Source organism: Ziziphus jujuba, chromosome 6 (genome assembly GCF_031755915.1).
Source record: "Ziziphus jujuba cultivar Dongzao chromosome 6, ASM3175591v1".
Classification (NCBI taxonomy): domain Eukaryota; kingdom Viridiplantae; phylum Streptophyta; class Magnoliopsida; order Rosales; family Rhamnaceae; genus Ziziphus; species Ziziphus jujuba.
In genome coordinates, this window is record NC_083384.1 from 13180973 (window position 1) to 13407880 (window position 226908).

The 226908-nt window shown below is 32.2% G+C and overlaps 29 protein-coding genes, 1 non-coding gene and 1 pseudogene across 53 annotated transcripts; 15 read left to right on the forward strand and 16 right to left on the reverse strand.

The window, feature by feature from the left end:
- The first annotated feature begins 13932 nt into the window (after window positions 1-13932).
- On the forward strand, window positions 13933-17198 carry LOC132804306 (L-type lectin-domain containing receptor kinase IV.1-like). The gene is made up of 2 exons (XM_060818513.1): window positions 13933-16245; window positions 17010-17198. The coding sequence occupies exon 1, from the start codon at window positions 14141-14143 to the stop codon at window positions 16220-16222; it is 2082 nt and encodes a 693-aa protein (XP_060674496.1). The 5' UTR covers window positions 13933-14140; the 3' UTR covers window positions 16223-16245; window positions 17010-17198.
- Window positions 17199-19504: 2306 nt separating this feature from the next.
- On the forward strand, window positions 19505-22753 carry LOC132804340 (uncharacterized). Its single transcript, XM_060818619.1, has 8 exons — window positions 19505-19802; window positions 20110-20165; window positions 20938-21081; window positions 21219-21292; window positions 21461-21515; window positions 21585-21647; window positions 21733-21860; window positions 22263-22753. Exons 1-8 carry the CDS (start codon window positions 19757-19759, stop codon window positions 22333-22335), a joined length of 639 nt encoding a protein of 212 aa, XP_060674602.1. The 5' UTR covers window positions 19505-19756; the 3' UTR covers window positions 22336-22753.
- A 5746-nt stretch (window positions 22754-28499) lies between these two features.
- LOC132804270 (light-harvesting complex-like protein OHP1, chloroplastic) lies at window positions 28500-29410 on the forward strand. The gene is made up of 3 exons (XM_060818420.1): window positions 28500-28730; window positions 28874-28996; window positions 29125-29410. Exons 1-3 carry the CDS (start codon window positions 28563-28565, stop codon window positions 29191-29193), a joined length of 360 nt encoding a protein of 119 aa, XP_060674403.1. The 5' UTR covers window positions 28500-28562; the 3' UTR covers window positions 29194-29410.
- Window positions 29411-29676: 266 nt separating this feature from the next.
- LOC132804269 (uncharacterized) lies at window positions 29677-33042 on the reverse strand. Its single transcript, XM_060818419.1, has 12 exons — window positions 32722-33042; window positions 32486-32618; window positions 32285-32358; window positions 32138-32184; window positions 31905-32055; window positions 31769-31813; window positions 31493-31697; window positions 31339-31400; window positions 31107-31207; window positions 30696-30750; window positions 30554-30601; window positions 29677-30138 (listed from the first exon to the last, which is right to left on the reverse strand). Exons 1-12 carry the CDS (start codon window positions 32924-32926, stop codon window positions 29960-29962), a joined length of 1305 nt encoding a protein of 434 aa, XP_060674402.1. The 5' UTR covers window positions 32927-33042; the 3' UTR covers window positions 29677-29959.
- Window positions 33043-33841: 799 nt separating this feature from the next.
- LOC132804149 (L-type lectin-domain containing receptor kinase IV.1-like) lies at window positions 33842-36196 on the reverse strand. The gene has a single exon (XM_060818133.1). The coding sequence runs from the start codon at window positions 36134-36136 to the stop codon at window positions 34133-34135; it is 2004 nt and encodes a 667-aa protein (XP_060674116.1). The 5' UTR covers window positions 36137-36196; the 3' UTR covers window positions 33842-34132.
- A 2086-nt stretch (window positions 36197-38282) lies between these two features.
- Window positions 38283-40730, reverse strand: LOC132804144 (L-type lectin-domain containing receptor kinase IV.1-like). Its single transcript, XM_060818124.1, has one exon. It carries the CDS (start codon window positions 40490-40492, stop codon window positions 38462-38464), a length of 2031 nt encoding a protein of 676 aa, XP_060674107.1. The 5' UTR covers window positions 40493-40730; the 3' UTR covers window positions 38283-38461.
- Window positions 40731-43150: 2420 nt separating this feature from the next.
- LOC132804273 (thaumatin-like protein) lies at window positions 43151-44479 on the forward strand. The gene is made up of 2 exons (XM_060818433.1): window positions 43151-43310; window positions 43442-44479. Exons 1-2 carry the CDS (start codon window positions 43247-43249, stop codon window positions 44113-44115), a joined length of 738 nt encoding a protein of 245 aa, XP_060674416.1. The 5' UTR covers window positions 43151-43246; the 3' UTR covers window positions 44116-44479.
- Window positions 44480-45234: 755 nt separating this feature from the next.
- On the forward strand, window positions 45235-46730 carry LOC132804012 (oxoglutarate-dependent flavonoid 7-O-demethylase 1-like; annotated as a pseudogene).
- Window positions 46731-48514: 1784 nt separating this feature from the next.
- LOC132804304 (protein SRG1-like) lies at window positions 48515-51710 on the forward strand. Its single transcript, XM_060818510.1, has 4 exons — window positions 48515-48942; window positions 49776-50020; window positions 50770-51097; window positions 51231-51710. Exons 1-4 carry the CDS (start codon window positions 48658-48660, stop codon window positions 51483-51485), a joined length of 1113 nt encoding a protein of 370 aa, XP_060674493.1. The 5' UTR covers window positions 48515-48657; the 3' UTR covers window positions 51486-51710.
- Window positions 51711-54427: 2717 nt separating this feature from the next.
- LOC132804303 (hsp70 nucleotide exchange factor FES1-like) lies at window positions 54428-57222 on the reverse strand. Its single transcript, XM_060818509.1, has 6 exons — window positions 56916-57222; window positions 56678-56820; window positions 56532-56582; window positions 55770-55991; window positions 55531-55633; window positions 54428-55129 (listed from the first exon to the last, which is right to left on the reverse strand). Exons 1-6 carry the CDS (start codon window positions 56999-57001, stop codon window positions 54559-54561), a joined length of 1176 nt encoding a protein of 391 aa, XP_060674492.1. The 5' UTR covers window positions 57002-57222; the 3' UTR covers window positions 54428-54558.
- A 7073-nt stretch (window positions 57223-64295) lies between these two features.
- Window positions 64296-65119, forward strand: LOC132804091 (uncharacterized). Of its 2 annotated transcripts, none has more exons than XM_060818013.1 (2): window positions 64296-64645; window positions 64816-64953. In XM_060818013.1, the coding sequence occupies exons 1-2, from the start codon at window positions 64408-64410 to the stop codon at window positions 64860-64862; spliced, it is 285 nt and encodes a 94-aa protein (XP_060673996.1). In that variant the 5' UTR covers window positions 64296-64407; the 3' UTR covers window positions 64863-64953. The 2 variants fall into 2 exon arrangements, with proteins under 2 accessions (XP_060673996.1, XP_060673995.1); XM_060818012.1 differs by having other exon boundaries at window positions 64301-64676; window positions 64816-65119.
- Window positions 65120-68121: 3002 nt separating this feature from the next.
- Window positions 68122-75054, reverse strand: LOC107430641 (transcription factor MYB3R-3). Of its 2 annotated transcripts, XM_048466602.2 has the most exons (10): window positions 74883-75054; window positions 74279-74442; window positions 73926-73977; window positions 73506-73563; window positions 72994-73088; window positions 72806-72909; window positions 72368-72496; window positions 71560-71684; window positions 70489-71475; window positions 68122-68655 (listed from the first exon to the last, which is right to left on the reverse strand). In XM_048466602.2, the coding sequence occupies exons 2-9, from the start codon at window positions 74422-74424 to the stop codon at window positions 70499-70501; spliced, it is 1686 nt and encodes a 561-aa protein (XP_048322559.2). In that variant the 5' UTR covers window positions 74425-74442; window positions 74883-75054; the 3' UTR covers window positions 68122-68655; window positions 70489-70498. The 2 variants fall into 2 exon arrangements, with proteins under 2 accessions (XP_048322559.2, XP_048322558.2); XM_048466601.2 differs by having other exon boundaries at window positions 70489-71684.
- A 4108-nt stretch (window positions 75055-79162) lies between these two features.
- On the forward strand, window positions 79163-95438 carry LOC132804160 (E3 ubiquitin-protein ligase PRT6). 3 transcript variants are annotated; one of them, XM_060818174.1, is made up of 16 exons: window positions 79163-79537; window positions 80336-81454; window positions 82318-83528; window positions 84839-86818; window positions 87199-87250; window positions 87336-87969; window positions 89508-89716; window positions 89793-90328; window positions 90410-90514; window positions 90669-90735; window positions 90906-90983; window positions 92865-92933; window positions 93200-93291; window positions 93391-93545; window positions 94755-94817; window positions 94943-95438. In XM_060818174.1, exons 1-13 carry the CDS (start codon window positions 79478-79480, stop codon window positions 93272-93274), a joined length of 6195 nt encoding a protein of 2064 aa, XP_060674157.1. In that variant the 5' UTR covers window positions 79163-79477; the 3' UTR covers window positions 93275-93291; window positions 93391-93545; window positions 94755-94817; window positions 94943-95438. The 3 variants fall into 3 exon arrangements, with proteins under 3 accessions (XP_060674157.1, XP_060674158.1, XP_060674156.1); XM_060818175.1 differs by having other exon boundaries at window positions 94776-94817; XM_060818173.1 differs by lacking the exon at window positions 94755-94817.
- A 2433-nt stretch (window positions 95439-97871) lies between these two features.
- Window positions 97872-101159, forward strand: LOC132804161 (RHOMBOID-like protein 4). Its single transcript, XM_060818176.1, has 6 exons — window positions 97872-98462; window positions 98660-98823; window positions 99696-99859; window positions 99948-100204; window positions 100431-100557; window positions 100896-101159. The coding sequence occupies exons 1-6, from the start codon at window positions 98140-98142 to the stop codon at window positions 101016-101018; spliced, it is 1158 nt and encodes a 385-aa protein (XP_060674159.1). The 5' UTR covers window positions 97872-98139; the 3' UTR covers window positions 101019-101159.
- A 1297-nt stretch (window positions 101160-102456) lies between these two features.
- On the forward strand, window positions 102457-110897 carry LOC132804169 (ribonuclease II, chloroplastic/mitochondrial). Of its 3 annotated transcripts, none has more exons than XM_060818277.1 (14): window positions 102457-102980; window positions 103404-103560; window positions 103697-103810; window positions 103915-103992; window positions 104062-104193; window positions 104559-104780; window positions 104977-105159; window positions 105621-105683; window positions 105790-105896; window positions 105976-106125; window positions 106752-106911; window positions 108099-108494; window positions 109112-109336; window positions 109890-110897. In XM_060818277.1, exons 1-14 carry the CDS (start codon window positions 102712-102714, stop codon window positions 110004-110006), a joined length of 2373 nt encoding a protein of 790 aa, XP_060674260.1. In that variant the 5' UTR covers window positions 102457-102711; the 3' UTR covers window positions 110007-110897. The 3 variants fall into 3 exon arrangements, with proteins under 3 accessions (XP_060674260.1, XP_060674261.1, XP_060674262.1); XM_060818278.1 differs by having other exon boundaries at window positions 102749-102980; window positions 103409-103560; XM_060818279.1 differs by having other exon boundaries at window positions 102851-102980; window positions 103379-103560.
- Window positions 110898-122913: 12016 nt separating this feature from the next.
- On the forward strand, window positions 122914-125684 carry LOC107430635 (expansin-A3). Its single transcript, XM_016041499.4, has 3 exons — window positions 122914-123215; window positions 123601-123919; window positions 124948-125684. The coding sequence occupies exons 1-3, from the start codon at window positions 123068-123070 to the stop codon at window positions 125255-125257; spliced, it is 777 nt and encodes a 258-aa protein (XP_015896985.1). The 5' UTR covers window positions 122914-123067; the 3' UTR covers window positions 125258-125684.
- A 7841-nt stretch (window positions 125685-133525) lies between these two features.
- On the reverse strand, window positions 133526-136824 carry LOC107430637 (receptor-like cytoplasmic kinase 176). Its single transcript, XM_060818488.1, has 6 exons — window positions 136146-136824; window positions 135236-135564; window positions 134878-135013; window positions 134602-134744; window positions 134381-134504; window positions 133526-134230 (listed from the first exon to the last, which is right to left on the reverse strand). Exons 1-6 carry the CDS (start codon window positions 136195-136197, stop codon window positions 133806-133808), a joined length of 1209 nt encoding a protein of 402 aa, XP_060674471.1. The 5' UTR covers window positions 136198-136824; the 3' UTR covers window positions 133526-133805.
- Window positions 136825-140612: 3788 nt separating this feature from the next.
- LOC107430642 (transcription factor AS1) lies at window positions 140613-145109 on the reverse strand. 3 transcript variants are annotated; one of them, XM_048463942.2, is made up of 4 exons: window positions 144630-145109; window positions 144324-144396; window positions 141350-142466; window positions 140613-140869 (listed from the first exon to the last, which is right to left on the reverse strand). In XM_048463942.2, the coding sequence occupies exons 3-4, from the start codon at window positions 142414-142416 to the stop codon at window positions 140866-140868; spliced, it is 1071 nt and encodes a 356-aa protein (XP_048319899.2). In that variant the 5' UTR covers window positions 142417-142466; window positions 144324-144396; window positions 144630-145109; the 3' UTR covers window positions 140613-140865. The 3 variants fall into 3 exon arrangements, with proteins under 3 accessions (XP_048319899.2, XP_048319898.2, XP_060674238.1); XM_048463941.2 differs by having other exon boundaries at window positions 144324-144402; XM_060818255.1 differs by having other exon boundaries at window positions 141350-142464; window positions 144324-145109.
- A 3509-nt stretch (window positions 145110-148618) lies between these two features.
- Window positions 148619-151321, reverse strand: LOC125419180 (methyl-CpG-binding domain-containing protein 6-like). The gene is made up of 3 exons (XM_048464618.2): window positions 151076-151321; window positions 149111-149248; window positions 148619-148975 (listed from the first exon to the last, which is right to left on the reverse strand). The coding sequence occupies exons 1-3, from the start codon at window positions 151319-151321 to the stop codon at window positions 148733-148735; spliced, it is 627 nt and encodes a 208-aa protein (XP_048320575.2). The 3' UTR covers window positions 148619-148732.
- Window positions 151322-159376: 8055 nt separating this feature from the next.
- Window positions 159377-162834, forward strand: LOC107430611 (scarecrow-like protein 9). Of its 2 annotated transcripts, none has more exons than XM_060818288.1 (3): window positions 159377-159527; window positions 159719-162398; window positions 162498-162834. In XM_060818288.1, the coding sequence occupies exon 2, from the start codon at window positions 160027-160029 to the stop codon at window positions 162316-162318; it is 2292 nt and encodes a 763-aa protein (XP_060674271.1). In that variant the 5' UTR covers window positions 159377-159527; window positions 159719-160026; the 3' UTR covers window positions 162319-162398; window positions 162498-162834. The 2 variants fall into 2 exon arrangements, with proteins under 2 accessions (XP_060674271.1, XP_060674272.1); XM_060818289.1 differs by having other exon boundaries at window positions 159425-159527; window positions 159678-162398.
- Window positions 162835-164498: 1664 nt separating this feature from the next.
- LOC125419026 (UPF0161 protein At3g09310) lies at window positions 164499-165792 on the reverse strand. 2 transcript variants are annotated; one of them, XM_048463882.2, is made up of 4 exons: window positions 165411-165783; window positions 165249-165308; window positions 164972-165112; window positions 164499-164766 (listed from the first exon to the last, which is right to left on the reverse strand). In XM_048463882.2, exons 1-4 carry the CDS (start codon window positions 165634-165636, stop codon window positions 164705-164707), a joined length of 489 nt encoding a protein of 162 aa, XP_048319839.2. In that variant the 5' UTR covers window positions 165637-165783; the 3' UTR covers window positions 164499-164704. The 2 variants fall into 2 exon arrangements, with proteins under 2 accessions (XP_048319839.2, XP_048319840.2); XM_048463883.2 differs by lacking the exon at window positions 164499-164766 and having other exon boundaries at window positions 164978-165117; window positions 165411-165792.
- Window positions 165793-166736: 944 nt separating this feature from the next.
- On the reverse strand, window positions 166737-169949 carry LOC107430621 (uncharacterized protein At5g02240). Its single transcript, XM_016041483.4, has 7 exons — window positions 169483-169949; window positions 168119-168390; window positions 167987-168023; window positions 167802-167899; window positions 167544-167605; window positions 167236-167359; window positions 166737-167112 (listed from the first exon to the last, which is right to left on the reverse strand). Exons 1-7 carry the CDS (start codon window positions 169772-169774, stop codon window positions 166993-166995), a joined length of 1005 nt encoding a protein of 334 aa, XP_015896969.3. The 5' UTR covers window positions 169775-169949; the 3' UTR covers window positions 166737-166992.
- Window positions 169950-171001: 1052 nt separating this feature from the next.
- Window positions 171002-173937, reverse strand: LOC107430625 (uncharacterized). The gene is made up of 9 exons (XM_048463881.2): window positions 173778-173937; window positions 172812-172890; window positions 172655-172720; window positions 172463-172560; window positions 172320-172357; window positions 172088-172175; window positions 171636-171974; window positions 171459-171524; window positions 171002-171333 (listed from the first exon to the last, which is right to left on the reverse strand). Exons 2-9 carry the CDS (start codon window positions 172873-172875, stop codon window positions 171181-171183), a joined length of 912 nt encoding a protein of 303 aa, XP_048319838.1. The 5' UTR covers window positions 172876-172890; window positions 173778-173937; the 3' UTR covers window positions 171002-171180.
- A 9750-nt stretch (window positions 173938-183687) lies between these two features.
- On the reverse strand, window positions 183688-185860 carry LOC107430610 (probable WRKY transcription factor 49). 2 transcript variants are annotated; one of them, XM_048464332.2, is made up of 3 exons: window positions 185405-185860; window positions 185115-185258; window positions 183688-184371 (listed from the first exon to the last, which is right to left on the reverse strand). In XM_048464332.2, exons 1-3 carry the CDS (start codon window positions 185653-185655, stop codon window positions 183879-183881), a joined length of 888 nt encoding a protein of 295 aa, XP_048320289.2. In that variant the 5' UTR covers window positions 185656-185860; the 3' UTR covers window positions 183688-183878. The 2 variants fall into 2 exon arrangements, with proteins under 2 accessions (XP_048320289.2, XP_048320288.2); XM_048464331.2 differs by having other exon boundaries at window positions 183688-184383; window positions 185405-185857.
- A 6885-nt stretch (window positions 185861-192745) lies between these two features.
- LOC125419085 (cyclin-dependent protein kinase inhibitor SMR4) lies at window positions 192746-193435 on the forward strand. The gene has a single exon (XM_048464216.2). It carries the CDS (start codon window positions 193062-193064, stop codon window positions 193248-193250), a length of 189 nt encoding a protein of 62 aa, XP_048320173.1. The 5' UTR covers window positions 192746-193061; the 3' UTR covers window positions 193251-193435.
- Window positions 193436-199856: 6421 nt separating this feature from the next.
- On the forward strand, window positions 199857-204765 carry LOC107430628 (laccase-2). Its single transcript, XM_016041492.4, has 6 exons — window positions 199857-200077; window positions 200218-200369; window positions 200625-200869; window positions 201002-201136; window positions 202498-203481; window positions 204330-204765. Exons 1-6 carry the CDS (start codon window positions 199946-199948, stop codon window positions 204458-204460), a joined length of 1779 nt encoding a protein of 592 aa, XP_015896978.2. The 5' UTR covers window positions 199857-199945; the 3' UTR covers window positions 204461-204765.
- Window positions 204766-205152: 387 nt separating this feature from the next.
- On the reverse strand, window positions 205153-207800 carry LOC107430630 (protein FAR-RED ELONGATED HYPOCOTYL 1). Its single transcript, XM_016041493.4, has 3 exons — window positions 207470-207800; window positions 205703-206331; window positions 205153-205521 (listed from the first exon to the last, which is right to left on the reverse strand). The coding sequence occupies exons 1-3, from the start codon at window positions 207505-207507 to the stop codon at window positions 205448-205450; spliced, it is 741 nt and encodes a 246-aa protein (XP_015896979.3). The 5' UTR covers window positions 207508-207800; the 3' UTR covers window positions 205153-205447.
- Window positions 207801-209016: 1216 nt separating this feature from the next.
- LOC107430552 (probable protein S-acyltransferase 16) lies at window positions 209017-213478 on the reverse strand. 3 transcript variants are annotated; one of them, XM_048464341.2, is made up of 8 exons: window positions 212954-213478; window positions 211050-211142; window positions 210867-210968; window positions 210533-210610; window positions 210357-210455; window positions 210176-210271; window positions 209623-209649; window positions 209017-209441 (listed from the first exon to the last, which is right to left on the reverse strand). In XM_048464341.2, the coding sequence occupies exons 1-8, from the start codon at window positions 213224-213226 to the stop codon at window positions 209382-209384; spliced, it is 828 nt and encodes a 275-aa protein (XP_048320298.2). In that variant the 5' UTR covers window positions 213227-213478; the 3' UTR covers window positions 209017-209381. The 3 variants fall into 3 exon arrangements, with proteins under 3 accessions (XP_048320298.2, XP_048320297.2, XP_048320299.2); XM_048464340.2 differs by having other exon boundaries at window positions 209017-209649; window positions 212954-213471; XM_048464342.2 differs by lacking the exon at window positions 210867-210968 and having other exon boundaries at window positions 209017-209649.
- Window positions 213479-215769: 2291 nt separating this feature from the next.
- On the forward strand, window positions 215770-218717 carry LOC107430629 (uncharacterized). The gene is made up of 3 exons (XR_009639279.1): window positions 215770-216716; window positions 217253-217799; window positions 218378-218717. It is a non-coding gene; the product is annotated as an uncharacterized LOC107430629 (transcript).
- Window positions 218718-219826: 1109 nt separating this feature from the next.
- Window positions 219827-226430, reverse strand: LOC107430574 (disease resistance protein RPM1). 11 transcript variants are annotated; one of them, XM_048463949.2, is made up of 5 exons: window positions 224726-226430; window positions 224027-224612; window positions 223397-223464; window positions 223023-223058; window positions 219827-222933 (listed from the first exon to the last, which is right to left on the reverse strand). In XM_048463949.2, exon 5 carries the CDS (start codon window positions 222758-222760, stop codon window positions 219959-219961), a length of 2802 nt encoding a protein of 933 aa, XP_048319906.2. In that variant the 5' UTR covers window positions 222761-222933; window positions 223023-223058; window positions 223397-223464; window positions 224027-224612; window positions 224726-226430; the 3' UTR covers window positions 219827-219958. The 11 variants fall into 11 exon arrangements, with proteins under 11 accessions (XP_048319906.2, XP_024934942.3, XP_048319905.2 ...); XM_025079174.3 differs by having other exon boundaries at window positions 223397-223946; XM_048463948.2 differs by having other exon boundaries at window positions 219827-223946; window positions 224726-224892; window positions 225196-226430.
- LOC112493313 (uncharacterized) lies at window positions 223800-225247 on the reverse strand. The gene is made up of 3 exons (XM_048463559.2): window positions 224726-225247; window positions 224087-224359; window positions 223800-223946 (listed from the first exon to the last, which is right to left on the reverse strand). Exons 1-3 carry the CDS (start codon window positions 225245-225247, stop codon window positions 223800-223802), a joined length of 942 nt encoding a protein of 313 aa, XP_048319516.2.
- Window positions 226431-226908: the final 478 nt, after the last annotated feature.

Consider the following 226908-nt stretch of genomic DNA (forward strand, 5'->3'; position numbering starts at 1 on the left):
TTCCCATGAAAATGGGTTTGGAATATAAACTTCATTGCTACAATTTTTCAGTTTATTATATACTTCCATTACAAAAAGTAAAAAGAAGTGTAAGTTATATGAGAAGCCGTACTGTCATAAAACTCGTTATTATTTGTCTTTATATTTAGCAACGCAACTCGTCATAAGAGACAAAATGAAATTAACAAATGACGTATAAGTAATTTCTGTGATATGAAACTTTGAGATCAACCATAATATTATTCTTTTATAGCTTTTAATTATATCTATACTTTTTTATTTTTATATAGTAATTATATATATGTGTACATAAACAGATTCGTCAATTATTTTTTTTTTCTTTTGAGTTTTTTACCAATATCTTCTGTAGTTGCATCATTTTTTGCATTTGATTTATGTAGTATTGGATTAGCATCAACATCTTTTGAAATTTATAAATAGTGATAGCATTAATCCAAAACGTTTCGTTGTAATTTTCAGCTATTAAAAATCTGTTTGACATAGTTTATATAATAAAAGTTTTTAGTTATAGAACTTCTTCAAATAAAATTTATGTAAGAAAAGTTTTTATTGAGATGCTATTAAATGTTCGGTTTTCAATTAAAAAATACTTTTTAAACTTCATTTAATGTTTTTTTGGGTTTTCTATATAAGCTTAAAGTGAGTTTTTTTTAGAAAAGCTAAAAAATTTTGACTTTTCCATTATATATATATATATATATATATTTTTTTTTTTTTTTTGGTCAACAAGCATTTATTAATTTTTAACCAAACATTTATTTATTTATTTATTTATTTTTACCAAAAAAGCTTATGACATCCAATAAATGTTTATTGTCCAAAAATAAATCATACCAAACAGATTCTAAATTATATTAACAGAACAAAATTTTCATTCTGATTGTACTCTACTTAAAAAAGAGGAAATTTTTCTTAAGTGTAGTGCACATGTATTAGAACAATTAAAAAGTTATTATTTAGGTGAAGGTTTTTGCAATACAGAAAAAGGAAATTTTTCTTAGGTGTGGTGCACCTGTATTAGAACAATTAAAAAGTTATTAGGTGAAGGTTTTTGACTAGTATTGCATCATTTATAAACTTTAAGAAGCGTTGGATCTAATTCGATAAAGGTAAAATGCAAAACTAATAAAATTACAAAGGACATTTCTGTCAAAAACTGTTTTTGTTTTTGTTTTTTTTTTTATTTGAAACTTTTATATCCAATAAACTTTAGAGATAAGCATGTAAAATATCTAACCTAAACTTAGCTTCTATTTAATAGTTTAATTGCATAACTATTACAACAACAACCAAAAAAAAAAAAGAAAAAGTAAGACAAGGTATATAATATAGTAAATTCTTCTCAAGAATGTAACACGGAAAAGTTAGGTATATAATATGGTAAATTCTTCTCAAGAATGTAACACGGCAAAATTATTAGTTACACGGGTAAGAAAATCATATCAAGTAGGTTGAAGTTTAGCTGATACAAGGCGTTAAAACATATACATGTAAAGATAATGACAGATAATAATGATAATTAACAAAATGGATGAAAAAAGGATTGCAGTCAGACCCAAAAATGCTATGCAGATAGTTTATGTTATATACATTTGTTACAACTTACAAAGAAGTGTAGAAAAACTCGAATTAACCAAAATATTCAAATAATCTGATCTTCGTACATTTCCATGCTTAATTTTCATTTTTATTTTCTCTATTTCTCATACCATAGTGCAATATTTTATATTACAGTTCTTGAACACAAATAAGTAATTAAAAATGTGCATTATAGGGAAGTGACACTTCCATAATAAAAGAACTGATTTAGTTGGCCGCTAATCATGACCAAATTTGACCAGAAAATTAGTATATCTCCTTTAATCTTTATGCATGTTGCATGACATACATGAAATAGAAATCAATACAATAAACACATTTCTCATATTCTTCTTAATTGGGTGGCAATCCTACTCACGAAGGTGTCAGGCTCTGAACGTATCCAAAGAAAAGGTTGTGCACCTCGAGGGAAAGGTGGCATATAAGGTTGTAAAAAGAGGAAGTTGTTGAGGTGGTTCATGGGTGTGGAATCCCATAAAATCTTCCTGTATGTCTAAGCCCTCTATTTATCATATTTCTCAACCATCAAAATTTAAACTAAAATTAATGAGGGAACTGTCCTATCCACAACTAAAAATTCGGTATTTTTTGTTGTTTTCTGAGTGTTTTAGGTGCATGCAAAAGTCAAAGGAAATGTTCACATGATAAATATGTTTTTGTTTGATCGTGAAACTGAAGGCTGCCATATTGAACAAGATAAAAGTAGACTTGACTATGTGCCTCCAAGAACAGGAACGCTATTATAATACTTTTTGGACCATATATAAAAACCATCAAATTTCGTAGATAACTTTAGCCTCCATAAGTTTCTACCACGTAATGAGATAAAAAACAAATGAATGTGGAGAGCTATTATTGGTGCCCCTTGGTGGATTACTGTTATGCTCTATGGAAATAAGTTAAAAATTGGTCAAATTGAGAAACTCAAATCGCATTTTAACACAAAAATCTTATTTTGATACCCAATGAAGAATAAAATGAAGTTGGCATAATGTCTCTTTTATTTTTTATTTTTTTTTATTTGTAATATTTATGGATGACGACTTTTAACCAAAAATAAATAAATAAATAAAAAATAAAAAATCAGGGATGACATTATTGTTCAATATGATGAATAAAATTTAAAAATTTCTACATTTGCATTTCAAGGAAAAGGACTATTAACCAATTTAATATATTAAGAAAAAGTACAAAGTTGTGAACCAAATCATCTATATAGTATATACCGCGTAGATGCTAACACAAGGATTGATAATTAACATGAACTTTCATTAAGTGAGTAGAAGATTAGTCCCACCATCAAAAGCTCGATCAATACCTATAGATATAAATGTACCTAAATTGTCCCGTTGATGCAAATGGATCCATCATTTATAGGAATATACCAACCTCTAACCTACTAATTGATAACCTTTTTTATTTTATCAAAGAAAGGGAAAAAAAAAAAGAAAAAAAAAAGGCAATGACTATGCTACTTTATGAACAAAAAGCATGTTCGAAATCACAATTAAAAAAAAAAAAAAAAGTAGTGCAAACTTCCCGTTGGCCACAATAGGTTTTTTTCTTTTTAGTATATAAACATATATTTTTATTATTATTATTATTATTTTTTTTTTTTGTAAAATCTAACTACTATAGTTTTAAATATGGTATAAATTATATATACATTCACAAGATAAATAAATAAATAGTCATTCACAAAACAAATAAATAAATAAATAAATCATTCATGTCCCTGACCTATTTAAATTATCCAAATGAAAAATTATATTATCAGGGGGTAAAAAGGATTATTCACTTTATTTTCCCTCGTACCTCGGAAAATTATGGCAAATCTGACCCAACAGCCAATTGATCTTTTTTTTTAAAAAAAAAAAAAAAAAAACGTAAACGATAAAAACAAAAATAATAGAAAAGAAAATTTGAGACAGAAAAAAAAAGGATTTTCATAATAATTTTATTAGGAGAATAAAATAATGATTAAAAGAATTTAAAAGATGTGGTGGGTATGTGAAATTTCTTTCATGATGTATTTAGATGCATGATTTTAATGTCGAAAGTAGACAAAGTCTGTTAACAAAAAAATTAAACGAAGTCCAGGATCAGAAAGAAAGCAAGCCCAAGTTATTCAGAAATTCATTTCGTTCGGCTCTTTACAGATCGAGGCGAAGCCTAGTGTGTATCGCTAAGCCCATATACCAATTGCACTATTTATTTTTTCTTTTCTGAATAAAGAATTGGACTATCACTTAAATGAACATAACGAAAAATAAAAAATAAAAGTTTTTTTTTTCTTTTGTATGGAAATATTTAATTATTTTTTGTTTTGTTTATGTATGGAAATTTATTAGATATGAATACAAAAATAATATAAATGTCACAAGTTAAGAAATATTAGTTAAAATATTGTAGTTGAAGCCCAAAAAAAAAAAAAAAAAGAATGTAAAACTGTAGTTTTATTAATTATGATGTGGTGCTAAATTTTTCATTGTTCTTTTCTAAAATAAGAAACTGTATAATTTAATTTGAAGGCTTTTCACAAAAAAAAAAAAAAAGGAGAGGAATTAATTGATTTGCACTTTCTTCATAAAATCCTTAACAAAACATTCAATTGTAATGTAGAACGTCTAATGATTATGAGAACATAATTAAGTGAATAAAAAAAATAAAGCCTTTTTCTTTGGAAGTCTAATTTGGATAATATAATTAAAATTGTCATTTATACAATCAATTAATTAATCACGAGTGATTCTAACGTCATTTTAATTTATAATTAATCACACATTATTTTAATTTAATTACAACACGCAACAGAAATGGTTTTGACCCATTGAAATATAAAAGATACTTGGTTTCCGATTGAGAAAAAATTGTATGATTCGGTGGTACCAGCTAAATCAGCTGGAATCAGTTTAAATACTTAAATGCTGTTTTAAAAATGTACTATGTCAATTTTTTTGTTTTTATTATTTACATTACCATGTCTTTTCTTTTGCTTTTAAATATTCTCATTTTCTTTTCGTTTACTAAAATGCCCTTTTATTTTATCTTCCTTAATCTAGATCTAGGGTTCATATAACAGAAGCCATTACCATTGAAGAATCTTAGCAGCCCGCTGCCTAGGTCAGCAACAGACCCTCGGTTACGTTTTTTTTTTTTTTTTTTTTTTTTTTTTTTTTTTTTTTTTTCCTTTTGGAGAAGTATATCACCATGAATGCGTGTGGTTGACCATTTTTTGATTTAAAAAGAGGAATTAAAAGAAGCGATTGTTCTTGTCAAAAATAGACGATTCATGGGTTTTAATGTATGTAATTCATGAAAAATTAACAATAATTTTTCCATTTATTTTTATTATTTTCTACAAGATGTTTATCTTTTCCGGGAAAAAAAAATCATTTTGAACTAATAAGATGATATTGTTAAAAGACATAATAAATTTTAACACATGTCACTAAATTATTTCAAAATTTTAACAGTTAATTATTTAAAGTGGTATCAAATCTGGTACCACCAATTCATGGAATATTTTTTCTTCCCAGTTTGGTAAACTTGAAAGGAAAGGAAAAAGTATATCTATAAGACATCAAGTAATGGTGGTAGATACAATTCTTAAAAAATAAATAAATAAATAAATAAATAATGGTAGTCAATAAACATCGAGGACAAAAGTTCTTCCACCACTATTCGCGGATTCCCTTTCTCAATTATATTTTCTGATTTTCAAATAAAAACATAAAAAGAGAAAAGGCAAAAAAGAAAAAAGTAAAAAGTAAATTAAAATTTTTTTAACAAAAAGGGAATTTATTACGATTCTTTGAGGAAGAGACTCCAAAACATCCATAACAATATTGCAAAGCAAAGGTAGATCTTCTTGGTCTCATAAGGCCCAGCATGAGCATGTACAAAACCATGGATGGTGAGTCTTAAACTTCATCTTGGCTAATTCACCCAAAAGATAAAGAAATAAAATAAAATAAAATAAACTTCATCTAGGCTAAAAAGGAATCTATATCCTTAAAATATTATTAGTTTTATTACCATCATACATGCCCTGGCCGAGTATAGAACTCTACATGCAATTAGACATATAGGATCTGACTTCGTCAGTTTCCTATCAATGAGGAATTATTTGTTTAAATTAAGCAACTATGTGCTTGCCTGTACACTTAATACATAAACCAAGATAATCATTTATTTATTTTTTTGTTCAAGTTTACAATATATTATAAATTAGAAAGAAAAGAGATTTCATCCCAAACTTATCTAATTATAATATGAAAGTTTGTACTCAATAGTAAAACCACTGGACTAACTACAAATACAAGATAATAAAAATGAATCTAGAAAATAATGTTATTCTCTCTTTTTGCTAATAAATATTGTAACTATTTTCCATCTTCTACGTTAAAATATACAATATTTTGGGTATAATGTTTTAAAACCTGTGACATACAAGTCACAAGTTGGCCATGTCATATAAGAGGTTCAAATACCCAAAACTGTGACGAAAATTAAAGGAGACGCCAGCATAGCTGCCTAACTTGAGTAAGCCACGAAGTTTCAGTTTATAAATCTGAGGCATGGTCATGGTATTAACTAAACAGAGCATGATTAACGTTCGAACCCGCTTAAGTACTCAATCTGAACGTTCAAAATAATTTTAGAGAAACATACTATAAAGCATTCGTTTTTTTTTTTTTTTTTTAAATGAATTATATATCAATCGTTTTTTGAAAACCAAATTTATAATAGACAAGGTACCTGGTAATAAGTTGTATAACACCATTCTTTTTTTATTTTTGAAATTAGACCCTAACTTAATAAATTAAAACTAAAAACTTTGTAATAGACAACATCATGATCAAGTAGTAAGTTTTATAACACTTAAATGAATTAAAACTAAAAATCTTATGGAATATGCAACAACTCTAGTTATTAGTCCCATGTTCAGCTATCTTATCATAGACTAGCATATAGTTCTTAAAAATACCAAATTCAATATATGCATATAGAATTTTGGTATAGAAAGCATGCGGTAAAGACCTTATGGTAATAACATCCTATATAGTAAATCATATCATTTATATTTGTTGTTATATAATAACTTATCAATTAAATTTTAAAAAAATCCAAAAATCCAAGTAACCATTTATAACAAATTTCAATAAATCTTAAAATTAAAAATATATTTAAATAAATATATAACTTACCGTATAAACTATCGTTATCTCATAACTATATATATATATATATATATATATATATGCCGCCGATATAAGATTATTAGACACAAAACTAGTAGCGCAGGTGATAAAATTAATAGATTTTGAATTCAAAGCATTTCTAACGCCATTTAATTTAATATTTTTTTAAAAAATAAATAATTTAAAGAGAATATAAATATTGAAGTAGTTAGATGGTAGGAAGCCATGCCATATGCCATTATCATTTTTATATATTATGGTGAATTAATTATGGTGATCATTTAGCATGGACTTTTCAGATGACCGAGTAGTTTAATTTATCATTTCTCTACAGAAAGAATCCATATACCCATTTACACTTGTATTCCTTATCCTTTATAGTTTCCACGCACATATCTAAAGGTATGTACAACGTCCTTGCGTTCATCCAAAGCAATAATAACACAAAAATATATATTAATGATAAATTTATTCAATTACAAAATTAATATAATTTTTTTGAATTTTCCTATAGATTTGCGAAGTCCAAAATAAACTGAATTTATGCAATAAATTAAGAAAAAAGAAGAAGAAGCCAATTACCATAATGTTATATAAAACGTCAAGTCAGGATCAGCAATTCAAATTAAATCAGATAAATCTTACAGCCCTTAAATTATTAATACTTTGCATGCCATTTGACATTGTTTAAATTAAACTATGATTGAATTGGATTTTATATACTTTTTAAGACATCAATGATGGAATATTAGGTATTACATTTTAATTTTGATATTGTGAAATCTTAGTAATAAAGTTTATTTTCTCAGTTGATTTCGGCTTTAATTGTTCATCATTGACAAAAATAACAACTAATTCGTCAATATCGATTATTCATTCAGCCTATAACTCATCTTTTTCTTCTTCTTCTTCTTTTTTTCAAAAAAAAAAAAAAAAAAAAATTTACCATCCTTAGAAATTATTTTAACTACTACTAAGGTTCTCCTTTCTAACCAACTTAAGTTTATTAATATATATTCCCGCTGCATTTTATGTTAGCTTCCTGAAATATTCTTCTTTATTAAAGTTTCGATAAACTTTAACTAAAAAAAATTAAATTGTTAAGAACATATTAATCGAACACTATTAAGTTGTTCCTTACACATCAACCAAATAATATGAATATGTTTAGATAATAAGAACAAAACGTACTTTTTATCTTTAATTTTTTTTTTTACAATAATAAATTATGTAACTATAACCATTCATTCATGTATAATATATAATTTATACACATAAATTACTTAATTGTTTTGAATTATTTTCTCTAATCAATTTAAGTATATGAAATGATGAAAATAATAATTTCAATAATTGAGCATTTTTACCTATGCTATGAAAATATGAATTTGAATCCTGAAAATAACAGGATTTAAAATAATTTGTAATTTATTAAAAAAATAAAAAATTTAAGCATATGAAATGAAATAGAAAAACATATATTTACTAACATGCTATAGGAATTAAAATATTGTAACCAAATGGAAATGGAGCTTGTGAAGTACCAGAGACCTCAAGAGGATTGGCAATACTGAAAAACTATTTCTTTATAAACATCAACCTTGACACAAACATTCATATATATATATATATATATATATATATATATGAGATAAGATTAAACAAAAAAATCTAAAAACCATATTACATATATTTTAGCACCATAAATATAAAAGATAACTATGTAAAAGCAAATTAATTAGTTAGAGAAAAATAAAAAATTTACATAAAAATTATATCATATCCATTTAAAACTACGAACAAATATGTAAAATAAACAAGAATTAGTTGAGGAGCAAGCAACAAAAAATAACACCACATGCTTATTAAAAACCCATAACAATTGAAAAAATTATAAAAATGCCATTTAACTTTTTATTGGAACTTAGTAGTATAGCTGTAGATATATAATTATTTTCAACGCTTTCGTTAACATGCAAATGATTACAAGGAAAAACAGAAACGATCTAGAAACTCTTCACAATCGAGTAGTACACTTTGTCCATTAATTCGTTTACTTTGCGAGAAAATTTCGGTATATTAAAAACATCGTAATCAATGTATAAAATTTCTTCCTTTTTTTTTTTTTTTTTTTTTTTTTTTTCCTTTTTTTGGGATAAACTAGACTTTGGTGGTTTTGTGTGGGGTTTAGCCGCCGGCGTGCATAATGATTATTGACCAATTAACCAAAGCTAAACGAACCAGATTGTGGCCTACAGGCACTTGATTGATCTTCAGTGTTTTTTCTTCAAACTTTAGGATGACAGGTGTCGATTTTGAATCGTCTAAGAATCACACAAATAGATTTTTCAAATAAAAAAGAAAGAAAGAAAGAAAGAATCAATCACACAGATATTTTTTTTCAAAGGTCGGCCGTGTGCTACAAGCCACTGACTGATTTTACCCATGTGACCATTGGTTGATCATTTATATAATCACAACGGATGAATTTTTCTACGTTCTTTAATCATTATTAATTTATTTTATATGTATATATATATATATATATATATTTATTATCCTTTCGGGTTAATAGTTTTATTAGTCTTATCCATACATGCATGGACCCTAATTTTTTTTTTTGACACCTTTCAGTTTTTGACGCATTTTAATTTTTATAATATATTTTTTGTTTGCTTTTTTATTTTTTTAAGTCAATTTAGTAGAGATGCAATGTATTTGATGCAAGTTGCATTTTATTAGTCCTATTCATAAGCTGCACAGTGGTCCTTGATTGTATTTTTGCACTTTTCAATTTTAAATGCACTTTGGTCCTTACAGGTTTTTTTCTTTTTTCTTTTTTATTACTTAGCAAAAATACAAATCGTTTGATGCAATATATAAGAATTTTACAGGATTGTTTAATGGTCTAATATTGTAATTATTGTATAATTTAAAATTGCTAAAAATTACATTAACAAATAGTATAACAACTATAGCGTACCAAAAAGTGAAGTTTATAGACTAAAATGTCAAAAAACAAAAAATAATAATATTAATAATAAATAAAGTAAGCCAATTAGCCTTTTTTATTTTTTTATTTTGTTGCTTCAAGTAAGCCTTTTCTTTTTCCATGTTTGAGAATACATGAAATTTTCTAGCGCTAGTATTGTAGGACAAACTTTGAAAACGACTAGAAAAACACTGCCCATTTCTTAGATGTAGAAACAAAGAATGACAACAAAGAGAGGCGAAAGAAAAAGAGTAGCTAAGTTTGCAAAGCTTGTGACGTTGTCGTTTTTCATCATAAGTGTCTTAGCAGCCGATGAAGATCTCAGTTTGAGCTACAATGGTTTTTCAAGTAATCGAACCTGAGCTTAGACGGCATAGCTGAATTCACTTCAATGGTCTTCTGAGGCTCACCAATGATGCTAAACAGCTAAAAGGCCATGCCTTTTACCCCAAAATCCAGTAGCCGAATTCACTTCCATTAATTTTACACCATTAATGGCACTGTTTTCTCAATCACTTTCGTTCTCGCCATCCAATCCAAATATCCCGATTCTATATAATTTCTCAAATATATTTGATTTTATATCTTATAATTTTTCAAATATATTAAACTAAATGTATTTGTCAAATATATAAATTGTTTAGAAAAGCTTACACAATCAAAGTTATTATATATACATATATGTTTTTGTAATTTAAATAAAATTTAATTAAAAATATAGAAAAAAAAAAGTTTAAAGCTACCGACGCTATAAAGCCTAGTGTGTACCCCTATGCCCACAGACCAACTGGAATATCACTTGAATGAAACATGATGAAAAATAAAAATAAAATATTTATTATTTCTTTCTCCTTTTGTATGGAAATATTTATTAGGTATGAATACAAATGTAATATATGTCATAATTTAAGAAACATTGGCTAATATTGTAGTTTTTCCCCAAAAAAAAAAAATAAATAAATAAAATATCGCTGCTCTATTTTTCATTTTTTTTATTTAAAAAAAAAGGAAAACTGTACAATTGATATTGCAGACTTTTCAAAAAATAAAAAAGAAGAAGGAATGATTAATAAAACAACATTCACTTCCAATGTAAAAATAATCTTTTGATTTTGAGAACATAAAGGGAATATTTTATATATATACACATAAAAAAAAACCTTTTTTTCTTTTTGAAGTCGAATTTGTATAATATAATTAAAATTTTCATTTATAAAATCTTTCAATTAATCGGGAATGATTCTTACTTCATTTTTAGTTTCTAATTAAATATCACACATGATCTTAACTTAATTACAACACGCAAGAGAAATGGGCTTTTTTTTTTCTTTTTTTTTTTTGGTTGCTTTTGGTCAAAGCAACAGAAATGGGTTTGACCCATTGAAATATTAATATTACAAATTTTAATTTAAAGATTGACAAGTTAGTAGCAACAAATATATATATATATATATACACACACACATATGAGATAATTTTCTCTCCATAAAGAAAAAGCTTTAATAAAGCAACCATTTTAATACGGTAAGAAACTGATAGAGACAGATTGTGAATGATAATCGTTTATAGTTTTCAAATCACAAAATCTATGTAGATTGACAGCTGTAAATGTCACCTTTCATAATCCATTTCGATAAATCTTTTTATATGTCATTTCTGAAAAAAGCAAAGATACTGTTACTTAGTTATCTAGTAAAACTAATAATAAAAAATAATAAAAAAAATAAAAAATAAAAAATAAAAGAAGAAGAAGGATACTTGGTTCCGGTTTGGTAATCTTGGAATGAAAGTAAAAGGTATATTTAGAAAACATCAATTAATGGTAGTAAACAAAGATGGAGGACAAAAATTCTTCCACCACTACTACCAGATTCCCTTCGTCAATGATATTTTATAAATAATAATAAAAAAAAAGTTTAAAAAAAAAAAGAGACCAAAAGAACAAAAAAAGGGTAAAAGGAAAAGGAAAAAGAAGGGTACTAACTAGGAATCTTCGAGGAAAGACACTCCAAAACATCCATGTATGTGAATATTGCATTGCAAAGGTAGTTGGTCTCATATAGCTCGGCATATACAAAACCATGGATAATGTGTCTTAAACTTTATCTTGGCTAAAAAAGAATCTCCTATTTCATTAAAATTTCATTAGTTTATTACCATTATATATGCCCTCACCGAGTATATAACTGCAACATGCAATTATAAAATTTAATCTAGGATTTTACTCTGTCCGTTTCTACCTTTTTTTTTTTTTGATAGATTGAAAATGAAAATTTTCATCATCATCAGGCTTTAAATTCAAAATTTGAACTTTTTACTAAGCTTATCGTTAATCGAGCAATTCCAAAAAAAAAAAAAAAACGGTCGGTTTCTACTAATGGCGAATTGTTGGTGTAAATTATATGGTATTCCACATATTTAATACATATCAAAGATAATCCTTTCTTGTTTTTTCTTTTTTTTTTTTGTTTGAAAGATTTACAATACACTTTAAAATAAAACGGAGAAAAAGTCCATGCCACGTCATTGAAATAGAATCAAATCAAATTAGAATATAAAAATGTAACCTGAGTGATAGTGGGCCAACCCTGCAATTTTAAGTTAATCAAAATGAATCCAGAAAATTATACGCTATTCGCTCTTTTTCCTACCATTGTTAAAGTATTTTCCATCTTCTTAGTTCTAATATACAAAAGTTTGGGTCTTCTCTAATTTTTTAAAACTTGTGACGTACAGTTGGCCATGTCTTATAAGTTAAAGTGGTTCAAATAGCCAAAACTGTGATGAAATTAAAGGAGACGCCAGCAAAGCTGCCTAACTCGAATGAGCTGCGAAGCTTCAGTTTATTAGAATCTCCAAAATATGGGGTATATGGTCATGGTATGGCCGATCATCAAACGAAGCAATGATAACGTTTGATCCCCTCAAGTACTCAATGCGAATATTCAATGTAATTTTAGAGAAACATTCTAAATTTTCATTTTATAATAAACAATAAGGCGAATTCAAACTATATCTAATGTCACCTGATTTAATATTTTTTTTAAAAATAAAAAGAAAAAATAATTTGAAAAGAAATGGATAGTGAAGTAGTCGGATGGTAGAAAACTGCCACATGTCATTATCATTTTCATAGATCATGGTGACTTGATGATGGGGATGAGCTAGGGTGGATTTTTTTTAATATAACCTAGTAGTTTGATTTATCATTCATCCATACCAAGAACACATGTATCCATTTACACCCCTATTCCTTCTCTTTATAGTTTCCACACACATACGTAGAACCATCTATATCATGGTGACTTGATGATGGAGATGTGGACTTTTTGAATGATGGAGATATGGACTTTTTGAATATAACCTAGTAGTTTGATTTATCATTCATCTACACCAAGAACACATGTATCCATTTACACATCTATTCCTTCTCTTTATAGTTTCCACACACATATCTAGAACATATGGATGGTGCATATATATGATTGTTTTCAAAACCTTTGTTAATACGTATACAATTAAAAGAAAAGAAAAAATGAAAACATAACCAAAAAATCCAGAAACCATCTAGAAATTCTTTTACAATGGCACACTTTGTCCACTAATTCGTTTACTTTATATGTATGTTTAAACATCATATAAATCAATGGGAGAAAAAGAAAACATAACCAAAAAAACCCAGAAACGATCTAGAAATTCTCTTACAATGGCACACTTTGTCCACTAAATCGTTTACTCTATATGGATGTTTAAACATCATAGTCAATGCACAAGATTTCTTCAATTTAAAAAGAAAAAAACAAGAAAAAGAAAAAAACAAGAAAAAGAAAAAGAAATATTATTTTTGGTTTTGATTCTGCCTTCCAAGACTTTTCTGGAAGAGGTTTAGCCACAGGCTTGCTTAACACAATTATTTGACCAAGTGGCCAAAACCAGCTGAACCAGATGAGGCCTAAGGGCACCCAATTCATCCAGTGTTTTTCATCCAAACCAGACAATGACTGATGTCAGAAATTTGACTTAATTAGAATCACACAGATTATTCTTCCTTGTCGGCTGTGTGCTATTAACCACTGACTGATAATTGAAGTATCACAGTGAACCAAAAAATGAAATTTATAGACTGATATGCCCCCAAAAAAAAAAAAAAAAAAGATCAAAGGCCAAAATGCAAATATAAGCATAGTTTAAAACCGAGAGAGGCAATAATACTTTTCTTTTTGCCTGTTTGAGAATGCATGAACTTTCGCAATGCTAAGTTGTAAGACAAACTTTGAAAACGACTAGGAAAACACTGCCCATTTCTTGGTCGTAGAAACAAAGAATGACAACGGAGGGAGGCGAAAGAAACAGAGTAGCCATGTTCGCAAAACTTGTGACGTTGTCCTTCTTCTTCATAAGCCTAAGAGTAGTTGCCGATGAAGATCTCAGTTTCATCTACAATGGGTTCAAGTCTGCGAACCTGAGCTTAGACGGCATCGCCGAAATCACTCCCAATGGTCTTCTGAGGCTCACCAATGATACTAAACAGCTCAAAGGCCATGCCTTTTATCCCAATCCAGTTACCTTCAAGAAACCCACCAATAATGGCACTGCTTTCTCTTTCTCTACCACTTTCGTTTTCGCCATCCGATCCGAATACCCGACTCTCAGCGGCCATGGAATCGCTTTCGTCATTGCTCCTCAGAGAGGTTTGCCCGGTGCTCTTCCAAGCCAATATCTTGGTCTTTTCAACAAAACCAACAATGGCAACGATACCAATCACGTCTTCGCTGTCGAGCTCGATACGATATTGAGCAGCGAGTTTGATGATATAAATGATAACCATGTTGGGATCGATATCAACGGGTTGAAGTCTGCGAGATCTACTATAGCAGGGTATTATGAAGATAAAACTGGACAATTCAAGAACTTGACCCTCATCAGTGGCCGATCGATGAAAGTTTGGGTGGATTATGATGGAGAAAAGAAGCAGATCAACGTCAGCTTGGCTCCGAGCAATGTTGGAAAACCCAAAATTCCACTTCTGTCTTGGAATACAGATCTTTCACCGATTATTAAAGACACCATGTTTATTGGGTTCTCTTCCTCCACTGGCTCTGTTCTAACATCTCATTATCTTCTTGGTTGGAGCTTCAAGATGAACGGAAAAGCACAAGAACTAGTACTTTCTCAGCTTCCCAAGCTACCTAAATTAGGAGGAAAACAGAGATCTCCATTTTTAACAATTGGGTTGCCATTGATTTCTGTATTTATAACCGCTATAACAATTTTGGGTATAGTTTATTTCATAAGAAGGAAGAGAAAATATGCAGAGCTAGTTGAAGATTGGGAGGTTGATTATGGACCTCAAAGGTACAAATACAAAGATCTATATATTGCCACGAAGGGATTCAAAGAAAAAGAGCTATTGGGTAGTGGCGGATTTGGTAGGGTCTACAGGGGTGTATTACCGAAATCAAATTCCGAAATTGCAGTGAAAAGAGTCTCTCATGAATCAAGACAGGGGATGAGAGAATTTGTAGCGGAAATAGCAAGTATGGGAAGGCTCCGTCACCGGAATTTGGTAGCTCTTTTGGGTTATTGCCGGCGAAAAGGTGAGCTCCTACTGGTCTACGATTACATGCCAAATGGAAGCCTAGACAAATACCTTTACGACCAACCCAAAATCACCCTGAATTGGAGACAGAGATACCGAATCATCAAAGGGGTTGCTTCGGGATTGTTCTATCTTCATGAAGAATGGGAACAGGTTGTGATTCACAGAGATGTCAAGGCCAGCAATGTATTGCTGGATGGGGAATTCAATGGAAGATTGGGAGATTTCGGACTTGCAAGACTATATGACCATGGAACTGATCCTCGGACGACCCATGTCGTGGGAACACTTGGATATCTTGCACCTGAGCATACGAGAACCGGAAAAGCCACTACTGCTACCGATGTTTTCGCTTTCGGTGCTTTTTTGCTTGAAGTTGCTTGTGGAAGGAGGCCGATAGAATTCGCCGGCAGGGATGCTTCGACGGCGGAGGGGATGATTCTGGTTGATTATGTTTTTTGGTGTTGGAAAGAAGGTGATATTTTGATGGCTAAAGATCCGAACTTGGGTTTGGAAGATTTTGTTGCAGAGGAAGTGGAGCTGGTGTTGAAGCTTGGGTTATTGTGCTCTCATTCGGAACCTGTAGCTCGGCCCAGCATGCGACAGGTCGTTCAGTACTTGGAAGGTAATGTTACTCAGCCGGATTTGCATTCGCTGGGGATTTGTACGAGTGGATTGACGACGTTTGGTGCTGGCCATGAAGGTTTTGACGATGTTGCAATGTCGTATCCTTCTTCTATGGGCAAGGCGTTCTCTTATGCGTCGTCTTCTTCTGTTGCAGAGTCGCTTCTCTCCGGTGGCCGGTGATTGGAATTTGGAAATTATTTCCGGTAAATATTTTTTTTATAAATAATTTCTTTTTTATGTGAATAAAATTTATTTAGTGAACTTTAACTAAATCCACTCGGCCCAAAAATAAAAATAAAAATAATAAATAAAAATAAAACAACTTGTATAAAGAATTGACGTTACCGAAAATGGATCGTTTTCATGCTCTAAAATATATTTGCCTTTAAACATTGTCAATTTTGTTGGCTTATCGTGTAATATAAGAAATCAATCATTTGTCATTTTATTATTTTAATTATAATTCAATAATAGAAATATATTTCCGCAAAAAAATAAAGAACAAGTAGAAATATAGGCTTTGGCCACGTGCTTGGATTTTAGATTATTAGTGAAGGACCAAATAGCAACATTTTTGGAATTTGAATAGTCGATCTTATTATTTTTCAAAAAAAAAAAAAAAAATAGAGGACCTTATTTTTTAAAGTTAGCATCCCTTCTTAATTAGCATTGTCAATAGGGATAATAATTCTAAGCCCAAAAAAGAAAAAAAAAATAGAGACATGTATCGTCTATTGGTTTTTTTTTTTTTTTTAATATTTATTTATACTTACTTTTTAATTTTTATCATTCCTTTAAAATTCATATAATTTAACCATTTAAATTAATGCCACATTATTTAAAGGCATATGATTTTTACATAATTACTAAAGCATATGAGTTTTGTCTTGAGTTTTCTTTTTGCATTTTAAGTGTAATATCTAAACAGAGAAGCGACTTTTAATCTATCCATTGTCTTTCATGTCAGGATCTTCAAGATCTGCAAAACCTTGATATTGGCAAGGTAGTTTTATACCAAGCTAGAGTTGAATCTCATAACCAAGAGATCGATTTGAAATGTGATGCCTCCATAAAGCACCAAATCATCGTATCTCCCTCTAATTGGGGGTATTATTTTGTCTATAGCCATTTAAAGCATTCATTTGAGTTCAACCTAGAAGAACAAGAAAGTGTCAAGATTTGAAACTTTTGGTGAACCGATAACAATTAAGAACCAATCTAAACCCAAATTTTTGAATAAAATAAAATAAAATATATATATATATATATAAAAGAAATAAATTAAAACTTCTTGTAGTTAAAATATTAAAGAGATTTTGATGACCAAAAAAGAGAAATATTAAGAATTTTATTCATTGGATATGGCTTCAAATTCAAATTCATGGAAAGGACTATGGCAGCTTCTCCCATACGCTTCTCCATAAAAGTCAAAAGCCAAAAAGAAAACTCACGTGCATTTCACATGAATTAAAATTTTAGTAGTTATGTAAAAATCATGTGTCTTTAAATGATAAGACACTAATTTAAGCCATTAGATTAGATAGATTTTGAAAAAAAAAAAAAAAGGGATAAATTTAAAAGGCAAATATAAACAATATAAAAAAAAAGCAGGAGATATATGACACCAATGTTTTTCCTATTTTCAGTTTTATATAGACAAAGTCCTTATTTTTTAAAGTTAGCATCTATTGTTAATATTTTTAAATTAGTCAAAAAAAATCTTAATTAGCCAAAAAAAACCTTACATTAGAGAATGCAATATTATTTTTTAAAAAATATAAATATATTTAATTATAAGATTTGTTGTATTCATTAAAGTAAAATAATTTACGTTCTAATAGTAATAAATTATAATTTTTTTGGGTTGAAAAAAAAGAAGTTATTTTCATTGTAAGATGTAGGAACATTTAATATTTCAAATTAAATAAATCATTTTATCATATTACAATTGAAAAGTGGTCCGGCCTGGTTGGCTAGGTACTACCTCGATCGGGTCCTTTGCTAATAGGGGCTAAAACTTCAAAAATCAGAAATGCTAAAATAGTAATAACACTTGATAATATTAGAAATGCCTATTTCATTCCAATCACTTGCCCTACCTTCAGTATCCCTCTCTTTGCGATTAAGGTAACAACTTTGAGTAAGGTCAGCTCTCTTAGTATGATAGGCAGTTTGTACAAGATCCGGGAGGGAGCGAATTCACCATGTATGGCTAACCAGTGATTATTAGTGATTCCAGCTTCATGAGGATATGTTTCTGAGTTAGCTCACTCTTGTAGGATTGCGACCCCTTGTACAGTCGTGAAAATTTTGAATCAACCCATTTCTTCATTATGATCCTTTTTTTTTTTTTTTTTTTTCCATTGGATGGTTTTATTGGAGTATTCACAATGTCTAATTGTGGGTATAAAAGAAAATTTTTGGTAATAAAAAGCTCTCCTAATTTTGGATTAGTTATTTATCACCCAAAAAAAAAAAAAAAACTTTTTGAATTTATCATATAAAGAGATTTTGCTACCGAAAAAGCTTTCAATGCGTTTTTTTTTTTTTCTTATTCTTTCCCCATCAAAAAAATTATTGGTATTTACAATTTGTACCCCTCTAACTTAAGTTGGATAAAATGTTATTATAGTTAAAATTTAACATATTTGAAAAGAGGGCTTTCTGAAATGAAATTACTGAAGCAAGGAGAAAAACAAAATTAGATACATCAAAATGTATTTGAGAAAATCCAGAAATTTATAGAGATATCAAAATGCATGCATGTTATTTTTAGTGAGCTTCACATCCTTTCTTCTTATTATAATTTTTTACTTATATTTCTATACGATTTTTTTTTTCTTTTTTGGCTAATCATATTAACCTCCACTGAAAAAAATATTTTAAATACTGTTTCCTAAAGAAAGAGAGAGAGAGAGAGAGAGAGAGAGAGAGAGAGAGAGAGAGAGAGAGAGAGAGAGAGAGAGAGAGAAATTTTATGTAATTAAAAAAAAATTAAAAAGAACAAATAATGTGATTTCCAGCTAATGGGTAATAGATCTTGAGTTTAGGGATGTCAACCGGAAAGGACGGAGCCGATTTTAAAAATTCTGTTTTCGTTTCCGTGGAAAATTTTACATCCCATCCCCGTGATTTTTTCCGTTTTTTTAGGTATGGGACGGGATCGGAAATTTTCCAGGACAGAGACGGGGCGGGACAATTTTCTCCATTTTGTTTTTTAATTAATATTTTTTTAAAAATTTATATAAAAAAATTATTTTATAATTAAAATATAAAAAAATAACTATAATGTAATAAAAATATAATAAAATATATCAAAAAATAAATTTATAATTATAATAAAATATATATTTTAAAAAATAAATAAATAAATAAATAATTTTATATAAATAAAATTTTGTAAAAAAAAAAATAATAAATAAGTATATATATATATATCGAGGCGGGTTATTATTTTCCGTCTCCGATCCGTTCCCAACTCGATTTTTAGGCATTTGTCTCGAGTCCGCTTACATTTCCAAAAATTCGGGAAAAAACCTCCCGTTAGGGGCGGTGCACCGCGGGTATCGGGCCGTGCGGGGCAAATTGCCATCCCTACTTTAGTTTCAGAAGCGGAGCCGAAGCAACAGGCAACGGGTCAAATAGTCTCAGGCCCAGAGTCAGTTCCTGCTTAGCATTTTAATCATTCAACGCCGGGGTTCGAATCGTCAAGGAATGCCGGTGAGAGTGGCTGAGAGCTCTGCACCTTCTCAGGTTTCAGGTATTTCAAAAGTTAGGGTTTTTAATTAATCAACACAGATTGCTGGTGGGCAGGGGTCCAAAATAAACAATTTGCTTCAAGTTTATTTCTGTTCTCTCTTAAATTTATCATAATTGAAACGCTGATTTACGCGGATAGAAATATCAAATATATATAGAATTCTTTAGCTGCTTTTTTGGGTTTCTGTCTTTGGTAATGTCTGAATCGATTATAGTTGTTGGATCGTAGCTTCTGGAGCATTTGATTAAATTAGTTGGGCTTGCCATTGTTTTCTTTGATTTGACTATATTGGGTTTTATTATTGAAGGTGCAAATTCTGGGCAGACCACACCACCAGCTTGTACGCTTTTAAGTGTTGGACAGGTAGTGTTTTAAAGTATATGATATTGGGCATGAAATTTTATTATCGTATATTCAACCTCAACTTATAGTCCTTGTAGGTGTCAAAATGTAGGATTTTCTATACTTGGAAAATTTCCTTCGTTAACGTTCCTTCAGTATCAAATGAGAAAAATGAAAAGAAACTAAAAGTGTTATGAATTGTTTGGAGTTTGGATGATTAAGGATGAACTTAGAAGTAATATAATTTGTTGTAAGTTCTATTTAGCAATTCATATATGTATAGAACAGCGTAAAATGTTTGGTTGTTTAATGCATTCCTGTCCGTCACAACTATGAATCCATCAGCAGTCTGTATCTTGGTGTTACAAGGAAGGCAGGGATGTGTCAATTGTGATATTATATTGAAAGAAGGAAGTTTTTCAAATGAGCATTAGGTTCTATAATCTTCCGCTACTCTGTGGTAGTACTCATACAATTGTCACACCTTCGTTAGAACATGTGCAGCTTCCCTGTTTTTCCTTTTCTTTGGATTGGAGGTGTAGTGGAGGAAAGGGAGAGTTGCTTTACAGCTTATTGTTGAATATTTCTTTGAGCAATGAACTCATCCTCATAAATAATTTTCTTTATGTACACCAAAATTTGCGTGATATATCTTCTATTCTAATATGCTATTGCTGCATAAGATGAATATATATATATATATATATATATAAATATATATTTTCTTTTTTCGCTTCTGTGCTGCATAAGATGAGTTTTTTTCCATCTATTCATGTTCTCAATTCTTTCACAGGCCTTTTCTGGTACTCAGAATGTTTCCAGTTCGCAAAAAGATGAAGCATGGAAAGTAAATGTCTGCATACAAGGATGTGACCTTGAACATGGTTATCTTTGTGGCACAATGGAAGCTCTTAATGTTCCTATGGCGGACACACCGGTAAGAAAATTCTTTGCTTCATCAAATGACCAGCCTTAACTCTGCTCTTTATCTATAGAGGAGTATTATGAAAGATATCTCTTAAAATCCCTAATTGAGTGCTTATATATTTTATATGTAATATTGATGTATGTTAGGTAGTAACATTTTGGGAAGGAGAGATTGTTGACACCAAGAACTATACCTTCTTCACTGGCAAATGGGAAGCAAAGTATGTGTTCTTTCATTCTCATATAACGTTTTATTGAGCATGGATCTTGATTAAATAAATAATAGAAGATGGAAAATAAGATCTATAATTGATTTAGGTGATATCCTTTGCAAGTTTGTTTACTGCAACCATGTTTCTACTCCTGATCTGTTTTTAACTTCTTGACAGACCAGAGGATGACATTAGGCATTGGATTAAGTTTCCTTCTTTTGCTCCCTTACTTGTAAGTCAGTGTGTCTTTATCATCCTACACGATTATGTACCATCTCCTTATCAGTTATGTTCTTTACAGAGCCAGGTAGAGGTTGACGGTGGCAAATCTTTGGACCTTAGTAACTGCCCATATATATTTATGGTAATTTGATCTCATGTGTATGTGTTATTTGGTACTAGACTATATTTGAAATTAAGCTGACAATTTCTTCAAATTGCTGGTGCAGAGATGGAAAGAGCAGTACTTTGTAAATGTTGGAACAGACTGCGGGTTGACCATAGCTGGCTTTTACTACGTATGCTTCTCATGTAGTGATGGCTCCATTAATGGCTTCTATTATGATCCTAATAGCAGGTCTTTATCTCTCTTCTTTATCCTTTAGCTCAAAACATTTATTGTTATGTAACTCCCTTCTCCTTCTCAAAAGTGGAAATTCTAATTGATTCTCTTATGAGAGGATGCATTTTTACTGGAAAATTGTGGTCTCCCACTGCCCCCTACATTTTTCATTCATTTCCAAAAAAAAAAAAAAAAAAAAAAAGGGTGATTTATTGAAACAAAGCCACCGGGTGGCAGAGCAAACTGACATTTCTAGGATGTGAAAGTGAAATGGTTGATACCCTTGAATATAAAGAAAGCACTTAGAGCCAATTGCTCATGAAGTAACTTGAAATATTTCCATTATGCTTTATATTTGAGGTGTACTTGTTCCACAATTCACTAAAATAATGAGTATTTACTTGAAACAACATGCAGCCCATTTCAGAAGCTAGAGTTAAAATCCACCAATGAGGGAAGATTCAGCTTTTCATCGTATGAGTTGCAATAAGATGGAAAATAGGTGTTTCTTCTGATAGTTCGCTGCTGAATGAACCTATGGAGCTGAAGAAATTTATTGATTTACATCTAAGAACTTTGGATTATTTGGAGGCTGGCATTGATTCTAGAAGAATTTTTCTGCAAAACTTTAGAAGCTGTTGATTTGTTTTTGTTTGTGACATTTCTCTTGTATAGTTGCATATGTTGTTATCCATTATGACAAGTAATTTGTATGTGATTAGTATGTTGTTTGCTGTTATCTTCTGAGTCTGTCCATCAATTTGTATCCTTGTTATGTATATATATGCATACGCAAACACATCTACATATACTTATGGACAGGAGTTATAATTGCTAGAACCATTACATGCTGGCAACAATGTAATGATATCTACATTTGAAGGCGCATTGGTTATTGGTATTGGGAATTCAAATGGCAGTGGCAGCATCATAGAAAGCTACCGTTACCACCAGTTAAGCGGAATAGCCATTTTTTGAATGCAGTCTTTCCCTGAATATTTGGAATTTCTTTGATTTTGTTTGGTCCATGGTCCCTGACTAGATTTTGTAATGCTTTGATGGAATCATAAGAACAAGCATCCATTTAAAACATTAATTGCACCAAAGTGATGTATAACAAAATGGACGTTCTATTATCTAAATAATTTGAAGTAATTCACCCAAAAAAAAAAAAAACAAAAAAAACAAAAAAAACAAAAACAAAAATTGAAGTAGATCTTTATATAGAATTTCTTGTTTACGAATTTTCCTAGAATCAGGAAACCAACCAAAATGAAGAAGTCGATTCATTTTTCTATTCCTATTATTAAATTACTATTGATCTCAACATGTAAAGAATTGATATTTGTAAGGATTAAAATGACATACAAGTGAAAGAAAATGTTAGATACAAGTTTGATAGACATAATAAATTTACATTCTAATATGTTAAGTTTTTAAAATTAGTGGTAATTTAATACCTATTATTTTATATTGTTATTAATTTCAATCTCCCTATCAAATGTATTCTGTAGACTTCAAAGAAAAGAAATATAATATTCATTTATTATAATCTGACTAAAAGAAGATAATGTACCAGTGAATCAGGAAAACATGCAGGGGATTCTCTTTTTTTTTTTTTTTTTGGTTTCCCAAATTGATTGTTGCTACCACAAAAACAAAGTTAAGCTAATCTGACTACGGATATATTAATTTACAATTCGTTAGTCTTTTTGCTTCGTTATTACCTAAGAACTCAGTTAATCTAAGGTTATATCCATGGTCTACAACTTGTCACTGGATGAGCCCTCAAATCCAATGCAATAGTTCAATGTTCGGAATAATTTATTTTATCTAAAGAATTGAAGTGTTAAAATACAAGTTTCAGTTAGGAACTTAGGGTGATGTTAAAACGGTCACGTTAAGGATAAACTGAGAATTTTAATTTTAAAAGTAGAATGAAAATCTTATGGTTGGCCGTCTCAATGCCTTGGCCTTCCCTTGCCTTTTTTCAGTCCGTACAGTCTCTCAATTTAACAAACGTCTGGTTCTGGTCTACCAAAAAAAATTTAAAAAAAAAAAAAAATATATATATATATATATATATCTCCACACAACATTGAATGAGCAATCACCACGGCGTCCTTGGAGTCATGATCATGGAGGTTGAAGTCACAGATGATAACGATGTGGGTCCACATTCAAACTGTCAACAGAGAAGAGAAGTAACCCTGTAAGGCCCACTCAAAGCTTCAAACTTTCATTGAGTGCCAACCCAACCAAAAATCACAACTTTTATCTCCCTCCTAAACGACGGAGGATAATGATGAAGATGATCATTTACTGTATTTTAATGTGACCCACATAGCCATCCTCGTGTGCTCACGCAATTAGTTACCTTCCCCAATGGTCAAAATAAAACTCCCATTTGCCTTTTGCATTTAACCCATTTCATGAGGGACGTGTCCCTCTTTTTATTTCCTTCTCTCTCTATCTATCTATGCCTCTAACAACCAACTTCCCCACACACGAACTTTAAATCTCTAAAGCCCCTCTCTGCTTCATTCCACAACCAATCTTAGGCCTTTTTTTCCTTTTTTTTTTTTTGACCTCTTTCTTTTTCTGGTTCAACCATAAAAGCTTTCCTGGAAAAATTATTTGAACCCGACAAAGTGGTAAAGTCCTAGCTAATTGACCCCCCTACGAATCTGGGGTCCCGTTGAAAATGGTTCTAATAGTCTTCTGATGATCATTATTTGGTTTTGGTGATGGAAAGTTTGCTTTGTGATGAGAAATGGCTATTTAGCCCTGTGACTAATTCTAAGGACTGCAGAGTAGAAAGTCACTATGATTCATCATTTGGAATGAGTAAGGAAGACAATGAGCAGGCTCTTAATATCTGTTTAGAGGAAGAAATGAGCTACATTCCTGAACCTAATTATATAGAGTACCTTTGGTCCAAGAACTTGATCATTGCTAGGTTTAAAAGTATACAATGGTTTATCAAGGTCAGTCTAAATTTAACACAGAAAAACTACTACCCGTTGGGCCGGCCTTTATATTCTCTCTGTTTTAATATAAATTTGACCTCTCTCTCTCTCTCTCTCTCCTTCTTCTTCTTCTTCTTTTATTTTTTTGTTGTTAATTTTTTTTGTTTGCAGTGTAAAAGTCGCTTGAATCTCTCCATTGGAACTGTATTCTATGCTGCATATTACCTTGACCGGTTCATATCATTGAATCTATGTCATGTAAGCCATGCATATTATATAGTTTATATACAATTAATTGCTTGTAAGCTATATAGATTTCTTATCTGATTTTAGCTTTTCTGAACCATACATATAGGAATGGCAATATTGGATGGTTGAATTATTATCTATTGCCTGCTTATCCGTCGCGGCTAAATTCAACGATACCATCACTCCTACCTTGCATGAAATTCAGGTTATTGATCAACTTCTATATTATAATTGTGCATATATTCTTATAATTAATTAAGGAAAGCCAATAGTACTGATTGGTTGTTTGTTCTTGTGGTGATTGAAGATGAATGATCTTGAACATGTATTTCAGCCAAGTACGATTCAACAAATGGAACTGATACTATTGCAGGCATTAGAATGGCGACTTGCCGCTAAAACATCTTATTCTTTTATAGAACTGTTTACATGGAATCTCAATTCCATGGCATCCCATCTTCATGAAGAGTTGATTATGCAAGTCGATGAGTTGCTTCTTGGAGCTATTTCAGGTTTTCCAATCAGTGTTTTAATTTCTTTCTTAAAAAGAATGGGAAAAAAATATGTTAAAATAAAGTGTCAAAGTACTAGTACGTAGAAATATAAACTTGGCAACGTTGTTAGAAGTTTAAAGCTCCACATATATATATATATATATATATATATATAACTATTAATTATTATCAAACACATAGAAGTATAAACTTAGCAACGTTGTTTAGAAGTTTAAAGCTCCATGTATATATATAGATATATATGTATATAATATATAATATATAATATGCCTCATGCATGGTTGCATGCTACGTATATATAATTTACTCTTGTATGATAATTAGAAATTATTGTTTCTTTAATTAATTAAAACCTATTTGTAACAACCCACCAAAATCTTATTATTTCATATTTTTTGCCAAAGAATTATTGAGTTTTTCATAAAACAATATAGTAAGGATTGGTATTTTCCTAACATATATATATATATATATATATACATATATGTATACTTGAATTTTATTTTATTTTTTTATTTTTGGTAAAGCTCTATATTTGCTTGGTTTATTTTATTTTTATTATTATGGAAACCCAAATGCTCCAGACACGAAATCGCTGCAGTTTAGACCTAGTGTGGTTGCAGCATCAGCTCTATTGTGCTGCCTAGACAAGTTACTCCCAACATCATCTACCGACTACCACTCCTGTCTAACAAGACTTTTGAATCAATGTCATAAGGTAAACATATATATATATATATATTTATAGAAATCCTTTTGGACACTATTGGAAAATTTATATTGGGTGTTTAAGCATCTACTCATACTAATACACCATATGCAGCCAATATAAATTATCCGATAGAGCCTAATAAATAATTTTATTTTTTTTTGTATACACATAATCAGCCTGATGTAATGTTTTAATGATTGTAGAATGATTTGATGAAATGCCATAAGATGATGGAAGAGATCAAGTGTACTCGTACATCATTCAACTTAGTAGCACAGGGACATTGTTACTTCTGCTGCCCTTCAAGTCCCACAACAGTACTGTTGATGAAGGAGAAGGAGGGTACTAATATTTGCGATTTCCATGCTGACCTATCTCTTTTTCAGATGCATGCTTCAAATTCCACCATTCTTCAATCATCAAGGAAGAAGCAAAGAAGGGAAGAATAGTAAACTAATTAAATGATTCAAGATTTTAATTTTCTTTTCTTCGTAATTGCTGTACCATGAGAGTTTCATAATTGTCACCTAAGAAATAATTCAATAGCAAAGCAACTGTGTTCCCGTGTAAGAATCACAACTCAAAATTTTTAAAATAAAAATTATAAAAATAAAATACTTTTAGAACAGTCATTATATATATATTTTTTATCTTCTTAAATTAAAATTCAATCTCAGTAGCCCAAACAACGTCTAAACCTAAAATTTCATTAGATTTTTAGCTAATACAAGGAAAAAAAAATCATTAGAGGGAACCTATATAATCGCTCTTTCTTGTTTTTTGGACGAACCAGACAATCAATGTTTGAATGTACTGCACCTTCTTAAAGAGCTTTCACAAATAAAGGAGAAACCTAATTAACAATTATGACGACTTAACCAGCAGTACCATTACATTCTCCTATATGATGACAAGTTTTCAGGATATATAATTTCCTTAACTCAGAAAAAATTCTATTATCTCTCCACCAACACTTTTTTAAAGCACAAAATTGTTTTAATTTTCATCTTTTAAGTTCAATGAAAAACTGAAATGGACGATCATATCATCATGGTTATGTGGTCCACCTGTCGCGCCAATCCTACGAAGTCATGTATCGTTACTACAGTAACGATACATGCATCAAAAACCAAGCCAATAGTACTACAAGCATTAAAAACCAAAACATTTATTAAAAATATGTGTTAATATATTATTAATTGATATATATAAGTATATAAAAAAATATATTAATTAAATATTACTATATTATTTTATAAATAAATTCGAAAAATATTTTGATAATTTTATTATTATTAAAATAATTAATATTGTGTATTAATAATTAACACTGAAATGTTGTGTATTTGATCTAATAATAGATGTTTTGCCAAGGAACAAGCAAATTCTCTAAGAAAGTGAGTGACAATTATGAATTTAGTCCTAGATCACCCAGAATAATAATAATATTAATAAAATCGAAAATATTTATTAGTTTATTTTATAAGGGTAACTTTTTTATTTAAGAAATTATTATTAATAAAAGTTTCATTATTCCTTCATTTGGAATTTTAAATTATTTAAGTAGATTTGTTTACTATAATTCCATTAATTTTATAAGAATTGCCAAAAAATATATATTCCATTTATTGTAAAGCTTAAACCTATATATATATATATATGACGTAAAATTAATAATATTATAATTATCAAAATATATTCACAAATATATTGAACAAATGATGTGGTGAAGATGTGTAGACAAGTAGAGGAATCCTAGTCCAATATTTATTTGGTTTGCTTTTCTTATTTATTTATCCACATTTAAATTAAAATATATTACCAATGATATATATATTTACAGCAAATAATTTGGTAGATATAGAAGAATCATGAAATTTTAAATCCCATCACCGTTGGATTAGTTAAATAATGTCTTTTTTTGGGACTTTAAAAATAATTGATTTAACTTAAAATGCAAAGACACCAGTAATAACTGATAATTAAAATTGGTTCAATTGCTGAACCCCATTTACACCTATGAAATTGTAAGTTCCAGGAATTATAGGCCACCTAATAACCGCTTGCTTGCTGGCTTGTTTTATTCCAAAAAAGGCCAAAAAAAAAAAAAAAGAGGCAGTACTTTCATCTACCTTAACATATAATTTGTGTACATAAACACTCAAGGATTTTTTTTTTTTTAATAATATATATATATATATATATTTGAGTGGCTATTGGGCGAGTAGATAAGGTGGGAAAACAGAGTTTCTACGCTTATCGAGCCAGAAAAATGGCAGTACTTTTATCTACCATAACATCATCGTCTCTCATTCCTGCTAGACTTGTAACACAAAATCATCATAATCTGCAGCCCCTTTTCCACAATCCTATCTTACCTCGCAACGCCTCCAAAATTCGTATCTCTTTTAGGGTCCAAGCTGCAAAACTTCCTGCAGGAGTATGTTGCTTTTCTCTGCTCTATTTTTTTTTTTTTATTTTTTTTTTTGTTTCATTTATGAACTGGGCTTTCTTTTTTTCGTTATCATATTCAAGATTTGCATTATATGGGAGTTAATAAACAAATGGGTTTCTGTATTTCAGGTGGAAGTGCCAAAAGTAGAGCCAAAATTCAATCCCCCGTTTCTTGGATTCACCAAGACTGCTGAAATTTGGAATTCTAGAGCTTGTATGATTGGTCTTATTGGAACTTTCATTGTAGAATTGGTGGGTTTCAATTTATTTTTTATTTTTATTTTTCTGGTTTTTAGTTTATTTTTCCGTTGAGAATAGAGGAATATGGCTGAGTTTTTCTGATGATGTTCGTTGATTTTTTCTTTTTTCTTTTTTTTCAGATATTGAACAAGGGAATATTACAGGTGATTGGAGTGGATGTTGGTAAAGGTCTTGATATTCCTTTGTGAGTATTATTCGATCGGGGTGTATATGTAAAGTTTCTGGAACGTGGGTTCGTTTATAAGAACAGATGCTTAAGCAGCTTAACTGCATTTGTAACTTATTCTTAGATATTTATTTGTGCAAATTGCCAATACAATGTACTTGTAAATCGCTCCCGGTTCTCTGAGTTTGTTATAATGCTGCATTAGACAATAAACTAAATTATTGAGCAGATTGTATGTTTGATTGGTTGTTAATTGAGCATTTAATAATTCATCAAACTTTAGTCCCGCATTTACTTTAACCAGGAGAACTACTCTCGGCAGTACATTCCATTAGAGGTGGGAGAGGAGACTGGTATATTTCTTTTAGGTCCTTCTGTGTGTGAGTGATTAAAATTTTTAACGCAGTTGAAATCTAGCAAGCCTTTTCTTTATGTCAGTCCCTGCAGATCACTTGCCTCGTCAGAGTTGTAGTTTAAGCTGACGTATAAAGGAAGAGTATCAAAAAGTACAAAAGGAACTCGTTCCAAATGCTATTTGGTCGTTTATTTTTGGTACAAAAAATGGAAGCAAGCTGAATTCTATTTGTTTTTGTGCTTTCTGATAGCAATGTGGAAATGGAAAACAAAAAATAGGCCACTAGATGTTTGTAGATAGCTACATAATATCGTACAGCTCTTGCATGAAAGAAACTGAAGCACCCTATAAGATGTTCTATGCTCTGTGCGATGTATAAAGATGTGAGTGCAGAGATAATGCACGAGTGGTTTGGAGATGGAAATAAAAGAAACTACAGAGCCCGACCAATTCGAGCATCTATAACCATAGTTTTGGAAGAAGGATCAGATATCTCTAGTGCTTCTGCCAATGATAACCGCTGGTTTTTCCATGCAGCCTCTGCCCAAATCTTCATTCTCTCTCCCTGATCCTTCCGGTTCTGTTGGACACTAAGTGCTTCAGCATAGCCACCTATACATTACATCAATTTGGAAAACTTTATTAGAAACTGAAGAATCAGTAATACATACCAACAAAATGGTAAAGCTTGACAACAAACCCCATTCACATCAACAAAATGACACATTCTAAAGTCCAAGCCATTGAAGACGGTCACACAACCGCAATTATTGAATAGTTTGCATACAAAATCCTCATTACACACCCTCTTAGATGGAGATAACAACTTATTTTCAGTGTGTATTAGAGCAACTAGGGAAGAGAAGCTCAAGTCTAGGTTTAGACATTTGTTAATGGCCTAACATGCATACGTTAGGATGAAGTCACAAGTAAAAAGAAGTTAAACATGTTCATTGCTCAGGTACAGCATGTCATATGCTTCAAACTTATGACAGGAACCAATTAGATTTAGATCTTAGCTCCTCACCTCTAGCAAGGGCCGCTACATCACTTCTATATATCTTTGCTTCTGCACCTACAGGACCCAAAAAATAAGAAAATGATAAAAACAAGACAACTATTTACCAAGTTGAATGTGAAGAAAAAAGAAAATAAACTGATTAGTTTACCTTCAGTATCCACAGGTGGAGCTTTCAGCAACTCTATTGCCTTTCTATAGAGTCCCTGTAATGGTTTTTTGGTTAAAAAATACCATATGGAATATAAAAAGTCCTTATACAAACTTCAATAAAATGTTGGAAAACATTAGTTTGTTGCTAGTCTGTAAAAACAGTCCCTCCATCATAAACCAACTATTTTTGGTTTTACTTTATCCTTCCACCACTCACAGTACAAAGAATGAGCGATAGTTATAAGTATCTTACTTATGGATATATTGATATCCTAGCACCGATTAAAGCAACATATTTGAACCCATGCTTAAAAAATCAAGTTCAATAAAGACCCAGTGAGGCAAATGTTATATGCTAAAAACACCAAGTTTGAGAAAATAAGCACATTCATTATTAGAAAATTCTAACCTCTTGAATCAAAAGAGAACTTGAACGTTCCTCCACTGCTTTCCGCCGAAACATTAGAGCTATGCAGGTTAAGACAACCCCAACTTTTGGATGATGAGAACCTTTGCACGAATCAAGGTGATCACAAATGATACAACTACAATGTTAATGACAATTGAGGCCACAGGATATAAAATTCTGAGAGTTTACTTGCATTGGTAACAATTAACAAAGCACCACAAAAGTAGCATACCAAAATGTTCCTCTGTTTTAGTTAAAGCCCTGGTCAATATCTCCTCAGCATCACCAAAATTCCTAAGAGAATAAAAGTAACCCTGATGAGTCATGACATGATGAAGAGATGCTAAAAGAAAAAGGGAAAAAATAAAAGAGTGATAAAAAGCTACCCAGACTGTGCCTCAAGCTGGCCCAAAGCACATGTGGCTGCTATCAAAACTTCCTCTGAGGACATATTACAAGCAGCTAAAGCACACAGATCGGTGAAATCTTTATTCTCAGACAGCAACCAAATTACCTTCTGGTACAACTCCTTTGCTGATGAAAAGTTGTGTGTGGTATGCAAGAATTCTCCATAGGATAAAGCAACACTGCCTATACATCACTAAATTAATCACATGTTGCAGAATAACATCTTCCACAATGACCCAAAGAATGAACCTCACCAATTAATCCTTTGTTGTCTTCAGGTCCGTGAAAGAAAGATTCAGCTGCGAGAACCAGCCAACATAGTAATGCATAAAACCATACATAAGGAAATCCCTAGCAATTAGACAATGCTTTGGAAACCTCTAGATGTACCTGATTGACAATGACCACGAACGAGTTCAACAAGACCTTTTACTGCTTTAGCACGAGTATGTATTACATCAGCACCTTTACTGCTAAATCCAGGTTCATTTTCTTCCAAGAGTTCTAAGCATTTATCTGCGAGCACTGATGAAGTATCATCCTATATAAGGAGAACCATCCCCATGAATCTAACTTATATATTAACGAACAGAACAACTCTAATGGATTTTGTATTAACTTACCTGCTCTAACTCTAAATGAAGTCCAACAAGAGCTTCCATAGCAGCAACTTTTAAAACACAACCCAGATTTGTTTATTAGTAACTAAGCATCATTACTATATCCAAAGTAAAAACACAAATATAAATAAGTGAATGTAAAAATTTTACCTCTAACATCAATAGATGAGCATGTTAAACCTTGAATCTTCTGGAGTTTCTCTATTGCTTCATCAAAATTGCCTCTAATGAAGATTAAATTCAAATTCTTTTTGAGTTTTCAATCCACCAAAAAACAAAGAACTGAAAACACTAAATCGGGATAATTTTTTTTTTTTCAATAGTAATTAAAAAAAGATAAAAAGAAACTACCTTTCAGACAACAAAGTAGACATGGCCATTAAAACCATTCCTCTGGAATTATCACTATCTGTAGCTTGTCCTTCACTGGGCTGCGTCGAAAGGCACTGTTCAAGCACAAGCAAACTTTGTGCATGCGATTCAGCTACAAAAACGTATACCCCAAATTCAACAATAGTAATTAGGAAAATTGGTGAAACGAAAATGAAGAACAACGATTGCCCAAATGCGGAATAATGGGGGCAAACCTGATTTCTGAGACCTGGCATGAGAAAAAGCGTAGTCGATCATCTGAACAGCAACTGGGTTGGCGTTTAAGCTGTTGATTTGGGTATGGAGCCATTTGCACGGTGGTAGTCGTTCAGGAATATGAGGGAGCCCAAAGGAGGTTCTTCCGAGCATGGCACTTTGAGCGGCTCTGGTGGCTGCCCTGCATAGATTAACCATCCTCATCTTCTTGATTGTTTCTCGCTCGCTCTCTCGCTCTGATATCGCAACCCAACCGAATGCAAAGGTTTCAGCTCCAGCCTGAAAGCAATAGAAAATGAGGTTTTAATATTTTTCGATGGATATAATAATTTTTTTCTTTTCACAGCACAGTAAGACAAAAAATTGTAAAAGTTACTTCTACATTTTTATATATTTTGTTGTATATTCAATTAATAAAAACAAGATTTCACCCCCAAAAAAAAAAAAAAAAAAGAATTAATAAAAACAAGAAATAATTACTCTCCACTGCTAATTTAAAATGATTGTAATTTTTTTTTAGTGCAATTATCATTTTTAAAGCCTTGTCGGTTTAGAATAATCAAAAAAACAAAAAAAATCTTATAGGTTAGACTAATTTATTTTATTTTATTTCTTCCATATTGGATATGGAATCTGAACTCCGATCACTATAAGTGCAAGCAATAGCTTTGATATTATTATTATTTTTGTTATTATTATTATTATTTTTTGTGTTAGCAGCAGCTTTTGTTAGTGTTTTTTTTTTTTTTTTTTTTTTGGTGAATAAAGCAGCTTTGTTTGTGGACTATTCCAAGTCCCAACAACCACTTCTGTTATAATTGTTACGGCATAAGCTATTTTTTGCCTCTTTTGCAGGTTTACCTGACATAAAGTCTAATGGCAAGGTTTGTTTTTGGTAAATATAATCTCGTTGCAAGGTTTGCGTACGAATCCATGATTCTCTGCTGTTTGACGAAATGTGCTTTCTTTGCATCAGAATTCTTATTATACCTTTTTCCTTTTTGTGCATATTTTATCATTCTTAAGATGGTTTAAACTCTATTAAATCAAACAACATTTTTTTTTTTTTTTTGGAACTTATGTAAAAGGATCACCTAATCCAATTTAATCTAATATAATTTTTATAAGCCAAAGAAAATGAAACTAATGGCCGGTAATACTATTTAACAACTAAAAAGAAGATACTATTGGATTGGTTTGAACTCAAAATATTATGTTTTGACAACAACCAAATCCAAAGTTATTACAATTTCCTTAGCATATTACCTAATACAATTTTCTTAGCATATTACCTACTTATATAGTATTATTTCTGTAATTATCAATGAGTATCGCATAAGTTCACTGCATGTACAGTGGTTTAATCTAAACATAGCTTATGAGCCTATCTGTATATATATATATATAAAATCAGCGGCCACCTGAGAGAAGCGACTCCGCAACAGAAGATGTATGGTGGAATGTATCGTCAACAACATCATCGAAACCTTCATGGCGAGCAAATGCTAGTCCACTGGAACGAAGGCCGAGAAATTCTGAATTGGCCACTTCTAGATCCCTTTCCAAGTATTTCACAACTTGTCGCATGCTCGGCCTAGCAGCAGGGTCTGATCGAGAACACAACAAACCAAGCTTCATCACCAACTCCACTTCCTCCGCTACAAACTCTGTACCCAACAAATTTGGATCCATTGCCTCAAGAATATCACCTCTATTCCAACAAGAGAACACTCTATCCACCAAAATTATATCCTCTGTCTGTTTTCTAGAATCTATGGGTCTTCTTCCACAAGAAACCTCAAGCAAAAAAGCACCAAAAGCAAACACATCAGATGCTGTCGTGGCCTTGCCTGTTCTCGTATGCTCTGGCGCAAGGTACCCAAATGTTCCTGCAATATGTGTGGTTTGTGGTTCTGTTCCATGGTCATAAAGTCTGGCCAGGCCGAAATCTCCTAAACGTCCATTGAATTCAGCATCAAGCATTACATTGCTTGCCTTGACGTCTCTATGAATCACAACCTGTTCCCATTCTTCGTGGAGATAGAACATTGCCGATGCGACTCCTTTGATGACTTGGAATCTCTTAGTCCAATTAAGGGTGATTTTGGGTTGGTCATAGATGTATTTGTCTAGGCTTCCATTAGGCATGTAGTCATAGACCAATAGAAGCTCTCCTTTCCGCCGGCAATAGCCCAAGAGTGCTACCAAATTCCGGTGGCGAAGCCTCCTCATAGTGAATATTTCAGCCACAAATTCCTTCATCCCTTGCCTTGATCCATGAGAGACTCTTTTTACTGCAATTTCAGTGTTAGAGTTTGGTAGTATACCTCTATAAACCCTTCCAAAACCCCCACTACCTAGCAGATTTTGGACCCTAAATCCAGATGTGGCAATATATAGATCTTTGTATTTATACCTCTGAGGTCTATAGTCAACCTCCCAGTCTTCAATTAGTTCTGCAAATTTTATCTTCCTTATTATAACTAGAACACCTGAAATTGCTACAGAAATTATATAAACAGAAAACAATAGCAACCCAGCTGCCAACAATATATATCTTCCTTTCCAAGTAATTGCAGGTAGCTTGGGAAGGTTAGAAACCACAAGTTCTTGAGCCTTGCCATTGATCTTGAAGCTCCAGCCAAGAACATAATGAGTTGCCGATTGGTTTAAGCCAGTGGCGGAGGAAAAGCCAACATACATGGTGTTTTTAAAAATCGGTGAAAGATCTCGATTCAAAGATAAAAGTGGATTTGGAGGTTTACCGACATGGATTGGAGCCAAAGTGACATCCATTTGCTTCTTTTCGCTGTCATATTCCACCCAAACTTGCATTGGATGGCCACTTGTGAGCTTTAAACGTTTTTTAAATTCACCATTTGGATCTGTATAATACCCTGCTGTACAATATTTAACAGATCTCAACCCATTGATATCAATCCCGACATGATTTTCATTGATGTCATCAAACTCGCTGTTCATGATCGTATCGAACTCCACAGCGATGACATGATTGGTTTCATTGCCATCGCTGGTTTCATTGAAAAGACCAAGATACTGGCTGTCAAGTGCTCCAGGCAAACCTCTTGTAGGGGCAATTACAAAAGCGAAACCATGGCCCATAGGAGACAAGAAATGGGACCGGATAGCGAAAATAAAAGTGGTATAAAAGGAGAACGGAGCAGTGCCATTCAGCGAGTCTTTCTTGAAGGTTACTGGATTGGGGTAAAAGGCATGTCCCTGTTGTTGCTCTGTTCCATCTGTAATACTTAATAGACCATTAGGAGTGAATTCGGCAATGCCGTCCAAGCTAAGGTTAGCCGATCTGAACCCGTTGTAAATGAAACTGAGATCATCTTCGGCTGTTATTATGCTTGCGAGGAAGAAAAACAATAGCACAAGCTTTGAAATCATGGCTATTCTGCCTTCTAATCCCTTGTCTGAAAAGCAGTGCTATTTTTCTGTGTTCATTAGATCAAATGAAATAATAATAATAAGGAATAATAATAATAACAAGGAATAAAGACTGAAGAAAATATAAAGTAATCCAACGGTTGTAATTGTATCGATCATGAATGTAACAGTGCATGATTGATATGGAAATATTTTACGCGGTTATTGTAAGACGCAAAAGTCAAGGAAGATATTTATGTTTTTGAGGTGATTCCACACTAGCCAATATATTTTTGCTACTAATGACTATGTTGCTTACCATCGTCAAATTCTTTGTGCACTGTTTGAAAGTTCATCAGAAAGAAATTAAAATAAAATAAAAATATAAAAGTCTCCCAGAACATTAATTACAACCACAATTTCATTTTTATGGATTGATTACGGTAATTTTAAAAATTGACATTTAACCATGGTAAAATCTATTAAAATTATAACTTTCAAATTTACCGTTCAAACTTTGATCCAAATGAAATCCCCTTTCTCGTTAATAATTTTATCTTAAAAATAAAGTCGATTTAACCACAATAAATGTTAATTAAGCGTAACATTTTGTGGCCAAATGTATTTATCCATAATAAAATTTCTTACAGTGTTATGGTCAATAACCATGCGGAGCCTCTCCTAGTGACTATTGCAGCCACAAATTCCTTCAGTACCTTGCCTTGATCCATGAGTAGCCTTCTTCACTGCAATTCCAGTGTTAAGAGTTAGGTAGCACACCTCTATAAACGGTGCCAAAACCTCCAATACCTAAAAGATTTTGAACCCTAAAGCCAGATGTGGCAATATATAAATCCTTGTATTTATTATACAAAGTTAATTGTATTGAAAAGACCAAGATATTGGCTTTCAAGAGCTCCAGATAACCCTCTCATTGGAGCAAATAGTCAAGGCAAATATTGAGCGAAAACCAACAAGAGTCGAGGAAGATATCTTTTAGGTCCCCTCCAAAGGAATCAATTTTTGTCAGTTGTCATATCATTAATTCATCATGCTTGGATGGACAATAACGAAAATGATTTTTTTTATTCGTTTGGAAAAACAGTAAAATGATTTAAAAAAACAAATACTGCCAGCAGGCTGCAAGTGGTTTGTTTAAATGATTGATTACGATAATCAAAGTCTACGTGCAGTGGCCGGAGATCATTGACCATTACCACGACGTTTTATGCATGGTTTACCATATTTTAAAGACTGATGTTAAAATTTCCACACTTGAAAAGTAAATGAAATTGCTAAAAATATCTCCAATAAATCTTTTTATTTTAAAAAATATAATTTTTAAAATAAAAGTATTTTTAAAAATTTTATTTATAAAATAAAAAGTTTGATTTTTTGTTCAACTTCAATGGATTCTTTATCACATTCTTTAATTTTTTAGTTTTTAATAAATAATTAATATTCATTTTTTTTTTATTTTTTTTCCATCAATGGCTTTCCTTCGTTTATATATATATATATATATATATAAAATAGTTCTATGATCCGGTCCGTTCATACGTAAATTCACATCTAAACTGATATTTTTAAAAAATAACAACAAAATTGATATTTTTTTTTTAAAACATTGATTTTAGTCGGTCCGCATACAGATGGTTCACATCATAGCCCCATTTTATATATATATGAAATCAAATAAATTATTTTAATTGTGCATAGAACATTATTGATGTAATAAATATATACATTAAAAACTTTATATAGAGAGTGAATTTTACTCCCTACCTTTGGAAAGTTAAGCCTTACTTTTTTTATTTTAATTTTTCAATCTATAATAATGCTTTTTAAAAAAAATAAATAAATAAAAAACTTTTAAAGAGTATGTTGGAGATGCTCTAACAGGGACATGTTTCCTTTTATTAGCTAAAATCATCTATTTGAGTAATACAAAGTAAAAACTACAAAATTAAAAATCAATTATGATTAAATATAATATTAACTGCTGCAAAGTTAACGAACAAACAAACATAATAGAGATTACGGCAAATTTAATATATACAAATAAAACATAAAATTTTAATTCAAATATACAACATGCAGATACCAAATAGATCATCACTTATTTGAAATTAAAGTGCATACGAAAACGAAAAAAAAAAAAAAAAAGGTACATGCCTAAATACATTAACCAAATGGTTTCGTTTGATTAAAGATCAAACAGAAATACCATCTTCTTAGAATTAACTAATATATATATATATATATATATTTTTTTTTTTTATGTAGATTCGTATATCTAATACATACTTATGTCGTAAGTCATATAGATATATTATTTGAAATTTATCACCGGGCACCTGAGAGCAGCGATGCTGCAACAGAAGATGATGTATACAACAACGAAGCCTTGTCCACAGAAGATGGACACGACATTGCAAGAACGTCATCGAAGCCTTCACGGTGAGCAAACGCTAAGGCACTGGAACGAATACCAAGCAAGTCTAAATTTGGCAAATCAGCTGCTACGCCACCTTCCAAGTACTGAACGACTTGTCGCATGGTGGGTCGAGCGGCAGGCTCCGAATGAGAGCACATCAATCCAAGCTTCAACACCAATTCCACTTCCTCTGCTATAAATTCCCAGCCCAAGTTCGGATCCCTGGCTTCGAGAATATCAGTTTCTTTCCAGCATGAAAATACCCGATCCACCAATATCATATCCTCCGTCGACGGCCTTCTCGGTTCGATGGGCCTTCTTCCGCAAGCAACCTCGAGCAAAAATGCACCGAAAGCAAACACGTCGGTGCCGGTGGTCGCCTTGCCGGTTCTCATATGTTCCGGTGCAAGGTACCCAAGTGTTCCCACTATATGTGTGGTTTGTGGGTCTGTTCCTCGGTCATACAGTCTTGCAAGCCCAAAATCTCCTAACCTTCCATTGAATTCCCCGTCTAGTAGTACATTACTAGCCTTCACATCTCTGTGAACCACAACTTGTTCCCATTCTTCATGGAGGTATAACAAACCCGAAGCTACTCCTTTTATGATTCGGAATCTTTGCGTCCAATTGAGGATGGTTTCCTGATGGTCGTAAAGGTATTTGTCTAGGCTTCCATTAGGCATGTAGTCGTAGACCAATAGGAGCTCTCCTTTTCGCCGGCAATAGCCCAAAAGTGCTACCAAATTCCGGTGACGGAACCTCCCTATACTGACTATTTCAGCCACGAATTCTCTCATTCCTTGCCTTGATTCATGAGAGACTCTTTTCACTGCAATTTCAGAATTTGATTTTGGCAATATACCTTTATACACCCTACCAAAACCCCCACTACCCAGCAGTTGTTCGTCTCTAAATCCTTTGGTGGCAATGTATAAATCTTTGTATTTATACCTCTGAGGTCCATAATCAACCTCCCAATCTTCAACCAGCTCTGCAAATTTTCTCTTCCTTTTTATTAGATAAAAGACACCCAAAATCGCAAAGACAATTATACTCTCAGAAATCAATGGCAACACAGATATTAAAAATATTGATCTGTCTTTCTGTGATCTTATTCGGGGTAGCTTGGGAAGCTGAGAGAGGACAAGTTCTTGAGCCTTGCCATTCATCTTGAAGCTCCAACCAAGAATATAATGCGATGTTAATACTGAGCCACTGGAGGACGAGAAGCCCACGTACATGGTCTTTCTAACAATCTGAGAAAGATCTTGATTCAGAGACAGAAGAGGAATCCGGGGTTTACCAGCATTAATTGGAGCCAAACTGACATTCATTTGCTTCTTTTCCCCATCATATTCCACCCAAACTTGCTTTGGTTGTCGGCTGACGAGCGTCAAGTTTCGAAATCGGCCATTGTTATCTGTATAATACCCTGCTGGAGCAGATTTCACAGACCTCAACCCGTTAATATCAATACCAACATGGTTATCATTGATGTCACCAAACTCGCTGCTGTAGATTGTGTCGAGCTCAACAGCGACGACGTGATTGGTGGCCTTTCCGTTGTTGGATGGATTGAAAAGGCCGAGAAACTGGCTTGCAAGAGCACCCGGTAGACCTCTTGTAGGAGCAAGCACAAAAACGATCCCATGGCCGCTCAGAGTCGGTACGGATCTGATACCGAATACGAAAGTGGTAGAGAAGGAAAACGCAGTGCCATTGGTGGAGTTCTTGAAGGCTACTGGATTGGGGTAAAAAGCATGGCCCTTCTGCTGCCTGGTATCATTAGTTATTCTTAAAAGACCATTAGGTGTGAATGAGGCTATGCCGTCTAGGCTCAGATTCGCTGACTTGAATCCGTTGTAAGTGAAACTGAGATTTTCAACAGCCGCTATTGTGTGTGTGAGGAAGAAATACAACATCATAAGCTTTGAGAACATGACTAAATATGTTTGTTTACCTTGTTCTTCGACTCTCTGTTTCTCTCTCTGTTTTCTTCCTTCACAATTTTTTTAGTGCCTCCAAAGTTCTAACAGTTCCAAGCGCTGTGTGAATTGAGAAAATAGTTATCACTACTTAATTGTTGAAAACCTGTATGTCTGTGTAATAAATGCCAAGGATGGTTACTTGGGTTTTTAGTTTTAAATTCCTAATTAAAGGTTCTACTCTTAATGTCAAGATTTGAAAACGCAAAGAAAATTGTCTATATATATGCTCATGAAAGTAGGTAATCCCAACTCATAATGTTGTGGATCTCATACGATGGATCCTGCTTTTGTGAGTTGAGATACCCTCAAATGCGGTGCTTGAGAAGAAAGAATAAGTAATGGACGGTTGTGATTATATCAATGCTCGATCAACGGTTGCTATAGGGTACATTCTAATGATAAGCATTTGTGAATCCCAGCCATAAAAAAAAAAAAAAAAAAAAAAAAAAAAAAAAAAGGAAAAAATTGATAAGGAAATTTTGGATGATTCGGAACAGTCAAAGTGCGCCACTTGTCACATCTTTTGTGGGTTTTGGATGGAAAAACAATTGAAAACTGCTCACCAACCTGCAAGTGCCTATTCAATTGTTTAGTTGATTAGTCAAATATGAATCAAAGTCTTGGAGCAATGGTCTTAAAATGTTATCTGTGTACCTTGTAGCTCTTGGTTGGGATATTTGCATCGCTTTTCTAAGGCACATGGCCAAACTTGTATGTCCATCAGGAAGAATTAGGTGCAGGAAAGCTCTTATCGAACATCCTGGACAAAATTTAAAATTTAAGATCAAATGGACGTTCTTGTTTTCTAATTTGATTACAACACTTTAAAAGCTGATATTGACTTATTGGTAGACTCGGCCCATGTCCACTATGAATGCACCACCACTAGCTTTAGCATGCCTTCAAACCTTAATTTAGGTGATATCTCTTTCCTGCTTTGTAATGTTTTACATTTTATGGCTAAATGGATTTACCCATAATAATTTCCTTACTGTGTTTTGGTCAATAACCATGTGGTTAAAAAATTTTAGCTCTAACAAGTCACAACTAGTTTAGCTAAAAATATTTATTGTGGTTAAAAATTATTTATTGTGGTCAAAATTGATTTTAGCCATAACAATTCATGTCCATGGCTGATGTTCATTTTTGTTTTTTTAAATGAAATTAACATTGAAATATCTAGAAATTTTTATAGAACATCCATATGGATCAATAAACTTTTATCCAAGGTCTTTGCAGGTTATGCAAGTCTCATACTACTCCTAAGAAGATTATATTTATATATATGTATATATATATTTCTTTTTTTTCTAATTACAATTTGGGGAGGAGGATTTTCACCAAATGGAGGTTTAAACATTGAATTTAAAGGTGTGGTCATAATACTTTTATCATTGGACTAGGCCTATTAATATTAAGAAGGTTATATATATTGAATCCTAAACCCTACCCTAATTCTTTAATCTAATAATCTAGATATAAAAGGAAATAATTTCTTTGAATAATACAATAGTAAAAACAACAATTTAAAAAATTAATTCAGGACAAAACTATAATATTAATGGCAAACTTAAAAAAGATAAAGAAAAAAAACAAAAAATATATAAAAAGGGGATTATATTGTTTTCATTAGTAGTTGAGTCATTGGTCAATGCTAATATTCATTCCAATTTTGGAGTCGAAGTTTTGAAGAATCCTCCAAAATGGCTAGTGAAGCTACTGGTTGAGGATAATATATGGGTTCCTTCTTGTATACTTGGTGTTTCTTCGGGTTTAGTCCCTCCACATATTATACCAAAAATAAAATAAAATAAAACAAATAACCAATGTCGTACTCCATTTGTTTTGTGGATGATCCGGCTCACTTTGGGAGGTTTATGGGTCCCATCATGGAATAAATGGATGGATGAGGTCAAGAACAAAACCAAATGTTATCAAGCTCAAAAACTCTCCATATTTTGAAACCAATATTTATACATGTTCTTTCTGTCATTCCGCTTATCTCTGTTAATAAGCCAAAGTGTTAAAACATACATTATCCATGTCCCTTGAAATGTGCTTCCTACACACAAAAGTAAAAGATCTTATATAGTAGCATAAAGAAAGATGCATAATTATGTTTGCTGAATCTACTTTGTCTAGAACAATGATGAAGATTCGTTATATATTTAGTATTCAAAAGCCAATCCCAATTATACTTTTCCCCTCATAAATTGCTCCAACTTGTCAATTATATATACTGCCAAAAATATTCTTAGTACTTGCATTTACATGAAGCAATCCAAATAAAGTCCTGGCTTTCAATCTCAAATCACATGGCAATCTACGTGTATCCCACATGCTCTCGTAAGTTCATATCACAAAACGGGCTTCAACTCGTTTTCTTCTCAGGCATAACATTCTTTTAAAAATTTTCTCTGTTTCAATTAAGCTTTAAAAGGTCTAACCATCAAGAAAATCAAATTTAATATTATATGCATTAAAAAAAAAAAAAAGGAAGTTAGAAAAGAAAGCCCATATTTGAAGCAATGGATATTTGCCCTTTATCATAAAAAGTAAAAGTGAAAAAAAGAGACATAGAAAAGAACAGCAAAAGAGACTGACACAACCGTTAAGAGAGGATGTTCCTGTTCTCTTCCTCACCTTAAAAGGCCTGCACTTGTGGCCAAAATACTTGGAAAATCCAAACACTAGTCTCTTAAAACAATGCCAACTTCCTGTTTGTTGCTTCCCTTTTTCCTCTATCTATTAACCTCTCTCTGCATCACAAGTAATTATTATCTATTTTTTATTGTTTTATTTTTTTCATTTTTTGTTTCCACTTCTTGTTGTAATGTGCTTTTTGTTCTGTTTTCATCGATGCACTAAAATATTTTCTTTGTTTGTTACTTATGGATGCAGATGGATCACAACTAATTCTAGTAAACAACTGCCTGGAAAGTGTATGGCCAGGAATACTTGGCAGTGCAGGCAAAACTACACCAAAAGATGGAGGATTCCATCTAGGCAGTGGAGAAGAAGTAGTCCTCGACGTGCCTGAGAAATGGTCCGGCAGGATATGGGGTAGGCAGGGCTGTAATTTCGACAACAATGGGAAAGGCCAATGCGACACTGGAGATTGTTCAGGCCAATTATATTGCAAAGGCATGGGAGGTGCTCCCCCAGCAACCATGGTTGAAATGACACTAGGAACTTCAACTTCACCACTTCATTTCTATGATGTGAGCTTGGTTGATGGTTTCAATTTGCCTGTTTCGATGAAACCTGTCGGAGGAGGAATCGGGTGCGGTGTTGCTTCATGTGAGGTTGATTTGAATGTTTGTTGCCCATCAGCATTGGAAGTGAGGACAGGAGGGAAAGTTGTGGGATGCAAAAGTGCTTGTTTGGCTATGCAGTCGGCTAAGTATTGCTGCACAGGAAATTATTCAAACCCAAACACTTGCAAACCAACGCTTTTTGCACATCTTTTCAAAGCCATTTGTCCCAAGGCTTATAGCTATGCTTTTGATGACTCTTCCAGTCTTAACAAATGCAGAGCTTCACGTTATGTTATCACTTTTTGCCCTCCCAGATGAGCTTCACAACTGGGGGCAATTAATGGTTTTCTTCATGGTTCTTCACAATTCGCATATGAAGAAGGATGCCTTTAGTTTGTACTACCATAGTCTATATTTTGCTTTTGGTTACTTAAAAATATTTTTCTTTAGTTTGAATACATAGGATTTGATGATCTACTTTGTGGCCCTTCTCATAAAGCATATATTTATATATAGAGAATATGCCAAAGAAGTGGGGTGGAAAATAACTAGCTTCTTAATTAGTACTTGGGATATAGAACAAGAATATTTTGAACAAATTAAGAATCTCCCTTTTGATGTAATTATGTTATGTTCAATATCTATTGCTTTTAAAAGCTTATTTATTCCAATAGTCATATTATGATCCATCATTTTTACTTGCTAGCTGAACAACCACACTTCAATGATGAAAAGGTAAATTCATGGTGTACCTCAACTTTGAGAGAGAGAGAGATAGAATAGCGTATCGCTTTATATATATTTGAGTATACTTCAACTATAAACTATTTATGAATAATAAAGGAAATGTCTCTGTATTCGACCCCAAAGAAATTTCTTTTTTTAGAAAAAATAAAAGTTAACTTCTTACGTTTATCTTTTAGAAATAGTGCCAAGATAGAGAAGTTTCATAACATAATCGAACTACATGTATAATTAATAAAAAAAATCAAAAAAAAAAAAGAAAAAGAAAAAGAAAAAGAAAAAGGAAAGATATCTGTATTAGACCCCAAAGAGGATTGTCCTGTTCCGTCTCTATTCCAGAAACAGAGCCAAAAAGAAAGAAGTTTCATATCTCTATCCAACTATATATAAGTAAATCCAAGGAGACAGCAAAGTATAGCTATAAGACAAATTTCCAAACATCCAAATGCATGTTAAAAATACAAAATGTACAGCTAGTCTCTTGTGCATAAATATGTTCAATCAAAACAGATCGAAAAGTTCCAAAACATCACTGCATCAAAAAAGAATCTCAATTCCGGAAGCCAAAAGATTCACCTTCACCAAAAAACAAAACTTAAAATAGAGCTAGAGCAAAAGCACCTCTACATAAATTCACGGCCTGTAGCTTCCACCTAATGAAATTGGTTTAGTAGTCTGTAAAAGAGAGGTAAAATGGGTTTCATAACAGATGAGAAGATGGTGGAAGGGAACGATGATGTGACAAGTTATACACAGTCTCTACCAGTATCAAATGTTCAAGAAATGGTCACACAAGACCCTTTGCAACCTGAAAGATATCTCAGTAAGTTTAGAAGACATGCCAAAGAGTGAAGACGATTTGTCTCATTTATCTTCTGAGATTCCTATAATTGACTTTCCATTGCTCTCAGAAGGGAACCAGGAGGGGCTTATGAAACTTGATATGGCTTGCAAAGAATGGGGACTTTTCCAGGTAGTTAAAATTACTAGCTAAAGATCTTTAGTCTTGGGGGAAAAAATATGCTAAACAATCCAAATATCACATCTACTTCATAAATTGTTTACTGATAGTTTAAGCCAAAGTAGAGATGCTAAAACTGATATGACAAATTATTTTCAAAACTGAAAATCTGTACTTTGACAGGTGATCAATCATGGAGTGGCAAGTAAGTGCTGCAGGTCATGAAAGATGCTGCAGAAAAAGTTTTTGATCTTCCATTAGAAGAGAAAAACAAGGTTGTTATGCCGCTTGAAAATGTTCAAGGAGATGGACATGCATATGTTGTATCTGAAGAGCAGATTCTGGACTGGTTGTATTCACTGATGTTCATCGTCTACCCTTCCCGTTTTAGGAATTTAAAAGTCTGGACGACAACACCAAATGATTCCAAATGAGTTACTCAATTCAAAAAGCATAACTAATTGAACACGGTATTTTCATGGAAACTCCTTCAAAATCATGTTTTGCAATAAAGGGAAATAGTTGAGGCATATTCAATTGAAGTCAAGAGAGTAGCAGAAGAACTTGTTGGCTCTTTATCTTTAATTATGGGAATGGAAAAGCATACCCTGCTAGAAATCTATAAAGAGCAGCTACAAGCTTTGCATATGAACTATTACCCTCCATGTTACTTGCCTAATAAGGTACTTGGTCTAAGTCCACCCTGAGACACAAGCACCATAACCATACTCATGCAGGATGAAAATGTAACGGGCTTGCAGATCGGTCACCAAGGAGGATGGGTTCCGGTGAAGCCAATCCCAAATGCTCTTGTCGTGAACGTCGGTGATGATATTGAGGTACAATATTATAAAGTTTGAAAAATAAGTATGAACCAGTTAATTGAAATCTGTTAAAAGTAGCAACAATATGATTCAAAAGTATAGAAAAAGCCTGTAAAGTAGAATATTTTGTTGAATTTGATCATGTTTGATAATTCTGTGGCAGATATGGAGGTACAAGAGCATTGAACATAAAGCTGCGACAAATAACTCATGCACAAGGTTATCTTATGCATCATTCGTGTGTCCCTGCGAAGATGTTGAAGTTGAACCATTACATCATTCGGTAGATTCAAAAGGGTCCATTCAGAAATGCAAGAAAGTCAAATATGGAGAATATCTGAGGGAATCAATAAGGAGGAAATGGAGGGAAAGCGCATACTGAGATGGCAAAAATTGAAAGTTGAAAGAAATTTGTATGTTAAACATCTTGAAGCGGAGAAACAAAGAAAGTATTTGAAGCAGTAGTTCTAGGCTTAATAACATAGATGAACTCTTTTGGGCTTGTAATATGAAAATAAAGGTCCAGCTAGCAGGTTGTTCTTGTATTAGCATACACATTATTTTTATAAACTTCAAATCAGTACTCAAGTTTATGATTTCATATAGCCAAACCCAGAACATGAAAGGGAAAGGAAAAGAGGGATTGCTGAAAAATTTTGATTAGCTTTATTTTTTTATTTTTGCCACAAATAAAAAAAAATAATAATAATAATAATAGTAATGAAGCAATATAAGCCTTGTTTATTTTTTATTTTTTGCAAGAACAGCCGGGTTTATTTATTTACACAATGTATTACCGAACCAAGCGCCTCTATTAAAAAGTTCTTATGGGGATCTGGGACAGTCCAATGGCTTCCTCGGCAACTATGTTTGGTATACAGAAATGTATTAATCTTTATTATAGTAATTTGTATTGGATTAATTTATGTTGTATTGTTTTATATTATATTATCATTGTTTGATGCAGTACTAACTTTTTAAAAATAAAAATTAAAACAAAATTAAATAAATGGATTATGTTATTAATTATATATATAGTTAGTTATATAAATTAATAAATTAACTATGTAAACTTGAATAAGTAAAAATAATAAAATAAAAATTAGTCAAAACTAATAAAGCAATTTGAGCCTTGTCTATTTTTAATTTTTTGCAAGAAGAGCCGTGTTTATTTATTTGCACCATGTATTACCAAACCAAGCGCCTCTACTAAAAAGTTCTTATGGTCCTGAGCAACTATGCATACGTGCGATATGGTATTGTTTTATAATTCCACAATGTTTGATGTATTAATTTTTTTTAAGAAATAAAAATTTAAACAACGTCAAATAAAAAATGATGTTATATAATTTAATAAATTAATTATGTAAACTTAAATAAGTATAAATAATAAAATACAAAATTAGTCAAAACTATTTTTTTTTTTTTCTATTCCACGTTTGCAACTTATAATCTAAACAAAGATTCACGCCAAAAAAATAATATGATAAGAGATTTTTAAAGAGAAAGTGAGAAAAATAGCTTAGCCTCTATGATGTTCAAAACAAAAACATTTGTCCCCGTACCTTCAATTTAGCTCTCTTATACAAACAGGCTTGAGAATTTTACCCCTACCCCAATCCTCTTTAGGTTACAAAATGTCCCGCTTCTGAGATTCACAATGAACACCTATCTAACATTGCAAACTAATTTTATTTATTGGTTTTGCTTATAACCTTATACTAACATAGAAAATTAGTATTCCAAAACCTTCATGCCCAAAAATATTAATTGACATCTAAAACCCGGTGGTGGGCTATTATCTGGTTTTGAACTCAACAATCATGAAGATTCCAACACAACTAAAGAAAAAATAAATAATTAAAATCACCAACTTTTCTTCTTTGTCTGAGTGCTTGTGTCCCATTAGAGAGAAGAATACTTCCAGCTTTTTCTATTAGCATAGAATCTCGATTTACGAAAGCAAAAGATTTGCCAGATGTGGAAGATAAACAAATGAAAAAAAATAAAATATTTAAATATTTAAAAGCACCTCTACAATAAGTGAGTCTTTTTTTTTTTTTTTTTTAGGTACAAATATTTAAATATTGTAGTAAACATTTATTAAACTAATAATATTTTCGCAATAATTATGTTGCTGCATCCTAAAGTATCTTTTATATTTCAGTTTTTTAATTTTTCTACGTCATGGAGACTAAAAAATTTGCCTCTTACCGACAAAATTTTAAGAAAACTAAAAGAACGAGCAAGCATAATTAAAGCAGTTGTATATAAATCGACGATAAGGGCTAGGCAACTAATTCGTGCTGATTAGTTTAAAGAAAAGGAAATATGAGCCCATTCACAGAGAAATTGAAAGAAGGAGATGAAGAAGTTGCAACTTTAGTACCATCTTCAGCAGCAGCAAACGTTCAAGAAATGGTAAGGATGGACCCTTCTCAGGTCCCTGAAAGGTACCTTATAATTGATCAGAATCAACAAGACATGCCCAAAATAGCAGATTTGTCTCATCTCTCTTCTCAGATTCCTATTATTGATCTTTCCTCACTCACAAAAGAGAACAAAGAGGAACTCATCAAACTGGATTTGGCTTGCAAAGACTGGGGATTTTTTCAGGTAATTAGTGCTTTAAATTTTTAATCCAACTGTAATTTATTGTATTCTAAATTAATTAGCAGGCAAAATAAGAACCAATATGGCACCATGTAGCCTGATGTTCAAATATTACCAAAATTACATGTAATTAGACATATCACACCTGATCTGTAAATAGTTTATAGGATTAATTATATTTTATTATCAAGTATTTTAGCCAGATTATATATTAAGCTTTCGAATTTAAAATATTTTATATTTGACTTTTAATATATAATTTGTTTCACATTAGTTCAATTTTCAAACAGATTCCAAGTTGGCTAACAAAAAAAATAAATTATAATTGACTAGTTCTTTTCAATTTACAAACAAGATTAGAAAAAAAAAAATTTGATTAATTGATTCATGAGAAAATTAGTTAATTTTCTCAATTTTTACACTTTATGTTAATCAATTTAGAAATCAATTTGAGAATTAATCTACTATGAAATAAATTGTAAATTGAGTACTAAATATGAAATGTTTTAAATTCAAAGGTCCAATATGCAATTTTACCAAAGTAAGATATCAAATTGCAATTAATCCTAAATTTTAATATATATATATATATATATATATATATAAAAGGTTTTGATTTATTAACAACACCATGAAGACTTTATTGTAAAAATATCCTATGTAACAATACCATCCATTCAGAAAAATAAATAACCAATCAAATCAAATTAACATTTTATAATAATTATTGTGACTCCATATAAATCTGACTAGTTAATTTATTATTTGGATTTAAATAATGTAACATTATTTAGATAATATAACAAGACGATATAATTCTAAATATGAATTTACAGATAATAAATCATGGAGTAGCAAGGGAAGTGTTGCAGGGAATGAAGGATGTGGCAGCAAAGTTTTTTGATCTTCCACTTGAAGAGAAGAATAAAATTCCCTTGCCATCCAATGACGTACAAGGCTATGGACGTGAATTTGCAGTTCCAGGTCAGACACTGGACTGGTCGGATGCTCTACTTCTCTTTGTTCACCCTGCCAACTCTGTCAACTTTACCCTCTGGCCCAAAAAACCATCGGAATTCAAGTAAGTTTTTCCTATTTTCACGATAACCTTGATATACATGTATACATACTCTAGTCCCTCTTTTGTGGATGCAACTTTTCGGTTTCTTTGAATATGTAGTTACTCTTTTGTTAACTTGGATCCTTCATATGTGTGTGTATATATATATATATATATATATATTATAAATATATAACAATTCTAACGTTAAAAAAAATTATTATATAAACTCAAATATATCTACTCAAGAATATATGCCTATTTAAAAATACAAGTTAATTATTGAAAAATATGTTTGAATTTACATGACAACTCCATTACGACATCCAAATGGTAGACAAACTATGTTATGATTTAGACGTCTTTATATAATTTCTTTTAAAGAAGAAAATTGAAATATAAGAGCATTTGCTGGATACATTTGATTAATCAAAATAAAAATCTGAATTTTCTTTTCTTTCTTAGTGTCTAGTGGTCAAATTATCCAGAATATGTTAATTCTCTAAACTACCTCTCAGGTTATAATGGGATATGATAATGTGATAAGCTGCATGGTAATACTTCAATCAAATAATTTAAAATTGTAAATCTTAATTGTACATGTGACTACTTTTAATACTTATCATGTCATCATATTTTCAATTATAAATAAGCTAAAAAACACTTCCAAATGATAAAATCTGAATAATACACACACAAACATGTATATAGGCTTCTTTTGTGTTGATTAACTATTAAGATTAATTTTTTGCGTACCAATTGCAATGAAGAGAAACTGTCCAAGCATATTCAAGTGAAGTGAAAAGAGTAGCAAAGGAGCTTCTGGGTTCTCTATCTTTGATAATGGGAATGGAAAAGCAGAGTCTTCTGGAGATAATGAACAAAGATTTTACACAATTATTTCGTTTATCATATTATCCTCCATGTTGCATGCCTGATAAAGTAGTAGGTTTAAGTCCACACTCAGACATAGGCACCCTAACTATACTCATGCAAGAAGACCATGTAAACGGGCTACAGATTCGACACCAAGGTATCTGGGTTCCAGTGAATCCTATTCCGAATTCTCTCATTGTCAACATCGGTGATATGATTGAGGTACTTAATCTTGTATAAACATTTTCGTAGTTTTTCAATAATTTTAGATTTATAAAATAAGAGACTGACTATATTACACACACACACACACACACATATATATATATATATATATATTTATATACATATGGAGATATGGAGCAATGGCAAATATAAGAGCATCGAGCACAGAGTTGTGACAAATGATTCGAAGCCAAGGATATCATGTGCAACGTTTATCTCTCCTTTTGTTGATGTTGAAGTTCAGCCACTTGATCATATGGTAGATTTGCAAGGTGGGTTCCCGCCAATGTATAAGAAAGTCAGATATGGAGACTATAGGTTGCAATCATTGAAGAGAAAATTGGAGAGGAAAACCCAGCTTAAAACAGCAAAGGGTGAAAGTTGAAGCAGAAAATTTTTGTCTTCAAGAAGTTCGAGCTAAGATGTAAGAATTTAATTATATGTTTGAACCTTATTCCAATAAGACCCTTGAATGTTACACATATAGCAAATTGTTATAGCTTTTGCCTTTTTGGCCTCTGCTTAAAGATTATATCATCACAATGACAATGAAAAGCCAGTGATAATATTCCTTAAGTTCCAAAAACCCTGCTTTCGATAATAATAGGAGCAAGATAAAATCAAAGACAAAAGATTATAACAATTTAAATTTTTCTCATCCCGTTGGGATTGTAATATGAAAGTAACATCCAGCATTCGGTCATATGATAGCAAAACAATTTACCGAATTTCTGCCATATGATACCAAAAATTAATAGCCATTGACCTGCTTTAGTTCTTGGCTTCTGTTTAAGATTTATATCATCGGATACAACAAGAATTTGTAATTGTACCACAAGAATTTTGTAAGTGGCCAAAAATCTAGACCACAATGTTTTAGCAAAAGCAATGAGAACAAAACACAGAAAATTTAGCTCTAAATTTACTAGCTCTCGGAGCTCGATCTCCTCTACACTGCCCACTAAAGTATTAACCAAGGATTCATACCCCATAATACCAACATAACAGACCCCAGAAGAAACACAAAGATTAATGAAATAAATACAATTACTATGTAAGCAAATAATAATAATAATAATAATAACAGCAACAACAACGAACACAATTACTAAAAACTGAAAGAAACGTCAAAGAAAATAATACTTTCACAAGGTTATCTTATGCATCATTTGTGCCCTTGAGAAGATGTTGAAGTTGATGTAAGTAACATATTATGGGAATATAATATATGTGTATATACATGTGGATCTACATATGTAAATAAAAATTTACAAAGTTTAATAAAATAAAATTGTGAACCTGTCTTTTGTTTTAATCTGTTGGTTGAAAAATTGTCCGAGGCATATATGGTACCACAGTGTCTTTAAGACTATTTTCGTCCTATCGGTGCGGATGTTTTTCGACAGCAGTCTCCCAGAATACAACGGATTACAAAGCTTTTGGACACAGCACCATCGAAGCTTTCCTCGAACATTTAATGTACCTTATCTTTACCACACTCACTAACCAAAATATGCAGAAAAACTAAATTTTTCTCTCTGTTTACAAAAACGAACGTAAAATGGAGTACAAGTCACTATTCTCTATTTTTTCTTTTCCAAAAACCCACGTAGGAAAGTCAAAGGCCACATTCAAAACCATTCAAATACATTAAGGCCCATTTATTCCCCACTAACGCCACTCACTCAAATCATTCAAAATTAAAAAACCGTTTCAAACGTTACAGTTGAACCATTAGATCATTTGGTAATTCAAAAGGATCCCCTCAGAAATACAAGAGTCAAATATGGAGAATATCTGAGGGAATCAATGAACAGGAAAATGGAGGGAAAAGCTCATACTGAGATGGCCAAGATTGAATAAAAGTTGAAAGAAATTTGTATGTCAAAACAACTTGAGGCAGAGAACTAAAAAAAAAGTAATTGAATTGTTCTTGGATTATGGTATGTATGAACTTTTGTTGAGCTTGTAATATGAAAATTAAGAACGAGCTAGCAAGTTGTTCTTGTTACTAGCATACACATTATTTTTATAAACTGTGTAACAAAAATCAGTACTAAAGTTTCTGATTCATATATCTAAACCCAGAACATGAAATGGAAAGGAAAGAGGGATTGCTGCAAGATTTGTTAGTTTTGATATAAAAGTAACATCCAGTATGCTATTCTTGTTATTACTAGAAGACATTTATATATATGAACTTTGTGTACTAAAAATGTGTTAATTAAGACCAGGTTTCTCAAAGTTAGGAGGAATAAATCAGTAATAAAGTATTTATTATATAAACTTTGTGCATATATGAAAAATATATAGCGAAAATAAAGTGGGGAAAAAAAATGAAAAATCACATTCCGCATCAGCAGAATTTCAACATAAGGTGAGAACTAATGTATCGAAATTATATATGCATATGGATATGCTTAAGTATATTATATAATGTTCAGAGTCGATTGAGGTTATATGCTGTGTACCAATGAAGAGACACTGTCCAAGCATATTTAGAGTAGCAGAAGAGATCGGGGTCCTAGGTGCTCTATCTTTGATCGTGGGAATTCACAAGCAGGCTCTTCTGAAATGCGCAAAGAGCTTGTACAAGCATTTCATGTGAACTATTATCCTCCATGTTGCATGCCAGGCAAACTAATCAGTTTAAGTGCACACTCTGACATAGGCACCATGGCTGTACTCGTGCAAGATAGACATGTAAATGGTTTAGGGTGACCCGATTGTGAATGCTTTTTTCATTAACTTGGGAGACATCGAGTAACAAAACCTAAAGCTCTAATAAAAATGGCAATGTTAGAGTTTCGTTCGGTATGCTTTGAACAGATGATCGTCCCTATGCTACGTTTATCACTCCTCGGTTCGATGTACAAGTTCAGCCAGTTGATCGATCATGGTATAATAGATTTGCAAGTACCCCTTCAAATGCGCAAGAATGTCGAATATGAGGACTGTGAAACAAGCACTGCAGAATAAATCCGAGAAGAAAACTTCCCAGGTTCAGGTGGCAAAGAACAAAAAATGTAGCAAATTTCCATCTTCAACTTTGAGATGGGAGGAATTCACCAAAAATTAAAAAATAAATAAAATAAAATAAAAAACCTTTGCGATGAGAGACAGAAAACCTTTGAAAACAGTGTCGAATAAGATCCGTTCATATTAATATCCATTAACCTGCTTTAGTTTTTGACCTCTGCTGAAGATTTATATCATTTGGTACAACGAAAATTTGTAATTAAAGTGGCCAAACACTCGAGGAAATATAGAAGAGCTAAGTTATAATACCAAGGCAAAACGGACCACAGCCAATGAAACGAGTAGAAATACCATGGAAGAAAAAATAAATAATTCTTAAAGATAGTAACAGTCGAATAAACAGAACATATATTAGATTAGAAGATACACCAGCTGGGGAAACAAATTTGAATAGAAATGACAAAAGCCCATATACTACATCAATGTTCTGCATCCTCTCTCTCCGCTGCACTAGAGTTGTCTTGAACAACTGCAGCCTGAGACGGAGGCGCTGAACCTAACAGCAGAGGAGGAGCTTTTGTTTTAGCACTAGAGGTTCCATCAGAAGAAGGGTTGGCAGACCAAGCTCTAAGAGGAGGCTCGAAATGCTTGCTTGCTACATCAGGCGGTGGTGCATCTTCCCCTGGAAGAACAAGAAGTCCCTTCTCACGAAGAGAAGATGGCTCATTATAGCAGGTATTCCAAAGGGAATCCACAAGTTGTCTCTCTTCTCTAGCAGCCCCAAGATCTTCAGGAGACATCAAACTGATACCATTTATTCGTTCTTCTAGAAGTTGCCTTAGTTTATCATCATGTTCAATTAATTTATCACCAGTCCCATTTGTTTTGTCTCGAGCAAGCTCAAGAAGACCTCGTAGGGCACCTTCTCGAACGTCAGCATCTTCACTAGATGCAAGATGCAACATCAAGCGAGGAAATCCTAGCTCACAAACTATGTTGCAATCTGAACTATTTTCATGCAGTAGGTATTGAATTAAGTTCAAAGCTTTCCTGCAACATAGTCAATTTCCCATAATAAATAAAACGTTACATAAATTAAATCAAATAATAAGTGTTAATAAAAAACTAATTTTGTGCACCATATTCTGATATTATTTCATTTTTGTGCAGTGTATGGCTAATTTTGCATACTTAAATGAAAACAACAGTACAAAAAGCAATATGCAAGGGCTTTTACAGATTAGGGGGTAAAATGCAATATGTGTGATAGTTTGGAAGTGTTAGCAACCCTAAAAATGACAAGCAACTTAACATGTCAGACCATACGTCACTACATATTTAAATATATACGTTCCCTATTCATGTTTCTCAATTTCAACAATATACTGGCAAGCAGGAAAAAAAAAAAAAAAAAAAATTGAATTATAACCAAATACTTCTTAAATCATTACCTCTGAAATCTCACACTTTCAGAACCTAAAGCATCCCTCAAAGCTGCATACCCATTTGCAAGACGGAAGGCAGTAATACCCGGTTTGTTATGCCGGATTAATGCTGCAGAATTGTTCATTTCAAGAGTAAAACGTGAATCAATATCTTTACAAAACAAGGAACTAACAGGACGTCATATCTAATAGACTTATTGTGTCAATTAAATAAAATTCATCATAAAACTATACGTTGTCCTTACAGGAAACAGCACCAAGAGCTTTGGTTCTAACAGTCACATCAGGGTCAGATGCAAAATTAGAAAGGAGAGGTTCTAAGCCATTTGCTTCCATAACAAGCTGTTGACTTCGTGGATTGTTCTGGACAATAGTAGTTAGGACCTCTGCAGCCTTTGCACGAATATTGGCATGAGTATTCTTCAGGTAACCGAGAAGAGGAACCAAACCACCAATTGAGTGAAGATCTGTCATGTAAACATAATAGTTTAGAAACACAAATAAGCAGATTCACCCGCTAGCTGACTAACAGAGAAAGCCACCCAGGTACAGTAATTCAACCAAAGAAAAAGTGCCTAACAACAAGCATTAAGGCTATGTTTTAAAAAATAATAATATAAAAAACCAGGATAAACCCCTGTGTAGATTGCTCCACAATACTTTCAAGTTATGGTATTATCCTAGAACAGGCTTTGGCACGTGGACAATCTGAAGGGACTCGACTAAGGTGATAATATGCTTCCTCAGTTACTTTTAATTATAAGATTTATCATTGGTTTTTAGTGAAATTTTTAGATTGTGTTTGCTTGAACTATTTCAGCATATACCCTAAAGTGGTTACTTTCTAGGAATCTACGAATCATAGATATTTCAAATTATTCCAATTCTTTTGGATTATTATTACTGCTTTTAATATATATCCTCGTCTAGTTTTCTTCTTCAGTCATTTATTTCCCATAGAAATATACATAACAGGAATCGCAGATAAAGAAGATTAAGGAACTTACCGTTAGCCATGTCAATAGACTCAACATGCTCTTGTAATTCATCTAACATATCTGTCAGAAACCAATTCAAAATATTAGAACATGTAAATTAAAATACTGAATAACCAAGGGGTTTTTATGTATCAAATTTAGAAACAAAATTAAACCTTCAATATCAGAAGCAGTAACTCCTTGAGCTTCCAAAACTTGCTCTGGTGTCTGCATTACAAGTGTAATTTCTTTCATGCGCTTGATTACATCAACACTCTGCGCTTGCATCGCTTCCATAAACCATCTTCGATCCTCCTCACTGATAACCAAATACCAACTCCATGTTTATCAATATCGAAATCAAGGATTAACATAACACACAAACAGAGAAAAAAAAGATGGAAAAAAAAATACCTCAAATTACTAGGGGGACGAGTACCATCAGAGTTAGCGATACTCCATTTAAGCAATCCGTCCCAATTAGGTCCCTGTTTCGCCATTGTTGTGCTTGCCAAAAACCCTAGAAAGCAGGAATTTTCTGCCCTTTGTTCTTTGAGTGGAAAATAAACAAAGAAAATCAGAAACTACGAAGAGATTCAAATCAAGATGATGGACCTTCAATATATGCCTTTACCAGCCACCCGCACAGACCTCTTGAGATTTTCTGGAAGCTTCTTGCGAATTCTGGAAGACGGTGGAGATGAAGAGGCTCTGCCGCCTCAAACAAACAGAAACGAAGAGTTTGGAAAACGAGGTTTTGGGCCCAATATATTGACCCGGCCCAAAATATTTTGTTATTCGATAAAGATTTTAAAATAAATAACAGAGCGATTCTGATTTAAAAGTTTCTTATATATTTATAAATTTTCTAATTTTAATTAATCTATTAGATTATGATTTATCAAAAAAATTAACTATTTAATTACGGATAAGATATAGGTCCATAATAGTTTATGAAGAGCCTTAATTAAATATCCTGGACCAAAAACTAATACTTCCAAGTCCCAACATTATGTAACCCGATTTTAAAAAAAAACCAAAAAAAAAAATTATCCCGATCAGAAAGTCCGACACTATATTATTTCCACTAACATCAAAATTTTATATTTATGTTTTTTTTAATTGGGTAATATATCATGTTTAATTTCACTGTTCTTTCTCTTTCCCTTGTAGATTGGAAATTTAATGAGAAATACAAATTTTGATTTTTAAAAATTGTTTTTTCCCCAAATGCAAAACCTTTTACAATACATATAGCAAAATTTTTTACCCTTTTTTACTCTATGATATTTTATAGGTACCAATTTCAAGTAGAGCTATCCAAGGTAAGGATCGTATGGGAAAACAAACACAAAACAAAATGGTTATTGGGTTCTAGCTTTGATGGCAAATTTAATATCCATTAAAAAAATGATGATCTCGATTATACAAATCTTGTATCAACTTATGAACATAAATATACCACCTCTAAATCTCTAAAAATGATTAATTTTATTTTTATTTTTTTATTCAATTAAAAAAAGTCAAGACCATGACATTTTACAACAGTACTCTATATATATATATATATATATATATATATATATATATATATATATTTTTTTTTTTTTGCTTCCAACAGTACTATTATTATAACCAATACACATACAATGGGATTCATGTTAATTCTGTGAAAAATAAAAAGAATACAAGCATAAATACAAGGACAATATAAAATAATAATAATAATAATAATTTTTTTTTTTTTTCTCCTTTGGGGGCCAAAGGCCTAACTCATAACTAAGCACATATATTACCAAAAAGGGATCGTTCATTTTTTTTTTATTAAACCTGAATTTCTAGTGATATTACGTAAATTACAAAACAAAACTTTTGATTTTTTTTAGAAGAAAAAATAAAAATAAAAGATATTTTCGATGATGAAGTGGATAACTTCAACGCATGAAAACATAGTTTCAAATCATATAAAATACAGAAGGATTTTGGATAATTGGTAAACTAGATGATTTTTTATCTGGGTTGCTCTAGTCATAGGCTGTACTGTATTAATATTATGAAATATTTGGCGCAGATGGTATAATAAATTTTGATTAAAAACTATTTTATAAGAATAAAATTGATTTTTATTGTTCTTCATTTTATTTTTTTAAATAATTACATTATTCAAAATCAATTAAATGAATTTATTATTATTATTCATGTAATTTTTTATTAAAAAATTACATTATTTAAATATAAAATTGATTTTCCATTATTATTCATGTATTTTTGTAGTTATTTGAATGATAAGAGCTACAATAACTAAATTATATAATATTACAAAAAGTAGAAAAGTAAATATAAAAAGTGTCCCAATTTGTTTGATAATTATGTAGAGTTTTCCTTTTGTTTTAAGAAATTGAATAGTTTATAAATAGAAATAGCTAGCTGTTAATACAGAAAGAAAAAATGATGTTGTGCAAAATTATGACGTTGGAAAATAATATTAAAATAGTTTGGAAAAACTATATCATTTGACCAGTAAAAATCTATATTATTTGAATAGATTTTCTATAAAACTTTCAAATTTTGTATTGTTGTTCTTCCATGGCTTTGTCTTTTTTCTTTACTTTATTGTACTTTCCTTATACCATCAAAGATCTGTACATAAAACAAAAATTGTTCAACAATCACACTACGCATATACCAAAACGAATGCATTCAGGAATTCCGGATAGTGAGGGTAAATTAAAAATTAATATAAAATTTTACAAAATCAAAAAAAAAAAAAAAAGCTATATACACTAATAGTATTTAGTTTTGAATATGTACCACACACAATTATTATGTAATTAAAATTGTTAAAAAAATACGTGGCACTATAACTTTTTTTTAAAAAAAAAAACAAAAAAACAAAAACAAAAGAAACAGACTATACAACAAAGTTTGCGTAACCAAATACTTAATAGCAGTATTAAAAAAAATGAAATGTAACAAACCATTTTATTTTTTGAATAATGAAGATTACACAATAAAGTGAACTAAAAATTTAGAAAATTCTTTTTTAAAAGATTTACACATGTATTAATAAAAATATGTTTAAATTTGCAATAAAATGTAAATCATCCTAATAATATATCTTATCTTGCTTGCTTATGATGAAGCTTTTCTAATATATCTTATCTTGCTTGCTTATGATGAAGCTTTTCTAACACTAGATAATAGACATTTTAGTATGGTAGGAACACCATTTTTGAGGCCGATCACTACACAGGAGATATAGCAAAGCCAAATCGTATAAAGGCGAGCAGCCTTTATAGCAATAGCAAATAATCAGTTTTCTTAGAGCCTCATTTTTATTTTTTATTTTTCTCCTTGGGAGCTATACAAGCTCATAGCAACCACATGGCAAGAGGACATTAGCCTAAAACATTATGATAAGATCTAAAAAAAAGGGTATTCGAATCCAGGTCCCCTATGATACTTGGCACGAAACCCATTCACCCTAATTGAATAAAAGCTATCTTGAATAAAAGAAGGAAACTGTATTTATGGACAGATGAGCGTTTGCAACCATTTACAAGAGTTGATTATATTTCCCTTTTTTTCAGAAAAGATGACCAAACAATTTCCAATCATAATCCTTGTGGATTGAATCATCCATAGAATATACAAAAAGAAACTCTAGATATTTTATATCTTTCTCTTTAAATGAGATCTTAATTCTAATTTTTTTTATTTTTACTTGCCTCCTCTCCATCATTGAATGAAATGAATAAGAAGTCTTTGGGATTGATGTGAGAATAAAAAAATTAAAATAACTAAATAAAAGTCCAAAGACTTCTAGTTCATCAGCAAGCAGAAACAATACACTTCATTCCATATTTTAACATTTGTTTTTCAATTAATGAAGTTTACATAAAATAAATAATAAAAGAGATTTTATTTATTTATTTTTACAACATAAAGAGAATAAGAAAAGAGATTGAATAACATTACATTTTTTGCATTACTCATGTATCACTTATGGTGAATATAATAAAATTTGCTAAAAAAGAGAAGTTGGAGATTTTACCCCAATAAAACTCTTAAATGAGAAGTAATTCAAAATATATGAACTTATTAGACATTAATAAAGCCATTTCAAGGATTTTTTATTGTAGAGCCAGTCCTCCAAAAAAGCTTTCAGTCCATTATTTTTAACTTTTTATTATAAAAAGTTAGTGTAGATGTAAAGAATTTGTATTTTAAATTATTTTTTTATTGGGTGTTACACAAATTTTAACACCAATAAAAAATTTATTTTATACGAAAAAAAATGTTTATTTCATAGTATAATAAGTAATATTTATAGAAAATATCAAAACAAACAATATGATAAAGTATTTCGTGGGAAAATATAAAATTTGTATTTTTAAAAATGCTCTATAATTTGAAAAAAATATGCTCTTTAAATATGTCATTGGGATGCCCTAACCTTGTTTATATAGAAAATTGACCCTAGTAAAAAGTGTGCAAATAAATACTATATTATTTCTTACTAAATGATAAGGAAACTCAAGATTTGACATAGGGGTAGCTGCTCCTATAGTCTCATGCTGGCTCCGCCCTGAACTTTTTGACATGAATCGAAAATGATGATGGTCTTCAATTTTTTAAAGCTCAACCACATCACTAATTTGATTTTTTTTTTTTTTGCCTTTTTTTTTTTTTAATGTAGGCTAGTGGTTCTTTTTGCCATTCTTCATATGATTAGTGACGGTGCAACTTTTTCTTTTTTGTCAAAACTTGTGGAAAGATTGTGTAGATTGGTTCCAAAGAAAACTACAGCCATAAGATCATAAACGTACATAGCGAAACGACAGGCGTAGCATAATGAGAAAAGTTCTCACTTTTGGTCACCGACATGTTGCTTAACCTTCAAAGATAATTATTTCATTTTTTTTTTATTGGCAAAATTTGGTGTCATAATACAAAATGTCATTTAAAAATCCTTATCATCGGTTTAAAAAACCTTCAAGCTAATTTATATATATAGATATATATATATATATATATAGATTTCAATTGTTTTTTTTCTATCTTTTATCCCTCCAAAATGAGAGGCTTTCGTTTTTTTTTTTTTTTTTAATGACTATAGTTTTAACAAAATTCATCAAATCACTCAAGAAAAAGTACATGTGTGGTTGTGAAAGGGATCATAGTAATTAAGGGTTCTTGACTTTTATTTAGCAAAATAAATTAAAGGATTCCTATTCTTATACATTCTTAGGATTGTTAGAGAAAAATAGAACAAATTTTATTTACAATAAAATAGAACAAATTTTATTTACAATCTTTCAAATTTTTTATTATTTTATTTGGACCTTACATTTTTAAAAAATCATTACTAACCTCCTCCCTTTAGTTTTCTATATATATACCAAAACAAGTCTATTTGTCAATTTTTACCAATTTTCACTAATTAATTTTTAACAATTAAATGCCAATAGGAAGCTAAAAATATACATTTTATAATTGAATAATATTGTAAAAATACAATTTAATTTTGGCTTATAACTATTAAAATTAATTTGTAAAAATTGATAATAAAAAAAACTGGTATATTGATCTTTTTTAATAATTTGAGAAAGCTAAAAGGAGGTAGCTAATGATTTTTAAAAGCGTAAAGCTTAAGTAAAATAATGGCAAAATTGTAAATAAAAAAAATTAAATTTTGCCCAGAAAAATATGATTATGATGTGCTTCCATGCCTGGCAAATTGATTGATAAATGAATGAAGTACGACTTGAATCCAAAACCTTAATCTAGACTTTGCATGTGAATTTTCACTTTTAATGTTCTTTGCTTCATCATTTTTTCCCCATACCATAAATCTATTGTTCTTTCTTTTCTTTTTTTTTCTTTTTTTTTTTCCTAGTTTGTTTATTTAAAATTTATAAAAAACATTAAAAATTGTATTTTTAACAAGCAGACACTAATAACTAAGCATGCTATCAAAACGGCACCTTAAAATTTGTAAAAACCATTACAAATTTCTTTTTTCTGTTTTTTAGTTAGTTTATATAAAAATTGTGAAAAACATTACAATTATATTTTAATATTTAGTTCTAAGTTTTCTTTAGTAATACTGTTCTTTCTTTTTCTTTCATATTGATTCTACGTTGTATTGAATAAAAGTCTTTATTAAAATTTTATGGTTTAGATTTTATATGTGTTCTTTAACCCAAAAAAATAATAATAATAAAAGTAATTTCTACCAGATTTATGTCCTCTTCCTAGATACAAAGTGAATCTCAACAATATTCAACATAATTATCCAACGGTAAAAGTGGTATTAGATAATTCAATACTATAGATATCTAAATATTATTAAAATCACACATATTAATAAACATATTATTGATTGATATATTATATAAATTAAATAAAAATAATAAAAAAACATATTAAATATTATGATATTATTTATCATAATATAATATTTAATAAATAAATATGAAAATTATTTTAATAATTATAGCATTATTGCCGGAGGATTAATGTTGATTATGTAGCAGAGTTTGAGCCTGAATGTCACTGCTGCGAAGCTAGACTGTGGTCCCTTTTTATCAAAGATTCATTCTAAAAGTTAACTTTGTGTTTTTCCCCATATGGATGTAATGTAATCGTGTAAAGCTAGGCAAGGAGGCCAAATTTATTATTTATTATTATTTTTTTCCATAAAATAAGAAGGTTTCCTTACATACATAATTTCTTAGTATTTATTTTGTCATTAGACGATTATCCATTCCACATCCTCTAAATACAACCTTTTTTTTTTTTTAATCAACTCTAAATACTTAATTATTTAATGCTATGGGACAATCTTTTAATTAATTACTTACTTTTAGTTGATATTATTACTGAACTCATTCTAATTAATTAAAAACCAAATGTTAGAGCATCTCTAATAATCTAAATGTTAAAACATTTCCAAAAACTCTTTTTATTATTAGATTATTTTTTGCCATATCATAAAAATACACAACCATCTAAAAAATAAAAATAAAAAACCCTTCAATGAATTTGTCCAAATACCCTATAATATGATAAGAAAAAAATACATATTATGAAATTGATCCGCTGTTTTTTAAAACTCTGTCAAACATTGTGATTTTTTTTTAACAGCAATTTTTTAAAAAAAAATTAATAAAATATATTATTAATTAATAAGTAGCCTTTACATATTACTATTGAAAATCAATTTTAAAATTTTTTTACATTTATACAACTTAAATTTATATAATATAAATTTTATACCACATAAATAACAATTTATATTCATTGTTAGAAATGCTAATGATAAATAATACAAAGGATTTACATGTCCCCAAGTTTTTTAACATGTACAAACTATCGAGAGTGATAGTTTAACAGAAAGAAATTATTCAATTTTCATACTTGTAAGTTAAGAAGTTGATGTTTGCGTTTTGATAAATCCTATTATTGCTTCGGATGGTTTCATACCACATAACACAGAATTACGATCTGATACTTATAATACTACCGAAAAGTTTTTTCTTTTTCTTTTTTGAGGAAAAAAAAGTTTTTTAACTTATTTTTTATTTTTTATCTTTTTAAGAAGAATCCTCTTTTACAGAGGATTTTGGAGAGGGAGCATTTAACGCACACGAGGCATTCTTTTGGGACCCATTCTTATCTGCAAAAACTCATAGGAATCTTGAGTTGTGACGTGGCTCTTATCCAAATAGTCATAAAAATAAAAAATATGGAAAATAAAATAAAATAAAATCTCTCTTTAAAATGAGAAACCAGAAGCGTGTCATTATTTAAGCCAACCAAACTATTTCCTTTTTCTTCTTCCATATTACAAATCCTAAGAAATTGAAGCTAGCTTATTCCAAGATCTTCTTTAACAACGAAAATGGCGTCCATGTCTTCTCTTTCAACAATGTTTTCTACAAAGTCAGTAGTAGCTCAGCAGCAATCTCCTCCAGTGGTACTATTCAGTGGTAATACTAATCCTTGTTCATTAAGTATGAATGTTAGACCAAAGAGATCGAAGAGAGACTCAACGGTGGTTGCTGCAGTTGGAGATGTATCTGCTGATAGCACAAATTACCTTGTTGCTGGTGCAGCTATTGTGGCTCTAATTGGAACAGGTTTCCCTATCCTCTTCTCTCGCAAGGACACGTATGTAATTTATTAATTCATTAACCTTATTTATTGTTGTCCTTTTTTTCTTTTTTCTTTTTTGGTCTTTTAATCTTTATTTATAATTTGTTTGCATAATTAAAATATTAAAGGCTATATATTATATGTTTATTTGCAGGTGCCCGGAATGTGATGGGGCAGGTTTCATTAGGAAGGCCGGGGTGACATTGAGAGCAAATGCAGCAAGGAAGGACCAGGCTCAAATTGTTTGTCCTCGTTGCAATGGACTTGGCAAGCTCAACCAAATTGACAAATAGAAAAAATTGGCTCTCTCTCTTTTCTAACCCTTGCATTTTCTCTTTTGTAATGTTATTCCAATCAAAATCATGCTGTTGAACTCCCTTTTATGTTTGTCATCTATATGTACTGTGATCTCTGCAATTGTCAATCTTTGAGTTATTATACATATGTAATTTCATTGATACCTATATGTAATTCCATTGATGTCCTTTAGAATGACCTAATGATTATTGTTAATTTGTATAGTTTAGGCTGCTGTGTCATTATCAATTGAAGTATATCACAAATTGTCTAGTACATTATAGGGTACATATGTTAATGGCTTTGGTGCTAATTTTTGAAATTTGAGTGTTTTACAACGTGCCAAGAAATGGCAAATTGACCATATGATTGCCATGGTGATTTAAAGCAGTTGAAAATAAGGAGAACAGAGAAAAAATGTTTTTTATTTTATTTTAATTAGAACGCTATATTGAGAACAGAGAAAAAAATCTTTTTTTCTGATTTTTAATTAGAATGCTATATTATCGTTTTAAAAAGAAAAGTGTTTATTAATCTAGAAATTGCACTATTATATAGTGCTGTACTAATAATGAATCGAAAATGAAACAACATAATAATAAATTAGGAATTCTATTAATGGAGCTAGTCTGTATTTTTTAAGGGCATAAATTCCTTGAAGAGTCAAAAAAGAAAAAAAAGAAAAAAAGAAATACAAGTGGGAGATAAAGTATTTAGAAAGCATGTTTTAATGTGTTTGCAACAGCAAACCAGAGACATCATAATATAAATATATATATATATATAAATTCAAAGTACTAAAACATCCACAACTATTTTGTGGATGCTAAAAGAACTACAAGAAATAAAAGATAAAATTGAGAAGCAAATGCCAATTCAACACATAGTGCAGAACAAGACCACCAAAGTACTCTAAAAACTTTTTTTTTTATCTTCAGAGGTACCAAAACCACAATGAACTAAGATGGAGCATAAGCCTGTGAAGGAGTATAATGATCCGGTACGGACGGAGTGTAACCCGGTGATGGCGATGATGATGATGATGATGATGATGGAGAAGTGTAGGTGGGATCAGATGATATGATCCAGTTGATATTGATGGTGATGAAATTAATCAGTTTGTGCACTATAAAATTCTTCATCATCAACATCATCATGATCATCAAATTGTTGAGGAAGAAGCTCAGGAACATGAAGGTGAGGTGTAGCAGTACTAACTTGATGATCATCCCTATCAGAGTCAACAAAGCCAATCATATTAACATCAGAACCAGAATAATCATCATTAGCATCAGAGATATAATCGTCATCGTCATCATCAACATCCATGTAACGATAAAAATCCGGTGAAATTGAAAAGGAGAAAATCGTAGGTGCGATTACTCTCATTCGTGGCTTTTTTATGAATTTGAATCCAATAATAGTAGTTTCACTTTCAACAGCACTACAAGCTGCCATAGCTTCAAGCAAAGCAGTCAAGAAAATCCCTCTTTTCAATTCGATTTTATCTGCTTCAGGAACTTCAACGCCACAAGAACCACGCAAACCCTAATCTTAATCTCGAAGAAAAAAACCAAATGAAACGAGAAGAGAAAGAGACGAGGAAACAAGAATCTCATCAAATCACTCAGAGAAAGTGAAGCGGAGAGAGAGAGAGAGAGAACAAGCTTAGCGGAGAGAGGTAATTTCTTGGAGTCCAAGTCATACGCCTTTGTCTTTGAAAAAAAAAAAGATTACTACGCGTTTATGCGGGCAGTAAATAATTGCGACTCAGTGGAGTGAGTCGCAGCTGACAGGTTTGGAAACAATATTAAGAAACGAATATTAATATTGTTGTTGGGATTCTTATTATGCTAATTATCCAATTATCATGTTTCTTGATTTTTATATATATAATATTTCCATTTCAAAATTATACTTTTTTCATTTTTTTTTAAAAGAAGAAAGAAAGTTATTTGTTAAAAATGTATTTATTTCATTTTTTGTTATATGATAAAAGCAATAAAATATCTTTATTAATTGTGAGACTTAATTTAATATTTTACTATTAGACTGATTTGGATAACTTGGATTTTGTTGTTTTAGCCCCCTTGTAGTTCCTACAAATTTTTTTTTTTTTTTGGGTTAATTTTTCCGTTATAGCATTATGATTGTAAAAGTAACAATTCAGTATTCTGACTAAACACGCAAATTTCAAATTTCAAAGTGAATAGCTGTTGACTGTTATTGACTTGGGTTATCGTCAGTATCCAAGAAGAAGTACCACAGCACATGGTATACCATTTTGAGTCGGATTGTTTTTCTTTTTGACCAAAAAAAAAAAAACAAAAAAAGGAAAAATAGAAAGCACTTTTTTCATGGAAATGTGCCTAAAGTAAGCAAAAGCAAAGTACAATCTATCTAGCGAGTCAGGCCACGGTTACCTCTTTAAGTTTTAATTATTATAATTAATATGTGACATTAATGTTATTCCGTTATTTTTATGTTCAAAATATTATGTTCCCATTTACTATAATTAATGAACTTTTACTAAGATAATCCACCAAAAGCAAGAAAACTTTAACCCTGAATCAAAAGAAACCATATAACTATCACCATTCTGATTTAGGTTTTGGAACATATAGAATTTATATAAACGTGAACCTATAAACCACGCAGTTTTGAGGAGTATGTCTAAAATGGTTATGAAGGAAAGATAGAACTGAAGACAAAACTTGTATGCACCAATCCCTGAGCTAGAAGCGGTTAGGAAGGCTATGAGAGTGGCCCATGCACAGGGCTGGTCTAAGGTGATAATGGAAACAGATGCACAAATAGTGGTGAATGCTCTGAATAGAAATGAGAGCTGCTCTCTGCACTAGGCTTCCGAAGCCATTTTTAATGATATCATTTTGTTGTGTCAAAACTTTAGAAGCTGCAAGTTTGTTTGGGCCTCTGGGGTAGCAAATAAAATGAAGTCTGTAAATGGGCGGCATCCCATTGTCTTTTTCGTTAGGTTGATCTAAATTGGCTGCCAACCCCATGTGTCGAAGCATGACTCAAGAGAGTGTATGTGAGGAAGCTTCCTAAACCAAAGCTTGTTGTAAAGCCGTGCTTTTTTATTTCAATGAATTCCAGTTTTTCAGCAAACAAAAAAAAAAAAAAAAAAATGTATGCACTAAGAGAAATTAACACTTGGAATTATTAAAATACAGATAATAAGTTACAGCACCAGTTCTACCATTAAAATATTTTATCAGAATAGGATTATTGCAGTCGAGAGAGGAAATATGTTAGGAGCTGCTGCACTTTCATTTCGAATTCTTCAGTGCGTCTCTGCTACTTTTTTTTTTTTTTTTTTTTTTTTCAAGATGAGGTTTCTGTACAAATCTGTACGAAAAATATGATGATATATCTTCACAAGTAAATGGGAGCGGTTGTCCTCTTTTATTCTACACAAAAGAGAAGCTTACTGCCACTGAAATTTGCCATGTTGTATGATGGAAAACGCACCCCCGAAGGAAGTAAAATACTGGTGGTCAATCTGTGCTTTGTCATGATGGATTTGTGGCACCGGGGAAATGGCTACGGTCCAAATGCATATGATCAATCATTTTACGACTTGTCTCTTTTGAACAGCTTTGTGGAATTGGAACATCTTTCACCAATTCAGAACGGAAGCATCTAGTGCTCCAGGTTAGCTTCAGCCTTCTCAACCCTAAATTAGAAACAAAATCGATCAGAAATGGATATTGTTTATTGGGACTGATCACATGGCTGAATCATAAATTCAAATAGCGGAAAACAGCCAAGACAGGGAGAATGTTTAAAGCTCACTTAATGAGAAATGGTCTGGCTAATAGCATATTAATCTTAGTGATAAAATATGTACATACAGCTAAACAGCATACTGTGTTATTCAATACGAGGGCAAGAGAGCCTAGAGGACCAGCGAGTTTTAAGTTCACTGCTTAATTTGATGGGATCACGGGAGGCCTCTGTAGATGACTATGTAAGAAAAACAAAATACAAAAGAAAATAGTTTAATAATTCTTTTTGCATCATGTTTTGGTCATTGATTAGTTAATTAAACAGCCAAGTAGCAACAACATATACCAGATAGGATGTCCTCACACATTTTCTTGTTGGCCTTTTTATTCATTGTTGTTCTCTATTGAGAATGGCAAAATATAGCAACCATAGAGGACTAATAATCTCTGCAAAACTTGACTCGAGATAAAGAACTAGAAAATATTTGACAGAGACACTATAATTACTAAAACAGTTCATGTTCGAGTAATCCTTTAACTGACTGATAATAATCTCTAGCATATTGTAAGCTAAAAATAAATCTAAGAAAAATAATAATAAAACGAGAAGATTTAACCAGAACAATTCAAGGACAAACACAAGTTAAATCATGATGTCAGCAGTAATAGCAAGAAAGCTAAGCTAAGCAGCTTCACCATTTGACCATTTCAAGGGGATTAGAGCAGTCATTCACTTTTGCACTGTAGAAATATTGGAACTCAGTTTGTTTCATCATATCAATGTAGTCAAATTCACATCAACTTGCCCAAATTCTAAAATTTATGTCACAAGCACCAGGGTTCTCAGCAAGCACGGATATTCATATTCATTTTGCATTTTGTTTATTTTTGGATTTAACTTTTATTTCCAATTCAGATTCTTAGGTTATTTATTTTCCTTAAGCTGCCTAGAGTTTCTCTTAGGTTGGTCGTGTCAATTTGTAGTTCCGTCATATCTATTTAGAGCGGAGTCACATCATCTAGAAAGATTGATTGAGATTGTTTCATGACTAGGATGGAGATGACATGATGAATCTTTCTTAACATAAAAGTATAATACATTTCATACAATTGACTTGTTCGCATGTAGTTAACTCACTTTGTTTCATTTTCTAAATAAATAAACAAATATATATATATATATATATCTATATATACATATATGTATATGTGCTACATCTCAAAAATAAGAGTTCTTTGAATAAAGAATTAAAATTTCAGTGTAGGTGCAAGTTTAACGAGCTTTTGCATATGATAGAACCATTAACTTGATCAAGGAAGCACTTTAAAAGACCTTCTAAGGAATGTAAGACAAGGTAAAGAAACATTTTACAAGTAATTCTACATCCTGAGATGTAAAAAACTATACATGATATATGACAGGATAACGCATTTCATTAGTGTTTGGTTTCGTTTAGTTGAGACTGAACCTAGATATGAAAATAAGAATTCCCATGGAATCCTTTAGTTGCAATTTGTAAAGCTTCTCTATAGTGCGTGCACACAAACATGGACTATATAATGATTAGATTCTACCCCTAGATAATTCATAAAAAATTTTCCCTAAACTAAATTATTTACCAAGAAATGCCATATTAGATTATGAGCTCATCCAGATTTTCACTAAGATAGATGACAGTTTCTAATTGCACAATGAAGCCACAATATATGAGCAAAGCCCTTCTCTACGCAGGTTACAGAACAGAACTTAAGAGAATAAAGGTACCAAAGATATAACTTACAGTTTAAGCTCTAGGTGACTTCCATCTTTGTTGCATGCGAACAATCTTCAGCGACAGAACTTCCCTTTCCATCACACTCTTTGTCAAATTTGAGCGCAAGTTGTTTCTCTACAGACTTGATAACAGCAGTTCTTTTTGATCTCAACCTGTATGGTGGAGATGCATTGAAACCCTTACCGTTAGGCCCAACGGTACTGTTACCATTACAAGAAGGACTAGCACACAAATTTCCATCTTGAGAACAAGGCATTTCACAACTATTCTTTTCTATTTCCTGTTCATCAGATGTATGACACATGTCCATGACTTCTATTTCATGTTCATTAAAGCTATGACACACATCCCTGATTGATTCCCCATCTGCTTTCTCAATTTTACTGGGAGAGAAAGGCACTTTAGCTTTAATCTTTCTCTTTCGTAAAATGGAAGGAGTATTAGGAAAGCTCATGGCAGCTTTTTTCAAAAAAGACTCAGGACTAGGCATCCTTGAACCATTGCTCTTCACACAAGGAGGAGTGAAGAAACCAACAGGTGATAAGAATGGACTGGAGTTGTATTCTTGCTGCAAGAAATGCGTGTCAGATATATCTGAATCTTCGAGCCTTGGTGGCTCGTAGTACAGAGAACCTTCGATTGGTGTTTCAAAGGGAAAAGGTGATCCAATAATTCTGTCTTCATTTATTTTGCCGGTAAATCCAAAATTCTCAAACATTGGCTTGCTGTTGATGCCAAAAATATCAGATTTTGGCCCAGTGTCAATTGTACTATTCTCGATCTTATGTTTGCTATTGATTCCATAATTCTTACACTTTGGTACTGATTCTGAATTGCTGCAGCTAGGATCCATACTGGATGTACCTGGCTTGCATTCTACACCTTCAGAATCAGCAGACTCATTTTGATGAACACTTGATGAAGCACCCATATCATGAGGTGGGGCAGAAGACTCTAACTGATCCTGGCCATCCTCTTCTAGCTGATAAGTGTCTGCATTTCCCAAGGATGTTTGAGAAACCGAATCCAATTCTTTATTCGAAGAAACCACTAATTTTTTAGTTGCAGTGAACCGACCTGTATCTTTTGGACCATTTTGGGGACTGCTCTTAGCAACTGGCGGAAGTTTTCCAGTAGCCAAATAGAAATCCAATTTTTTCTTTAAGGAACTATTCCAATGGTTTTTTATGGCATTATCAGTCCTGCATCCACAATATTAAGTCACATTAAAGACTGGGCTTAAGGTAATATGTGATATTAATGGTATCACACTTCAGAAAAAGTTGGCTTGTTTCCAGACCTCTGAAATAAGTAGGATACCATAGCGTCATGCTATAGACCATTTTAGCTTTATAGAAGTAAAATGACACAGATAAAACAACATTTACATTTCTTACATCATTTATACAATTCTATTCTAATGGCTCCAATATGCACTATGAATCTGTTATACCCCCATTATTAAAGAATAATATTCCCATCTAATATCTAACAAAATCAATCAGACTAGAAAACATCCTTAATTTCATAAACAGAATAAGATTATAAGAACTCTAACATTCAAACAGAAAACAGAACGGCTCAGAGAGGATGGCAATAGAAACAACAGTATACACACAAAAATTATATAGCACATTAAGACAACATGAAAAGATCTGCAGGTGCAAAAGAATTAGGAAAATTAAACTAAGAAAAACATATAGACACAGCAGGGAGGAACAAAATTTACATAGTATTTTCAGTTTACTCCACAGGTAGGATGGTACATTAAAAGACATACTGTATACTTCTAATAATCCTTGTTTTGGCCATTTCTCTATAGTCAATCCTAAGAATGCCTTAGTTTGGCATCTCAATATGCTTTGTAGAAGTAAACAAGAAGTACCTTCCTGGCAAAACCTTGGCTATCTCAGCCCACTTGTTCCCATGTGTCCGATGGGCATTCATGAGGGCTAATTCCTCCTCCAGCGTCCATGCATCCTTTTTAATTTCTGGATTCAAATGATTATGCCACCTGAAACATTGAAAACATTGCATTTATAAGTAAATCATGAGTAAAACCATTTCTACAATCTTCATTAAGAAATCAAAAGATACAAGCCATTAGAATGAATTATGACAGACCCGTATATCTTCATCATTAACATCATATAAAACTATAGGTTGTATTTTAAATAAGTAGAACCTCTAGTAAAAAAGCCCATACAGGTATAGGACAGGACGTAAGCATTAGATGGACTCGAACTCGAGCCTTTCCAGGACAATATTCGTAAATAACCTAGGAAATGTTTATAAATAGCGATATTAAAGATCTGAACATTACCTCTCTCGACATTGCTTCCCTATGCGTCCAGGCAAGGATTTAGCTATCAATGACCATTTTGTTGGACCATATTTTGATACAAGCTCAACAATCTTGTCATCCTCCTATAACCCAAACAAGCAACAAAAAAATTTAGTGCATGAAATAAAAAACTGCTAGCATCAATGGCAAGGATTCTAGTTATCAACCTCTTGGGTCCAAGGTCCTTTAACAAGATCCGGATTAAGAACCTTCTGCCATCTGTGTAGACATTGCACTTCTGATCTATCAGGAAAAAATTCAGCTGCATAATCACAGACAAATATCACATAAATGAATCAATTGAAGCAAAAATGTATTATTATAAGCCTCACAAGACCAAGATGATACAAAGTCAACAATATGCATATTATGCTACATATTTTTGGAGAATTGAAAGTAGCTTTGAGACAGAAATAAACAAAGGCATAGACATTGTTGAATTACAAAGCAAGTGTAAGTGTGTGTGAAAGTTTGATAGATCCTTTAAATTTTCTACTCAGGTTCATCCAACATGAATAAGAACTCTTCTAACTAAAGTAACAGAACAATCCACAAGCACCATGCAATGACCACAGAATATCAGTAAAAATGCACATTACGGACAATTTGTTGCATCATACAATTATATCTAGGAAACTAAAAGGCATCACTAGAAGCATTACAGAAGAAAGAGAGAAACCTATTTTCTTCCAGCTCTTCCCCTTAAAAGCTGCAACAGCAGTCCTTAATGTCTCATCCTGTAGCAAAACAAATATGCAATTACAAACTATGAAATGATCTAATAAAGTTTGAAGTAGAAGAAATTAAACCATATTGCAGCGGACAACCAACAGACATGTAATAATACAAGCTCCAAGTAATAGTTGCGCATGGTAAACAATCTTAGCAGCAAAACCAGAATGCTTCCACATGTGGATCAATGCCCTTGTGGTTTTGAAACTTTAAAGAGTTGAAAATATACATAATACCATAGATTACTAGCAATACGAGTACTGTTGAACAGTGTGCACATAACCTAATAACTAATAAGCAGGTATGCACTAACATGAATGCTATAAGGATAGATTGAGTGTTCGTGAGAATGGAAAGTAATACCAACCTCTTGTGGAGTCCAACCACCCTTTGCTCGTCTAATAGGGCCACTGGTCCTCCTGCAAAGGTGAATTCACAAGTATCAGCTTAATACCAGTTTATAGCTTACAATGATGATGGTTGATGCAGAATGGTACAGAAGTAAATTCAACCATTACATTCAATTTTCATTACATGGAACTTTTAAAACTCTAATAAAGCAACAAAATTTATAACTTCGCAAAAAGCGTAGACTCTACATAAGCAATATCAAGAAAGAAATTAAACCCATAAGTTAAGGAAAGATGGAATTTCAATTCAAAGAGCAAAACATTTGAGAGTAACTAAATTACAAAAGTAAAGGACTTTAATGGATAGTACCGATGAGTCGGTGACGTTGATGCTGGGCTACATATTCCGGGAGACTTAAGAATAGCACTACCGCTGCCTTCGGATACAGAGGAGCTCGATGCAGCTGTGGATTGTTTATTCTCAAGACAGCACTCTTCTAATTTCTCCTCAGCCATCTCCTTCTATACACTCATCTGCAAGACCCAAAATCCTAATCAATATATATAGATATATGACTACGAAAAACAAATAAAAACAAAACCCTCCAAAGAAACTATGAAAAACAAATCACATACTCTAAAAACCCCCCAAAGAAACCCCACCCTTGGGCCAAAAATCTTCAAAACCCATCAACCATAGACAAGACAAGCAAGACCCAGATCTTAAAATCAGTTATTAGATCGACAAAAGCATAGACAAAACCATAATCACATCGGAATCTTAGGGTTTATGATGAAATAAAATACAATAACCCAACAAATCATTCTCAAATCAGAGCTACTTCGTGTCCAAGAAAATTAACGGGGCATGATCAGAAACAGTGAAAAAACATAGACCCCAAAAAAAAAAAAAAAAAACTGATTTTTTTATAAACAAAATATAAAATTCTGATTCCTGAAAACTTGAACTGTACCTGCGCTTGTGAAGAACTGGCGGGAATCAAACTCGAGCTCATCCTTATTACGAAGGAACTGGTGCCAAAAAGAAGAAGAAGCCAAACATCCCAAAGAAACGTTGAGAAAAAAGCTTTTGTTTCGAAAAATCCTCGCCCGTTGAAACAAAAAGGAAGAAGTAAAAAAAAAACAAAAAAGAATAAAGAATAAATAAAAAAATTTTATATATAACGAATATGTAAGCACCGACGTCTCCGTTAATTACCGTTACCAAGAGGGCTTGTGGTTTTCTGAACTTTTTAAAACCCTATCGGTTAACGGCCGTTAACGCTTTCGTAAGGAAACGTTAGGGAATGAAAGTTTGAACCTCAAACGGCACTCTAAAAAGCCCCTTCAACTCGTAAGGATGCCAAACCGATGTTAAATGTCGAACATGTTTTGAGGTTTGTGGATGGGAATCAGCTTTCCCGGGCATTTACTAGCCGTTGGATTAGGAACAAACGGTCGATGTTTAAGTGGGTTTTGTTTGGAAAGGTACGTTCTAACTAACCTATGATGGGGTTTACAGAAATTAATGTAGGCTGGCACGTCAGATCTTTGGGTCATTGAGCGTGGACGATTATGATCGTCTAGCCAAGAGGACTTTTTCTTTGCAGTGTACAAGTCTTTTTATTGACCGTTATATTTTTATGCTGTTTGCATGGTTGTGTACTTTTTTTTGAATTTTTCTTTATTAATTTGATTCCTTTTTTTTTTTTTGGCTTAAATTTAATTCCTTTTTATAACATGAAATATACAAACTGTATAATTCACCAAATAAATAATATAAAAATTGTATCATGTATTTTTTTTAAATCTCATTCATAATTAAATAAACAGTAATATTATAAATATCGGATGATAGATTTTAATATATTATTGATATGCAAATTTATATAACCTAGAAAAAAAATAAGAGCATATTTCTGAATTATAAAAATAAATATATTAGATAAGTAATATAGACAATGTTTTGAAAATAAATATTCTTTATTGGTAATATTTAATATCAAACTAATATAACTTATACATTATCAAGTTTAATATCAATCAAAAATTTTCTTAAAAAATTAATAAGACATATAATTAATTAATATCCATAAATAATTTTTATATACATTATTTTTGAAAAAAAAAATTATGATTGACTATATATTTATACCATCTAAATTAAAACAATATCAATTTTTATGTCATATATAAAAAAGCAATTCACTTTTACTATTGAAAATACTCTAAATAAACCATAAAATAATTGAACAAGCAAACTGAAGATCAAATATAATATGTTTAAAAAACATAAAAAATAAATAATTGAACATAAAGCACCAACTACCCAGAGAGTACAAAATCACGATGTGAAATTGTTTTACTTCTTTTGTTCTATTATTTTGTTTTGGGCCCCCCGCGGGGGGGGGGGGGGGTTCATTGTGAGAGGCCAAAACGAGGTCTCTTTTAGTTTAGTGGTATAAAAATTATATTTTAAAAAATTAGATCTTAATTTTACACGAAGGAAAAAAATATATATACACAATACATTCACCACATAACATATTATATATGGTTTATGCAAATAAAATAAAAAAAATAATGTATGGTTTTAATTCTAAATTGAGAACAGCGATATGAAACGAATTGTGTTGGGCACTAAAAAGTTTATAACATTTTACCAAATGGTAAAGTGTTATTATTTGGTTTATGTATATATATTTGGCTCATAATGATTAATAATTAATTATATTTGGGGTCAATTTTATGAACAAATGGATTTGAAAAATATTTTTAATGAATAATCATAATCATGGAATTAATCTTATCAATGATTGAAAATTGTTTTAAACTAAATGGATTATAATTTTTTAAAAACTGATTTGTTTTAAGAAAAAGATAAACATTTTTTAACTATTGGATAAGAAAAATCAAATGTTAAAATTATTTATTAAAAATATTTGTCAAATATCCGATGTAAAATGAACCTTCTCATTATATTTATCATTTCAAAAGTTCAATTATTTATATTTAAGCTACTTAACTAATAAATTGATCATATCTTATCATTAGAAAAATATCTTATGGTCTTAATATCTTATCATTAGGTAACTATTTTTATTGTCTTATTGATATATTAGCATTACTATTTTGAATATGTACTAATGCTAAGAGAAAATTGGATCATTGCTTCTAATATCACACAATCAATTTTATTTTATTTTTTTTCACCTAAAAAGATTTGTCAAATGTATTTTTTTTCAATGGGTGGAGGATAAAATGTACTCCTGTTTAACGGGACTTTTCATTATTTACATAAGTGTTTTATTTATTCATATGTATTGTGTTGTTGGTACCATAAATTGTATAAATAAATAAATTTTAAAATTATTGATTAAAAATATATTAATTAAATCGGTTTCGAGTAGTTATAAAATTTAAATGAACAAATAGAATATTTGCAAATCAATGTGGAAGCAAGTATTGTCATTAAAAAAAAAAAAATGCTTAGAAAATTATTTTTGCCCAAGTTAGATGACCGAATGAAGAAACTCAGAAGCTATAAATGAAACCTTGGATAAGAATAGTAGTTTTTTTTTTTTTAATTATTACAAAATAGGGAAAGAGGTATTTTTCATTTTAGTTAAGAATTAAAATTTGAGCTGAAGATCTACACTCAGTGATATAACCACGAGCTAAGTCTATAAATACACTCAAATCATGTTTGGCAGCCTGCATTTGGATCTATCAAAACAAATGGATTTTATTGTTATATCCAAGGCGGTGTTTGGTGATCAAATGGATTGCATTGTCTAATTCCCATCCCTATTTTTTATCTGGCCCACGGTCTGTTTCTTAATACACCCAAAGGAGAGAAGAACGTTTAGTCCAATTCCCACTGGTTCGATCACCTTGACTTGCAAGGCTCACCACTATTGGATTGCTGTTCTCTGCAAATCCCCACTGCTGAATCGTTGTTGATGATGAACCAATCCTGCCTATCACGCCTGGGTGGCTCTGATGTATGACGGCGACGACGAGGACATATGCGCCTGCGGCTGCCCTCCTCAACGCCACTCAGTTGCTCTTCAACTCTGGCTACCTTTCAATATTGCTCAACCTCGCAAACTTCAACAGTCGTGCTCTGGTTTAAAAAATGGGCATAAGGGTTTGATTAGGAAAGAAGAATCACAGGTTTGTGCGTTTTCAATCGTTTGAGCCCTTTCCTGATTTCTTGATGTCCAAATTGATTGGGTTTAATCCTCAAACTGGGTTGACGATCTTTGCACCAGTAGACGAAGCAATTGCTCAAGGAAACGATGGCAGCCACGGAATTATCAAACTTGGCCACATAAGTAATAATTAGGACTGGAAAAAATATTAATAAAAATGATAAAATATATATTTGGATATGTGTATTTTAATAAAAATAAAACTTAATACTATTGATTCCAATACAATCTATTTCAAACTATTCCATTATAATAGTGCAATTTTGTATAAAAATAAGAGTTGTTGGGTGGTTGGATTTGCTATGGACATTGGAAAAGCTATGATCTAGAATATGACAGAGGTATACACAATTTATTCAACGCTTTGAAATTAGCTTTTAGTTTATTTTTACATATTTTTTGAAAAGAATTTAATTTGTAATTTTTTAAAAAATGTTAGGTTGAGATCGACTCTAAATAGTGAACCAGTTTTGAAATGTTTTCCAAAATTATATACATATTTTTTTGTTTCTAAGGATCAAATTGTAACAAAGTTGCATGCCAAAATTCGTTAATCTTATTTTAAAGTGTGTAGGATTTATTTTGTTTTTCCTTTTTGTTTATTATTATTGTTATTATATTACTGTTTTGGGCTAAAACAAGCGAAATTAATTGTGCAGAATATGTTTTGGGCCACGCCATTACAATCTAGATAGAGACCCATAAATCAGCCCAAATCAACAGTCGGATAGAAAAAGTGGCATTTTTTTTTTTTAATTGTTTTTTCCATTATATAGAAAAAAAGCAAACAGGTGGCATTGTGGCTAACTACCCAATAAAACGTGCCAATCGCTATCACATTTTTCTGCCGCCATCTGAATTGCATGGATAAATTATTTAAAAAGAGAAACAATTAACAACAAAAAATAGAAAGAAAAAAATATATGATTTTTTAATTTTAAAAAACCCTATGATTTACACGTAATCATTGAGACTGTCCTAAAATAATATTATATTATAATAATAATTAAATAATAATAATAATAATATTAATTATTCTCTGCGGGTGAGATTCTTCGAGGGCTTGGTGAACCGTCTTAAGCCATTGATGGGGTGAAAAAGAGCGAGGGCGAGAATGGGATTGTTGAGAATTGAGGACTGCCACTGAGGGGTTTCAAAGGAATTTGCAGAACAAGTGTTTTAGGGTTTCGGAGAATTCGAACGAGAGAAAGTCTCTCGTATTCAAAGTTTAATTGAATTCTGGGAGAGCAAAACTGGGGACTGAAGGTTCTCGGTTTAGCCGGTGTTTGTGTTGCGCCGATTGGTGGTTGTCGTCGTTTCGGTACTGCTGTGGTAGCTCTGCTGGTTCCGGAACTATGGATATCGATTCCCCTTCTGAATCTGTTTCCCTAAAGCCCCGTGATCGAATCGTCCGGGTACTCCTTCTGCTTTTAAAACCATGTTCATGTTCTTTAAAATTTTGTTTATCTGTGTAATGGTTTTGTTAAATTTCTCCTGTTGAATTTGTTGTAATGATTTTTTTTTTTCATTTATTTTTATTTAGTAATTTGTTTTGATGGGGTGTTTATTATAAGAAATATGAGAAATCGGATTGCTGTATGTTATACCATTTATTGTTGTTGATTTCGAAAATGGTTTAGGTGAACAGAAATTAATTTCTTGGTGGAATAGTAAATAATGAGAAAAATCAGAAATTGACTCTGGGATGCTGTTACCCTTTTTTTTATATGTCTTTTATAAGTGCACCTAAAATTTTAGCTTAGTTTTCTCTGATCAAACCTCTCTATAGGTGAAACACAATTTTCAATTAATTAACTTTTGGTAGAGAATGTACTTCATAGAAAACATATTCTCCCAAGCAAGCAGAGCATAGGTAATGAATCCAAGTTTTCAATTATTTGGCTTTATTTTGATTGCTTTATTTCCCCCCCGCCCCCTCTTAATGTTATGCTACTAAATGGGTGGTTTTGATTTAAGGTGTCAATTTGCCTGGTTGTCGTATTGTGGAGTTGTATTTTCTTTTAGCATATGTTCTCAAATGAATGTTAATATATTTTATCAATTGAATTTTATTCTTCAATATATGCATCTATTTTATTTATATGATATGCTTTGATAGATTTGATTTTTTTTTTTTTTTAAATTGTTATCTAGAATAAAATTTTTGTTATATGCGGGCAACATCTTATTTTGTCTTTTTCAATTTATACCAGAATATTACTCAACTTGGAGTACCTGGGGAGTTTCTTGATAAGCTTCAGCCTGGTTTGGTTGCTTTTGTTAAGCATAATAAGACCTGGATACCGGAGTTGGTATCAGCTATATTACCTTCTGATGAGGAAGTGGTGGAAGTTCTCCGTGAAGCTAAGCTAGCAGCAGGGTCTAAAAAACCATCAACAGGTCCTACCATGAAACCACGATTTCGTGAAAGCATGGCATGGTTACAATGGTTGATGTTTGAGGATGAACCAATGGTTGTGTTGAGGAACCTTTCCAAATTGAGTGTTGGCCAGCGAGGTGTTTGTGGGGCTGTTTGGGGACATAATGATATAGCATATAGGTGCAGAACGTGTGAGCATGACCCAACATGTGCAATTTGTGTTTCATGTTTTCAGAATGGGAACCACGAGGACCATGACTATTCCATTATTTATACTGGTGGTGGTTGCTGTGACTGCGGAGATGTAACTGCATGGAAACGGGAAGGGTTTTGTTCAAAGCATAAAGGAGCAGAACAGATACAGCCTCTGCCGGAGGAGTATGCAAACTCTGTGGGTCCTGTTCTTAATGAAATATTTCTTTGTTGGAAAAACAAGCTTTCTCTTGCAGAAAAGATCTGTCAGGAAAACCCTAGAGCTAGTGATCGTGTTGCAGAGTTTAAGAAGGTTGCAACTGAGTTAACCTTTGTGGTTGTTGAAATGCTTTTGGAGTTCTGTAAGTACAGTGAGAGTTTACTTAGTTTTATTTCAAAGATGGTTTTCTCATCAGTTGGTTTATTGGATATTCTGGTGAGAGCAGAGAGGTTCTTGAATGATGCTGTCGTTAGAAAACTCCATGAGTTGCTCCTGAAATTGCTGGGAGAGCCTGTTTTCAAGTATGAATTTTCTAAGGCATTTATAAGTTATTATCCAACTGTTGTGACTGAAGTCATAAAGCAATCCACTGACACGGTTTTAAAAAAGTATTCGTTGCTTCCTACATTCTCTGTGCAAATCTTTACGGTGCCAACACTAACCCCTCGTCTTGTGAAGGAAATGAATCTGCTTACTATGCTGTTGAGATGTTTGGGAGATATTTTCAGTTCTTGTGCTGGTGATGATGGTCGTCTACAGGTGATGCATTAATTATCATTTTTTTTCTTGTAACTGTAGATAACATCTTTTGCAAATGCACTTCTTGATATGGCATCTTCATGACTAGTGCAACCAAGTGTGTACACAAAGTGCCATATGTATGTTTACTATATTTTGTTTTAATCTTTTACGAACAGAATTTATGTGATGCTCTTTCTCTTTCTCTTTTTTTTTTTTTTTTTTTTTTTTTTTTTTAAAAAGATTGTTTTTGCAAATCCTGAATTAAGTTGACCACTAGGGTTGTTTATCATCCTGGTAGAATGATCTAAGGTTGCAAGCTCCAAGAAGGGCAGTACAATCGTCAGTGACTTTGTTTTTCCTGCATTGTATTTGGGATGGATATGATCTTATGGGAGTTGCTTTTATAGTCATTCGATGTGTAATAAGAAAGTATGGGCTTGGAACAGTTTCACATAGAAGCTGAAAAAACCACTAAACTTTATAAAAAAACAATTCTTGTTGTTGGCAATGCTTATTGTGCTATTGAGATCTCCTCAACCCTAGTGTTGATCTGATGTCTATAATTTTATTCTAAAACATCGGCTGAGCTATCTGATCCTCGCAACGATCAATTATAGATGAAGCCTTTAAATGAAGCTTTATGATTTGAAAATAATTCTGTTTGCCTTCTTCTTTCATTATTTCATTCTTTTATCTGTCAATCTATCTATCTATCTATCTATTTATATATAAAATATTTCATAATGCATGTTGATTGAAGAGGTGACAGTTTACTATATATCTTGAAATTCTTGTGATATTCACTGTCTCTTAAGTCAATCAGCATTATTTTCTTGTAATTTTCAGTTTTTGATGATTGATGTACAAAATCTTTTTTTTAGGTTGCCAAGTGGGGGAATTTGAATGAGATTACTATTCGTGTGGTTGAAGATATTCGATTTGTTATGAGTCATGCTTTAGTGCCCAAATATATAATCAGGGAGCAGCAAGATATCTTAAGAACCTGGATGAGGCTCTTGAGTTTTGTTCAAGGGATGAACCCTCAAAAGAGAGAAACGGGACTTCATATTGAAGAAGATAATGAGAATATGCATCTGCCTTTCATCTTAGGTCATTCTATTGCCAACATTCATTCTCTTTTGGTGGACGGGGCATTTTTTGTTGCTAACAGTGATGAGACAGAGGATGACATTCTTTTCCTTAGATACTCAAAAGTTGGACGGCTATCCCAAGAAAGTTCTGCATGCAGTGCAATGGGAAGGAGTAGTTTGTTTTCATGTGCACCTAAGATTTCTGAAGATAAATCAGGTGCTGATCCATGTCTTTTGATTCCACCATATGTCACATGGTTAACATATGAGTGCTTGAGGGCAATTGAAAATTGGTTAGGAGTTGATAATACATCTGGGAATGTTCTTGATATATTGTCTCCAAGTTCTAGCAGTATTGCTGGTAGCAATTTTTCGGCCCTGAAGAAAACATTATCTAAGATTAGAAGGGGCAAATACATTTTGGGTAGACTATCAAGTGAAGATCATGGTAGACAATCTTCTTCCCTTGTATATGGTGATTCACAAACATGTGGCCATTTGCAAGATGGTAAAAGTACAGGACAGGAGGGTAACTTGATGGATGTTGGTGAAAGTGATTCATTTAATGATTGCAACCTTGCTGTCAAGGATGATGGTGCAGTGGAAGGAGATTGCACCATGGATGTAGATGGTCTTCGTGTTCTGAGTTTGTCTGATTGGCCAGACATCAAATATGATGTTAGTTTGCAGGATATATCTATTCACATTCCCTTGCATCGGTTACTTTCCTTGCTTCTACAAAAAGCATTGAGAAGATGCTTTGGTGAATCGATGGTTACAGATATTAATGATGGTGCTGGTTCTGCGAGTTCATTGTCACCAGCCTGCACTGATTTCTTTGGACAAATTCTTAGTGGGTGCCACCCTTATGGGTTCTCTTCCTTCATTATGGAGCATCCTTTAAGGATTAGGGTATTTTGTGCTCAGGTTCATTCTGGAATGTGGCGGAAGAATGGGGATGCTGCTTTATTATCTTGTGAGTTGTATCGTACTATTCGCTGGTGAGTAGATTATGCTTGTTTAGTATCTATTTTGTTGTCTTTGTATATGCACAGTTGGATCTGCATACTAGCAACCTAACTTTTTGGTATTGATGGTAAATTAAATGTAGTGTTAAAAGTATGATTGAGGGAGAATGTTTGGTGTTTGTTGTGTTATTTTGTTATACATAATTGAACCGAGTCTCTAATTGTTAGGGCCAAAGCATGGAAAACATATTTTTAGGTAAGGATGAAAAAAATTGAATATTTCCATGGAAATTTCTTCCTTTTATGTTCCTTCATCTCTTGATAGGATTTTTTTTTTTTTTTTGGTGCTTTTATGCTATAATAATGTGCAAAATATTGATTATATCCATTGATTCTTGGTGACATTTTCATCAAATAACAAAGTTCTTTTTATATTTCTTTTTTTTTTTTTAAGGAAATTACAATTAATTTTAATATTTTTAAAAAAAATTTACTATAAATTTCGTGTTATATTTACCTTAAAATTATACTTAAATCATATTATTTATTCCATAAATTAGCCATTGGATTTATCAAATCTAAAAATATTTGGGCTTTTTCATGAAAATGAGAATTAAAAAGGTTTCTTGGATAAAAATTTAATTAGCAAATTTGGGTATCATGTTTGGTAAAATGTGCATACTTCCACCATTAAAGATTTGCATGTCAAATTTGTTATTGGACTCGTGGAATCATACTGATATTGAGAGATTGGTGAAACAAAGAATTTTTACTATTTAATTTTTAAAATTTTCCCTATCCCTTCTGTAGCCATATTAATACCAGAATTAGATGGTTGAATCTTTATAACTAGATGTAAAGCTGTTCATAAAAAATTATTTATTTTATTAAGTTCTTCTGATACCCACATCCTGTATGAATAAAAGATGAGGAATAATTTCCAATCTACCAGTTGTTTTATCTGGAGATTTCCGTGCAAAGTATCTTATGATTTCTAGATGAATTTTGTGAACTATATTTTGTTAAATTATTTTGGTTAGTAATATAATATTTGTTAGCATGCACCCTAGTAAGGAGAAAAATATAATACTAAGCGTATCCTGAAGTTCACCCTGTATTTTCATAAATTGTTTTATTAATTTTTGTCACTATTGATATATTTTTTTATTTTCCGTACCTTGGTACATTCTTTTTCTGTACTGATATATTCTTCCTTGATTTTAGGTTGAGAAGAGAAAGAGTTACGTAGTATTATTGTCGTTATTGTTAATTTTCTTTTTCTTGGGATTATCTGCATTGGTGGTAGTCATATTCAAGGTTCTTTTTGGTGATATATTGTGCAGGTATGAACAGGGTTTGGAGCTTGATCTTTTTCTGCTGCAGTGTGCTGCTGCATTGGCTCCTGCTGATACGTTTGTCTATAGAATTTTAGAACGTTTTGGCCTATCAAACTACCTTTCTCTGAACCTTGAGCGTTCTAGTGAATATGAACCTGTTTTAGTGCAGGAGATGCTCACACTTATTGTACAAATAGTCAAAGAAAGGCGGTTTTGTGGGCTAACTAAGGCTGAAAGTTTAAAAAGGGAGTTAATTTATAAGTTAGCTATTGGAGACACTACTCATAGTCAGTTGGTGAAATCTCTTCCTCGTGACCTCTCCAAGTTTGAGCAGCTGCAGGAAATTTTGAATACCGTTGCTGTATATTCTAATCCATCTGGCTTTAATCAGGGGACATATTCACTACAATGGGCTTATTGGAAAGAGCTGGATTTGTATCATCCTCGTTGGAACTCGAGAGATTTGCAGGTTGCAGAAGAAAGATACTTACGCTTCTGTAGCATTTCTGCATTGACCACTCGGTTACCCAGATGGAGCAAGATATATTCTCCTCTCAAGGGTGTGGCTAGGATTGCTACCTGTAAAGCAGTCATTCAAATTGTCCATGCAGTGCTTTTTTATGCTGTTTTTACTGATGAGTCAACAGAATCACGTGCTCCTGATACTGTTCTTATAACAGCCCTGCACTTGCTCTCATTATCATTGGATATATGTTTTCAGCTGGACAAATCTAGTGATCGGACTTGCTATGATGGGGACTCAATTCCCATGCTAGCTTATGCTGGTGAAAAATTTGAGGAGGGATTAAATTATGGTGCTGGTGAACAAAGTTTGTTGTCCCTTCTTGTATTGTTGATGAGGATGCATAAAAAAGAAAGTTCAGACAACTTTTTGGAAGCAGGAAATTGCAACCTTTCTTCTTTAATTGAAAGTTTGTTGAAGAAGTTTGCAGAGATTGATTCTAGATGTATGACCATAATACAGAAACATGCACCTGAAACGGTTAGTCATCTTTTACAATCCTTTCCCAATGGTGAAACAAATATATCGAGGTCATCTTTCGATAGTGAGAAGCGCAAGGCTAAAGCCCGAGAGAGACAGGCTGCCATATTGGAAAAAATGAGAGCCGATCAATCTAAATTTTTGGCTAGCATTGATTCTTCTGAGGATGATGGTTCAAAATTCGAACAAAAAGAAAATAATCTTGATATTGGAAATGAAGAAAAAGAATCTGATCAAGTTGTTTGCTCTCTTTGCCATGATCCAAATTCTAAAAGTCCTATATCCTTCTTGGTTCTTCTCCAAAAATCCAAGCTTTTGAGTTTTCTTGACAGAGGTCCCCCTTCATGGGAAAATCCTCGCAATTTAGACAAGGTGCATGTCTCAATTGTTACAAACAAGGTGACCAATCAGTCTGAAAGTGGCAATTTGTCTACTGGTGTAGGAGCGGTGTCATCTTCTCAGTTGGCACAGTTGGTTCAGAATGCAGTCACTGAATTTTCCAATCATGGTCAACCAAGGGAAGTTGATGCATTTCTAGAATTTCTCAAGGGCTGGTTCCCTGCATTAAGGAATATTCAAGTGCCATGTTCAACAAACAATGATAGGGAGAAGGATTCATATTTATTTGGGACATTGGAAGAAGATATTTTCTCTTCCGTTCAAGGAGAAATACACAATAAGATGACTCAATTCAGTTCCTTAGAAGATAAGAATTTTTCTACTGCTGGAAAGGGTCAAGCAACTAGCGGAGATGCTGGGTGTATGTTGCTTGGCAAATATATAGCTTCTTTTTCTAGAGAGATGACAGAAAAGCCTTCAGTTTCTGAAAATGTTTGTAATGATAAGGTGCTAGAAGAATCTACTCAGGTTCCAGCTTATGATGGATTTGGTCCAGCAGATTGTGATGGAATTTATCTTTCTTCCTGTGGACATGCCGTGCATCAAGGATGTCTTGATCGATATTTATCATCTTTGAGAGAGAGGTAAGCCCTTACATGGAGAAAAGGTGTTCATATCAATAGTTTTATTCTAGCAAGTTTTATTGTATGTTTCTTCTTTCTTTAACTGAGCTGCACTGTCAGAAGATGCTTTAGTTTTGCTGACACCTTATCTCATCATTGAAAAGTAAAAAATCGATCATAGACCACTTTTAGGTTACTGGCACTACAATCAAATTTCAGTGTTCAGTTGGGCATTTGCCTGTGCCTTTTGGCGGGTTTTCCTATTTTTTGAAGTTTTATGTATATGATGTAATTGACCAGGACATTTAACACATGAAAAAGTTGATGAGTATGTACATTTCTTTAAAATGAATTACTGATATGTTAAAAACCATTAGATTAATTGTTATATGTTTATGCAGATATATCAGGAGGATTGTTTTTGAAGGAGGGCATATTGTAGATCCAGATCAGGTACTTCCATCGTATTAGTCATATATATTTGCTGTTAAAGTGAATTGGTTTTATTTTTTATCTTCTGCATATTTTTTGTTATCAGGGGGAGTTTCTTTGCCCAGTATGTCGTCGACTTGCAAACTCTATTCTGCCTGCGTTACCCGGCGAGTTTCAGAAGGCCCTGAAGCAGCCTATTAGTTTAGGTGCTGGCTTGTCATATGCTGCTTGTCCTTCAGACGTATTAGGTAAAAAAGCTAATTCACTTCTCCTTCAGCAAGGCTTAGCTCTTCTGCAGTCTGTGGCAAATGCAGCTGGAAGGGTTGAAACCCTTAAAGGTTTCCCTCTGCAGAAATCTGAAAGGACATTCCCAAATCTTGAACCTTTGTCACGTACCCTCTCCAAAATGTATTTTCCAAATAGACAGGAGATGTTATTAGGCTCTGCAAGGTTAAGCCACTCAATGCTTATGTGGGACATGCTTAAGTACTCCCTCCTTTCAATGGAAATTGCTGCTCGTTGCGGAAGGACACATATGAAACCAACATATGGGCTTGATGCCTTGTATAAGGAACTTGAATCATCGAGTGGATTTACGCTGTCCTTGTTGCTAAAAATTGTTCAAAGCACACGCAGTAAGAATTCTCTGCATGTGCTTCAGAGGTTTAGAGGTATTCAAAGCTTTGCAGAATCGATTTGCTCTGCAGTTTCTGTAGATCGTGGTGGCCACACAAGTGAAGGTACAGTAGTCAAATTTTCACTGGCATCATGTTGCATGTTTGATTTTATCCATTGCTTTAAGTCTTGTTGTGCCCTTTTTTTTTTTTTTTTTTCCTCCCTCGCTCTACATCTGGAATGTTTTCTTTATATCTTTCTAGTTTGGATTTACATGCAACATGTCACCACGAGTGCTTGCAGCTAATGTAGAGTTTTCGCAAAAAGTTGAAAAAAGAACAGATGTAAGAAATGTTTAGGAAACTTTAGTTATTATAAACACTTGCTTTTGGAGGTGATGAAAATATGTCTTCATATGATGTAAGTGAAAATGGGATGGAGAAAAGATTTGGCTATTTAATACTAGCATTTATTTTTGTGGGACTTTTGTGCATAATCTCTTGGTGAATCATTCCATAGAAGTTCCGGCTAAGTTAATAATATCATTTGAAAGTTCAGTATACCAACATAAAATTTCAACATTCAGCCAACTATTCAAACCTTTTGATGTGAGTCAAAAGTGTGTTTGGGAGGATGGATAGGTGGGACACAATAAAGTGGAAGTGGGAGTGAAGGAATGAAGATGAGCCAGTTGTTTGTTTGGCAGAAAAGATTAGAGGAAGGGGAAAGTGAACCCTTTGGGCCAACCAAATATTATCCTTCCATGAGCGGTCAAAGTGAATTGGGGAGGGAGTGAGATCTTTAATTAGTTTGTTAAATTGCTTTTTATTTGTTTTTCTTAAAATAAGGGTATGATTGAAAAATTCATGTTCCATTTTATTCCTTGATTCTTTTTCTCCCTTCCTGCCGGACAGCACAAGGGATAATTACTCTCCATATTTTGTTTCTATCCTCTTTTATTCTTTCAGTTCATCCCTATTTTCTCGTCCAACCAGTCAATTTCTTTGTGCCTTACAGGTTTAGTTATGTATTTGCATTTTCCAACCTCATGATTGATATCATTGATCTAGCTAGTTAAAGCCGTTAGGGAGGTGATTAAATTTTGAATCAAGTCTATGAAATACACTTAACACTTCCCTGCACACATTGGCTCATCCAATAATATAATAGGAAGTTACAATGAAGAAAAATAATAATAACATGATAGAAAGTGTGTCTAACGCATTTAAGACGGAAAATTATCAAAAGTGAAATCCAGTATGATTTAAAGCTGATAACTGGATGTAATTTAGATCTTCTATGTGTAGAATAATAATATAGTAGAAACAGGAGAAGTCATGATTTGAAAACTTGATAGCTTGGTTCTGACCATATAAGTCACCACCAATTCTAAAGGTTATTTGACAGCCTACACACACGTGGACGAGTGTTCTTCTGTTGTGTGGACTGTGGACTTGGTATAAACAGTTGGGTCCCCTTCCTACCTGCTTAGGCTTTTGGGATTGATGGTTGCCATGATATATTCATAATATATGTGGTTGTGAACATGATTCATTTGCTGGGAACCGATTGCACTTTTGTGATGCTGGCAGTTGTTTTTGGATTGCATTCTTTTACATTATATCAATATACCGATTGATAATCATCAATTTTATGTTTGTAGGTAATATGCTATGTATCTTAAAGAATATTGACATGGAAGTTTCATATCCTGATATTCAATTTTGGAATCGGGCTTCTGATCCTATCCTTGCCCATGACCCTTTTTCATCCCTGATGTGGGTTCTTTTTTGTCTTCCATACCCGTTCTTATCATGTGAGGACTCCCTGTTATATCTTGTGCACCTCTTCTATGCTGTTACAGTAGTTCAGGTGTGTTACCTGTAATCCCTTATTGGTAATTCTTTTTTTGGCTGATTCATATCCTAATCCAAGATGTTGATTGCAGGCAATAATTACATATTGTGGGAAATATCAATGCAACATAAGTGAATTAGGTCTTGATGATTGTTTGATTACTGACATATCCAAACTTACCGAAAAGTCAGGCTGTATTCGGGAATATTTCTTTTCAAACCATATTGGCCATTCTGGTAATATCAAGAACACAATTCGTAGCTTGAGTTTTCCTTATTTGCGGAGATGTGCATTGCTCTTTAAAATGTTGAACTCTTCTGCACGAGTGCCATTTTGTGAGGGGGACAGTGTGTTGGATAGATCTCATGCCATCCATGACATGACGGACAACACTGACAGTGCACAGGCAGAGATCAATGAAATTGAACGGCTAGAGGACATGTTCAAGGTTCCATCACTAGATTTTGTTCTTAAGGATGAATTACTGCATTCACTAGCTGTGAATTGGTTCAATCATTTGTGTAAGGAGTTTGAAGTGAATGGATTAAGAAGCAGCATGCACTGCAACCCTGCAGCTCCATTTCGGTTAATGCATCTGCCTCGGCTTTACCAGGATCTCTTGCAGAGGTTGTTTAATTGCTCATTTTAGGTTTATATATACAAAGTTACCTTGAAATTTAACTTGTTCGCTAAAGATGTGCTTTTCAGGTATATTAAACAACGTTGTTCTGACTGCAAATCTGTTCTGGATGAACCTGCCTTGTGCTTGCTTTGTGGTAGATTATGCTCTCCAAGCTGGAAGTCCTGTTGCAGGTTTATGTTCCACCCACCCCCTTCATTATTATTATTAGTGCTTCCCTCTTCCAAAAAGCTATTTAGTTTTCAAATGCTTAGATTTTCATACACACATGCTTTTTCTTTTATGTTTTCTTAAATTCAGTTATTTTTGTTGTTTCTAAACCTTAAGGGAAAGTGGATGTCAAACTCATGCAATGGCCTGTGGTGCTGGTACTGGAGTATTTCTTTTGATTAAGGTGTGCTCTATAATTATCTATTATTTAATCTTATTTGTCAAAGCTATTTATTTTTTTATTTTTTTATTTTCTCTTTTCTTTCTCTCCTTTGGTTGGTATTTTTTGCAAGTCAGTTTACCTTGGGCTTGTTGTATTTATACGAGGATGACCTCTTTTCTTTGTTATGATAGAGAACAACAATCCTGCTACAAAGATCCGCACGTCAGGCTCCCTGGCCATCACCTTACTTGGATGCTTTTGGTGAAGAGGTACATAGATTTTTATTTATATAGAAATTTCTGATATAGTAATGCATTCTCAAATTTCCTTCTATCCTCTTTCCTTGTAATTATTCTAGTTAAATCATGCTTCTTGAAAAAACCTTACTTAAACCATTTTCCTGTAGTTCGTTTGTGTCATCGTTAATCTCAAAACAGAGCCTCTTTTTGTAATTTCTTATGAAGGTGTCACTGGGTGCTTCCTTCTGAAGGCCCAAGGAGTTTGAGCTAGATATCTGTATTGCAAGAGGGAAGAAGTCCTGTCATTTCATCTTTATTTCCAGAAAGTCTGATTGTTTTTAGTGTGTACATTGAGTGGGTCATTTCAGTTTATCTCTACGTTAGTGTTAATGCAGAGAGCAGTTATTGGAATATGGTTGTGTTTTTTCTGGGCTGTGAGTTGATCGTTTATGGAGATCTTGCTCAGATGTATAGCATAAGTAGTGCCAAATTGAGTCTGATATGAAATACAATTGTCTTATACTCCTTCCTGTTATCTGTTATTTAATGTTTTGGTGCCTATATTTTGTGTGATTTGGTCATCACTTGTTTTGTTGCCCTTTGTTCTTTGGATTTTCAATTTGTTGCTCTTTGTTTTTTTTTTTTTTTCTCCCAACACCACCCCCCCACCCCAACTTCCACCCCCACCCCCCCCCCCCCCCCCTCCCTCCTCCTCCTCCTCCTCCTCCTCCTCCTCCTCCTCCTCTCCTCTCCCTCTCTCTCACTTGAATCCCTACTTCATATGGCCAATTGAAGTTTAATTAATTGAGGTTATCTTAATGGTACTTTTGTCTTCATGTTAAAATATTTGAACACAAGACCAGATTGACAATTAGAGTCTGTACGATGAATCTTTAAAGCTTAAGCTGGTAGGAAGTGCATGATGAAAGATTTAACAGCGATTTATGGGATCCTTTGCTCCTTAGTTTGTCTATGCGAGCATGGTTTAAGTGGGGATTTCAACTCATGAGGAAAGAGAATGGAGTTGACTAATTTTGATTTTGTATAGGCAGAGGATATCCTAAAAAGTAAATACAATTAAAGACTAACCATTTTGAAAATTTGGGCTCTGGATGTACTCTATATCCTTGGCTCGTTCTTCCTCTTTATATGGTAACACAGTTGTACATGATTAGTATTGAAACTAGGATGTGCTCATTTTGGGTAAAAGGAGGGATTGAGTTTGCTATTGCATTTTAGTGCATGCTTGTTGTGCATTGTACGCATTTCAGAGTCTTGCTATTACTTTCCCCCATGAATAACGAGTTAAAAGTGGGCCAGAAGTGTGGTTATGTACTTTTGGAAGACAGAAGTGTTACAGAGGACATAGGATTTGTTGGTAATTGCACTGGATTAGATTTGTGGATTTTTCTTTTTATTTATTTATTTTTTGCCCCTTCTTTCCTCTTCAAGCACTGTGGATGGGACAGGTATGCCTTCCCCATCCTTCTCATTTGTTCCAAATTCTTGCTTGCATTCCCATTCCAAGAGGTGGGAAGGCTTCTGAACCCTGGCACAGAAAGGCTTTTTTATGGCCATCTCGTGTTCTTCTGCATTTAACTTTAGAAATGCTGATTGTTGAAACACACACACGATATGATATGTATAATTTTATATTGCCAAAATATACAGTTTCTGCAATATTGTAGATTTTACGGTTTGTTGTATAATTCCTTGCCCACCACAGGAAGGGAACTTTTTTCCTCTTACCCATTGCACCCTCAAAATTTTCTCATACCATACCTGCCTTATTAGGGGCAGGACCTGGAAAGAACCCAAACTTATGGGGGTGTGACCATCCATGCCCTTTTCAATCTTCCTGCTGTGTTTTTTTCATTCTGGTATTTTATCATTTTATTTTCTCATTTGCAGGATGTTGAGATGCATAGAGGAAAGCCTTTGTACTTGAATGAAGAACGTTATGCGGCTTTAACTAATATGGTGATGAAAGAACCCCTCTGTTTTCTCTCTCCCTTCCTCCTTTTTTTAATATATGATTATTATTATTATTATTTTTAATGTTTATAATAGTGTAGTTAACACTATCATTAGATCGTTAAGATGATTTAAGGAGAGTTTTACTTACTACAAACTAAAAAGTTTGTTTACTGAGAAAAAGAGATTGTTAGATATACTTTTGATATGAAACTAACATTTGATTTTCTTCGATGTTATCTTATGTTGGTTATATATATTTTGTGTGACAGGTGGCGTCTCATGGTCTTGACCGAAGTTCCAAGGTTCTTGGGCAAACTACTATTGGTTCTTTTTTCATGGTTTAGTCTGAACTTTATGCGAGGTAATAATTAACATAATTGTTAATTCTGTTCTGTCATTCTTGATCCTAGACATATTATAGTTTCTTATTGATGTTGGATGATTTATTTTGATTTGTCAGGCAGTGAAGTACCTTGAAATCTGTTGATGAGGAGGAGACTTCACAAAGGAATGTTTGGTAACTATTAACATTGTCAAACATTCCATATTTCCATCTGTTGGTAAATTGAGGATCTTGGGTTGGCATGTGCATGCGAGGTTGTACAGTTCATTGAGGTCAGTTTTCTGGAATTGTACTTTTGTGTAATTGTGCTCTTAGATATTTCTTTTAGGTGATATATACATTGCCCGTATAAAATATCTTAGAGAGAGAGAGAGAGAGAGAGAGAGAGAGAGAGAAGTGGTACGTGGATATATACACTGGAGAGGATGGGAAAGAGACTAGTAATTTATATCCGCACCCACAACATGACTGCTAAGAGTAATAGAGATAGGGATGGTGTTTTATAGAATGATCTAACGGCTAGAAGTAGTTTTTAATTTAATGAGGAGGAAAAGTTTATTAATCTCCTCTAGAGTTTTGCTTAGTTATAGGAAAAATCCAATCTGAAATGTTCTCCTACCCTTATTCAGTATTTTTACTAGTTGGAACCAGTTGCAGCTAGCAATAAGTTAGCCAGTTGATGAATTTTTCAAACAATGCGGGGCCAATTGATAGTTTTTGAAATCAGTGATTGCTTTGTGGAATTATAACAATTCTTGGAGAAATTAGTGAAACCCTCCTGCCATTATATTATGGTCTATGGTTTAGGCAGAAAAGATTAGGCTGTCCGACAAACCCAAAGAAGTTAAAGACAGTTAAAAATTATGTTTTAAGTTCTTGGCCCACAACTAGTATAAAAGAGCAAACTAGGCTATAAAACCTATGCCCAAAAAGAACTAAGCTGTAATACCTATTTGTTAAATCTTTTTGCAACCTGTTGGTTGGGTTTAGGACTGTTAAGGAGGAGAAGCAATCAAAGTAAAGTAAACTATAGTATTATTGTATGTTAAGTTGCCATCAACTAAAAATTAAACTTTAGGAAGAAGTGAGCCAACTATGTATTTGTATTTCAACACAACACAAAATATATTTAGACGCCTGAAAGCTCTCATTCACTTGAAAGTCTGCAGGATAACTACAAACAAATTTTGATCTTACATGTTTGGTACAATAAATTAACAGAATGGGGGGTCGCTAAGACCTGAATACAAAACCAAACCAAACTGATGACTGTGCTCTGTTTCCTTGTTAAGTCACCATCAATTTTAAAAGCTTGAGCTCTAACTTATATATTAAGCCATTCTGCTGGGCAGAACTCCTTAGTTTATTGTAATTCTGTGGTGCTGGTGGCTGGTGTAGCATTAATTCCTTTGTACCCTAGTTTTAAAATTTGGAATTTTTTCAACTTCATCCTGCCTTACGTTTGATGTTGGTGCTTAAAGATTACCATTATGTGCCTGAAGGAATAGGGATGGAAACAAAAACTGTGCTATCCTTGCGTCTAGGTTTGTCTTGTATTTACTTAAGATTGTATAGCATTACACGATATTGTTTCTACAGTATACTGTAATTTGATTTAATACTCCTTTTATGACCTGCAAATCTGATCCTGTTATACCTGTATTGACAGATACTTGGGGATTCTCCTCTCTACAAAAGTTGAACTTCGCTCCTTCAGAAGTTTTAGACAGGTTCTCTTGCTTTAATGGTTGTACAGTTTTATGGTGCCTGAAAGCTTAGCTACAATTGTGTTCCGCTATCCTTCAAAAGGAAGGTGGAGTCTTGCATCAAATGGTTGTACATAAAAACCAAAACCTCAGCAAGCTTTGAGATGCTTCTTTTTAATGTTAAGAATTGTTTGGCATTTCTTGCTCCTTTTGTTTCTTTTGACTTCTAGTTGAGCATGAAAGAACAAGCACTCTCTTCCTTGTATTTGAGTTTTTCTTCTTTTTTCTGGGGATTGGGGAGGGGACGTGAAGGGAGAAGGGAGAAGGGCCTAGGGCTTTGAATTAGAATAATTGCATTTCCATATCTACCAAGTGGTTTTGGTGTGCTTGAGTGCTTGTTTAAACTGATGTATATCATTCTTTCTAGCTTCAAGCTCTTTCTTTCTTTTTTTCCCTCTCTCTCTCTCTCTCTCTCTCTCTCTCTTTTAAGAATCATAATAGTAATAATAATAAATTGTGTCCAAAGACATGTATCATGTTGTATATAAAATAGTTACTAGTTATTTTAATACAATCTAACCGTGGCCTGTTCATGATCTCCGGGTTGGGTTTTGTAGCAGCCACCTATTTGTTGATTCTAAACTTTGAAATCCTTCGAATCTTCTACATATAAATATCCCTTTTGTAGCCACCTAATGGAAGTGAAAATCATTAAATGTGTTTCAAAAATGTTCTTTTAAAAGAAAAGAGTATGTACTCTTTCAAACCAGCGAGTTCGATCCAATCCGGCGGACTTTAGAGCCAGAAATGCATACATTCACTCTTTCAAACCAGCTAGTTCGATCCAATCCAGCTGACTTAAAGAGTTCCAACCTATTGTAGGATTCTAAGAGCAAATTCGCCGTAAAGAGGTGACTCATTGTCTCTATGCTATTGTCTTCTCCCTCTATTCCTCCTTAGAAACAAATAACCTACTCCATCTTCCACGATCTCACTCCATGCATTTGTTTCTGTCGTTCATCACTCTTTTGCCAGAACTTACTCTAAAAAATTAGACATATTTTTCTATTTCTTATATTTTCCAAAAGGACTAGATATTCTTTGCAAAAAAAACATTTTAAATAGTTCATTCGCGTAAAGTTTAATAATAAATGTTCAACACATGTTGCACCATATCAGCAATGAGGAAGTCGAATATCTATTTCATTTTCATATCAATCAGAAAAAATGGAATGGGAGGTGGGTTTTGTTGGGGTTGGTCCAACTTCCTACAAAATAAATGTGTAATGTATTACTCGGTTGTTTTTTGATAAATTGGGAAAGGGAAATTTATAAATTGGGTCATTGAAAATTGAGAATTTTTCAACCATGTTAGGTAGGGTAGTTGATCACCAACATCATCAGCAGGTTTATTTTATCAAACTAAATTTGATAGAACAGATATATGTACCATTATGCCCTTTAACTTGTTTATTATTTTTTCTAAATGTTTGGTCCTATTTGAAAATAAAAAAGATGAAAATAAAAATGAAAAAAGAAAAAATCACCTGCAAGTTTTGTCTGCACGCTAGGACTTGGTAGATTCATGCCTCACGTTCTTTAAAATCCAATCGCAAGAATGAGAAATTCTCAATGGAGAATATGACATAAATGTATATAATAATATAGGATTTTAATAATGAAATATTACATACGTAATTTAAAAATTCACGTTATCAGTATCCTGTGGCCTTTTTTTTTAAAAAAAAAATTTAAAAAAAATTGCATGATTGATTGGCAACTTAATTTGTCAAAAGATTCCTCTAAAAAAAATGTCAAAAAAATTCATAGATGGAATGGTTTTGAGTTTTTAATCATAAACCAGTATTCTTCTTTTAAAAAAATAAAATAAAATTTTCAAAGTAATAAACAAATTTTAGTCAAATAAAATTGGCAATGCCTTTTATTGATTAGACTTTGAAAACAATATAGGTGTCATTGAAAATATATATATATATATATATATATCATAAAAGAAAGGGTTGCCTTGCAAAAAAAAAAAAAATTATATAAAAATTTTACGAAAGTCACAAAATGGATGAAGACGGAAAATGAATCTGGCGTGTTCAATATGAAGGAGACCTTTTTTTTTTTTTTTTTTTTTCCTTTTTTCCTTTTTCTCTTTTGGGGTTAATAAACAAAGGAGTCCAACGGAATTAATTAGAAATTACTTGTAGAACATACACATTGTTGTAATTAAACCACTCCTATACTTTCTTTCCTTTTTTCTTTTTTCTTTTTTTGACAAATACTTCTTTCTACTTGATATTCAAATTACATAGCGTAAGTAATATATATGTATATTTTTTTGAAACCGCGTGAGTTTCTGGTTCATGAAATTATGATTTTTTTTTATTTTTTATTTTTTGGGTATGGTCCTGTATAATATCTCATCTTCCATGTTATTATGTAGATGCAAAAAATAAAATAAAATAAAATAAAATCTTAACTACCCCGACCAAAGTTCTGTTCATTTTTATGAAACTAATCAAAATAAAATTTACCCAAAAAATTTTATTTTAATTCTTAAAGAAAATAATTTAGGACAAGATGCTATTATTCTTCTTTAAAATTCAATCTTTTAATTTTATTCAATTGTAATATCAATAAAGACATTCAATATAACAATCATAATTAATTAGTTTATCTCCGATGTCCAAAAGGCATATTTAATGAGAGGTTTAATTGCCTCAATTTAACATCCCTTTTTGTCAATTTAACATTATGTATATACATACAAAAATAAACAAAAAAATATTACAAAAAAATAATAACAATAAATAAATAAATCAATTTAACTGTACAAAGGAAATATATACATATATATATAAAAAAAACTTGTCGGCGGCGCCACCTATCGACAAAAAGAAGCAGTTGTAGTTCGCTGCAAGCAGCTCAATGGGTGAACGTTGACAAAGACAGCCTTGTTTTTTTGACTTCGTAAAAACATTTTCTCGGCTTTTCCCTGTCTTCCCCATTTTCTTTCATATTCTGCGAGTCTAAGAGCTTTATTTTTTTCCTGTTAGCCAAACACTCTTTTTGTTTCTTCATAGTCGATTTGGTTTGTTTTTAAACCCATTTTTTCGTTGCTCAAAATATTCAAATATTCAATCCAATCAAAATGTCCGGAAACCAACCATCGGAGATCCAAATCAGGGTCAATTCCCGGAAAGGAAATAACTTGGTCCACCCAGTAGAGGTTGAGACTCAGACACCTCCATTATCGTCTCCCGGTCAGACCGCTTACAGAGAAATCAAGCATTTTAAGAAGTGGGTTCCATGGCTAATTCCTCTATTTGTCATTGCCAATGTTATTATGTTTATCATCACCATGTATGTGAATGATTGCCCCAAGAATTCTGAATCCTGTATTGCTGATTTCTTGGGTAGGTTCTCTTTCCAGCCTTTGAAAGAGAACCCTCTTCTTGGACCTTCATCGCATACGTAAGTTTAGAACACATTTGATCATGATTTCAAGCCCTTTTATCTTTATGTTTAAATGGGTTTTTATTTATTATTATTATTTTTTTTTTATGATGTTAAAGATTAGCTTCAATGATGATCTATCTGAGAGTGAAACATTTTTGCTTTTCAGCTGTTTGTTTTATTTAAGCAGCTTGTGCGTGTTTATTGCTTTTCAGGCTACAGAAAATGGGGGCTCTTGATGTGAAAAAAGTGGTAGATGGTGATCAGGGATGGCGGCTCATCACTTGTAATTGGTTACACGGAGGGGTTTTCCATATATTGGCTAATATGTTGAGTCTTTTAGTCATTGGGATCCGGCTTGAGCAAGAATTTGGTTTTGGTAAGTATGTTAGGAATTAGTTTTGACTCTGTTTCTTAGAGTATTTTGTGAAGATTGTGATTCTTTATATCACCAAGACTAAAATGATTTTAGATGAATTTATTGTGCATATTTTGATGCTTTAGTGGTATATAACAGTTAGAAACAAGATTTTACTTGCCTTAAATGTAGGCTTTTGACTTTCTTGTTGTTAATCAATTAAACTGATGGAAATCAACACCTAGTTAATTACTTGTATTTAAATTCTTATTTAAACCTATGCAACCTAAAAAGTTTGAGCTCCAGAAATGATCGAATAATATATGCTAGCCTGTGACAGTCAGTATCTTTGCTAGTAATGACTAATTACAAAGGCTTGTAATTGCTGGCAAGATTTGAAAATTTCCTGTCGAATTTCTTCTTTTACATGTCAAGTTAGAGTGACTAATACACAGGATTATAACCAGAGTAGGTTCAATTATGATTAACATGATGCTTGATGGAACATCTAGTTTTTGATTTTTGATTGTTGGCCATCTGAACGATGCAGATGGTAAAGGCTTGTAGGATATCTCAAGTTACAAGTGCTTTTGCTTCATTGTTTGTGAAAAGCACTGACAGACAATTGTCTGGATTTTGTTTTACTAGGTTCTGGCAAATGTCTTAATAAGTTGTTGTCATTGATCTAAAATTATGATGATTTAGAATCCATGGCATTGTTTTGAGTTGGACTTTGACACATGGGGTTTTTCGTTTGGCCATGTATCATTTGGTAGGTCTAAGTATAGCATACCAAACTGTTTGCTAGACATGCTTCTTTTGTTTTCTATTCACCATGAGAAAATGCTTCTTTTGTTTCTTACAATGCTAAACATAATCCATTTGTATTGCAGTCAGGATTGGGTTGCTTTACGTCATCTCTGGATTTGGTGGGAGTTTGTTATCTGCTCTTTTTATCCAGTCAAACATATCTGTCGGTGCTTCTGGTGCACTTTTTGGGTTACTGGGAGGAATGCTTTCTGAACTCATCACCAATTGGACAATTTACACTAGTAAGGTAAACATGCTAATGATTCCAATTCAAATATTGAAAACAATAAAATAATTGAGACACTCAAGGCCATATTATGGTTATGCACTTTCAGTTGGCAGCATTTGTTACCCTTGTGATCATCATAGCTATTAACTTGGCTGTGGGAATACTCCCACATGTGGACAACTTTGCTCATATCGGAGGATTTCTTTCGGGTTTCTTGCTTGGATTTGTGTTTCTGATCCGCCCACAGTTTGGATGGGTTAGACAAAGATATACTCCTTCAGGAGATTTACCTTCCCCTAAACGTAAATTCAAGATGTATCAATGCATATTATGGATCATTTCTCTTATTCTATTAGTTGTTGGGTAAGCTCTGAATCTGTCTTTCTCTTTTACTTACTTCCTCTATGTTACTAGATTGCATTTGGAAAAGCACAGGTACAAATATAAATTAGGAGACAAGAAATGTTGACCAATAACTTTAACTAATTTTTTATTCAGTGAAGTATTCCGTTTTATACCAACAATATGAAGTGAAAAAACATTTGAGTGAATAAGCTATATTAAATTGCTAATTACTAAACTTGAATAGGTTGACTCTTGGCCTGGTCTTGATTCTCCGGGGAGTTGATGCAAATGATCATTGTTCTTGGTGTCATTATCTGTCTTGTGTCCCTACTTCAAGCTGGAGCTGCAATACTGAGCCTGCATACTGTGTGGTAAGCAATGCTGAACACCGCTTATTCCCATCTTTATAACCAAGCGAAGGAGCTTTAATCATCTAGAAAAATTGTCTTTTGGTTTATGAAACCGGAAAATTAGTTTACATTTCATTGCCAAACAAAGGCTAAAATGTCACAAAGTAAACTTCTCAAGAACAAAGAGGAAATAGAAAATAGAAACAACAGAATATAATGTCATCTATAACATCTTCAAAACTAGAAAGAAAAGTGGGAATTTTAATGCTTTTAGCTCTTCCATCCTGTTAAAGTTCTTAGTCAGGTGGTACAGATTTAAAACAACACACATAGCTCATGACAATTATGGTATTTTGCAGTCGAACCAGATTGGTAACCAGTTGGATTTAACATGCTCGAGCAACAATAAAACCTCCACGTATATGATACCGGATCCAAGCACTTCCCGGATCCAGAGCCTGTGTACACAGCTATGCAGTTAATTAGATTTATTTATTTATGCGACATATTTGTGAGTTTGTTACTATGTAATTTATTGCCTTTTTTTTTTTTTTTTTATTTGAGATAGTTGTAGATTATTTTGCTATGCTAATTTTTATTTGCACCTTTCATTTTTCCTTGTATATTTTTAATCTTCTTTGTTTTTATCCGTAAAATGTCATTCAGTTCTTTTGCCACATTAACATTACTAGATCACCCTTTTATTTTATGCTGATAATCAAAGTAAGACAATTTTTTTTTTTTTTTTTTTTAATGATATGGTAAGTGCTATTTCAAAACATACAGTTTTTTTGAAAAATAAGAGGGTATAATAATGTTTTTTGAATGATGGGAATAAAACAAATGTTATACCAGAGATAAGACCAGTCTATTAAAATTTAGTTTCGTAAGTTTGCAAGATAGTATATATTACTAGTAAGCCTGTCAATTGCAATAAATATTATATATAACAACAAATAAGTTACATTATTCGAATTCACAATTTCTCTCCCATCGATAATTTTTTTTTTTTTTTTTTTCCCTACACAGCTTTTGAATCTCCTTGTTCTTCGAATGCTTATTCTAAACTTTCCAAAAATAATTTCAAATTTTCTATTTTATTATAATAAATAATTTATCATATCAATATAATTTGTAACAGATGCTTTACAAATATAGTGGAATTACCACTTGAAAATGCTAATTTCTTTATCAAAGTTTTTTTTTTTTTCCCTTCAATCTTTAAAGAAGGAAAAAAGTTATAATAAAAAAATAAAAGAAACGCTGAGTTTAGTTCTGTGAAAAAGCAAAAAAAAAAAAAAAGGAAAAGCAAAACAAAAACAAAAACAAGAACAAGAGCCAGTATCTCATGTGGAGTAAAGAAAGTAAGTCGAGGGAAAAAAAAACGCAGGAACGTTGGGGACCATTTCACATAACTAAAGAATAAAAAAGCAATAACAGACAAGAATGAAAAAATAAAATTTTTGAACAACAGTTTCAAACGAACGAAGGCACAGGCTCAAAAGGACCAGAGGCAGGAGAACAGAACACCCGAGGCCCCAGTCAAGAAGGCCCTGGCACGCGGCTAATAAGCCTGCAGGCCTGAAGGCCCGTAGACCTGAAGGTTCGAAGACCTGAGACCAGTAGACATGGAGGCCCGGAAAAGGAAGGCCCAAGGCCTTAAGAACAATAGGCCGAATGATTACTTACTCTTGGAAATTGGCAGCATTTTTCTGGGTAATTTCAGGACAACGAGACCAGTTGACATGGAGGCCTCAAGGCCCGTAGACCTGCAGGCCTGAAGGCTGTTAGATCTGGGACCAGTTGACATGGAGGCCCAGAAGAAAGAAGGCCCGAGACCTCAAGAACAATAGGCCGAACGGTTGTATACTTGGAAATGGGCAGATTTTTTATTTTTGGTGTTTTCCGGACAACGAGCCTATGACTACACGAGTAGGCACTAGTTATTATCATCAGGATTCAAGAAACTCATCAGGCTTTCTTGGTTTCCTTTCTCTCCAAGTCTCGTAATCCAAATCCTCAACTCCACAATTTCTCCATCGCAGAAAATAAGGGAACCAAAAAAAAAAAAAAAAAAAACAAAGAGTCTGGCTTTTTTCTCTTCTCTCATCAGTCTTTGCCTTCACTACGAATAACCATTGTTGAACCTCTCTGCTGCTCCAGCGGCAAGCAATCATGGCGGTTCGAGCCGTTAACAGCTGTTCAATCTTTCGCTCCACTTCCTCTCCTCAGCTCTCCTCCTTCCGATACTTTCCTTTCCATTTCAGAACCTTGCACTGGTGCTCTTACTCTCAGTTAGGGTTTTATTTCCCCGTATCTCGGACCAAAAAGCAGGTTTTTGGTCATGGCTGTCTTCGTAGTTACTCCGTTCAGAGTTTCGTGGATTCTGTCATGGAGGAGTTCAAAGCATTGCGCAGACGGAGGAGAGTCTGCGCTACCTCCAAGTATGTTTTCCTCGGTTTCTATCAAATTTTTCATGTAATCAATTGAAGAAGTTTGTGGAGGATTATGTCTACGTGCTGTTTGGTTGCTGGGAAGTTTTGGGAAGGAAAATGACTTTTTTTTCCCCGAGGATTTCATTACTCGGGACCTTAAATAGGCAAAACCTTTACACGTTAAATGGATGGCTGATTGTGTGAATTTTCAGATTTTAGTAGTGTGAACTTTGGTTCTTCTTTTGTTTGTTCTGCAAATTATATAAGAGAGAACGTGGTATTTTTACATTAGTTCTTATAGGCCTTTCCATGTTTATTTAAACGATAATCCAAGCTTGTCTCTATTTAATATTTCCCGAGCATTCAGTGATGTGTTTTGGTTTTATTTAATCTGCTTATGCATGTAGTATGATTATGTTTGTGGCTTCACAGAGCAGAAATGTTGACCAAAGAGATTCTAGAAGATAAACTTGTAAACCGAACGCTGCAGGAAGGATTGCTGCTGGAGTTCAAGAAGGATTCTGATAGGGTATTGCTTGCTGTTGCTCAGAGACCTGATGGCAAGAAGAATTGGATGGTCTCTGATCAGGTTCTAGTAGAAACAACTAATGCGGCATGTTGAATAGGTTGCTAGGTGTTGGAACTCATTTTTTCTTACATCATATGCAAACAAAATGATTATTCCCGTTGGTCTAATTATTTCTTGTATTTGTTTTCATGGACAGAATGGTGTAACGTCATCCATTAAACCCCAACAAATTACGTATATTGTTCCAGGTGTTGAGAACTTTGACCACACTGAAATTCCAGACTTCATTCAGAAAGCTCAGAATAATTTGGTTGGTTCTCCTGTAAAACTAGTAACAAATCTAAGTTCTTGCTTGCCTCTCTATGCAGTTCTATATGTTTCTAAGTATTGTCAATATATTTTGACTTGGTGCAGGATCCTACACTCCTAGAGTTTGCTTGGGTTGAGATTCTGGAAAAAAATCAGTCAGTTACAGCAGAAGAATTGGCTGAGGTACCATAGTTTCCAAAATTATGTAGAGATGTTGTTTTGCTCAGTCAATGACCTTGGCTCATTCTACAGATGATTTTTGGTAGCAAGGAGCCTCTTGAGAGCTATTGTGCGCATCTTTTGCTTTCAAAAGATGAAATATATTTCACCGTGCTAGAGACAAAAGGTTCGGTCTCTATATATGGGCCTCGACCTACTTTACAGGTATATGTTTTCAAAATATTTTGTTTTGTTGTTTCTTGAAAATGAATGGACTACTATCGTGCACTATCTTTCCGTGGGTTGGGAAAATATCTAAGTTCTCCTAATGTGTGACTCTGCTTGGAGTTAGGATGTGATTTATGTCAGTGATGTGTTGTTTTCCCTCTGTTTGCATTTTTTGATTGCCATGTGTTGGGTGTGTTGAACTGAAACCTGTTTGCTCTTACTCTTCGTCTTCCTCCAACACTGAGTTATATTATAAGCTTATTCAATTATGAATTGTTTTTGGAGCAATGATGATTCCTTAAAGCTCAATTTCATAGTTTCTTTCCAATAATAATATGGAAGCCTTTTGTTTGAAAAACTAGGTAGAGGAACTTTTACGCCGGAAACTCATGAAGGAGGCAGCTGAGGAAGAACTGCAGGAATTTGTACAACTACTGAAATCTGCTAAGGCAATGCCGTTAGATGCTAAGCCTCCCAAATCATCTTGGATTACCGAAGAAAAAATTAGAGACAAAATCAAGTCTCTTGAGGCTTATGCTATTGATGACTGCAGAAATGATGACCAAAAGAAAACTGCTGGAGCGGTAACTTACTATGCCTCAATTGACTTTGGAGAGTTTGTACTTGTTTGGCCATAAGTCTTATGGGTGATGGATATTACTTTTGCTTGGAAACTTCAACTGGAAGCAGAATATCTTATAATGTTGTCTGTGCATGCCAGTTGTTCTTTTTGAGATTCATGTTTATCAGCTATTATTTATAATTACACCTTTATCTCAGATCCTTAAAGCAATGGGGCTGGCTAAAACAGCATCATCAGCAGTAAATCTTCTCATGAATATTGGGTATTTTCCTGTACATGTCAACCTTGACCTATTAAAGTTGAACATCCCCACTGATCACTCAGATGAAGTTATAACAGCTGCAGAAAGTCTTCTGTCAGAGTCATCTGATAAAGATGAGGTCAGCCTACTGCTTTTCTGAAAAAAGTAACTTAATACTCAGATGATGGAAATTATTATTTAAGATTAGGTCTTTCAGAATTACCACTGGATTTCGGAACTGTAGTCAGCTATCACTTGAGGTGTTAAATTAAAAGGAGTGTACATAATAGTTTAAATTTTGGTTCTTTTTATTGATGTAAATTCTAAAAATTTAAATGGCTATCATATCTCATATGCATGGGAAATCTTATGCAAATTATGGATTCTGTGGCTAATGTGAAATAATGTAGTTGCATGGTTGTCAAAGAACTTCTTATGAAATGGACCCTAATTAAATGATCTTCAAGCAGTTCAGATCTTTTTGCTTCTTTTTCCAAATACACCCTAGAAGGGAAGCTGGAAACTGAATGATTAATGCTTTTACAATTGAACTCATCTTACCATGTGCTTATTACGTTTCGTGTTGTTCCATATGTTTAGATTGATAGAAAAGATCTTACTCACTTGAAGGTTTACGCCATTGATGTTGATGAAGCTGATGAGGTAAATTTAGGTTTCTATGGTATTCGTATTCTGCTTTCAAACGTTGCATGTTTTGCCACATCAACGCATGTGAAATGTCAAATATCTTACTGAGAGTAATTTCTAGCTTGATGATGCCCTGAGTGCAACAAGGCTTCAAGATGGACGCATAAAAGTTTGGATTCATGTTGCAGATCCAACAAGATTTGTTGATCCAGGAAGCATTGTAGACAGGTAGCTAGAAACACTATAACACATAAAGATAGGAATATTTTGAAGTTTCATGCACATCTGATATATCCATAATGTGTAGGGCGGCTATGAAAAGAGGTGTCTCAGTTTTCTTGCCCACTGCCACCTATCCTATGTTTCCAGAAAAGCTTGCCATGGAGGGTATGAGTTTAAAACAAGGAGAGATTTGCCAAGCTGTTACAGTATCTGTTGTGCTACATTCTGATGGCAGGTATGAAGTCAACCTTTTAGTTCATCCCTCAAACCCTGATCCCCGTCCCTTTCTGCCTGCAAAACTTTTTTGCAACAAAATAAAATTATGGTATGTCATTAGACTTTTAGAGTTTGTACCATCTATTATGGTCTTGAGACTTCCCACCTCATATAAGTTATAGTATAGTTGTGTTTAGAATTATCATGACTTTGTATTTTAAAATTTGAATGAATCCATTATTCCACAGTCTCTTAAAACAAATAACTGTTGTTTTCTTCTTAAACCATTTTTAAGTTAAGTTTGGATGCGGTGGTTTAATTGTTGATTTTCATGTGTTATCAGCACGTAAGTGTAAAATTTAAGATGACCAGGCAGATGTGTGGGCAGTTAAAACATTTTAGACTAACATTTAACTGGACTACTCGAGCATCTCAAATAGCAGTGGATTAAACTTTTGAAACATTTTAAGATTAACAGCCAAATAAGCAGATGCTTAAATATTTTATACAGCTAAATAAATAGATCATTCAACCATCTCAAATAGCAGGTTATATATCCCTTCAGAGTACCATAACTTATGATTTGTTACAATTATTTTCAAGTGCACTTCTTTACTGAACCTATTTACTCTTTGTGGCTTATAGTATCTCAGAGTATTCAGTTGAGAACTCAGTCATTAAACCAACCTATATGCTGACATATGAGAGTGCATCTGAGCTACTTCACTTGGATCTAGCAGAAGAAGCTGAACTGAAAATTCTGTCAGAGGCTGCCAAACTACGCTTACAATGGCGTCGCCAGCAGGTTGGTTTTAAAATAGATTCAGATTTAATATTCAAGTATTTGGTTTTTGTGATCTAAAATTCTAGCAAAGTTTCATCATTTTGATTTGATACTTTTCTGCCAGTTCATGATTGATTTGTATTTTCCTAGTCAAATTACTTCTCATGGACTTCAATATCCAGATTAACGAGGTCCTATTGGTCATATGGTTGACTGATAATCTTGATTTGTTAAGGAAAATTTAGAATATTGGCTTAAAGAAGATTATAACAGTTCCATTTGTTAACTATTTATCATCTAGGCTTGAATAAATAGCTGGGCTCATTTTCTAACAAGTTAAGCTGTTGGGATTGGACTTGAAAAATGCTGTTAGAACCTTATCGTCTAATCAGTCTTGTCTTGATATGTACAAAGGTTGATACGTACAAAGGTTGCTGATACGTATATATGTTGCATATATGAGAGCATCAAGTGTCTCCTTGCAACAAGAAACTTAGCCCCCTATTTTATTTTGTTTTAAGTAACCAACAATAAAAATTTTATTAAGAAAGCAAGTTTTAAAATACACCTAGATATGGGGGTTTCAATGAGTCTTAGCCCTCAAACTTACATTACAAGGATAAGTAAAATAAACTCTGGCTTACTAAATAAGTTATATTAATAATTAATAATAACATGAGATTCAATTTGGCTTCTAAAATAAAGCTATATATGTACAAATGATCATAAATAACATTATCTTATCCAGGTAAAAAGGGGTTATAGAAAGTATGCACCACATAAGCATGCGCTATACAATAAATATCTGATATATTTTTTACTTACCATTGCAAAAAGACTCAAAGCGGTGAAAATGCACTGTTAATCCTCTATTAGAGTATTGACTGCTGTAGCTGCAGTATTATTTAATTATGCATTAGACAAATGTTAAAACTGCAGTTTATAATATAATTTTGCAATTAGATGAATGTTAAATCTGCAATTTTGAAGGGAGATTTGGATAAAGAAATTTATATGGATTAACTTGAAGGTTGTAATTGTGCTTAATTATGATCACCATATTTTGATATATTTAGTAGTATTAGTACTTACTATTGAAAGTTATGCCATATTTTATTTAAAATGGAGAAGTTTGTGACAACTCATGATATATCTGTTTGCCTTCAGTTTTCTGGGACATTGAATTTTATATATATATGCATGTTTAGGGTGCAGTTGACACAGCCACATTAGAAACACGCATCAAAGTGGCTAATCCTGATGACCCAGAGCCTACAATTAATCTTTATGTTGAAAACCAAGCAGACCCTGCGATGAGACTTGTATCTGAGATGATGATACTCTGTGGAGAAGCTATGGCCACTTTTGGTTCTCACAATAATATTCCTTTACCCTACAGAGGACAGCCCCAATCAAATATTGACACGTCTGCATTTGCACATCTTCCAGAAGGACCTGTTAGAACTGCTGCCATAGTTAAAATAATGCGTGCTGCTGAAATTGATTTCAGGAATCCTATACGTCATGGAATTTTAGGGCTTCCTGGTTATGTTCAGTTTACATCTCCCATTCGTCGATATTTGGATCTTCTTGCACATTATCAGGTGAGTTCAATTCATTCATGATTACCCTTTTCTTTTTTTTTTCTTTTTTTTTGGTAATTCGTCCATTCATGAATACTCACTAGCTGAAATTTTGCACATTATCAGGTGAGTTCAATTCACTCATGATTAACCTTTTCTTTTCTTTTCTTTTCTTTTTTTTTATTTTTTTAATTTTTTATTTAGTATTTTTGGTTTTTGGTAATTCGTCCATTCATGAATACTTACTAGCTGAAATTTTGCTCTATGTTTGTAATCTTTAGCATCATTTATTAAATTTATTTGTTCTTTACTTGATTAAAAAGCTGAAGCCCATTCTTCTTAGGGCTCACCTTCAGCACATAGGACAAATAGTTTACGTGTTTATTCACTTTAATTTTTATATATTCTATACTTGTTCTCCTCAAGAGTTGTGTCTCAACTTTTGACCAAGGGTTTCGATTGAGCATTCTTTTCTTGATTTGAGGATCATGCTTGATTATTGAGATTGAAAAGAACCATATCGTGAGTTAAATATTGTGGATTAGCTATTTATATGCTGGTTTAAGTACCGTTTGCAACATATGTTGTTGATCTGATAATACTTACTGAAACACTTACTAATGTGCTTGCCTATGTAGGTTAAAGCATTCCTTAGAGGTGAATCTCTTCCTTTCACAGCTGGTCAGCTGGAAGGGATAGCATCTTTTATAAATATGCATGCTAGAATGGTGAGGAAGCTCTGCAGCAGTGGCCTTCGGTATTGGATAATAGAATTTCTGAGAACGCAACCGAAAGAAAAAAGATATCATGCACTGATTCTACGATTCATTAAAGATCGTAATGCAGCTTTATTGCTAGTGGAGGTAGATTATAGTTTCTCTGTATTCATTTCTTGAAGTTGTCCATTGCACTGTTGAGTCATGAAACTAACATGGATATTGTCTATGATTAAAAAAATAACAAACAAACAAACAAAGTTAGGTCATATAGCCAACTTGACATTGATCAGAAAATCAATCCTTGGTAAACCATCTTTCTTATGAAGCTGTTTCATACATCATTACACTGTAAAAGAAATTTTGGGTCATCTTATTTGGATTTGCCATTGATGAGAAGGCAATGAATTGCTGGAACACAAACTGGTGATAAAGCTATTAATAAAATATATCCCAATTTTAAGGCATTTTATTACTGGGAATATCTGTCCATAATTAAGCAAACTTCAATTAATTAACCTCTTAATTGCTTTTCATGCTTGTATTGAAAAAGTATTTATGCTCTCCATGCGGAAGTATCCATCTTTATTTGCTTTACAAAGATGTTAGTATTAGCAGTATTTTTCCAATGGTCTGGCCCTTATTTATGTATTTATTTGTTGCACTGATATTGACTGTCGGGTAAACTTTTTAAATGCAGGTTGGACTTCAAGCCTCTGCATGGGTGTCTGTAGCACAGGTTGGAGATGAAGTAGAGGTTCAAATAGAAGAAGCTCATCCACGAGATGATGTGCTTTATCTTAAGGAAGTTGTTTAAAGGATGCTGAGAGATATTTGTGCTTGGAACAAATCACCGGGTGCAATGATTTTGTGTAAGCATCGTCCTTTTCTCCACATCGGCTGCCGAGTCACTGTTTTGTGGGATGTTACGAGATCGCTCAAATCCTTGGCCACTGTATAAATGTTTTTGTGACAGAAAACCAATGCATCATCAAATGCAGTCTTTCAAGTGCTTTTGAAGCTCATAATTTGCAACAGATCAAATATCACTCACAATGGCATAAAAGGACATCCTTCGAAGTTTTCTCTGTCGAACAAGTGTCGACCGAACTATCCACTCAGATGTGCAGGAATTGCCTCCAAACTTCTACTTGGGGTAAAGCCTAGATCCAATAGGTTCTGTGTGGCAAATTGGCAGCCGAGTTCTTGAGGTATTGGTCAGAGAATACAATTCACTAAGCACTGGTCAGCTTGTTGATTCATAGCAGGATGCTAATTGTTCGACATTTTGGTAAGGCATGCATACAAAATTATTTAGCATACGATACAAGTAGACAAAATAATGCTACATCACTTGTGTTCAAGATTTAGTAAAAGCTTATATGATTGTAACTACATTTTACTATATAGGGAAAGTGGAAGTTTCGACCACCAAGTTGAAAAAACAGAATGTTGAAATCTCATAGGTATTGAATATCCTCCGTTATTTTCACGAGATTCTATTCACATGATTTTTAATGACAAAACATGGTTGGATATTTTGTCTAAGGGTTTTCACATGTTGTAAAAGAGCTAGCATTGAATGTAACATTTGGTGAAGGGGTTGTCTAATCATGCACAATGCATGTGGAGTGTACTCGCAATTAGTGTAGTAACATGACCCAAGTGCAACTTCTTTTTCATTTTTATGAAACCGACTCTTTTAGCCCTTTGAACGCCATGAAAGGTGGTTAAGCAAGTTATTGCGGTGGTTTTTCTGCAATTGGCTGTGTCCTTAAAAAGACTACCAAAGAAAGTGTGCGCTTAGATTGGGTGAGGATCCTCCAAGTGATTATTCCTTAATGGAAACTTTTTCTGCTCCTCCATTCTTGATAGATATTGCTTTTTTCCTTTGTTTATTTATTTTTAGATTATTCTGAGGAGTTGGAGTGACCATGAGGTTGGGTTGGGATGGTCTCTCCTGTACCCCCAACCATCTTTTACAAATTACTCCATCCCTGTGCTCCTACCTCACTTCTTTTGAAACAGAGTAGAGTGGGGATTTTCCAGCCGCATGGATCCTTCATTTTTCTCTGCCATAAAAAAATAATAATAATGATTACAAAATATTTAAATAAATGATTTTAAGATAAATTGACGTATTTTTTAAAATTTAAAACGGTTGTAGAAGAACTAGATTGAAAACTGGTAACTACTGAAATTATTGGCAATTGTCAGGGAAGGGTTTAAGATAATTGCAAGGGCCAACCTTCAAATTTTCAAATGAGCAAATTAATTTTTAAAGGACGAGCATGTAGCTGGTCAGTAAACTTTTCAGCTCTAGGTGATGATTTTTCCAAAGAGGTAGAGAATTTGTCACAAAACAGCACGATTTTGGCATTTTTTTATTAAATTGTTGTAGGAAAGATTATTGGCAAAATCAGCAGGGATTTTTTTTTTTTTTTTTTGTGAAATTAAAATCATCCGTTTAGTTTTGTTCAAGTACTTGAACTTCACATGTCACAGCCTGCCCATATTATATGTCATACTCCAAAAAATCCATATGTTAAATTCTTGTTGTAAATCACATCTAATAGTGACCCATGATTTAAAAAATGACCCTTTCCAACAAAAACAGATTGAAACAAGTTATATACAATCCAATGCCAAAATAAATGTTATTTACAGTGCAAACAATCAAACCAACCCCTTTATCTCCATTAAAATAATTTTCTGAATCCATCCTTATCTGTTTGTAATACAAGATATTATTTGAAACATACATAGATTTAAAATTTGTTATGCTTTGATTTTTATTTTTATTTTATAGGGACAACCTAATGACGAAGTCACGATTTCTTCTAACAAAATATAAAGTTTAATATTAAAAAATATATACACACACGCATATATATATATATATATATATATATATATATATATATATATATATATATATATATATATATATATATATAATTCAGATCTCTATAATTTTATCTTCTCCTTTTCATAGTTTCATGCCCAAATACTACTGTCTTCCCTAGAAATTAATTACTTTCCAATCTAAATAAGCAAACTTTCTTTAGCCTAGAAACATGAGCAAGTATTACATATTTATAATTATAGAGGCTGCATATAAATGGAATAATTCAAGCTATTTATAAATTATTGTAGCCTTAATGTTCCACTGGGAGCCAAGGGCTATATATATCTGTTCTTTTTTGGTGAATAGGCTTTATATGTCCATTATTATACCATCATATGCTGAAGGTTCACACCTTCATTTTTTTTTATCAAAAGCCAAAAAAAAAAAAAGGTTTTTATTAAATAAAATAACAAAAACAACAACAACAATAAGAAGAAGTAAAAACAATCTTGGTTAAGTGAGTTGAGGGCCTTTTGGATGCTGGGTTTCAAATGTGAAGATGACCTTTAAACTAAAGGGGGAATTGAGCTTTATTCCCAAATCCAAAAACATAGCTGATGAAACCCAGCATTATATTTTTATATGTGAAACCCAGTATCATATATGCGAAGAGAAAGACTGCATGTTTTATATTATATATATGTATATAGACATTTTCATATCCAAATATCAGGATGTGATAATTTATACACATACATAAAATAATCATCTTGTCAGAATATCAAAAACAACCAAAAATCTGGTTTTCCGGCACATCATGCATAACTTTCACGAATAATAATGTTGAATGGCAAAGCCATGCGACAACCAACTTTGTTGTCGACTCACCAGACCCAAAAAAAAAAAAAAAAAAAAAAAAAAGGGGGAACTTTAATGTCATCTTAATTAATTGCAGGGTATTGCTTTTTCCTTCTCTAAAAAATATATATATTGAAAATCGCTGCTGTTTTCTGGGTTTTTTCTATATAAAAATTATTTGTGCTTAATTTAACTCAAGCCAACAATATAATTTATTACCTATGTTGCTCTATCCTCTGGAAGTTACTAGTTAACAGCAATAAATAGTGGATTACTACAAATTAGACCTCTTTTTTTTGGTGGATGATGGAATAAAATTTCAAATCAAATGGGTCCATTCTAATATCTTCCTTCAGTGGCTGCAAAAAGAAGTCTAAAAATGAAAGGAACTTTGAATATTGCAATTTGGATACGGTTAGAAGTTGCCATGGGTATAGAAAAAACATTGATACATAGAATCAGCATCACCATAAAGGGTGGCCAACTGGTGAGGTTTCGTCTCTATACCTGGCCCTCCACCACCCAAAAAAATAATAATAATAATTAAAAAAAAATCTTATAATTTGGACAAATTTAGTGATGCGGAGAAGTGAAATAGATCACATGGAAACGTTTAAAAAATTTAAAATTTCAAACCAAAAAAGAAAAAAGTCCAAATGGGTGTCTATGTTTTTGGTAAAATTGTGCATGTTGATAGGCTTTCCATATTCACATCCACATGTTCTCGTATTGATCTTTCTTATCAGCCCATCCACACTTGTTCCTGGTTTCCATGACACCTCTCATGTGGGATGCTTTTTACTATTTCTTCTATCTTTATCACTGCAAATTTTACACCTTATCTGTTTACCATTTTAAGTTTTCTTCCTTGTTTTCTTTTTTTTTCCTTTTTTTTTTTTAGAGAGATATTTTAGAGAATCTTTTTATATATAATAACGATATGCTCAATATATTAGTGAAATAAATTTTTTTCAAAAAGTATATATATATATATATATATAGAGTTATGACTAATTTGATTTTTTAAGTATTTAGAATGAGGAAATAGATGGGATATAAAAGGTAAGATATGTACGTAGATCAAAATCAGTGAATTCAATTTTGAGACAAGCTATGAATTGACTGTTTATGTCGCGTTCGAGGTCTTCTTTCTAATTTATCCACATACATATATATAATTTATCATCAAGATTTTTTTGATAGGTTTTCTATTTAAATTTCATTTATTAGTTTTTAATTTTTAAAAAAATTAAAATTAAAAAAAAAATGAAAGTTGATAAATGAAAACATTCTGATCAAAAACTGATTGAAAATGCACTTTTGGGAAACTCTGAATACGCTAAAATCATGTAAAATTTTGTGGAAATGAAATTGAAAGCCTCATACGTACGTCAGAAGTACTACTACATGTAGCATGTGCCATGTGGCTGTATATTTAAATCCATTCATACATCCTCTTTTTGTTTAATATAATAAATGCCCAGTACCAGTTATCTGAAAACCTATTTCAAAATTAATAATGCACGAAAATAATACTAATAATAATAATAATAATAATAATAAAATAGTAAATGACGGTACATATGAGAAACTAATCTACGTACGGCTTCTCTTTCCGAATAAAAATAATTCATACATATATAAATCATGAGCACGGCACAGAGAATGAATAGGATTCAAGCAATATAATAAATAAGTGAAAAAAAAATAATCATCAAAAAGTCAAATTAGAGACGTACAAAAAAAAAAAAAAATACATTTTTCATCTAGACGTTCAAAGTCAGCAGGTGAAGCCAAGTATATTAATTCTATATTGTGGACATCAAATGCATGTTACTATATTCTGTGGGCATATAACATAAATATATATTTGAAGCAATATATAAGCATACATATGAAAATGTTTTATTGGAGGAATTCACCGGAGAAGAAGAGAGTTCATTCATATATGGAAGGAGATAGCAATTTACATATTTAATTATTATAAATGATTATCTCCTATGGTGAGCAACTTCTATACAGTAATGGGTCTGTGTGTGTATATATATATATATATATATAATCACCGCCAAGTTCAATTTTTTTTTTTCCTTTCGATTTTTTTTATTTTTTATTTTAATTGATGGATCAAATGAGAATCCATTTGGGCAACCAAGTGGTACGGAGGAAGTTAAACTTTTAAAGGTACCGTATAGTGTCTGAGTTTAAAAATATAAAATGGTACTTACTTAGAATGAAGCATATGCATATATATTATAAATAATGTGTATTATATATATAAGCATGTGACAGATCTGCTCCAATTCATGAAAAGTAAACAATATTCTGCTGCAAATCCACAGGAATACTTTTAACATTCCGTTTAGGCCGTTGAGTTGACCTACTCTTAGCTTTATTTGATTGCACAAATATTTAACCTATGAATTATAGTACTTAAATATAATTTATATTAAAAAATTAATTAATTAACAAAGTCATCCAATATTCATTGCCGACAAATTACATAAAATTGTTTATTGGCATATGTCGTCCTTATATATATATATATATATATATGCCCTTGCAGTTTGTCTTTTTTTGGCTCCTAAAAAAAGAATCATTTACCCTTTTATTTTATTCTGATTATAAAAATTGAGGTTTTGTTTTTGGTGTCTAAATAAAATAATTATAAAATAATTGCGGATTTATTTTATTTAGGAAAGCTAATATACTATACCGATTTGTCAACCAGATGATAATAGAACTTTTAGTTTAAATTAATTTGATAAAAAATTGATTGAATATAAACAAAACCCAATAAAATAATAGATTTAAAATATAATTTTCTGGTGATATAGATATAATATATAGTTAGAGAGCATCTTAGCAACTCGTTTTAATTAAAGTTTACAAGGGCCTAATGATTAGGGCTATCTTAGTGGAGTGCATTATGTTTCTTAAAACCCCCTAAACAGTCTTAAGGACCCAAGAGCTACAAGATTATTATATAATATAGCGTAGCATGTGAGAGTTTGAATTCCAATAAGTTGTTCGTTATCACCGTAGGCATGCAAAGTCAAATTCTATAGAGAGCTACATACAACTTGCCATATGAGACAAAATCATGATTTAATTTCGAAGCCTAAAAAGCAAATTTCGATTCTTTTCATTTATAAATTTTAATATCCTTTTTAAAGTGAGAAATTTATGGACTTTGTTTTTATGCACCAAAAATCCTATTATTCTAACTAATTTTTGTATAATATAAGCATGTGTTTGGAAGGAAGTGTTTTTGTTATAAATATTCATTTTTTATAGCATTTATTTTTGTAGCATTTTTATTAATAATTGTTTTTTTTTTTTAAAGTGATAGAATATTTGACCATGCATAATATAAAACACTTTTAAATTTACTTTTTAGTATTTTTGTATTTTAATTAATACATTTAATGCTTAGTTTTTTTAAAATTCTGAAATACTTATTTGGAGAAACATCAAATTTGTTGTTTTTCTTAACAGCACCTTTAGTTTTGGTTTTTTTTTTTTTTTTTTAAACTAAAAAAACATTTCTTAATTTTTTACCAAGCATGATTATAGGTTTTCGTTTTTTTCCTCTCAGTTAGAAACACTTATTGGAGCTTCAAAATTACTTTCAAACACGCCCTAAGCCATTCTACTTTGCAATCCTGATATATATGTCAAAACTTAAGTTTATCTAAATGCTCAAAATTATAGAAAATGGATTGAAAATGATTTTATATATTTGATCACTTATATAAATCACATCAAATTATGTTAATCATCACAGTTCATTAAAAAAAATTGTATTCTTCAGATATTTTATTAAACTAAACGTTGTTTTTCAAACAACTTGAATCCAAGTATATACGTTTCACATGAGATGTGGTAGATGTATATACGTTTCACATGAGATGTGGTAGATGTAAAAGAATTAAAGGAGCATATAGAAAATTAAAGATCAAGAGGAACATATAGCAAAATGAAGATCAAGAAAACCACAATTAAGCTTTTCAAAAAAAAAAAATATACAGTTCTTTTTTCCTAGATTTCAAATCCATACTATATATATAAAATGTTTTTATGGTGTAGATATTTATACTTTTTAACATGTTGACTCTTGCAAAAACAAAATTTTTTTAAAAAAATCGTAATTAATAATATAGACAAAAACAACAGTTTTTTAAAAATAATTATTTTCCTAGATGTTTATAAATAAATAAAAAAAAACAAGGACATCCACGTCATAAAATTACCACATACACGTATATACGTGTATTTGTGTATGTGTGTATATATAGGTAAGGAAAGGGTGAACTTGGTGGCACGTTCACATGTCTTGGCATGCAGTCCATGGGTCGGTGCTGTGCGGTTGAGGAACCCTTTTTCATTACTAGATGATGATGTGGCGGATTTGCTAGATCTGGTTGGTCGGTGAGTGGGACATCTTTTATGTTTACAACCCTTACGTGTCAAAAGTGCACCTACCTGTACTGACCCATATGACCACCTTTGATTTTAATGAATGTAAAGCAGCCTAAATTTATACATATCATTCAATTAATATGTGTGTGCATGAGATTGAGAATATTTGCAAAAATATTATTTGGTGCAATTGAAAGCAACACTTTTGGCCTCTAAAAGGAAACATCTCATGTGATTTCTAGATCTCCTTGAAAACCAAAAGTACTCAAACATTGTAAATTTCTTTAGTTTTTCACTTTGAAAACTAAATCTTTTTTTCTACTTAGGGTTACAACATATTTTTGAATTATATGTAAACCATTTCTATACTGAAAAGGAAAGAGTGGCATTTGAACTCATGATTTCAAAAATATAGAAGATATTGATATGAAATGCGTACTATTAAGCCAACTTCATTTATCAATTACCTCCCTTGAAAGTATATAATTCAAAAAAAGAAACTTTTTAATTTGTTTGGGTTTCTTGTTAGACTGTGATTTTCTTATTTTTTTATATTAGAGATATAAGAGTTCAAATTTGATATTATTATTCGAAAAAAATATAGTTACCATTGTATTTTTCTCTTTTAGAAACTTACGTTATGTGGTATATATATATTTTTTAAATAATATATGTATACAGCTAAATTTAAATCAATTTTTTAATATTAGTACTAATATTATGGTTTTAATTTTTAATTTTTAGATCGTATCAATGGATAATATTTAAACTGAAATTTATTAATCATCAAATTTCATCATGATTTATTTATTTTAAATAAGATTTTAGTATGTTATTAGATTCATATTTAATCATTTTTTAATTTTAAATTTTAACTTTTAATATAATTCAATAGTTAATTAAAAATATTAAAACTAGAAGACTATTTTGATGTGAACTTTATTATACATATGGAAATGTAGAAATAAGGAAAAAAAATAAGAAGTATAATTTTGATGCATAAAACTGGCACCCATATGCTCCACCTCATGCAAATGGAATTTAAAGAAAATTAGTTGTTTACAATAATGAATAATGAAATGATTCGATAACACAATTATGGAAAGCAGGTTACATCCTTATGAATGAAGCATAAGACAAGTTTAAGAAAACTATATTTTATAATACCCATCAATTGTTTATCCATTTAGAAAAAGTAATACAATTACATCATGAATAGAAAAAGAGGGTATTGTTTTACACCCAAAAAAAAAAAAAACAAAAAAAGAGCTCTTTACAAAAATAAATAAATAAATAAACAAGGAGGAGGAGAATTGTCAAAAAAGAAAAAGAGAGAGGAGGCAATTACTGAAGGCACATGGTGGTGGGTAAGTTTAAGGAGCTTGGGATATAAAGAGAGAGAGAGAGGGGGAGAGAGAGAGAGAGAGAGAGAGGTGTGTAAGACGGAGAAAGAAGCAACCAAATCAATAATTCGGTTCACATGCGAGTTTGGCCTTTTTGATCATAGAAACAAACAAGTATTGATTTTTGTAGCTTTTTTTTTGTTTTTTTACCTATTATTATTTTATTATTTCTAGTTCTATGTTTGAATCGGGGAATATTTCAATTACACCATGAAATTGATGGTAATCACAAAACCATCTTTCAGATTTTCTGAAAATCAACGACTCCTCCTCCTTTAAATCTATTAAATTTAACATATGAAAGACATATTTTTAATTGTACACTTATTTGTCATTAATATATGATTTGATAATTATTAAAATGATTCTACTCAATATGGTAAAAAAAGAAAAAGGATAAAACTATTATGAACAATATATATATATATATATATAATAATAATAATTTTGGTCACTTCTTCTTCACCGGTTTTTTGTTCATTTACCATGGTCATTCCAAAAAATCCAGAGAAAAAAAAAATAATAGTAGAAAAGCCCCGCAAAAGAGATCTCTCTTAGATTTTCTCCAACCAAAAGACTTTTCTCCCTTCTTCTTCCCCATTCTCTCTTCCTTATCTTCTCTATTTTTCTAATCATCTACCATTTTCATTCTACTCTCTATACAAATTGAATGTCAGGTTTTGGGAGATTTAGATTTTACGAAGAAAATAAAAGCAAATCAGCAAAGAAAATGAGGATTGGGGGAAGATTAAGAAGATAGGAGAAAGAAGACTAAAATAAAATAAGCCTTTTACAAAGTAAACTATTGAAACTTTTATTTATTATAAAAATTAGCATTAAAGTTATAACAGTATTTTAAATAATTATATAGGAAGAAAAGTGACGGTATTGTAAAATAGAGGATGTGATTGATTTTTGAAAAACTTAATGATAATTTTGTCATTACGTTCTAAATTTCTAACTTAAAAATAAAGGTGTAATTGAAATATTTCTTTGAATTATAAATTATAAAAGTTCTCCTAATCCTATATTATTTTGGAAGTCAATTTTATCCTATATTTAGGCCCTTGACTCGCTCTCGTGCCCTTTCAACTTTTTGATGTGACACTGTCATTTGCTACAAAATTTCTCAAACTTAATCATTCTATTTTATTTTTAAGAAATTTTTTTTTATTATTTTGCATTTTATTTATTTGGGGTTAGTTTAACAACTTGGCTAGGTTGCTAGGATTTAAAGTTGTTACGTTATGTATTTTTTTTTTCCTGTAGGCAGCTTCTTTGTCCATCTCCGTCCATTTCAGGTTATTTATTATTTGCCATTATAGGTTATTCATTGAAATCTTAAGAATAAATGATAAAATAAATAGTAAATTTATAACATAAATAGGAGTCAGTGAGAGCAATACTCCTTCAAAAAAAAAAAAAAAAAGGTCCTAGAATATCCTATTCTCCTGTTTTCAGACTTAAATAATTCTTTATGCATTAATTTTCAAAACATTCTTGTAACAGTTTCTTACATTAAATCTCAAAAAAAAAAAAAAATTTATTACATTTTCCTTAATATTCAAATTGATATGATTTTGTATATCTTTTTGGTCCAGAGAAATTCAACAAGGATATGACATGTTCATTTTAATAAAACGTACATAATACATTTATTTTAATATCTGTCAAAACACACAAAACTTAAATTTGATTAAGGGTCCCATAGAAATCACTTCTCTTTTCAATAAGTGAATCCCCCCAAAAAACATCAAATTGCTGATTTTTTTATAATTATTAAATAGATGATTTTTCACAAATAATTATTAAAAAATATGTTTTTTTAATACTAAAAAAAAAAGTATTTTTATCATCTTAAAATGTTTTATTCATTGCAAACTATTCTCAAACAGAGTAAAAAACTTACATACACCCGCCAAAAAACCCGCTGTAAAGATTACAAGAGATCATTTATAATTTTATATTCAATAAATCTTTAGTAAAACTTACATATTTATTTAGAAATCATATGATTTCTTCATGATAAATCATTAAATTCATGTTATATGCAGTGATTGAAAATAATACAAATAACATAATACCATTATCATAACAAAGTTTGTTTTTGAACAATTATTTAAGCTCTGTTCGACGTAATTTCTTAATAGATATTTTTGCCTTTAAAATAAAAAAGTTGCATTTGTAAATGGTTGAATAATTTTTTTAAAAAACTTTATTTAGTATAGTTTTTGTTTTTGTTTCTGCTTATTAGTCCTTATTTGACCTTCAAAAGCATTTCAAATTAAAGTTAGTAAAAATTGATTTTTTTGAAAAATAGTTTTTGAAAAGTACAAGCAAATACATAAATTATTTCAAACGGAATTTTATTAATCTTCTATGAAAATACTTTTTGAAAAAATTACTCTTTATTAATTTAAATAAAAAAATATTTCTGAAAATTTGAAATACTTTTTAAAAATTATGTAAATATTTTTATAAAGTAGTTTTTAAAATTTTAAAAATTATTTTCCAAAACCTATATCAACGAGAGCGAAAGTGTTTTTTATAGCTCTAAAAGAGTTTCTCCAAATAAAATGACTAAAAAATAGTTTTTTCAAACAGCATTTGTGAAGAAGGCAAAAAAATAACAAGAAGCAAAACTTTGCCAAATAAAACTTTAATATCCCAATGCACAATTTAATATTTTAAAAATAAATAATAAAAAAAAGTTGCAAAAAAAATAAAAAGAAAAATAGTTATTTCCATGGCAAAATAAATAATGGAGTGGGTAAAATTTGGAAATAGCAAGTACTAAAGTTATCATAAAAAATAAGAGATGGGCCAATCAGAAGCGTCGGAGAGAGTGGACCCCGTAAAGCTAGAACAGGAGGGTCACGAATAGTAATAGTAGCTACTGTTGAGTGTCAGGTGCGGAAGGGCTGGGGCGGAGTAGTAATGTGAGTGAGTGAGTGAGGGCGTGAGGCTCGAGAGAGCGATGGGTCCCACTTTGGGTTAAAGGCCGTAGCTATACCTATACATGATCCTCTCTCTCTCTCTCTCTCTCTGTATATACGGACAACGGTCCCACATTTTACGCGATTATTTCACATCTTTTTTTAATTATTGTATTTTATTTATTTATTATTATTATTATTATTTTTTACTTTTGTATTTTTACCCTTTTTTTATGGGTTTAACTTTCTCTTTGCGGCTCCTAGTTAAGGTTTGCTTGGTTACACCTAACATATAGGATTCCTTCATTTAACTCTCGTTTCGATTTTTGTTTTTTTCTTTTAACATGGAAAATAGGCAAAAGTGAAAGTCAGGCCAAAACATAGATCAAATCACAGCCATTGATTTTTCGGCTTGTGATTAAAGCAATGTGTTTCTAACCTTTTAACTTCTGTGGGTTATAATTTTTGGAAGAGAATACATGAGGGTATAATTCCAAATTCAAAATTTTCATGGCAGTGGAATATTACATAATTAAGCATTCAATGACTAATTTACCGGGAAAAGGAAAGAAAAAAGCATTCAATGACCAAAACAAACCCAATACTCCATTAAATTTGATATAGCAAGGAGAATATTAATTTTTTTATTTTTTGTTTTTGTTTTTGGTAGAATCATTAATTTGCTCACTATTAAGACCAAATAGGAATTGTTTGACTTTACTTACGTGGCTAGTTATTAGCTTCACACTGGCTCACAAATTAGAAAAAGTACCCATCAAATACGGAAAATGACCACAAACGTTTCGTCAATTTGTTTTAAGCTCCCATATTCGATTACCAAACTTGGTACAAAAATTTTGGTCGAATAAGTGTCAAGCTGTTTCATTAAATAAAAAATTGGATTACTTTTGGGTGACTCATTTAGATTCTTAAAAATGTTACATCAAATAAAAATGTGGAATGGAAGAAATGGGGTATCCTCTAAAAATTAAATTTCAATTGATTTTTAAGGTGCATGTGCTTCTTCCAATAAGACCAAAGAAAATCAACATGAAAATTGAATTGCCCATATGTGCTAGTGGTGCACATGGAATTTTCAATTTATGTTTCCTCAATGAATGGGTCACATAACATAACCCCATTACTTGCAAAATAAGCAGAAAAATTTTAAAAATATATATATTTTTTAAAAAAGATAAAAGTAATTGATAGAGGGAGTAAAGGACTGGCAAAAGCAGTATTAATTACGTGGTCATAATTTTCAGACCCTTGCCTCCCACTGCAGATTCCTCAACGCCCCGGTAATTGCCTTTCTCGGCCTCCATAAGTACCCCCTACTCCTTCTCGCTTTCCATTCGCCCCAACCCAACCAAATCTTCTCTCTCTCTCTGTCCTTCTTCTTTCTCTCGCAATGGCCTTCATGAATGCTCTCTGCATTGCTTCTCTACTGTCCCTTTTCATGGCGGCTACTGCTAGAATCCCTGGTATTTACTCCGGAGGAACATGGGAGGACGCCCATGCTACTTTCTATGGCGGCAGCGACGCCTCTGGAACTATGGGTATTCTATACTCCTTTCTTCTCTGTATATGTCTTTTCTCTGTTGTTTTCCATCTTCATTTGATGCTTCATTTTCATGTGCTTTGCTCTGTTTATTGTCTATATTTCCTAAATTACTAATTATTTTTGCCAAGTTGCTTGAGCATTTTGCGCTAGGATCTCACAAATTTTGTCTTGAACTTCTGCATTTTTTTTTTCTTTTTCAGATTTAACTGTTCCCCTGTTTTGCCCTGTTCTTGGAAATCAAACTTTTCAGACCCAATTCGTTTTCTTTAGATTTAAACTAATTAAACTGCAAAATGGTTTTTATTTTTATTTTGCTAGCTTTCTAAATCCCAGATGTAGTTTTGGGTTTTAGAGTCGCTGAATGGTGTTTTTCTTCGTAGGTGGTGCTTGTGGATACGGAAACCTTTACAGCCAAGGCTACGGAGTGAACACAGCGGCGCTCAGCACTGCTTTGTTCAACAATGGCCTCAGCTGTGGAGCTTGCTTCGAGATCAAGTGCGTGAACGACAATAAATGGTGCAAACCAGGAAACCCCTCCATTCTCGTCACTGCCACTAACTTTTGCCCACCAAATTATGCTCTGCCGAGCGACAATGGCGGCTGGTGCAATCCTCCTCGAACCCACTTCGACCTCGCCATGCCCATGTTCCTCCAAATCGCCGAGTACAAGGCAGGAATTGTTCCCGTCTCTTTCCGCCGGTGAGTAACAAAAGTAAAAAAATATCTTCTCTCCGTTTCAGATTTCTTATTTGGTGCTTTTCGGACCTTGATTCCACTTTTTCTTTCCCCGTGTGTGTGGTTTGGTCGGACTCTTTTTTGACGTAGTTTTTAATTGCATTTAAGTTTCCTGTTTACTTTCCGAGAAGAAAAAGGCTATTTTTTAAAATCTTGTTTAGTATTAATTTTATGGCTTTTACTTTAAAGCATGTTTAGCATACGGTTATCTTGAATGGAAGTTTGATTTTTTAATTAACAGTTCTTGTAAACCAGTCATGTTTTTGGCTATAGTGGTAGATCACTGTTTTCCTAGAAACCAAACAGAGGAAAATGCTGAAGTTTCTCGGGAAGCAAACAGGGGCCTATATGTCATAGAATCTTATCAGTTGGCAGTGCAGTGTTTGTTGAGAATCCGTCAGGTCTCTGTCGTTTTACCCAAATAGAACCAACGGAAATCCGTTCGCTTTTTTAGTATTAGGTTACCTTTCGGTGGGTTTTCGGCTTTGCTTACTCATCAAAATCTGATGACCAATATACCCTCTATTTATTTGTTGTCACGAATCTTATCCTTAGCATAAAAATAAAGCGCTCAATTTTTCATAAACCTTGTTACTACGTCATAAAGATGAGCTCATGGTTTGTTTGGTAGTTTTCGCTATCTTCCGAGGGTAGTGTCGTAAACAGAAAATTTAGTACATGGAGGACAGAATCGTCAATTTAGTGACGTTAAATTTTCCCGGAAAATCAGGATGGGGCAGTGATGGAAAGGTCAGAAAATCCGAGACTTTATTTTCACGCCCTCCTACGCATGTGTTGGGTCACTCATCAAAATATATCAAAAGGCGTTAACTTTTTGGGACTTTGCAAAAACCCAGTCAAAACCCAAACCCTAGGGTTTTACCCTTTTTTTTTTTTGTGTGAAAAAATTTTTAACCACCAGCAGTAGCAGTAAACTGTAAAAGTCCAATAATTTACCCATAATTACTGTTTTCCGTGTTGTTTTTGTATAGTGTGCCATGCAGAAAGAAGGGAGGGATCAGATTCACGATCAACGGCTTCCGTTACTTCAACTTGGTTTTGGTAACCAACGTTGCGGGTGCAGGGGACATCGTGTCCGTCTCGATCAAAGGATCAAAGACCGGTTGGATGAGGATGAGCCGAAACTGGGGCCAGAACTGGCAGTCCAATGCAGTGTTAGTGGGCCAGGCTCTTTCCTTCAGGGTCAGGGCAAGTGACAGGCGTCAATCCACTTCATGGAACGTGGCTCCAGCTAATTGGCAGTTCGGTCAAACTTACTCCGGAAAGAATTTCCGAGTCTGAAAAAAAAAAAAAAAAAAGAGTTGTTGCTTTTTTTTAATATATATATATAATTTTCTTATTTTTAACTTTCAAGTGTTTCCCGCCTTCAAATTTTCCTTTATTTTCCCGGGAAAAATTTGAGGTGGTGGGAGTAAAAGTTAATAGTTGGGTTTTTAATGGGTCTTTTGTGGGTAGGATTTGACGGGAAAGAGAGTGAACAATTATGGTAGGCAGGAAAAGTTCACCACTTTGGTGACTTTTTTACTTTTTCCTTTTTTTAAATGACTTTGGAGGTGTGTTTTTGTTTAAGTAGGGGCTGGTGAAATTTCCCAAACCAGCCTTGGAAAAAACTTGTAGGAGCTGAAGCGGCTGTGCAAGAAGAGCATGTAGCCCGCAGCTCTCTTTGATATATAATTTATAATATAAGTTTTCGTTGTTATGTTTTTAATCTTTATGTGGGTTTGATGTATTTTACCCATATATATACTAAATGGGTATTGTTTAGAAAATATTATGGAAGGAAATACAACCCCATTGAGGACTTTTATCAAACAGGAATAAGAGAGCAGTAGCTAACCATGCCAATGTGGAAGGTGTGGCAGCGAGGGTGTTCGTGGTTGTGGGCTACATAAGCCTGTAGCCTGTTGGTTGTGATTGTTGTTATAGTACATGGTATTAATAATACTATATTTATTAAATGTACCTTTTATTCCTTTAGTAGAAGAAATTTATGGAGCTACCTCTACTTGTTCAATCACAATGCCTCATAAATTTTGTTTTTGACTAACCATTTCGATTAATGACAATTTGTTACCAAATGTAGTGCTTTTTAAACCCTTCAATTGATATTCTGTGGTAAAATCTATCTATCTCTTTAATACGAGATTCTTTGCGTTGAAGGTAATATCATAATTTTTTAAATGTACCTTTGCGTTGAAGGTAATATCATAATTTTTTAAATGTACCTTCTATTCCTTTATAAGAAGAAATTTATGGAGCTGCCTCTGCTTATTCATTCAAAATGCCTCATAAATTTTGTTTTAGACTTAACCATTTCGATTAATGACAATTTGTTACCAAATGTATTGCTTTTTAATCCATTGAAGTGATATTCTGTGGTAAAATCTATCCTTTTAATACGAGATTCTCTTGAGTTGAAGATAATATTTTTATTTTTCTTAATGACCCTGGAAAAATTGGAAGTTGATGGTGTAAATGAATAAGAATTATTCTTGAGCATTAAGAACACTTTTAATCCAATGAAAATTGAGAGAAATGTGTAGCTTTTTTGGACATTGATAGGAGAGTAAGAGCAAATAAAAGCCATTGCCTTCGCCAAATGGACAAGATGAGGTACAAGTAAATAAGTCTTTAAGCAGACGATACAAATAGACCCACTCTTTGTCGGTAGATGTTTAGGGCACCATGTGCTGCTCCACTGGCACTGAGTTGTCCATTTATTATTCTCTTTCTTTTTCTTGGTTTATTACTATTTACCTTTTGGGTTTAATTTTTTAGTGCCTATTGTTTGAAATTCCTTTTGCGTCTTTACTTAAACCAGACGCATAATATTGTCTGTGAAGTTATAATTGGTGGGACAAAATCTTTTTGCTACTTCTTTTTAGTTTGACCTTTTGAAAGAGTAAGGATAATAATATAAACTTAAAACGAATAATTCCTTTCTTATCGTTGACAATCCATTGCTATTTTTAAATGTCTATTCCAGAAAAAGAAAAAAGAAAAAGTTGATTTTCGATTAAAAATAGTTTATTATTTTATGGCCATCAATCTTTATAGAAATTCTGCATACTTCAATTATATGGTTTAAAAAGTTTCAAGAAAGGTAGTTCAATTCATATTATAAAAAAAAAATTAAGGTACATTATTTTACACACATTTCTATTAAATTTTATTTTTGCTTCATATATTAAAAAAAAAATGTTAGTTTTACCTTTAAGATGCAATATATGTAAACTGAACAATACAAATTCGCTCAGCATGTATATACTGGAACACATTAATACCTTTAGTTTGTATACAATTCAGTTTGATTTTTTTATCTATCATTAAAAATGCAGTACATATAATCTATCCAATATTGATTTGTTTGGTATATGTAACCTGATGCTATTTGTTTGGTATATACGTATTTTTGAAATATAAAAAATCATAAAAAAATATAGGGCGCCTAATAAATTTTATAGGTTGAATAAATCCATCCTCAATAAAATTGATTTATAACCCATGTATTAATGCTTGTGAAAGTACTATAATACCCCATCAACTTGTCAATCAATTGTGGACCTCGACCTTGATTTTAGGCCAAGCCCACATGGGGGTCCTAGTAACAAGGCCTATTGAACCTTTTGCTAGCCAGTACTTGGACTTTCAGTTAGATTCAAATCCACCCAACATCATAATTCAACGTGCACTGGGAAAGCTTGTTTCCCAGGGGTCCTAGTGTGAAAGCTCTGTCTGAATCAATCAAAACCTCCTCACATCTCAAACTCTTCTTTTATAGGCTCACCAATTATATGTGCTCCTAAAATGCACTACTTCACTCTAAAAAACCAGACCAAATTAAGATCAATGATTATGTTTTAAATCTTGAAATATTGTTATCCAATTTAAATCATGAAATTTATAGTTTTAACTTTTAAAAAATTATCATTGTGTTGTTTGACACAATAATACTTCTTGATGAGATCTATATAAGTTGTCAGGATCAAGAACGACACAGTTTTATTTTTTCAGAATGCTGTTATTTATCACAATGTGTGATCAATCATCGTAGCAGTTAGTGTTGTGATTATTAATTATCTTTTTAGTATTTTTTATAAAACTAAAACCTTATATGAGAAAAAGAAAAAAAAAAGAAAAAAAAAAAAGGCATTTATAACATTTCAGATTAACATTTTGTTTATTTTAATGCCTAATAATCAATCAATGATGCTAGATATAGTCAATTGTTTTTCAAATCATTAACTGAATTACTTGACAGTATTTCATTGATTAGAATTGGTTCGTCTTATTTATTTAAGAACTAATTTATTTATGATTAGATTATATGAATTTTCAATCACTAATACATTGTTATATCATTCAATAAATAAATAATTAGGATAAACAATTTAGTATTTCTAATATTACAAAATAATAAATTTCTTTGGTTGAACATTGATGATGTGGCGCAGTAGGTATTGGACAGGTCAAGCAACTGCCACACTACACATGTGCCACATGGTGTTACTTGGCAGTAGGTAAAGCCATCCAGCACGAATCGTGACCTTACAGCGGTGCCGATGACTTTATTCGTTTATGGGAGTATATGGGTTACACATGGTCAATACTGATGAGGCAGGGGTTGATCGGAGCCTATCGGGCTTGATTTGGTATGGTTTGGATGCCATTGGAGCTTAAAAGGAAGAAAACTATATCAAGCTAGTAAAGCAGAAATGGCATTTATGCCTTATCCCAACATTATCAACAACTTTCGGTGACGAAAAGAAAAGGGTGCTATATATGCTGACCTAATTCATACATTTTTGTTTCCACATATCTGGCAAAGAAAGTGAATTATTACTTACCAAGATTAATCTCATAGAGATTTTTCAACAACTATGCAAATATTCTCACACAAATGGGATTTTTTGAGGTGTATATATAGAACTATATGTATATGTATGGATAGTCCTGATGATGGAATTTGAATATATACCAAAATATTTTATTGTGCTTGCTTCAAGTTGGGAATCTTAACAAAAGCTTTGCTTCATCAATTTGAGGCTAGATTTTAAGCCCCATTGCTAATGCGTTAATGGATGCTGAGTTTGTTAATATCAGTAAGGGATATTTTTATCCTAAAAAATACTATTTCAGAAGAATTATAATTTGAAATTTAAGCTCCATTGTTTGCCCAAAAACTGTTGAATTGAGGTCTATTCTAAAGGCTATAGCTTAGAGGTAAGCCGGCCAATAATGTATACCAATTAATTTTCAAAAAAGAGCTATTCAATAGTCCAAGTGCTAACGAGAAACAAAACTATTCATTGGAGCCCAATACAATGCTTTTCTTCTATATTGGTTTCAATCCCCGCCATTTTGGTATGCTTTTCTGGCCTGCCTATACATCCCACGTCCTTTGGGACTTTAAAGTCCATCGGCTGGGTTGGTAAATCAGTTCAGAAGTCCATGTTTGGTCGTTCACATGAAGAACAAGTCCATAAGATTTTCTAATGTATTCTCAATGTCCAATTGTAAAATTTAGCATCTCACGGTCGACTTTTAATTATTCACCAATAATAATAATAATAATAATAATGAAACAGAAAAGTTAAGGAAAAAAAATTAAGTAATGTTCATCTTAATTAAGTATTAACCCAACAATAATAATGAAACAGAAAAGTAAAGGAAACAAAATATTAATTAATGTTCATCTTAATTAAGTATTAACCCACTTAGCATTGTATAATTTAGTTGTTCTACTCCTCCATTCCATTGTAGTGAATACGCATACATACATGTTACATGAGATTTTATGGTGGATAGTACATTTTTTATTTCTTTTAGATATTACAAATCATCTTAAATCCCTGTATACCTATGATTTGAGCCTATGTTTTTATGGCATAAATAAAAATGCTCAATCATTAAAATTATCCTCTTTGTCATGGTGGATAGTGATTTTAATCAGTAAAAATTTAACAAATGATGAGGCTAAAATAGTAGTGAACGTGGGCGTATGTACATGTTACATGAGATTTTATGATAGGTAGTAATTTTGATCCGCAAAAGTTAAACAAATAATGAGGCTAAAATAGGAGTGAACGTGGGCATATGTATATATTACATGAGATTTTATGATGGATAGTGATTTTGATCAGCAAAAGTTAAACAAGTGATGAGGTTAAATTTTATCAAATTTTGGACGACTCTAATATTAGCTGTATAGTCAAATTCTTAAAAAAAAGAAAAAAAAAGGAAAAAGTATTAGCTATATAGTAATGATATTTATATTTTATAATCAAATATTAAAATAATGAAATAATATTAATGTTTCATACAAAATCATTCTGTCTGAACTAATTAAAAAGGAAAAATACTAGAGGAGTCCCTTGTGTCGTGCTCACAATCACAAGGCCTTCTGTGGGCATTGGAATAGTTTTTTTTTTTTTTTGAATTTTTTTTTTATATATATTTTTGGAGTATTGATATTGGGATTGAGTATCGGAACACATATCCTCTGTTTGAGAAAACAACAAACTTCGTCATCGGGCTATTCCAAGGAAACAAGTAAGATATAGTTAACATTGAATATTAATCAACCAAATTAAAATAATCTGTTAATTATTTGGTTAGGCATATTTAAGGTGAATGTTACAGCAACACAGGTATCTCCAGCATAGGTTCAGTCAGCAAGGACAACTCTATATTATTTGCCTCTTCGAAGTTCAGCCATTCCTGTCTCCACTCCTAAGGAAATTACATCCTACACATGGATCCTGCATTAACACCAAATTACAGTCAAGCAATATTATAGAATCTAAATTTTTTGCTAAGTAAAGATTATATATTATGGGTTAAAAATACTAGGATTCCCCCAACAAATACGTCCTTAGATAGCTTATGCTTGTCCATTATATGAAATGTAAGCTTGTATTTTTATTGTTCATCTCCTGGATACTCCACGTTGAATCTCAAATTTTCATTTCAAACTGCTTTCTTTCCAAACCTTTCAAGTTGGAGGACTCTAAGATCTCACCCTCACTCTGAGAAGTCGTGGTTATGACAACTTACTACCACTTTTGCTACCAGTGCTAAACCAGTCTTTGCGCACACTTCTGCGATTATATCATACAGAAAAAAGCAAATGCATATTAAAAAAGTTTCACTTGAAGCAAGGGTCTCAAAAACACAATAATAACTTTCACTGCCCGCTAAATGTCAAAGCACCAAAGCCTCAAATTTACACTATGAGATTGATTCTAGTCTCCTGAAAAGTATAAAAATGTGCACAACATTTCTTCAAAGTATTGTTCAGAAATTGAATAGAAGTAAGGTAATGAAATAAAAGGGGATCCACCTTAATATATTACCTATTAAATAGTTCCTTTAAAACTTAAAACAAGGTACATGTATAGTGCAGTTTCAACTTTTAAATTTGTTATTAGGAATTCTAAATTGTTCAACAAAAAATGTCTTTCAGATTGTATATTAGATAGCAGTAGCTTGGCATCCTAGTTAAGAAATAACACAGAGAATATTATAAACAATTTAGACTTTATAAAATTGCGTAATACTAAACAAGTAAAGGCAGATTCTCTTCCAAAACATATAAGGTCACTGTGAAAATTTACAACTAACTAGCTCAAATAAAAAAAGACAATTAGTAGTAAAGCAGAATATTTATGTTTTCAATCACACTAAAAGCTCAATGAAGCTATAAAACGACAGTTTCCTTTGTTTTATTTTATTTTTTTGTTTTGGTAATCTGAGGTAGGCACAAATTGAAATTCTCATCTATCTCCTATAATCATATCCTGAATGACAGTGAACCCAAGTTCAATTTATGCATGCAATATAAAAATTAAAGCATTAATTGGTTTGACTGACCTTTAGACCAAGCTGGATCTAAGATCTTGATTTTCCATACCTTTTGACAAAGACAGAAATTCATCTTAACTGCAAATTTTCAAGCAGGCAGGCATTGCCGCATTGAAAATCGAAAGCTTTTTTTCAGAACTCAAATTAATTAAAGATATTGAATAATTCGTGATTCAATGAAAACTTAAAGCATATACATATATGAAATGGAAGCACAAAAAGCTTACCGATAAAATTTTCTTTGATTGATGCCTTGGGCTTCAAGAAACAATACCTTCAGTGTACAACTTGCTATTTCTCAGTCTGTCTCTTTCTTTCTCTCCCTTGGGTTTTCTTTCTTCTTTCTTCAAAATATAGCAGAAGAAAGAAACTAACTTCTAGTTTTATTTAAAAAAAAAGAAAAAAGAAAAAAAAAGGGTACCATTTTCTAATTAAATTCTTTAAGCAATAGAGACTATGAAGACATTTTTATTGTGTTGGTCTTTTCTATGTAACTATGTAATATATTAATTTCTACAAAAATTTAAATGGGTTCGGTAATTTGGGTCAACAAAATCAAATTGAAAAAATGTTTCCTCGGCCCTTTAATTGTTTGGATCACCAAAGCCCATGTGTAATAGGAACAGGTCAATTATCACTTTCTAGAACATCCATAATTCTTTGTCCCAGCTCACATATATGATTGCCCAATGATTATTATACTCTATACTTTTCTTTTTTCTTTTTTTTTTCTTTTTTTTTTAATAATTATCATAAAAAAGACTTTTCCAAATTTTTTATACGGTTTGATGAATTTATTTAATGTATCCTTTTCAAATGGGAATTCCAAACACGTTTTCATGAATTGAATTCAAATTATCATATAAATATAATTTGATTAGGAGGAAAGAGAGTTGATTTTTACATTCAAGATATTGAGGACCACACGGTCTATGGAAAGGTAAGTATAGCATATATTTCCTGTCAAGTGTAGCTGTCCAAAACAGCTCATGATCAAAATAAAAAACTTCATAAAACAAAGACAGGTCCAAAGGATATTCCACATAAATCATAGTCAAGTCAATCATCATAATTTGTAAACCAAAACTTGGTTTAGGGTAACGTATCCCTAGGGGTTCAAAAGTTTGATTTGCATAATTTTATGTGTACATATGATTTGTTGCTTTAATAAAATCTGAATTTTGAATGGGTCTGGTAAGAATGAGTCATGTGGGCGAAATGACAAAAAATATCATGTAAATGAGTTATGGAGTCGAAATAGCAAAAACTATCATGTAGTTAAATAATTTTTTTTGTTTTTGTTTTGATCATTTACAATTATTTTGCTCTATCCGTACTTCGAATCCACAACTTTCAAGTATGCATATATATTAAAATACCACCTTATCTTTCAAATATGCATATATATTAAAATACCAACTTATCTTAAATCCACAACTTTCATGTATGCATATAAATTACAATACTAACTGCACTAATTTCACTTAATATTTTGATTAGGCTTTTCATAAGGAAAATCTTAAGCTTGTTTATAAAAACCAACTATTTTCTGGTTTTGAAATGATATATTACAACACCTTTGCTGTTTCTAAGAACAGAAAAATAGTCCGAACAAATTTGCGATGGACTATACTCCTATGTAGTAGCTCAGCTTTTTGCATTAAAGAATATCTTAAATGCTTAAAATAATGAAGATCAAACCACATTTTCATAGAAAACTGATTACATTTTCTCATTGTTTTCAAGTAATCAAACAACCACCAAATGCATATCAGAACAATTCTTTGTCCCCTTGTTCTAATCTCTGTCATTGAATAACATTTGTGAAGCAGACTTGATGTTAAAATCAAAAATTAATTGAACTATACACTAGACTTGAGTTCCTTATATAATACATGCTTGAACTATCAACACTCTTGAGAGGTACTCGACCTTGACTTCTACTTGTGGCATTAGAAAATTTTTCCTAAGCGAAAAGTGGAGAATTTGAAGGTCTGGGATAAGTAGTCGGTCTAGGACCATCGTTGATGCTGCTTCTGCAGGATTTCGCCTGGCCATGACCATTTGCATTGTTGTCTTTGCCACCTGCGTCCTGAAGCTGTTCAAGTGTTGCTACCACTTCGTCCATACTTGGCCTGCATTTTGGTTCAACAGCAAGACATTCGAGTGCAAGGTTGGCTGCCTTTTGAGCCCGACTGATTGAGTATTGGCCTTGAAGACGAGCATCCAGGACATGAAAAATCCTACGATTATTGTTTAAGTATGGTTTTGCCCACTCCACAAGGTTGTGTTGTCCGGATGGTCGATTCTTGTCTATGGCACGTAGTCCAGATAACATTTCTAAAAAAACAACTCCAAAACTGTAGACATCACTCTTTGCAGTCAAATGACCTATTCAAGAAAAAGATGCAATTAGTTAATGAAGAAACAGGATACACTTCCATTCTTCTTAAATGCGGGCATATAATTTTTTAAGATCAAACAAGAAAGAAGTATTTTTTCCAGGAAAAAAAAAAAAAAAAAAAAGAAAGAAAGAAGTACCTGTGGCTAAATACTCTGGAGCAGCATATCCACGGGTTCCCATGACTCTAGTAGAGACATGACTTTTGTCGCCGGTCGGGCCATCCCTTGCCAACCCAAAGTCGGACAATTTTGCATTATAGTTCTGAAACATGGAGGCAGCATATGAGACTAACGAGACCATAAAACTTCACAAAGTCATTGTATTAAATTGAACAGAATATGCTTGAGACTTTGCATACCGAATCAAGCAAAATATTAGAAGTCTTGAAGTCACGGTATATGACTTGTGATTCTGCATTATGGAGAAAGGCAAGCCCCCTTGCAGCAGAAAGGGCAACTGTCATCCGCACACTCCAAGAAAGCGGCTGGAAGTGAGAACCCCCTGTTTGAGAAGTAACTAATGCTTTAGTTGCATCATAATACAACAAGTAGGTATGCAGTCTACTTGTTGGGGAGAGAGTGAGGATGAAACGGTTCGGAGTGAAGCGAACAACAAAGATTTAAAAGAAACTCACTCCTGAAAAGATGGTTTTCCATGCTTCCCTTGGGCATATACTCATAAACTAGGAGTCGATGGTCATCCTCCAAGCAGTAACCAATCAACTTCACAAGATTAGGATGATATAGCTGGCCCAGGTAATTGATTTCTGTCTGCATTTTTTTAACATTTGATGCAAAATTAACAACTTTGCTCATGTTAAAACTTTGCCATTTTGCTAATCACAAAGGTTAAAAGCAAAATTCATAACAGATACTACAAAACGAAATATCCCTGCATAGTAATTCTCAAAGTTTGCAGAGAACTACCATGCACCAATCATACACATGATGCCCAAAAGCCAAGACTACAATATGGCCACAAATTATACTCACCAGCCACTCCTTGTGACCTTGGAATCCTTCTTGGTTGAGCCTCTTAACAGCAATTATGATGCCAGTCCCAGGCTTTGTAGCTGTAAGTGTTTGCTCATCAATCCACCCCTTAAACACTGAACCAAAACCACCCTCTCCCAGCACACTATCCGGACGAAAGTTTCTTGTGGCGGTTTTGAGTTCACTAAAGCTGAAACTTTTCAACTTGGAAGACTCTAAGATCTCATCCTCACTCCGAGGAGTTATGGGTATGGAAGAGGATGAGAATTTGCTACTACTCACACTACCAATGCCAAACCCATCTTTGCTCACACTTTTGGAATTAAAGCCTACAGGAATAAAAAATAAAAATAAATAAAAATAATGAAAAAGCGAACGAGACATATTAAGAAAGATTTACTTAAAGCAGAGTTACAAAGAACAACACAAAACTTCCAACACTCACAAATCTTTGAACATAAAACCTCAAATTTTCATTATGAGATTGATGATTCTAGTTTCCTGAAAAAGTAAGGGGGATCTACCTAAATATATGGCAAATTAAATAGCTCCTTTAAAACTGTAGATGCGTTTTGCTCTTACCAAAAAAAAAACAAAAAAGCACATATGTTTTGCAATTTCAACTTTTAAATTAGTTTTAGGAATTTTAAATCGTTCAACAGTAAATGTCTCACAGATTATATATATCAGATAGGAGTAGCTAGCATCCAAATTAAGAAATGACAAGAAATAAAGACAGATGCTCTGCCAGTGACAAGAGATCACCAGCAAAATTTACAACTCAAACCGGTCAAACAAGAAGAAGAAGAACTATGTGCATTTTGATCAGACTAAAAGCTCACTGAAGCTTCAAAAAGACAATTTACCGAAATAAACTAGCATCTATAATAAGAACAAGAATTGCGTATACCTGTATGTGAAGGACTTTCGGCCTTAATCCGGTTGCTCCAGCAAAGCCCCATTAAAACAGAACCCTCTTTCCAAAACCCCCCAAGGCTTTCACACCCAAGAGGAACCTTTTTTTTTTTTTTTTTCCCCCAATAAATAACACCAAATAACAATATTCAAATGTAGAGAACCTAAAACATAAAACCCCCAACCAAGGCTGTGAACAAAAAAACAGATCTTATGCCAAAGCAGAGATCTTTTGTTTGTTTTTTTAGCTCTCTCTTTCTCTTTTTCGAGGTAGGCACAAATTGCCAACCAGCTACTATACTTCTATTCCTGAAAGACAGTGAACCTCATATTCAATTCAGACACGAAAAAGATCACACTTTTTCATTAAAACTCAGATGTAGCTACAGTGGGTAATATATATGATAGAGTACTGACTTGCAGAGAGAAAGACATTGGGATTGTACTTCTTCGCGGGGGGTCTCTATTTTCTTCTTTTAGAGAGCTTGGCTTAAAGGGTTTTTGGATTAGAACTTAGAAACTACCAAAAAGTGATGGAAAAAACAGAAAAAAGGGCCTCTGCAATTTTGGGTTTTCATGTTCGCCTTTTTAGACCTTGGCCAACCACAGAGACATAGACAGTTGACTTGCTTTTTTATTTCCTTGCTTGTCTTCTACTCCTATGTAGAAAACTTTAAGCTTTATATCAATATCTTAATCTAATGTTACTTATCTTCAATACATTTTAGTTAACAATTAATTTTATAATTGATTTATGTAGCCCCACCCCACCCAACCCAACCCACCCTCCTACCCTGGATGCTTCTTTCCCTGAGCTTCTGTTTTGGAGAGGACTTGGTCAAAGTTTGAGTTTTTTTTTTTTTTTTTTTTTCCTTTTTAAAAAAATGATTATTGTTAAAAGTTGTGAAATTTTACAGTTCCAAACTGGTATATGAAGCTCAATGTAAATTTGTATTGCAGCAAATCAAAGTCTTTTAATTGTAAAAACACTTTTTTTTTTCAATACTGGTTGGAACTAATGTTAATCCGACAGTGGTTAGGGGTCGAAGATGGTTTAATGGTGTGTCTGTGGCATTTTTTTTTTTTTTTTTTTGGGAAGAATTTATGATTGGGATGCATGAATATGCTTGTTGGACGTTAGATTCTAGTAAATGATTAAACATTGTTTTCTTTTTTTTTTTAACGAAAAAAAATTGTGAAATAGATTAAACGTTGTTGTTATCAGGCTAAGGTTTAGAGAATATAAAGGTATAAAAAAGAATAGTCAATTTTCAAACCAATATTATGTATTTTCTATGCAGTTTCTAAGGCCAGCTTTGGCATCCATGGATGATGGATTGTAAACCTCATACTCATACGTCATTTTATTTTATTTTTTAAAATTATATTACTCTTTTATGTTTCTAGAAGAACCAAAAATCAATTAGTTTATACATATTTTTTTTTTTTTGGCATTGACCCCTATTTCGAATATCGAAGTCCATTAAGAAAATACAAATAAAGGACATTACATTATTTATATGCTTTCACGAAAATATATTTCCTTCATTTTTTTAAAATGTTTTATTTTCCTCAATTTCGTGATTCTTTGAGTAGAGAAAACTGACATATTTCACATTTAAAAAAAAAATATGATATTTGTCATCGTTAATAATAGAGTACAATTGGAATTTATATACTACCTAGCAATATAATAGCCTATTATTACCATTAAATAGTTTGTTTCCCTATATTAGATTTCTAATATTAAAAATTTAATAAAAATTAAATACTATCAATTAATAATTATTACATTTACAATTAGTTTAATAGCTAATGATGATCAATAATTATTACATTTACAATTAGTTTGATTGGTGATGATTATCAACAGTGATAAATAATTTTTTTTTCTCCTTTGCACATATTAAAAACTTCAAATATAATCTATAAAATTAAAAAAAACATTTATTCATTAAGTTAACAACCATATGTGTATATAAGTTTTTCAAAGTGCTGAAGTCCACAAATTTTAATCCAAAAATGTTTAAGACCTTTGTTTTATACATCATATTTTATAGGTCCCCATTTCTAATATACAATTCGTTTTTCACTTCAAATTTATTCAAAATTGTGAAGGAAGCCTTATAAGCGATGGTACAGCTTTTTTTTTTTTTTTTTTTTTCTTTTTGCGTCCAAAAATATTTATTTTCAAATTCATAGGTTTTTTTTTTCAAACAATAAAAATGTTCGGCAGAAGTTAATAATAAATATTTATTGAATAAAAAATAATTTTTTTAAAACAGTTTTAAAAAAAAATTAAATTTTACATTTTTTCAAAAAAAAAAATCTTTTTTTTTAAAAAAATCTTTTTTATTTGATATGAAAAACCATAAACATAAAACATTTAATCAACTTGTTTTACTTACAAACCAACATCCATTAGCTTTTTTAAAAAGATTTACTACCAAAAATTTTAAATTTTTTATTTTTATTTTTATAAGCTATATGAAACAGTTCCTAATCCAAGTTTCCTTTTTCTTCTATTCATCAAACAATCTTTTACTTCAACTTTAGTGCTCAAAATTGGGTCCCAAAAAAAAAGAAAGAAAAAAAAGAAAGTTCATTAACAATATATGTCACATTTTGCCAGAGATACGCTATCAGAAATCCCTTTAAACGCCTTGCCCAATCCGTTACTACTAAATTACTAATGCTCTCTTTTGACAAATACCCCAAAAATCATATTATATGTATATATAAAATATAATATATTCTGTAACAACTTCTCCGGCGGGGAATTGAATTTTGGTTTCTAGAAATTCGAAGACTTCATTTTGGTATCTAGTTTTTATATCAATATTAGTTGGTAAGTAGGTTGAATCATAATTTAGCCTAAAGATAAAATAAAACAAACAGTACCATTGAGATTGAACTCTCTCTCAAGTTTTTTCAACAAATGCAGGTAGGGTTGCCTTTGGATTTAGTTCCAACAAACTTTTTTTTTTTTTTTTTTTGGGTGAATACAACATCTAGTTTTAAAAGTAGATCATTATGGAGAAAATATGCTCAGGTACTAAAAACTCACATGGTTCCATGTTTGCCAAGACCAAATCTTTAGTTAGCTTGTGGTTGTTCTTTTGGACCAATCCAGTAGCGATACTAATATTTCTCTTATATGATTATAAAATCGAATTTTCTATGCAAAAAAATAGTTTGAAAAATATATGCATATATATATATATATATATATATAGAGAGAGAGAGAGAGAGAGTAAGACCTTTTTGTAATTATACCGTTGGATTACAAAAATGTTATAATTTAAAGGAAGTGTACTTTAAAAATTCCATTGTCTAAGGTGTTCTATGCAATCCTCAAGCAATCAAATTATACATTTACTTGATTATGAAAGAATTTACAAATAGTTAAATTTAATATTTAAATATAATCTTAAAAATAATAGTACAAAAATATAAAAAATTTCATGCTAAAAAGTTATAAACATGCTTAAGGAGTTAGAAATATTTTGGCTTTAAATGTTATACCAACAATAAAGAATATTTTATATTATGTTAAACTTTTAATATCACGTACCATATATTTTTTACAATATACACATAATTATTATTATGTAAAGGTAAAGTTTCTTAAAATAAAATCTTAAAACCTTATAATTTATTACAATATAAAATTTATTTTTATTTATAACTGATTCAAATTGAGATAAATTTCTTTTTTTTTTAATAAATAAATAAATGTTATTACATGAAATTATTATAAAAGAGGTTTTACTATATCTATTATTTTAACTGTACTTTAGCTCAATTGGGGCCTCAGGGATCTAAAAACCTCATCACAGCTTTCAAGCAATCTCATGATGTGTTATAAAACATGCTTCTTGAAACTCATGGCGACCTCTAGGTTCAAACCATAGGGGAAAATACGTAGTTTCTTGCACATGTTCCTTTGTTGTGCTTTAATTTGACATATATTGTTGATGTATATTTGTATGTGCATGCGTGCTATATATACATATATTATTTAAAATCATGGAGGTAGGTGATCCGAAATCCTTTTGCACAAAGAAATAATGACTTTGCTATTTTTTTTTCCTCTTCTCCCAATGAAAGACTTTGTCCCCTTAGCGGATTACATCAACATTTTAGAATTTTAATGCATGATGGGAGTATGTTTGAAGTGCCCCATATAATTTTAATGCAGCGTATATGATCTATCATTTTTATTTTTGCTGAGGCAACAAGTCTAAGGAATTCATTCTCTTTTACTTTTGGCTATTCTTAGTAGAATCTTTATTTCAAACATAGCATTAAGGTTACCAATTCAAACAAGAAAAAAGAAGTCACACTCGAAAGTCAAAACTATAAAGTGAACAAAAAGTTTATGGTTTTCTAGATGAAAAAATCTTATTTGGTAAAGCATTTCATCAGTACAGATAAATAAAACTAATGAGATGCGTGAATATTATTGTTAATGAATTTTTTTTATTAAAGCTAGATGTGGATGGTTGTTCTCTAAACACACAACTGGGTTTCGTAAAAGCCATTTCAGCTAAATGGCTAAATGAAAAAATCAACATAGAGCTGAAATGGTCACAAGTCACCCCTTAATGTACTTGAAGAGACTATATATTTTGAGAAAGACATGAAGCAAATTCACTAGCTCACTGAGCCACGCGGTTAACCGATGATAGGTACAGCACCTTTGATAAAATTACCTACCTGCAGCATAACAAATACTTGCCACATTCAGATGCAACATGACAGAAAACAAAGACACATTTCACTCGTCTCATTTATCAGCAATCAAACAAGCATTTTCATTTTCTTTGCAATGATCTTTTCTGTCAAGAGCAAGCAAACGTACTACAAGACATTTCTCAAAACAATACTAAAATAATCTTTCTTTTGTCTAAAAAAAAAAAGTGTGCACTTTTTTCTTCTTTTTAGGAATTTTCAGGCAAAATGTGGACTATATTATACACCGCATCCAATAGAATGTAAGATAGAGTATGTTCACCATAGGCTACCTTACATTCACACTGTTCAGGCAACGAGAGGACGGTATATGACATAAACAACCATTATAGCATTTCAGAAGAGAATACACGCAAGATCAACCACATAGAAGAACAAAGCATAACAACCAGAAATCCCCATCTAAAAACACTGAACTGACCCTGTTTAACAAATTTTTCTTACCGGCCATTAGGCTCAGCAAGCCTGGGTCTGCAACCCATCTGCTCAAGAAACTTCGAGAGACGCAGGTGCTTTGCAGCCCATTGTTCAGTCAACTTCTGTTCCTTGGTTTCTGCATCCCTCCTTAGTCCTGCTAATTGTTCTCTGTATTCTGCTTCAATCCTCTCCAGAGCAACCTTCTGCTCTTCTCTAAGAGCCTTAATCTTTGCCTCAATCTCTTCCATCTTCTCTCTCCTCCGACTAGCTTTCTCTGATTCCAGTTGCAACTCTACCCTTCTTAATCTCCAGGATGCTTCCTTCTTATGTGCTGCCCAAGCGCGGTGCCCTTCTTCTAATTCTCTACAGTATTCCACCAACTCAGATACTACTGGGTTTTCTCCACAAGAAGGGACTGATGTATGGGATGGCATATTACCCAAAACAAGAGAAGCAGTATCAGGTCCTCTGTCAGGCTGCAGCCAGGGGATAGGAGGAGAGGCTGAAACTGTGGGGGAGAGGCTTAACGTAACAGAAGGAGATGGTGGCCTGACAGTGGAGGTGCCATTAGAATTAGAAAGCCATGGAGGAAGCAGAGTTGGTGCAGCTGAAGTTGGGTCACTATGAAGAAAGGCCCCATTGGAAGTAGCCATTAGGTAGGCTGGGGCAGGGTGATCCTTGACTAGCTTCTCTGCAAAAGTCTCAAGAATCCTATCGTATTTACCGTCTTCAATTGGGTCAACTGTCTTATTGTTCTCCTTTTGTTCTCTCTGCTGCTTCTCCTTGAACACTTCCCACCACTTGCCAAGTCTTTTAGCAGTGCGGCCAGGGACTTCAGCAGCAATTTTCTTCCATTTATTGCCGTGCTTGGCTTGGAGGCGAATAACAAGACGCTGCTCTTCTTCAGTGAGAGATCCCTTCTTAATGCCGGGCTTGAGATAGTTCTTCCACCTTTCTAAGCAGGATTTAGCATCCCTGTTTAATGGTGTGTTCATGCGCTGTGACACAAGATTCCACTCCCTAGGTCCATACTGTTTAACATATGCACGTAACAATGCGTCCTCTTCAGCTCTCCAACGTTGTCTCTCCTTCATTTCCAGGTGCAAACATCACCATTGCCGCAAACTTGCTCTTCAAAATATCTCTGAAAGTTTTCAACAATTAAACCGTAGTCCAAGAATTGATAAAGAAACCAAAAAGTTCGCTGCAAAGGAAACAGAGAAACAATAGCGGAATATGAACTAGTGGCAACTTCGAGGAACCCACTAGACCAATGTCTGCATCACACCATGAATAACTTCACAAGTACAAGGTTCATAAAACAAAATACAGTTCCAAGTACATGCAGCAATTAGTTCAACGCTCCCCTGCTCGAAAAAGAAAAAAAAGACTGTTCAAAGCTCCATGCGCATCAAGGATAAAAGTTATTATTTTCTCCCTGGTACTTTCAAGACAATTACCGACAAAGAAATTCCATGGCTACCTAATATGCTAATCTTCCCTAGTTACTGGATGATACTATAGATTTACACAATCAGCAAAAAGATTTTAGCTACAACTTGGAATACCAGCAGAATTTGACAGTTAGCCGTCGCAACACTCTAATAACATAATGATTTTAGAAAGTTAGAATTTCCCCTACTCATTTTAAGAATGAATGAAAGTGGTGCACAAAAGAGACTTCAAAATGCCAAACTGAGAAAATACATAATGAGCTATTAATTGTAATATGTTATTTCTTGACCTCAGCTAAGATTTACTAAAAACAGCCAGCAAATTAAAAGATCAAAAAATTTTCAATTATCATTAGCCAAACGGAAAAACACTGAAAGATCACAAATAGTAACAATCTACAACAATGAATCTCTTAGTTACCACAAACAGCATAATTCCAACAATTGTACTTGGAATTAATTAAAAACCAGCAAGAAATACAAGTGAACACTGCACTAGTAAACGAACAATAAAATTGACAAAAATCTTCAGTAGCAACAGAATTGGGGCAAGGACACAACATTCAATAAGTATGGTCCAGCAACTCACAAAAACCACTGAAGAGACTATTGAATACACTACTGTATCACTAAAGATTCCAAGCAGACCTTGCCTTGAGTGACCAAAATTACTTTACCTCACACACCCACATAAATATAAGTCTAACAATAACTACAATGGTATTTTGGCTCTATGCACGTACAGTTAGGTATACAAATAAGACATGGTTCCATTATAACAACATAATTTCAAACAACTCACAATTGTTTTCTTGTTGCGAACTTATTCTACGAGGAAAAAATATTATAATCAATTAGCAAAATAAAATAAACAAACAAATAGAGGGAAAGATATTATATTCATCCAAGGAAGGGGAGAGACACGACATCCGACACAACAGAATAAACATTACATTATTAAAAATTCCAAAAGTCAAGAGCTTCGACAAAAGTTAATCCGTGAGATTCTGTATCTACATTCCACATCGAATAATATATTAATATAAAAAGCAATTTGGTATCTCCTTCGTTTTCTTCCAGACGAGTTATCATTCTAAGCGAACACACCATTGCAAACCCAAACTCAATACACCATTTAGCTGCTAATAAATCTGAAAAAGAAAAGCAACAAAAAAGGCATTTTAAGGAGTATTTTGTACTATTCATTCAGCTTCTGGGGTATAGTTTTCTACAACCATAAAACATAAAACACAATAAAGTCCCAGTTGAGTAAGGGTTTTGCTTTCTCAGAACACATTAAATAACAAAACAAGATTTTATATTTTCCTTTCGTTTTCCCACCAATTTCCTAGTAACCAAACAAAAACCTCCTTAAGGAAAACAAAAAGTAAAAGGGAATCAGAAACCCACAACGCCAAGAGAAATTAATCAAACAAACCCATTAGGTTTCTGCAACCATGTAAAAACAAAAAACAAGTGCGCATTTCTCGAACAAAAGAAGAAAAAAAATACAGTTGCAAATTACAAAAGGTTGGAAAAATCCTTACATTTTTTTTTTTTTAACTCTTATAACCGGAACGACTCTGAACCGAGCTTTCGTCTTACTAAGGCATCTCCTGGCTAAAACTTGAATGAAACAGAGAAAAAAAAAAACTGCTTTATTAAACAAACAAAACAAAAAAAAAAATAAAAATTAATTAAAAAAATAAAAATTCCGACGCCGAAAATCTCTAGAGGGAACCCCAAAACGAAGAACCTAAATCCCAGGCTAGAGAGAGAAAAAGACGGGAAAAAAGCGAAAAAAAAAAAAAAAGGAAAGGAAGAGACTATGATAGAGAGTGAACGAAACGAACCCCAAAACCCCGAACCCACAAAAAAACCAGAAAAGAGAGCAAAGAAGGAGTCGATTTGACGACAGAGAAAGATCTGACAGTGAGCATAAAAAGATGGGCACGCGAACGAAATGGAAGAACTGTGAAGAGACTACTAAAACGCTGACGTATTACTATTGAAAGTTGGAATTTGCCACAACCATCACCACCACCACCACCATGACAACCACTATAACCCAAGTACCCAAAACCCCCTATTCTTCTTCCTTTCTTCTACTTCTACTACTATTCAACTGTTTCACTGTTATTTCGTTCACTGTTCAATATACACTTTCATACATTCAGTCATACTCTCTCTCACTCAATAGCTATACACACAAACAGAGAGCGATACAGAGAGAGAGGGATAATACAAACAAAGACACAGAGAGAGAGAGAGAGAGAGAGAGAGAGAGTCTTTTTTAATTTTTTTGTGTATGATTTTGCATTATTAATGCTGCAAAAGGCGTACGCTCGATTTCAGTGCTTAAAATGCGCCATCTTCCGTCATTTCGTGGCTCTCTCTTTCTTTCTCTCTTTTATCATACACACACACAAATGCTACCGCTGTGTCTTACGTGACTGTCATCCATGCAAAATCACAGGCTCAATCAAGACCGTCCGTCGATCGATCATCATGACCCAGTCAAGGTCTCAAACGGAGCATTTTCGCTTGACGCCACCTGGGTCAGACGAGAGATGGTACGGGGCTTAAATTTACATTATTGGGCTGCGGGCCACATTATGCACGTGTCATCTAGCGGGTTAGGTAATTCTCTCTTCTTCTCTCTCTATCTCTAACAACGATATCATTTTTGGTGGTCCTCCATCTTCAACTATCAGTTTTTTGTTTTTTTAAATTTTGTGTTATTGTACATAAAATATTTCTTTACTTTTAGTATAGAATTCTATTATTAATCATGAGTTAATGCAAAGTGCATACATTAAAAGGCAATTTTAATGTGTTGTCCAAGTGCATACAATATTTTGTCTATCTATTTTGAATTTAATTAATAGTCAACGTAGGTGGGGAATAACTAATACATAGCTTTGGTACAAATTCATTATCCTTATAATAATAATAATATAATAATAATAATAATAATAATAATACTTTGGAGTTTCTGATCCACTTTACTGTAAAAAAATAAAAATGAAAAAATTTAAGACTCCTTTTTAGTGAAACTGTTTGGACAAGACGGTGGATAACAGACTTGAGAGAGAGAGAGAGAGAGAGAGAGAGAGAGAGGTGGGGAGGGATAATCTACTACTACTACTGCTAGTAAGTAACGAAAACATCTTAATAAAAACAAAGTTGATTGCCGTGATTACAAAATCTGATCCGTTGGTCGAACTTTGGTATTTCTAAATTTTTCCCCTTTGGAAATGGGCCCTACAAATGAAAAACCGATTTGATTCCATGGCGTCACGATGGCAGAAGAGACAGAGAAAGATTGGTAAATTCTGTGAGGGAATAGGGTTAGGGGAAGGAAAGAGTAGGGAATTTTATAGAGAGAGAGAGAGAGAGAGAGAAAGGATCTTGGGGCCATCATCATTAGGTTAAGGGAGAGGGAGGGGCGGGGTTCCCTAGTGTGGGTCCCGGAGGGGAAGAAAGGGGTGGGGGAGACTGTAGTCCGGGTTTCACGGCACAAGGAGACGAGTATGATAGAGACGCGACGTTCTCAGTTCTCAGACACCCCACTCTCAGATGTCAGTGATACGTTACGTCCCTTTTTTTTTCTCTTTCTTTTTTTTTCTTTTTTTTTTTTTTTTTGTCTCTCTTTCTCTCTACTACGTGCTGTTCGGGCCCACTTCCCTATTCTTCTCTCTCTCTCTCTCTCTCTCTCTCTCTCTCTTGCTCTTTATTGTTCTTAGGAAAATTATGCTGGCATCATTTTCATTTTTACAGACATATTTGCTTTTACAATTTTGTCAATTCGCCTTTATATCGTTTTTACCTCTTTTTTTTCTTTTTCTTTTTCAACTTGTTAACCATAAAAATTATAAGACACCAATTTCTTTATTAAATTCTTCGGACATCAACTCTTATATATCTATATATATATATACACCGCAAATTTATTCTTCTTTTATATTCAAGAATAACAGGTTCCATTTTGAATCTTTACGGGGGGAGATGTAGTAGTTTTGCTTTAAGGTTATTTTTTAGAAGTTGATAAAGTTGATGAAATTTATATGTACACAAAGAAAAAAGTTTTTTTTTTTTTCCCCCCTTTTAAAGAAATATTAAAGGTGAAAGATTTAAACCTACCAATAAAAAAAACAAAAGCTTTGCAAATAAATTCTCTTCCAGAACATAAATGAATGAGACTTAATGGCAGATCAGACGAAATAGTCCAGCATTAATAACTGTAAACTAAATAGTATAGTTATACTTTATTCCATTATATTTCTATTTTTTAATGTTAATAACGAAAATTGAAAAGTCTAAGCAAAGTCCAAGCACAGTACTTGTTACCTACGGCTAACTCAAAATTCTCCTTTAAAACCCTATAATCAACGACCCCAATTTTACCCTTCTACAGAGTACAGACAAGCCCAAACCCAAGCACACACACCAACATTTTTACTTTTCTCCTTTTTGAAACTATTGACTGACAGTGGTGATTGTTAGTGCTGTATGTGTATGTATGTATATATATATATATATATATATATATATTTTTTTTTTTTTGAGGATTGAAAAAAGAAAAAAAAAAAAAAGGAGGGCAATTTAGGAATTGAAAAAATCACTGATATGACACATCGAACATATTGTAAAATTGAGGGAGATCCTCTTTCTCCTCTTCGATCGGCTGGCTGTTCCCAAATCCTCCATTCTGAGCCCCTACATAAGGACCTACCCTCTCTGAAAAGTTGCAGTTTGTGTGTCTAATAAAAATGTTCAGAAATTAAATAAAAATAAAATAAAACTCACCCAAGATGATCTCCTAGGGATTGGAAACATAGTCCTTGATTGACAACCGTCCGATTAAAACCCAATCATTATTTTGGACAAGTTTAGCAATGGTGGTAGATTCACTCACACAGTTGAAAATGTGAATGGGCAGAGATAGAGAAGTAGGTTCGAAAAAAATAAAACGGTAAAATATAAAAATAATAATAAAGGTGGAAAAAAAAAAAGGCTGCATATAGTATAGGGATCGGTGAAAGGTGAAAGGTGAAAGGTGGGGTTGGGTTAAAAAAAAAAAAAAAAAAGGAGGTCCGTTGGTTAACCTCAGTTGTTTCTGACTCTGACCACTCCTCCCTTCTCTTATTGGTTTGGTTGGGTGAAAGGAAAACATCCAATATCCCTTTCAGCAAATTCTTCCTTTTTAACTTTCAAAACTTCATCCCAACCTAACCATTTTTCCATTTTCTTTTTCATGTTGCTTTCTTCTTGCCATTCAATGTTATTTGATCCTTTATTTCCTTTTTTTAGTATAAGTTTTTAAATTCGTGGTTGATCTTAAAAAAAGCTTAATAGAGAGTGTTATTAACCTATAAGATTTAAAAATCTAAACGGTTCATGTGACCAATATCATGTAAATTATTGCTTATAAATAATTTTATCATTTTTTAAAGAAAATATGAGTTCTACATATGAAAAATCAAATTGCAATTATGTTCAAGTAGCATATGCAAATCTACTTGTTGCACTATAGTGCAACGTATACGTTCACTTGTGCACCATAGTTTTCTTGATAGAGTCTTTCAACTCCCACCAGACTACTTTTCGAGAAAAAAAAAAAAAATTGTTTTCAGACACAAACTTTTTAACTTTCATTGCCATAAATAATCAATAATACAATAGTTGTATTAATTATTTAGTACGATAGTTCCTATTTTTATTTATGGTTAACTATTCTTTGACGTCTATAGTTTGTGTTCTCCAGTTCCTTTTTTTTTTTTTTTTTTGCTTCAATCGAGATTAATTAGTTTTTATTTCAGTATAGCCCTGCATATTCAAGACTAAATATGTATATATATATATATATATAGATGGATACAGGGAGATCCATGTCCTTTCTCGTTATAGTGCCATGTACTACACTGATCCATAAAAAACCAACATGGGTTTGAAATTAAGAAGATGATGAGATGTCAATGTCATTCCCAGAATTGATGGATGAAAATGTTTGAGCCCAATGGATCTTCACATCCTCAGGAACCAGTGTGTCACCGATACATGGGCTCCATTTATCAGCTTCAGCATCATCCAGGACCCATGTCACAGATTCGGGTGGCTTTACAAAATCAAACTTTGGCGTTTTTTTATTCTTCTTTGGAATAGTGCTGTTGGATGGAAAGTATGAGCTCCTCAAAGCCTGCATGAATTTAATTCAAAAGTGAATTATTTCTTTTACGAGATTAGCAAAAGAAATTGCACTATATATATATATATATATATGTATATATAACCCCAGTTGGGTGTTTATATCTGAATTTAAATTTCATGTCACCTTAAAATGACCATCATCAAGTAATAATTGTGATGCTTGATCTGGTGTTTGCTCATTTCTTGTTGCTTCCATTATAATGTGCTTTTGTGCTGATTTCAGTGAACGAAATCTTTTCCCTGTGTAAGGCTCATAGAAAAACTGCGCTTACCAGTAAGATAAGTCTAAATTATTATACAAACAAACTTCATATCTAATGTATGTTTACCAACAAAAACTAACTTCGAATATATTATTCAGACTAGTTATTAATTTTTTAAAATAAAGCAACTCAATTAAAAACTAGAAGATGAACATCAAGTTTTTCTTATAATACGTTGAACAGAATAACATAGAGGAAATTAGACTGGTGGAACTCCTAAAAATAGTTCTTTCTAGATCGACGGATGAAGGAGAAATCTAGCCTCATGATGCATGCATTTGACAGCTGCTAATTACGTCTGGACAGTATATCTGGTCCGGATCTTGTATAGAGAATATTCCTACATTTATTACTTGAAAAAATGCAGGACCTTCTTTGTGATTGATTGATTTGGAAAGATAAAAATATAAAGTGTTATAGTGTGGATGTTATGGCACATTTGCGAATGACATATTTATAGCTTTTAAAGTTCAAAAATAAATTTTAAAAGTCTTTGAATAATTTTTTAAAAAGCTATAAATGCCTTCAAAAGAATATTAAAACTATATTCAGTAAAGTGTTGGCTTCTCATAAATTTTTTTATGAAGAAATAAAAATTATGAAGAAGCAGAAACACTTAAAAGTTATCCCAAATAAGAATTATATATGGAGAACTAATTTTGTCAAAATTGCAATTAAGAAACATATATGGATGCAAGTACAAGAAGGAACAAAAACCATCTATATATATATATATATATATAAGCATGAGTGAAATCCTTGGTAACAACAATAGCACTTAATTAATTACTATATATAAGTAACACATTTCTAATCTTCGACAATGACATATTCAAATAACCTGATCCTGGGTTTGTTTATGCCAAGCTAATGCAAGTGGTGCTGGCTTAACTTCTTGATGAGTTATAACTAATTGTATTATCCCCGCAAGTGAAGTATATCAGACTTCAGTTATAGCTACCTAAACTAGATCATATAAGCTAAATTTTTTACTCCAAAAATACTCAATTATTTTTAAATCATGAAGAAATAATGGTCTTAAAATTTAAGTTACTTGTCCTTGTAGTGATAATTTAACGGTAAAATCATATATTCTTTCATGCAGTGATTTGACCTCAAATCTTAATCCCACTTTTAATATTAAAAAAAAAATCAAATTATGTATTTAATATCAACTTTTAGACAAATTTATTCTTCTTATTCAAATGGAAAAAAGAAAATGAATATTTAAATCCACTATCAATCCTTGATTATTGTTCACTCATCATTAGAAATTTTAAAAAGTTTTTTCCCGATAACTTTTTTTTTTTCATTTTTTAATAAAAGAAAATAGATCCATACATTCTTGACTTATCAAATACCCAGCAGCCTATACTATTCTTTATGCATGTAGAATTTAATTAATTATTAATGACAATTCCCTATAATTCCTAACTTAGAACCTAAAAATAAAAAAAATAAATAAAAATAAATAAAAAAAAACCTAGATTATGAAGATGAGTAGCATTGAACTAAATTGCACAGCCAAACAGCCGAAGTCCAGCCCTCTCCACTTTTGAGTCATAACAAAAGTAATCTAGCTAGTATACTTGGGAAAAATGAAACCAGGTAGATGATAATAAGAATCAGAGATTAAAAACCCTATATGCCTCAGCAGCTTACTAGCTTTGAGAATTTTATTGCAAATCAAATATGCAATTTTTATCATGAACTATGGAAATGCCAATTTTCATTAATCAAGAGAAGTATATATATATATATATATATATATAGGATCAAATATTAAGAAGCCAAATCGATGGTAATTAAAAATTAGAAATAATTACATGATCAATTTTGCCAAGGTACTTGAGAGAGGTCCGTGGCCTTTGCTCCACAATCCATTGCTTTGGCAGTCCATAAAGTGTTCCTTGTACAAATTGCACCATCGGTGCTTGTTCATTCTCGCATGTTGATTCATGATCATGATCATTAGGCTTCTGATCTGCGCTCGATGTCTTGGGCTGTGTCTCCTCCATCATCTCGCCGCTAACTGTTCCTTGCTGATGAGTTTTTACCACAGGAAGGCTCATAATCAGATATGGCCAATATTGGAAAAAAAAAAAGAAAAAAAAAAAAAAGAGTTTTCAAGGTTAGAGAGAGAGAGAGAGAGAAGAGACTCTTTATTTTTTGAGTTGTCAAGACATGCAACAAATCTGAAAGGTGGCAGCAAATTGTGGAAAAGAAACCGCTATTTCTTGTATTTGGACCAGAAATTTGTTCAAGTTTTAATTAATTGGTACACAGCTTTTTAAAAATATCCAAGGGAAGCAATTACCATATATTAATTTCAGTACACTTATCAGCTCAGAAAAAAACAAATGAACCAAAGTTTACCAACCATTCTTAGAGAGAGGGATCATACATAGACCCATGATGGATGTGACATTAATTTAAATAATAATCGAGTCTCATGTGGTATATAATTTTAGGTCGGGTATTATTTTCATTATAGTATATACAAAGGGAATTGAGGGAATAAAAATATTCAATTTAGTTTTGTCGCATTTTCAAAATATTTTTTTACTATTAGATGAAAGATTATCTATATACACATTCGAGGAAAACAAAATTTATATGAATATTATGAGCATATATGAGAGTGGACTATATACTCTAATTTTTCTATAAGAAAATCTCGATTGATCTAGACCGAGAAATGGAAAAGCTAGCCTTCTTGTAGAAATAACCAATGATTATTGGAAGAATGCATGTATACCATTGCAAGGAAATTTGTATGCAAGTCCAAGAGTATGATTTTACTACATAGAATACAAAGTAAAATTAATTAGTCTACAACATGCAAATTCAGAGTTCATAATTTTAGTCCATAGCTTATCAAACATCTTATTTATCTACAATATATCAAATCAAATTTTTATTTTTCTCCATTTCGCCTATTGACAAGGGGAATACCAATGTCAAACATGTTTTCAGCCAATGGAATATAGTTAATCAGATCACACTGATCACTATAAGATGAAAGAACTACCAATGAACCTTCTTTGCCTGCTGCTTCCATCTCCACCGAATCTGAATTGGCTTTCACTTCTGTCTCTGCTTCTGCAGAAGCATTGGCTGCTGCAGAATTTGCAACATCGATAGCATTGGCTACGACTTTAGCATGATTACTGCCGTCACCATCACGGTGACCGGCCTTGGGATTTGCTTCGGCTATGGCAGGAGTGGTTGCAACAACTTCATGAACATTGGTTCCAATTTCGACAGGACTGGCAGCAACATCGGTAGGATTAATATTGGCTCCAACTCCTACAAGTTTACCCTTAGTGGTTTCGTGATTCACTTCAACTTCGACTGGATTGGCTTCAACTGTGGCAGCAACATCAGCAATATTAGTTCCAACTTCAGGAGTATTGTCTTCAACTACCGGAGGAGGAGTGGCTCGAACTCCAGCAAGATTACCTTCAGCGGCCTCGGGATTGGCTTCAACTTCGATCCAATTAACTTTGGCTGGACTACTAGTTACAGCAACATTAGGATTACTGGTTCCAATTACAACATAATTGGCTGCAACATCGGTAGCATTGGCTCCAACTCCACCAAGGCTACCTTCAGCCGCATGATCAGGATTGGCTTCGAGTATGGCAGGACTGGTTGCAGCAACATTAGGGTTGCTTCTGACTTCGGGAGGACTACAACCCAAACCAGCCTCGGAATTAGCTTCATCTTTGACCGTACTGGCTCCAACTCCGGCAGAAGCACTGCCTTCAGCGGCTTCGGGATTCGCTACAACTTCAGTAGGATAAACTTTACCAACTTTCTTAGAATTGGTGTCAAGATTGGGAAGATTAGCATCAACTTTCGTAGAACTTGCTTCACTAAGACTGGCTTCAACTTCATGATCAGTAGTTGCTTCAACTTTGACCACATTGTCTACAATTTCAACTTTTGTATGAGGACTAGTTTCAAGATTAGTGGAAGGAATATTATTACTACCTTCATTCTTTATGGGATCAGTTTCAACCTTACTGGCTTTAACTTCAGCACTATTACCAGTACTTGCTTCATCAACTTCCTTAGGATTAATGGCTTCAACCTTTTTAGGGATAATATCCTTCTCTTCCATCAAATTATCAGCCCGCGGAATGGTTTTCCGAGATGAGGCTACGCTTCTTTTCCTTTGCCATTTTGGTTTCTCAAATGATCTCTTCCTTTTATTTTTTGAAGACACTGAGAACAAATTAAATACAAATATGAATTGGGAAACAAAATTGTAGTATTCAATCATGAGCATATATATATATATATATAGTTAATATGTATAATCAATCACCTTTCGGTTTGTGTACGTCGTGGTTGTCATTGAAGTGATTGAGGAGGTTATTATAGGCTGATTCCAAAAATTCCTCAACCGTTTGATGGTTTATTTCATCATCCTCATCAGTTGGTTGATCATATGCTAATGCAGCATAGAACTCCTCAAATTCCTCATCAGTATCACTCTCATAAACAAAACAACTAGTACTATAAGTAGTAGAAGTAGGAGTAGAGTTGAGGAAGTTTTTATATGCCTTATCTAAGAATTCCTCAACCTTTTCAACTCTCTCTTCTTCTTCTTGATCAAAGTTTTCTTCTTTTTCAACTTTATGTTCTTTACAAGCATCATGATAATCAGTCGAGAAAATAGTCTTCCTTTGTTTGGTTTTTGTTTCTGTTTTATGGGGACTATTGGAGTTCAAAATCAACGAATTCGCCCTTTTCTTTGAACATTTTCTTGTGTTCTCAGATTTCTCATCCTGCGCCATTAATTAATTATATGATTAACAATTATAATTGATTGAAATGTTTTTTTTTTTTTTAAATTTTTATATGTATATGATCTAATTAATTACTCACCACAGGATATTGTTCTTCTTCAGTTTTTTCATCCTTTCCTGGTTTAAGTTTATCTGGATAAGCCTCATAAAGCAAAAAATTGACAACCTCAATGGTTGATCTGAACATGGCCTTTGATCTTTCATGACGGTAGTACTGCATATATATATATATATATAAATTTGAAAACGTTTCATAAGTGCGTTTCATGTCCATTGGCCAGATCTGAACCCTTTTCCATAAACTATTTACTAGGATATAATTAAGCTTCTTTTCACAAATAAAAACCTAGGGTTTCAAAAATTAAAATAAGAAAATGAAAAGAAAAATTAAAAAAAAAATTATTAGGGTTTCGAAAAACTCACCAAACGCTATGATGAAAGAAAGAAAGATTTTCGCTTTGGAATTTTACTAATCTTTAATTAACAAATATTAATTCTTGAAATTAATTTAAACAAAGTATAAGTTCAATTAGATCTAATCAAGAAGCCAAAAGGAATTTACCAGGTCAAATCTTCCATTAATTCTTTGTCTGCGCTCAATTTTCCAACCCTCCAGTCTTTCCGAGAAAGAAAATTGGCATCCATTATTATTATTGTTGTTCTGGCCAGTATTATCTCCGGTTTGAAAAATTGAAAACTGTGCAGCCACAAAACACAATCTCAAAATCATTGTTTCGATTTTCTCTGTCTTTTCTATGTAAATTAATGAAAACTCTACCTTGCCCATGTCCAGAGCGTTCTTCACAAAATCATCAGGGACTTGGAATGTTACTGAAATTTCTGCCACAAGATTTGTTCGACTTCTTTGTTTTGTATTTCTTTGTGCCTCTGAAATAATCTGCAATACAATCATAAAGTTACCCTCATATCTAAACCCAAGTTTGGTATTTCTCTGTGCCTCTGAAATAATCTGCAATACAATCATAAAATTACACTCATATCTAAACGTGGGTTTGTTTCATTTCCTACTCCATAGTAAAGGTGCATATACAAAAGAAATATATATATATATATATATATATATATATATACATGCAAAAATTCAAAAACCCTTTAACATGTGTGTATATATACAATCTAAAGCAATATGGAAAGGATATACAGTGTCAAGTCTCATGGTGTTGACGTTGTCGCAATTTTCAGGGACTTTGAAAGAAATAGGAATTGCTTCTACAATCTCGTTTGATGTCCTGCTCTTGTTCTCCAACGATAACACTTTCAATTCCGCTACTGATTTCTGTTAAATAAAAAATGATGAAATTTCTAATTAGTAATTTACACTAACAAAACAAATTTTTGAGACAAAAAAATTATAATAACTTACACTAACAACTTGTCTAAGTAATTTATAGAGTTTAGCATGCACGGCTGCATCTCGATGAAAATTGTCCGTTACATTAGCAACATTTAGGTCTATCTCTGACCCAATATTGTTCTCCAACTCATTGATGGAGTCCTTGGAGTTATCTAATGGTTCTGACATATTCTTGACCTAGGAAGATAAGAAGAAAAGAGAGAGAGAGATTTAGGGTTTTTGTTGTGAAGATTAGCAAAAGAAGAGAGACATATATGTAGTAGGGAAAAGAACCTCTTCAATAGTCATGTCCATTCACAAGAGGCTAGGTGCTTGGCGAAAACAGTAATAAATGAGGTTTTCATTTGCTTTCCAATGATGGATGGTGGTGTTCCATTTGAAGAAACTATTTTTTTCATAGTATCTAAACGGGATTTTCATTTTTAGAGATTTAAAAGGGTGTGAGCATTTATTTGCTCAAATCCAAGCACAAACAATATTGCCTTTTATGCTATTTTATTATATTATCCGCACAGGGCCTACCTCTTTGGTCAAAAACCCCTATAAGCAATCTCAACCGTTCATCTAGTTGGCTGCCTCTACATCTTGTGGTTGGTTATGAGTTATGTAGGATATGACTTGGAAACTTTATGGTTTTCATAAGCATGTATATTGTCGGTTGCTGGAACTTAAATTTGCTTTGCTCAATATTTTACATAAATTCGTTACCAAATATGTTAACTAGGGGGTCTGGTGGAATCCAACCATGTAAATTTTAAGGTGCTTATTGTCATTTCTGAATTTGTATTTTGTTATTAATTGTATATTACTTCTTATTATAATAGCTTCCTGTAATATTAAGAACACAAATTCACTTCTTAGTATATACTAAAAATTATGAAAATTAAAGACAGATTCTATACGCTGTTGTTTAGTTGCATGTGCATTATTATTTTTTTAACTTACTATCCAAAATGTGAATTTCCAAGTACAAGATTGTTAATTAGTTGATCTCTTGGCACAAATCAGATTGTTAGTTGATGCATTAAATTAATTTTAACATTCGTAAACAACGGATAACTAATAACCATTAATAACTACAAACGGTTAACTAATAACGGTTACGACGTATTAATTTGACCCTAAAAAGCGAGATACTGCCGCCCTTTGAGAAGCAAAATGTTTTATTTATTTTTAAAATTAAATCTCTTAATTTTTTGCATACTTATTTAGAAATTTTTGCAACACAATTATTTGCCTTATGTTTTGTGTAACCTAAGTAATCATTTATTGATGGAAAGGAAAAAAAAATTTATATGTAACATAACCAAAATAGAGTTTTTTAAATTTTTGCAGAACTAAATTATCATTTTTTAAAAAAAATTTAAGTTGATAAAAGATGAGTTTTATTTCTTTTGTATTTTTTTTCTAAGATTTCCTCTCCTATATAGGTCTAGCTCTTTTAAGTTTTTTTCTAGATTCTTAGAAATGTGTTTTTAATTTTTTTGGATAGAATTATTGAGTTTTGAATTAAAAACCTTTTAAATTTTTGGCTTTGATACTATACTAAATTTGAAGATAGCTTGTGCTTGGTATGAAAGAAAATGGAAAAGAAAATAAACAAGAAACTAAACTGAGGGAGGGAAAAAAAAAAAAGAAAAAAAGAAAAAGAAGCTTTGAAATACCCAATTGAATTACCATTTTTCTAAAAAATTGAAATTAATAAAAAGTGAGCTTTCATGTTTTTTTTTTTTTGTTTTTTTTTTAATTTTTTTTTTCTCCAACATGCATGAGTTTCACCAATAATTTTTACAACATTTTAGCTTTTCTAAGGAAAATGAAGAACCACCCCAACGGACTTGTTCTTAGGCCAGTTATCACCAACCGAATCCCAAAGCCCTCCATGCACCAAAACAGCTCAACTTTCGCCAAATGGTCCAAGGGTTTTATGATTTCTTTAAGCTCATTATTATTCTAACCCTAGTATGTAACTAGGTGCATAGATTTCACCATTAAACTAATACACACCCAATTAAATATTAAAAGAGAGAAACTCTTACATAATAAACGTTAAACAATTATAAGAGGATGGATCTTTTTAATCACATGCTTCAATTAACTCCAGAGTTGGTTATTTCAAACGCCAAAAAAAAAAAAAAAAGAGTAAAATATATATTAGCACAGAAAGACATTTTGTGACTGCATTAATAACACTATTTTGAGTCTCATAAACTTTTTAAATGCCTATTTTTAATGTATGTGATTAATGTAAAAAAAATCAAATTTACTTTATCGATTAATGCTACCACGGATGAATCTATTATGAAAGACCCCCACTTAAAATAGGAAAAAATTATTTAGAAAATTTAATAAAATATTCTTTTTACTAGAATCTTCAAGAAATCAGTAAAGGTAGGAAGCCATGTGATATAATTATCTCTGGGTTTATTTAATTAATCTGTTGTCCATACACCCATGTGATCGCCCCGGGGGAATCATATTTTGTTGATATTTTTTATTATAATTTGTACTACTCATTTTTTTTTTTCTGTACTACTTACTTTTAATTTCCACTACTTAGTTTGAATATTAATAATACTTAAAATAAACTCGAATTAAATTACTATTTTTTATTTGCTTCTTTTTTGTTTTTTTGTTTTTTTTTTGGTGCGTGTGTGTGTGTGTGTGTTGGCGGAATACTTTACAATATGCTTTTGATTTCAATTAAAAATAGAAAGTATGACTATGGGAATTCCAATCATGACAAAGAAGTTGGATGTTACATAGGAGTCCAATTAGTCGGAACAAAAAACTTAGCTTTTGTCTTTTCTTTTTTTTTTTTTTTTTTTTTTTTTTGGTTGATAAACTTTGACAAAAAGCTTTCCAGTATTGGAATATGATTGATATTTTTCTTCTAAGAAATAATAATGACAGAGTTAATTAAAAAGTTTGTCATTACAAGTCGTGATTTCTCCACTAAACTTTGATACAAAAGAAGAGAGGGGAAAAAAAAAAAAAAAAAAAAAAAGAAAAAAAGACTTTTTTTTTTTTTTTTCCCTGAGAAAAGAACTTCATTAGATTAAGAAACAATTACAGCACCATCACTACATAATAAAGATTTGAGCCATGGATGGCCTTTTTGTCTCCTCGATCCCGAAGCCCTATCAATTTAGTATATGTATGTCAAAGTTAAACTAAATTTCATAAATGCATGAAACAATCAGTCTTTTTCTTTTTTTCTTTTTTTTTTAATTTTTTGTAAATTTGTGAGTTTTATTAGAAAAGAATAAAAAAAAAAAAAACGTGACATGAACATAATGGACATTTTAACATCGATAAATTTGGTCAAAGTTAAAGACAATGTTATAAAAAAGAAGATTAAGGACACTAAAATATCAATATCAAATTTTAGATGGTGGAGGTTTTTGGAATTTCACAACGAAAATCAAACGGACATATCAGACAGCAGCAAAACGTGCGCGTCAACCTACGATTGAGCACATTTTGCGATGGTCTACTAGTGGAGGGTCGGAATTAGAATTTTGGTTGTTATTTTAATGTCGCTTTGTGCTTTTTTCACAGGAGAGAAGAATTTTGCCCCAAAAAGACCAATTATAATTGACCAATCCAATACCAATCCTACCCTTCCTTTTTCCCCCGGTCCACAACCAGGGTCAAGGTATTTCAGTCAACTCGAGAAAAAAATAATACTAGAAAGGTGAAAGTGAAAGTGAAAGTGAAAGTGAAAGTGCAAGTGGCACAGTCGTGTTGGTGATGGCGATAGTTTGGCCTCTCCCACAAAATTCAAAACCAAAAAAACAAAAACATATTGCAACAAAAACTTCATTATCGTAGTACACGTGGAGGGACATGATATGCTAGATTGGTAGAGTCCACATAGGCATAATTTAGACGGAGACAAGCTATCAGTGGTTGCAAACATCGGACATTTTAACTGATCTTAAAGATCAACGGCTGTGGTTGGCCCACCGATTTTTCAGAACAAATGCACCTAAGCTTGAAGAGCTCCATTTTTTTTCCATTTGTCTGGTCTTTTGGTTCACTGATTCTCTCTCTCTCTCTCTCTCTGTTCAGGGCTTCTCCGAGGTAAAACCTCTTTTCTCTTATGGGCTAGTTTTGAAGCAAAAACATATTAATAAAGTTTTCCATATTCTGGGTTTCTCAGATTGATTTCTACATATGTTGTTGTTGACCTTCAAGCTGCAACATCTATCTATTTTTTCTTTCTGTTTTCAGGGGCTTTCTGGCTGACCAAACTATTTATTCTTTCATTTCAGATAAACGAAGAAGACTAGTATTATTTAATGTTTGAGTCTTCTTTTTGTTATTATTTGTTCAGGACTTTACATCTTCAGTGTGTAGTTTGAGTTGCAATTAGTCTGTGAATCTTTGAAAAATTTCATTGTTGTCAGATTTTTAGTTTTGGGTTTTAGTTCATGTGTGAGATTAAGGGCTATAGAGGGTCGAATAGTTTTTAGTGCCAGAGAAGAAGGAAAATATTTGAGAGAGAATAGTGAGCTGCTTTTTTGGAAAGAAAATCCATTTAGGAGTTTGGTGTTTTCTTGAAGAGTTATTAACCAAGTAGATGATCATGGATCCGCGTCTAAATGGATTTTCTGGTTCCAATAATGGAATCCATTTGAGCAACCAGTCTATATCGATTCTATCGAATTCGAACATTGTGGCTTTACCCCAATTCAATTTTGATAGTAACAGTAATAGTAATCACAGTGCTTTCATAGATCATAACTATGACAATCAGTTTCATTGCCCTCCATCCAATCAAACCTCTAGTAGTTTAACCTCGGTTTCGAATCTCAGCCCTGAGGAGGATTTGCCAGAAGACTGTGACTTTTCAGATGCAGTCTTGAGGTACATAAACCAGATCCTCATGGAAGAAGACCTGGAGGATAAGACTTGCATGCTACAAGAGTCCTTGGATCTCCAAGCTGCTGAAAAGTCCTTTTATGATGTCCTTGGCCAAAAATACCCCCCATCACCTGAACAAAACCAGAATAATGTCTTTCAAAATGATGATAGCCCAGATGAAAATTTGTCAAGAAATTCCACTAGTTACATCACTAACAGTTGCAATAGCAATGGGTATTTTGATGATAATAGCTTCATTCAAACTCGGGGTGGATATAACTCTGAGTTACAAGGAATTCCTACTTTTTGTGTTTCCCAATCATCTTGTAGCTCTTCAAATGGTGTAATCAGCAGCTTTGATGGGTTGGTGGAATCTCCAAGCAGTATTATTCAGCTTCCCTATTTGCATAGTGAGAGTCAGTCAGTATGGCAGTTCAGGAAGGGGTTTGAGGAGGGCAGTAGGTTTCTTCCAACTAGAAATGAACTTTTTCTTAACATGGAGTCCATTGGATTGTCATCTAAGGAGCCAAACGCTGGGACAACAGAGGCTATTGTCAAGGTGGAGAAAAATGGTGAGGCAGAGTTTTCGCCAGGAGGGCATAAGGGAAGGAAGAATCCTTACAAGCAGGGTGAAGATGAGGAAGAAGAAGAAAGATGTAGCAAGCAAGCTGCTCTTTATACGGAATCAACTTTACCATCAGAGATGATTGATCTTATGCTGCTGTGCAGTACAGGGAAAGGCCGTGATCATTTGTCACTTTACCGTGAAGCCTTTCGAAATAATGGATCAAGCAAGAATGTACGGCAGACTGGCCAAACAAAAAAATCATGTGGAGGGAAGAATAAAAGTAAGAAGCAAAGTGGGAAGAAAGATGTGGTCGACTTGAGAACTTTATTGATCAGTTGTGCACAAGCAGTTGCAGCTGATGACCATAGGAATGCAAATGAACTACTGAAACAGGTCAGACAACATTCTTCACCTTTTGGTGATGGGAATCAGAGACTGGCTCATTGCTTTGCTGATGGTCTTGAGGCACGCTTGGCTGGTATAGGTAGCCAGATTTACAAAAGCCTTGTTTGTAAGAGGAGGACTGCTGCTGATAGCTTGAAAGCTTACTATCTATACCTCGCAGCCTGCCCGTTTAGGAAGATTTCGAATTTTGCTTCAAACAAAACAATAATGAATGTTGCAGCAAAAGCAACAAGGCTTCATGTCATAGATTTTGGTATCCTTTATGGCTTCCAATGGCCCACCCTTATTCAACGAATCTCATGGAGGCCTGGTGGACCCCCAAAGCTCCGAATTACTGGAATAGAGTTTCCTCAACCTGGCTTTCGACCTGCTGAGCGAGTTGAGGAAACTGGACATCGCTTGGCAGCTTATGCTGAGAGTTTCAAAGTTCCCTTTGAGTATAATTCTATTGCAAAGAAATGGGAAACCATTCAACTAGAGGAACTCAAGATTGACAGGGATGAGGTCACTATTGTTAACTGCTTGTATCGGGCCAAGAACTTGCATGATGAGAGTGTTTCAGTAGAAAGTCCTCGAAATATTGTACTTGATTTGATAAGAAAAATTAATCCAGATCTCTATATCCAGGGGATTATTAATGGGGCATTCAATGCACCCTTCTTTGTCACCCGGTTCCGAGAGGCTTTGTTTCACTATTCTGCATTGTTTGACATGCTTGAAACGATTGTACCCCGTGAGGAGATGCAGAGGATGCTTATTGAGAAAGAGATCTTTGGCAGGGAGGCTTTGAATGTTATTGCTTGTGAGGGATGGGAAAGAGTAGAACGGCCAGAAACATACAAGCAGTGGCAAATCCGTATACTCAGGGCAGGGTTTGTGCAACTGCCTTTTGGTCGGGAAGTTGTGAAGAGGGCAACTGAAAAAGTAACGTCTGATTATCACAAGGACTTTGTGATTGATGAAGATAGCCGGTGGCTGTTACAGGGATGGAAAGGGCGAATTATCTACGCCCTTTCCTCTTGGAAACCTGCTTGAAGGCATTCAAAAGGTGCAATGGCTGTTGCCATCTTCATCTGCCTTTTTGCATTTTGCATTCACAAGGAAAATGAGAAAAGGTACTTGTTAAGTGGCTTTCATTATTGGTTTTTGTTTCTCCTCTGTTTTTATCTGTCATTGTGTTCATCATTTTACAAATAATTTGTGTCACCTGACAGGGCAAATGTGGTAGCTGATAATTACTGTCATGTCATCCTGGGGTAAGAGCAGTGAGAGGACTCCTATAACTTGATAGAGTTGTCTTAACATTTTTCCCATTGTTGATGTATTGTATTGTGTACAAAACTCTTGGGGGCCAGTTTGGAACACAGGAATATTAGATTGGACTATTTTAAATTTAGTATAATCTTCCTTTTTTCTTATGTCCCAAATTTACCCTGAGTAGTGTAATAGCTATTCAGCAAATTGTTTGTACAAAACACAACCCTTTTCAGTTCAGAAAACAGAGAAGAAAATTTTGTATCTCTGTTTTCACATTGAAGAGCTCTTTTGATTTGGTTTCGGCTTCTGTTTCTTACCTCACGTACATATATTCCTTGAATTGTATGGTAAAAGGAGTTTCCAAGATTTAATAATGAGCACTTTGTATTTGCTGCTTTATCTGGTGCACTTGAGGACCCAATTCTTGCTTTATAAGCAAAAGTATGAATTGCTGCTAAAAGAACGTATTTTAATTTCTATGTTGGGGAAAGTGAAGCCTTGTTAACAGCCATCCACATAAAAGAAGAATATAAAAACCTCCTGAACTTGAAAGCTTTTGCTTTATCAAGTCTTGCTCCATCCTAGGAACTCCATAGGCAAAGAAGTTAGGTTTGGAGTTTGCCAAGGAAGCTAGTCATTTGAGGCTTTGGATGAGGTGCTTTTTTCCATTTGGTACCACTATAAACGTCTCCCACTTTCAGCTATTCACAGTTTATTTACTCTTTTCAACTTTGGGGATACAACAAATGTTGGGATTTAAAAAATAAAAAATAAAAAATAAAAATCTACTGGTTTCTATCTTGTGTGTATTGTTTTTTATGGACACGACTGGTTTCTATCTGGTTGATCTACATTATTGAGAAGTTCTTTGAATATCCGGTTGGAGTCAGACGTTAAGTTGGGATACTATTTATTTCTTTCTCATTATTTCATAAGAGTTTGCATCAACTGTTGCACCCCAAAACAAAAACCATATTTAATTTACAGATATATTACATAAGTAGACGCTTTTTCGTTCCTATAGAGATAACTAGTGGCAAAACGACTACTTTCTCTCGTACAGTTCAGATAAATGTCATGCCACCGCAACCCAACATTTCAAAATTTATCTATACATCCTAAGGCGATCGATCACTCTCTTTCATTTGTAAATTTGGATTCTCGAAAACAGCTTGTGGTATAGAAGGAATTCCACTGGACACTCATATTGAAAGATCTAGATTATAATGGTCTGTCCATTCGGTAGGCTGCACTCTCATCTCATCGTGTTTTGGTTGAAGGAATCCATTACTTGAAACCTCAACTTGCTTATGCTTATTTGTCAAAAATTTTCAAAGGAATTATAATCAATTGATAGGATTGCTTTTCATGGTGGAATTAGTTGGAGGGCACTTTGAATTAAAGAAGGTGAAGTAATTTAAAAAGTTGTTTCTTATTATATTCATGAAGTTTCCCTGTATTGTGATGAATATAATTGGGCTTCCTATGGTGCTTCACAACTTTCTATTAAAAAGTTTAGACCCGGCCCACCCCCCCCCCCCCCACAAAAAAAACCCCCAAAAAAAAAACACTTTCTATTAAAAAGAACTGAACAACCTTTCAAAGAAGCAAAAGTTGTTTATTTGAAACAAATTTTAATATATATTCGTAAGTTTGGTTAAGTGCTATAATTCACTAAAATACCTCGAGGGTTCAAATATTGATCTAGTAAATTCCTCCTCCTCCAATTGTGATGAGGTGTAATGTTGTCCGAACTATAAATATATATACACTTTTATTTCAGCTTAAATTAAGGTGCTTAAGTATAGCATTCTTCTTGATTCTACTTAACCCCCTCTTCTCTCATCTGTGATTGTTAGATTTAGCATCAACTGGACATATGGACCATTTTTGACAGAAAGCCTAAAAGCAGATTTGGTCTTGCATGGACATTCCTAATTGACAGAAAGCAAAGCAGGTTTTGAAGAATTGACAATAGCATTGCATGTGAATACATTCCCTCATAACTGTTGGAAGTTGTTAAACCATCAATTAATACTCTTTCAGGAAAAAGGCTATCTGTAATTATTGCGAAGCATAAATGTAACATCTGTGTTCAAAAAAAAAAAAAAAAGGGCGCAATATTATGTATTAGATCAGATCAGACAAGATGTACCAATGGTAGCTATTGGTCTTCAGGTAAACTTTTCTCATCAAACCATCTTGGAGGATCAAATCCAGACCCACCTAACAGAAAAAAAAAAAAAAAAAAAATAGTAAATGCTATTCAATTCTTTAAAAATAACAAATAAAAAATAAAAAAAAGCTCACAAAAATGAAGAAAATAAATTTTAAAAAAAGCCTCAAGAACATGTTAAATTATATAATAAATAAAGATCTTAAAAGAGTGAAATTTTTTTTTTTTTTTTAAATCACATATTATAATTATTACCAAGAGGATTACAACGACAGAGACGCCAAGCAGTCAATACGGAACCCTTAACAAATCCATATTTCTTGTAAGCTTCCATGGAATACTCACTGCAACTTGGAACATATCGACAACTCTTCGGCAAAATTGGTGAAATTTCCCCTGTGCTTCATACCATTTTGATCAATTACTCAAGTTCAAATATAATTAATTTTCATTTTCATTTTTTTTTTTTGGGGTTAATTTACCTTAATATTATACTAATTGAATAATAAACAAATAAATAAAAGAAACTTACTTTTGTAGAATTTGAGCACAGACAAAGCGGCCTTGACACCCAAATTGTTTACTTCCTCGTCTAAACAAATCAAAAACCCATAAAAATAATAATAATAAAAAAAATAAAAATAAAAAGCAATTTAAATATATATAAAATATGGGAAAGGATGGGAGAGAGGACCTTGTTCTCTTTTCGGGTCGGGTTCAGAGGATCCGTGAAATCCATTAACGAGTGACCGACGGCGAGCAAGGTTTTGAATGGGGCGAAAATGAAGCGAATTGGAATTGGAGAAGCTAGGGTTTTGAGATTGGAATTGGGATTGGGATTGGGATCGGCATCGGAATTGAGACTCTGCTACTACACCCACCACACCTCTCTGCCAGTTTATTGACAACACAACAGCCATTTCACTGGCTTGGTCTCAATTCTTAACTATCACAATTCAGCTTTTCCTATTACTATTATTATTATTATGATTATTATGTGCTTCTCTAAGTTATCTAGATTAACGACATCGTATTTTCTGGTTTTTGTATTTATTTTTTTAATTAGTCTTTTTTTCTTCTTATATTTGTGTGTGTATATATATATATATATATATATACAACGAACCAAACAGACAACACAAAATTAAAGCAACAGACACCGACTAGTTTACAAATTATTTTCTAAATTTATGTGCTATTATTTAATTAGTTAAATTTATTAATATAATTAAGAATTAAATAAATCAATTTTTCAAGAAATATGTATAATTAAATATAAATCCATCACATGTAGAATTAATGGAATAAAATAGGTGGCTCTTCTAATTATTTTAAAAGTAACCAAAAAAACAATACAGCTTATGAAAATTTTTTCTTTTTTGTTTTTCATTTATTTTTTACTTTTTCTTCAACTAAGATGTCAAAATTAAACTCTCACGAGTGCCTCCTTCAGACTCATTATGTATTTGGTAATAAAATCTGCGCTCCAAACATTTAAAATTTGCTGTCTTCCACCGTGCCAATTGTTGAATTGGATAAACTTATCAATCAAAACAAAACAAAGCATTTATTATAATTCAATCCCTACAGTTTCACTAATTGAATCCAAATCACTTTGTTTGAAATAATATCAATCTCCTCAATTAGTCAACAATACATTTAATAACCGACAAGGCAATTAATCTCCCAAATACGGCCTCAACCAGCGCCCAAACTCATAACCAAGCTAACTAAATAATTGGCTTGTTTATTAATGTTCGTGCCTTTCACTTTCTGATTTTCTTTTTGGTTTAATAGATTAATTATGCACAACGGATAAAATGACCATTGTGTTGCCAAAAGAAGAAAAACCAGTAATAACGATAAACTGTTTCAAATGGTTTTTTATTCCTTCATTTCTTTTCTTTTTTTTTTCTTTTTTTTTTTTTTTTTCCTTCCTAAACTTGTATTTTAGTTTCTTTCGAACTTGTAGTTAGGAGAGAAGAAAAATTATTTGAAAGAAAAGCCAATGGTACAAAACTAAACCACAAAACCAGCACTAAGTTAAAAGATTTTGACACCCATTTGAGATGGTGACAAAGTCCACATGCTATAAGCTTTTGCATAAAAGGTTTTATCATAAATTCCCAGTCAGCTGGGGGAGTAGACATCGACAATTGTTTGGCCATTCTCATTTTCCCATTATCACAGAAAACGAAGCATAAATATCAACCAATGGCAAATGACCTTGGCCTTATTAAATAGTGTTCTCGACTTTGCGACATCACCGCAAAAAATCAAAACCGGGTAGTGATTTGGGAAAACAAGGCCTTAAAATCCTTTGTTGGTGTCCCAGTTCCCTCAGGCTTTGAGGCCAGATCAAAGGCCTTAAATTTCGCTTCCTCAAATTGGAGGGCCTGGTCGAAAGGAAAAACGACATTCAGAAATGTCTATGAAGAGATAATATAACCAAGATTGATACAGAGAAGAAGCATTATTGGACCTATTCACTTTGTGTATCCCCCTAAAAGCAATAATACCTGAATGCAGACTTCTGCAACATCAGCCCTGGAAATGGTTCTGGTTTCTGTCTTGAGAAGCTCATCATCCTTCCCAACAAGCAGTTCCCGAATTCCACCTTCTTTATCTTGCAAGCCTCCAGCCCTAGTTTAGCCAAGGAGGTCTATGTCAATTAGGTAATCAAATAGAAGGAAATAAGAATAACTATGATATATTCTTATAAAGCTAAAAACAAGGATGACTTTCTTTTGGTTCTTCATTTTCAGATATCAGCCATAAGGAAGTTAAGCTTATAGAAGGGGAAAAAAGAATAGTATTATGGTGCAACCTTATAATTGTATATGGAACACCAGAATCAGCCAAATACTGCTCAGCCTTTCTCTTCCAAACCTGTATATAATACAAACAGCATGTTACTTCACCTTATGATTACTAACCAAGAAAATTTGAGAAGAAAAACATAAATGACAAGAAAAATCAAGGTAGCTTCATAAATGAAAAGTCCAAAATGATCGCCAAAAGTACAAGACTGGAAGGCTACAAAAGGAGAAATGGGGTAAATCAATAGTTGTACGAGTCTACGAACCAATATATTTCCATTGCCCAATGCGTTCAAGGGATGATTAAGATCTGTTCCACCCATGGACCCAACTAACACAATTTGCTTCACTCCGGCAGCCTTGGCTGTTCAGTTTGATCATAAATTTCAGAAATACAAACAAAAAGAAACAATACTTTTTTGAAGATGAAAAGCAGAAGAGAAATGCTAACCAGCATCTATCTGATTTTTCTGCCCAATCCAATCAACCTATGATGCAAAGACATTTATATTAGATCAAAGGAAAAAGGAAAAAACCCAACCATTCAGAATATTTCCTGCATCAGAAAAATGTATCAGGCTACCTGTTCAGGGTATGCACCATCTTCGAAATAGAACTCAGGCCTCCCACCTTTGGTTGGATCAAAACCAGGCTTCATCTTTGGCACAGCACTTGTAAGAATTATGAGAGCATCAATACCTTGGATGGCAGGAATAATGCTACCAGTATCCCTTATATCTCCGACATAAAGATCATCGGCCCCTCCTATCTTCTGCTTGCTCTCTTCTGTTCTAACCAGACCTCTTGCAACATACTGCCCGGACCTCTCCTTCAATTTCCTATAAACTATTTGACCTGGCCAGAGTCAACCAACAATACAATGTCAATTAGAATCTGTCCCTTCAACATAATAACCAGTAAGATATGTTTCTTCCAACCCCATGACAAATGGGGAGAAATTTGAACTTGAAGGTCCAACATCAGATGGGAGTGACAGCAGCACAAAGCTTAGTGAAACAAAAAAATCACGAAAACACTGAAATTATATAAACTATTAAACAAATGAATTTTGGTTTTATCATGTGCTTAAAAGTTTAGGTGCAGGACAATTGAAAAGACAAAATGAAATAACCTGTTATATTAACATAAGACTCATCATAGTCATTTACTCATTGGATTAGCACTCATATACATTCCATTTTTATGGAGGCGACTCTCATTCTGAGGAGGTATCATTCTACATGGCAAGTTTTTCCATGGAATGCTCCACTTATCACACTGAAGCTACTTTATTAACTTATATTACACGGATGCACAACAGTAAGCAATTAAGTTAAAGAGTTAGAAATATCCACTCCAAAACAAACAAACAATAAAAAAATAAAAATAAAAAAAAAGTTAGAAATAGAAAAATGGCAAAACTTCCTCCTCTATTGCCCATTGGGTTTTATGTTGAGCATCGATCTTAATCTTCTCCACATATTCTGACAAAATTTAGGCATTAAACTGCACAATTCTTAACGTACTGCCGCAAGAAAGATTCAAAATTCCAATATACAAAATTGGATTTGGACCATAAACACCATACCCTCTTACATCAAAAAGCCATTTGCATCTGAATACTCATCAACTACTCCTCAAAATTAAATATTTATCCATCACATTCTTCAAAAATCAAAGCTTTGGAAGTAATCATGAAATTACAGCAACTAGAATTCTGACCCACTACATAAAGAAACAATTTTCTTTCCCAAGGTATAATCAAATTCCATTTATTGGGGAAAAAAAAAATTGGAAATTGTAAATCTTCAGAATGTCTTCCCCTTTCTTATTGTTCTCTCACAGCAACCAAACAGAAACTTAAAAAATAAAACCAAAAATAGAAAAGAAAAAAAAAAAAAAACACCAAATCCAGACGAAGAAAGATCGGGAAGTGAAAAAGGGTACCAGTTCTTCCACCAGCTCCGGTAACAAGGACAGTGGTTTGAGCCAAATCCCCCATTGCCGCTGCAACTACCAGTCCACCACTCTTAGAACCCTTTGTCTTCTCTCTTTGGCGTATCAAAGAAGAAGAAGAAGAAAAAGAGAGACGAGAACAGAAATGACTGAGAGAAGAGGAAGTAGACGATTCTGGAGACCCAATTGATATTAGCGCTGACGGTGCCACCAAACTGCATTTATGACTTTGACCGTTGAGGCTGATTGAAGCGGCCAACGGTATACGTGGCACAGCTGCCATCAAACAACACCTAGTACGATGCACCAAAGTCCCATCCAACCCTCCGTCACTCTCGCAGATGAAAAGAAAAAACTCCTCTCGTTTTCCTTAACCGGCAAGAATAAGGAACCAGAAGATATGAGACCGACACGAACAGATTTCGGTTGGGCTTTTTTTCCCTCGTTCGAAACCGCTAATCGGATTGTCTTTGCATTTTTGAAAAATTCTCTCTTATCCATGTTAACCTTATCCCTACGTGCCACCTACGACGTGTTATCTACGCTCCTATTTACATTCACAAAAATCTGAATAGGTTTTGTGATGATGAATCCTAAAACCCATCTTCAAAGCCCATCAAATTGTTTTCCTTCGTTTCATGGGCCAGCCCATTTCATCTGTTTCTAAATTTGTTAAAAATTCTTGTTTTCAAACTTCTAAACAAATATCTCGTCTAGTCCGGTTTAGGGTACCTGGGCTTCACTCAGACGAGCCTGGTTCAAATCCCGGCAAAGGAAATTTATTTTTATTTATTTATTTATTGTTTTTCAGTTTGTTTTTCATTTATTTTTGAAATCGTTTATATTCATTTATAATTAAAAAAATTGTTTTTTTTAATTTAATTTCGTCTTTGGAAAGAAACCCGGCAATGGAAATTGATTTAATTTATTTATTGTTAAAAAACGTTGTTTTTCTATATCATTTTTGGCCAGTTTTGTATACTATTTATTTGATTTGATTTTTCAAATCCATTTTCTGTGGATGTGAGTTTGGCATGGCCATGATTGTGGGCAATTGTCATTGACATATATGAATATCATTTTCCATGTTCCGAAAACTTATCAAAATTCTCTTAATAACTCAAGCCACAAATTGGCATAAATAAATGCAAAAATAATTGTTTTTTTTTTTTTTTTCATTATTACATTGGCGTGGTCTACATACATAATTGAAGCCAAAAATTGTTATTTTATTTTTGAGATTCAATGATATGCCCATGGAATATCTGAAAATATAATTTTAAAATACACATCAATTATATTTGTGCATATCCCTTTCACATAAGATCATATCATCATCCACCTGAGCACCGTACGTTACATTTACTATAAAAATATATTATATATTATATTGCCCTCATGACCCTCATCTCAAAATTGTATAATATAACCCCATTGACCAAGGCATTCATTTCCCAAACGTGAAGGAAGATACATGATTATGCTAATTTGCCAATATAAAAACTCGATAGGAAGATGAAATATTTTTATTTATGTTTTTCCTTTTTGGTATTTAATTGATTAATAATCAGAACAAGATATCATCGTCATGTGCACAATGTGATATGCGAAGGGTAGGCGATGATAGGGACTTTCTTTTTTTTTTTTTTTTTTTTTTTTTTTTCACAACACAGATTAATCATCATCTTCTTAAGCTGTGACTGAGGTTTCCACAGCAACTTGTCCAGAGTAAACAACTTCTGATTTCAGTTCAACCTCCCAAAGCTCTGGCAACGCCTCCCTTATGTTATGGATGCTCTCTAATGCATAATCTGCACCTTTAACTCTCTGAGAAGTGCCAACCTGAATTGTGGATTTGAGAGATTTTAGCGACTTAGAATTGGCAAAAAAAAAAAAATATTCCATTTTGTCTTTGGTTAGGCAGATCAAAACCAATGACCCCCAGTTTGCATAAGACTTTTTCTTACCAGCACAGTATGAAGGCCCACACGTTTTCCAGCTTGGATGTTTCTAACACTATCATCAAAGAACATCTGAAAAAGGTTTAAGAAGAAAACAAAATAATATAAGTAAAATTTTGAATAAATGACAAATTTTGAAAGAAAATACCATGAGCTCGAATTACCAAACAAATTTTATCTTACCGTTCTTTGAGGGTTAACATTGGCCATCTTGAGAGCTCTTTCAATGGCTTGCTCTTGGGGTTTGCAGACAACTGGTGTTTTTGGTAATGCTGAAATGGGATTAGAATTGGCAAAATGCCCAACGATGTCGAAAATTTCATAGCTGCTGCTGCTAGTTGTGGTTGAAGTATTGGTACTGCTGCTTGATCCCACAAATTCAACATCATCTTCATCATCAGAGACAGTGTTCTTGTGGATGGGATTCAGGGTCTCAAAGCAGATGATCCCTTCGAAACAATCTTCTAAACCAAGCCTGCTTAGTGATTTAGCAGCATGAATTTTGTCTGCGTTTGTGAATATCTAAAATTTGCATAGAACACACAGAATTAGAAGACAAATTTACAGTTTAATGCCTCTGTTGCTCATTTTGTTTATTTGGTAAAAAATAATAATAATAATAATAAAATACTTACAATTTTCCTATAAGGAAGGCTAAGCAAAATGCTCCTCAAAACAGGATCAGGTTTTATGTTCTCATAAGGTAATCTGCCATGAACAAAACTGTTGCAACAGGAAAGACAAAGGTCAGCAATCTTTATCAAATATCACCAGCTTCTTGAAAGATGTTTGTCTTTCAGGTTGAAAACAAGTAGATGGAAAAAAAAATAGTAATAAATAAATAAATAAGTAAAAGCGTGTTCCCACCTGTGATATTTATCATAGTCAAAGTCATAGCCAATTGCCTGCAAAAAGGAAACCACAACAAAACCATAGTTCTAAGAAAAGAGTTCACAGAATATATAAAATGCTATGTAAAGGAGGAAAATAACAATATTAGTATAATATACCCTGAGACCAGCCATTGTAGTTCCATAGTTCTTGTAAAGTAGGTTACACAAATCATCAATTTTACTCTTGTCAATACCAAGCTTCTCAACCATGTAATCTACAAAGAGGACACCATCATTATAAATGTTAAAGAACACAGAAACAGAACCATGTATGTGAAAAACTGAGGAAAAATCACCATATAGATGTACCTTCTATATTCTTGCGGCATTCTTTGGCAATCCCAGAGCTAAGGGGGTAAAGGGTATCATCAAGATCTGCAAATTAAGAAATATGGTCAAAAACCCAACAAATTGTTCCAGAATAATCTAGATTGAGACATAAATTTCATGGTTGAAAAAGGCTTACCAAACAGAAGGCACTCATATTTTTGCATCTGTGCCTGCCTGTAGCGGTCCTCAAATTTTTCCATTTTTGATTAAAACACCTTCAGCAAAGAGCAACAACAAGTGAATAATAAGCTCCAGGATATCCTAAATCGACTCAAGCTTATATTGATATTCATTTTAATTCTGAGTCTGTAAGTTTCCATGGATTATATAGGCTTTATTTTTGACTCAGATGTCACAAAAAGCCGTAGAAGGGTCTATAATGGTGGACAATCTGAGGCCAATTCCAAGTAGGTAGGGATAGGATAAAGCTTTGTCATTGTTAAGTTTCTGAATAGACAATTCACAACCACTAGTATGTACATATTGAAGGTGGACCATTCACTTTTATGGGGCTTAGAACATTGAAAGGCACATTATTAAAAATTCCTTGTCCACATATACAAATCCTATAACATAACTAAATGCATACAGCTATGAAAAGTAATAAAAGCTAATCAAACAAAGTTCATGTGATATCTGGAAGCCACTTTTCATTTTGTATTTTTTTGGCTCTAGGAGATACCCCAAAACTCATTTTTCAGCAAAACTTGTTCCAAAGTTAAATTGAAAAAAACCATGAGGTGTCGATGGATGAAACTCCAAGAGCTCAATAAAACAACATGGAGTTCTGGGCAAAGAAATTATATTTTAATGCAAAGAAAGAACTTGACAGAATTGGGTTTTATATCCGTGAGAAACAAAATAGATTTTGTGAAAAATGGCTGTTAATCGAACCAGAACTTCAAACAAAATGGATGTCATTTGGTAAAAAATAAACAAACAAATAAAAAATTTTCCAATCTCTAAAACTTTGATAACCAAAAGCCAACCAAAACCCAGAAATTAGAACCTCAGAAGGGTTACAAAAAAATGGGTTTGAAATGGGAAAGAATGCAAAAATGCAAAACCTTAAACGATCATTGAATCAAGAACATTTGCTTACCAGAAGAAAATGGCCCAATAACAATGACCCAGAAAGACAAAGAAAGGGCCAGGCCAAAGAGAGAGAAAGAGACAGAGAGTTTCTTTCTTGCAAGGAAAGAACTTTGAAGGAAGCAAAGAGATTTGAAGAAGAAAGAAAGAAAGGCGAAGTGGGAGGAGGAAGAACAGGGACAGAGGCTTGTTTAAATAGGCAAACCGTTAGGCCTTTGCCTTCATTTTTTTAATTGTTTTTTGAAATTTTTTCTAATAAAAAGAATTTTTAGTATTAATTTATTTGTCTCAATCACGTTTAGTTTTGATTGTTTCATTAAAAGTACATAAAAAATGTGAAGGTAAAAGAGAAAAAGCTGAATCATTTCCATGAAAGAGGATGGGCATGGTGTCGATTTTTTTTTCAAAACAAAAAAGCCGTACTTCGTGGACTGTTTCCAAAATATATTTCCAGTTTTGCCCTTTATTCCCACCGCCCTTCATAATTCTATTTCCTCCGATTCTTCTACATGTATCCCGGAACTGCCCCTGCCACGTCATGTAAAAAATTCTTCTTCCTTTTTTGTTTTTTTTGGGGGCTTTCCAAATGTTAAAGAAGGTTGGTTTTGCCGTGTTGCCAACTATTTTATCTCGAAGTTGGAAAGGGTTATCTTTAATCTTAATCCAAACCCAAATTGGAAACTTAAAAAGGTAATATAAGACATATAATTGAAGATTTGCCAATTAGGCAATGCTAACAATAAAATGTGGCATTAGGAAAATGTCCGTTTCAAAACAAAAAGAAAATCAACTTTATATCAAGTAGCCATTTAAAAACGTAAACAAGCTTTCAAACTTTATTTTAAAATTTATTCAGTTAATTTTTTTTTAAATAATAAAGATTTTTAAATTATATTATTGATTATTATTATTTTCTTAAGATTGAATAATTAAAAAATTTAATTTATAAGGATTATTTGTAAATGTCACTACCAATTATTGCAAATTGTCTAGTCAATTCAATTTACACAGCCTCTAAACTAAATAAAAAATATATAATTTGTTGTTCTTTTAATATTTCTTTTTTGTTTTTTTGTTTTTTTGGGTTTTAACCCAGATGGAAAAATTTAAGACAATGGGTTTTAAGGACAACCAGGTTATTATAATTTGGATTTTACAAAAATTATAGGCATTTTGGTCTTTTAACCATACATATCAGACCGGTTGGGGAGCATTATTACATGTGATCCTAATTTAACCTATGAGTATTACCCTACGTTTGTTTTAGTGTTTTATACATAAAATTTATTAAGTTATAATTTCTTAAACACGTTATGTGCTTTATGTGCTTTGGTTGATGACAAATGGAATAACAATTGCTTTAGAAGTTGACAAATGTTTGCCATGAACATGAATTATTGGATTAGTAAGCTTGTTAAATGACACATGTTGCTCGTACTTGAAAAATGGTAAATGAAAGTCCTGATTTGCTTCATAGTTGATATATGACAAGTGGAATGAAATTTTGATTAGTCATACTCATTTTATGGCAAATGGAAGGAGTTGGTTTGCTTTGTTTCATATGAATAGATGTATCTTGGACAATCTATTGATATTCATGCATTTTCGTTCTTGCATTTTAAGTGTAGTACAAAAACCATTATCATTTCAAATCTTGCAAAAATTCTCTATTAAAATTGTTTGCAAAACTAGCCTACAACTTGTTTCAAAATGGAAGATTTCTTTAATTATGACATTTCAGTAAAAGGACGCAGAAGTGATCTTGTTTCGCTAATTCTCACTAGTTTTGAAACTTTTCAGACGGTGGAAATTTGGATAATGACATTATGGCGAACTAATTATTCCCTCCTTGCCTTTGGCGTATAATGGTAAATGTGACAAAACATCATGACTATACTATATATATCTATGTATACTGAATGGGGGAAAATACTTATACAAAAAGGAGTTTCCCTTTTTTGTGTTTTTTTTCTTTTTTTCATGATGTATGTATGCTCTGGGTAAAAGGAGAAATTTGAGTATAATTATAACATGCAAGATTATCGCTTGGGCATTGGCTTATAATATACATAAGATTGTGATTTCAGAAGGGTCAGACAATTAAGTCTAATCGTCTTTTGTTAGGTATAATCGACACAGCTAAAGTTTCTTTCAACACCCCTGGAGTTTTATATGGTATGTATCATCTATTTTGGTTTTGCAATATCTGTTTATGAAAAAAAATTGTGAACAAGTTTGCAAACTTTAGTTTGATATTTATTGAATCTAATTTTAAAAAAAAAATTGAAAGGTTTTCAAATTACATTATTGATTATTATTATCTTTATAAGATTGAAAATGAAAGGATTATTTTAAATTGTCCGTACCAATTAGTATAAACTGCATCAACTCAATTTTGCACCGCCTCTAAATTAATTAAATGAAAATAGATAATTCGTTGTTCTTTAAATTTTAATTTTAACAGTATAAGATGGAGAAATTTAAGACAGGCTTCATGGTACCCACTGCCTAGGCTGTGTTCACTTGAAGATGTATAATTTACCACACGTAAATTGGGGTTCGCCAAAAAGAAATAATAATCATTTTGATCTTCTAAAAATAAATGTCCAGGTTCTGGACACTTCCTTTTCCCTTTTTTCTTGGTCAAAAGGACATTTCTGGACACAGGGATGAATGCATGTGGGCATGTTTTTATAAGTGTATGACGATTTTTTTTTTTTTTTTTTTTTTTGGTTTAAATTTTTTGGCTAAGTATGACCGGCTAATATGAACACTGGTGACCTATATATAAAGACCAGCTAATATGAACACTGGTGACCTATATATAAACATCTATATTTTTTTATATATATAGTTTGTATAGACAAAAGTCAGAATTTGGGGTGGTTGTGAATCAAAAATTCAGGGACATCTTTCTTTCACTCAGAGGATGTTACCCAAATAGGCTTGAGTTACACAATGAGTGACACATGCCAAGATTGATTTTGATTTGGAACAAAATTCAATAACATTTTTGAAGCCTAACAAAAACCCAACTATCTTCTTTTACATGGATCCAAAAACCACATCATCATTGAGGTGTTTTTTTAACAGCTAAAAGTGACTTATCAAGTAAGGGTAAACCATCTTTCCTCATATGTTTGCAATTTATAAGAAAAACCTTTTTTTCCTTTTTCATTTTTCTGTTTTTGTCTTCTGCGCTGTCCCATCTTCAATGCTGATTCACAGCCTCTATGCCCTTTGCACACAATTACTCCACCGCATATGTAATGCATATAATAATAAATTATTTATGTATTTATATCAACTACCTTGTGATGAAAACTAGTTCGCAGAAACAAAAATCAAATACCAAAAAAAAAAAAATTATAGTTGCCAAAAGGAACTAAAAAAAACCATGCCCTTGTCTCTCTCTCTCTCTCTTTTTTTTTTTTTTCTTTTTTTCTTTTTTGCAAGAGAATACAATTCCACTAAGTAGTAGCTGAGATGTCTGAATCTTTGGGAGTGTATCTTGCAGATAGATTCAGCTTATTTTCTGTAGAGCCTCTATGATTGAAGGGTATTTTATTTTTCTTTTTTAATTTATAAGATATACCAAAGCTAATAATGATGGACAATCTAGAACTATTCTATCATATATCAAACGACACCGTAAAAACTGTTGAACCTGATTATGTAGCTTTATCATTCATATACATCTTCAACTTGATTATGTAGCTCTATCATTCATATACATCCAATTTGAATTTAGCATTTAAATATTCACGACAACCTACATCAATTTAGGATTTCGCTTAGATATTATAATTTGGAAGAAAAACATGAGTTAGCCGGTGGCCAACGCAAAGTTAAACAATCCTCATAATTGCTATCATCAAGCAGACATTATGATATGCAAGACAAAACCTTGACCATTATACGAAGTTGGGGTGGTTGTAAAATAAATATTTTTTTAATATTATAATATATGTTTATAATCATATAAATTATATATTAGATTAAAAAGCACTTATAATTGAGGAGGGGGGGTTTGAAGCTTGTGCCGCCACTAATTTAGTGAAAATGACCAACCTAAGGAGGACCATGACACAACACCCATGATTTTTGTAATGGAGTGCAAAAAGGAAAATGATTGGAGGCCAAGGATTTACATAGCCATTAGAAATTTTTTTGAATAAATAAATAAATAAATTCTAGAGAAGTAGAAGAAAAGGGCTGGAAAAGGAAAATTTGGAGACTCTTGTTTAGTCATTCTTTCTCATTCAACCTAGCTTAAAATATAGGATTGATGTTTACGTAATTGAATAAAAAACACAAAGCAAATTGTGGTGGCGAGCTCTGGCTGGGTCTTATGAAAGGACCACTCCTGACTCTTTCCCTCAATTATTTTCCGCAACCTCAACCTGGGCTGGCGCTGATTATGACCCTTTCATTGCTCTTAGTTACTAATATTTAATAGTCTATATATATATACTTATACATATATATATTTAATATTTTCATGTTTTATCACTAACCGTGGGTGGGCTTTCATATCTCTCTCTGTTTTGGTGAAGTTGTTAAATGGGAAAGCTACAGCAACGGAGAAGTGTGAAATTCATGATCTGGCAAAACACTAAAAATTTCTGCATTAGGGTAATATGATATTCTTATGACAGTCTTAAAATTTGACTTGCAATGTTAGTAGATTTTCAGACGTTCTTTTTTATATATTAATTTGTAAATAGATGTATTTCTAAGAGCTGACCCATTTAGTTTATCAAAAAGAGCTGATCTATTTAGGTCCATAAATAATGTAACCTTTTTATTTATTTATTTTTATTATTTTGAACACATAAGCAAACTTTGATAGCATGTTTAGAAATTATTTTCTTTTTTTAAAGTTTAAATTCACCATCATCGAGTTTTGTTTTTTTCTATTGTTTTGATAAAAACCATCATTGAGTTGTTGTGGCTTAGTAGGAAAGATATTTTCTCATTCAATTTTTAAATTTAATGCCTGATTGATATAGATGATAAAAATAATACTTTAGTTTTAGCTTGTTGAATTTTGTATAATTGATTTTTTTTTAAAAAAATTATTAAAAAACTAATAAATATTTAGTTGTAAATAAAAAAAATGGTATTAAATTTTTGTTGGGATTTCCATATAAGTTTTTTTTTTAAAAAAAATTTCTAGATAAACTTAAAATTTAAGATTTTTTAACATAGTTAAAAAATTTTATTTTTTTAATTAACAAATACATGTTAACTCTGTTAAACATTCCCATATTTTAACAAAAAAAATTTTAACTTTCAAATAAAACTTTTTATCTAAAAAAGAAAAACTTGTTAAATAGACACTTAACCACTGTACCTTCATACAATTATCTATCTCTAATGCTAAATAATAATAATAATAATAATAATATTTAAAAAAAAAAAACTTTTAAGTCACGTCAAATACTTGGTGGGGATAAACTTAGGCAACGTTTACACAATGTTTCTTCAAAAAAATTTGGGTTAATTTTCACTGTTTACACAGCTGTGAGAATGGTTGGTTATATTTTAATTAGGCCCATAGAATATGCTTTTTCAGTGTGTTTATCATTAGAAATTCATTCGGAATGGACAAAGATAATAACTGTTTGTCAACATGTATTTAAGTCCCTAATGTATCTTCTACTTTTTTTCTCCTTTTTTTTTTTTTTTTTTTGTTTGTTGGGGAAAACTAAGTCCCTAATGTATGAGACTGAGCAAAATATATTGAGGTATTTGGTGTTCGAGTAGGCTGTATTCTCTCATTCAAATTTCTACACAAGATAAAGAAGGTAAAAGCCTAATTTCCATCAACACATTGTTTAACACATGAGGCATAATAATATCTAGCTATGAGATTCAACCAAAAATAAATATCTAGCTATGGAAATTGGGCCCCAAAAAAAAAAAAAAATCTAGAAGGAAATGTCCAAACTAAAGTACGAAATTTAATGCCATTTTGTATATATATATATTTTTGCAATTTTTTTTTTCCTAGAAGATTGTAGAGCTTGCACATGAAAGTGGAAACAAACGCTCACCAATAACCACAAAAAAGAAAAATAAAAATTATACATATATATATACATATAATAATTAAAACAGTACGAGACACGTGAATCTCACCTTATTGTGAGTTTGTGACTATAATAATAGCGAAGTCCAGCTGGGTGGAGGGTGGTGTGAGTGAACTATTGGTTCTTTGAAAAATTGCAGATTTGTACATTCTGTACTTGGATGCGGGGCCAATTTAGCACACAACTCTCCCACGTTTACCATTTACCAAATACATTTTTTTTTTTAAATTCAACAATGGAATAATATTAAAAGAATAGCACAGTATTCTTAATTAATTTTAAACCATCCCGGTTTGGGTTTAAATAAGAATACCAAACTTTAAAGCTTTAGCCTGATGATATTTTATAGGAGCAATTTAACAAACACATTGTGTTGGACAACTAGTAGCATGATTCTGTGAAGTCGCAAAGTTATAAAAATGTGATCCTAGAGTATCTTTGGCCAATCCAAACCATTCAAAATCTGGGGACCCACATTTTTTTTAATTTTTTATTAGATGATCATGATTTTGATCTTATAAACATTTTTTTTTATAACTTTTTTTTTTTTTTTTTAAGGGCTGTTAAATAAGTGGTACAGCCAAAAAAAACCTACACAAATGATTGGTGGTGAATTATTAGTCCTTTGTTGGAGATTATCATGATCATTGTTTTGGCTATCTGTAAAGGAAGCCCATTCATGCTTAAGTTTGTTTTTTTCTCAATGATCAAAAGGCAAAGCCTTCTCTGTCCACAATGCCTTCCAGACAGCCACTCAACCCCACTCTTCCCTTACAATTATAACAAAAATGTAGTCGCACAATAGAAAGGTAATCAGATAATAAGTTCCATCAAGCTTTAGTCCTTTTGGTACACTGAATAAAAACCATAGCTACCAATTTGACTTTGTTTTTGAGCATATGACCAATAAAAATATCTTAACAAATGGAGAACAATTGGACACTTGTCACCATTAATATGCACCGTTTGATGATGATAATTATGATGATGAATCATTCATCGACATGCATTCCATGCAGGACCCATATATGATCGAACGGACCAGAGAAAGAAAATCAGCATAGCTAACTGTGACAAGGAAAATCATCAATGCATTAATAAGGATGGTTGAGGCATTCAATATTATTGGACAATGTGGTTTGTCGTTCATTGAGGTTAGTGATTATGTTATTCATCATAAAGATTTCTTGAAATTCAATTATTCATTTACCTGGGAGTTGACTTCTTGAAAAACAAATATGGAGAGAGAGAGAGATAAATATATATATATATATATATATAAATATATATATATATATATACCTAATTTCTATTTCTTTCAGCAGTTTTAACAAAACCATAATTAAGCGTTTTAAGGCTGGTGAAGCAACTCATTGTTCTCAGTCACTCCGTTTCCTAACATCCTTTTATAGCTAGGAATTTCATTTTGCCAGCACTGGTGATGTGGGATTAATCATACATAGGATCCATAAACATGCATAAAATAAAATTTTAAAGTTGGAAGAAACATATATGGCCATAAAATTTGGTTCCACCATTATTATCCAAAAAAAATTTGATTCAACCATCAAAACCTTTACTCAGAAAGGTCCAATGTAAAGGTAAACGCTTATGCTTACCACTTTATTATTATTGTTGTCGTTGTTTATCTTATTTTTGTAAGCTAAATGTCACATTCAAACCTACATGTAAAGTGCTCGCAAAGCAACGAAAAAAAGCATAGTTGATGCCCATAATATTCGTCCACTCCCTTAATTAGAGAGAGCAGAAAAGGCACATGCATGTGAGTCCAAACATCAGAATCATCTTGGCTTGGTTTGCCAAGATTCTTGGGCCATTCATTCTAAAAAGAGAACCAGTTAGGCTAAACGCTGCCTAATTTTATGGCCCTTTTAAAACTCTATTATTGTGTATTCACCGTTCATTTTTTAAAACATTCATGAAAATATATTTACATGTGTATATATATATATATATATATATATATATCTATATATTAAACGCATTTGTTATGCACATTGGAAGTTTTATTTGATTTTTGGTTCTGATATTTGGATTTAGGAAAGCAACATTTCAAGAGCAATAATCAATGAAAACGAAAAATATTTTACGACCACTTTGTAATTCAATATTAATTTTGCTAAGCGACACAAGGTGTCCTAAATTACTGTTGAACTAGATTATTCAAATTTATTACAAATTGTCATGGTTTCTAGCTTTCAAAGTTTCAGCAAAATGAATTTTCTGTTTTCTTTCACGAGAGAAGAAATTTCCATCATGTGCTTCAATATTAATAATTAAATTAATGAGGCATTTCGGTAGAATCAAAATTTTATAAACTTTTTAACTTGTTTAAGTTGTTGTATGGAAGTTTCAATTTCGAAAAAGCCATTGAGATAGACACATTAGTTAATTTTGTGTTTTTTCCCACACAATTTTGTATGGTTTTTTTTTTTTTAAAATTTTTAATTTTATTTTTTACTTATTCTTAAAATATATATATCTACATATATATATTAGTCCAGCTCAAGCCTATGGCCGACTTGAGGCTTAGAAGCCTGACCCAATTTCCCAGGCATCGAAGCTCATAGAACGCCAAGCCCAAATATGCCAACATCGATCAGCCTGGTTACCGTAAACTTTTGGGAATTTAATGGTATAACATCCTGTGTTAAGGCATGCTTGAATTTAGCTTTAAATTTGAAGTCATGTTTCTTGTAAGAGTATGCTTGTGTAAAGAGTTGTGATCTTATATTTCGGTGTTCGAGTGACCAAGCTTTTTCATGTAAGCCTCCTTTTTGATATGAAATATTCTCCTGTTATAAATATTTCATTTAAACTATTTTTTTAATAGTCAAAGTTTGGAAGATGCTCTGTAGTTGGAGGCTTGCCGCTACTTTAAAATATATCTATATATATATATATATATACACACACGCAATCAATCAAGCTCATCAAGCTTATATCATATCAGTATGATATGATCTTTTTTTTATTAATAGTTTTTAGGTCATATCAATAGTTAGGATTTTAAAATTTTAAAAATAATAAAATATAAATTTAGTAATAAATCAAAATTTAATTTAGAAAAATAAATCTTATTAAGATATGATGATTGATAAATGTAATTTTAAATTTTAACTCTATCTAAAAGTTGAAAAGGAAAGTCTGAATTAGTTGTGATATTGACAAATTGATTTGAACTTAATTGTGTATATATATATATTATATGCAATATCTAGTCTATCAAAATATTTATCAAGAATACATATTTAATTATTTGATTAACTAATATATTAATATTATTTAAAAATGGATAAGTAAATCCTTGAAGGTATAAATATTATTAAATATAAATTAATTAAATAATAACATGTATATTCTTGATAGATATATTAGTAGATTAAATAGTATCTGTAACATTATACATATGGAATCAAATTCATGTTAAGATGATCCAATAATTTTAATAACAAGTCTTCTTTTATCAATATGATGATTTTACTTTTCTTATATAGGAGAAATATTATATATATTAACTTTCTAAATGCTAATAAAACATAGTCCCACACAGAAACCAATCAAACAATAAGTTCCATCCAGCTCAATTGAATGGTACTCAACTTGATCCCTAATTTAAAAAAAAAAAAAAAAAAAAGTGTTTGTCTTCAGCATTTTAACAAGTTCGACCAAAAAATTCATTTAAGAAAAAAATCTTAATACATGGAGAAGAATGCAGCACTCATCAGTATACAGGTTCAAATACTAATATTAGGTTATAAGTTTAAATTCATAGTAATTTGTGGAGAAGCCATAAAACAAAAATAAAATCAAGAACTACAAATTGTCATTAAAAAACCATGTCGTCAAAGCTACTTGCTTCATTATACTGACAGTCACTCTACATGAGACTTAAACATATATGATAACCTTTTATTACACCATATATTGTATTGTTGAACATTATAAGCATCACCAAGGATTATTGTGTTCTAACCCACAGAATCTCTATGAATTCACATAATGCTGGAATTTATACCGACATCAAAATAAGAAGTTGAAAAATTCAGGGGCCAAGACAGTGAAGAAGGAGAAGTTGGAGGTGAACGGTAAGAAGAACATGAAGAATTTGAAGAAGTATTGCTGCTTGGATTCAAAATCATCAATGGCACTACATCTTGAAGCAAACCTTGGGAACTCCTTTCTTCTTCACTTACTTCTCGATGATTATGATGGTCCATCACACTACCTGGGCCCATTTCTGGGTTAACATCTGATAGGCTTTCATGGGCTTCTAGTGTTTGAGTAGGCTCATGATTTTGGGCTTCGGGCCCCGAGATGTTCTTCTTGGTCTTCTTGATTGGTGGGTTGCCAAGCTGAGGTTGGCCTACAAAGAAAAATGGGTACGCAAAGTGAAGGTGGAGACCTTCATAAGTGATTATAAATGTCTCTGGATCATCACTGGACCTCTCTACTTGCTTTTTAGCACTGCATCTTGGGTTTGTACACCTGTAATAACTCCTTTTTATCCCCCAAAAAAAAAATTAATAAAGAATTAAACTTTGTAGTGGTTATATTATGATTGAAAGAGTTTTTAAAAATACTGTTTTTGATTTTAAAGAAAATGTTTTTTAAAAACAATAAACAATAAACATGGTCAATGACCTAACATATATATATATATATATATATATATCTGTGTCCTAGGTTACCCTTTTTATAGCAGAAAATTATCTTCGACCACTTCCTTTGACAAGGTTCATCATTTAGGCTTTAGGTAGGGCTTATATAATGACAAATATTAAAGATAATATATTCTGGTTGAGAAGGTTAATTTGGTAGTTGGGTAAAGCAACACTAAATTATGAATTGTAAACCTTTTGTTTTAATGCAAGACACAATATTGGTTTAGTTCCCTAATAAGCAACTAATTCTGACTGTTTTACTAAATACTAATACATAAAATTTTCATCATCCCTTTTACACTTCCCTTTTGAGTAGTCCACTTCAGCAAGAGTCAAATAAGAAAAGACTTGTTTCCAATTGGATAAAAAGATAAAACTCTTTTTTCCATTCACGAAAAACATTAAAAACACCTTTCTGCAATGGATATTGAACTATAGGACCCCATAATAAAAACTGAATAGAAAGAAAATTAAAAAAATAAAAAGAACTCTGTTCTGCCTCTGTATCATTTTCAAAAGAAAAGCTTCAACAAGCGAAAGAGAAAAATAGAAATGGAATATAAGTACCTGGGATTTGGACTATTTTTAATGGATTTTTGACCATATTTCCTCCATTTATATCCATCATCAGCCATCCCATTTCCACAGCTCTTGATCTTCAGGGTGTATTTGTTTTCAATCTTACTCAATCCCCTTTCTAACAAAGAAACTCTGCCCAAAAAAAATTAAAATTAATAGCATAACCAAATTATATCAAACACAACCCAATTCATCATTTCTGAAACAAACAAAAAAAAAAAAAAAAAAAAAGGAGTCTCCCAAAATTACGAAAATATATATCAAAAGGTAGACCAAACCTGGCTGGTGAAAGTTCATCTGATTGAATTCTTCTGGTTGTCACTGACAAAGCATTCTCTATATCATCGATGGTTGGACCAGAATAGACTTGTGGGTTAAAACGGTTAAGAAGAGCTTCTTCATTTGGAGGACTATTCTTGAACTCTGTTGCCTCTTCTTGAAGAACAAATAATGGGGATTCATCGTCAAGAAGTTCTCTCACAAGCTCTTCTTCCGACCCATTAGACCAACTACCAATTGTTTCCTCCATTGTTAATGTCCCAGAGAAAAAGAAAAAGAATTTCTAAGTTATTTTCATCAGAAGGAGAGAAAGAAAGAAAGAAAGAGAATTGGCTGTTAATTGGAAGAAAAAAAAAATATAGGAAGGAAATTTTAGTGATAAAAGAAGAGAAAAGGTTGATGAAATAAAGGAGGTGGAGAGTGGAGCAGATGAGAGAGGAAGTTGTCACGTCTACGTGTTTGCCTCTTGACTTTAAAGTAAGAGGTGGTATGTTTATGTTTTGTATGTATTTGCTTTGACTTTGCCAAGATTCGATGTTTGTTGAAAAGAGTGAATAGTCTTTGTTATTTGTTTGCAAAGTACTCATCAACCGTGAGAAAAATTTACATAAGGTTACACTATACATGTCTTCCTACAACGGTTAATAATCACATTATATCATCATAGAACGGTTAATAATCACGCATAATGTAAATTGAATGATATAAATATAATCACATGCAATGTTAAAATAAAACACATAGAATCTATCAAAAATTTATTTATTTTTTGATAATGAATGATCCATTGAATCATATAACTCCTACAACTGTTATGTATAAAATTTTGCCCCATCACACTTAGGTATTATAGTTAATAATCATTTGGTTTCCTTTAAAGCTAAAATTTAAATATGAGAAAGTATTATATAGAATCTGCAAATTAAATTGAGGCACGCGGATGATGATAATTGATAAATAGTACTTGTTTTGTGGTAATAAAATGGCAAATTGTTGGTTGTAATGATAATTCTTCTTTTTTCCCGTGTGTTAAAATTTGATTGAAGTACACGTAGAGGAGAAAAAACAAGAAAAATAAAGTATATTTTTTAACAGTTTTAATTGAGGTTTTTTTTTTTTTTTTTTTTCAATGACTACATATATATATATATATATATATGTTTTTTTTTTTTTTTCCCCATATTGGGAGACCATATGTTAATGATATGATCCTTAGCTTCTATAGAAATGGGTTGTCTCATTTTGTATGGAGCCTATATATCTGACTTTTATCTTCTGTATTTTCATTTAGTGTGCTTTTTGTCTTGTTTGTTTTGATGGGATAGATGCATTGAGGTGGACCAAAGCCACCTGATCCATGACCCCATTTGAAACAAAAGCAAGAGTCAACCACTAAAGAATCCATAAAAATATTATTACTTTTTTTTTTTTTTAACATTTATAAAGAATTTGAACATCTTTATATATCATTCATTTTTTAATTCTTTGATGATGTTGAACGTCCTGCAATAATATCGACTAGAAATTTTATTATGAAAAGTTAGTCAAATCATGTTGATCAATCTTGACCAGTAGCACAGTGTTTAAACTATCTAAATAAAATTAATGTTAAAATATGATGAAATAACATTTGATGAAACATAGATATCGATTTGAATAGCATACTTCTACATTTTTTTTTTTAAAAATGAGTTTTCCGAATAAATATATATATATATATATATATATATATATATAGAATTTTTACTAGTATGCTACCTAACTCTTTTTATAATATTAGATATTAATGTAATACAAAACTAAATTAGAGGTAAAAAAGTAAATGTATAAAATTTTCAATTGTTTTCTAAAGAATAATTGACCATTATTTAAATACTATATAGAAATTTAATTGACTTTTATTAATTGGATCACTTTTCCATACTAGATTTTTAATACTAAATAATAAAAATAAAAAGGCTTCAAATTAATATTGGTGTATATAATTTGCTGATCATATCTCTACGTAGTCAATAATAAGAATAAGCTAGATAATCCATTAGATCATTAATTTATATATATATATATATATATGCTTGGTTAATTTCTCCCTTGAGCCACACTGTAAATATATATTATATTATTATATAATTTTGATGAAGTTAAGATATTCTGACTTTAAGAGGATTTGGAGTACGTGCATATTCAAAAGTAGTTAGGAGTATAATTTAGATTATAAGCTATATCACATGCAAGTCACCATATATGGATAAGCATGCATCCGGATTTTAATAAAATTAGGATATCATGGTGCATAAATGATTATATTATTATATGGACTCTGTTTATTGCTTCTCTCTAGGATTTATTTTATTGCACCGTATACCTTATTGTTGAATAAAGTGATAAAAAAATTAGGCTCTATTACAAATAATTTTTAAAAAGGCAAAAGTAATTTTTTAATTTGAAAGCTGATTGTGAGAATGTTCGATAATTTTCAAATAGTTTATCAGGACTTTGAAGGTACTTTTAATCAAAAGTAATGAAAGGCATGTTTAGAAGTATTCGAATGTTTATAAGTGCTCTTGAGTTAAAATATGTGCTCAAAGATTAAAACAAAAAAAAAAAAAAAAAACAAAAAAACACTTGATTACATATTTGGCAAAATATTAAGAAATGCTTTTTGTATTAAAAAAATAATAATTTAGATACTTCTAAGAGGAGTGTCCAAGTGGATGTTTTTACAAATAAGTGCTTTTGGATGTAAAAAATAAATAAATAAATAAACATCAAATGCATTAATTAAAATATAAAAATACCAAATATAAATGTAAAAATATCTTTTTTTATTTTGTATAGCCAAGCATTTTACTACTCATTTTATGAAACACTTATGAACAAGAGTTTTACGTAAAATAAATGTTATAAAAAATAAATGTTATGAAAAAAATACTTTCAAACACATCCAAAATGTGGTTTCTTTCTTCAAAAATACATTTGAAGAAGCAGGGAGGGAAAAAAAAAGAGAAGGAAAAAAGGCAAACCATATGTCAAGTGGACTTCAATCTATTGTTGTTTATTTTTTTGAAATGACAAATGATAGACAATATATTCTTGTGATCAAACGTATACTCAATGTATATTGCTATATTTCATGAACTTGCAACATAAATTAATATATATATATATATGTGTGTGTGTGTGTGTGTGTGTGTGTGTGTTATATATACATATATGTGTGTTTGTGTGTTTAGATTAACTTTTCATATTATATAATTTTTTACTCTTATTTTGATAACTAATGCATTCGTTGTTTTTGTTTTTGTTTTTGTTTTTTTTTTTTTTTTTGGCGAATATAATTAATGCAGTCTTAAAACACTTCAACTTGCCCTTAAAGTATGAACTTTCTTTCTATTGATTATTACTTTTTGGTGCTACTTGAAAAAAGGGATAATACTGCAACAAAAATAAAATTTAGCATGGTATTATCTCTAATAAACTAGATTCAATGTATGTTAAAAAACCAAAGTTTAAACCACTGAAGGTATTTATGTAAGTATCGCAATTATTTAAAAGCATATAAAACATATTTGAATAGACGATGTCAAACAAATTAAAATAAGAAGGTAAAAGCAAGAAGAACAAGTTAATGAGCTTTGGAGAGCAGAGAATTGGAACGTTAATCGGCTTTGTGATTGGGATGAATCCTCCGCAACTAAATACATATATGCAGTAATTCAAAGAAATTCTTCTAACCCTATAATGTAGGCAGGAATCTAGCACTATCCCTGTTTCTGTAGACCAAAAGTACTGGGACAAAAGATGACAAAAAAAAAAATAATAATAATAATAACGTTATTACAACTTTAATACGTCATTTTTTAGAAATAAAAATTTCTTTCTAATTTAATATTATCTAAAGAATTATTATTTGTAAATTGTAATTTATCCGGATGTACACGCATCTACCATACGGGGAACACATAGATATGCATTGGTGAATTGTAAAGACATGCATATGTAAGTGATTGATCTCCATTATCAAAATGTATAGGATATAGCATATTGATTAGCATAGGCATGCAGAAAATATTATAAACTAAAAGCCTGATCACAAGCTATATATATACGATTTAAACCCAGGCAGGAAATTAATTCCATATTAATTTTTGGAATTACTTGCAACAAAACAAATTGAAACAAAAGTGCAAACACCACAGGAGTTGCCTGAATCTCCTAATTAGAGCTATACACATGCACACACAAAAGCCCTAAAAAGGTAAAAATATTTACCTCTTTCATACGTTTTATGCTATATACATATATATATATATATATATATATTGGAGGTAAAATTTATGAGCATTCTAACTTCAAACTTGTCACATGATATCATTACCTTAAATACCATCTTTCTTATAGAGAATTTGCACAATTTACTTTCCTCAACTCACCAATCAATAATTTTAATATTTTCAATCAATTATGAAATCTTTTGTTATTAGTGCAAATATGATGATTGACACTATTAATTTTAGTTTATCAAAAATTTAGATGCCAAATTTGATAATCCGAAGTTGAAAGGCTCATGTTAACTATTGACTACCAAATCTAATTTGATTTTTCAGTTAATTGGACTTTAAAAGTTTTATCTTATAATTATTTAAATAAATTGCATTTTTACATTTGAAATTTTTAAATTTAAAAATATTGCAGTTTAGACTTTCAAATTACACTAGATGCAAGCATGTAGTTGCGGAATTGGAGTTCTGCTTAATTTTTTATTTATGTAGTTCGTGTGATTCTTTTTTCATTGTACTTTCCATTTTGTGGGTAGAAATTTAAAGAAAGTTGATAATCGAATAGCCAAAAAAAAAAAGGCCGAGATGATAATCTTCCGCTACATTCTTTTCTCTAATTTAAAAAAAAAATCGTTGATCCAATTGATTTTTTAAAATTTTTTTTTTTTTAACCAAAGGTGGTTGAATTTTATATTTGTCCACTTTAAACTATCTAATTTCAGTTCTAATTTATACTTACTGTTTGCCAAAATTTGAATTGAAGTAGAACGCAACAAATTAATTGAAACTTGAAGGCATGATTGTAATTTATAGATGAACATATGTAATTTATATTATTTAGAATTGCATAGTGCAAACCACCACAGCCAAAGGCAATTAAAAACTCTGTGTTTCTGCAATGTTTTAGCAACAAAGATGGTGGATTGGAGAAAGAGAGTGGTTACTTCAAAGTGAGGGAAGGTTTGGTTGTATATGGGTTTGACTTTTGTGAATCCTAAGAAAACTGCTTGGGGAGGGCATTGCGACCCCTAACTCCCAAAACGTCGAGACAAAAAACAGGAGGGAAGCCGGGTTGACTGTCAGAGTGGTTTAGGTTAAGGCCCAGAGTGGGCGCAGGTTAAAGACCAAATCTCGGTTGGTTTCTTTTAACAAAAGTCAACGCTCTTCTGGTTTTTGTGGGGCACAATGGCCTATGATTGGAAGACACGTGGTAAAATGAATGTCCCTTTCGTCAGTTCTTCACGGGCGTAGAGATGGAGCGGTTCGAGTTGTCCACTTACATCTTGCTGTATGTATTTCTGGATCCGAGAAGTGACGGTGTAACTAACCTCATTATTTTACGGTTTTACCCTCCATCTCTACCCCCAGGTTCAGCGGTGCTGTGGGTCCCATTGAAATTCTTTTTTTAACGCACCTGTCTTTTCCTGCTTAGTCCACAACAATTCTTGGCGATGAAGAAAAAATGGTATAGCCCACGGTCAATGATTTCTTTTTTTTTTTTTTTTTTTTTAGAAACGAAATTTCCAAGAAAATGATATGTTTGGTTTTTAAAAATGGAAACTTCGTTGACTGATGAGGTCCTAGAAGAAAACGTACATATAAAGATACACAGTTTTTACAGAATTCAAACAACATTCATTAAAAAGTCCAAAAATAAAGTTAGAAAAAAATACAAATGAGTAATTTGCTAAAGGATTGTCCATGACATTTTCCAAAGATGAATGCTTAAGGGGCCTGTTTGGCCATAATATTTTAAAACTGTTTATTGTATTTAAAAGATGAAAATTGTTCTCAAAAAACAAACATATATAGGCATTCGGCCATTGTTTTATGAAAATAATTTTAAAAACAAGTTGCTTTATAACTACCAAAAAAAAAATAATACAGAACAATGAAAGTTGTCTTGAATTGTTTTCGAGTACAATTTGTTAGTGTGAAGGTCCCCATCCCAACCCTGTTATTCTCGTGCTCTTTCTGTTCTAGATAATGGATATCATTTCTAAGCCTGACAAATCTTCAGCAATATATTTTATTTTATAGGACTATTTTTTATTCAATATTAATTTTGATAACCACTTCCAAAAAGCAAAAAATGTAATGAAATAGGCCTGGTTTTCATATTGCACAACAATTATAAACTTTTAGATAGCAGAACTATAAAAAAACTAAAAAAATAGAAGCGTAGAGAGTCAAAAGGATTTAAAGTGTAAAGTTCAAAAGTGTATACAGTTTTAAAAGAGTATGTGTATAGAAACTCCCATTGTCTTGGCGGATGTTCTACTTTAAAAATTTATGGACGGGCCTCCTAAAATCATCCCCTTTGAAATTTATACATTTCACTGGCAAAAAGGACATTTTCAAACTCTAAAGTCACTAATAAAAAAATAAAAAATAAAAAATAAAAAAAACACTCTAAAATCACCCATTAACACTTTTTTTTGTTCTTTTGGAAGGATTCACCCACTAACACTAAAAGTGATGCTTTAATTATCAGATTTTTAGTATTGTCAATATCCAAAAAGCAATCCTCTTTCCTTAATACAAAAGTGTTTTAGGTTTCTAGAACCTTTTTGCTTTAGGTTTCTAGACCTTTGAAAAAAAAGCAAAGAGCTTTAGATCCTTCAAGGCCAGCCCATCCAGAGTACGGTTGGGCTTTTCTGAAAAGTTCTAAGAGCATAAATGGCCCACTGTTAATAAAAGCCCACTTAATATGACGGACACAACCAACCACCGTAATTGTGGGCTCCATCCCAGACTGCACCCAAATCACCGACAATCCATTCCCGATGGTGGAAATGAATAAATGATCAAAGTTGGCAAAAACGTGCACTCACCATTCAAACGCACATTTTTTTTCTTTTCTTTTTTTGTTTTTTTTTTCCCGCGCAGACACCGACTCCAAAAGTTGGCGCCGCCGTATTTGAACCGAAAACGATAAAAAAACGTGGCTCAAAGAAATGTGGGCCACGTCGGATCACACATACACGTAGATCTTACGCTCGTTCCATTATAAGAACGACACGTCGTGCCGTGCCAACTCACCCTTAGCTGTCATCTACCTGCACCACACGATCAACCCGGACCCACTGACCCGACCCATCCACGAATCTGGAAACTCCCACCGTTCTCTCTCTCATCTCTTTGCTCCACATTTCAATTTTTTTAAAAAATTTGAAAAAAGATTCAAAAGATTTAAATTTTTATATAATACCTTGCCCCCGCTCTTCCTAAATTCCAGAGTAGTAAGCTCAGAGTTACAAAACCCAAAAAATAAATATATAAATAAATAAATAAAATTTGCAGATCTTCATCATCGAACTGTTTTGAACTTGGTAGCCGGGAAATTCCAACATTGAGATCCATCGGACGGCCGAGGATGGACGAAGAGTGCACGACGCCGAAGGGGAGAGAATGCCGGATTCCGGTGGTGTACGTGTGCCCGCCGCCTCCGAAGAAGAAAACGGCTTGCGGAACGAAAAGGGACCCACCGAAGAACGGGTATTTCCAGCCGCCTGATCTTGATGCTCTGTTCGTTATTCCTACCAGACGCCAAGCCTGCGCTTAGTAGTTATCAGTTAGCATTGCTTCTGTTTTTTTTTTTTTTTCAGATTTATTCCTTGAATTCAAGATGTTTGAGAAAAAAAGGTATTTTGGGTTTTGGTGTATATATAGATGTAGTTTTTGGGAAATTGTTTTTATTATCATTAATTCCTTTGTTTTTCTTAATATATAAGCATGCATTAATTCGTTTGTTTTTTTTCTCAATATATAAGTATGCGTATTTTAGTTTTTTTTTTTCGTTTTTTTTTTTTTTTTTTTTTGGGGTGAACCTCTTTGCATTTTCTTTCTGTCCGCGAAACTGGCACGGCTCAATGTACGTGTCTTGTCCGGTTAAATACAGGTGTCTTTGCTATCTGGATTGTGACAAGTTGTTGTGAGAAAAAGCAAATGTTCTGTGCCAGTATTGGTTTAGGCATAAAGACAAACATTTACACTACATGATATTGCTCACTTCAGAATGCAGCAAAGCTTTCGCTTTTTCACTCGTTGAAGTCAGTTTGCAGCAAAAAAAAAAAAAAAAAAAAAAAAAAAAAAAAGGGAATTCGATTCGATACAAGAATAAAAAAAAAATGAATCTGGGTTTCTAGATAAAAAAAAAAATGCGGTCAATAAGAAACGACCATTAATTTCAACGTTTTCTTTTTGTTTTCTTCTTTTGGGGCTTTTTTATATAACCCATCGATTTCATGCACTTCCAAAGCAACGTTTGAGCTCTGGTTTGACCCCAAATATGTTGAAACCAACTTAGGAAAAATGACATTAAAATCGTCTCGAAAAATCGAAAGAGAATTTTGTTGGTGAAGAAGAGAGCAGATATGGGTCTTTTTCAAACGGGGCATGGCTTTCGGATGGTCCATCACTCTCTGAAACCCAGTTGGCCAAAAGGAATTTCCACCAACGACCACCATGGCAATTGGAAATCTTATTCTAAGTCTCTCAAACGCCAAATTCACGCATAGGTTTCCAAATTTAATTTCAACGCTTTGAATTGGAAGAGAATATTTGATAGTACGGGGCCTACCGATTTATCTTTCTTAAATCGGGTCTCTCAGGATCACAAACAAGGAAGCTTAATTCCATGGAGGGTATATAAATAACATCCTTGATGAGAGTGGAAATATATATTTTTTTATTTGATAGCTTCTATAAAAATCATATATTTTAATGGTGAGAAATTCATATATTATGCCTTAGTTTCCAAGACAAAATAGTTGGGGATGGCCCAGAGATTGCAGATGAGGGGATTTATGAACTACCTTGAGACTCCTCCATGAAGCTACCCATTATTAGTTTCTGCTTTCTAATACAACCTTTTTGGTCTAATACCCAAGGAATTGTATTGTATTAAATTCTATAAGACTTGTAGCCAATAACTCTTGAATTAAAACAGTAGGGTCCAAGGATAAAGCAGTGGAATGTAACATTTTATTTAAAAAAAAGTGATGTAGATGCATTCTAAATTATCTATGTTTTGATATTTTGAATGTTGAATTTTTTTTTCCTAGCATTTTACATCTTGAATTTCAGTGTTCCTTACACTGTTGCACCCTTCTCTCCTTTTCTGTTAACTTTTTAAAATGTTTTGTTACATAACTGATACATGGGAGAAAAAATGAAAGTGTAAAATACAATTCTGTGTTGTTTAGAATGTAAAATGCAAATTTTCAAATAAATTTTTTTCGCTTATATCTATTTTATTTTTTAAAAATTTAAATAATAATTTGTAGCTATCATAGATATTCTAAATAAAAAAATAAAAGACCCATAAAAAAAGTATAAATTCTTTATAAAATCTAAAATTTTATTTATTACATGTACTTTTTATATATTTATTATTTATGAAAGAGGTACTTATAAGATTTTCTAATATATATTTTTTTAATAAAATTTTTACTTTTCCCAATAAAATACTTTTTTAATATATGTTCAAATTTTTAATGGTCTTTATTTATTTATTTATTTATTATTTTTTTAGGATATCTACTTTGTCAAGATTTTTATTTTTATTTTTGAAAAAGTAAATTTTTAATTTTTTTAGGAAACTTCTTTAAAATAAAATAGTATGATTTAATACATTTTTTGTATTTAAATTGATTTTTTATTTCAACATTTTTGCATTTTGCTTCTAAACTATATAGAATTGCATTTTACATCTTTATTTTTTTATCTCCTATGCTAACCATGTGACAAGACTGTTAAAAATTTAATAAAAAAATAAATGATGTAAAATGCAAAAAAAAAAAAAGAAAAGAAAAGAAAAGAAGAGTTTAGGATACAAAATGGTAAAATATATATAATTTAGGATGCATTACTGTCAATATTTTTTAAAAAAATCATAAATTCGTTCACGTAATTATTTCTTTTTTAATTGATATATCCTTCGTCAATTACGTCAAATAAGATGCAATAGTATTTAAAAATTCTGCATATGACATTACTTTTGATATTTTTGTAATCAAAACAAGCTTACTGTAAAATAAAAAAAATATTTTTTTTTTAAAAAAATATTTTTAAAAAAAATCAGATGTTGGATTTATATGGGATATTTTTATTTAGGAAAAAAACACTATTTATTTGTTTGTTTATGTTAATGTAGAAGGGTATATTTGTTATTTAAAAAGAATTTTAATTTAATTAACACATAAAACAAAAAGTTAGCTTTTTTGGGATTATTTTTGGTAATCATTGTCAATTCGATCAAACTAGATTGATTCAATTGATAAATTATTCATATTAATAATTGAAAAGTTATAGATTTGAAATAGATAAAATTATTGTAAATAATAAAAAATTATTATGAATTTGGTAATTACAAACATACAAAAATCATAAATCGTTAGCGGAATATGTGTAATTTTTAAAAATATAAAGGTAGATCTTAAAAGGGTAAAGAGAAAAACGGTAACAAATAAGGTTAATATTGGAAATTTGCTTAAATTCTTCTTACCTTTTTTTTTTTTTTTTTTTTTTTTTTTTTTTTTTTTTTGTATGGCTATAGTTCATGACGTAAGATTCATTTTGCTCATTCGTGCCTTTTTTTAAAATATATATATATATATATATATGAAAATAGGAAATTAGTTGAATGCGATTTTAATTGGGTATGTATATATATATAGTTTAAGTAGGTACTTATTTATTATTGAAGGGGGCCACAAGCTTAAGCTTAGTCCACTTCATGATTAGCAGCAATGTAGGATATTTAGTATTAGTTGCTATGTTGTTGTTACGTAATTAAAAGTACTGTAGGTATTATTATTATTATTGTCATCATTATTATTACTATTATTGATATTATAGATGCTATTGTTTCAACCCAAAAAAAAAAAAAAAAAAAAAAAAAAAAAAAGAAAGAAGAAGAAGAAGAAGAAGAAGAAGAAGAAGGTACTATGGATGTTATGGCAACTTGGCAATTGAAGTGGTTTAGGCCTTGCCCCCTGTCTTTTCTGCTAGAACAAACCAAATTGATGCTACAAAAGTGTTTATATTGTGTAATATTTTGACATATACTTTATTATTTAATTATTTGTTTCGATACTAAGATTAAGTGTATTTTTCAGAGGCTGAAGCTGTACCCTATTGCGTTGATGATATGTTATGTCCACTTAAGAACGAGATTTTTAGCATCAATTACGATTTGTTGGTAGCAAATTAGGTAATAATTAATGTGTTATAAGGATTCTAGATGTGAGAATTTCAGAGACTAGGCATTTTCTTTTTATAATTACTTGTACGTATATATGGATGATTTTATTATTATTATTTTTTTGCATGAATTAGTTAAATAATAATAATGACTTCCATTTTATAGTTGGTCCATTTTAAAAATCTTTTTCTCAAGTACAATTTCATGATTTCACTTAATTAAAGGTGTACTGACACACGAAGAAGATTGTCCGTGCTTACCCTTCAGAATTAGTATTAATACGCATGAAATGTAGATTAATTTTAATAACAAATTATCTTTTGGAAGCATTTTAAAGTTCATGAATCTAATAGAAAGGCAATATGGGTAGAAAACGGGGGGAAAAAAAAAAGGATAAGCAATGGTAATTGGGATGAAGCTATGTTTTGCTTATGCTTTTTGTACATGCTAGTTTATCATCTTTTAGGAGACGTTTATTCAAAAGTTGTGATAAAACAAGTATATATATATAAAATATTATTTTACGATATAAATATTTGCACCTTTTCTAATCTGTGGATATTTTTAAAAATGATAATTTTTTGCCGTCATTTTTATAAATATTCACACATTAAAAAAGTAAAAATATCTGTATAATAAAAAAACTATATATATTTTCTTCTTCGTAAGTTTGATCACTTTTGTTTTGATAAGTTTATGGGCTTTTGTTTTTATTATTCTTTCCACCAATTAGTTAACTACATATAAATTAATGATTTGGATTATGGGTAGATATAAACCGATTCGGAAAAACCAAACTAGATCCAATCGAAATCACTATACATAATAATATTTTTAATTAATTATATTTTTATATTTGTTAAATTATTAGTTTAATATATTGATAATAATAAATTTAAATTATTAAAAATTTAAAGGATTAATTGCATATTAGTTTTATGAAGTTTTAGGGTTATGCAAATCAAACTCAAAAGTTTATAATTACTTAAATTGAAGTTTAAAGTTTTAAATTTATTTTCAATTAGTTTATTTAACTAATAGTATTAATTTTACCATTCAATAATGTCATGTTAATATCATAATTCATTTTTTAGCAAAAAATAAGAAAATGGAAAAAAAATATTTTTTTGTTTTTTATTTGGAATATTCTATCAATATTAAAATTTCAAAGAAATTAAATGTTTTTTAACCTAAACTAAGACAAAAAATAAAAATAAAAATAAAATAAAATTTTTGGGCTAATAAAAAAAATTTTATTAGACCAAAAATAAAATAAAATAATTTTATTAGATAAAAAATTAATAATATTTTTTTACTCTAAAACCATAAAAAAATAGATTTAAATTATACAAAAATAAAAATAAAACTAAAATTGGAATTTTTTCTCTAGTAAACATATTTTTATTAGACCAAAATTAAATAAAATAGACAAAAATTTGTAATCATTTTTTATGACCAAACCATAAAAAAAAAAAAGATGAAAAATAAAAATAAACAAATTTAATTTTTTTGGCTTCTCACTTTGGTCTAATATAAAAAATAAAAAGAAACTTATTATTTTATTATTTTTAAATCTTTATCTTTGTAAGCAAAAGTGGTTCATTCTATTTTTAATTTTTCTATGGATATTCAATCCTTGTAGAATCTAGTAATTTGCAAATGAGCGTAAGCTGATCTACTGTCCTTTTTTTTTTTTTTTCTTAAATCAAAACAAAAAATCATAAAAATTAAAATTTATTTTTTCGGTCTAATTTTTGCTTTGGATTTTTTTTTTTTTTTGTGTTTTGGGCAAAAAAATTATAATTAACTTTTAGTCTATTAAAATTATTTTGTTTAATTTTTCAAAATTCTAATTTTATTTTAAATATTTATTTTTGATCTAATTTTAGGTTCAAATATGTTTAACTTCTTTGGAGTTTTAGTTTAAATAAAATAGAAATTGATACAAATTTTCAAATAAAAAATAAAAAATTTATTTTTTAAAAATAGTTTTAAATTTTTTGCTAGAAAATGAATTATAATATCAACATGTTTATGCTATTTAATAATGAAATTAACACCATTAGTCGGTTAGAATGATTTACAATAAATTTGAAATATCAAAATTCAATTCAAACAAATCCAAACGTAATGATTGAATTTGTATAATTTTAAAATTTTAAAATACCTGTCAATAATCAGTTCAGAATTAAAATAATATTAAAATACGAAAAGAAAAAAATAATAAACCGATCAATTGGTTTGGTTTGGTATTGTTTGCAAAAAATGTAAAAAATCAACCGAACCAAACTTTTAATTTGGATTGAGGAAAGTCCTTTATGGTGAATGGAGTTCATTTCCTTTTTTAATGGTCCCAAACTCACAGAGATAAGGGTCATATCCCGAGACAAAACCATAATATTAGCGATGTGACTGACCAAAACCTTAGAGAGCACTCATATCGCGTTGAAGGTCTATGTGACTTGACACGTGGTAAAGGAAGTAAATGAACAAAACAAAAGGATGAAAAATAGGACGCAGCATCGCAATTAGCAAATATATATTATACTACATTAATGATCATTGAACGTCATCACCTTCTTTCCAATATGCGTGCATTTGACATCTATAATACCACTAAGGAGTCTAGCTAAGCAATGTGGTAAGACATTAATTGACAATTTAACCACATAAACAGGACAATTTGGCACCCGCTGCTTGACTTTCACTAATTTTGTGGTCTTGTGGTTTAGCTTTTTGCCCTATTAGCAAAAGGTCTTTGTGATAATCAAAATTAGTTTTGATATTTGTCCCGAACCCAAACAAAATAAATAACAAAATTTTTTGAAAAATCTTACTTTATCAACACTCTAAAGTTATGCATGACCAACAGCAAAGCGAAGCAGACAAGGTGACCATCTATCTCAAATAGGGAATGTGTTCCTGAAAATTCCTTCTCTTTCTATGACAAGATACTTTCGTCTTTTCACCTAATGAGCAATCACACCCTCCTCTATATTAACCCAAACAATTCTTGACTCTTTCCTCCATATCTCCTACCATTTCCCATATCCATGGCTTCTCTTCATCTTCCCTCTTCTCTTGCTTCAATGGCGGTTTCTTCGGCTTTGCTCTTGGCTTTCTGCATTGCAATATTGATGATGCCACAGTTTGCTGAATGCAGAACAAGGCACTACACTTTCAATGTAAATAAATAAATAAATAAATACATAAATAAATTTCATACTTTTGAATTAGATATATATATATAAATCCCTTGAGGGTATTTAATTTCTTTGTTTCTTTTTTGTTCTTTAACTCAAAATGTTTGCTTTTTTCTTCATAGATTAAGAACCACACTATTACAAGATTGTGCCATACCAAGAGCATCGTAAGTGTGAATGGGAAATTCCCCGGACCTCCATTAGTGGCAAGAGAAGGCGATCGAGTAATCATCAAGGTGGTTAATCATGTCTCAAGCAATGTCACCATTCACTGGTATGAAAAATCTTTTCTTTTCTTTTTTTTCTTTTTTTCTTTTCTTCCCCCTGCATCCATTAATATTTTCTACATAAAAAAATCATTTACTGGGATCCATCGTTCAGTTTATATTGAACGTTTTAACTCCTGTTATCCAGTAACACGCTTAATGTAGGCTATATGATAAAACCCAGAGGATAATTTCTCTACAAAGTGAGCTTGACTCGAATAACAATTTTGGTTGTTATTAATTGTATTTGTGTGAGAGGGCAGGCATGGAGTTCGGCAACTGAGAAGTGGTTGGGCTGATGGACCGGCATACGTGACACAATGTCCAATTCAGACTGGGCAGACATACGCATACAATTTCACAATCACAGGGCAAAGAGGGACTCTTTTATGGCATGCACATATATCTTGGTTGAGATCTACCCTCCATGGACCTATCATTATCCTCCCTAGGCGCAATGAGTCTTACCCTTTTGACAAACCTTACAAGGAAATTCCCATTATTTTGGGTATGTTATTTTATATGCATGTAATCCTATTTATTTATTTATATATTTATCTATCTTTCTATAAGAGTATGACCAATTGTCTTATTAGATATATTTGACCACTATCAATATTGTATGGATTTGGGGATGCAGGAGAGTGGTTTAACGTAGACCCAGAAGATGTGATTAACCAGGCGCTTCAGCTTGGAAATGGACCTAACGTCTCCGATGCATTCACCATCAATGGTTTTCCAGGGCCATTGTACAACTCATGTTCATCATCTAATGGTATATATTAACAATTTTTAAAATCAAATATTTAGTACTGAAATTTTTATAATAATCTAGTATATATAGTCTAGCATAACAAACGGATTCTAGAAAGTACTATCATATAGGTTCTCTCACACACTTATTATTAATGGAGACTATCGTAGTATGAAAATTTTTATTAAAAAGTTAATTAGATTATTTATAAATGTTTTTTTTGGAGCACCTATTTGTCTGTTTTTCTCTCTTATTGTTAATGTATAATTAAAAAAGTATTAGTTATAAAAAAAATAAAAGTACTAATAAAAAATTGAAGAGTGTTTAGTACTTATGATGAAGTTTATGTTTACATACTTTTCTTTACTCTTTACATGTCTCATTGTTGTCTTCACAAAAAACATGTTTAATTAAACGTACATTTAAGAGTCATTTATGTATAATTATTTTACTACCTATATAAAAGCAACAGTCAATAATAATTAATTTGACAGTGAAAAGGGCACTAGATTGCACTGACCAATAATCTTAATTCGTGCATTCATGGAACATAAAAGTGTCATGATACGACTCTCTCCATATATATGTATTATAAGATTCAAATGAGGATATTTGTCAACTTTTTAAATTAATGATAAATAGATTTAACTATTTAAAATTTTTAAATTACATGTAACTTTTCAAAATAATATAATTTCTCTAAATAATTAAGTTCACTTAAGCTAATCGTATCCTGTTTTAACTGAGCTGTATATATAATTTCGATATAATACACCATGTTCACTTAATTGCAAATCAGGTGTGTTATGTTATCTACCATAGTAAAAATTCTATATATAAATACAATTGACCTTCTAGGTGATAATTTCAGTTCATTTGGAAGGCATACTAAAACGGATGCTCAAATAACTAAATAACTCAATGATCTTATTTTTTGTTTAAATATTTTTGTCTAGACTTTCTAGCCCATCGCTATTTCTTTATTTATTATTATTATTAATTTTTTCTGTGGCTTTTAAGAACTTAAAGCACAATGCCCAAAAGCAGAGCTATATAGCCTAAAGGGTGAAGAATGAAATTACGATAAAAGCATATGGGTCACATTGTTAAAGTTGACATCAGCATATTTTGAAAAGAAATTTGGAACTGATCTCCTAAAATAATCAAATTTCTCTATTAAAATATATTTGAAAAAGCTCCAAAGCTGTCTTTTAAGGCTTTTAAGAATTGACCATCTTTTACGTTATTTCATAACTATAAAACACACTTTTATGTGGGAGAAAGTCACGAGACTAATGAACTCCATATGGTAGGCCATGCAGGGCTTATCTTTAAACTAACATGCATCAATGGCTTCATTTTTTATTTTATTTTTTTTGCAGATACATTCAAACTAAAAGTGATCCCAGGAAAGACATACCTTCTCCGAATAATCAACGCTGCACTCAACGACGAGCTCTTCTTCAGCATTGCTAATCACACACTCACCGTCGTCGAAGCCGACGCTGCCTACGTCAAACCATTCCAAACCAACATCCTTCTCATTGCCCCAGGCCAAACCACCAACGTTCTCCTTCAAACCAAGCCCATACCTCCCAACGCCACTTTCCTCATCGCCGCCAGTTCCTATTTCACCGGACAAGGCACCGTCGACAACACCACCACCTCCGCCATCCTCCAATACCACAAACCCCTCACTCATTCCAACGTTTCACCCCACAATTTGACCCTTTCCAGGCCCTCTCTCCCACCTGTCAACGCCACTAAATTCGTCAACGTCACCCAGTTCGTCGCTAATTTCACCGCAAAGTTCCGAAGCCTGGCCAACAGTAAATTCCCGGCCAACTTTCCCAAAACCGTCGACAGGAAGTTCTTCTTCACCGTCGGACTCGGGACGAACCCGTGTCCTAAGAACACGACGTGTCAAGGTCCGAATGGTCAGAAATTCTCGGCCTCCGTGAACAATATCTCGTTCGTGCTCCCTTCCACGGCGATTCTTCAGGCTTACTATTTCGGACAGCCGAAGGGGGTTTACACGACGGATTTCCCGGCGAATCCTCACCCGTCGTTTAACTACACAGGAACGCCGCCGAACAATACGATGGTGAGCAACGGGACACGTGCGGTGGTGCTGGCGTTCAACACTAGCGTAGAGGTGGTGCTGCAGGACACGAGTATCCTAGGGGCGGAAAGTCATCCTCTCCATCTTCATGGATTCAATTTCTTTGTTGTGGGTCAAGGGTTCGGAAACTTCGACCCAAATAAAGATCCGGCTAAGTTTAATCTTGTGGATCCTGTTGAGCGAAACACCGCCGCTGTTCCTTCCGGTGGTTGGATTGCATTTAGGTTCTTTGCAGACAACCCAGGTACGTTCTTTTCCCTTTACCTACTTACTAATGACTCTCAATTTTGTTATCTAACTTTTTGTTTTTCTTTTCTATGATTTGCTTTATTAAATTTAGACCCCACTTCTAAGTCAAACTCATAATGATATAGACTTTTGGGTTTCATACCAATTCATTCCTTTATTCCTTTCTTTTAACCAAAGTTGGTTTTTCAATCAAATGTTAGATTTAATTATTAGTTTTCTTTTGTATATTTAAGCTGACATGTACGACATTTTCTTTACTCTTTCAACTATATTATTTTCACGTCTTACCAGACAGCTCTGCGGTTATAAAAATTATAAAAAAAAAAAAAAACTCTTTCCTAAGACAACTACCTGAGTTCAAATCCCTTTAAAAATAGAAAATTAATGTACAAGGAGTTCATGCGCAAAGTTTTGTCATATAGGAAGGGAGACAATAAAATTCAAATGTTGTATAGTTTAAAAAGAAAATTTAATTATTTCATATATTTATGTTGTAGTTGAGGAAACAGAAAGCATTAGGTTTAAGTTGGATGTGCAATTTTTGAATTCTGATTACAACAGAAAGCATTAGGTTTAAGTTGGATGTGCAATTTTTGAATTCTGATTACATTGTTAAAAGAAGTTTTCAGTATTTTTTTGCCCCTAACCTTTAGATTCAATATAGATCATGAAAATTGTTTACAAATGTTTAAAACAGAGAATTCTAATGGGAAATAAATAAAATAAAAAAATAAAGAAAGAATCTTTTACTTAAATAAAGAAAACTGTAATGTCTAAAAGTTCGCTTATATAAAATTGTTTTACGAATTTAATTGACAAATTTTATACTGGCAATGTTCACAGGGGTGTGGTTTATGCATTGTCATCTGGATATCCATACGAGCTGGGGGCTAAGAATGGCATGGATAGTCTTAGATGGACCCCAACCAAACCAGAAGTTACCACCTCCACCGTCCGATCTTCCTAAATGTTGACCTTGACTGACCATCTTCCGGAAGTGCAATTTTCATTTTCGAGTGATCTTTGAATGATTCATTTTTTTTTTTCTTTATTTACTTCTTTGATCAATAATAAATCACGATTCTTTTGATGTGTGATTGATCAAGAAAAAAAAAAAAAAAACAAAAAATCTGGCTCCCCAATGGTTTTTTCTTTTTTGGTTGGTGGTTGGAGAAAAGAGGAAAAAAAAAAAAAAAAGGGAAGAAAGGAGAACAACTCCCTTTGTGTACATTAAATGGTGTTTACTGTTATATTAAAATAATCGATGAGTTTTTTTGCATGCACTATTTTCATTTATTTACTCCACCTTATAATTATTTACTGATAATCGAAGGCTTTTCTTACTTTAATATTCTAAGGCCTCAATTGACATTTTTTGGATTCAGCAACCGACATTCGTAGTATGATTGCCTATCGAAGAGTTTTTATTTTATTTTTTTCAATTTGTTTTTCCACACCCATCGTTCTCTCAAAGAAATGCTTTCTGTAATTGAAAATTAGATTCCAAAAGAGCAACGAAAATCCCACATTCATAGCTTTCTGGAATCAAACTTTAAATTTTCCTGAAAATACTCAAAGCAATCTTGAACAACTGGTTGTAGTTAGAGAACATGACCAAGTTTCAATGCTTAAACTATCCGTTCCAAGTTCATGGGCAATAAGATCATGCAAGAAAAGCATTATAGATCATACAGTATAATATTCTTCAATATAAATCACAAACAAACGACATTTGTTTAATTAGTTAATTTACATTAGCGAGGAACCGATTGCATCTCCTTCAAAGCGCGTTCCCACATGCACTGGTTCAGTACAAGACTTTAAATCTCTCTTTCTCCTCTGTAGCAGATGATCATTTCGATTATCCATAGGAGAGCTCATCTTCACATTATTTGGATATATACAGGAATCCTCGAAAGAAAAACTACAACCATTTCCAATGCTTTGTCACGCAATTACAGCTACAGCATAAGCATGGAAAAATATTGCTCAAATTCTTGATCAATTGTTGGTTTCCTAGCACCGGATTGAGTATCTGCATCCACAATAATGAGAATATATGAATATATATGTATATATATTTATAAACTGGAAAGAATAATCAAAGGTTCTGTGCAGAACATGTTAATATTACCAACAATAACAAGATAAAGAGTCGATAGACATGTTATATTCTGATACTTGTTCATAAACTTTCCATGCAAAACTGAAATTACCTTGATTTACGCTCCAACGTCCCGATGAAAGCACATATGTATTCGGGTTCAACCGATTGGAGTAGAGAAGATCTCCAAGTTCCTTATCTGTACATTGCTCAATGTCTTCATACTCGCAGTTAATGTAATCAACATGGTTGCTAAATTCTATGAGGTGCTCTTCATGATTCTGAAATAAATGTATTCCATCATCATGTTGCGAAAATGCTAGTTCCTCTTTGCCAGAACTAGCTTTTACCACTGTCAAACTGTCTAAAGGATAATTGGCATCCTTACAACTCTCGGTGCCACTAGAAGTGGAAGGCATATCATACAAGTATGTCTTCACATACTCAGGTTCAACTTTAGCTTCGACATATATGGAAGTTGGAGAGTCAGAATCTCTGAAAAAACTATTGCTGTCTTTGCCTGAGTCATGTTCTGATCTGTCTTCCACGACATGTTCCTCTGTTTTTCCTCCAATTATGCTTGAATGTAAGCTCTGTACATCAGGATTTTCAACAGACATGGACACTGATTCGTTAGAAGGCGAGCTTTGCCAGCATTTGTGCTTTGCCGTTGGTAACTCCAATTGCTCGGCCTGTAATTTTCTTTTCTTGATTGTCCTTATAACATCAACGACACGGAAGCTTGTATAGGGAATATAGAAAAGAAAAAGATAAAATAAAATACATATTAGTGTTCGCGAAGTTGTTTGATTATTATTATTATTAAAGCCTAAAAGAGAAAAGGATGAAGTTAGCACAAAAATGACAATGTCAGAGAATTCAGCGCTAAAAACTAATCACAAATCAATGTCCTTTTTTTCAGATGAAAGACAAAAGTATAAACAAACAAGCAACGAAATCTTTACAGCACCAAGAAGCTCAAAGCTTGAATAGAAATGAACAAAAATGTAAATGATATTAACCCATAACAACTAATTAAAATTGGATCCTTTCACTGCATTTATCAACCTCACAATTTTTCAATCAGACAGCTGTTTCATTTAGCAAATCACATATATATTTGTCACTCCAGAAAATTTACAAACACATCTATAATATGGCCCCAAAAATTATCAAGGCATTAAAAAAAAAAAAAAGAGGTCTTTTTTTTTTTTTTTTTTTTTTTTTAAGGGTTTTCAAGTCCTTTTCAAAGATGCAATGCAACAACAAGAGCCCCAATTCGATCAGCTAACAAAACACTCCATCGTACTTAAAAATTCTAAAAGCAAAATCAACCTTTTTCCAGGAATTGCTTAATCTGGTGACAATTAACAATAAATGATCTTATATATAATGAACCATATATTACCGCAAATAACCAATTCAATGAAATGTCTGATCTTGAACAAATCGAACAATTGGGTTTTCGTTGAAACTACTACAGAAAAAGAAAAAGCCATAAAATCCTAAGCACAAGAACAAATAATAGCGTTTCCTGGATTCAGAAACACTCCCAAATATTTATATCCTCTCTAAACCAGTAACTAACAAATTGAGTTCTTTTCAAAAGTTTCACCATTAATTATTCATCGAGATAAGAATAATACACTCCAAACGTTCCAAATTTGAGCTGATATTCAGCAAAAGTTACTCATCAAAACTACTTGTGGTCAAAATTAAACTACGTGATCTTAATAAGAATCTGAAGTGAAGAAAGCAAACAGTAATAAAACCAACACTGAAATGATAAAAAATAAAAATAAAAAATAAAAAAAGAAAAAGCATAAACAAAAAGCAAAAATAAAAAAAATAAAAAAATAGAAAACCCAGAAATTAAAACCTGTTGATTTCAGATGGGCTCTTGTTATCATCATCCATACCGACCCAAAAAGCAAAGAAAATCAATGAAATTTTTTACAGAGGATTCGAACGCAAAACCCACAATGATAGCAAGTTCGCTCCCACTTCGAGGATATCCGGGAATTCACTTCTTTCCCTCACTCTCTCCACTTTTTTCAGTTCTTTCAAAATGCTATATTAACCTTACGCGGTTCATTGGCGCGTCTGTTACACGAGAGAAGATTCACCGTAGAATTCTTCATTCCATTTTGTTGTCCGCCTTTGGTTGAACCGTGTTTTCAACGTGTCTGGGAGACGAATTGGATTGCATTCTCCGAACATGGCCATGCCCAACCCACGTGGCTTGGCGGGAGGTTCGTTAACTTGAGGGCCCCACTCTTAAATAAATTAGTTTTACAAAAAAAAACCCTGTATTTTATGAAAATTTCATCACCAGCTGAGGCTGAACCCTAGATGAGAGCTCTGGTTAATCCACTGACAAAAATTTCCGGTCTGACTCTTCACTTTAAAAGTTAAAATTTTTAAAGGTATGTTGAAGAATTTTAAAAGATAAAGAAGGAAACTTTTTATTCAATTCAAAAGATACTTTTTATACTTATTCTTTATTTTTTTTTTTAATAAATAATTATGATTTACATTTCTTTTTTTTTTTTTCTCTCCATACGCCAAATAATATTTAAAAAAATTAAAATATAAAATTATAATTAATTAATTAATTAATTGTGCATGAAAAATTGTTTAACAATAAATTAATTTATTAAAAGCACTGTACAAAATAAGTTTGATTTTCTACAATTAAAAAGTCGAACTTACTTTTATTTTAAAAATATTTTAATTTTTTTATTTTAGAAAATAATGTACAGCTCTTAAAATCGAAAAAAGAAAACTTTTAAAAAGTTCATTCGAGATGCTTTTATGCTTATTCATAATTTTGATAGGTCCTGTTTTAATTTTGGAAAATAATTTGATAAAATTATCTAAAATATTGATTCATAATTCTTCTGTTTGATTGCAATAAATGATCATTTAAATTTTAGATCCATAAAAACAAAAAACCGAAAGAAAAAAAAAGAAAAGAAGAAGAGAGAGTAGGTCAACACTTTGGATTCAAGATTTGATAAAAATGTTAACATTATTATTTTTTTCTTATCAGACAACCATATGGAAGATCTACTTAAATTCGCATTTAACCGTGTCCTTCAAAATTGTTTTTTTGGTTCTAAGAACACAAATTGTTCAGTTAACGATAAATTATTTAGCAAACACGGCAAAATGTTTAGTTAGAATCTCTAATTCCCATGGAGAAACAAAATAAACCAACTGACCTGGAAGTTAAAGTCCAAAATCTACTTAAATAGTTTAATCAATAGCTATGTGGAACATGGATTTGCAATTCATCATCCAACTCTCTGTTTTATCCCCAAACTTTCTTCACTTGTTTGAACAAAGAATTCAGAAACAAAAAAAGGGAAAATAAAAATAAAAATTCCCAATTTCCCCCCCTTTCTTCCCCCCAGATTATACATGTTTGCAACTCTTCCAAGTTATATGAACATTCCGCTGTAGACTTTGAACACCTTTACAGGAAATACAATTGGTATTAGTGGTTCCCTCTTTTGTACATAAACCTAACCATCAAGACTCACAAAAACTATCAACTCGACCATGCCAGTAAACTCTTCAACTTAATCCCCAAGAAAAGGGCCCCACAAAGGAACATAAAAACAGAAACAGAAAAGAAAAAAGAACATGGAAAAGCAGATGAAAAGAGCCCCAGCTATCTAAGTCAAAGTTGCTTTGAACAATGATTAACTTCAGCCGCTTGACAAGGACAGACTGACCTTACATTCAGATGTCTTCGTAAAATTGTCTTCCAGCAATGAACTCTTACCCTAGGTTTTTTTGGTACAAGTGATAAAGAAGGGATCTTTTTCTCCTACATGCTGGGACACCTGAAAAAGGACACCAGACATCATCACAAACTTGGTATCCCCACTACACTTTTTAAAGTCATTTGTGTAAACCAAGACAAGAAACTATGTGTCTTCATGTTGATGGTAATGCAACAGCTGAATAATCATAGGCTGTACGGAAGCGAAGGCCGGAACCAATATGTGATGAGGTAGGGCATACCCAGGTGAAGATATTAGGACCCAGTACCTGAAACATAAACAGTTCATGCAATGAATATGCGAGACAAAACTAGATCCACATATATACTTAAATAAACACAAAATAGGACTTCCTCAAAATAAGAAAGAGTTCCATGGAAGGTAACCGTTCAAACTGCCTCAATCCATGGGTAAGAAGTTACATCAGGGACCTAAAGGCAACAACCCAGACAACTAAAAATAACAAGATTGCCACAGTTACAGAACTTTGTTGTAATCTTAGCCACTTTGGATGAAAGGAGAGTTCTTTATCCAAGATTACCAGGGACAGTATTGCAAGAAGGCTTTAGGAAACAAAGAGCAGAAACCTATATTTGAATGTACATCTCCGTTTTCTGATTTAAATTGCTACTGACAGCCTACTAGATTAGCTACCATGCTGAGTAGATTCAAGTAAAGTAGATCATGTATAATTAGCTCAAGTTGCTAGTTGCTGCAGAAACTGCAACCAAAAAAGCTAAAAAAAATAGTGACTCTGCCCACTAATCATGAATGAATAGGGAGCAAAGGAATACCGTCACCAGATTTTCATAAGCACCAAGATCATATGGATGTGAATAGACATTCCCTCCTTTCTCTGCAAGCCACATAGCTCTCACTCCTTCATGATACTGAAGAAAAAGTAAATGTCAATAAATTAGTTTTTTGGAATTTGAACTCAGATTGTTATGACCATTAATGTTAATTCTTAGAAACCTCAATTGTGGTCTTGTTCTGCAAGACGAGGTAGATATGCCAACCTAAAAGAACACTTAGTGCCACGCTTAAGGGGACTAGCAATAAGCCAGAAATGACCTGGAAATAAGTTAGTGAGCAAATGATTTACATGGTAGTTTCAAACTTAAAAGAAAGCACGTAGAAGGTGGCATTACATATGCAGTCCTCAAAGAGCTTCCACTTTCTTGCTCGTCCTCTTCAGAATCTATAGCTAGACTACCAACAAGCAAAACCTGAATATTAATTTTATAAAATACAATTAATAATGGAAATGAAGTTGTGTATCAACTATTTTCATCTAAACCAGAAAAATATCAGCATCGCATTGATTTCAATTGTGTATAATGCAAAATTGAAAGGTACAATTCAGAAAGGAGACAGTATAACAGAGGCAGTACGAGTAAAAACCACAACATAAGCAAGAGCAGCTAGAACTTAAAATTGAAAAGGTAGAAGTCACAGGGTATATATAAAAGATCTATAACATACCAGGGCGTAGATGCATGCAATTACAGCATACACAACAAAGATGAAGAAGACCTTATAGTTTGCATGGCCGACGCAATTATTTATCCATATGCAATGATGATCCTTACAATCAAGAGGCAGAATTTTAACACATTATCCAGGGTATTTAAGGAGTGAAGTACAACATGCATCATGAATGCATACCATTCGCAAAACACATCTTTTGCAGACACGACAATGATGTGCACGTGGTGGTTTATAGCGAGTACACTTTTGGCAATACCTCAAGTCTCCACCCTGCAAATCATTTCACAAAGAAGTCAAGTCTGCAAAGGCAAAAACTCAAACTATGTGATTATATGCTTCATAAGGTTTACTAAATTTATTATTATCATTACATACATAGAGTATGAATATAATATACAGATCTAAGTAATAGCAGCTAAAACTCCTTCAATAGCTAGGTTCTCCACTCCATATCATGTCAAAAGTATCACGATCTATGAAAACAAACAAACTAGCCTAGCATCGTAGCGGAGCAAAAGCTAAAAATCCTATCTTAGATAGCAGGACATCCTTAAAGAAAGAAGACAAAACAAATTCAACCAAAGAACAGGCATTATCAACCTAAGAAAAATATTCTTTCCCTAAATACCCCATCAGATCCAATAATCCACAATCAATAATGAAATTCATATTTAAATATTTTCATCGATTCAACTGGCAGACAAAATTGCGAACATAGATGTTTACAATGCTACCTAAGGAAACCTGACATTTTGATTAACAAGCAATCATAGACAGTAATAGATTTCTATATATGAATGACAGGATTTGAGAGGTAAGCTTATTAGCAGAAGTGAATACTTTGATAAAGTAACAATCTCCCTCATAGCCTGTTGGCTTTGTGCAAAACAAACAAATTCCAGGTTATTGTTTCAAAGATTGGCAGAGCATGAGAAAAAAAAGGGGAGTATAATTTACGAAAGTCCAATACTATTTCTGCAAAAAGGTTACATCTTTCCACTGTCATCCTTGCATCTAACTACAAGCTATATGGTAAATATTTTTCTTGGAGCATATGGCAAATGAAATTCAACCGCTGTTGTACCCAACCTTATTGTGATGATTTCATTCCAAATTAATTACTGACTATTTTAGTAGATCCAACACATTAAGAATTATATTAATTCATTTCTTATATAGATTTTGATCTTTAGAATAAAAAAAATGAATCTCATAAAAGACTACACAATTTAAAACGGAAAACGACAACAAATGGCTTTCTAGGCAGAACCAGATGTCCATTAAGGCCTAAAACCGCCAAAAGCACCTATTCGACCAATGACATGGAAAGGAAATATAATTGGCTTCACTTATCTGTGTCAAGTAATTGCGACAAAGTTGAAATGCATGGCTCGAGAATATTCCTAGGGTTTAAAATTCAATAATCACACATTAATCCTCTGAGAGCAACAAGTAGCTAAAAAGAAGAGCAGCATTCATCCCAAACCTTTACTGCCTCATCATTTATGATTCCATTTAAATTTGGAGTTACTAGCATAACTTTGCCTCTTATCACAAATTCGAACAGTAAAGACTTTCAAATGTTTATGTAACAAAGGGTTACTAACATTATATAGAATTTCCTTCGGGCATCTTTGAGGTAACCCATGTGTTGCTACTTAACCAAGTTATCATCTGTATCTCATTGCTGTCAAATTTTCTACTGTTTTTTTTTGCATCTGTCTAATCCTAAATTTTACCAAAACAGGATCAACAAATAATGACTTGATGACTGTTAATAAAATCCCCTAATAAGTAACTACTAAAAAGCTGACTTCTTTCTATTTTCTATTCGGATTCATCATCAATTATTCTTCTACACGAAGGGACATAACATTAATCAACATTTTCTAAAACACCCATAAATCACAAAATCAATTATAGCATCATTGAAGCATTGCAGCAAATTAAGAAACCCATTTTAATAAAGAATGAATACGGGGTTATAAACCCAAAAAAAAAAAAAAAATGTTACAAGAAAATGAGATTAAAACAACAATTACAAGTAGAAAATTAAAAAAGAAAAATAAAGATTGTGGAACCTTGCGCTTGATCTCGTGAACAGGGTTATCGGAATCTTCAATGTCAGGCATGTAAGTGGAGGGAACTTTACCCGGATCCATGAAAACAGCGACGGTGTAGTTGAAGACGCACATGGCGGCGACTCCGGTGAAAACGACGGCGTTCATTATTCCAGGAGAGGTCATTAGACCGAACCACCGGTCGATGTAAATGAAGATTGTGGTCAAGTATATGTAACAGATTGCCAAAACGACGACGGTTACGGACAGAGAGAACCTGAAGCCCTGCTTCATGGTTTTTCCCGCCCCCGCCCCCCCACCTCCACCCTGGTAGATAATGTTTTGCGGGAGGTCGGAGACGATGATGATGAAAAAGCTGATAACAGAGCCACCGGCGTCAATAAAACGACGGCGTCTCTGAGGGGAATGGAAAACAGGGGGATTAGATTACCAAAGCGGGGCCGAAACAGAAATTATTAAAAATAAATCCGAGAGAGAGTTTGGAAAGTTGGTGACATGTCCCCTCCCTGTGCTTAAATCTAGACGGTGCGGTTGAAGTTTTCATTTTCACCAAAACGGGCTCACTTAATTCTCTTTTTACAAATTTGTACCCCTTTTTTTATTTTTTATTTTCCTTGACAAATTGAAATATGGCCCTCAATTTTCCAATTATGGAATAGTTTCAATTTTTGCTGTCACAAATTTTTTAATTAATTTTTCAATTTTTTTTAAAAAATTAAATTTAAAAATATTTTTAAAATTCACATAATAAATTTTCACCTTCAATTTTAATATATTAATAAACTCATAAAAACATTAAATACAATTTGTAACTCTTAGCTTAGCTTTTGGAATAATCTAAAAGGAAACTTATAGTAGACTAACCGTCTATACAATTTTCTAAAAATCAATTTTTCATCAGTTTTATTTTTTTAAAATAGATAAATGATATTGGGGTCTAAGCAGTAAACACTCGTACTGTTGAAAACAATTTTCTTCTTTGTGCTCCAATCGATGCTATAAGCAATTCAAAGAATATTTTGTAATAAAGTGGCGCATGAAAACGTTTTTTTTTTTTTTTTTTTTTTTTTTTTTTTTTTGTTTTTTTGTGGAAACAGAGATATTTCCCTTTCTAAAGATCTTTTAAGTTGAAGAAGCTTTTAGCTGCTAACTAATGGCAGTGAATTTTATGAATATTTTTATTTTATCATTTTTTGAAAAAAAAAAAACTCTTAAGAAATTAAATTATTTAGTTATTATCTTGGAAAAATTAATTCTTGATCTGTTTTATTGTTGTAATTATTGCAAGAACTTTCGCATTTAACTATTTTGGTTCCATTCCATTTTTTTCTACATATATATATATATATATATATTTGGTTAGAAGAAATAACAAATAATATATATACATGTAATCAAATTATTTTCAATTGCATGTATATTTGTACCATTTCTACTAAATAAGGATGAAATCTTGAACAAGTTAACACAGACTCACAGAGATATATATCCTTCCTGCCTAGCTCAATAAAGAGATGAAAATGTTTTCACTCTACCCAAAAAGGAAAAAAAAAAAAAAGTATATGCACTTTATTTTGATTTTTAATTTTTACAATGTCGATATCTACTCTCACTTATAAAGTTAAATTATTTATGATACTTAAACTTGATAGTGCTTGCATTTACTTTCATGCTTGATTTTTTTCTTATGGAATTATCTGCTTAGTTTATTCATACACCAAATGAATAGAGAAGAGAATTTTTTTTTTTTAAATAGTAATAATAAAAATAAAATAGAAAAAGGTTCATTAATAGTTCAATATTTCAATTAACAAATTTTTTTGGCACCAAAAAAAAAAAAAAATATATATATATATATATATTTATATACACACACACACACACACATACACACCATAAATGCTGCTGATGTGAGAAAAATTACTTCTGAATAAAGTAGCAAATTTACAATTGAACTCATTCATACCTGTCGGTCCGCTTTTGGTTTCTTCTGTCAGGAAGAATGCATATTCAGTTCACTAGCTTCAGCAAAGGGATATAACGGACGTTTCAGTTGTTCTTGACGTGTAAATCATGTGATTATTCAGTTAATTTTTAAGTGATAAATTGACCATGCTAATTTTTTTCTTAAATAAAATAATTTTTATTATTATTATTATTTGGTAAATATAACTGTTTTTTTAATTTGGTAAATATAACTATCGTTATTTAGTTTAATAGAAGAAGTGGAAATTTTTTGAAAGTTCACGAGTCAACAATGTAAAATATCTATTTTTTTATTATTTATTTTACGTTTTTTAAATAGATTTTTTTTTTTATAAAAACACTAACTGTAGTATACGCAATATTAGTTTTTTTTTTTTTATATCTATTTGCAATTATAATTGTGAGTGCGAATGTTTTTAACTATTGGTAGTGAAAAAACTTATAACATTGTTCCAACCTTTTTCATTTGGTGAAAATAATATAGTTTCGAGCTACTTGATCCCTTTTCTAATATATTTTTTTCTTGTAACTGATGGCGTTATTTGTAACCATAACTACTAACTTTTTTGAAAAAGGAGATTTTATGCATATAACGACAAAACTTAATAACCTTAAAAAAAAAAAAAAAAAAAGCCTTAAAAGTCAATATATATTAATCTATATTTCATAAAATTAAATTACTGATCTCATAATAGCTATTGATTATTGTGTTGACTAGAAAAAGAGATCATTGACCTCAAGTATTTTCGGTTGACTGGTTGGTCAATATAATATATATATATATATATATAAATCAGCACAATTTTACTAAAAATTAGAAATCCATTGACTCATAATTTTCTCCAAAAATATTATAAAAAAAAATTGTCCTCCTTCCTTTTAATCGCATAAAAACAGCTTTGCTTGTGATCCATACATCTTTATGTGAAGCAGCTTAAGAAGGATGTCATCCGAAGAAGAAAACGTTTATGATCCAATCAATTCCATTAAGTTTCAATCTCAATCCTTTACAACGATCAAAACCGTTTGTTCCACCATTTTCATCTCTCTCCTCATCACCTTCTTCGCTTTTTCAAACCAATTTCATCGGTCTTCTATCATAGTCCTAAAACACAACCACACAGTGGAAAATACCATCCACCGATCTCTCACCCAAAAACCATCATCTTCCGAAAAGACAACCATATCCCATATCTTGTTCGGCATCGCCGGCTCCACCAAGACGTGGGACGGCCGCAGCCATTACGCTAAGCTATGGTGGAAACCTAACATCACCCGAGGTTTCGTTTGGCTAGACGAGGAACCTTCAGCTAACAAAACATGGCCGGCTACGTTGCCGGCCTACAAAGTTAACAAAGACACTTCGATGTTCAACTATTCATGCTGGTACGGTTCGCGGTCAGCTATAAGGTTAACAAGAATAGTGAAAGAGAGCTTTGAGTTAGGGTTAGATAACGTAAGGTGGTTCGTGATGGGGGACGATGATACGTTGTTTTTTACGGAGAATTTAGTTACTGTGTTAGAGAAGTATGATCATAATCAGATGTACTATATCGGTGCCAATTCGGAGAGTGTGGAACAGGATTTGATTCACTCTTATGCTGTGGCTTACGGTGGAGGTGGGTTTGCCATTAGCTATCCTTTAGCAGCTGAGCTTGTTAGGATTTTGGATGGTTGTATTGATAGATATGCGGAACTCTATGGCTCTGATCAGAAAATCCAAGCTTGTTTAACCTTGATTGGCGTACCGTTGACTAAGGAACTTGGTTTTCATCAGGTCCACCTTCTTTTTCTCTCCTTCCTAAAACTCTATTTTCTTATAAAATTATTATGTTCCAATTTTATTCGTAAAATTATTGAAGATTTTTCATCCTAGAATTTTACTATCTGATACCTGCTATTAAAAAAACAATTGCATTATTTGTATTATATCATTGATGACTGATCGGCGACAGAAAAAGAAATGTTACTATTCTCAACCCCATTTTTATAAATTTTTTTTTTTTTAAAGAAAACTGTTGTCTGAAGTTAACATGGTAATAATAGTATAAACGTGTAGAAGAAATTTCAGAATTAAGATCTTTTATCTATTTTTCTATTTCTATTTATGTGTTGCAATTTTTTTTTAAAAAAATGAGATTGGATTATATCAGAATGAAATAAAAAAAAATGTAACAGAAATTTCCTTAGAAATTTCAAAAGTTACAATGAAAAACATGACTCCAATTCCTTAGAAATTTCAAAAGTTACAATGAAAAACATGACTCCAATTTCAATATGTTATTTATTTTTTGCTTGTTTGTTAATTTGCAGCTTGACATACGCGGAAACCCATATGGAATACTAGCAGCTCACCCACTGGCCCCACTTGTCTCACTCCATCACTTGGACACTATCCAAACGCTGTTTCCAGCACTGAGCCAGCACGACTCGCTCAAGAAGCTAATCAGTGCCTACAACGTGGATCCGGGTCGGACTGTCCAACACAGTTTCTGTTACGATTTAAACCGTAATTGGTCCGTCTCGGTGTCTTGGGGTTACGCCGTGGAGTTGTATCCGTCGCTTCTGACGGCGAAGAAGCTAGAAACGACGTCGCTCACATTCCAAACATGGAAAACCTTAAGCGACGAGCCCTTCACATAACACCCGAACCGTAAGTCAGGATCCGTGTGAGAAACCGGTTATGTTTTATCTGGATCGGGTCGACATTGTTGACGGAGGAAAGACGACGTTGACCACGTATAAAAGGTTCGTGGACGACTTGGAAAGTGAGTGCGCGCGTGCTGACTACGCTCCTGCGTTGGCGGTTCGGCTTGTCAATATCTCAGCCATCGAATTCGACCCCAGCCTGTGGCGTAAGGTTTGGGGGGAAATTTTTCTATAGCAAGCTGTCTGCCACCGTTGAATTTTTTTATTTATTTTTTATTTACAATAATTGCAAATCACGTTATTTTCTTTTTTTTTTTTTTTGTTAACATAAAAAAATAAAAATGAAAATTTTGAGATTTTAGCCAAAAAAAAAAAAAAAAAAACCTTAAAACCCATCACATTTAATAGTTTTATTCTAAATTGTAGGTTTATAGCCCCCCTCCCCCAAAACAAAAAAGAGCTGACATTTAAGAATTTAGCGTTATCAAATTTAATTAACTATGAGCATATATAATGTTGAACCATTTATGATTTAGTTATTGTAGAATATACCCTGATAATGGTACTCGTTATGATAATTATTTTTTTATTCTGCTTTTGAATGCTTAATTCGTGCCAGATTTGATAGTATATATACATCTCTCTACATATATATATATATATATATATATATTTGGGTTATTTTGTTTTAGATGTATGAGATATAAATGTCTTCTTCTGGGAAAATTTTGGACAACTATGTTATTAAACGTTTTGAGAAAGACTAAAACTGATTGATTGAATCATCAGGCACCACGTAGACAATGCTGCGCGCTTACCAACGGTTCTGATGATGGGGTTGAAAGGGTGGTCCACCTCCAAATCAGAAGTTGCAATCGCTTTGAGAGTGTAACTCCTCCTCAGTAGATCGTGTGCCAACAATCCACCTGGAAAAGAAGGGGAGAAATAAAAGAACACAAAAAAAAAAAAAAAATGAAAATTCAATTTTCGTAAGAAATTATGATTTTAATTTTCCAAAAAGAAAATTATTGTTGTATTGTTGCAATGAAATTATTTTTGTGCTCCCTCTCTTAAATTCAGATATAATTGTTATTTTTAATAATATAAATCTATATATTATTTCACGGAATTCATGATTACTGCCGAAAGAAACAGGAACAAAGCCACTCTGAAGAAATGATACAATCTAGCTAAAAATCGTTTAATATAGCTAATAAAAATAAAATATTTATTAAAGTTTTTTATAGTAGATTTTTTTTTTTCAACAAAAACTTTTATTGAAAAAGTAATGGTTATTTGGTTGACTTGTCAGTTAAAAAAGTATTATAAATATTAAATTGAGTGTTTGAAAAGTGTTTTCAAACTTAAATATATACAATATTATTTTTTTATTATGAATTCAATATTTTTGTTTTTGGGTGATGATAATTAAAAAACATAAAACATCTATAAAAATTTAAAATATTAAAATTAATATGGTAAATATTATTTATAAATTTATGAAGAATTTTTCTATTAAAACATTTTGATTTTTTTTTTCAAGGTACCACTTGTTAATCTATAAATTATTTTAAAGATTGAAATATAAAAATATTTTTGGAGTTGAAAAGAGATCACTTTGTCTTTTTGGTGTTTTATTTATCTCTACCAAATTTATTTAATTCACTGAGACTTTTTAAATTTCAATTTTTCAAACGATGAAATGACTAATGATAAAAAATTCTAATGATTATTTCGTTAAAACATCTTTATATAAAAAATTGACGGTATAAATTGTATTATTTTAATTTTATTTTCCAGATTTTAGCTTATATAATTAGTTCTTTATATATATATATATACACACAAAATAAAAAATAAAACAATAACGTTTAGGGTGCAAAAGAAAATAAATTTTAGAAATTGAATTCTCATGTAGTGTGTAATTAGGATATATTGAATATTTTATTAAAATAACCAAGAAAAATAGTTAGTAATATAGGTTTTTCATAATTATGGTATGTACTAAAGTGGTAATTGGTTTTTGGAGTAAAGGTTTTTTTTTTTTTCCCCCCGAAAAATATTAAAATTTAAACTTTTCTAAAATAATTTTAAAAAAAAACTATTTTTTTTTTAAATCAACAAATACTTATTAACTAGAATCAAATATTTTTGTTTTTTTTAAAAAAATTTTTTTTATAAAGTTTATGGCTCTAAAATAGAACTTTTTAACTAAAAAAAACTATAACAAACGGAGGCTAATATAAACATATTCATTATAAAACTACAAAATGGAAATTTTGGAAATACAATAACGAGGAAAAATAGAAATAAATACAAACCAAGATCCAATTTGAGAATGTCTTACATGTAAAAAAATAAATAAATAAATCAAGACAGACGTTCACGACACCAGCCAGATTGGGTTTCATAGACATGATCAATGTTGGAAATATGTAGAATCTTCGGACGATCGACTCCGCGCACCCGCTGTATAAGCTCATTTGAAACGCTTAGCAGATTCAATCTACTAAGATCTGAAAGATGTTCGATACCATAAGGCAATGTCTTTAGCTCATAGCACCTACCAATTTCCAGCAGTTGAATATGGGGCATAACTCCTTTTTCTATGATTATCTCATTCAATTCAGGAAAAAGGAACAACCTTAAACGCACAAGCTTTTGGAAACCTCCAAGAAAGCACAATGAGTTTCCCTTATATGCATTGTAGAGTCTAAGATCAGCCAAATTGGGCAATTCTTGGATACAATGGAGAAAATCTTCTGCTAGTCTAGACCATCGCAGTTTCAAACTTGTGAGGCTCTGGAGTGAGTTAAACCAGAATGGTATTTTCTCCAGTTTTCCAACCAATATAAGCTTGTCTAGAAGTGGAGGAGCTGATGATAATTCTTCCATTCTTAATACTTCGTCAACATCAGCTACCATAACTAGCAGCAATTGGAGGAGTGTCATTTTCTCAATTGCCACGCACAAGTCTTTCTCATATTCTCCTCTCACCTTTGTAATACCAAGCCTTGTAAGCTGGGTCATGTTTCCAAGTCTTTTGACCATAAATTCATCTCCAACGTCAACACCAAACAAAACTTGTAGATTCTTCAACTCAAATATACTAGATGGTGCTTTTATGCCATAGAAAGACAAAAATTCAAAACTTGGTCTTTCACTATAACGGGAAGTCATCAGATGGCGAAGATTTTTCAACTTTGCAATTCCATGGGGAAGCACCTTAATTTCAGATTCTCTAACATCTAAAGTCTGCAAGTGGTTAAGTTTTGTTATGGACTTTGGGAGTTCTTTAACTCTGGTTTTTTTCAAGTTCAAGTAGTTTAAACTGAAACAGTGAGCTATTTCATATGGTAGCACCTGAATTGGAACGCCTTTAAGTTCCAAGATTTTTAGCATTTTGAAACCAGATGGCAATGCATGCAACGAATAAGAGGTGATCATGTTTGGAAGAAATGCAAAGAAAGTGCGAACCTTTGCCAAGCCCTCAAATGAACTTAGTTGTCCATTATTAGCTTGAAGAGATATGCGGCGAGATCTTTTCTCTTCGTTTGTTTCTTGTTGTCCCATGAATACATTGCAAAACTTCTCCACCTCTGAAATTGAAAGGGCGAGCTCTCGTAAGATATCATGCATTTTACATGCTTTTGGCTTTCCACAAGAGTTTACGACCACTTGAAGCATGTTTCGGCGAATGAGTTCAGTTAGATAGTTCTCGGCTGTTTCCTCCAATGTCAACCCTCTAATTTGTTCGACAAAACCTTCCGCTATCCATAGTCTAATGAGCCTATTTCGGAAGATCACATAGTCTTCTGGGAACATACAACAATACAAGAAGCAATGCTTAAGTCGGTAAGGTAAATCATTGAAGCTTAATAACAAGATGCTTCTCAAAACATCAAATATAGGGTTGTTGCTTAGCTCCCAGTTGAAGCTATTATAGACCCTTCTCCACTCAGACTCCAACAATTTTGAAGACATGAAACCTCCCAAAGTGACAAGTCCTAGAGGCAAGCCTTTACACTTCTCCACAAGGCCTCTGGCAAAGAATTCAAGCCCTGGCGGACAATATTTCATAGAGAAAGCTTTCTGGCAAAAAAGGTTCCAAGCCTCATTTTCGCCAAGTGGTTGAACAAAGTGAACCTGACTTCCAACTCCAAATGAGAAAGCAGCAATGTCTTCTTTCCGTGTCGTCAGCATCACCCGACTTCCTTGCAATCCATTTGGAAGCGCTACATTTATTTCTCTCCACAGATTTATGTTCCAAACGTCATCCAAGACAACCAAATATCTCTTTGATTGCAAGTAATTCAGGAGAATCTCAGCCAATTCTCTATAGCTCATGTTGCTCAAGTTTATAGGAATTTCTTCATTTGGTGCAGTATATAATTCTTTAATCATATTTCTGAGTAATTCTTCGATGGTGTAAGTTTGTGAGACAGTAATCCATGCATAACAATCAAAATGTTGTCTCACTTTTTGACTGTTAAAGATATTAGCAACTAGAGTTGTCTTACCAGAACCCCCCATTCCAACCACTGAAATAATAGTGCGTTGCTGCTGACCTTCATTCAACAACAAACCCATCAATTTTTCTTTTACATCTTTGATTCCCACAAGATCATCGTCTTTCATGAAAAGAGATGATTCAGCATGATTCCTCACCCAGTTGGTATGCAACATTATGCCCTCTGAATGAACAATTTGGCTTGTCTCACCACCCAACTGCCCATAACGTTGGTGTCTCTCTGCTATCTCTCTGATTGCTTTCTTGATTTCTTGCAGTTTCTTCGCAATTTGGCTCCTGACCCAAATAGTCTTGGGGGCATCCACCATTTTCCATAAGGTTCTTGTAAATTTGTTCGAACTATGTTGCTTGTTGAGATGATAGTTGAACTCATCAACGATTTCTTCAACATCATGGGCCATGTCTCTCACGTTTGCTACCCATGTTTTCCATACTTCACTATCATGAGCTCCCTTTGATTTAGTATCCTCCAAGAAGGATTTCATAGTTAGAAGCTCATGCTTGATTTTCTCAACTTCTTTGTGAACTCCTCCATATAATGATATTTCATTCTCGATGAGTGTGACTATTCTGCAAATCAAGACGTCTATTCCAGAAGTGGCCATGTATGAATTTGTTCCTTCTTCCACTCTGATGAACATCTACTAAGTTGGTTTACCAGATTTACAACCCACTGCACCATTAGTAAGAACAGTAAGTTGGAAGGTCAATGGGGCAAAGTCTTGGCCTTGACGCCCTGACAAATCTGGTTAGGCATCACACCGGCATATTCTGATGAACAGTTACTAAGTTGGTTTACCAAATTTACAGCCCACTGCATCATTAGTAAGAATAGTAAGTTGGAAGGTCAATGGGGCAAAGTCTTGGCCTTGACGCCCTGACAAATCTTGTTAGGCATCATACCAGCATATTCTGGGGAACCTTGTAATTTGGGGCAGCCTGTTTCAAGGAAAAAGGACTGGCCATTGCTTAATTATTAAAAAGTTTAATTAATCACCACAAAATTCTAAACAACTTAATTAATAAACCTTGGTCATTGATTAATATTATAATACGCAAAGCCATTTTCATTGAATAATTTTAAATTCCAAGAATTGCATTCGTGGCTAAGCTTCTACAATATCATTTTTTTGGAAATAAAAGTTATGTTAATTGGAATCCCCATTCATATATTACTAATTCCTATATCTAATAAAACTATTAACAAGTCATGTAGCATTATATATTCAACCTATCAACCTATCTGGGAGTGTGATGGGGTTAAAAGGAAAGTCCACCTCCAAATTAGAAGTTGCAATCGCTTCGGGAGTGTGACTCCTCAGAATATCATGTGCTAACAATCCAGCTGGAAAGGAGGATGAAAAAGGAAAAAAAACAAAAACAAAAACAAAATAACAAGAATCAATTTTAGTGAGAAAACATAAAAATAAATCCTTGAAAGCAGAAAAACCTGTTTGCCTTAATTCCTGCTCTCCACTTGAAATGTTTTTTTCTTGATCTTTTTGAAATATGGGAATAAATATCAATAAATTGTACAAGTGTTAGATTTAAAGCTTCCAATCCAAGAGAATACAAGAGTCCAAAGTTGGTTTCAGGTATATGTACATGCTGATCTAAGATCAACAATCCCCAATTCCCAAGTTAGCATAAAGTTTAAAAACACTGATGGACTAATTCAGATCAGATTAAATTATCTGTATCAATATCATAATCATCATCAAGATCATCACTAGTGGGAAAACTTGCATCTGCATATCCTACCACTTCATCTAACTTGACTTCTTCATTAGTTAATCTTGAGTAAATGTCTTTATCCTTGCCTTTTGCCTATAAATAAAGTAAAATATTAGAATGCAAAATTATTTAAAATTGACTTAATTTAATGGAGTTTCGAATTTTTTCCACACCTGAAATGTCATCCTATTTTCTTTTGCTTGAAGAAGAATGTTGACTATGTGTGTGCATACCTCTTCGCCACTTTCACAAGGCTTGAATGACACATTTCTAACAGCATCAACATTGAATAAATCTTTATCTTCAAGACAAGAAGTATCATGTGGAAGGAGGGGAACTTCTTTTTCTGCAATCCATTCACCATCCAAGTCAATTTCATCCAGTAATACAGGATCAATGTTTTGTCTTCTTTTTATACTTCTGTCTCTCAATCCAGTGTTGTACCTCAGATACACTAAACCATTCAACCTTTTATATTCAAGTATATTCCTTTTTTTTGTACGGATCTACAATTATTAGAAGAAAAGTGTATTAAAAATTATAAATTTCAAATACAACATGAAATATTAAACCCATCAATAATAAGCATTAAAATATAATTATTATCTACTCAAAAGTGCTCCAATTCCTCTTGCATCCCAAAGCATTAGAAACTCCAATTCCTCTGGCATCCTAAAACGCAAGAAGTGAGACTAACTACGTGAACAGCAGATTTTTGCAATTCTGGTGTTGAACCACCAAAGTGCAATCACCAATTAACTACAAACAAAAGAATAATAAGATTAATATGAGAGCAAAATACATTAATAAACTTCATATAAGTAAAAATATTTTCAGGAAATTGTCCTCCTAGACTAAAATAAGAAAAATACCTGGAGATCGTAATTTTCGAAAGTCAATTGCCACATGGCTTCCAAATTCACCTTTTGCTTGGTCAGATGAATCTGACTATCAGCTTTCAGATGAGCATCATAATCTAACATTTGGTCCATGCATTCAAATAATCCTTCCCTCACCACTTCAACATTGGAAAACTCATCTGCATAGCAAAATTGAGGATTCAGATAGTATCCTGCAGCATGTAAAGGTTGATGAAGTTGTGGAGTCCATCTTGTATCTATTCTATTCCCAAGTGGCTTATATTTTCTAGCATTGCCTGAACAATTAAAGGCAATCATTTCTTTGGCAGAATCCATCAACTTATAAATATAAGCCATGGCAGGCCTTTCTTCTGAATCGACCTCTCTCAAAATTCTTACCAATGGGATTGTGTTCTTAATACAATATGCAACATGAGGCCGAAAATTTGGATCAAACAACAACGTAGCCTTAGCTTTTATACCTTCAGCTTTTTTAACCCAAGTACTTGAACACCATGCCGATGATGAAAACATCGTAATTAAGGCTTGTTTTTGTTTATACAGGCTTTGGAGTGTCAAAAATTCAGTAGCAAAACGTGTAATTGCTGGAGAAGAAGTCATCATTCTTTGTAAATCACCTCATCAAACTAAGAACCGAGGTATGCCTATATATGAACTTCACTAGCTGCTTTGCTTGCATAAGTGTTTCATGATGAATTTTAAGCTTCCCAATGTCTGCCAAAATTGAATCGATACAATGGGCAGCACATGGAGTCCACCATAGTTTCTTTCTTTTCTCCATCAGCTTCATTCCAGCATTCTCATAATTTCCGGCATTAGGGCTGATAACTTGAATTTGTTCAATTACTAAACAAGAGTTCACCACATTTAATGCTATCAGATGCATGAATGGAATTTATAAACCAAGTGCAGGCAGGACCATTCACGAGAAAGTTTGAAAGAAACCTACGATTTCCATCTGTCCAACCATCTAACATGATTGTGCATTCATAATCTTTCCCGGCTCTTTTATGCTCTTCCATCATGACATTAATATTGTCTACCTCTTCTTTAAGAATCCAAGTCTTCAACTCATGCATAGTAGGAGGTTTAAATCCAGTCCAAAATTTGCAATAGCATCAACCATAGAAGCCCAATATGAATCATTCACCACATTAAAAGGAAGACCTTTTGAATACACAAAACGTCCAATTTTCCTACAAACTTCTTTTCTTTCTTCTTGCTTTGATCTAAACTCTAAAGTAGCTTGTCGATATTTTGTAGTGGTGAACTTAGGTACAGGTCCCTTAGGTTTTTGTTGTTGACTATAACTCCCACTATCACCCCCACTATCCATCCTATTAACCCTCAAATTTGCCATCAATTTCGAAGAAACACTCTTACTAGTTAAATTTTGTCCCATACCAAATTCGTGGAATGACTGATTTCGCTTAAATTTTTGTTCCTTAAAATTTGATAAAGCCGTTCTGCATTCCAATCTCTCATCATCACTAACCTTAGAACAAGGTTTCATTCCATGATGAGTTCCAGCTAATTGATACTTTAAGCGACTTAAACCTCCACTGCAGATATGGTCCCAAAATTCGCATCTAATATACTTTTCACCTGAAGCTTCTCTAACATAATTCCAAATAAAGTCTTTCCTCAAGCCACCACTTGATCCATGTTTGCTCATTTTTCTTTAAAAACGCAATGACTGGACAATAAACCAGATAATAATTCATAAGTAAACTACAAGAAAGTCACAATTTAAAGCACCAAAGGCATTATCATTTCCCATTTGCATAATCACAATTCACAAAAATGCATCACATATTCACAATATTATCAGTAGAAACTTAAAAACACAAATTCCTGAATAAATTCAAGTATCACAGAAATTTTTTAACAAATTGTTAGCGAGTTTTGGTCAAATGCGCCAAATATTCACACGGACATAATTTTTAAAAAAATTAAATAAATAAACCCCATGCTGATCTTTAAAAAGTTAACCCATTCAATAGAAAAACCCAAATCATAGATTAGAGACTGAGAAGACAAAAATAAGAAAAACTCAAAGAGATTCGAAGCTCAAGCCCCAAATTGAAGAAAAACTTGCCTGAAATAGCTTTTTGGTGAGTCAAAGCTCAGAGATGTTCGCAGGTTTTCCTGATTGCTAGTGAAAGACTCCCGTG

Bases quoted from the DNA above. Each gene is read 5' to 3' on its own strand.
- LOC132804306 (XM_060818513.1), top strand. From the start codon at position 14,141: ATGACAACGGAGGGAGGCGAAAGAAACAGAGTAGCCATGTTCGCAAAA.
- LOC132804340 (XM_060818619.1), top strand. From the start codon at position 19,757: ATGCCGGTGAGAGTGGCTGAGAGCTCTGCACCTTCTCAGGTTTCAG. The intron at 20,166-20,937 runs GTAGTGTTTTAA...ATTCTTTCACAG, and splicing joins CGCTTTTAAGTGTTGGACAG to GCCTTTTCTGGTACTCAGAA. The intron at 21,293-21,460 runs GTATGTGTTCTT...ACTTCTTGACAG, and splicing joins ACTGGCAAATGGGAAGCAAA to ACCAGAGGATGACATTAGGC.
- LOC132804270 (XM_060818420.1), top strand. From the start codon at position 28,563: ATGGCAGTACTTTTATCTACCATAACATCATCGTCTCTCATTCCTGCT. The intron at 28,731-28,873 runs GTATGTTGCTTT...TCTGTATTTCAG, and splicing joins CTGCAAAACTTCCTGCAGGA to GTGGAAGTGCCAAAAGTAGA. The intron at 28,997-29,124 runs GTGGGTTTCAAT...CTTTTTTTTCAG, and splicing joins GAACTTTCATTGTAGAATTG to ATATTGAACAAGGGAATATT.
- LOC132804269 (XM_060818419.1), bottom strand. From the start codon at position 32,926: ATGAGGATGGTTAATCTATGCAGGGCAGCCACCAGAGCCGCTCAAAGT. The intron at 31,401-31,492 runs GTAGCTTTTTAT...TTATTCTCTTAG, and splicing joins CAGCTTGAGGCACAGTCTGG to GAATTTTGGTGATGCTGAGG. The intron at 30,751-31,106 runs GTTAGAATTTTC...AAACCATTACAG, and splicing joins GTTCTCTTTTGATTCAAGAG to GGACTCTATAGAAAGGCAAT.
- LOC132804149 (XM_060818133.1), bottom strand. From the start codon at position 36,136: ATGATTTCAAAGCTTGTGCTATTGTTTTTCTTCCTCGCAAGCATAATA.
- LOC132804144 (XM_060818124.1), bottom strand. From the start codon at position 40,492: ATGTTCTCAAAGCTTATGATGTTGTATTTCTTCCTCACACACACAATA.
- LOC132804273 (XM_060818433.1), top strand. From the start codon at position 43,247: ATGCCAACTTCCTGTTTGTTGCTTCCCTTTTTCCTCTATCTATTAACC. The intron at 43,311-43,441 runs GTAATTATTATC...TTATGGATGCAG, and splicing joins AACCTCTCTCTGCATCACAA to ATGGATCACAACTAATTCTA.
- LOC132804304 (XM_060818510.1), top strand. From the start codon at position 48,658: ATGAGCCCATTCACAGAGAAATTGAAAGAAGGAGATGAAGAAGTTGCA. The intron at 48,943-49,775 runs GTAATTAGTGCT...ATGAATTTACAG, and splicing joins AAGACTGGGGATTTTTTCAG to ATAATAAATCATGGAGTAGC. The intron at 51,098-51,230 runs GTACTTAATCTT...ATACATATGGAG, and splicing joins ACATCGGTGATATGATTGAG to ATATGGAGCAATGGCAAATA.
- LOC132804303 (XM_060818509.1), bottom strand. From the start codon at position 57,001: ATGGCGAAACAGGGACCTAATTGGGACGGATTGCTTAAATGGAGTATC. The intron at 55,992-56,531 runs GTAAGTTCCTTA...TTTACATGACAG, and splicing joins GTCTATTGACATGGCTAACG to ATCTTCACTCAATTGGTGGT. The intron at 55,130-55,530 runs GTAATGATTTAA...ACTATGTTGCAG, and splicing joins GAAAGTGTGAGATTTCAGAG to GAAAGCTTTGAACTTAATTC.
- LOC132804091 (XM_060818012.1), top strand. From the start codon at position 64,408: ATGGCGTCCATGTCTTCTCTTTCAACAATGTTTTCTACAAAGTCAGTA. The intron at 64,677-64,815 runs GTATGTAATTTA...GTTTATTTGCAG, and splicing joins CTCTTCTCTCGCAAGGACAC to GTGCCCGGAATGTGATGGGG.
- LOC107430641 (XM_048466601.2), bottom strand. From the start codon at position 74,424: ATGGCTGAGGAGAAATTAGAAGAGTGCTGTCTTGAGAATAAACAATCC. The intron at 73,564-73,925 runs GTTGGTATTACT...GTTTTGCTACAG, and splicing joins GTGGTTGGACTCCACAAGAG to GATGAGACATTAAGGACTGC. The intron at 72,910-72,993 runs GTTGATAACTAG...TTTGGGTTATAG, and splicing joins AAGGACCTTGGACCCAAGAG to GAGGATGACAAGATTGTTGA.
- LOC132804160 (XM_060818174.1), top strand. From the start codon at position 79,478: ATGGATATCGATTCCCCTTCTGAATCTGTTTCCCTAAAGCCCCGTGAT. The intron at 90,329-90,409 runs GTTGTTTAATTG...TGTGCTTTTCAG, and splicing joins TACCAGGATCTCTTGCAGAG to GTATATTAAACAACGTTGTT. The intron at 90,515-90,668 runs GTTTATGTTCCA...CTAAACCTTAAG, and splicing joins AGCTGGAAGTCCTGTTGCAG to GGAAAGTGGATGTCAAACTC.
- LOC132804161 (XM_060818176.1), top strand. From the start codon at position 98,140: ATGTCCGGAAACCAACCATCGGAGATCCAAATCAGGGTCAATTCCCGG. The intron at 98,463-98,659 runs GTAAGTTTAGAA...ATTGCTTTTCAG, and splicing joins CTTGGACCTTCATCGCATAC to GCTACAGAAAATGGGGGCTC. The intron at 98,824-99,695 runs GTAAGTATGTTA...TTTGTATTGCAG, and splicing joins TGAGCAAGAATTTGGTTTTG to TCAGGATTGGGTTGCTTTAC.
- LOC132804169 (XM_060818277.1), top strand. From the start codon at position 102,712: ATGGCGGTTCGAGCCGTTAACAGCTGTTCAATCTTTCGCTCCACTTCC. The intron at 104,194-104,558 runs GTATATGTTTTC...TTGAAAAACTAG, and splicing joins GGCCTCGACCTACTTTACAG to GTAGAGGAACTTTTACGCCG. The intron at 105,684-105,789 runs GTAAATTTAGGT...AGTAATTTCTAG, and splicing joins ATGTTGATGAAGCTGATGAG to CTTGATGATGCCCTGAGTGC.
- LOC107430635 (XM_016041499.4), top strand. From the start codon at position 123,068: ATGGCCTTCATGAATGCTCTCTGCATTGCTTCTCTACTGTCCCTTTTC. The intron at 123,216-123,600 runs GTATTCTATACT...TTTTCTTCGTAG, and splicing joins CGACGCCTCTGGAACTATGG to GTGGTGCTTGTGGATACGGA. The intron at 123,920-124,947 runs GTGAGTAACAAA...GTTTTTGTATAG, and splicing joins GTTCCCGTCTCTTTCCGCCG to TGTGCCATGCAGAAAGAAGG.
- LOC107430637 (XM_060818488.1), bottom strand. From the start codon at position 136,197: ATGGGGCTTTGCTGGAGCAACCGGATTAAGGCCGAAAGTCCTTCACAT. The intron at 135,565-136,145 runs GTATACGCAATT...TTATTCCTGTAG, and splicing joins CGAAAGTCCTTCACATACAG to GCTTTAATTCCAAAAGTGTG. The intron at 134,745-134,877 runs GTGAGTTTCTTT...CTTCTCAAACAG, and splicing joins GGAAAACCATCTTTTCAGGA to GGGGTTCTCACTTCCAGCCG.
- LOC107430642 (XM_048463942.2), bottom strand. From the start codon at position 142,416: ATGAAGGAGAGACAACGTTGGAGAGCTGAAGAGGACGCATTGTTACGT.
- LOC125419180 (XM_048464618.2), bottom strand. From the start codon at position 151,321: ATGAGCCTTCCTGTGGTAAAAACTCATCAGCAAGGAACAGTTAGCGGC. The intron at 149,249-151,075 runs GTAATTATTTCT...TGGTAAGCGCAG, and splicing joins ACCTTGGCAAAATTGATCAT to TTTTTCTATGAGCCTTACAC. The intron at 148,976-149,110 runs GTGACATGAAAT...AAATTCATGCAG, and splicing joins TTGATGATGGTCATTTTAAG to GCTTTGAGGAGCTCATACTT.
- LOC107430611 (XM_060818288.1), top strand. From the start codon at position 160,027: ATGATCATGGATCCGCGTCTAAATGGATTTTCTGGTTCCAATAATGGA.
- LOC125419026 (XM_048463882.2), bottom strand. From the start codon at position 165,636: ATGGCTGTTGTGTTGTCAATAAACTGGCAGAGAGGTGTGGTGGGTGTA. The intron at 165,113-165,248 runs GTAAGTTTCTTT...TATGAAGCACAG, and splicing joins TGTGCTCAAATTCTACAAAA to GGGAAATTTCACCAATTTTG. The intron at 164,767-164,971 runs GTAATAATTATA...TTTTTCTGTTAG, and splicing joins CTGTCGTTGTAATCCTCTTG to GTGGGTCTGGATTTGATCCT.
- LOC107430621 (XM_016041483.4), bottom strand. From the start codon at position 169,774: ATGGCAGCTGTGCCACGTATACCGTTGGCCGCTTCAATCAGCCTCAAC. The intron at 168,391-169,482 runs GTACCCTTTTTC...GACTCTGGCCAG, and splicing joins CGGAGCTGGTGGAAGAACTG to GTCAAATAGTTTATAGGAAA. The intron at 167,606-167,801 runs GTTCGTAGACTC...TATTATATACAG, and splicing joins TGGGCAATGGAAATATATTG to GTTTGGAAGAGAAAGGCTGA.
- LOC107430625 (XM_048463881.2), bottom strand. From the start codon at position 172,875: ATGGAAAAATTTGAGGACCGCTACAGGCAGGCACAGATGCAAAAATAT. The intron at 171,975-172,087 runs GTAAGTATTTTA...TGCAAATTTTAG, and splicing joins GCCTTCCTTATAGGAAAATT to ATATTCACAAACGCAGACAA. The intron at 171,334-171,458 runs GTAAGAAAAAGT...TCCACAATTCAG, and splicing joins TGGGCCTTCATACTGTGCTG to GTTGGCACTTCTCAGAGAGT.
- LOC107430610 (XM_048464331.2), bottom strand. From the start codon at position 185,655: ATGGAGGAAACAATTGGTAGTTGGTCTAATGGGTCGGAAGAAGAGCTT. The intron at 185,259-185,404 runs GTTTGGTCTACC...TTTTTTGGGCAG, and splicing joins GATGAACTTTCACCAGCCAG to AGTTTCTTTGTTAGAAAGGG. The intron at 184,384-185,114 runs GTACTTATATTC...GGGGATAAAAAG, and splicing joins AAAAATAGTCCAAATCCCAG to GAGTTATTACAGGTGTACAA.
- LOC125419085 (XM_048464216.2), top strand. From the start codon at position 193,062: ATGGACGAAGAGTGCACGACGCCGAAGGGGAGAGAATGCCGGATTCCG.
- LOC107430628 (XM_016041492.4), top strand. From the start codon at position 199,946: ATGGCTTCTCTTCATCTTCCCTCTTCTCTTGCTTCAATGGCGGTTTCT. The intron at 200,078-200,217 runs GTAAATAAATAA...TTTTCTTCATAG, and splicing joins CAAGGCACTACACTTTCAAT to ATTAAGAACCACACTATTAC. The intron at 201,137-202,497 runs GTATATATTAAC...TTTTTTTTGCAG, and splicing joins CTCATGTTCATCATCTAATG to ATACATTCAAACTAAAAGTG.
- LOC107430630 (XM_016041493.4), bottom strand. From the start codon at position 207,507: ATGGATGATGATAACAAGAGCCCATCTGAAATCAACAG. The intron at 206,332-207,469 runs GTTTTAATTTCT...TCCCTATACAAG, and splicing joins AGCCCATCTGAAATCAACAG to CTTCCGTGTCGTTGATGTTA. The intron at 205,522-205,702 runs GTAATTTCAGTT...TTGTGGATGCAG, and splicing joins ACGTTGGAGCGTAAATCAAG to ATACTCAATCCGGTGCTAGG.
- LOC107430552 (XM_048464340.2), bottom strand. From the start codon at position 213,226: ATGAAGCAGGGCTTCAGGTTCTCTCTGTCCGTAACCGTCGTCGTTTTG. The intron at 210,611-210,866 runs GTATGTTATAGA...ATTAATATTCAG, and splicing joins TTGCATGCATCTACGCCCTG to GTTTTGCTTGTTGGTAGTCT. The intron at 210,272-210,356 runs GTTTCTAAGAAT...CTTTTTCTTCAG, and splicing joins AGAACAAGACCACAATTGAG to TATCATGAAGGAGTGAGAGC.
- LOC107430574 (XM_048463948.2), bottom strand. From the start codon at position 222,760: ATGTTCATCAGAGTGGAAGAAGGAACAAATTCATACATGGCCACTTCT.
- LOC112493313 (XM_048463559.2), bottom strand. From the start codon at position 225,247: ATGTTTTCATCATCGGCATGGTGTTCAAGTACTTGGGTTAAAAAAGCT. The intron at 224,360-224,725 runs GTATTTTTCTTA...TAATAATTGTAG, and splicing joins TCGAAAATTACGATCTCCAG to ATCCGTACAAAAAAAAGGAA. The intron at 223,947-224,086 runs GTATGCACACAC...CTTTATTTATAG, and splicing joins CTTGTGAAAGTGGCGAAGAG to GCAAAAGGCAAGGATAAAGA.